General features: G+C 44.3%; 3 protein-coding genes across 9 annotated transcripts; all 3 read left to right on the top strand.

Annotated features, from left to right (window-relative positions):
* Positions 1-545: 545 nt before the first annotated feature.
* NEMP1 (nuclear envelope integral membrane protein 1) lies at positions 546-70,383 on the top strand. 2 transcript variants are annotated; one of them, XM_088473201.1, is made up of 9 exons: positions 546-732; positions 3,482-3,603; positions 4,828-5,044; positions 12,132-12,204; positions 25,764-25,857; positions 27,220-27,334; positions 27,995-28,220; positions 45,361-45,534; positions 69,897-70,383. In XM_088473201.1, exons 1-9 carry the CDS (start codon positions 654-656, stop codon positions 69,901-69,903), a joined length of 1,107 nt encoding a protein of 368 aa, XP_088329327.1. In that variant the 5' UTR covers positions 546-653; the 3' UTR covers positions 69,904-70,383. The 2 variants fall into 2 exon arrangements, with proteins under 2 accessions (XP_088329327.1, XP_088329326.1); XM_088473200.1 differs by lacking the exon at positions 69,897-70,383 and adding an exon at positions 48,631-50,946.
* A 227-nt stretch (positions 70,384-70,610) lies between these two features.
* On the top strand, positions 70,611-212,269 carry MYO1A (myosin IA). Of its 6 annotated transcripts, none has more exons than XM_088473196.1 (29): positions 70,611-71,229; positions 107,950-108,096; positions 112,662-112,777; positions 130,379-130,473; positions 133,004-133,108; positions 136,487-136,533; positions 141,648-141,711; positions 146,996-147,094; positions 153,115-153,218; positions 154,577-154,724; positions 157,361-157,479; positions 162,350-162,436; positions 164,565-164,630; positions 165,648-165,752; positions 167,970-168,032; positions 169,978-170,178; positions 170,578-170,804; positions 172,564-172,764; positions 178,349-178,448; positions 182,122-182,271; positions 187,238-187,306; positions 187,745-187,831; positions 200,263-200,337; positions 200,613-200,747; positions 202,574-202,680; positions 203,068-203,200; positions 206,158-206,307; positions 206,468-206,601; positions 211,102-212,269. In XM_088473196.1, the coding sequence occupies exons 2-29, from the start codon at positions 107,971-107,973 to the stop codon at positions 211,220-211,222; spliced, it is 3,234 nt and encodes a 1,077-aa protein (XP_088329322.1). In that variant the 5' UTR covers positions 70,611-71,229; positions 107,950-107,970; the 3' UTR covers positions 211,223-212,269. The 6 variants fall into 6 exon arrangements, with proteins under 6 accessions (XP_088329322.1, XP_088329320.1, XP_088329324.1 ...); XM_088473194.1 differs by lacking the exon at positions 70,611-71,229 and adding an exon at positions 74,844-75,271; XM_088473198.1 differs by lacking the exon at positions 70,611-71,229 and adding an exon at positions 74,844-75,271 and having other exon boundaries at positions 206,468-206,590; positions 211,102-211,229.
* Positions 212,270-218,311: 6,042 nt separating this feature from the next.
* Positions 218,312-223,257, top strand: CCDC89 (coiled-coil domain containing 89). The gene is made up of 2 exons (XM_088473193.1): positions 218,312-218,917; positions 222,591-223,257. Exons 1-2 carry the CDS (start codon positions 218,366-218,368, stop codon positions 223,011-223,013), a joined length of 975 nt encoding a protein of 324 aa, XP_088329319.1. The 5' UTR covers positions 218,312-218,365; the 3' UTR covers positions 223,014-223,257.
* The last annotated feature ends 20,536 nt before the right edge of the window (positions 223,258-243,793 follow it).

Genomic DNA, 243,793 nt, shown 5'->3' with positions numbered 1-243,793 from the left:
CAATGCTCTGCTAATCTGATTAGCATTCAGTGTAGATACACGCAAATGGCTCATGAAATAGCTCCTGTACAAATAACTATCTCTGGACTACTGCATAGGTTAGGGCACAGCTTCTCAAACTCGGTCCTCAGGACCCCAAACAGTGCATGTTTTCCAGATCTCCTCACAGAATAACAAGTGAAATAATTAGCTCCACCTGTGGATCTTTTAAAATGTGTCAGTGAGTAATAACTACACCTGTGCACCTGCTGGGTGACCTGGAAAACGTGACCTGTGTGGGGTCCTGAGGACCGAGTTTGGGAAGCACTGGGTTAGGGGACCGGGTTCCCTTGTTGGAGGTGTGAAGGATCAGCCCGCTCCTGGGACAGATCTCTTGTGATCCTCCTTTCCTGCAGCCCTTGTTATTATACACTAGTCACACACACACACACACTAGTGACTAGTACCACAGCCATGTCCTACTACTCTCCCGCCCGCCTGCTGCGATAGCCGGTCTGCACGGTCACATGGTACAGTGACGTCATCTCTTGGCCCCGTCACATGGCTGCGACGTCATCACACATCCCCCGGACGTCAGATCTGCTGCAGGGTTCCGGTGGAGCTGCTGCTTGTGTTCCAAGCCTCGGCTGGGCGAGCAGTTTAAGCCAGCGGTTATGGCGGGAGAAGTGGATGGAGGCGGCTGGGGAGCGGCGGCTCTTCTGTTGCTTCTCTCACTATGTATCGCCGCGGCAGGTATTTCCCGTCCTGTACACTTACCTGTCTCAGCTGTACTCACTATAAGGGAGATGTGACAAGCCTTGGAGAAACATAGAGTGGAGAACTTGCCCAAAGTATCCAACCATCTTCTTTATCTCACACAGTCTATGCAATGACAGAAGCTGACTGGTTACTATGGACAACTTCTGCATTTTATCTCTCTCAATGGTTTGAGTCATGTCCCCCCCATAGCTGTACTTTTAGTGTCTCTCAGTCACTTAGGGGGCGATTAAATTCAACGCGAATTGAATAGCGCCGGGAGGGAGTTATTAAATTCTGTGCACTGTGTGGTTGGAGAATGCTGGTTCTCGTGCCTTAACAGGGGTGTTAAGTCGCAGTAACCGGCATTCTCTGACCCAAGTCGCGGTCACACTCTTGTTAACGTTGCGCTAAGTAGAAAAACAGTTGTGCGCCCGGCACTTTGGTCGGATTTCTCCTCGCATCCCCAGGTGCAAGAAGAAATCCTTAGCGCGCCCAAACAGCGCAGTGTATTAATTAACTTCAGGAGCTTCCTCCCATAACTATTCAACATTGCGTTGAATTGAATCGCCCCCTTAGTTTTCAGTGTCTGCACCCTCAGTGTCGTTCTGCCCCCGAGGAGATGAATGAAGGGGTGATATGTGTAGTTTGGGTAACTGCACGTTATGTGCTGTGGTTACCGCTTACCTGCATGTAGTGATCAGAAGAATTACATGTATGTGCCCCTGTCATTATCTACGCTGCTATACCTAGATATGACGCTGATCTGGTGACAATGTATGAATGGCCAGCGGCACTGACCTTTCTGACAACTGCAGCTATCAATTTCCACAGTTGTCGTTGCAGCACCACAGCAGTGTCCCTGGCTGTCAGAATATGCAGCCAGGGACTGGTGTTTACAAAAATCAAAAAAGTTATTTTTTTTTTTCAATTAACTGTGGGTGCCGATGGGGGTTTCTGACTGGCAGACGCACTGCAAGAGTTAGAGCGGATTTCTCCATACAGGTGAGTTAACCCTTTCCCTCTCCGGAAACTGCTTTTGTAATACATTCCATTAATAAGTGATCTTGCTTTGCCACGATATTGCTCGAAGCAGGACCATGCTTTTAAAGAACGTTACCCGTCCCCTTCATTCATCTCCCTTTCGGTGTCGCTCTGCGCGCTCATTGTCACTCTGTACTCAGTGTCTGTTTCTGCATGTGGATGTGCACTCAGTAAATAGTGATGGTGTCGCAGTAACTCCCCCACTGTACCTCCCAAGTTATTGCCATGATTAGTAGCTCAGTGATTGCATTGGCTTTAGTGGCTATACCTGGACAGGATGTTTTTTTTAGCAGGGTTTCCTAAACTATGTCCTCAAGGGGTTCGGGGCTCCGGTTTCAAGGATATCCATGCTTGAGCGATGATTATATTAAACTGAATGATATACTAATTAAGATGTGATTATGCATGCAGTCTGACTGCAATGATATGCTAATCCATTGCTATCGCAGCACATATAAGGATGCCCCACTTACCTTACACACATCCGTAATGTTTAGTAAGGCAGCGAAACCATTGGTGACATCAAGTACCATCGCAGCCTCACAAACACTTGCACAAGGTCAGACCTTACTCAGAAATTGCTAATCGCACGCAGTGAAAGGCCAAGCTGCGTTTGGCATTGTAGTGGTTAATTTATGCCCCTGCAACGGCGTTCAAACGCACTGGCACGCTGCGTTTCGCCACACCCAAACAGCACTTCCAGTCAATCACTGCGATGGGTCTGTGTAGTCACTGATCGCAGTGGCTAGTTCGCACACTGCGATGCATGCTCACAACGCAACAATCACGTGATTGTGTGTGTAATCGTAGTTGCAATCCTTGCTGAATCAGGCCCAATGTCACTTGTTCATATGCATGGATAGCCTTAGAACCTGGTGCCTTGACCGAGTTTGGGAATTACTGCTTTATAGTGTCGTCTTCGCCCCACAAAATAGCAGCCTCCCTTGTCTGTAGTTAACAGATATCCTTAAAGGTTCTTATCGTATTTAATCTATATGCTTATGTGCGTTTTACGGTATAAAGTTTCACCAGGTGTAACATTTATAGCAAGTTTAAATGGTAATTGTTTTCTTTGAAATCTATTTAAAAGAATGATTCACTTTGTTCTCTATTACTATTTTGTTTTGTACTTTTATAAAATAGTGGTCACAGATTTACAGTGTATTTACATTTATTTTCAGACATATCCTCTTATTTCACTTGTTGAGATATATAATCCCATCCAAGGAAACAACTCACTTGCAAAAAAAAAACTGTTTTAGTCCAGGTGCATGGTCATAGCATATATTGGTCAAAACATATAAAGGCAATCCCGGCTTGAGATGGCCATCAGGCCTGAATTGCTATTATGATACAAACACCACGGATGAGGCATATTTGATAAGTTTAAGTGTTGACACTAGAGGGTCATTCCAATTATTTGCGAAGGGTGTGAGTTGCGTTTCCACAACATTAAAACAATGGCATTACATCTCGTGGCCTGCTCCCAGCTCTAATTCGCTCATTTTTGAGTGAGTTCAGGCTGTATGAAGAGTGTCTGCTGTCTCACACCCGCAAATGTATCGTGGGTAATTGGAATGACCCCTATGGCTTGTACTAATGGAATAAAATCCATTTGCCTTTATTTGCATGAATATTTGTGTGCTGCTCTTTCCATGTTTCCTGGCTAAAGCCTCCTACGTTTTGTTTTTACTCTTGTCAGTAAACGAATCCGATGTAATTCAACTGAAGGAGGGCAAATCCTACAAAAATGATGACTCGCAAAATTTCTGCTACAACAAAGCTTTTGAACCCAAGTGGCATGATATTTGGACCAAAGTACAGGTGAGCACTCTAATTTTATTTAACTTGTGTAACCATATCTAACTGCTTTAATTATGTTGCCAATAGTTGCTTGGTCTTGTGACCAGCCATAAATTTGCATTGATGCTGGTTACAATATTTTAATACAGTGTACCTTCCTTTCAGCATTCAAACACCAAATGCTGGCCACACACACAGCGATATTTTACCCGATCTGGCCGATTCCGACACATTGGACTGACGGTGTAAAATATGGCCAAATCCTGAGTAAATCGTGAGTCCCCACTCACGATCGCGATGCTTGTCCCCGCTGGTCACGCATCGCATCGTCAGATCTGACAATCTAAGAGGCGATGCACTGTGAAAGTCTGGATGCAGGAGAGATTGTATCAAGATTGGACACCAAATTGTGTGCAGATCTTGTGGAGATCGTGTACAGAGCTGCCTGGGAGAGTTTCAAGGGAAATCATACACAAGTCGTACACATCGGCTGATCGTGAGCACATCGCTATGTGTGTGGCCAGTTTAAGATTAATAGCACAATCTGGGTAAATTTTTACCTTCAGCATTCATGTTTTAAAACACACAAATACACCATTTTAGAGAAAACAGTAAAAAAAAGGAGGTGGTTATGCTAGACATCCTAATTTAAACATAATAAGAGGTACTGCCCTGCTGAGACCTGTAGCTCTAATGCAGAAAAAAGGGGACAAATTCAGATGCACCCTAAGCACTAACAATACTGATTATCAAAATATATATATATATATATATATATATATATATAAAATTATATTTATTTATTATAATAAATTCCAACAATTAACATGGTTTTATAATAAGGTTCTAGTAGATGTTTGCCCAACTACCATGTTATGGTGAACCTCATCAGGTGGGTCCTTAACATCCCTAATACTGAAACATTATATACAACTATCTAGGACTTACCTTAAATAGTGCCCATTAAATGTGTGTACTGCAAAAACAACTACAAAGGCTGTCTCTCTGGCCCTCTTGACATTTTGTCTTATGGATATATAAGCTGTTGTGAGGCTGTTGGCTGCACTCTTTGCCTAAATTTCAAGCAAATAAGTGACCTACTTCCTATAGCATGAATGTGACTCCCAACATGTTGTCTTTATTGCAGATGTTATTTAAAGATGGAATTACTCTTTATGATGCATTTATATTGTGGGAATAGTTAACCATTCAATGTTCAAATAATCTTTCTTATCGTTGCTGTAGATTCGAGTAAAGAGCACTAAAATGATCAGAGTGACACAGGTGGACAGTGAGGAGAAGCTGAAAGAAATAGAGCACTTCAGCTTTACCAACTTGCTCTCCTACTTTAAAGAAAAATTGAATGATACCTACATAAATGTTGATCTCCAGAGCAACAAAACCTGTCTTAAAGTGCATGTAAATGAAGAAAACACAAATTATACTGTGGTAGTTTCTAGAGGTAAGTCTTGTTTTAAGGTTGAAACTGCAATTGGTTATCTTTTTTGGCAAGTTTGCCGAATAGAATGTTGGTTTGGATATCTGGGATTCTACTTTACACTTTATGTACAACCCCATGTCTAATCCTCAGTCTTCCTTAGGTGATTGCCAGGTTTACTAATATCTATGTGCTCACCCAAGATGACAGTTTTACATTTCCTGAGTGCTGGACACAGGTTCCAGGTATATGTCTTAAATTAATAAAAAAACAAAAAACTACAAGCATTATATTAAATGACACATACAGGCACAGGGGAACAGCTTCTTTGGTCTTAAAACCAAGTCGCCAGAATGTACCAAAAAGGGGGAAAAAAGCAAATCGATTTCAGTGATAATCTCATACCCACACAAACACGTGGTGGTGTGCAGCTGCGCACTTCACCGGTAATTGTGGAAAATCAACCTTTTCCTGCCTCTATGGGATGCTAGGTAAAATCTGCAATGTTGGTGGTCATCAAGTGCTGGAGAAACTGTCTGAACTCGGCGGCAATCGACACTAATTGAGGCCCCATCTTTAGACAGACAGACAAACACGTGCACACCGCTGTCCCTGCGAGATCCCCTTTGTACTAGGGATGTGCAGGCTCGGTTCTACTCGGTTCCGTTCGGTTCTTTTTACCGAATCTTATTGGCTATCCAAAACTCGTGACAGCTGAAACCCAATAAGATCCGGTAAAAAGAACCGAACGGAACCGAGTAGAACCGAGCCTGCACATCCCTACTTTGTACATATCCTGATATTGTCATTAAAAATGTAAATATCCCCTGCAATACAGATCCCTTATAATCGCGGCAGTGCCACGTGTATTAATACACAGGCCCCTTAATTTGGAGATCAATGCTAGTGTTTAGTGAAAGACATGGTTATATTGTAAATTAAATGTTCTACATATTAATCATGATACTCCAAATTACATAAAAAACCTAGAAAAGTCCAAATCTCAAGCATCCTATATAACCCCATACTTTTATTTTTTTTTAAACAAAACTGATGCTGGCAAAAAAAGTCTGTAAACTATTGTTAAAAAAAAATATATATATATATGTTGCTAGCTAGTGGCACCAGTACTTTAAACTGCTACTTCATGTTCTAGAAATTATTTCACTTCTAATCCATCCATTTGATGAAAGACTTTTTGTTTTTGAAGTCTGTACATGAGCAGTACTCAGACCATAACAAGCTATGATAGAAAGTGATACATCAAAACATTATTTACCGAATACGCTACTAACTACCAATCTCAAAGTTAAGTCCTTGAAAGATGCACTGCGTATTAGATTCACTCTAAGGCATTCGTATTAAAGGGCTGATTCTGATGCATCCGCGATTTGTCTTTTCGTGTGGCTGCGTCTTTGTACTTTCTCTAATATTCAGATGCAGGGAATCCATCTTGGTGTGCCAGAAGACCGTGCGACTGAATGCTCTAAGCCACACCTGCTGTCTTATCGTCTGTGTACACAGCATTAGTATGTGAATCACCGCCAGCTATATGATTGGTGTAAATTATTACCGTGCGAATGCTGCTAAAACACAATGATATTTAAATAGACGCCCACGACCCTTCCATGAAATTCCTATGGATTTGAGCTTTGCTGTGCGACACTGTACTCCTCACCCAGTTGCCCCCCATTTCACACTAACCTCATTAGCGAGGACACACTGATTAAGATGCATGCGACTTCAGGCTGCCAATTTCAGACAAAAAGGCATGTGCTATAAGGAAATGTAGATTCCATGTGTGAACTACATTGCGTCAGAATTGGGCAATAAATTAAATTTTATGGCTTCATGGAAAAGTTTACCAAGAAAAACACTTAATTTTCCCTATCTACTGTTATCAGTTCAAAGTCTGGGGGCGAATCAACTCAGCGGGAATTGAATAGCGCAGAATGGAGCTATTTAATTCCATGCGTTGATCAGTCCGACTAATGATTTCTTCTCGCGCCCTCCTGAGGGTGCGAGGAGAAATTCGACTTAAGTGCCGGCCGCAAGGCAGTTTTCTGGCTTAGCGTAGAGCTAACGGCCTCGCGGCCTGCACTTTAGTCGGAAAATTCTGGTTCTCGCAACTAAACACCCAAGGGTGAGTCACGAGAACCGGCATTGTCCGACTTAGGGCCGTTTTCAGTTAGATGCGAAAAGCCGAGATCTGTGGAAAAGTATCGCCGATCTCGGCTTTTTCGCGTGAAGGAAACTTATCTCCGTATTCAATTCCAGCGAAAAAGATTCACCTCTGAATAGCAGGAGAAAAGAAGTGAAAAATCTTTATTTTGGGGTGCAAATGTAGGGGATCCACTCGGAACCCTTGGGACAGCCCCCAAAGGACAATTGTGTCAAAAAATCCCAGGGAAAACTTAACACCCCAAAAAAGTACTTTCAATTTGGGGGTGAAAAAGCACAAAGTGGAGGGACAACTTCAAAAACTAGCGATCTAAGGTTCTGGGGGTGCTCTAAGAAGGGGCCAAGTGTTTTTGGGATTGCAGGTGCTTGTATGACGGAGGAATTTTACAGTTTTTTTTTTTTTTTACTTCACTTCTGAGACATAAAAATATGCTAGCACCCATTTTCAAGTACCCCAAATTTGTCAGGACTACTTATTTTCACCCAAAAATACTGCTTAATGCCATTCTTCACCACTTAATGCCATTCTTCACCACAACTTAAGTACCCCGATTAGCTTTATTAGGGCTATTCGGGCACATCTACATTGATCCCCAATGTTAGTGTATCTTATTTTGGGGGTTCAGGCTGATTTCTCCATTTCTGACAGCACTTTCCGCCTGTTCCAACTTCGCTGCTTGCCGGTTTCGCTTGGTTTGGAATTGAATAGGGCGAATATCGGGGCGGGGTGCACGATAAGTTTCCGCCTCCAAAACACGTGATGTCTGTGGAAAGTCCGTTATGCGAACATTTTCCACGGACGCAAAACTAATTGAATACCGCCCAAGAAAAGCACGTATCCACTAGACAAATTTGACTATTTGAATGATATCGTTCATTGTCCACAATATATTGTCCAGAGGGTATGCAGTCGACCAGCGATACGCACTCCCGCTGGTCATTGTCTACATCTTTCATCGCCCGTACTTGCAGGGCAACCTGACGATATAGTCAGGTTCTGCAAGTATGGGGATGAGGGAGGGTGACGTCACTGAACGATATCGTTTAGTGTTGGGTGCTCAATGTCGCTGAGCCCGGCACTGCAGGGCAAACACTAAACGATATCGCTCATGGAGCATATCGTCTACTGGATACCTGCCTTAAATGTCGGACCCGCTCGCTGAATTGAATATCTCAGGGAGCTCCCCACCCCCTCCGGCTCTATCAACAGCGCACTGAATTGATTTCCCCCTTGAGACAATTCAGACACATTCTCTGATTCTCTGTTCACCATGCTGTTTTCTATATAATAATTCAAGCACAATCTCTAACGGACATATTTATTATCATTTGCAGCCCGTCCCCAAAAATAAAGATTTGTGGCAGTAAAGTTGACTCCTTGAAAGATACACTGCATCAATTATTTAATTCTAAACCAATCATATTAAATGTCATTTTATCGCACAGTAGAAAAATTCCCCAAGAGAAGGAAAAGCCTCTATTCCTCTGTTCGTATCCTATGTAACTAATAAGTTCCAAGCATCCAGGATATCTATAATGAAATCATTATAGCACAATGGGAAAGCTGATGCAGAACATGAGAAATTTGGTAACTTTACACAAACATGATATGAAGTTTTCAGACGTTATTATCCTTCTAACATTAGCCCTATACAATCTAATAGCTCTAAGCTATAATACTTCCCTGCTTGTTGCTAAAGTGAAATTTTTTCCAATTCTTTTGGCTTTAAATTGGAGAATTCTTAGTGCTTTTGTAAAAGGCCACAGGATTGTGACTTTCTTATTTTGTGAATAACTTGGTCAGACTAGACAGTACTCTGGATTTTTTTTGTTTGCAGTGTTCATAAACACGAATTAATCCATCATCAAAAACATGGGAGATTAGGGTTAGGCATCCCCCGGGGAGTGTTGGGGTTAGGCTACGGGGAGGTGGGGGTTAGGGTTTGGCACCCCCGGGGAGAGGTTGCAGTTAGGCACCCCCAGGAGGGTTAGGGTGCGGGAGGGAGGGGATTTAGGGTTAGGCTCCATCGGGGGGAGGTTAGGGTTAGGTACCACTGGGGGGGGGGGGAGGTTAGGGTTAGGCGCCACTAAGGTAGGGATTAGAGGGGGAGGGTTAGGGTACTTACCGCCCCTGTCTGGATCTTCAGTCATCAGCATGCCGCTGTTGGGTTTGGGATATTTCACACCATAGCCCTCTGAACATTCCCAGGCATCATTAAACGGAGAACTATGATGACAGAGGTTTGCTTCACTAGCCATCTGCTGTGTTAGAGGACTGTGGGCCTGATTCAGACCCGGACGCTAACCTGCGAACGCACGCTATGGCTGATCGCCCATTTGCAAATGCGTCACTGCGCTCGGGAATTGTGCGCTCGTAGTACACAGACTGGACGCTAATTTGAGTGACATTGCCGTTTGTGGGTGGTAACGGGAAGGTGCTTGTGAACGGGGGAGTGGATGTACGAACGCAGGTGTGTCTGAGCGTCTAAATGGCGTTTTATGGGTGTGCATAATTACCAAAGAAGCGTCATTGTACACGTCACTTGGTTCTATTTTAGACCGCAGTGATCGTAGTGCTTGCGGTGGGGTAGGGTCTACCTCAAGTGCTGCGTGCAGCGCCGATGGCTCTCGATGTAACCAATTAATCACACACTTCCTGGAGATGACGTGTGTTAAGAAAGGTGGTTGTCTTTATACTGACGTGCGTTTGCTCTGCCGTCGCTCTCTAAGGCATAGAAGGCGTCCTTCCACCAGACAGTGCGATCGCGGCATTTGCATACCCGGGCCCTTTTGGCTGCGTGAGAGCGCAGCTTGACGTCCGGGTCTGAATCTACCCCTGTGTTTTATCAGGGACCCTTAACAATGCATGTTTTACAGATCTCCTAGTTGGTGGACATGTGTAGTCATTACTGGATGACACATTTTAAAAGATCCGCAGGTGGAGCTAATTATTTCCCTTGTGATAGAGGAGATCTTTAAAACATGCACTGGAGTTAGGAAATCCTGTTACAGGGATGAGAAAATAACATGTTTTGTTTTTAGATTTTTACAATGTTAGAGGATAACTGACAGATCACAGTATGGAGACAGGTCAGGAAGATACATTTGTCTTGAAATGTATTCAATGGTTTATGTGCAGAGCGCTTTTCTTCGGGTGCCCTAATCTAAAATGACTGGTGTATTTTGAAATCTAAAATTAGAATGTCTAGATAACAAGAACTGAACATGCAGACCAGATTTATTTCTACACAGTCTGTCACCTGTCTTGTTTACCTACAGTACCATTGGGACAGAGCCGGCCCTTGCCTATTTGGTGCCCTAGGCAAAATTTTGACTGGTGTCATATATATATATTTGTACATAGTAATGCCCCTGTAGTAGTGCCTATATACAGTAGTAATACCCCCCATAGCAGTGGCGTAACTAGGGTCTCCGGAGCCCAGGGCAAGAAGAAGAATGGCGTCCTCCCACCCCACAAACACACACATGGCAAAAATATTTGCGCGACGGAGGTGCGCGGCAAAAAATTGGGTCCGGTCAAATAACAGAAGGGACATGGTCACTTTAAATGGGGCGTGCAATCATGACATGCCACCCATTTCTCGTCACTCTGGGAACATTCCTTTCCATATGCACATTACCTATATGGTGGTTTCTCACAAAGTGGAATCTCTGAAGAAATGTATCTTCCCTGGGAAGACGGCTATTCATGTAGGTCACATCGTCTGGAAGATGCATGTTTGTGTAGGAATATTGATAAGGTCGTCATCATGCAACAGATGTTCACCCAGATGTGTGCCCCTTGTGTAACTTCCTGCCCCCTGTGTCTCTCAGCCACACCATCTCCCCCTGAGTCATCTGTTAGCACACCATTGCTTCCCCCTCCTGCATCGTCTGTCACGCCATCATCTCCCCCCCCCCCCTCCACATCATCTCTCGGTATTTGTACCCTGACGTCATCAATTACTGTCCAACGTCATTCCCTAATATCCACTTGGCCATAAATGGGGAATAAAAACCTGTGGTGAGCGAACAAATTTCTTTTTTGTGGACTGTATGGGCATGGTACTATACTTCCACCGTCACTGCATGTCACTCCCAGGTACAAATACTGAAGGGGATCTATACACTACCATGTGTATTTGATGGACACAGACAGATACACCCTCGCTGACATATACGCACACACGCACCCACACGCTGACACAGGCGAGCACCCACACGCTGACACAGGCGAGCACCCACACGCTGACAAAGTCTACACAGGCACACACATACACCTCTTTCAAATACAGGCAGCCTGAGCCAAATACATTCAACAGATGTAAGTCATCTCCCACAGGCACCTTCCACCCCCCGCTGGCACTACACACTGGTACTCACTTGCAGTGCAGATCCAGAGCACTGGGGAAGGTGAAGAACTCAGTATCTGACAGGTGTCACTCGGCACCGACAGCAGCAAGCCCTCAGGATCAGCAGCATGTACCAGAATGAATGATAGAGGACTGCCTTAGAGGGTCTGCGCGCTTTTGCTGCAGCTCCCCCTACAGTCAGCCCCAGCACTAGCAGGCTGCTCAAGTCATTCACACACAGTAATTGTCGTCTGTCAGGGAGCAATGGTTCCGACGCTGGGAGGGGGGGGGAGCAGAGAGCGGGCGGTGCAGGTACGATGCTGCAGCCATCGGATGCCCCTGGGATTCCTGAGTCGCCCCTAGGCATTTGCTTATAATGCCTATGCCTAGGGCCGGCTCTGCATTTGGATTAGGATACGAATAGCAGCTGGAAAGCCAGGAATAGCTTCCAGCAAGTTATGTATATATGGTGTCTCTTGGTGTGTGTGGTTACGTAAAACCTGTAATCTGTTATTCAACAAGAGAAATGTAATAGCCCATTTATAATCTAAATTTAATCTTTGCATATCTCTTTGCAGGTTTTGACCCCAAGCTGTTCGTGGTTTTCCTTATTGGTCTTGTCTTGTTTTTCTATGGAGATGTACTCAGTAGGTAGGTTTTGTATTCTGGGTTACAGTCATGGTTGTAATGCTCTGCTTTAGCTACTTTTATTTCTATTTATGTTCAAAATCCAGATAAGGACCAAGGGGCCTATGTATCAAGCTGTTTGGTACATAAACTTATGCAGAAACTATAGTTTCTGCATAATTTTATGTATTGCTCCTATGTACTAATGGCACAATGTAGGAGATATTATAGAAATCTCCGGTGGAATGCTAATTAGTACTTCAAATCACAGTCCCCATTATTATCAATAGGTACTACGATCTGACCCCTATGTGCTAAACTCCAAAAAGCAAAACTTTCGGAGTTTAGCCCCGGTAGTTTTTACCATCTTCAGATGGTATAAACTACTGTAAGCCTAGGAAGGCTCCAGGGGCAGGAGAGAAATCTCTCTCTCTTCTCTCTCCCAGCCCCCCCGCTCCCGGAGCATGCGCAGTATCCGCTTTCCCTGGAACAGTGATAAACTTCTCTAATTTGCCAGGGATATAACTCGCAGGGTCAGTGGTTACTGCAACCGCAGTCCCTGTGAGATCCCCTTTGTACATAGTGGGGATATTTTCATTAAAAATATATCGCTTGCAAGTTGGATACCCAATAATCGTGGAAGTACTGAAATTATTAGTACATAGACCCCTAAGTTCTTTTAAGGCCCCATTAGTGAGGTCTGTTCACTCCCCTGTTAGGGAAAGTTTACTCTTCATTGCATGTTGGAGGGGGAGATAGGTGGTTTACAGGTCGAAGAACCTGTTCTCAGTGCAGCTAGCCTAAGTGCCCCTTGGTGACTCAGTATGTAAATTGGCTTCATCCACTGGACCAGACGTAAATAAATCTGGTGTACTGTGCTGAAACTAAGCATGCAGAAAAAAAAAATTGCAGCAAGGCTGGGGAACACTGAACAATGGGATTGTAGGTTGGGGCTGGAGCTGGCACTTAAAGAAATGTAGCTTTAAATCCTAAGCTCCTCCCCTGCAATTCCAGTCGTCTTTAAGTGCCTGAGGAGTAGGGCTCTTTATTGTAGCTTAGTTTTTTTTCTGTTTTCTCTATAATATTATTTTTATTACTAGTTATCTCTGTCTGCTGCTTGTAGCAGCGCTCATGGCACACTGTTGCCCTTTAGAGGGTGTCTGCTGCTAGTGCGGTCCCGAATGGCAGGCTTTTTTTGACAGCGGCTCCCCTCACACAGATGCAGGAGGAGCACGCATGCCACAGGCTGCCCAGATCAGCCGGGCTTGACCAGAGTTTTCCCCTCACACGGGGAAGTACACTGGTCCTGGGAGAGTGAAGATTGGATGGGACGGAGCTTCTAGCACTGCTCTTCCCCCTCCGGCAGTGGTACAGTCAGCGGGGACAGCAGAGATGCACGGATGAGTCATCCCTCTGCCGGGATTGCTACATTCACCTGTTCTGCACAAATCCTCTCCCCTGCAGCGGCGGTGTTGATCTCCTGAACGGCTACTTGTTAATGTATTAAGCTGCCTGTGTAAAACTGTTTTTCATGTACTAAATGACTTGGTAGAACTGTTTTAGTTTCTGCCTGCTAAGGGGGTTTGGGTGCACACCTGCATATGACAGTCGGGAAGCCGGCTGCCGGTATTTAGGCAGTCGGCTTCCCGATTGCTTCCCTATCCGCTACCCTGGTTAGCATTATTACCTCACCTCACTGCGTTCGTGGGGTCGATCCCTGCTACAGCCCTAACTGTGTGGAGTTTGCATACAGGGATTTTGCTGTATTTTGGGCGCTGTTACTCCCATGCACGGGGTGACTGGCAGTTGCCCTCAAAAGCCATGTGTGTGTGTATAGGACCCGGCGACGCATTGGCATCTGGGGTGCTGCGTCCACCGAGGTTAGCCCTGCGTGGGCTTGGCCTTAGCAGGTCGGCATTCGCCCAAGTGCAGCTGGTGACGTTTCACAGGGAAACCAAGTTCTGGCATGAATATTCCCTCACCTGGCATTACGTTTCCAGCCACGGTATGTCCCGCTCTGGCAGTGCGCGGCGTCGCATTTTACGTCAGGTTCCTCTATATTGGCGTGTTTTTCAGATAGCTGGTGACCCAGGAGAGGCCTCGGCGATTAGCACTGTTAGGCCCAAGGTGTAGTATCTACCTTCCGATGGCACAGTCTGAGGGATAGAGAGACCAAAATTGTGATATAATAATTTGTTACATTTGTTCTGTTTTCATGGTCCTTCTGTTTTTACAGTATCATATCCTGTCTTTTATAAATCAATCCTATTGTACGCGATGTACTCGTGGGTGCGAGTCATCGAGACCACTGCCGCGCTATACAGCAGCCTGGATTCGCCTAAAAGTGCTCGCAGCCCAATAGTGCTCTGAGCAAAATTTAAGTGAATTCAGGCTCAGAGCAGGCCTCGAAGGTGCGTTGCCGTTGCCAGTGTTTTAACGCCGTCGCAACGACAACTTGCACCCTTCGTATGGATTAGGATTGACCCCTTATGGTGGGTACACACTGGGCGATATTACTGAGCGACTGCACGATTACGACATCGTAATCGTGCAATCACTCAGTAATCGTGCACAAATCGTGCACTTTTATGTCGGAAACGACCACTGATGCGCACTCACGCTGGTCGTTTCCGACATTGTCCATCGCCTGAACATGCAGCACAATCTGACGACCTCTTCAGTTTGCTGCATGTTGGGGAATGGGGGAGAGAGCCCGGCGCTGAACGATATAGTTAATGATATCGTTCAGCGGCTGTGCTCAATGTCATGAACGACATTGAGCACAGCCTGCCGGGGACGCACTACACGCACTCAGGGAGCATATCGTGTAGTGTGTACGCACCATTAGTTGGAGCTCTTAATCAGTTGTCTGTTGAAAGTAGTCTTTTTGTTATTAGGTCAATTCTTCTCACCTCTGATTTTAAGGTAGTTAATAAATGTATTATCCTCCACATGATTGTGCTATAATTTTTTTTTTTTTCATGCAGTGAAAACATTCACGGGTCAGTGGAGCTTGACCAAATACCTAAGGACAGAATTTTGTGTGTGTGGAGAGTTTGTTCTATCCAGTCTTAATTTTTGGCTTTGAATTCAATCAGACCCTCCAGTTTTTTTCTCCCCTTGATATTTTCACAATTTAATAATGTTTTCTTGTAAAGTAGCAATCATAGAAAGTTCATTTACAGATGTGTCCTTACTTGTCTTTTCTGTAGTCGCACCAAACTGCCCCTCTCGGCGCGCCTGGTCCCGTGAGATACTGCTAGTGCCAGGCGTCTTGTTTTGTGTATTTCTTTTGCCAATAATGCGTCTAAGTCGCAATGCTGAATAATTTGATATGTGACACTTGTATATCTGTGTGTGACAGTCTCAATCAACAGGCCAAGCCACAGCTTTTTTCCATGCCAAGTTCTGTTTACAGTCCCAGTCGCTCACAGAGTCACAAATGAGGTTAATCAGCACAGTCACCTTGTGCATCCTGGTCACCTTGTACGTCCTGGTCACATTGCGACTTGGAAATATTTTCAGCAAAAAAAGACCTCGACGCTAGCAGAGTTGCACAGAGCTGATGGCTCACTCACGCCAGGAATATCGCGCTGCATGGCGTATTAAGGCTAGATGAGCAAGGACACATCTGTAGCTTAACATTGCTAGTTAAAGCTCCGCTCCACGATGAGAAGTTGAGTGAGTCACATCATTGTATTGTTGCTGTGTTTAGGCAGTTTTGTAATGTCCATGATGTCACAGTCCTTCAGAACAATGCTAGTGGTGGTGTTCAGTTTTTCTGCCACAAGATGGCATAGCTGTACATACAGTAGGATTTGTAACAATTCAACAGTTAGGTAGGTAATGATTTTTCTATGCATCTAGGAGCCTTGTTGTCTTGTAAGATTTTTCTATGACGAACAAGATCTGCTTAGTAGAATCACTGTTTTTTGTATTTGAATCAGACATGCTTAATACTCCCGAAGATGCTGGGCTGCCCCCAGGCTAATGGGAATGAGAAAAAAGTTTTCATGCTGTAAGCATCATGTACACAGCATAGTGGCAGCATAGTAAGTGCAGGGTACATAAGCCCAGGAATGGGGCTGCAATATACATGTACTCAGTTATGAAGCTGCACAATAGATGCACTATACATGTGCCCCGTGCTGTGCGCACCCAGGGTTGTAGGGATGCCTAGTGGTGTGCTACACACAGGGTTGTGGGGATGCCTAGTGGTGTGCTGCACACAGGGTTGTGGGGATGCCTAGTGGTGTGCTGCACACAGGGTTATGGGGATGCCTAGTGGTGTGCTGCACACAGGGTTATGGGGATGCCTAGTGGTGTGCTGCACACAGGGTTGTGGGGATGCCTAGTGGTGTGCTGCACACAGGGTTATGGGGATGCCTAGTGGTGTGCTACACACAGGGTTGTGGGGATGCCTAGTGGTGTGCTACACACAGGGTTGTGGGGATGCCTAGTGGTGTGCTGCACACAGGGTTGTGGGGATGCCTAGTGGTGTGCTGCACACAGGGTTGTGGGGATGCCTAGTGGTGTGCTGCACACAGGGTTGTGGGGATGCCTAGTGGTGTGCTGCACACAGGGTTGTGGGGATGCCTAGTGGTGTGCTGCACACAGGGTTGTGGGGATGCCTAGTGGTGTGCTGCACACAGGGTTATGGGGATGCCTAGTGGTGTGCTGCACACAGGGTTGTGGGGATGCCTAGTGGTGTGCTGCACACAGGGTTGTGGGGATGCCTAGTGGTGTGCTGCACACAGGGTTGTGGGGATGCCTAGTGGTGTGCTGCACACAGGGTTGTGGGGATGCCTAGTGGTGTGCTGCACACAGGGTTGTGGGGATGCCTAGTGGTGTGCTGCACACAGGGTTATGGGGATGCCAGTGTGGAGGTGCAGGGAGAAGTTAGAATGCCACACTATATGTAACACGGGACAATGGGAGTGGACTGCAGTTCTTGCTCACCCTTTGCATACTAGAAGTCTTCACTTTTCCAGCCGAGACGCACACATCCCCGGGACACTGCTCGGCCTGGGTTGGGTTGGCAATTGTTTGTACAAGGAAATTAGAATTTATATTTAAATGCCTGTTCAGACCAGCTGTGACAGGCCACAAAGTAGATGACAGAGAATTGGGCTGCGATGGTTTTCTGTCAGTATAATTATACCAATGGTTGCAGCTGAAGTCCCAGGATAGCATCCCCCTGCCCAATAAGATGCTGTAATGATATAATGGGACTTGAGTATGAGCTGTACTTATTTGAGAATGGGGAATCTCTGATGCACCCCGATTAGAAAATGTTGCTAGCACAGCTCTATGTTCTAGTGTCTGCTTAAGATGCCCTCCAATTCATGCCTTTGAAGCCATCTTTTCTTCTTCAGGGTACATAGGGGTCCACAGGGATACCATGGAGGATATTATGGTTGGAGATCAGGCACCAAACGGTTAAAGCTTCAGCTCCCAGGATGCCTCAGGTCCTTCTCCATATATGCTCCGCCCCTAGCCTTAGGACTTCATTTGTTCGTTTGGTCGGCAGGATCAAGACGCACCTTTGTAACAGGGGACTGCTCAGGCAGTCCTAAGCTTTATTTTATGTTTTATTTTAATTATTACTAGCTGGAGTACCCAGCGTTGCCCGGGATTTTAAGAATGCTTGTTTACACATCATCCTTCAACAAACTTCTCCTTAGGCAGGCCACACGAAAAGTGTGACAAACTTCCCCATCCACAGTCCTAAGGTCTTCGCAGGAATTAGGACCTGTAACGGTGTAAAGCAAACTTCGGAGATAGAAGCATTCAAAATTTGTCGAATGTACAGTGTAAATACGGCCAAGAGCTCCTGTTGCTGTGATAGCTGGACGACTGTGTACTTCCTGGTTGCTGGATCGCACTATGAAATGCACAGCAACTACTTCCAGTTCCTTGTGTAGCTGTTTCCGGCATTCAGGGTCACCACGATGTATAAGATTCATCCAATTGGTTTTATCCTTCAGGGGCTGACAAAGGAATGAACCGGAAGTAGCCTCTGTGTGTTCCATAGTGCGGTACAGCAACCAAGGAGGTAGACAAAAAAAGTTTGGTCGACACTATCTAGTTGTGTAAGCTCATGCATGAGCAAGTATAAATAAAAATTTGTGCTGCAGAGCTGCGTTTTTGCATCCCAGTATAGTTGCCATCTTTATGGGCCTGATTCTAAATCAGATGGATCTCTCTTCATGGAGGCAGATAGCAATTTTTACCATATTCAGACTCATAATAAGCCTGGCTTAATATCAATACGTAGAGATGTGCGCCGACCCTAGTATTCTGGATCTGGTTTTGGATTTTTTTCATTTGCTGTTTTGTTTTTCGGTTTTGGAACTGGATTTTTCATTAAATATCATAAAAACAGCTAAAATCACATAAAATGGGCCTGTTTTTGTTCCTACAGTATTATTAACCTAAATAACATTTATTTCCAGTCATTTCCAATCAATTTTGACCATTTCATAATATTATTTTTTTCATCTAGTTAAAGCCAAAAGGTTGCATCCAGGTAGCTGGCTGACTAAGCTAAGTGACACAGTGGATGGCACTAACATGTGACAGTTCAGCTTCCATGTTCCAACACAGATACAGTGTGTTACCCAGTGTGGGTTGGATACACCAGTAGTGCACTTACTGTGACAGCAGTGTCGGCAGTGCGGGGTTGCTGGCGGTGTCATCAATGCGGAAGTGCCGGCAGTGTGGCGGTGTTGGGAGAGTGGGGGTCACTGATGGTGTCCTCAGTACGTGGAATGGCAGTGCTGCGGTGCTGGCAGTGTCCTCAGTGCAGGGTACCGGCAATATCAACAGTGCGCGGGTGCCAGCGGTGTCCTCAGTGCAGGTTTGCTGACAGTGTCAGCAGTGCAGGGGTGTTCTCAATGCAAGGTGCTGGTGGTGTCAGCAGAACGGGGGTGCCAGCGGTGTCCTCAGTGCATGTGTGCTGACAGTGTCAGCAGTGCAGGGGTACTGGTGGTCTCCTCAGTGTGGGGGTCACTGACTGTCTCCTCAGTACGTGGGGTAGGAGTGTCGGCAGTGGGGATGCTGCCAGTGGGGCTGCCGGGAGTGTCGGCAGCGGGGGGTGCAGGTGGTGTCAGGCAGCGGGGATGGCCTTAACGCTGAATGGCTGAAAGCCGTGACAGACGGCGCTCTCAGCCTATCAGCGTTAAGCCCACTCAATACAAAACCTTGCGACCCGTCAGCTGGATCGCAAAGTTTTGCCTCTGATGAGGGATCCGGGGCAGGCAGGGAGATCCAAGCCTGGCTCTGATCGCCCCGGATACCCGAAATTCGGGTGGGTTCGGTTCTCTGAGAACCGAACCCGCTCATCCCTTATCTATAGTGGTTATAAATTCATACAGCATTTAAAAGGTACTGTAAACTCCACACGAGAGCCATAGTAAATGATGTTCAGAGATTTAGATTATATGCTACAGAATAAAATTCCATAATTCCTTAGTATGTAGCAAAATGCGTGTTATAAAAGCAAATTATGAAATTAAACAAAAATAACATTTTAATATTTTTATTATTGACCTTGCAGATGGGCTAAGAAGAATGTTGTCCAAATCTGCATCTAACAATAAACCAAACAGGACAATGCTTTTATTCTTCTTTGGTGTTTTAGGTGTAAAACCATGAGAGATCTTGACTTGTAAACTGTGGATTTGTATAGAAAGACATAAGGACAGATGGAAACATTTTCACTTTTATATAGTAGATAGTAGAGATAGAAAAAAAAAAAAATAGCAGATAAGCTAAATCCTTTTATAATTCCGTACCTGACCTGTAGAGGGCGAATGCTATGCAAAAATTGTGTTTTTTAATTAATTAAAAAGGAACAGTAATTAATTTTGATTTCAAATTTTTTTAGTTGCCTCTGCCGTGTTTTAATACGCTTGTATGTAAAATTTTACGATCTTGGCTTGTAAACTGTGGATTTGTATAGAAGGACAGAAGGACAAATTTTCGATTTTATATAGTAGATGTTTGAGTCAGCAGTACTCGGCGTTTGTATTAAGACGCAGATAGTGCGACTACATCTACCTCCACCAGCCCGCAACACCAGTAACTGGGCTGGTGATTTCGGCTGGTCGCGGCTGAGCTTGCTAGCAGCAATGCTGCGACCCGGACTGCAACCGGACACACGGAGATGTCTGGTAAGGCAATTCCTCACTTACGGGGAATCGTGCGCGTCAGTCCTTGCTTCTGGTGTCAGTGAAGCACCAGAGGCCATTGCAGTCGGGGCCTGGGATTGGCCGTGTCCCGCTACTCCACCGGGGCCTTATCTCACGCCGGGGATCGGCAGCAGACGCTTCTACTGCCATGAGGCCAGCGTACCCAGCTGGTTAACGCAGCTTAGGGGAAGTAGGCGCTCCGACCCAGACACAATCCCTACGAAGGGCTTTGCGCATCTGGGTTGCCCCGCCTACCCTCCACGTGTATGAGACGCTCACGGTCCATGCTCTGTGCGCCCTGTAACTGTTGGTCTCAGAAGGGTTTGTGTCAGTCTCCCTGTACAGCCATGGCCAAAAGTTTTGAGAATGACACAAGTATTGGTTTTCACAAAGTTTGCGGCTTCAGTGTTTTTAGACCTTTTTGTCAGATGTAACCATGGTATACTAAAGTAAAATTCCAAGCATTTCACAAGTGTCAAAGGCTTTTATTGATAATTACATTAAGTTTATTGAAAGAGTCAATATTTGCAGTGTTGACCCTTCTTTTTCAAGGCCTCTGCAATTCGCCCTGGCATGCTGTCAATCAACTTCTGGGCCACATACTGACTGATGGCCGCCCATTGTTGCCTAATCAATGCTTGGAGTCTGTCAGAATTTGTAGGTTTCTGTTTGTCCTCCCGTCTCCTGAGGATTGACCACAAGTTTTCAATGGGATTAAGGTCTGGGGAGTTTCCTGGCCATGGACTTAAAATTTTGATGTTTTGTTCCCCGAGCCACTTGGTTATAAATTTTGCCTTATGGTAAGGTGCTTCATCATGCAGGAAAATGCATTGTTTGTCACCAAACTGTTCTTGGATGGTTAGGAGAAGTTGCTCTTGGAGGATATTTTGGTACCATTCTTTATTCATGGCTGTGTTATAGGGAAAATTGTGAGTGATCCCACTCCCTTGGCTGAGAAGCAACCCCACAAATGAATGGTCTCAGGATGCATTACTGTTGGCATCTTGTGTAAGAGTGTTTCTGGTGTACGATTGCTCTTCCTTCTCCTGCCTTGAGGCTTGGTAACTAAACTGAAGTCCTATGGCTAAGGGTGGGGAATATATGGAAGAGGACCCGAGGTATCCTGGGAACTGAAGCTTTAACTGTTTAGTACCTGGTCTCCAACCATAATATCACCCATGGTATCCCTGTGGACCCTATGGACCTCAAAGAAAGGAGTTATCTAGGTAAGTCTATCATAACTAAATTTCATCCTTCAGTGGTTTTATAAGTTTCAGTCATAATGCCAAAATCTACAGTGGAAAGGGGATGTATTCACTCATTGGATGTTATGTTGGGAAAACTGATGATCTGGTCTTCAAGATGCCTACAAAAGTTTGGCCTGCATCAAAGCAGATGATTGCTGTGATTTGGCATGTTTATGGGGCAAGGAATCTTGTTCTTGAAAGTGCATTCTGCCATATCAATGAATACCTCTTGGAGGTTCATCGAGGGCTTGGGTTGAACAGCTGTGTCGGACAATCACATGGTCCTTGATGCGTACTCCTAAAATTTTAGTTTGTTTAATGTTCAAAATATACCAGTTATGTCCCTGCTGCACATGCAACTGCCATGAGAGTACCCTTCTGAAGTGGAAGGTTTGGGTCCCCATGGCCGAGTGTCCCCAAGTTATATAATTTTTTTCTGCAACTAAAGAGGATACACTGAGCCCCCTGAATGGTGACTTTTTTGAAGGCCACCAATTATCTGCATTGTCGCTCGTAGAATTTAAAACCGCAATTCTATTAAATGCAATACCAGATAAATCGATATATGTTTAGAATGTTGACACAAGATTGTTAAAATGGTCTGAATGTCAGCATTGTCTGAATGTTGACATTGTAGAAGTTGGCAATTGAATGTCGGCAGTCATTTTTTTGGTAAAGATTTTATAGTTAGCCTGCGGTTAGGGTTATCGATATTCCGAACATGTCGACATTGAATGTCAACATCCTGACCTTCGACATTTTGTACCACGACTGATAATTTCACACTGTGCTGACGTAAAGAGAGTACGTACAATAACCACAATATTGGCTTAGGATGGACTGAAGATATGTTTAAGGAAAGCAAAGTACTGTAATATTCCTACTACTTAAATTGTTTTGTGTTTTTAGTAATCTACCTGGTTGGTATTGTCATGTCAACTTCTGGCAGAATAAATGTGCAAACTTAAAACAACCTTCCAGGAGAGAATTTCAGTTCTGAAGAATCAAATATTTTGTAACTTTTAGCTTGAAAAAGCAGAGTGGAGGCTCACTGGACCTGAAAAATTCAGATGACGGGGTGACTGTGGTAACACTGAGACCTTCATAAACCCTTTGTGCAAGACAGTGACCATAAAAATGGCGCAGTGTGACTTCAGCAAAAGCTTTTGTATGTCTTATCATGTAGTAAAATCTATATATTGGGATGTACCAATTTAAAGTATGCGGTAAAACATTAGAAAACTGACGTTATTAAGGGTTACCGAAATACATATCTATCCCCATATGTATTAAAGATATCTGCTATGGACTGATGGCACAGTGAGCCCCATAGATTTCTATGGAGCAGCAATGTGCCCATATGTATCATGCTCTGGAAAGCTTAACTTTGTGGAGCCAGTGCCCAATAGGCTGTGCCATATATAGATGTTTCCACAAGAAGCCCCAAGATGGGGATCCTAAGGATTCCTCTCATCCCGTGCGGCTTCCGCATGCACATTAGGTCTCCCGGGTCCTAAGAGCTGTTACGGCAGGAAAGTATTAATGCATGTTGGTCTAAAACAAAAAAAAAAAAAACCTGCTGGTATGCATGCAAATAGGGGTGGGATGTATCCCAGATTTAAATAATAAATTCACCAAGAACCGTATTTTCTGTAGTGATCTGGGTGCTGTTTTCGGGACCAGGCACAGACTGTAACCTAAACCTTTTGTTTGGCTATCTTGTCCCCCTCTACGTCCCACCGTGTCTCAGTTTCTTATGTTGTGCCCAAGGAGTGGGCACTGTGTTGTGTTGTAAGAAGTATTTATTTAGTATTTGTTTCTTGCAATATTTTTTTTTTTCCTTTAAACACTTCTGTGATTACAGCTGTGAATACTGTTGGAGGTAGGTAGGTTGGAGCACATATCTGTGCCCCGCACGCTGCACATTTTCCTGGTGCTCCTGGAGAAAAGTTCCACGGGACGCATTGTACGGGTGGCCGGAGACCTGAGACCACATCGCACTGGTCATGGGTTCCATGGTTGGAATCTTCATGAAGTCCCATCTCTCAATGCAATTGAGGCTGGACTTGCTGCAGATCTCTTCACTGGAATTGTTTCTTCTGTGAACAGGAATATTGGCAGCAGCCAGGCTGGGACTTGGGGGAGGAGCTATCCACCTTCAGCTTGTGTGTCAGCTAAAGAGTGCCAAGTCATCCCTCCTCCATCACTAAAGCACCATGTTCGTGTAGAGTGGCCATAAGTAAGGTTGCAAAACCCCTCTGGTTGAAGGTGGTGATGCGCTCCATCGCGGAACTCATCCAGGACCGCTCAGACCATCCACTTTCCTGTGAGTGACCCCTTCTGTAGTCACTCTGTTGGACTTGAATCCCATGTTACCACCTCCTACCTTCTAGGTCCCTCTGCTTTAACTTCTGGATGATTCCCGGTGATGAGTCAATACTCTCTCTCCCCACCCCCATTGCTCAGCTGGCTAAGACCACCACTATCCCCATTCCTAATGTGTTGTCCTTAAAGGAAATCTCTGCTAGGAAATGCGAGGAGATTGTTATATCAATCTCAATGGCTGTGGAACATTTCTTAAGCTCCTTCTGGTGGCTGCCTGAGCCATCAGGGCAGCATAGAGGTGGGCTGCGTGGCTGAGTGAGAGGGGTTGCAGTCAGGTTTCCTGTCATGGTTTCCCAGACCAGATTTGTTGCCTGTGGTGGACATGACCAGAGATGTGTTGACCTACATGGATATCACTATCCTGGATGCTGTGCTCAACGTGTCCTGTATTTCAGCTTTGGCTATCTAGGCCAGCAGTACCCTCTGTATAAAATGTTGCTAGGAGGACGCAGAATCCAAATGATGTTGGGTGCTTTACGCTTTGCTATTTCCGTTCTCTTCATGTTTGGTCTGGATAGCCTTATTGCTGATACTACGCGATGTAAGAGTACTTTACTTCAGGTTAAGTGTACCAAACCTAGGGTAAAACAATATATTGTTAATCCTTCCATGTGTCTGTGAGGACAAGGGGATTTCATTCAAGAGCTTATTCCATGGCTCCTGTGAGGCTCACCAGAGTGGTAGACAGTCTGTAACCAGCTGCAGCTGACTCGAGATGTTGAAACAGAATGGTTGAGTGATCAACTTTTGAAATAATAATCAAACTATACAATAAGGGGTTAGCAGGGTAAAAAATATATTTGCTTTTGAGGGGTCTAATTAACCCTGGACTACTTCAGCGGTGAGGTTAGCGAAAAGCATCTACCTAGCTAGCCCCATTCATTTGAGTAGGTGGTTGACTGCACAGGTCTGTCGTAGTCAAATATGGAGTTGGAGAAATTATTTGCTTGTCTTGTCTCCACTGATGAAGCCTACAAACCACTCCATGTGTTAAGTTATAGGGCTGTTAGAGAGAACATTTTTGTTCTAATGCATCACAGACTTCTTGATAGTGCCAAAGCAGTCAGTGCTGTCCTTTCACCACCAAACTCCTCATCCACTACCTCATGTCAACTTTTATTTTTTGTTGTACAGAGAGACCAGCAGGAAAACAAATACGTGAAATGTAAGGGGAGGTTAAATAAAGTGGTATGGAAGCTGGTTTGTGCTGTAATGATGATGACCCTTTTATAGAGGCACTATTTCTATCATAAGTGATTATTAGGGGCACATTTATAAGCGGGTTGTCGCAATTAAAGTGCCCAGCGCTATTCAATTAAAGACCTGCTAGCAGCCAACATTTAACACTGATTTCTGCCTGCACCTCCAGAGGGTCTTGGCAGATTTCAGTTGCGTCGGGGCTTTTCTGGTATAGATCGTGGTGGGTCTCTAATTGGATAGCGGGTACTTTACCTGGGAGAAGAGACTGTGAGACAATTTCCAGGATCCAACAAGAAATGTTGGCACATTATAGTAAGCACTTACTGATTTGTAGTAAGCTTTGTATAATACTTGACCGAAAAGGCTGTGCAAGTGTTTCCAGGTTAGGATTATTCTACCTTAAATGGTGACATTTTTTACACTTATTCCGGTATCTGCTGTGGAGACTTGAAATACAAAATGGAATTGCCATGTAGGGGAATACATGATGATATATGTTGACAGTCTTCGGCACTTTCACTATCTTGAGGCTTAGCGTTTTTGTATTTGTATCCTACAGAAGTCAGCTCTTCTACTACTGCACAGGTATGAGTGTGGGAATGATCGCATCAATGCTGATACTGGTGTTCATGGTCTCCAAGCTGCTGCCCAAGGTACGTTTTGTTAAGCCCTTTTTGTCAAGAAGAGTAATTGAACTGTTAAATTAATTTAAACTGTGAAGACTAATGCGGCACTGTAAGGAACCACAGAATAGCTTTTGTTTTACACTTTTACAACAGTGGTTTACCCCACTTAAGCCACCATAGCTGCTTTGCAGAGTGTTGGAACCACAATATTTTTAAATATTATAAGCTGTATACCATTAGATGATTCATGTAATGCGATAAATGCTTTTGAGATCGACTATTAGGCTGGTAGTATGAAAGCCCCAGTATTTATACTATTAAATCTCTGAGAAGGGGAAGGCTGGGCAAGATGTTACAGAGGCAAGTTATTACAATGGAGTAGATGTATTATAGTGGCACTTAACGTGCCACTAAATCGCTTCCTGCTTCGCCTATTTACCGAGGCGAAGCAGGAAGCACTACCGATGAGATGTATAAACATCTCATTGGCCGGAGCGGGGGAACGATAACTTCCCGCACCCCACCCACCACCCCCCCTCCGGCCTTACCCGCTGGAGACCGCAGCACATCAGCATAGTGCTGATGCGCTGTGTCTTAGTCCCGGCCGGCTCCACTGAGCGTGCGCGGGATCTTGCACGTATCGCGAGTTTCCCGCGTGCAGCCTGGAGCCGACAGCCACCGCAGCAGGGACAGCGCTGTCCATGCTGTGGGGATAGAGCAGCGCCAGGCTGTAGCTGTCAATAGCAGCGGGACGAACGGTCAGCCGATCTGACCGTTCATACATGGCCCCGGCTATTGGCGCTGCTATCTTGTAGATAGCAGCGCCGATAATGACAGGGGCGCATAGCACCTCTGTCATTTGCCGCCCAACCTCCCGCTCATACATCGGGGAGAAGCGGTATCAGCGCACATAACGTGCGCTGATACCGCTTCATGGCTTCTTACATTTACCCCAATGAATCTAAAACCACGCCCATGTTGTGCTGCGGCTCGTGTGCTGGGAAGAAGTTTGAGCATTAGTCAGTGCCCAGCGAAACGATGCTAACACAGACGTGTTTATGTAATAGGTACCTAAACAAACTCAGTTTCTTGCATTAAGATCTTATATAGATTATTTTATCATTGGCAATTTGCCCCAACCCTGTAACAACTTACACCTGTTGAGGGCAGATTGTTACGATTATTTTTGTTTCAAAAACATGTTTTTCATTGTTAATAATAATTATTGGATGTAACTTGTACTCCATATAAATAGAAGAAAGAACATTGTTTTATTTGTAAATGTTTTGGATTGGTTGTCATTGAGGAGTTTTGAGATATTTGAATTTCTGTATTTTTGTAACAACTAGACCCGCCTTTCCCTCATATGTTTTTCCTTTTCGGTTACAGAAAAGTCCAATCTATGTGTTACTGGTTGGAGGTTGGTCATTCTCACTTTACCTGATCCAGCTTGTAGTTAAAAACTTCCAGGGGATCTGCACTGAATATTGGCAATACCTGTTAGGTATGTGAGTGGCACCTTTTCTGACTGTGTTTACAGTGTACATAATGTAACTTTTTTTACATTTTATTTTAGTATAATTTTGACAAAGTCCTTTTAATTTATCACATATAAAGCCAACAACATGAAACCAAAGTAAGTTTATTTGGTTCCCTACAGAAAGTATAGAAAGCGTTTACTATGCTGTACAAATTTTATTTTTTATTCTTTTTTGTAATGTGGTAATTTAATGTGTCAATCATATTTTTGAGATTTGTTAAGTGGGCCTCCACACATGCAGATATGTTTAGGCAATCAGATTATTCTTATAGAACTGGTAAAATCTGACCAATCAGAACTGAACATTTGCTCAGATGGCAGAAGCAGAAAGTTCTCTCGTTACTTCTCAGTCTGGTTGTTCATCTCAATCCATTTGAGTTTCCATATTAGTTAATTTTATATTGCTGAAAAGTTAGTCTTAATGGAGAACCAAACTGGTCTAGCACAAATACGGGTTTATTTGATGTGTGCACTGAATCTCTAGATTCCCTCTATTTGGCAGCTTCTAATGTAGCCAAAGTGGTTGTGACATTTCTCCAGAGATCGAAATCATTATTATTTCTTACTACAAGTCATTTCAATGAATGTAACATTTTCTGGTTTACTTTTTCCCCTGTGTCTTAGGTTACCTGGCCATTGTTGGATTTTTCAGCTTTGCTGTATGTTATAAATATGGCCCTCTGGAAAATGAGCGGAGTATCAATCTATTGAACTGGACTCTACAACTGAGTGGTCTGCTGCTGATGTATCTTGGCATCCAAGTGCGTTACGTAGGCCTGACTATAATTGTGGTTGCATTTAGTACAAAACAAATTGAATATCCGGTGCAGTGGATACACCGCCTTTACAGGTGAATATATTTTGGATAAATATGTAAAGTAAATCATCTAAAATGATTGAAGGTGGTGGAAGTGTCTGTTGTCAAATAAGAGTGATTATAACTTGGTTTTACTTATTAAAAATGCATTTTAACGTTTCCCATTTATCTTGTCTGATGAGTGGCATTTGGGAAACTAGTGCAGCTCATGGAATCGTGGAATTTATTTTGTTATCTCAAAAAAAGAAATGTGCTAAAAACAAACTTAGCTTACCTCCTCTCACGCTGCCTTCAAGATTTAGGCAGCAGTTAAGTTGAGATTACAGTATTAAAATGTAATTCTTTATACAGTTGTAGTAGAAAGCAAAACCACACAAATTTCCTTAACCTTTTTCAGTTGTTTATCTAGAAACTTTTTAAAAACACCCCAGTAACACTGCGCAAAAATTTACTGTGAGTAGACAACAGTTTCACTGCAAATATAGTGCACAGTTTTAGCCACATATATAATTTTTTTGGACAACTAGCAGCACTACAGTGCAACACTGGGAAAAACAAAAACTACAAACTTGGTTACAAATATTCCGTAATTTAAATAAATAAATAAATGTGCTGTAAATGCACTACCTGATCTGCACATTTTATTTCTGCAATGGTTCCTTAAATGCCTCTTTTTGTATGTGGATGGTGAACTTAACAGTTTGGTCTTTATTGTTTGAAGTTACTCGGTGAAATATCTTTTATCCTAGCGGCAATGTGTATTCTGTAGCAGTTCTATCTGAATTTCCATTGCTCACATTGTATACTCTACTTAATGAAAAATCACTATGGCAGTCCACTGTCAGCAACAGTTAAGTCCTTAGTTATTGTTGAAGTTTTGTATGTTATCTATTTAAGTTTCATGTTTCTAAATAAATGCTTATTACATGAAGTGTTTTTACATTTTTATTTTTTAGTTCTTTTTAATTCTTCTGCTCTAATAACTTTGTTCCCATGTATTGGTGTCATTTAAGAAAAACGGCAACAGGTCAATGTGAGAAGTACACAGGAACTGAATGATTTGGTACTTGAACATACAGTAGTCCTCAATGTAAGCACTATGCTAAAGTCCAGGAGCCACCTGCCAGTTAAATATTGTATGGCGGTGATGTCACTGATTTTATGGGGTATCTGTAGACGAGGTCCAGAACAGTGTTTTTTTTTTTTTTTTTTTCCTGTCGCCTAGATGACAAGATCCAGTGTAGCCTGGATCTAGTAGCAGTTTGCATAGAAGATGCTGTTATGCGAGTACTAGTGTTAGTGTACCGGAGAGGTCATTCAGATCCTTACTTTTGATGTAAATGTCTTGCCAAATTAAAAAACTGTTTGAATATTATTTTTAAATAAAAAATATTAATGATTTAATTTTCATCTGCATGGCAGCCATTCTCTGATTGGTTACCGCATTAGACAGCTGAGTAGAGCAATAGTGACAGCCAGCCACCACAGAATATTTTAGGTGACAGTGTTTTAAAATATATGTAAAATGGATTCTCACATCTCAAGTTCAATTTGTACAAGATAGAATTCAATTATTCCAATAATACCATGTTCTGTCCTCTAGTGGAACTTTTAGTCATTACAGAGCAGTATACAGGCTATGGGCGGTATTCAGTTTGTTTCGCACCCGTGATAAGGTTCTGCCTGCCGGACTTTTCGCCTACATCGCGTCTTTGGCCACAGAAACTTATCTTGCGCGTCCCCGCTATTTGCTGTCTTCAATTCCAAAAGACTGAAGCGGCGACACGCGCAGTCAGAACAGGTGGAAAGTGGTGTCAGAATCTGGGAGATCAGCCTGAACTCATACTCTTTCTCCCCCCCCCCCCCCCCCCTCCCCAAGAAAAAAAAAAGGCTGCAGAAATGTAGTAGTGCCCGATTGGCCCTAATAAAACTGTGTGGGGTACTTTAAATTGGTGCAATAGCCTCTAATTAGCATCTTTGCACAAGTGGTGAAGAATGGTATAAAGCAGTATTTTTAAGAAAAAATAAGTAGTCCTGGCAAATTTGGGGTGCCTGAAAAAGGGGTGCTAGCATATTTTAAAGTCGCTAAAGTGAACTTTTGAAAAACGCACCTGTTGCAAACACCTGCAATCCCAAAAACACCTTACCCATACTTGCATACCCCCAATAAGTCTATTTCGCTACTTTTTATGCTTGTACCCCCACTTTTTTGGGGTGGTCCTTTTTTGGGGATTTTTTTGACGCTGTTAGCCTTTTTTGAGAGGTTTCCCCACCTTTGCACCCTGCTATTCAGAGGAGAATCCTTTTTCGCCTATTACATTGTAGTGTTCCCTCTAGCTCCGGCGGGAGGCAGGGCGCCGGATCTAGAGAGGGCATGCCCGTGTGCGCGCCTTCAGCGCGCGCGCGCGCGACCGAGAAGGGGGCGTGGTCATCGGAAAAGGGGGCGTGTCTATAAGACGCGTCCCCTTTTCGTCACTCTTGGGGGCGTGCCCGGCACTTACGGACACGCCGGGCAGCCCCCAAGCCCTGCAGACAGGGAGACTAGATGCCGGGCGCATGCGCCCGGCGTCTATTCTCCGGCGGTGACAGGGTCACCGCATGTTTCTCCACCCGCGGGACACTGCGTCCCGCTGGTGAGAACGGCTCCCGCAGGCTGTGAGGGCAGGGCGCTTTTTGCCCTCCAGAAGGAGGGCAGGGTGCTTTTTGCCCTCCAGAAGGAGGGCAGGGCGCCGCGCCCCGCCAAAACAGCCTAGCGGGAACGCTGACATTGCATTGACTTTCCGTGTACGCGAAAAGTATTTGGAATTGAATACAGAGATGTTTCCGACTGGCAAAAAGTCGCAATCAGCTATACTTTTTGGCGGACCTCTGCTTTTCACTTCTAATTGAATGCGACCCTATACTGGAAAAGTAGCAATACTGTATCTCCTGTCCCTGTGATATCGTAGCATCCCAAGCTTTTCTTAGTTGATAGAACAAACATGAAGGGGCTTCCGAACAGTTCTTTGAGTCCACTCAATCAATTTGTATATGAAAGTAATTTCCTCATGGAATCCGTATAATCCATTCTCCATGCAGTAGAGAAATGAGACTTCATTGCTTTAATGTCACAAACTCACGGGCGGATAGTGGATGCTACCCGTATTCAGGGAATTGGCTAGACCTATTCCTGAGGCGCAGAGTCTAATGTGCCGACGGTTTTCACCAGGGACCCTCGCAAGAAGGTATGGACTTGGCTGCGGCCGACACACAGGTCGCGGCCCTCAGGTTAGGTTTCCCTATACAGGTGCTGGCACTTAGTCGGTATACAGGAGACTTGAGCGTAGTCGACTTAGCCGGGTCAAAACCAAACGGATGAAGCGGTACCAGGGAGCAGACGTAAACGGGTCACAGGGAATAGCCGAGGTCAGAACCAGATATCAACGTAGAACCAGGGGTCAGGTAGATTCAGAGTCACAAAACACGCCAAGGATCAGAACCAATAATCAGGATATGCACAGGAACGCTGGAGTATGGTAATGGAGCCTATACTCTGGCACTGGAGTGCTCCCAGGAACTTCCTTTTATAGGTCAGAGTTCAACTAGCCCCAATCAGCGCTTCCCTACTTTGGTGCCTGTCCCTTTAAATGCTTTAACAGAGCGGCGCGCGCGCGCTTCTAAGGATGCCGCGGCCGCCTGCACACAGCTGCCGGGGGAGAAGAGGAGCAGCTGACAGCGGGTGTCGGGGATCTCCCGCCCGCTGTCGCACACCAAACCGGATTCCAGCGTCGCCGGAACAGGTAGGAGTAACCTGTATTCGGCGGCGTTGTGACATTTAATAGATCTCCACATTCCCATTGTTGCTCAACATACTAAATTTCTCAACTTTTTCATGCTGGGATACAATTTCCAATAGATGTCTTTCATTTGGACTATCCACTTATCCGAAGACATTTACCAAAGTTCTAATAGTACGTATGGCCATTCTTCGTATGGCCATTCTTAGACTATACCAGGACTCCTTGCTTCCTTATATGGATGCCCTTTCTTTAATATGAACATGTTTATAGAGACAGAGCAGCCCAGGTTATGAATTTCTTACAGGAACATGTTTGGAAAAGACACCGTATCTTTGGTGCGGAAGATCCATCTGAATACAGGCATGTTTACATGTATGCACAGCTCTGCAGAGCCCGCAGTTCTGTGGAATCGCCTTAGTGAACTTGGTCTACATGAGAACGTCGCAGCACAATTAAACCTTCAGTCGCAAGTGGAGATGTAACTAAAATGTGTGTAACTTTGCATCGCCTGTACTGCAGCAGAATTCGCTTGGTTCCAGAGCGTGCAAAGTGCTAAAACAACAAAGATAAGCTCCACATATGGAATTGTGATCAACTCTGCATCAGCACCTTAGTGTGTTTCTGGACACCAGATTGGCATCACATAAACTTATTCTTCCAGTCGGTAAAAAGATCTAGGCCTAATAATAAGGTGGTGTTTCTGGCAGCAGTCACATCTTCCCGTTGAGTGGAAGAACTACATACACTATGGTGTGGGGAGAGCTTATTATTTTTATTTTATTTTATTTTACCATCTCTATTGACAACGCTGCATTTCTTACCCAAGGGGGTTTCTACTTTTCAAATCAATCCTGAAATTATACAGCCTTCTCTTTCTCTTTTTACAACCATTAGCCATAACATTTTAATCAACTGCTTAATATTATATTGGACACTTCGTGCCACCATTACAGCTCTGACCCGTTGAGGCAAGGGCTCCATAAAACCTCCTGATGGTGTCCTCCGGTATCTGATACCATGGCATTAGCAGCAGAACCCTTAAGTCCTGTAAATTGCAAGATGGGGCCTCCATGTCGCAGACTTTTTTTTTCCAACACATCCCACAGATGCTCAATCAGATTGAGATTTGGGGGCCAAGTCAACACATGTTCGTCAAACCATTCCTGAACAATTTTTGTGACAGGATGCATTATCCTGCTGAAAGAGGCCACTGCCATCAGGGAACACAGTGCTATGAAGGGGTGTACTTGGTCTGCAACAATCTTTAGGTAGGTGGTACGTGCCAACGTAACATCCACATTAATACCAGGACCCAAGGTATTCCAGCAGAACATTGCCCAGAGTATCACACTGTCTTCACTGATTTGCCTTCTTCCCATAGTGCATCCTGGTGACATCTCTTCCCCAGGTAAATGACGTGCATTCAACCGGCCGTCCACATTATGCAAAAGAGAACTTGATTTCTCAGACCAGGCCACCTTCTTCCAAAGCTCTATGTACAAGTACTGATGCTCACTTGCCTATGTAGACGTTTTTAACGGTCAGCATGGGCACTGTGAACATACTGCCGCTACACAGACCCATACGCAGTGAGCTGCGATACACTGTGTGTTCTGACACCTTTCTATCAAGCCAGCATTATCTAATTCAGCAATTTTTGCTACTGTAGCTCTTTTTTTTGGGATGGGACCAGACTGGCAAGCCTCTGCTCCCCACGCACATCAATGAGCCTTGTGCGCCCATGACCCTTTTGCAGATTTACCAGTTGTCCACTTTTGGTAGGTACTAATCGCTGCATACTGGGAACACCCCACAAGACCTGCCATTTTGGTGATGCTCTGAACAAGTCATTTAGACATCACAATTAAGTCCTTGTCAAAGTCATTTAGTTCCTTAGTCTTGCCCATTTATACTGCTTCCAACACCTCAAATTCAAGAACTGACTGTTCACCTGCTGCCTAATATATCCCACCCCTTGACGGGTGCCATTGTAACGAGATAATCACTTCTTCTGTCAGTGGTTTTATTGTTATGGCTGATCGGTGTATATAACTTTGATCTGGTCATTGCAATTACCATGTAACTGTCCAGAACAAAAGAAATCAGAAAAACACTAACTTTTTGGTCTTCCTGTTTAACCTTCTCAAGGTTGATGAAGGATGAAGGCTTACAAATTGAATGGACCTAATGCTGGGTACATACTGGCCGACATATCTGTGTTCAGACGATATGTCTGTTAACGACGTTCAGATATATGGCTTTGGTTGTGCAGCACAGCTGATGACATCTATATCTGCACATCGTGCTGTGTGTAAGGGCAGTCAGCCGATCGCCTGTACACTTGCTGCATGTAAATACCCACCCAGTTGTAACGTCAGGCAGGACACATCGGGCCAACGATTGGTAAGTGTGTACCCAGCTTTAGGTTCCAGAAGTAACAAGAGCTGTGGCAACCTCCTGGGCATACAGGGCTCAGTATTCGGACTTTGATTTGTGCAGGCTGACCATTATTTCATACTTTAATCAGACTTTTTCTTCTGAATGTTAGAACTTCTGAGGATGCTCCATTTTAAAGGATTATCCTTCAAGCTATTTTTCAATGCAAAGTATTTTTGTTACAATTATTTGCTCCTGTACTGTTTACTATAAGTAGTCCACACTATGTTTCATGTATTCCTTCAGTACATCCCATTTGTGAATGGATGCCATGGTGTTTAAAAAGTAAATGATTAAATTTATCACTGTTTTTTCTTCTTCAGGGTCCATAGGCTCCACAGGGAGACCTTGGGGGTGTAGGTGATGGGAACCAATCCGGGCACAACGCAGTTAAAGCTTTCAGCTCCCAGGATGCATTGGGTCCACTCTCCCTATACCCCGAGCCAGAGGCACCTCAGTTTCGTTGGTGCACGGCCGTAGTTGGGTCACCATTTTGCAGGGGGCTGTTCATCAGCCCCTAAACTTTTATTTTACAAAGACTAGAGCGCACAGCAGCAGACTGTCCGTAGGATGTCTGCGCTGCCGATCCATCACCTCTCCGCTGCAGCGACGCCAGTACTGATCTGGGGATCTCGGCGGCCGTTTCGGGGGTCAGCGCTAGCCAGGGACCCTGGAGAGGGCCCAGACTGCACCTGGACATCAGGGGACAGGTAAGGCGGGTCGCCGCGTGTAATGGCAGTCGATACCTCCAGTCTCAGGGACATATTGGTGTGGGAAACCAACGTCTCAGGGGTTAATAACCGGCCAGGGGAGACTGCTTCCCCTTTTAAGCAGCTCCTCCCCTCAGCGCGCCTTTCCACTGTGGTCTGGCTTCCCTGAGCTGCTCTCCTCCTCTGGACATGCCCCCTCTGAGGTCTCCAGCAGCCATTTTCTATGTGCAGTCGTAGTTTTCCCAGGACAGCGTGTGGTTCGGTCCCCCTGCATACCTCTCCCCCGGGTTAGCGTATAGCTCTATTCCTACCAGACACTGCGTCTGTGTAGTTGAGTATAGTGCTGCTTTGTAGCGTCTTTCCTGCATTGTATGTGACTTGTGCTAGCGCTAGCTATCTGTGTCTTTTTTCTATCTGTCAGCTTATGGCTCTTCTCTCAAGAGGCCCCAATACAGGTGTCGGGGTGGTTCATACCCGACTATACACTGGGTAGGTAGGTAGGTAGGTGTGTGTATGTATATCTATCTATCTATCTATCTATCTATATATATATATATATATATATATATATATATATAATAATTTTACAATCTTTGTGAGGTCTGTCACATACTGTTGTGTACTGCACTGTGCCATATTTAGGCAACAGGTTCCTGCAGCTTACCCAAGCATAAGGCAGGACCAGTATATGGCTCCGTGTTAGTGTTTTTACATACTCGTGGTTACTTTGTACTCAGACATGTCTGCAGGGTAAATGACGCACAATATGATACTGACACGGGCAATGAACACATTCCTGTACCCATGCCGCTCTGGATGCTAGTCTACTGACATCTAGGGTCTCGGCTGCGACCGTGTCTGCTCGCATTTCCCTGTCGCTATGCTATTAAAGCACTGTTGCCAATTCTAAGAAAGGCCTGGTGGCCTTACCCTTATATTGGGAGATTTTGTTTGGTCCAGACTTGGACAAGATTGTGGACATGTTGGCCAAATTCAAATCTGCATTTCTGCCCTCCGCATCTGCTCCTGCAAAGTCTCGAAGCTCCTCCTTTCGGTCCTTTCATAGCCAAGTATAATCCAAAGGGTAGTCCTTCCCTAGGCAGTCCGCTGCCAAGAAGACGGCCAAGCCTAAGAAACAGGCCTGGAGCACAAACCGGAAGATAGACCTGCAGCCTGACGGGGCGGGCCTCCCTCTGGGGGACCCCAGAGTGGGAGGCCGACTTCTTCAGCTCGACCAGTGCTGGTGTCAAACCACCAAGGATTCTTGGGTAAGAGAAGTGGTCTCTCAGGGGTACGCCCTCTCATTCCTTCGAAGGCCTCCCCACCAATTTTTCTGCACGGGGCCTCCTTCCGACAAGACCAAGGCCTTGTACCAGTTCCGCCTCTCAACGAGGGACTGGATATTATTCTACTCTTTCTGGTTCAGAAACTGAATGAGTCCCATCGGCCTATTCTCAACCTCAAATCTCTGAACAAGTTCCTCAGGGTACCCAGGTTCAGGATGGAAACCTTACGATCCATCATACTGGCTATGGAACCTGGGGATTACATGGTATCACTGGACATTCAGGATGTATATCTACATGTTCCCATAATGCTTTCTCTACGGTTTGCTATACTGCAACGACACTTCCAATTTTGGGCGCTGCTCTTTGGCCTATCCACGGCTCCAAGGGTATTTACCAAAATGATGACTGTCATGGCAGCCCACCTGCGGAGTCCGGCTCCTTCTATATCTGGACGACTACCTCTTGTTGGCAAGTTGTCCAGAAGTACTTCACTACCATCTGCAACTGACAGTTGTTTGTCTACAAGCACACGGGTGGTTAATCAATTGGAAAAAGTCCTCCCTAATTCCCTCAGAGGATGGTTCTTTTTGGGAGCCCTTCTGGACTCTCACCAGCAGAGAATCTTTCTAACTCCAGAAAAGAAAGATCTCCACACTGCAGCTGCGAGTACGTAGATGTCTCCACAGTCGCCGGGTGTCAGTCCACTCGGCGATCCATGGTGTCCACATTCGACATGGTGGAATATGCTTGGTTCCATTCCAGGCCCATGGGCTGATCCTCTCCACGTGGAACAGTTTACCCCACCGGAACAGAGCTAAGACGATAGTACTCTCTCCGGAGGTGCGTCTGTCCCTCTCTTGGTGGCTACAGGCATCTCATCTAACCAAGGGTCGCCCCTTTTGGATCCCGGACTGGATACTCCTAACAACGGATGCCTGTCTCCGGGGATGGGGCGCAGTGACCAGTCCACGCTCTTTTAATGGCTGGTGGACAACGGTAGAGGCATACCTGCCCATCAACATATTGGAACTTCGGGCTGTGTACAGGGCCCTCATGATGACAAAGCACATTCTTCACCGAAAGCCTGTGCAGGTTCAGTCCGACAACGCCACCACAGTGGCTTACATCAACCATCAAGGAGGCACTTGAAGTCGGGCAGCAATGTCAGAAGTGTCACGCGTTCTGTCGTGGCAGAATCTCCTCTACCGGCTATATCGGCAGTTTAATATACAGTCGTAGGGGGACACTATTGGGCGCTCCTAAATTTCAGCAGCCTGGTTCTCCTAATGGTTTTTGACCCCTCAAAAACAAAGTGAACAAATCAAGTATTATATTTTAGGTGAGAACTTGGCGCATAAAATTGTACTCATCTGGTAAATTAAACAGGATATAAAGTATATTTTATATTGTTCTATATTGCAGCAATACTTCCCTAGAGAGGTTTTTTCACAGTACTCCTTCTTTGAACATTCCTCTTTACGTCCTTCAGGACGGGGAGTCTTCAATATACATGTGAAAACAATATATAGGAAATGGGAGAAAAAAAAAAACTCCCAATCGTGTGATACAGTATAACAAAATTTATTTCACACAGAAAATGGGTAAATGTTATCCTTTAAAAATAATCAACTCAAAGTAAAGTGATATAGGAGTGCAAGCTATGCCAGAAGTCCAGATTTCAGACGCTTGTAGATGTTAATCTTGTGGATCAAGGTGTCCGGACATTCCCCGACCCAGCATCTGTAAACGTGGTCCCTGGAATCAATTCACAACTCCAGCTTACAGCTCCTTTCCACTGCCAACCTGTTTCGAGCTCTGGCTCTTCCTCAAGGCTTTTATGCATTTGTTGTAGGGAGCAGCGAGAGTTCGGAGTTCAGTGAAGATGTGTACTCTGTCCTGGACAGGTGAGGCGCTTAGCTGATGGGCTGCACAGATTGTGATCACTTTGTCTCCATTCTAATCTCCACTCTCTGGACACAGAAGGTACTTATATCTGTAGTGTTCATTCCGGGATTTCACAATTGGAAAGCTGACTTCCTCAGCCATCACGACGTGCATCCAGGGGAATGGTCTCTTCACCAAGAGGTGTTTCAACTCCTAGTGGACATATGGGCTCTCCCAGAGGTGAATCTCATGGCCTCCTGACACAATCACAAGTTTCCAGTGTACGGGTCCAGAACAAGAGATGCCGAAGCAAGCCTGGTAAAATGGACCTTCCGTTTTGCGTACCTATTTCCTCCAGTCTCCCTGCTTCCTCTAGTTCTTCAGAAGTTCAAGCAAGACGGAGGCACTGTCCTGCTGGTGGCTCCAGCTTGGCCCAGACGTCATTGGTGCTCAGATCTTCGGAGTCTCTCCATCGACACTCCGTTTCTGCTGCCTCAACGTCCCGACCTGTTGTCTCAGGGTCCTTGCCTTTACCCGGACCTGGATCTTCTGTCTTTTGACGGCGTGGCTCTTCAGACATCCCTCCTAAGTTCTCTAGCTCTGTCATCAACACGATGCTTAGAGCGCGTAAACCTGCCTCCGCCGGGATCTACCACAGAGTGTGGCATACATATTTCCAGTGGTTTCGTACAAGAGATTACGACCCTCAGGTGTTTTGAATTTCCAGAATACTGGCATTCCAGTATTCCAGAATACTGGCATTCCTTCAAGCTGGATTGGACCTACGCCTGGCCTCGTCGAAAGTGCATGTCTCTGCACTGTCAGTGTGGTTCCAACATAGAATTGCTCTGCTTCCGGATATCCACACCTTCCTCCAGATTCAAACTCCCTATGTTCCCACAGTGGCTCCTTGGGATTTGGCAGTAGTTCTTAGGGTCCTCCATTTGAACCACTAGATTCAGTGGAACTTAAGTGGTTAACAGCTAGGACTCTTTTTCTTCTGACTATTGCATCTGCCAGAAAGGTGTCAGAATTGGGAGCTCTCTCCTGTCGTCCTCCTTTTCTGGTATTTCACCGGGACAGGGCGGTTCTTCGTACTCGCGCTGCGTTCCTTCCTAAGGTTGTTTCTAGTTTCCATATTAATCAGGATATTATAGTATCGTCTTTTCTATCACCAGAACTCTCGGCAGGTGAGGCCTCATTGGGTGTGGTCCGCGCCCTCAGGATTTATGTGGACCATACCAGTACTGTTCGGAAATCAGACTCCTTGTTTGTGCTCTATGGATTTCACAAGAAGGGATGGCCAGCCAATAAACAAACATTGGCTAGATGGCTTTGCATGACTATCTCAGAAGCTTGCATGCAGGCAGTCCTGCATGTTCCGACTTCTGTTAAGGCTCATTCTACTCGGTCTGTGGGTCCCTCGTGGGCAGCTCGCCATGGCGCCTCGGCTGTACAGCTTTGTAAGGCGGCCACGTGGTCTTCTGTGCAGACCTTTCTAAGGTTCTATGCATTTGATACCTTGTCCTCTCAGCGCAGGAGCGTCCCCACCCTTTAAAGGACTGCTAGTGTTCCGCTAGGCTGTTTTAGTGGGCCGCACCATGCCTGATTTCTGCCTCCACCCGCGGGTCGCTGTGTCCCGCGGGTGGTCAAAACGATGGCGCAGCGGTCACAGCCGGTGAATGGACGCGGCATCCATTCACAGTGACTGCAGAGCTTGGGGGCTGCCCGGTATGTCCGTTAGTGCCGGGAACGCCCCCAGGAGTGACAAAAAGGGGACGCGTCATACAGACACGCCCCTTTTCTTTGGCCACGCCCCCTTTTCGGACGCTGCACGCAAAAGTACCCTAACTCTGGGTCCGGCGCCCTACCTCCCGCCGGACCTAGCCGAACACAGGACTGCTTTGGGACATCCCCAAGGTCTCCCTGTGGAGCCTATGGACCCTGAATAAGAAAATGAGTTATGGTAAGAGCTTTCCTTTAACGCTTTCTTCGAAGTTCATAGGGTCCACAGGACACCCGCCCGAACGCACCTGACTTCACATGGACTATGTTTCTGGTAACCAACTGAGGTGCCTCTGGCTCGGGGGCGGCGTATAGGGAGAGTGGATCCAAATCTTCCTGGGAGCTGAAAGCTTTTAACTGCGTGGTGCCCGGAGTGGTTCCCATCACCTACACCCCAAGGTCTCCCTGTGGACCCTATGGACTTCGAAGAAAGAGATTTAACAAAGGTAAGTTCTTACCATAACTCTTATTTTCCATTATGCCTACCAGAGATGATGAAGCCGTTAATCTTAACAGAAACCGAACTGAATAGGCGCAGTTAGTTAATATGCAATTGGCATGCATTGTTATGATGGGTTCCAAGGTAGTAATCTATACTACTCTGGTGAGAAATACTAATAAAACAAGTGAACAAACATAAATTTACTCAACAGAGTAATCTTTATGGTGGTAGAGGTATATGTGTAACACAATAACTTAGCAGTACCTGCAATCTACCCATGGTCTCTGGGCTCTTGTTACTAGGCACTCCGACATATCTTGCATCCAGTGGTATGCACACTGCGGTTCTTAGGGGCATATTCAATTGGGCGTGAGAAAAGTAAAATTCCCACACCCACGGTGTTATGCCTGCAGATGCGTGTTTTTTGCTATTTAATTAGGAGAGGGTTTTTTGATTTTATTTATTTATTTTTTTGCGCACCTCCAGAGCACGACCAGTTTTTCCATAATTATAGGAAAAATGTTCGGGAAATGCTCTGGCACCCTGACAGCACCCCCCTAATGACTAATTAAGCAATTGGAAGTTTCCAATTAGCATAATTAGTCAGCAATTACTCGCCTGCCGAAGAGCTGTCTTCTCCCTCCAGCGTCAGGACCCGGTCTCTTGCAGCAGTGTAGAGTATGTCAAGTGGGTGTGTGAGTGTGTGACCCACGGTGTGTATGTGTCCCAAGTTTAAGTATGCCCCCCGGAATGGCTGCTAGGAGAACTACTTCTCCCAGCAGCCCTTGTGCCACCCAACAGCCCCTCTCCCGGGGAGAACATGGAGGGGACGCCACCGGGAGCTGTGGAGACTCCCGGACAGGTACGTTTTTATTTATATAAGTAAAGTCAGAAGACTCGGTGTTTGTTAATGTTCAATCATGTTCTCTTTATATCTTGCAATATATTATGTAGTCTTGTTGGATACTATTTGACCATTTACCCTGTGATGTTTTGTTTGTATTTTTTGGTATGGTTTGACATCATGATATTAAGGTTCATTTATTCGTGCATCTGTGATGTGTATTTTGTGAAGATTTTGTCCTTCGCTGGTTTGTTTCCTAGATGCATATATCCTGTTTCTTTACATGTTATATTGATGGCTTATGTAGCCCTTATTTGCCATTTAATGATATATTCTTTGTATATGTAACTATGGTGTTTGTCACTTTGGTATCTGTAAACACTGAAGTGCATCACATTGATACGCGATGTCATGTGGGAGCGCCTGCCTGTGACGTTCACGGGAGGTCGCCTCACACGCTGGGTGGAGGGTATAAGGTAGGATGCGACTTTTGTATTGTATATACTTCCTGATTAAATTCTGATTATGGAATGAAACGTTGAAGACAAACTGTGTGTTTGTGCTATTTCTTCTCCTTGATGTGCCGTGAGTGCCACTCTCCTGCCGATTATATTTATTTTTATGCGCTGCAGGGTTTTCAGCTCTGAAGCCCTGTGATCACTTTTTTAATTGGATACCGTGGGTATCAGGAGCGCACATGCCCGCGGTAATCTAAAATTGGCCGCGAGGGGTGCAAGGTTTTTGCTTCGCTAAACCACATGCCCAATTGAATATGCCCCTTAAGGTTTTAGTTGTGTTATTTACACATTGGTGTGCAGTTACATTCAGCCAACTTATGAAGTGTGGATTGAAGAGCAAATGCTCTGGTGTATGGCGCCAATTCATACATATTATCTTGGCAAAAGAAATCCATTCAGAACACCAAATGTATAGAATTTGCTTTGATAAGTGAGAAAAATTTAAAATCTGCTCTCAGTAGAGCTGACTCAATACATAAAAATTGGTCTGGTCATCCTCCGGTCAGAGGTTAGATTTACAATGCAGGGAGAAATGGGCATATGAAGTAGCAGGCAGTGTGCCAGGAGCAGCTACCAGTCCTCTGAGGTTTTGGGGTTTTTCTGCTTTTACTGTTCTACCTTCCTGATTAAATGACTTTGGATCTGAGCTATAGGGTCCTTTTTTATATGTTGATCATTTAGTTGCCTAGAGTTATTTTGATTCGCTGCTATTATAAGAAGTTTCATTAGATGTATTTGTGGCCTAAATCCATTAAGAAAAGTATTCAGTTAGCCAGGAAGATGCTACTTTCTGTGATGCCCTAAAACTTTTCAAGGTTTCTAAGATGTCCATATCCTGTCTCCTGTTTGACACAGGGGCCTTAAGAATTGCCCTGTACTGCAAAGTGGGTTCAGCTTTGAAGTATGCCTGGTAATAGTCCATTTCATTACTCTGGGTAAACCTTGCAGTTACAGGTATGAATTAGATCCCTGAAGGTTGGATCGGGGGGAGCACCCTACTAGCCAATTTTAAGAAAAGCATAAGGTTTATTATGTTATGGATCTACAGTCCACTAATTGGAAGGTTACAATATCGAAACTTGAAAACAAATTCCGGCAGAGATCCCAGAAGCCCAGTAGTGGGCAGACCATCTCCTTTTAGTTTTCAACTGGAATACATCCTATAAAATAGGTGGGTGCTTATTGCTGACTTAGACGTAAAAGTGGGTGTGTCCTACTAGTACGTTGCGTGCATGAAAAATGTGTATATTCAGCCATATACAGTGTTGAATGCATTTTCCGCTGTGCACTTCCCTTATTATTATGCTGGGTTTTGGTACAAGTCGTCATTATCATTAGAACGCACTTTCACTTGCCCGCATACTAGGTGCAAACGGGCACGTTTTATTCTTTCGCCTCAGTTGTCTCGTCATGCCCTCACTGAGCTTTACCTAAAGCAAAGTTACATCTTTTCAGACTTGGCGGTCTATTTACTAAGCAGTGTTAGGAGGAGTGAAAAGTGATAAGGTGCCAGCCAATCAGCTCCCAACTGTCATTTTTCAAACACAGCCTGTGAGATGATAGTTGGGAGCTGATTGGCTGGCACCTTATCACTTTCTTATCACTTTTCACTGCTTAGTAAATAGACCCCTTAAGGTGGAGAAGCATTCTGTGTCTTCCTTACTTGTGTCCGCTTGGCTCACTTATGATCAACTCATCATAAGGTCCTAATTATCACCGCTCTGCCAAAACATCAACTAGTATTTACACAAGTATTGCTGTAAGCTATATCTGAGGTCTCTATTCTTTGTCATTTCTAGTAATCAAAGCAAGTGCTATAATCAGAACCTATAGTGAAACATTAACTCCTTCATGGATTAAAATAAATTAAGGAGAATCAAAGAAGGATTTCACATTACTTTAATTGAAACTGTGGGCCGCCTTTGTGATTAGATATTACTTTGTTGAATCTGTTCAGGTGAAGTGATCCACTGGCAAGCAGGCCTTCATTTGGGTTTGTTCTCACAGGTAATCAAACTTTAAATATTATAGTGGAACTGCCAGCTTTCTCCTATACACTGGCATTTCACATTATAATGAAGTCTAGAGCTTCACTTGGAGAAAGTTGGGTTAGTGTTTTACAGTACTGTGTAATGTTTGAATAAGATGAAAATTCAAAGTCCTAAACTCCAAGTTGAAAGTTCTTATTTGAAGAATAGAAACTTTTTTTTTTTGTTCATAGTCTATCAGGAATGACTTCCAACAATTATTCTCCACAAATGGAACAGTCCATAGAAGTCTTCAGAAAAGTTCAGACTCTCCCTAGTGTAACATTTTATTAATTACAGGAAGACACAAAATTTGATCTAAGGTAAACCATGGACAATTCAATGTATACAAGCCCATTTGGATGAGGAGCTGATCTAGAATACATCTTTGCAGGGCAATTTTTATATATTTTTTTTAAAGTAAGTTTAAGCATGCAGTAAGTACCTTGTGAGAGTTCAGTCAGCAGCATTAACTGCTGTGTTATATGAAATTGTTGCCACTTGCTCTGGAACCCTTTGGACACCCAACTAACTAATTAAGGAATTAAAGGTTTCCAATTAGCTTAATCAGACCTTAATTACTTACCTTCTGCAGCTCTGTCCTGCTCCTCCGTCTCTTCTCCTGCATTGTAGACTGCATGGACCAGCCAGGCACAGGACAGATGCTACCCCTAACCATGCACTTGCTACCTGCACTACCCCTAACCCTGCAACCGCTCCCCGCACACTACCTACACATCTGCTGCTAACCCTGCACCCACACACACACACTACCGCCGCTAATCCTGCACCCGCTCCACGCACACACTACCTACACTGCACCCATTTCCCGCACACAGCCTCTGCAGGCTGAGTAAAAAAAAGGCCAATATTTCAGTAGAGCAGTTATGCAGAACTGTAAACTGGACCAGACTGCATATCTGTACAAAACACATGGTAGCTAATAGTAACTAGGCTTGGAGGTGGGAGAGGGATGCAGCAGTCCCTTGCTGATGATGGTCATCTCTGATGATGCTGTAACAAGGGTTATTGGAAACTTAGTTTTCATAAATCTTCCATGACAACCATCTTTATGGGCCTCCCCCAAATAATTCTGTAAGCACTACGATCTATTGAGGTGCTGTTTAGAACTACAACATTGTATTTTCTGTCCATATTCTGATTGTGCAGTTGTGGTGGATTTGCATGAAATGGAGTTATTGGGGAGAATAGTTCTCAATATTTATGAAAGTTGAAATAGTAAAAGGTTATGTTAAAGTGTATTTAATTGCATTTTTACATGTAAATGTTTTCAGGCAATAAAGAAACCAGTATTATAATACATATCAGGACGGAACATAATCAGATAATCAGGCATACGAATGGTGTGCTGATTCATTTCCTATAAAGGGATGTGCATTGAGGCACGAAAGTCGAGGAATCTGGAATCTACAACATTTTATTATGTTTAAAATTTCAGAACCATAGCTAAATCTAGAAGCAAGCCCACGCCACCACGTCTGCTCTCAGAGGAAGAGTACAGGAAGCAGGGCGAGGAGGAAACTAGGAAAGCACTAGAAGAATTGCGGGAATATTGTAGTAGCCCAGATTTTCAAGCATGGAGGGCAGTTTCTCGGATCCAGTCACCAAAAAGGTAAATGCTTAGCTTTCCCATTTTAACATTTTTACCTTTCTTCCCAAAAGACATGTAGCTTCATTTGACTATTTTTAGTTACTGTGAAATGATTGGTCTTCCAGTTTATAACACAGTCCTGCTAGCAGATCATAAAGAAAAAAGGGTGTAACCGCACTAAAGGTTTAGAGGTTTGATGGTAAAATGAATTGAGTTTTTATTCTTAAAATAAGTACAATTGGTTGAAAAGTATCTATCATTTGTAAGCAAAAAAAAATACATAACTGCACAATATGGAAAATAGATTAAATATTTAATCACTTATTTCTGAATAATGCAGTCTCAGTGCAATCATAAGTCTCAATTTGAGGCACAGATATTATGTTGTAATAAATTCAATCCAGATTTATCACTTAAGCAGAGCATATTACCAGTCCTTAGGGTATAGTCCATACAGTCCTGTTAGCAAGGGATCCTTGCAGAGATGATGGCTGTAGGCATTCCTTAATCTGACCAATGAAGGCAAATTCCTGCACGGATTCCGAATGAACAGTGTAGTCTTTCTAGGGGACTCCAAATGTCACAGTTGTATTTCAATTAGCAAATCATGGTTTAAAGGGAAAAGTGGGGAGGTGAGGGGGGAATGGAAACTTTCTTAATCTAGAACCATTAGTTCATGTGTTAGGGTGAGTATCCACTACACAAGAGTGGAACAACTGTACAATTACAATGCTGTACCATTACAACATTGTAATTGTGCAATCGTTCATCATCCTGTGCAGTGGGTAATGTGCCCACACTGAACGATATGTCATTCAGTGCAGGCACCCTCCCTCATCCCCGAACATCCACAACCTGTCGACATGTTCAGGCAATGACAGATGCCAACCGCGACCAGCGGGAACGCGTATCGCTGGTCGTTTAGGCATTTTACTGCACGATTAATGAATGATATAACGATGTCGTAATCGCTCATTTTTCTCGTCTAATGGATACGCGCCTTTAAAGCTCCTTAAGGGCCTGATCTTGTGTCTATTGCCATATGCAAATGCAAGAATCAGCCTTTCCCCTGGTGTATAAGCCTGCATCTGAATGTGCAAGAACTGAGAGGCCCACTTCAAGCGTCTATGTACACTGTAACACCGTCTGTGCGTCTTTAGATGTCACCAGTGGTCGCATATTTTCACTAGCCCTATGGCAGGTGTAGTTTCTCTGTTTGACTATGGCCGCTATGTTTTCATCTGTGTGTATGTGTATACAGTCGCTTTCACTGACAGGCCTGCAACACACTCATACCACGCCCATTAAATGGACCATTTTTGCGTGCATTACTGGCATCTACAATGATTAAGTTGTTTGCAAATGAGGCTTTGTAACTTCTTAACTTTAAACATTTTAATGGTACTTTACAGTTTAATTCAGATCTTCTCTGATGCTAGGCCTCTGCCTGTTAAAACACCTGATTTGGGCCAGTTAAGGATAGAGAAACTGAGGCTCCGTCTATCAGCATTGGTCCCAATCCACAGGCAAAAGAAGTCTCTGTCCCAAGGATGACAGATACTATCCTAAGGTTCCGATTTCCTACCTTGGCTTTGTTTTTGATATAGGATTACCAAGACTAGAAGGTTCATCCTTGATTCCTGGAAGCCAAAGGAAGATCTTTACACTTCATAATGGATTATAGTCCCACCACAAAACCTGTGTTACCTAAATTGATGTTTTATTGGGGAGTTCCTGCATGTCTTTCAGCTGCATCATTTTATGTTGCGTAAAGACATGAGCTTGTTTTACAAGACTACTTTCTCTTTTGAAATCCTCCCATTCATGGGTCAAGATTCTAGACTTAAAGGCTTTTTCTTCCTGTAGTGGTTTAGTCTACTCATACATTTCTTTTTATTATATCCTCTTTGTATCTGCAATGTCACATTTATAAATATATAATTGGTATTGGGATGTGAACAATTGTTTTTTTCTGCATTGTTCCTGTTTAACTAATATTTTACATATTTGGAATTCTGCTTGTCTTATTTTATATATTTTTTTAATCAGCTGCTATACTAATTTGGAAGATAATCATGCTCGTGCTCCCCTACCTGATGACTTATACTGATGTGTACTCGTCTTTGCTGCAGTCACCCCAAACAGCCTCTCTCCGCGCGTTTGTTCCTGTGAAACTCTGCTAGCGCCGAAAATGCATCTGCACTGCGTATTGAGGCTAGATGAGCAAGGGCACACCTGTACCTGATAATTGTAGGCAACTTTCAGCAACGAGCACTATGCTTTTACTATATGCTACCAACTCCTTTTAAGGTTCTGTGATGGTTTTCTTTTCTTTTTTAAATATCAAGGGTCTACCTTCTGTTGTTGTTGATCCGAGGACAGGGCTAGTTATCGAGGGCACTTAAATCTGCTACTTTAGGTGCAATTCTGAAGTTCTGATAGCTTCAAATTTAAAATCTCCTGCTTTCCAAGCCAGAGAGTCTTCTGCACAAGTCTAGCGTCATTTATGCGCAAAAGTCAGGTCTGGCATCATCTATTCAGTTCCACAAGCACAGGAGAGCAGTAAGAAACTAATATGGATCTGGAGTCTGCTATTATCCCTGATCTCATGCACACAGCCAAAAGACACTCCTAAAGTTTGGGGTGTGTAATTATTATTGGAAATCTAGGCAGCCATGGATCATTTAGAAAATAAATCATCTAAGTTTATAATTTTGTAGAGTTTCTTTTTTAAAAATTGTTTACACAGTATGAATAATTGATTTGACCACTATTGGCTGCATTCACTTTATGGGCTTCTTGCAGATCTTCTAGTAGTCTGTGCTGCACTGTTTAAGAATGAATAACTATTACCATCAGCTGTTAAGTTTCTTGCTTGTTTTATCTGAAAGAGTAACACTTTCCAAAATTAATACTTTTTAAGATTTTGGGATGTTTTAAGCAGCCGTGAAACACTAGATTTACAGACTCCAATAGTCATTGATGTGTGTTATCTGTCTAGCCTCCACAGTTAAAACAACAACAACAAAAAAAAAAACCTTGCTGTGTTCCAATTAATTTATGCAACACTGTATATTTTTAATCATAACTATTTGCTCTGGTATTTATAATCTCCAGGTTTGCTGGTTTTGTTGAAGGTTCATCTCACCTGAACCCTAATGAGATTTCTATTCATGAACATGAATATGGCATTGGAGGCTCTTTCTTGGAGGAGGAACTGTTTGGGGATGAGAGTGATATGGATAATGAAGGTGGTGAAGAAATCTACTCTGATGTTCGACAACCACTTCAACACCCTATCAGGTCTCTGTACAACTGAGACTCCATGGAATTTCCCTTGCAAATAAGCCATGAGATTTACTTCTCACTTTTATCTGGTCTTGGAGTCTGCACAGATGTTGATACCAGCTGCTCAGGAGGGATCCGAGCTTTGTTACTGTACAAGAGGCAGTGGAACACAGACTGTACAAGTTGCTGGACATCTCTGTTCTTGGCTTGTGGGCAAAGCCAACAGATATGCACTAAACTGTTTACCTTCAAAAATGTAAACTCTGCACTTTTTGTGCTACTATGCAAAAATCCAGCCCGCTGAATAGACTGTAGCATGAACGGATATGCTACTACCTATAATATGTCAAGTGTCCCATATATCATGTTGATACCATAGATGTTTGTTTTCTTGACTGCAGATGTACTGATAGCAATAATTTATTTCCTTTTATTTTTTTTTCTTAACCAAAGATTTAAAGTTCCCAAAGTAAACTTAATAGGGCTATTGTTTTGGTATTTTTATTGTTTGTTTCTCAACAGCCTCTTTGCCTTTTATGCTGTGTAGTTTTATTATTATTTTGTTTCTTACAGTAATTATTCTACAAAATTTCAGACCTCCAAAGTATTTATCAAAATATAAATAAATATGTAAAATGTTTGGCAATAGGCTTAGCTCAGTGCTTGTGACGTGTCCATATTGTGACACAAGATGTGGGATATTTCTTTCTAAGGATTTTACAATTCAAAAATGCTATGGGCATGATTCTATTCTACATGAAGTGAATAGCGCCGGGAATCAGCTTCCGGAGCTTTTCAATTTATATGCGCTGCTAATCCCGACTAGGATTTCTTCTCGCATCCCACCAGGGATGCGAGCAGAAATCTGACTAAAGTCCGGCCGTAATGCTGTTTTCTGCCCATCGCGCCGGGAAGTTTAGTCGGAGAATGCCTAAACACCCTGTTTAAGGCGCGAGAACGACCCTTCCCCGACCTAACTTCTCGCAGAATTAAATGGCTCCGGGATCTCATTCCCGGCGCTATTCACTTCGCATTTAATTGACTCGTGCCCTATGACTCTTTAAGGTACTGTAATTAAACTAAATTGTATTATTTAGGAACTGTGAAGACACTTTGCCTTATCGAAGCTCTGCCATTCATCCTCTCTACGTAATGTCCTCATATCGTGTACCTGTCACTTTTTTAAATGTTACAATACTTATGAAATATAGTTTCTTTACAAATTTTTAATTATAGTTTAATGCAAATGCTTACTGTCATTTGGAGAGTAATTTTCTCTGTTAACTATGGCTTATTTGTTCATAAAGGAATATAATTCAGTTGCTTTGGGTACAAATATGATTCCAGACCATAGATACAGCCATAGTAAATACTACTTCTATGGAAAGCCAAATGCAGACTGAAAGGCCACCTACAAAATACTTGAAGAAAACAATAGTAACTAGTGTGTGTATGTGATAGGCCTTTGGGACACCATTGACGTAGTAGCTGCTATTTTGCATTACAAAACTTGAATAGAAATTAAAGTTTATATAATTTTCTTATTTGTTTCTTCTTTATGATAACCCAAAATTGCAGTCTCCAATGATTGAAGGTGCTTTCAACTTTCAGAAGACTGTAATTAATTGGCTCACATATGCCCTTCTGCAACTTCTTCTATTGATTTGATATTTCTGGCTTACTTATGTGCATTTTAATCTATCTAAGCTGTTGAGAAACAGTAGTTTTTCATTTCTCACCGTTGTGCTCTGCTGCCTGCCTAGGATACATCTATATGGAGAGTGTACTGATCTGTGACATAACCAAGGGCAACAAAACTAAACAATGCCAAGTAATATACATAAAAAAGAAGGCGCAGATGAAAACAATATATTTAATATAACACACAATATTATCACAAGCCAATAACTTAGTCATCTGAAGGTGGACATCTCTTTACCTTCCAGGAAATGCACACCAAAGTCCTTTTGTTATAATCAGGCGATTTGGCAACAATACTATGTAAGGTTGAAACCCCCTTTTAATGATATCGGTTTTAGTTAAAACTGATTGCAAAATTGATGAGCACCCTTAACAACAAATCACCAATTTTTTACATTCTTTTCCAATATAAACTGCTTTTCCAGGTATAAAATGTTTGTGTACAACTGATAATATAAAATATATATTTTTATTAAAAATGTTTTTGATAAAAAAAAAGTTGTGTTTTTGATATTTTTTTCTTAATCTACTTCTGTTCATCCTGCCTTATTACTAAATGCCATCTTGTGTAGATTTGGAGAGTGTTCAGTCCAGCAACCTAGTTTGAAAAATAAATTTGGTAGTGTTCATTCTAGCTCCGGCGGCTTGCAGTGCGCCAGAGCCAGAGAGGGCACCTTTGTGCGCGCGCGCCCGAAAAGGGGGCGTAGCCATTGAAAAGGGGGCATGACTATAAGACGCGGGCCCTTTTCGACACTCTTGGGGGCGTGGCCGGCACTTACGGACTCGCCAGGCAGCGCCCAAGCGCTGCAGACAGAGAATAGATGCCGGGCTCATGCGTCTATTCTTCGGCGGGGACCACGTCCCGCGCATTTCTCCACCCGCAGGACACTGCGACCCGCGGGTGAAGACTGCACCCGCAGGCTGTGAGGGCAGGGCACTTTTTGCTCTACTTCTGGAGGGCAGGGTGCTTTTTGCCCTCCAGAAGGAGGGCAGGGTGCAGCGCCCCGCTAAAACAGCCTAGCGGGAACGCTAATTTGGTTAACCGCGCCAATGATGAGCTGGCCAATTAGACATTTATTATGTAGTTCATCATGTAAGATAGTCATAAAGTATTTTCAACTAGAACAAAATTACTTTGACGTTTTAATTAATTTAAATATTAAAACGCAAATTAAAACAGGATTTGTGTTCTATGGATGTCTACTTGGAATGTGGGTCATTAAGAATTCCTCAATTTGCATTTTGGTTGTACTGTCACTGAAACGCAGGAGATGCAGTTAGGGAACTCGATTGACAGATTATACATGGTTATCTTTCTAGAATGCAAATATCCCACAGTAACAGAAGGAACATAAATACATATGGCAAGGTTTGTTGAGTGGCTATAGATTTTGGGTACACACTAGACTATTTTTTTGAGCGATTTGCCCGATTGGAACGACAAATCCTTAAAATTGTCTAGAGTGTACCCACTATGTCGTGCGGTGCGTGCTCCCGTGGTGTCGTCAGCCGCGTCGTCAGGTCAACCTGGTGATGCGGCTGACGACTCCGTGCAGCGGGATGCGATAGGGGCCGACTTATCAGACGGTCAGGCACCGGGTTGTCTAATGTGTACCGGCCGCCCGATATGTCGACCCGTCTGTGGGGGGTCGCCGGTTGCATTGCTGGGTACACAGCGTTGTTTAGTGTGTACGCAGCTTAAGAGTGTATATCCAAAGTTTCACCTTAGCAAGGAACAACCTTGATGTCTATAATACTTGCAGTCTGTGACCGAGTACGATAAGTGTATGTTCGCGTGACCTGTGGCACACACACTGAGGTGCATAAACCCCAGTCAGTAGCCATACCAATTGAGAGCAACTAAAGGCTGGTGAATATATGCTGAGGATGGCGGTCAGCAGGTCTAGCTAGCCACTGCTGATTAGAGATTTATCTCTCTGCTAATTTCATTCTTTGGCTTGTTTTCTGATTAACATTTTGTTTTCATTGTCCCGTACCTTCCAATACTGTGCTGTCTGCCCTGACCCCTGGCCAGACCAAGGGCCTTATTCAGCAATGCACGCTAGGTCGGGAATCTGCGTCAGACCTGTACTGCAGCAGGCTGTCAGCGATGGACAGTCTGCTGCTGTTTGTGGGTGGGAGGTTGCGGCAACCGTAATGAAAGCGTGTCGTTGGGGAGGGGGGTAGGGAAATTTCCTGGCCTCTTTGTTGTATCTGCTTGTGGCCGGGTTGCGTGACCCCACGGGTCACTTAGCTGGCCGATGTTATTGCAGATTATCCGATGCTGCGTCCTTGGACGCAGCTTGGATAAGTAATGCATGCAGGAGGCATGATGACTCCTGCAGCATTACCATAATTGCAAGGACAGAATTGCAAAACCGCTTGCATGCAACTTTGCAATTCCGTCCTGTGCTGAATCAGGCCCCAAGTCTATGTTCTGTGTTCTAATTACATTTAGTTTGTCTTGTCCTGCTTTTGCAAGCTTCTACACATATTGGCTGATGGTAATTAAAAATAAGTATTTCTTGTGTTCCTATACAAAATAGGCACATGCATGTCATGCTGTACTGTACAGTCCTTAAACCTAGTTGAGCATGACTTACTTTTAATATTGTGCTTGTTTTATAAGACAAAAATTTGTTTGTAACTAAAGCAGAGAGTGGAGTGGAGACTCTAATAATTTGTATTGTATTTGTACTATTGGAGTAACTGGGTATCCTCCTGTTCAAAAGTCTAAAGCTGGCCATACCTGAAGATCATCTTGCCAACAACTCAACTAGTTGGCTGGTTGCAAGGAATGTTGGGAGCAAATGACAATCGCCCATTTCCCCCAAACGCTGGAAAACTGAAAAAAGAAACAGATTACACCAATTTGTCTGATTAACCGTTTTCGCCGATGATGTCATTTTCGCCGATTTTGAGTTATCCCTGTATTCAGTTTGTCAGACTTTTCGCCGGTGCGAAAAGTAAATGTATCATACCCTGCGATAAAGTATCACCTATGAATAGGTGGCGAGAACCAGTGCAGAATTGGGGATTTGGGGTGCAGGCTTCCAAAAACCACCCTGCACCCCTTGGACAGACTCACAAAGGTATTCTGTGTAAAAAAAATTTAAAAGTACCACTGGATACCCCCCAAAAAATGGGGGACAAACTTCTAAACTAGCGAAATAGACTTAGGGGGGATCCCCAAGTATGCCCAAGGTGTTTTTATTGCAAGGTGGTTGCGGCTTTTTCACGATTTTTAAAAAATCACATTAGCCACGTTAACATATGCTAGTACCCATTTTCAAGTACCCCAAATTTGAAGGGACTACTTATTTTTCAAAAAAAAAAGTTGCTAAATGCTATTCTTCATCACTTTACCAAAGACTCTATATAGCACCTATTGAGACCATTTAAAGACCCCAAATACCTTTAGCAGGGCTATTCGGGGCTACCCATAGTGAAACCCCATGTCAGAGCATTTTTTGGGGGGTGTCAGGCTGATTTCCCCAAAAATGACAGGACTTTTCGCTGATTTCCTTTTCGCCGAGTCCCGTTTTCGTTGATTTGATTTTGAATACGGGGAATCGCGGGGACGAGCGCGATACTTTATCGCAGCCAAAACCTCCGATAACTGCGAAAAGTCCAGCAACTGACTTTTTGCCCCAAATTGAATATGGCCCTTAGTCTGTTTTCCAGCATTTGGAAGCAAATGGTCAATTGGCATTTGCTCCCATACATTACCAGAATTTCCTTCCAACCTACCAACTAGTTGGATGGTTGGAAAGATAATGTTAATGTGCATGGCCGGCCATCTTAAGTAACTAAGGCTCATTAAGTTACAATTAGCCTTTTTCTAATTTTGGACTTTATTAGCTGCTGGTTATTGAGACTAGCCTTTAGGGATGGGGTATCCTGCAGAGGAGCCAAGCCTGTTACTTAGGGGGAAACTCTGGTACTGTCTGGTGCATTACTGGCTCACAGTATTTAGGTCCTGAGATCAGTCTGTGTGGAGTGTGTATGTTCTCTAGTGTTTGTGTGGGTTTCCGCTGTGTGTTCTGGTTTTCGCCCACTCTCCAAAACATACTGGTTATTTGGTTCCTGACTAAATTAATCCTAGGGTTTATGGGCCTGATTCAGACCCACTCGCGAGCGGCTGACCGCTCGCAAGTGGGTCGATGTTCTGCACTGAGCATGCGCACGACGGAGGGAGCTCCGTCGTGCGCATGCGCCAGACGCGACGAGCGAAGGACTTTCCTTCGCTCGTTGTGATTGATCAAAGGGGGCGTGCTGTCGATGTTGATTGACAGCACGCCCCCTTTGGTGGGCGTGCCTCCCTGACGGGGGCGTTCCTAAGGGAACGCCTACCGTCAGAAGCCCACTAGTGATGTCAGTTTGAGTGATTTGGGCTCTGATAGAGCCCAAATCACTCCGGGCCTTGCGGTTGAAAACCTCAACCGCAGGCTCCGGCTCGCAGTTTCGATGGTCGCGATGGTCAAGACCATCGCGGCCATCAAACTGCACGCTCGTATAGGCTGTGGGTGGTGACCCACAGCTATACGAGCGTCCAGGAGGATGCTCCATAGTTATGGAGGACGGCCCTCATTCAGAGCGTTCGCTCTGCTCAGAGCGTACGGCTCTGAATGAGGGCCTATGTCCGCTTGTATGTTAGGGAATGTAGGCTGTAAGCTCCAATGAGGCGAGACTGATATGAATGACGTATATTCTCTTTGCAGCCCTGTGTAAAATTGATGCCGTGTATTAATAAATGATGATCATGCTGACCTCGCACTCAACTATATTGAATGTCATGAAAATGGGTGCAATACCTCATTATCAAGTAGTTGAAATAGGTTGAATTATCAATCATGTTGGTAAATGCATTTGAAAGATGTCCACCAAAGCACCACAATTATGTTTGTGAACAGGCCCTGGCTATGCCAAAAAGGGTATGGGATGCTCATTAAGTAAAACACATTGCCTCTTGGTAAGGATATTTCTCCTTCAGGATCCGTAGGGATTCTCAGGGATACCATGGGGGTGTATGTGGTTGGAGTGATCCGGGCACCAAACAGTCAAAGCTTTAGCTCCCAGGAGCATTGGTTCTCCTCCACATATACTCCAGCCACAGGCAGAGAGTTTTTTCATTTGGTGCTCGGCAGGATCGGTCGCACCCCTAGACGGGGACTGCTTCGGTAGCCCCAAGCTTTATTTTTGAGTTTATTTTCTCTCTTTTCGTCAGAGCAAGCCGTGCTAGACATTCTGATGGGCACCTGCACTACTGCTCCGTCTACCTCCGCCGGTGCCGTAACATCGGTGAGCGGTCCTGTGATTTACGGCGGGCGCCAGTGGAGCTCGGCTAGCCGCACCACTGGATCCCATGACTGCAGCCAGACAAACGGGGAAGACAGGTAAGGCGATTCCCCACTTGCAGGGAATCGCTTGTTTATGCAGTCCTTACCTCCGGTTGTGGAGACCAGCCAGAGGACAATCTAGTGGGGCGTCTGGTTCGTCCGCACCCCCAGTAGGCCATCGGGGCAGTTAAGTCTGGCGTCAGGGACCATATTGCGGCTAGCGGCACCCGGTGGTTGATACAGCAGCGGGGAGGTAGGCTCTCCCCTGGTACCCTCTCCCCTAGCCTGGAGCGTGATCCCTCATGAGGTTTCCCGCCTCTGAGCTGCTCCTACCCACCCTTCCTATATGAGACGCTCAGCAGCCATTACTTCGGGCTATTCTAAAGCTACAAGTCTCAGGAGATTCGGGTCCAGTCTCCCTGCATACCTCTCCCCAGGGCCAGGGTGTACAGCGCACAAGTATAAAGATTGAAAAAGAAAAACCTAGGCACAATAAAATATCAAGTTGTCCTATAATATATATATATATATATATATATATATATATCTATATCAGTTTCTTATATAGCTCAACAATTTCCGTCGCGCTTTACAATTTGAATTAACATTATACTAGGTTGTAAAAGACAGACCTACATAAGGGTAAGAGGGCCCTGCTCGCAAGCTTACCATCTATAGGGAAATAGGTGTTGATACGCAAGGATAGGTGCTACATATTGCAAATTGTTCCAGCCCGATTGGATTATACAGCCCACCAAGAACATCTGCAATCACACTGGAAAGTTGGCCTAGGGTTAGGAGGATGTTAAATTGAAGACAGAGAAGATGTGATAGGTGTTTACTATAAGAAGAGAGTTGGATAGGGAGCTATAAAAGGTTAGGTGGGCAGCCCTGCAATCTGATAACCTTGTCTGAAGAGGTGAGTTTTCAGAAAACGCTTGAATGTTTGGAAACTAGTGGAAAGTCTTATTGTGCGTGGGAGAGCATTCCACAGGGTGGGTGCAGCCCGAAAAAAGTCCTGTAACCGTGCATGGGAACAAGTAATGCGCAGGGATGAGAGACGCAGATCTTGTGCAGAGCGGAGATGTCGGGTTGGAAGATATTTTGAGATAAGTGAAGAGATGTATGTTGGTGTGGTTTGGTTAATAGCTTTATGTGTGAGTGTAAGTATTTTAAATTGAATACGGTAGAAGACCGGCAGCCAATGGAGGGACTGACAGAGTGGATCAGCAGACACTGAACGTTTGGTGAGAAAGATCAACCTCGCAGCTGCATTCAAAATAGATTGTAGTGGGGAGAGCCTGTTTTTGGGAAGACCAATAAGGAGACTATTGCAATAATCAATGCGGGAAATTATGAGTGTGTGTATAAGAGTTTTTGCAGTGTCTTGCGTAAGATATGGTCGAATTTTGGCTATGTTTTTTAGATGTATGTAACAGGATTTAGAGACAGATTGAATGTGGGGAACAAAGGACAGTTCAGAGTCAAGGATGACACCTAGGCAGCGAGCTTGTGAGGTGGGGTTGATTGTCGAGTTGTCAACAGTAGTAGAGATATCAGCTTGGTAACTACTATTGGCTGGTGGGAATATAATTAATTCTGTTTTGGATATACTAAGTTTGAGGTGGCGAGATGACATCCAAGATGAAATGGCAGAGAGACATTTAGTGACACGGACCAGCACAGATGGTGACAAATCTGGGGAGGATAGGTAGATTTGAGTATCATCCGCATACAAATGATATTGAAAACCAAAAGAGCTGATTAGTTTGCCAAGAGAGGTGGTATATATTGAGAAAAGCAGAGGACCTAATACTAAACCTTGTGGTACTCCAACTGATAGAGGCAACGAAGTGGAGGTAGAATCAGAAAAGCGAACAGTGAAAGAGCGATTAGATAGGTAGGATGAGAACCAAGAAAGGGCTGTGTCTTGAAGACCTAGGGATTGTAGTGTTTGTATGAGAAGAGAATGGTCAACAGTGTCAAAGGCAGCAGAGAGATCTAGAAGAATTAGAAGTGAATAATGGCCTTTAGCCTTGGCAGTGACCAGATCATTTACTACCTTAGTCAGTGCTGTCTCAGTGGAGTGTTGGGAACGAAAGCTTGACTGAAGTGGATCCAATAAGTTGTGGGTGTTTAAAGTGTGTGAGGCGAGTGTAGACAAGTCTCTCCAGTAGCTTGGAAGGGCAAGGTAGCTGGGAGATAGAACGGTAATTTGTTAGAGAGTTAGGGTCAGAATTTTGTTTTTTCAAAATGGGAGTGGTCACTGCATGCTTGAACAGTGATGGAAAGATACCAGTAGAGAAAGAAAGATTACAGGTTTTAGGTAAGTGTGGAATGAGCACAGGAAACAAAGCTTTACTGATTTGTGAGGGTATAGGATCAAGAGGAAAGGTAGTAGAGTAGGAGGATGAGAAGAGTGTAGCTTCTTCATTAGTGTCGGTCAAATGATGAGAATGTGCCACTGGGTTCAGGTAGAGAATTGAACAAGACCCTGGCTGAGGAAGTGCATACCATTTCATTTTGGATATGATCAATTTTGTTCTTGAAATAGGAAGAGAGATCTTGTGCACTAATAGTAGCAGGTGGGTTGGGTGACGGAGGGGTAAGAAGTGATTTAAATGTATTAAAAAGTCACTTGGGGTTAGAGGCTTGGGCAGAGATAACAGATTGGAAATATGTCTGTTTGGCATTATCCAGTGCATTACGATAAGAGTGGTAGATTGTCTTATATGTGAGGAAGTCACTTGGAGTATGAGACTTTCGCCACTGACGTTCTACTTTACGTGAGATTTTTTGTAGGTGTCTTGTGAATTTGGAATGCCACGGTTGACATCTAAGTCTAACCGGAATGTGATGGGTAGCTGGAGCTACTTCATCAAGGGCTAGTTCTAGGGTCTGGCTCAGGTGTGATACAGCAGTCTCAGGAGAAGTGAAATTAGAAATAGGCAAGAGTGATTGTTGCAGATAGGTGGATAGTTGTTCAAAATTAATAGCATTAATATTTCTGCGCGTTTGAGGAGGTTTGGTTGATCTGCTTGGCATTGAAGTTGAAGTAATGGAGGAGAGTGTGCAGGTGATAAGGTTATGATCTGAGAGAGGGAAAGGAGAATCAGTGAAATCAGCGACTGAGCATAGACTGGTAAATACAAGATCAAGGCAGTGGCCATCTTGATGAGTAGAGGAGTCAGTCCATTGGGGGAGGCCAAGAGAGGATGTTAAGGAGAGAAGTTTGGAGGCATGAGGGGATTGTGGACTGTCAATGGGGATATTGAAATCCCCCATAATAATGGTGGAGATGTCAGAGGATAAGAAGTGAGGGAGCCAGGCAGAAAAATGTTCCAGAAATTGATTGGGCGGTCCAGGTTGACGATAGATAGCAGCAATGTGCAGAGAGAAAGGAGTGAAAGTCCTAATAGAATGTACTTCAAATGATGTAAATGTAAGGGATGGTACCTGTGGAATAACTGTATGTAAAAGATTGGGACAGTAGTATTCCTACTTCACCTCCTTTACTATTACCAGGCCTGGAGGTGTGTGTGAAGTGTAGACCACCATGTGAGAGCGCTGCAGGGGAGGAAGTGTCTGATTGTGAGCCATGTTTCTGTTAATGCCAGAAGATTGAGGTTATTTGAAAGGTTTGCTGGATTTATATTCCGTTGTGAGTAGGGCAGGTGGGTAGGGCCTGGATTTGGTGATATGTCACCAGCTAATAGAAGTAGAAGGAGAGAGATATAAATATAGTTCTGGGTTTTGTATGAAAGTTTTTTTTTATGGCGACAGGTTGCGGATGTTATGGTCAATTTAGAAAGATAAGTAAATAGCTCGTGTGTGTTCACAAGAGGGGAGCAGATTATTGAGGCTGCAATGTGTACATAGGGGTGAGCTGCAGGGAGAATAAAGGATGCAATAGCCTTAGAGAACATGCCATTGAGTGAAATAAGAATGAATATTATTTGGTACATGATGATTTAGAATAAAAAGAGAAAATCCTTAGAATACAAATACTTATAGTTTGCATGTAGAAGAAAAAAATAAATAAATATATGCCTAAAGCAGCTACCCACTAACATATCTACTGGATACAAAACAAATTATAAAAATCACATACAGTATAGTGAATAATAAACATACTGTATACAATAAACTACCCAAGCGCTGATAATGAAATTGTGTTCCACTAGTTTTTTAGATGATTGGTCCACTTATAAATTCAGACAAAAGAGAAACTACGGTCAATTGATATCCTTAACTGCAATAAGCTGATCTTATGGCTTGATGAAATGTCTCTGTAGTTGGTAAACAATTGTAGCAAGTTATGCAGGCAGCTTGTAGCAACAACAAGCTGGTCTTAAGCTTGAAAAAAATGTCTCTGTAGTCTGCAAACAATTGTAGCAAAAAATTGCAAGCAGCTTGTAGCAGCAAGGTCAAGGTTTGGCAAGATGTAGTCATTAAGGTTGGTACACACCTGACAGATATATCTGCAGATCATGGTCGTTCATACACACTGAACGGCCATCATGTACTTGTGCACTCGGTGGCCGGTGGGCATGTTGGGGGCGTGTCCCGCCCCCTCTCCCCGGGGCTGCTGCTGTGTGTGTACGGGTGGTCTGCAGACCACCCGTACACACTTGCCGTTGGACAGATATGTCCAACAATAAACTGTATACAATAAACTACCCAAGTGCTGATAATGAAATTGTGTTCCACCAGTTTTTTAGATGATTGTGTCCACTTATAAATTCAGACAAAATAGAAACTACGGTCAATTGATATCCTTAACCGCAATAAGCAGACATATCTGTCCATCGGCTGTGCAGCACAGCCAATGCGATATGTCGGTGAACGGCGTCGTTCACTGACATATCGCGGGTACACACTGCCCGTTGGGCAGCAGATAAAAGTGGCCGATCAATTGAATGGCCAATGTATCTGTCAGTGTGTACCCAGCGTAAGTCCTTGTAGTTTTTAAGTTACCTGTTTATTAATAATTCACACTATAATTGTGTTTCTTTAATTAAAGTTTTTGATAGATTTATTTCTTCTTAGTGTGCTGTATATTATATATTCGGATAAAAAGAAAACTTGGATACTATTGATCTGTGTTGGGAGTTGAACCCGGGCTTTTGGGTTTTGTGTGCGGCTGTTCTGGTGAGTCATTGAGGCTCTATGATTTGTGGGTGAAATCTAGATGAATTTGTCCTCTTCCAGTAATCTGTGAGCGATGTTTCTTATTGTATTAAATAAACCTTTGGGGTTTTTATTGTTTTTTTAGAGACATTATATCTTGTCACATCTGTACTCAAGTTGTCCACAAGGTTCTAATTATTATGTGATTATTATGAGTTTTTTTAATGATATACTGGATACATATTTAAGATTCTAATTGTTGTCTTAGGTGCACCATATTAATCATGTGAGACTGATTACCTAATCCTTATTCAAATATTATGGTGATCCGGATTGGTCCTTGGAGCAAAGAGGGGTATTTAAGACACTTTCGTTTTAGACTCTGTTATACTAACCCTTTGAGAAAACCGTCAAATGATGGAGAAACGCGGTAGTGATTTATGATTACTACCCATCCGCTCCTTGAATACTATATTGCCTCAAGTTGGATTGATCGTGTCACGGCAAAGCGGACATTATCTAAAGGTGTGCGGTACTGCTTTCTGAAGCTCCCGTAATTTACATTTGCAGCTGGACAGGGAGCCAGATTGCTGGATTTCGCCTAGTCAAGAGACGCTAGACAGTGGGTGGCTGTCACCGGACCAGCCTTACACCCCAGGATCCGTGTGGGAACTGTAAGATGGTTAATTATGCTGGGCCTATGATCTCTATGTAAGTATTGAAGTGCTTTATCAGTTACATCTTTCCACATCTTGACATTAGGACCTTTGTACTAAGAAGTCCATATTAAATGATACTTGTGGACTCCCCTCTTCCTCCATACAAATACTTTTGCGTGGCCCATAGTCGCAAAGACTAGAGCCTATCTAGTTCCCTAAACAAAAAGCCTCAGGTACCATCCTGTTTCTAGCAATTGCCCAAATCAGATACCTATTTAGATCAGAGGGTTTCTAAACCTTCTGGCAAGACCTATGCTCGAGTAAAGCATAAAATAGAGCAGCAAATAGATTTATAAGTGCCACTGTGCACATGGATTGCCTTAAGGGGAAAATCGGATAGCTGTGAAGGGATCCTGCCAATTTAAGCCTTAACAGCTTATTGCAATAGGAGGTATCTGTAGAACAATGTATTGGGAATCTGAAATTAATCCTTAAACTGCAAAGAATTTTAATTGTGGAACATCAAACAGCTGGCCAATAATAAGAACATCAACCCTAAACCACTGACTATACTGTAATTTTGTGTAGTTCCAGGAGTTGAGTATTGAATTAGTGTCAGGCTCTAAGCCAAGCCAACCCCACCTAGTAAATTATGGGCTGTGCAGCAAACGAGAGGGTTCTAGATGTTGGGAGCAACTTATCTTGAATTGTGGTGAATAAGAAAAGCTGGCAAAAGTCCCTGGATGTTGGATCCGTCTGCTCACCCAGAGTATTTCTAAGTAGATCCTCAGGCAGATCACTGAGCCATTCAAGTGAATGGCTAATTTGAGAGGCAATATAATACAAAATTCTGGGAGGCCTGAGCCCCCATTAGCTTTAGAGTTCTGGAGTGTAAAACTAGAACACTCACACATGTATGGGGGATACATGTGTGAGTGTTCTAGTTTTACAGACCAGTGAGGAGACCCATCTATATTTTCAAAGACACTAGTCAATAAGTTGATGAGGGAGGATTGTAAGGGGTACAAATATTTGTATTTTAAGATAATTTATTTCCTCCAAGATTGAGATTTGTTTTAAGTTCTTCTGTCACTAGGTCTATATTAACATATCATAGACAGTATCCCAAATACTAACATTTTGTGTTTCTACCAAGCAAGTGATGTCAGTGTCCTGTGACAGTACCAGGGATCTATTGATATGATCATTTGATCAAATTTGGTGGAACTAGGTACAAAACTCTGGCCATGCATAAAGGACAAACTGACACACACACTTTCTCTCTTATGATATATATATATATATTGCTTTGGAAAGTAGATTAATATCATTGTCAATGATCTTTGCCAAGTACAGTTCGGTCCAACCAGACTGCAGCATGTGTTAGCTTAGCCACCACACAAAGCCTGGCAGGGAATGGCATAAGGCACTTGGAGCCACAGTATATTAACTGAGCTCTACATTTTGGAAATCAACGGATAAGCATGGAAACTTTCATACGTTGGTTGTTGAAATCCATGTGACCCCTCACCTAGATAGAAATGCACCTACAGTATGTTCTTGAGCAGAATCTTGGCAAAAAAAATAGATTGTGCAGGAGTGTCTTAAGGCAGTTGCTGCTGTAGCACTTTAAGCTCATGCCTACTGCATACTGATCTGTTTACAAAATTGCTTGGTCAGCCACTGCTTGAAGAAGCCCTCTGTATTAATACCTTCTTCACAGTAGGATCAACAAATGTAACATTATTATGATGGACACAGACCCCTATATCTGAAAGCTGTTGTTTTAACATAGCCATCTGCAACTCCACCAAAACCATTTGCCACTTCAAAGGAAAAACCTCCAATGTGTTTCTCTGCCTCACCCACTCTTTCACAGATGAGCTTTTCAAACAGAAGAACCTCCTAAAGTTGATTGAAAGGGTTACCCTTTGCCTACTTGAAGTAAGGCTACAGTATTTAGGCAAAGAATCCCTTCTGTGTGGTGTGATCTTAGTATCTTCTGGAACTAAGGAGCTTTATATACACATTCTTTTGGAATTTTATGAATGCTTTTGGGGTTTGGTAAATTGTTTTGATTTTATTACACTACCATGTATACCTTCACAATGAAGAATTTGAGAAGAAGACACAATACACGTCACTGAATGTAAATTACACATTTTTATTTAATTTGGCACTAAGTAATTTTATTTTATCAGTAGTGTTCAGGTGTTATCATTCACATATTTAACAAAACTGTAGTCTAATGTAAAAAGAGCTTCTCCAGTCCCTGGTGCTTGGCGAACATCCACCTCCACAGCTGTCACCAGATGGCGCCAACGGACCTAACAAATGACCAACTGAGTCTGCAGGCAGCCAAGATACTGATAGAGCTCTGTGAACCGCCTGCAGTGGTAGTAATCCAATGGCATCCTCAGTCTGGGGTCCTCCTAGAAAATGATTGCTTGCCCCAGCAAGATATTCAGCAACTAAAGTAGTAGGAGACTTCTCACTCCCGATATCAACTACAGTTTCATATGCTTAAGGAAGGGAGACAGAGTGCTCTGGAAGCACAACAAAGGTTAGCAAACTTACTCCATTTATGTGCAGCATTAAGTCTTGGGCTCATATGATGATGAACTCAATAATAACCAGGATTTTTTTTTTCAGGATATTAAAGCATGCTACCCCATGCTCTACCAAACCACGTTCCATTTAAGTAATAGCAGTCAAATTTAATGAAAAAAAAAAAAAAGCCTAAATCCCACCAAAAAACCCTTACTTTCCACCAGCATCAATTTAATGGCATTCACATTTAAGAAATAGGCTCCAACATAATATTATAATCCCAAATTTAATAGGTCCCCTATTGCAGTAACAGGCCATGCTGGCCTCATAGTACATTAATAGCCCCCACATTTAATAAAGAACCACCACATAACAGAAACCAATCCCATACCTCACATTAATAAAGAGCTATGACATCACATTAATAAATATCCACTAGCCCCATATAATAATAACCCCTTTCCACTAAACATTTAATAACACTTAACACTAGCTTCCACATACAAAAAGTCCCCAAAGTACAACCCCCACACAAGACATTTACCAATAATTAAAATCTAAGCAGTCATGTGTGGAAGGGAGGGGTGGAGTGGGGGGGGGGGTATAGAAGCAGAGGAGTTAAGATGAGAGGATAAGAGAGCAGAGGGGAATGAAGGCAGAAGGAAATAATAAATTACTGATCTTTGGTGCAGCCCATAATCCAGAGGGAGAGGTCTTTCATCAGGAAGTACAGCAATGGTTCCAAGAGCAGGTCTCTGGGTCCCCATGTTTTTCCATCATTCATACATCTTCATATCGGACCAGTTGGGACCTTAATGTTGTAATACTTAAAACAAAAGGGTATTTGGGGTTACCTAGGTCAGCTAGTAAGTGATCTGGCCCTCATGGTTGGTCTTGCTAACTTTCTTATTTAGCCAAAGCGTACATTTCAATGGGATTTGGAGGACCAATACCAGGTTAACCTAACGCACGGTTCCCTATGGCTTTTAGTAGGCTAAGATGGACCTCAGAATTTCCTGCCATTTGAAGCAATTTGGGACATTCAGAATAACAAAAAATACAACTATTTATAGAATATACATGAATAATTTAGTCATTGATTCGGACCTGTAGTGATATACAGCATCTGAACATTATATTCTTTTATATTTTATTAAGTCCACAGTTTCTTTACCTGTATTCATAGTTCTCTAAATTGTGAGTGTGCTGAAAGCACATTCCATTTATTATCACTGCTTTTTAAAGCCAGATAAAGGTTCACTTGCAGTGTAGTTGAACTTGGCCTTTGCTACAAGATGAATGATAAAATATTCAAGTCAGTTTCTGGATTTAAAATTACATAGCAAGCCGAGAGCATATTCTACTTATCATTGACAAATAACTGTTGTATTTAAAATTCCATAACACCAAGAATATTCTCCCCTTGTTACATATACTTCTAAAGGTGCATACACACTAGACGATATGCTCCCTGAGCAATATCGTCTAGTGTGTCCCCGGCAGGCTGTGCTCAATGTCGTTCATGACATTGAGCACAGCCGCTGAACGATATCATTAGCGATATCGTTCAGCGCCGGGCTCTCTCACCCATTCCCTGACATGCAGCAACCTGATGAGGTCGTCAGGTTGGCCTGCATGTCAGCCCGATGAACGAGGATGACGAACGACCCGCGGGAACGCGCGTCGTCATCGTTCATCTTTTTTGTGTTAAAAATGGACGATAAAGTGGACGACTGAACGATAACGATATCGTTATCGTTCAGTCGTCCACTTTAATCGCCCAGTGTGTACGCACCATAAGGCTATAAAAGCATTCTATACACAATTCACAGTCATTCAGTTCACAAGTAAATGTTTATATGTTTTTGTTTCATAAGAAATTTTCCTGCCACACACCTATTTGCCTGACATCTTATGCTGGCCATACACGCTACAATTATCGGGACGATCCGCCCGATATCGGCGGATCGCCGCGATAATTGTAGCGTGGGGGGGGCGACCGAGGGTTAAATATTGGTCGGTCGGGCATGCTGGATTGTCCAGCATGCCCGTCCGAGGCGATATTACCCGGTAAACTATCGGCCGCATCGGGCAGTGTATGCCCAGCGCAGCCGACAGACAGACATTTCCTGTGTTCCTTCCTATGGAAGGAACAGGGAAATGTCTCCTCCCCCTGGGGCGGAGCGCGGATGTCGGGCTATACACTGTGAGATTTCTCTCACAGTGTATGCCGGCGACATCTGCGGCTGGCAGCCGGCCAGATAAAATGTCTGTCGGTCTGGCAGACATTTTATCTGGCAGTATATGCCCAGCATTACTATTTATGTTTATTTTTATTTTTTTTTAAAGATTACTGTATTCATATTGTGGGATTTATATATTAAGTATTAAAATGTGATTGGGTTGCTGCATTTTAGTTTATTGCGTCCATTTCATAGGCAAACTCGGGGAGGTTTTAGTTGCTCAGAAGGAATCGGCATGTAATGCCGGCTGTCGGGATGCCTCCTGTCAAAATACTGTCAGCAGCATCCCGTTGTTTTTTATACCGGCAGGAGTCGGATAAGTATAATTCCCCTCCCCCCTTCTCCCCCAAACCCTAACCCTCCCTTAGTGCCTAAATGTAAGTCTCCCCCCTTCATGCCTAAATCTAACCCTCTCCCCTTAGTGCCTAACCCCCACCCCCCCAGTGATGCCTAACCCTCCCTCCTAAGGGTGCCTAACCCTAACCCCCCACGAAACATAACGCTAACTCTGCTATACTACCTAAATCTAGCCACCGCCCCCGCGGCTAACAGATAAGGGCGCCCCGGACTTACCTCGTTGGGGCTGGCGTCCTTCTGGATTCCTGCATCGGGATTAAGATAGGCATTGGTATTTCAACGCCTATCTTGGGTCCCTTGTTGGGCATCGCGGCCACCGGTCTCATAACTACATCCCGCCCAGAAACCCATGACCACAATCGCAGAATGCTATAATAGAATTTTTCTAGCGCTGCAGCCATAACATGCAGTATAATGGACGGAACGGAGCTGCTGCATATGCCCAGTGGCAGAAACTTCTCCTACCAAGTCTGCTGTGTGTGTGGATCTGAGAGCTTAATCAGCTCATCAAACCAGAGAAACCAGAGAGCAGCTGCCAGCAAGAAGACACATGTGTCAGCATCCCGACATGTGGGATGCCAACGGTCAAAATACCGGCGCCGGAATCCCGACCTCGTCGGGATCCCGGTTCCAGTATCCTGACCGCCGGCATCTCGAAGGTAAGTGTTAGGGGAAGGGTGGGGTTGGGCACTAAAGGGTGAGGGTTTGTTTTAGGGTGCAGGGAGGGGGGTTAGGTTCAGGCGCTAGGGGAGGAAGTTAGGGGTAGGGATAAAGGTTAGCTTTAGGGACCTTACCTTGTAGTGTCGGGATTCTGACTGTCTGGATGCCGTTGTCGGTATTTTGACCGGCAGGATCCCGACCGCCGGGATCCCAACCCTGTCTTACCATGAGGTGGGAGAGTGTGTGCCTACTGGTTATATTATGTATGTACGTATATTTATTATGCACTGTTTAACCTTTTCCTGGCTGCTTATGTTATTATAACCTTGTATGAGGCAATCTATAGCTTGTTAAGTGCTATTATATCATGGGCTGGTCACACTCAATCTCTAAAAAACTTGGCCCTGTTAGCTAACATCATTGTAGCCTATGGGCTACAATTTGCTTTTTTTTTTTTTTTTTTTTTTTAAGATCCCTCTCTATTCATTTGTACATGCGTGGTCCTATCTCTGTGAAAGCGCACTAATGAAGCTGGATCCATAGCAGGAAGTAAAGCACACCCACATGTTCAAGTTGTTACATGCTAAGAGTTAAGGGGGATATGTATCAAGCGGTAAAGAAATTGCCCATAGCAACATATCAGCATTGAGATAGCATTTATCAAGTACAGTCTATAAAATCATAGTAGAAACTGATTGATTGCTATGGGCAATGTCTCCACTGGTCCACTTCTCCACTCTTTACACTGTTTGATACATCTCCCCCTAAGTCTTTATTGTTATATTGATACTTGTTATATACTTTGATGCTAACCCCTTGTTATCTTTGTTATTGTGAACTGATCTATACAGTATGTCATCAATGCTTATTCTGACTATTGTATCATTCATCATTTCAATGTCATTAATTAGTGCCATGCGACTGTGTTTCTTATCTTCATTCTCATTTTTTGTACAATATTTGTACTAAATTTATCCGGATGCAGAGGTGGACACATCTCTTTATGTCCTTATGCTAATGCCACAGCCAATAGCAGTGGCGGATCCAGAACAAACTGACAGGGGGCACCGCGACAGGGGAAGGTGTGGGGCGGGTGGTTGTTTGCGTGCCCCGAAGGCACGCAAGTTTCTGGAAAAGTGGGTATGTCCGCATAGCAAGGGACGTGGCCTCACAGGGAGTGCCAAAACCACGAGCCATGTCCTCATTTTCATCACGCTGAGGGCATATAATAACCAAGGCCAAGACAATTTATGTCCTACCTGCCAGCTGGTGTTCTAAGGTGTGTTGGTAGTTGTATAAATCTTGGAAAGTTTCAGACCTGTCTGGAAAAATACCTGCAATTAAAAATGTCAAATAATTTATATCCCTCCCCCTAACTCTGCAACTGCCAGCCAACATAAATCATTACAATGCATGGAATTTCAGATCAGAGACTCCACGGCCTACTTGGAGGGCACAATGTAGAGCTCCATGGCCCTGATGAACTTCAAACATAGCCAAATACCTTCTGGTCAAACTACATACCATGCCAAATTTGGTGGAGCCAGGTACAAAACTCTGACCATGCATAAAGGACAAACAGACACACACACACACACACACACACGCTTTCTCGCTTATTATATAGATAACACATTTGATAGCAACATAAGATTACAAAGGAATTTTGTTACATAAGCTATGGAATTCCAGAGGTTTCTTGTCCATCTATAATGTAAATAATATATCATATAAAAAGAACTATGCGGGTAGCAGGCAATCCATTCATGACATGTAGATTCCTTAATAACCCATGTCATAAATGCTTATTGGGAAGGGTTTGCTAGCCCGATAAGGTTAGTCACATAGACTGTACCTTACCCTGCAATAACTCTGATTTGTTCATTGGTTGTTGTGGACTTTCACCAAGGAGATGTAGAATGCACTACCGGGTGTGGTGACATGAAAAGCTTTCAGTGTGTAACTTAAAAAAATTTGACCAAAAAAAAAAGATCAATGTACAAAAGGAAAAAAGGAGAGCGCTGGTTTGGTTACGGCACCAAAAAGCATTTTGTAATGTCATCTACTTTTACCATTTCATGACTGACAGGTTTACTGCCCTTCATGACAAAGCAGTAAGCAGCGTTTTGTAATGTGATAGATAAATTGACAATTTCTCTACTAATTCTTAGTTTTCCCAACAAACTTAGATGTTGTTTTATAAAGAACCGATTGGTGACTCTTCTAGAATAATATTTTAATATAATAATACTGAAACTATATATTAAAATTATGAAATAACTTGTTCTACTGCATAAAGATATGCAAAACAATGTTTGTTTTTTATAATGATTAAAAGGAGCAAAATATGTCTGTTTATTCAAGATAAGAGGTTATATGGAGTGACGCCAAGCCAATTATTATTACATTCTAAAACAGGGTTAATAGTAGACTTCACCTTTTTCATTTTTTTTTAGGATCTGATGCATCGAACCCTAACGTTCCAGAGGGTTGCCGCAATCTGGTATTTCTTGTGGATCTCCAGCTTTAAACTTACAGGAATCCCTATGTCATTGATCATCAATCTCTTAAATAGAGAAACATCTGTGTAAAAGAAGAGTGTAAGAGTGAACCTTTCCATGATCGTTTCAGGCACCAAGTGGTACAGTATGTGTACAACTTCAGGAACACAGGAGGATGCTCTGAGAATTATATGAATATTTATTCTAAGTAATTTCTGCCCATGACAGATAGTCAAACCAAACATCTTCCAGATCTGAACCATAACACCTCAAGTACAGGCCCAGGGACTGATCAGTGAGTTCAGTTTGGCTGCCAGATATTTGTGGAAGAAGAAGGTAAATGATCCCTAAGTCAAAAGAATACATCTCTTAAACTGGCCACACATCTAAAGATTATCTGTCCAACCAGCCAACTAGTTGATTGGTTGGAATGAAAATCTGGTAAGGAATACAATCAGCAATTTGCTCCCAAACACTGGAAAATGGACCAAAACTGTTGTTTGAACAAATAGTTTAGATCAAACATTTAAAAAACTTGTCTGAATTACCATTTTCATCTGTTTTCTGGCATTTAGGAGCAAATTGCTGATCATTATTTACTCCCATACGTTACCAGATTTTCATTCCAACCAATCAACAAGTTGGCTGGTTGGATGTAAGTTGGTCTAGTGTGTGGCCAGCTTAAGATTTGAAGCAGCTCTCCTCCCCATACAGCCAAACATGCTCATAAGGATTTAGTTGCTCTCAGTTCTTGTGCATACAGTGTTTGAAGTGCATTGTAATAAAGGCTCTGAGACAATGGCAATACAAAGGACAAAAAAGCCTGTCAGAGCAGACAACAATCAATAGAGTAACTAGTAACCAAGCAGAATCATGACCATCAGTAAAGTCATATTGAGTACCAGTCAGGATAGACAGTAAACAGGCCAAGAACAGCAGGGCAGTGATCAGGAACCCACACTGTCTGTACATCTACCTGCACTACAGTATATAAGTAATAGGATAACATTTTCTTCAGTAGTGGTTAAAGGAGTCGTTAGAGAATCTCAAACAAATAAAAATCAGGTTTGACAAAGGAAAGTCTTGTCTAGATGGAATGGAAACCGTTTATGAGAGTGCACACTGCAATGCTTCAATGGACATGTTGTTTTTCTATTGGCGTATGACTGTGAATAGCTGCAGATCTTCACTTTAGTTGCGTGCACTTTTTTCATCAGATGTTGTGGTCATTTTGCGGTTGACTCAGAATCAGGCCTAAGAGATCTATCAGCACCTCTGCTGCAATCAGGTAACTGAGGGATGGGATGCATACTGTAGCTTGCTAAAGAGCATGGAGAAAACATTACTTTGAAATATTGTACGAGTTGATGCTAACTCTACATAACATGTGACTACTAGATTTTGTTAGGACCCTATCGTAATATAAATATATAGATAAGTAATATTAGTTTAGACCTTGATGTGATTTACTACTATATTACAGTAGGTTTATTAACCATGGGGAATGTGGGCTGATAAGAAACTCAGGTGGTGGATAGAAGTGTATTAGAAAGGACATAGTGGGGTAGCCAATTAGCCGCGGTAAATTACCGTGGCTAAATACCTCGTCCGGGGCTATCCAATTAGCCCCGAAGCCAGCACTCATCACGGATTTTGTTTCGCCTGCCTAAGGTAGGCGAAACCAAATCCCCAATAAGAAGGTGTTTTTATCCCAATCGTGGCAGAGAAAATACACAGGTCCATGACTTTTCGCGGATCCTATGTATTTTCGAGAGAAAACAGAAAATTTTTGGCTGTAATAAACAGGGTTTAATTGGTTAGCATGATAAAAAAAAATCTGCAAAAAATATCTGATCGGTGAAAAAACTCATTTTTTTACGGCCAAAATTTTTTTCGGAGCTAATTGGATACCCCCCATAGACTGCAGTCGCACTTCAATTAGATAACTGATTGTAAAATCAAGGCATGTACAAGTGGCAAAGAAAATGTGAGGCGTAAAAAGAAAACTAACCTCCTTTGGTATGATTAGGGATGTATTAAAACTAAAGGCATCTGCTAAAACTCCCAATACATCTAACATGGAAGTGGCTATTGACAAAAAGTAAATAATTAGGGGAAGTGGTTATCTTTACTTCTATGATGTTTACAATATGGACCTGCACTCTGAGATATTAAGCTGATAAATACAGATATAAAGTGGATGATATAAAGTACCAGCCAGTCAGCTCCTGTCACTTTACAGGCTGTAAGGTCTATTTACTAAGCCTTGATGGAGATAAAGTGGATGGAGATAACGTCCCCAACCAATTCCTAACTTCCATGTCACAGGCTATGTTTGAAAAATGACAGTTAGGAGCTGATTGATTGGGACTTTATCTCCGTTCACTTTATCTCCATCCAAGGCATAGTACATAGACCCTTTAGTGTAAGCTATCATTTGGAATGTACCAATTCTGATAAATATACACTTGGAACTCAATACGCATGCTTGGGCTGTCTCTGATAAAATGATGATAGAAGTAAAACTAGTAATCCGACTAAACAAATTGAATGGAAGTTCATATAAAATAAGAAGTGGAGCATTATAGGTGTAATGCTTTCTTGAGTATCCAATGGAGTTATGACTAAAGCAGCAGATTGAGAGAATAGATATTTAATGCTGACCTTTGAAGTGATTAGTATTGACCCGCTATTATGGCCTGAATTGAAGCCTTATATTGACACTGTTTATGTGAATGATAATTAATTCAAACCACCCTCCTCCCATCTATATGCTATAATACAAGGCAGTCCATTATTCCCGATATTTTATTTATAGTATTGGAGTCCTACCTGAAAAATAAAAATCAGGGCTGCTGCGACATACAACTGGCACAGGTGTTAGATGGGGAGTGGCCAAAACCTGTGGGCATGGCTACAGCCACCCGATAAAAGTTGCCTTAAATATACTTTGCTGCAAAGCAGCAGGGTGAGTCGAGGACTGGGGCATTCCTTCTCTATGGCTGCACCTAGCCCCTGTAAAGAAGGATTTTCTGGCGCTAGAAGAGGGTAAGGCATAATTGTTAATATTTAAATAACTTTGTCTATGAAATTATACTGTGATTAGACCTACCCATATAAGCAGAGCTAGTGTATATATCTGGAGAGGTAACATTTTTATAGTTATTATTCAATTGGATAGCACCTTAAAACCATCAAATAAGTGATTAAAGGACCTAATCATCATCACTTAATTGTCACAAAAGCAAGTGAAAAAGCACAGTTTCACCTGCAATTGTGAAAATTAGGTATTCGGGCCATTCATTAAGAAGGTGAAGCAGGAGATATCACAGATATCTCCTACTTACCTTCCATTGCGGAATGGCCCGCTGTCCCCATACAATAGTATGGGGACAGAATTCATCAAGCTCTGAAAATATTATTTTTTCGGAGCTTGACTGCAGGGGCATTCGCCATCTTCAGATGGCGAATACCCCCACTTGAAGTTCGCAACCCGTTCTTCCCTATGGGAAGAAGGGCCGGGTTGCGAGAAGGGATCCTTTTGCATCCCTCCGCCCCTATCTGGCTCCTTCCACCGGACGTCGGGGCTCTTGTGCGTATGCGTGACCTGTAGGTTGTACATGTGCACCGCCGTCACTGCTTCGATAGAAGATTCACTGCTCCGAAAAACACCAGCTGCCACCACGCCGGAGCAATGCTGAATTGCTCCAGTGGCCGCGGCGGATTAGAATGTTATCGGGTCCGAACGGACCCTGATAATTAACATCATGAATAGGCCCCTTAGTCAGAGCCGGCCCTAGGCATAGGCAACATAGGCAAATGCCTAGGGGCATTTGAAATGGTTAGGGGCATTTCTAGGGCCGGCGGAGGTATTTGGCAGGGACAGCAACTTAAATGGACGCTGGTCCGGTGGAACTAGCAGCAGCCGGTACCTAGCACCATGGCTGGGCTGCCACTATGAAGGGGCCTGCATCCGCCCCCAACAGTCAGGTACAAACAGTGGGCTGCCGGGGATTCGGGGAATTCTCCGGTGGGCCCCAGTGATGTATAGCCACGCCCACTTTTGTGGGAGGGCGTGGCTTAGTCCCTCTAACCGGCACCATTTTTTATCACTTGCTGGAAGGTGATCAGCAGCTGTGCAGCGGGAGGTGTGCGGGGGCGGGCTGTGCGCGGCAGACGGCAGGCAGTATCATGTAATAAACTGCAGGGTTTCTATTTCTAATGCCACTGATTCCTTCTTTCGGAATCAGTAGTGACGTCACGGGGGAGGAGCCTATCACAGGCTTCTCCCTTCTAAGCTCCGCTGTGACTGTCCTAGCTCGATGCGGCAGTGGGAGGAGGAGGAAGGGGGGGGGGGCAGGTTGCTGAACCCAAGTGTGATTGACAGCACCTACACACACTGATTCCAGTGATGACATCAGCATGGGGAGGAGCCTAGGCTGCTGCAGGCTGCTCCATGTACGGACAGAGAGTAGCTTGGCCCGACACTCTGAGGACTCAGTGGGGAGGAAGAATGCCGCACACCCAGCAGATTCAATGGCATTAAGGTTAGTAGTTGCTTGTTGGAAAGAGGAGGATGGTCTGGTATGTAATGATGGGGCTAGTTAGGGCAGCAGTGGGTAAGAGGTACCAGGGGCTGGGCTAGTATGTAATGATGGGGCTATTAGAGGTTAGGAGAGTGCCAGGGAGTGTGCTATTATGTAATGATGGGGGTAGTTAGGGTAGCAGCGAGTAGGGGTGTGTGACTGGTATGTAATGATGGGGGTAGTTAGGGTAGCAGTGAGTAGGGGGTGAGCTGGTACAGTATGTAATGATGGGGGTAGTTAGGGTAGCAGTGAGTAGGGCTGTGTGGCTGATATGTAATGATGGGGGTAGTTAGGGTAGCAGTGAGTAGGGGGTGAGCTGGTACAGTATGTAATGATGGGGTAGTTAGGGTAGCAGTGAGTAGGGTGGTGGGCTGGTATGTAATGATGGGGGTAGATAGGGCAGCAGTAGGTAGAGATTCCAGGAAGTGGGCTAGTAAGTGCTAAGTAATGGTGGGGGTAGTTAGAGTAGCAGTGGCTAAGGGGGTGCCAGGGAGTGGGCTGGTATGTAATGATTGTGGTAGTTAGGGCAGCAGTGGGCACACTGTTCCAGTATTCCTAAACCTCCCCCTCTCCTGCCCCCATTCTCAGGGGCTTACAGAACCATCGGCTGCCTTTTCAGGAGACTGGCAGCCCCGGTTTCTGCAGTGAGCACTTTCCACACATGAACTCAGCTAGACTGCCAGAGGCCACGAGAGGTAACACAGCGAACGCCACAATCACACCGGTCTGAGTGCAGGTGGAAAGGTAAGTGTACACATATAGCTCTCAATAATAACTGAGTCAGAAATTACTTCTCAACAAGTGTCGATATCCTAACCCTGCCAAGATGACGGCGTCCGGATTCTGACCGCCAGGATCCCAAGCTCCGGCATCCCATACCCAACCCATATCTTTATTAACTATCCTACACTTTGTCATTTGTTTAAACATTAAGGGGTCTATTTACTAAGCAGTGTTAGGAGACAGAGTAAAAAGTGATGTCTGTGATAAGCCAATCAGCTCCCAACTGTCATCTCACAGGCTGTGTTTGAAAAACGACAGTTGGGAGCTGATTGGCTGGCACCTTATCACAGACTTATCACTTTTTACTCTGTCTCCTAACACTGCTTAGTAACTAGACCCCTAAATATACTTCATATATATCATGTGCAATAATTATTTGGGAGTTAAAAAAAACTATGTTTTTGAAATAGGGACACTGGGATATACAGTATGAGAAAATATCTGAAAAACACTTGCTCACGATTATTTTTTTCCACTACTAATAAAAAAATATATAAATCATCCACTTGACAACATATAAGAACCCTCAATACTGTCCTTATGGTCTCTACCTGATTCAACACGGACCGCAATTGCAAATGCGTACGCAGTTCAATCGATTGTTAGCCATTGCTCATGCGTATTAGATGCAGAGTGAGTGACAGGGAGTGAGCGTTTGGGAGTTGTGGGAGTGGTTTCATGGGTGTGTATAAATTAGCCACTGCAATTGCATACGCAGCTTGAGTACTCATTGCGTGCACCAAGACTTTCTCTGACGGGTCAGATTTGCTGTAATTGTGTGTGACAGGCCGAAGTCCCTCAATGTTACCGATATATACGTAGGACTACGAGGTATTACGAATGTGAGAAAGCAGCAGTGGGTGTCTCTATGCTGGCTGAGTCCTGGCAGATATTAGCATATTTTCGCAGCTTCATTGTGTGCGATTACACAGCTGCGATCGCAATTGCGATCCGTGCTGAATCAAGCCCTCTAACCTTCTATATGGTCCTGCTATCTCAGTTGTAACTGTTCTGATGCCCCCAATGATTTTCCCATTTTTGTTAATGCATTTCTCCCAGATCACCTTTTGTAGAATAGTCATGTGACCTTGAGGCGAGTCCCATGATTTGCCATTGCTAAGTGAATCTCGCATTTCTCATGTGCACTTTGCCTGGATGTGCGCAAATTTTATAATGCGGGTTCGCTTTCGCAAACTCGTATGCAGCTCCTTAGAGACAACCAATTCACATAATGTGAACAGATTGTAATAATAATCAAAAATAATAATTTTTTACTTATACATATTATTATGAAACATACTTAAAAAAGACAAACAATACTATGTGACTGGTTAATGCTTATTTATGTGCTGGTATCAACACTTGCCAAGTTGTCATTTATCTTCTATGGTCCAATAATGATATCATGAACCAGTGTTAATTTATAGCCTATAGTTCATACAGTAGTCCTCAGTGTCTAAGGGGCCTATTCATCATCGGAGGCCGTACTGATCTCGCAGCGGGGGATAGTTTACACTGGGGCAATTCATCATTGCTCTGGTGTGGGGACAGCTGCTCCGAAAAGCAGCTGTCTCCTCGGGTAGTATCACAGCTACAGATGTAATTGCGTTACTTGCCTCCCCCCCCCGTCGGCCTGGCTATGCATGCATTACACGAGGTCACGCATGCGCACTGCCACCGGGGAGTCCGTGACAAGGCGGCGGAGGGATCTGCTCGGATTCCTTTTGCATTCCTGGATCTCCTTCCCATAGGAAGGAGCGGGGCTACAAGAGCAAGCGCTGTCTGAAGGTGTTCAGTTTTCAGAGTTTGTTGATTATCAGGGGGTCCTATCGGACCCCTGATGATAAATAATGCTTCCGCATGGTTACCGGCCCATTTAACGATGATGAATAGGCCCCTAAGTCTGGTGCTCTGGTGCAGTCACCTACATTTTTTTTTTTTTTTACTATATACCTATATGACCTATTTATTACCTATAAAGTTTATAAAACTATATTACATATTTTCTGTATGCCATTTATATGGTATCAAACCCCTCCATGTGCCTCTTATATAATTTAGAACACTCCAGGTGTCCCTTTTATATACCATACTTTGACGCTCCTATAATAACTGGCCACTCCTCTCTGGTGGTTGACCACACCCCTTAGTGGGCCCCTATGATTGCATTCTCTGGTGGGCCCTTCAAACCCCAGTCTGACACTGACAGTGAGTCAGACTGATTCATAGTACGCCGGCACTGGCAGCTGCCGCGCGGGCCGTAATGAAGAGGGAAAAGAAGTCGGGACGGGTTTAGTAGGTCTCTCCGTCTCCACTCACCTCTGGTCATCTCTCCCCCGGCGCTGCCTCTCTGAGTGTGTCCGCTCTGCTCCTGCAGTTGCCGACGGGGATCTGACGTTTTGTGACAGTCCCCGGCGCTAAAAAAGAAAAGCCCAGCACACAGCCAAACCAGCCCTGTGACCTGACTGCCCGTCCTGCTGCTGGTAAATTATACATTTACAGTACAGTAAATTGCAATTGTGTGTGAGCATATATGTCTACAGATATCTAGATATATATATATATATATGGAATACATACGACACACATATGTGTAAAAATATATATATGTATATGTACACACGTGTGTGTATAAATATATATATATATATATATACATATACATGCAGTATATGTGTGTACATGTATATATATGTGTATGTATATATATATATATATATATATATATAATATATATATTTTACAATCCTCTTTTGTCCGGCTCTCCTACCAAATATAACAACACTCTGAGCCACATTTAATAATGAATGAAAATATTAGCGGCAATTTTCATTTAGTATCACTGTGATACAAACAAAAATGCCACTGGTTTTATCAATACTTACCCCTCCGGCGAGGTCCCACGAAGTCCCACTCATCGGCGGGGTTCTCCACTCACCGGTGAGCTGGTGTAATGCATGTGCACAATGGTCTGTCTGCGCATGTGCATGACGGGGACCCGGCAGCACCTGGAAGGCTTCGCTGAAGCCGGAAAGGCACCTCCGGATCTCCATTGCCAGCAATGGGGAGCGCATCGCTCTCTTCATCTAAAAGAGGGCTAAAGCGATGCTTGACAAAGAGTGGTAATCTTAGATTACCATTGTTTATTAAATCCAGAAAGGGAGGCATAACCCCTTCAGTGATCGCTAAAGGGGTTATGCTTCATTGTTTAATGGGGGCCTCTGTCAGTGGATAATGGATGACGGACAATATGTTTGAATTTTTCCCTGTTTGGGGCAATGTATTTATTTTCCTGTTTGGGGCAATGTGTTTATTTTCCCTGTTTGGGGCAATGTATTTATTTTCCTGTTTGGGGCAATGTGTTTATTTTCCCTGTTTGGGGCAATGTATTTATTTTCCTGTTTGGGGCAATGTATTTATTTTCCTGTTTGGGGCAATGTATTTATTTTCCTGTTTGGGGCAATGTGTTTATTTTCCTGTTTGGGGCAATGTGTTTATTTTCCTGTTTGGGGCAATGTGTTTATTTTCCTGTTTGGGGCAATGTGTTTGATTTTTTTCCCTGTTTGGGGCAGTGTGTTTTTCCTGTGGGGGCAATGTGTTTATTTTCCTGTTTGGGGCAGTGTGTTTTTCCTGTGGGGGCAATGTGTTTGATTTTTTCCCTGTTTGGGGCAGTGTGTTTTTCCTGTGGGGGCAATGTGTTTATTTTCCTGTTTGGGGCAATGTGTTTGATTTTTTCCCTGTTTGGGGCAGTGTGTTTTTCCTGTGGGGGCAATGTGATTATTTTCCTGTTTGAGGCAATGTGTTTATTTTCCTGTTTGGGGCAGTGTGTTTTTCCTGTTTGGGGCAATGTGTTTGATTTTTTCCCTGTTTGGGGCAGTGTGTTTTTCCTGTGGGGGCAATGTGATTATTTTCCTGTTTGAGGCAATGTGTTTATTTTCCTGTTGGGGGCAATGTGATTATTTTCCTGTTTGAGGCAATGTGTTTATTTTCCTGTTTGGGGCAGTGTGTTTTTCCTGTTTGGGGCAATGTGTTTGATTTTTTCCCTGTTTGGGGCAGTGTGTTTTTCCTGTGGGGGCAATGTGTTTATTTTCCTGTTTGGGGCAATGTGTTTGATTTTTTCCCTGTTTGGGGCAGTGTGTTTTTCCTGTGGGGGCAATGTGATTATTTTCCTGTTTGAGGCAATGTGTTTATTTTCCTGTTTGGGGCAGTGTGTTTTTCCTGTTTGGGGCAATGTGTTTGATTTTTTCCCTGTTTGGGACAGTGTGTTTTTCCTGTGGGGGCAATGTATTTGCCAGCCACCATGCACAGGAATAACTAGGAGCTGGGGAAACAACTCCAGGGGCGGGCATACTCATGGCTTCAGAGGTAGTCTGGCAGCTCTCAAGAGTAAGTTTTTTTTTACTAAGTCAGCTTAGCAGCCGGTGAGGGGTGATCGGTGCTGCAGCTGTGATCTGTGCTGCTGGGTGAGGGGCGCTGTGCTGGGTGAGGAGTGCTGGATGAGGATTGCTGCGGGTGCATGTGATGGGTGTTGCTGGCAGCTGCTATGATCTGTGCTGCTGGGAGTGGGGTGCTGGGTTAGAGGCAGAACTAGTGGTGGTGCTAGGGGGCACAAGCCAAAATCTTGCCTAGGGCATCAAATTGGCTAGGGCCGGCCCTGCCCTTAGTGCAATGACGGTGTCACTGTTGTGTTTGGATTTGTCTGTGGGTCCGGACCTTAATCTCTGTCAGTAGTGGGTTCTGGAGTTGATGTCTGGAAACTGGCTGGTCTGATGTAGTTTCTACTCATAGGACCTGGTTGGAACTGGTTGGAGTATAACTGGAAGGTGAATTACGGTTGCTGATGAATAAGGATGCTGGTAGTACAGCAGCCAGGTTAGCACTGGATGCTGAAGCACCAGAATGGAACCAGAATGCGACCGGAGAGCTGGATCACCGGGATGGAACCAGTGGTAATGGTTATTGGACTGGAGCCGATGGTACTGGTTATCGGACTGAAACCGATGGTACTGCTTGTTGGACTGGACCAATGTAACAGGATATTCGACTGGAGCCGATGGAACAGGACATTGGATTGAAGTCAATGGTACCGGATATCAGACTAGAACCAATGGTACAGGATCTCCGGAATGGAACCAGATACCTGAGCCAGGGGTGCAGCGAGATGGAAATCTGCTCATGAGTCACTCAGTAGGATAGAATATCCACAGGAGCTCTCTCTAATGTTTCTACAGCTGGGCTGAAGACAACATTGCACTAGCAAGTGCTATGTGCACGCAGAATCCTTATTCACCCTTGGCTTGTCAGGGATTGGCTGCAGGCGTCATGTGACCGCATACTGGTCTCCTTGGTGTAGATCCGGTCAGACTGTCATGGCTGCGCCTAGCAGCAAGCACTGGAGGGAATGTTGTACGTGAAAGTCAGGAAGACTGCAGGAGGTGAGAAGAAACTGCAGCTGGAGGGAGTCTGTCACAGAACTGGATCATGGAGCAAGGAACCAGGTAAGTGACCCAGTAGCTGTAGCAGTGCGATTTGTAACAGGAGATCCGGTTAGGGTCAAATAATATTTATTTATAAGTGGCATGAATATACAAAAAAAATGTATCATGGACAAACGTAATAAAAAAATATATAAAACGTTTTAAATAAATACAGACAGTAAATTGATAATTTGTAAGATTATAATATCTTTTTAAATTACAGCATCAGTAAAAATAACACCAGGCATAATATCAAATAAATCGAAAACTAAAGCATAAAAATAAATATAAAAAAGCTGACTGAAAAGAGTAGACTGTGCGCATTTCATGGCATCTTGCAGCTTCCTTAGAAGTGAATGAATGCAGTGAAAAAAACCTCAAGATATAAAGGCTTAGACTTAATTGAAAGATTAAAAAAATCTAAATTAGAGTAGAAGAAAATAGATCATTTGGACAAGTAAAGTGGTGTAAAAATAAATAATAATTCATACGTTTTTATATTGTAAGTGTTCTTGATCCATACATTTTTATTATAAAGTTATTCTAATACTACACTGAGTCTCTTTGGTGCTGGGCTGTATTCCAGACTGTGGTAAATTCTGTATTGGAGGATATATATCCTCAGAGTGGACCATACTACAAGCTTCATTAATTCAGCTTTAAGCAGTGGCGTCACTCACCTGATTGACACCCGATGCGGAATCCTGGTATAGTACAGTAAGTCAGACGTTGCCTTGTGTGTAGGGGGTGTGGTCTCTTGTGTAGAGGGCGTGGCCTGAACCCCCATTTTAGTCACCTGCGGGGGTTCCGGAGGTGCGGACTGCCTTCGGGGACCACTCTATGTGCAGTGCCAGCTCCCTCACTGTGTCAGGAGCCAAGTGCTGCATGTAATGCTACAGTGCAGCACCCGGCTCCTGTCACTGAGGAGGAGTCGGTACTTTGGTGTCACCCCTCGGCACGTGACACCCGGGTGCGGCCCACACCCCCCTTGATAATCTATGTGCAAGTCATCGCAGCAGTGGCGCACTTTACGGCAGCCTGGATTCGCCTAAGATTGCTTGCTCCAAGCAAATTTATGCGAAAAATAGGCTGTGGTCGGTAGCGAAGGGTGCGAGTTGCGGTGCTGTTGCCGGCGTTTAAACGCTGTTGCAACGGCACATTGAACCTTTCACAGGGCATGTCAGTACCGCCCATGGGACTTGGACCGGCATCGCAGGCTGGGATTACCACAGCAACCATTGTAACGGGTGCTCCTTTGATCAGGATGCAGGAGCTGAAGCTTCACGTAGCCTGACCGGATGCTGGTCACATAAGAGGCCAGGAATCTGTGTCCTCGTTTTTCCGGGAATGGTGACCAGCCATGTCCCCGCTCTGCCCTCCAAATGCCGCAGCATGTCAATCATGCTGTGGCTTGGAGGGTCTGCGAGCATAATTACAGGACCCATTCTGTACACACCCACCTGCATATTCGTTGAATATGCATGATGATGATTAATATAGAGGTGTTCAGTATTCCTGGGTGATCTCAGCCCAATGTGTGTGCAATCTATAGCTCCCAGGACATTAAGTGTGCCTGAAAGACTATAGAAAGCTACCGTACTTTTATGTTACTGTGACTCCTGGCTGGGAAACCAGATGAAGATGATGCAGAGAGGGGTCAATGCAGCCATTACTAGTGAGAGGTGCCTACTAAGGGTAGGCTGAGAAATACCTAACACACTCCCAGACACTGACTGAAAGGAGCCAGTGGTAAAAAAATGCAGAGCACACAGCAGGTTGTGTACATATGATATGGCACCTGACCATGCAGTGCCTGGCTCAAGCTGAGTCTTGAAGAGGTCATACAGTATCCGGTTGGAACGGTTGAGGTGAAACACCACCATTTAAGGCATTGAGATTTAACCGCCCACAGAAGAACCTTGGCCTGCATGGGCTCTACAGTACCTCTACGGTCCTCAATAAGCTGCTATTGTTCTTCTGCTTCAGGCTCCTGGGTCCTCTCAGTCAGGTGGTGATTTGCATACCGCAGGGAAATTGCCGGCTTTGCATATCCTGGATTAGTCATTATTCCTACAGCACATGCTTGTGAACACATTTAAAAGGGGGGCAATTAAGTTACAAGCAATAGAATGCTCTTTAGAAGCTCAAATCACCTGTCTGTTATTAGTATATTATTTTGGGAATTTTGGGTTCGATTATGTGTGGGATTTGTGTTCGATTTTCATAGTGAATGTTAGTAAACCTGGGGATCCAATGTTCTATGTAAAAATACTAATGTTTTGGCAATATTCTATTTGAACGGAATTCGGTTTTATACTCGAATTTACAGTCGATTTTGCCTTTAGTAAATCTCTGATATGCAAACTCGAATGAAAATCGAATTCAAATACACCATAAATCAAAACAGAAGTTTAGTAAATATATCTCTAAGTCATCTGGGGAACCTTTTCACTTGTATGTATTTCTTTAGTTAAGTGTTCTCCCACCATGTTTTCAATTTCGAAATTAAAGTATTCTCCTATTTACGGAGGTCTGGCATGAGTGAGGTGAGTGGATCGGTATAGCATCTTTTTCGCTCTAATGTGTGTCTTAGTCGCAATTTGATATGTGACACTTGTAACTTGTATATCTTTGTTAGACTGATTCTGAATCTGACAACAGAACTTGGTGTGAAGAATAGTCGATTGGATGCATCGTAGCACTTTGTATACAGATAATCAGTGCAGTTTCGTGAAGCTATGAGAACTCAGATGCATAATTGCTCGCATTTGAGGCCATACTCTGATGGACAATCTGCACCTAGCATGGGCTGATGTAAGCTTTGATGATCAAAGTAGGCAACTCAGTCCTTGCACATTCAGACGCACAGCTGTACACCAGGGAGGGGCTTGTAGCAGTATTTGCATAAAGTCACAGAAGCAATACGGGCAAAAGATGCACACATGTACGCTGCAGCATCTGACTCAGAATCAGGCCCTTTGTCCTTCTATGCAGGGTTGGACTAGCCCACCAGGGTACAGAGAAAATCCTCCTGTTGGCTGTGGGCATTAGCTCCTGCCAGTGATTGGAATGTCATTTTAGCTCTGCATTCATTCACTAAGTTACAATTAAGTCATCCCAGTGGTAAGAGCTTAGATAAAATATGTATGATTGCTAAAACTTTGATAGGTGCTGTAGGAAGAGTTATATAGCAGCTATACAAATAAGGGGGTCAGCCTACAAAAGAATACACATATGTAATAAAAAGACGAGGGCTGTATAGCACTAAGGAAATCTAAACAACATTAAAATAATTAGCATACAGCTTGAAAAAAGTACATTAAAAAGGTACAGTATAATATATTTACTATGGAATTAACTATGGTAACACAATTAAAACATAATACATATAAATCATATAAAACACAGTTCAATGGAATTTAGTCAAAATCTGACAAGATGTTGTAGTGGGCCACTGGTATGTCCAAAAAGTGGGTACACAATAATAATATATGGCGGACCAGCCGCAAATGGAAAGATCAATAGTTAATAGGTGTTAGAAGATGTGAGGTATATCCTGGTGATTTCCAGTTAAGATAGTTATATTCCCAGCTCGTGGTGGAAGACGTCCGTCCAGTCTTTAGCAAAAAAGCTAGCAGTTGGTGATAGCTGTAAATGCTGGATATCCCCAAATTACTGCTTTTCAATATTGATCCAGAAAAGGAAGGACAATTGGCTCAAAGGTGTCCAGTGGATAAAGTGCTTAACGTGTTTAGTTGTGGAATTAGACCCACAAATTCTTCAGTAGCTGTATATCCCTCTTCTTTTTTATTACATAAGAGCTTCGATAGTTGATATATTTTTACAATGGCTGTATTCTGCCTTTACTAGACCTAATGCAGTTCTCATTGGGTTTAAGACACTGGCCAGCCAATATCGGGGTCCACTAATGTACAGTATATTAATGTGGTATATATAAACAGGATACCATCATGTGGTTAATTATTATACATATGTTAAGCTATACTGTATTCCCAGGATCATGGTGTATTCATTACTGTGCATCGCTGTTATCAATCAGGTACATTAGCATGCCTGTACTAACAGTACTTAGTTTATATATTTATAAAGGGGCTTATACCATGCACTCTCTATGGTTAGTGAAGCCTTTGTTGTGGCTGGCGACATCCCTTAAGTATGAGCCCCAACCACTAGAGTCCCCTGGTGGGCCCTTCATGCCTCAGTCCGACAATGGATGGAGCATTGAATGTATGCCTGCAAAATGTATCTTGGAGTTCTTCCACTGCGCATGCTCTAGAAACAAGCATGCACAAGTACGGGCAAAGCAGAGGCCAATGCATTTCAGTCATCACTTATGACTGAAGAGGCAAAACTGGGCTTGTATTGGGGCCTGTGGCTTATCTCTAATGGGTTCAGGGAGTGCCCACACTCTGCACCCATGATTAATATTCACCTCTCCAGAGTCCCCTGTCAGTAGCACTGCACAACTTACCCGGAAAATGGTGCAGTGAGCATTTTCTCATCGATTTCCGCATGTGCAGTAGAAAAATCACTGTGAACATGGGGCAGGTGCCACGTTTCCAGAGACATGCGCAGTAGACTCTGGCACAGTGCCAGCTTCTACTCCTCTGCACCGACTGCTAGAGAGGAAGAGGCCCACCCAGAGACTGTCTCTTTATATGTCCCTGAACGGGGCATTGTCACAAAGTTCAGTGAGGACATCTAGGGTGCTTTTTCCTGCGGACCCCTTTGATTTGTGGACGCACAATTAACGCTGTACACCTTGAGACGCATGATGGCAGATTACTGAACCCCCATTACATCGGGTAAGAGACAGGCCGTCTGTGATCTCTTCACTATACCGCGGCTTATACCGAGTCACTACTTGCTTACTGTGAGGTACTGGTTGATTGTAAGGACAGGTCTTCTGTCATCCCCTATATCAAACTGCCGCTCATACGAAGTCACTGCTTGCTACTTGTGAGACACCTGCCAATTGCAAGGATACATTATAGCATGGACTAAGGGTAAATTTACTAAGATTCAAGTTTGGTCGAGATGACAATCTCGGATGAGTTTAGGCATGATTTTCATGTAGCAAATTTACTAAAGACAAACTCTGGTGAGTTTGAGAGATTTCTCTCTTCTCACTCGTGAGATCGCAAACTCGAAACAACTCACCATCAGGCAAACTCGGAGTACTTTTCATGTAAAAGATGCTACTCAGGAATTTATCGAGAATCGAGATTCAATATTGGGTGAGATTGAAGCAAACTCGCAGAGAAATTGAAGTTTCAAACACTCCACCTCCTGAGCTGCGAGTTTTGCAGAAACATACACAGATCAGTGTGATTTGTGTATGTTTCTGCATGTGTACCTAATTTAAATTGTTTTTATTAAAAAAATTACGTAGGTTCCCCCCCAAAAGCATAACCAGCCACGGACTGCTCAGCCATTCCAGGTTCTTAAAATTACATCGAAGAAAATGAGCAGGGCCAGTGCTAGTTTTAAATATAGAGGGGGAAAAAATGTGTAGGGGTCCCCTATATTTAAAACCAGCATCGGTCCCAAACTGACTGGAGTGTAATGCCACAGCCAGGAGACCCTATCACCGGGGCTTCCTGGCCAAAGCATTCACACCCCCAGCCGGTCAGCCCAAGCTGGGGATCTCAGGGGATGTGGGGACCCCACCCAGAAGGGGTCCCCTCTCTCCTGAAATCCCAGGCTTGGGCTGAAGCCCGGGGCTATTCCCCACACCCCTGGGCTGTGGGCATGGGGGTAATAATGTGTTAAATAGTTATAAACTATTGTATTTTATAGTGGAACTACAGGTGCCAGCATGCCTGCCCTTTTGCACTAGTGGAACTACAAGTGCCAGCAGGCGGGCGGCATCCGTACTTCCACTGTAAAATAAATAGTTAAAAAAAGACAGTACACACACACCGTCTAAAGTAAAACTTTATTACACACCTACCTACCTCACTCACACATACTTACCCGTGCCAGCTGGTCAGTCCACTTCTCCCATGTAGAATCCATTTGGAGTAACTGGAATAAAGATCTTATACTCACCTCCATCCTCGCACTGCTCTCCGTAGCATCCAGGGGACTTGGCAACAACAAACCGAATAACTGAACCCATACGGACAAGTATTGGTATGTGTTGGCATACATACCAATATTTCGCGAATGCCAGCTGACTGGCCGCCTCAGGAAATCCCATGGCCCACCAGCCAATCAGAGGCTGCTTTACATGTAGTGGCCACTCATTGTCTGGTATCCACGTGAAACCAACCAGTGAACGCTATATGTAAACCTGTAGTTCCACTGTAAAATACAATAGTTTATAACTATTTAACACATTATTACCCCTGTGCCCACAGCCCAGGGGTGCGGCGAAGAGTCCCGGGCTTCAGCCCAAGCCTGGAGTTGGGATCTCCCCTAAGCTGACCGGCTTGGGGTGTGAATGCTTTGGCCATGGAGCCCCGGTGATAGGATCTCCTGGCTGTGGCATTAAACCCCAGTCGGTTTGAGTCCAGTACTGGTTTTAGATATAGGAGGACCCCTACACATTTTTTCCCCCTATATTTAAAACCAGCACTGGCCCTGCAGCCAGGTGCGGGTTCCTAAATTACGGGGGAACCCTACCCCGTAATTTTAGGAACCAGGACTGGCTGAGCAGTCCAGGGCTGATTATGCTTTTGGGGGGGACACTACAGTACATCATTTTTTTTTTACATTTAACCCTTGTTTAACAGGTAGACCACACAAACAGTCTTCACATATCTCACTGATATGTGCAGGCTGCTTGCTCGGGGAGTTTTGCAGAGAGAAAACACTGCAATCTCGGGTGAGTAATCTCATCTAAACTTGCTACTTGGGGGAGAAATCTCGATCTGCTTCACCATCGGCCATCTCACTTTCAGCTAAACTCACTTCTTAGTAAATTTGCGAGTTTAAAAAAAGGAAAATCACCTGAGTTTCAGCTAGGCAAATCGAGTTTAAAAAAACCCAAACTCGATCAGATTCGATTCTCAATTGTTAGAGTTGCCGGCTGATCTCTACCATAAGATAACAAACACAATGGCTACTGCAGAGAATTAGTACATACCCTGTGTCTTAACACTAACACTTTAAGCTAAGAAACTGGACCAGTGGACTCACCATATCTTAGGAAGGACCCTGGGAAGTATTCCGGCTCTATGTATTCTTCTGGAACTTTTTTCCTCACAGGTGTATGATTAATACTCAGGAGTGTTGTGCAATCATATTCTCTCCTGCTAATTGAGTTTAAGGAGGTGAACATACTCATTGACTCTGTGGATAAATGCAACTGGGATATACAGTCAGGTGCATAAATATTGGGACATTGACAGAATTTTCATATTTTGGCCTCTATTCACCACCACAATGGCTTTGAAATGAGACAAACAAGATGTGCTTTAACTGCAGACTTTCAGATTTAATTTGAGGGTAATTACATCCAAATCAGGTGAACGGTGTAGGAATTACAACGGTTTCTATATGTGCCTCCCACTTTTTAAGGGGCCAAAAGTAATGGGACAAACTAAACAATCCTAAATCTAACTTTCACTTTTTAATACTTTGTTGCAAATCCTTTGCAGGCAATTACAGCCTGAAGTCTGGAACGCATAGACATCACCAGACTCTGGGTTTCATCCCTGGTGATGCTCTGCCAGACCTCTACTGCAAATGTCTTCAATTCCTGATTGTTCTTGGGGCATTTTCCCTTCAGTTTTGTCTTCATCAAGTGAAATGCATGCTCAATCGGATTCAGGTCAGGGGATTGACTTGGCCATTGCATAACATTCCACTTTTTAGCCTTAAAAAAACTCTTTGGTTGCTTTTGCAGTATGCTTCGGGTCATTGTCCATCTGCACTGTGAAGCGCCGTCCAATGAGTCCTGAAGCATTTGACTGAATATGAGCATATAATATTGCCCGAAACATTTCAGAATTCATTCTGCTGCTTTTGTCAGCAGTCACATCATCAATAAATACAAGGGAACCAGTTCCATTGGCAGCTATACATGCCCACACCATGACACTACCACCACCATGCTTCACTGATGAGGTGGTACGTTTTGGATCATGATCAGTTCCTTTCCTTCTCCATACTCTTCTCTTCCCATCACTCTGGTACAAATTGATCTTTGTCTCATCTGTCCATAGTATGTTGTTCCAGAACTGCAATGGCATTTTTAGATGTTGTTTGGCAAACTCTAATCTGGTCTTCCTGTTTTTCTGACTCACCAATAGTTTACATCTTGTGGTGAACCCTCCATATTCACTCTTGTGAAGTCTTCTCTTGATTGTTGACTTTGACACAAATACACCTACCTCCTGGAGAGTGTTCTTGATTTGGCCAACTGCTGTGAAGGGGTTTTTCTTCACCAGGGAAATAATTCTTCTGTCATCCACCACAGTTGTTTTCCATGGTCTTCCGGGTCTTTTGGTGTTGCTGAGCTCTCCAGTGCGTTCTTTCTTTTTAAGAATGTTCCAATCAGTTGATTTGGCCACACCTAATGTTTTTGCTATCTCTCTGATGGGTTTGTTTTGATTTTTCAGCCTAATGATGGCTTGCTTCACTGATAGTGACAGCTCTTTGGATCTCATATTGAGAGTCGACTGATTCCAAATCCACATGTCACACCTAGAATCAACTCCAGACTTTTACCTGCTTAATTCATAATGAAATAACGAGGGAATAGACCACACCTGTCCATGAAACAGCTTTTGAGTTGATAGTCCCATTACTTTTGGCCCCTTAAAAAGTGGGAGGCACATATAGAAACCGTTGTAATTCCTACACCGTTCACCTGATTTGGATGTAATTACCCTCAAATTATATCTGAAAGTCTGCAGTTAAAGCACATCTTGTTTGTTTCATTTCAAAGCCATTGTGATGGTGAATAGAGGCCAAAATATGAAAATTCTGTCAATGTCCCAATATTTATGCACCTGACTGTGGGCCTGATTCAGAGCCGGACGCTATTTGCGCTCGCTCGTTCTGAAAAAAGGGGTGGCTATTCAAATGAACCGTTCGCTCTTTGCGGTCTGTTCACGCCTCTAGGTCTGAACGAGCTAACAAAACTTGCGGTAGTTTTTTGAAAAAATACGCCCCCTGGCCGCTCGCATCCTACGTCATGTCCGCTATTTATTAGATTAATCGAGTACATCGACCAGCGTATGAACTGCTCGCTATTCTTGTGGTTGGTTTTTGCTACCACAATCTTGCGAGCAGTTCTGGCTATAAAATAACCCAGTGACGTGGTCAATGACGCTGCTGTATTAATTATGCACACCCTTAAAACGCCCGTTTTGACCTTTAAGCACGCCTGCGTTCGGATCTCCACTCCTCGTTTTCAAGCACCTTCCCCTGTTACCACCCACATACGCCTCATTCTGTCACTCAAAATAGCAGGCATTCGCTATTTAGCGAACAAACGATTTTCACCTGCACTGACTGGTTCGCGCATGCGTATTATGATCCGTACGCATGCGCAGTTGGGCAAACATCGCTCGGAGCGAACGAGCGGCCGCTTACGAGCGGCTCTGAATCAGGCCCTGTATGTGTATACCCTATTTTATTTATATAAATATTTATTTTGTCCGTTAGGATCTATTTATTGGTCATCATTTTTATGATTATTGAAATATTTTAATGTTAATGCTTAGTATAATAAATTACAGCTTACTAATTTATGTGTCTGTTGGCGTTAACTTTAAACACGCACCCTGTGTTTTGCACTTATTTTTCAGACATGTTGACGGAACTTTGGCTATGCAGAGTTGGATGGAAGCATAAATAATCCTATCATCAACTATAGACTGTTGCATGTGCTCCCTAGTGATGATGATGATTATTAAACCAAATGTACGAATAGGGAGTGGGTGCAGTGCAATTATGTGTACAACTCTGCATAGAGGATGTGCAATCATTTTCATGCATGCAATGCAGGAGCATCTACGGTTGATTTACCTTCAACTTAGCATTGGGCCCCCATGTTCACACAGAAAATGCCCCCATGCAGAGCAGGATTTAGACCTCATGGGGCCCTAGGCAAGATACCGGATTGTTTGAGGCCCCCTCAAATAATCCTTTGCATATATTACAGTAGATATATCGCTAGAGCAGGATACACACATCAAATTATATACACTCATCATAGTTATATAATATATCGGACGTAGTCATTATACCGAAATGCGGCATCCCAGCTGAAGAAATCCCGGCGCCAGAATACCCCTACCCGGCTACAAGACCGGCGCCGGAATCCCGACAGTAGGTGACATCTTGACACCAAAATCCTGACAGCCAGGATGCCGAATATAAGTGTGGCGGGGCTGGTTAGGACTTAGCCGCGGGTAGGGAAAGTTAGGTTTAGGTGTCACCATGGGGGAAGGGGGGGTTAGGTATCTCCGGGGGTAGGTTAGACACCACTGGGGGGGTTAGGTTTAGGAAGTAAGGGGGGAGGTTTAGGTACCTAGGGGGGAAGGTTAGGTTTAGCCACTAATGGTGAGGGTTAGGAAAGTGTGGGGGGAGGGTTAGTGTTAGGATGTAGAAACAGAGGGTTAGGGGGACATGGGGGAGGGTAAGTATACTTACCCGACCCTTGTACTTGATTCAGTGACACTACTGCAATATATGCAGTTATTAGCAAGGCAAAACATCAAGTATGACAAAGATTCAAACAGAGGTAGAGGGGAGGAATGGGGAACATACAGAGGGAGATGGGAGTAAAGGAGGGACAAACAGGTAGATGTGAGTAAAGGGGACAAACAGAGGTAGACTGGAGGATAGGGAGACAAACAAATAGACGGAAATATGGAAACAAAGGGGGACAAACGGGAAGAAGGAAAAGGGGGAATAACAGGTATACTCAGCAAATATATATTTATATATATATATAGTATTCATACAATTTAAACAGCATATACACACACAGAGTATATAAAACATATATATATATATATATATATATATATAACAAAAACAAAGGTAGAGCGGGCTGGGCTATTTAACACAATAGGATTTATGTTTCTTCCATTTAAACTTACCCAGCTCTCTGTGTCTTAGCTGGGTGTTTGAGTTGGTGGAGTGGATGTCTCCCGCGGTACCCACATCCAGGGATGCCGGAGGAGGCTGTCTTCTCCACTGCGGGATGGGGGGGGGGGGGAAGAGAGGAGGCAGCTTGCTACAATGCAGGGGGCAGGGGGTCGATGCCGGAGGAGGGGGCTGTCAGCTATACTGCGGGGTGGGGTAGGAGGCAGCACTGTGGAGGGGAAGCTGAGGTGGTCACTACCGGAGGAGGGGACTGTCTGCCACACTGCGTGGGGGGGGGGAGAGGAGGCAGCTTACCACACTGCGGGGGGGGTCGATGTCAGAGGATGCTAGCTACACTGCGTGTGGTAGGTGACTCGAGGTGGTCAATGCCGTAGGCAAGGGCTGTCTGCTACACCGATGGGGGGGGCCAGCTTGCTACACTGTGTGACTGCGGAGGGTGGGGGGGGTGGCTAACGCAGCGCAGGCTGCTTGCGGATTGGTTGTTAGGGTAAGAAGAGGCTGGCTAGATGCTAGGGGTAGGGCCTTGGAACATGCTTCTGCCCCTTGGAACCCAACGGGCCCTAGGCAGGTGCCTAAGTTGCCTATTGGTAAATCCGGCCCTGCCCCCATGTTGGGAACAGTGGGCCTGATTCAGAGCCGGACGCTCTGAACGAACGCCCGCTCTGAATCAGGGTGTTTTTTTTTTGGTGCGTCCTGGACGCTCGCATAGCTGTGGGTTACCACCCACAGCTTATGCGAGCGTCCATGATGATGGTCGCGATGGTCAAGACCATTGCGACCATCGGGCTTGCGACGAGACCCTGCGGTAGGGTCTCGCTGCCGCAAGCCCTGGAGTGATTTTGGCTCTATCAGGGCCAAAATCACTCCCACTGACATCACTAGTGATGTCAGTGGGGCCGGACCCAGACGGTAGGTGTTCCCCAGGGAACGCCTTCGTCTGGGCAGCCACGCCCCGGCACGCCCACCAAAGGGGGCGTGCTGTCACTCACCATCGACAGCACGCACCCTTTGGTGCGAGACCCCGAGCGACGGCTTCCTCGCCTGCGCTCATGAGCGGGTCTGAATGAGACCCCGTATGCAGAGAATGCAGATCAGCTTCTTTTTTGCAGGATTGTGTGGGTGCAGATGAAAATGTGCCTGGAGGAAAGCATAGAACATATACTTTAAAGTCATCTTCACCTAATTGCTACAAAAATCAACATTTTCACCTACTTTTGTAGAAATTAAGTATTGGGGCTCTTCATCATAAAGGTAACGCAAGTGATATCACAGATATCTCCTGCTTACCTTTCACTCCGGATCTGGCCCGGCATCCCCATCCAATTGTATGGTGACCTAAATTTATTAGGCTCCGCAAATTTAATAATGTCGGCGCTTGATTGCGCGCTTGATTCAGAAGGAAAGGAGTCCCAAGTTTCGAAGAGAGATCTTTTTGGGTCCCTCCGGCCCAGTCCAGTTCCTTCCGCTGGACGCCAGGGCTTTGTGGGCATTAGCACCGCGAAGTCAGACTCGGCAGTGCCAATTTTCACTGCTACGAAAGCAGCAGTGGAAAGATCTGTGGAATCAGCTGATTTTTGGATCAGCTATCTCCACACCAAAGCAATGATGAATTGCTCCGGCGTTTGCGGCGAGTCAGAATATTTTACGGTGGCTGTACACCCTTCTATAATTAACACAATGAATAGGCCCCATAGACAGAAATACATGATCTGATAGCTCCTCTCTTTGCACATTCTTATATTATCCCTAGTGTGTTTTATTGACTGTTTCCGGGCTGTGATTGCTGATTAGACTTACTGTCATAATAATGTTAAATTTTTCTTTGATATATATTAATATAAATACTTGAAACTGTGTTAAGACAACTTGAATCTCTGATAAGAACAAGCATTCTGTACGTTAGTTTTTCTGCTATGCAGTTTGCCAGCTATTATGTAGGGGATGTTCCAGTGCAAACTACACAAGGCCGAAGGAAATAGGTGTGGTAGCTAAGGGGCTGAGCTAAGCTCTAAGTGCTGCAAGTCATTAACCAGAGCTGCCAGACACCATGGACAGCTCCCGGTGAGCGCACACACAGGGATCCTGCTCCAGTAACCTTGTGTTCAAGGCCCCTGGGAGTCCAGTACATAATCAGGAGACTACAATTAATACCCACAAAGAGCACAGCTAGGCACTGAATACACATTTATTTAGTAGAAAGGTAAGTGCAGATCTGCAATTATTTTACATTTCCCAAATGACAGAATTATGTGCAATGGGTCCATAGTTCATCTAGAAAAGTGAAATTACTTCCTCTTTGTGGGAGAACATTCAGCTAAAGTATCACATTCCACTCTGGCAGGATCATGAGGAAACTTTGTTACATTACCAGTGTGCTTAGATTTAAATGCTTGTTCCTTAGCATTAAGGATTGAGGTCCCACTGTATATGTATTTTATCTGTACAGTTCTTTTTTTGCTTATTTGTTTATGTCTGTAATATACAATCTCCTGTACGTCCTGATTGACGAGATTTTAAGGGGTAACTCTTAATAGCTTTCCTCTGTAACCACAACATGAAAGTTTACGCTTCTCAGGGGATCTTTTTGTGCTTTTGCTTTCTCTTAATCCCAGTATAGATTCAGCTTTTAGCAGGATTTACCAAATTGCATTTCATTAACTTGAAAATCTAAAGCTGGGTACACACTGGAGCGATGTCGGGCCGATTTGCCAGTTTGTGACGACAAATTGCCTACATCGCTCAGTGTGTACCGCCGATTGCACGCTCCCGTGGTCGCTAACGAGGTTTGGTGCTGCACATCAAACCTAGCAATATCACTAGCGACCTATAATAAGTTAATGAATGACGGAACAGTGATCGTTCCGTCGTTCATGAACTCATTCCAGTGTGTTCGGGCATTACTCGTTCAAGGGCATTCATTCCGATGTCAGAATGAATGCCCATCGCTCCAGTGTGTACCCAACTAATACGATTAGTCATATTGGGCCAGATGTACTAAGCTCTGTAAAGTGCAGAGTGATAAACGACCAGTCAGTTAGCTCCTAACTGTCATGTTACAGGCTGTGTATGAAAAATTACAGTTAGGAGCTGATTGGTTGGTTGTTTATCACTCTTCACTATATCACTGCCCAGAGCTTAGTACATATGCCCCTGTTAGGTATCACTGTGTTCACAACACTATTTATGTGCCCTACATGCTATAAAATGTAAACATAGAAACATAACCCAGCAGAGTCATCTGTGACACATAAATACATAGCTGTGATTCACTGGGCCTACATGGCATCCCTATTGGCAGATGGTGAAACACAGCTGAAGCCCATCAAATATTAGCTGGACTATATCACAAGTCTGGTTTATGCCAAGTCATCAGTGTGTACAGAATGTACTACTGCCCTCTCGCATGTGTAAAATATATGCCTCTTATATGTGCATGTTTCTACACATATGTGCATAGGCCACATTTGTGTGTACACACCAATATTGTACTTGGCATACAGGGTAATATCCCTTCCAGCATCATCCCTTAAAATCATTAATTTTATAATTAATGTAATTTGGTGGGTGGGCCTTTTATTCCTGGATGATATGCTCTTATTATAGAGTCTATTTTATTATTTTATGTGTCTGTAATTTGTTTAAGTTTTGTGAAAAAGCAAATATGTATGTATTGTAAATGTATAAATGTGATATTTGCAGTTCTATAGTAAAAATGTTTGAAAAAATAAGATCATTAGGTTTTTTTTTAGGTGAGTTTTGCCAAGGACTTTCCAGACCTGTCTTTCTTCCATATGTACTCAATAAATAGGACCTGTCAACTTTCACATGACTCATTTTGTCGGTGTCCTGTGATAGAACAGTAAGTGGAACAGACACCTTTATAGATTGAGTTCACAATATCAGATTGTTTAAATACGTAAGTGCTGCACCTACAGTATTGCCATTCCATACAGTGTCCATGCTGAGGCAGACTTTTCCTATATGCTGTATTAGTGCAAAAACTCTGTCAGGGATACTTTCTACAACTGGATAACATATGAACATATGAACTAGCCTCGGAGAGGATACTAAATAGAACTTGATCTTTGATCACTCATGTATTTTTTTATGTATTTATTGCTTGGATATTGCTGATTATTTCTACTTTTTTATTTGAAGGGAAAGATAAGATTAGATTTATTACTCCGGCTTTGGAGTCAAAGGTGGATATAAGTATGAAGCAGATCAGGAATCTGCAGAGTGCTAATATTCTCCTGCATGCTTCACATGAATTAGGGCTGCAAGGAGACATTGTGCCTCTTTCATTCAGCACTTTGTATTACAGTACATATAGAAAACCATTCCCTTTCTTAATATCCAACCCAGTGGCTTAAGTTCATCCCAGATGCCCGGAGGCAAGTTATAATTTGGAGCCCCCCCTAAAAAAAGGGAAAATAAATATGGTGCATTTCTATCTATCTATCTATCTATCTATCTATCTATCTATCTATCTATCTATCTATCTATCTATCTATCTATCTATCTATCTATACGTATGCACAAAAACACTAATACAAAATATGTGAATTTGTTTCTATTAGGCTTATTTACGAAAGTAAATTTGCAGGATATCCCTCCCCCCCCTTTTTCGGGTATATACAGCTATGCGTTAGTCACAGATAAGATAGTGACCTGTATGGTGCAAAAGGCATGAGGCTCAGAGTCCACCTGATGGAGGTAAAAGCCAACTGATGTGGGATGGGGAGCCCTCCTGATACTCCTGATGGAGGGGAAAACCAACTGATGTGAGGGCTTTGAGGACTGAGTTTGAGTCAAGATACTGTAAGACTGCTACTGTGGTGGAATTACAAACAATAAAATACCCAGCAACTTGCTTCACATGCCGGGAAGTTGCTCCACCAAAAGATCTGCCTCCACATTCAGTCACTGGTGCCCCAGGCTGCCGCCTCCCATGCCCTCTTACCCACAGCTCAGTCTGGTGCATCCTTGTTGCCTCCCAACTTCTGGTAAGATCTACAGCTGCCCTTATGCTGGGGCCTGCTGCACAGGTCCGCAGCTAGAGCTGCCACCAGGGAGCAGTGAGGCGGGGAGTTGTGGGTGAGCGGGGGTGCCCGAGTCACACTGGCAGGAGAAGCTGCTGAGGAGCAGCGACATTAATGAGTGGGGACAGGCTATAGATAGATGGAAGTGGTATACAATCAGGAAGTGGAGGGCTAGGTTTAGGGCACCCGGGGGGGACTTAGGGTTAGGCAGCGGGGGAAGGGGGGGTTAGGGTTAGGCACTTAGAGGGGGGATTAGGGTTAGGCACCCCTAAGGTGGGTTAGGGTTAGGGGGGTTAGGTTAGATTAGTTCATACTTACCTCACCAAGATCGGGATTTCCATTGCTGTCGGGCTTCCGCTGCCAAGCTCTGCTGTTTTGTCGGGCTGCCGGGATTCGAACTCCCGGCCATGCGGCAACCGGCATATCATACCGATTCCAAGAAAGTGGCATCTGATGGTCTGACATGGAGCCCTCCAATAGTATATGGTTATGGTAGCTTCTCAGGTGCTGGGAAAAGGTGGCATGTATTGGTGGCCATGACGGTACACTCCAGGCGGCATATTTACAGCCCTAAGTGGGGTGAATTTAATGTGGGCAATGGAGGAGGTGCTGCTTTACTGCTGGCGCCTGGTGGCAGGCGCCTCCATTGTTTCCCATAGTTCTGCCATTGATCCAACCACCGTATTTCATTTGTACCTGTTATTTCAGTAATGTGAGATGTAGCTTTCCTGCTTTACCTTTCACAGACTATGAACTATTTAAAATAGTTACTCACTGAATGTTGCCACATTTCTGAAGTCTGCATATATTTCCAAAGCACTTTGTTTAAGGCCACATTAGGTGATATATTGGGCGATATGTCGTTTTCAGGCAAATTGGAACAACATATTGTTCACATCGCATAGTGTATGCTCAATCGCATGTTCATGTGCGTCGTTAGTGGAGTCATCCCATCTGATGTGCTGCACGTCAGATGAGCGGGTTGGGTATGGGATCCTGGCGGTCAGGATGCTGGCAGTCAGAATACAGACAGCGGCATCCCGGCAGTCAGACTACCGACACCATTTGGTAAGTACCCTAGTGCTAACCCTTAGCACTACCCCTCCCTGCCCAGAACCTGAACCTAACCTCCCCCTCTAGTGCCTAAACCTAACCTCCCCCCCCTGCACCCTAAACCAAAACCCTTCCCTTTAGCGCCTAACCCTTACCCCTAACCCCTGATACTTACCTTCGGGATGCCGGTGGTCATGATTCTGGAGCCGGGATCCCGACTGTCGATATTTTGACCGTCGGCATCCCGTCTGCCGGGATGCTGATTAGCTCCCAGATGAGCCACCCACGCTGACTACAGCATGCAGGTGGTGAAAGTGGGATGAAAGGTTATATTGCATGGTCATACACTGGATCATGCAGTGTGTATGGCCGCCCAATATATTCTTCCATCGGGTGTCGATATGGGCTGAGATACACGTCATTCTGATGTGTACCTAGCATAAAACATATTAATCCATGGCTTGTCTTTTAACTTTCATTTAAGATTATTAATATTAAATGTAAAATTACAAAACCCATATAATACATATAGTAGTCGAGGCACTTTAATTATACAAGGCAACCCTAACTCTAGCACTTACCTAGGTTGCATTGTGGATATTCCATTACTGAATTGGCTACAGTGTCTGTGGTATCGATAAAATTATGTTCATTATGGGTTGTGCTATAAAATATAAAACAAGCCCTTCATTTCATATACATCCTGTAGGCCATTCTAGCTTCCCTGAAATGATCCGACTGATCATATTTTTGTAGATCACTTAATGAAACATTCACATAAATGGAGGTTAAAAGCTTGGAAGGGAAGAGAAAGGAGATAAATGAAAGACTAAAATGCTTTCCTACAAGAAATAGACATTTAAAGGGCAAGTACAAATAGATGATGTAATAAATCAAATCTTGTATGTATATGCTGCCTTCCTATCATCTTTATTTTTCTTTATTTATTGTAAAGAATAGATAAAAATAATGTCATGCAGCCGTTTCCACATTTGTCTCATCATTTTTTTAATATTGATTATATAATCACATTATGCTGCGAAGACAATCATGCTAGATTTGGCCTTATTTAAAACAGTTATAAACATGGACCTGTCACCTACACTTAGAGGATGCATTTATTTGTTGAGTGGAACCAGTAACATCGCTAAGGCTCTTATAACTACTACAACTAAAGAAACTCATTTATTGCAAATATCTGCAAATTACTTCATTTAGATCAAGCATAATGAATATTTCCTACAGATTGTTTCTTACAGCTCATCACCAAACATCCTTTGCTCCACACACCAGTAGCAGCAAGTGCGTGCGGCACCCGTTCACCATTTGCAGCTTCCTGACCTGTGGGATAGCAGGACAGAGCCCTGAATTTGGGGCTGTCCCACCTAAATCAGGACAGTTTTGAGCTCTACTATAGGACCAGTGGTGGAGCTACAGTGGGTGCGGCCACAGAGAAGAGGGGACACAGGTAATCCACCCTCCCCCACACAGGTGTTAGGGTTAGCTTTAGGATTAAGCACACCTGAAAACTGCATTTTTGACATTGTGATCATGTCGATATTTCATCGGTCACCAATACTGAATGGTGGTGAGCATGTTGACATTTCGGCATTCTCTCATTGATAGTATGAATGTTGGCATGGTCATGGACCTATCATACCAAACCCATTCTAACAATTCCAGACGAGGCAAGTCACCAGTGTTCAGGAATGGCTCTTACATGCAGGAGTTGGCTTATTTCACATTAAGGGTCGTATTCAATTAGAGGCGAAAAGCCGCAATCGGCAAAAAAGTTTTGCCTATTGCCGCTTTTCACCTGTTTGGAACTTATCTCCAAAATCAATTCCAGTATGATTTTGCCTAAGCAGAAACTCAATGCAATGTAATAGGCGAAAAAAACAAACCTAAGAACACCCCACAAAAGTACTTTCATTTTGGGGGCGAAAAAGTATAAAGTGAGTGGACAAGCTTAAAACTAGCGAAATAGACTGCTTGGGGGTCTGCAAGGATGGGTCAGGTGTTTTTATGATTGCAGGTGCATGTAGCAGGTGCGTTTTTGACGTTTTTTTAAAAATCCACTTAAGAGACATAAAAATATGCTAGCACCCATTTCCAAGTACCCCAAATTTGACTGGGCTACTTATTTTCACCAAAAAATACTGCTTTATGCCATTCTTCACCACTTATATAAAGACGCTATTAATAAGTAATTTAAACAACTTAAGTACCCCAAACACTTTTATTAGGGCTATTTGTACACATCTACATTGATTCCCTATGTTACTGCATCTTTTTTTGGGGTACAGAATGATTTCCCCACTTCTGACAGTACTTTCCACCTGTTCCGCATTCACCGCTTTCCGTTTTTGTGTGTTTAGGAATTGAGTAGGGCGAAAAGCGGGAACGCACACGAAAAGTTTTCACCTCTGAAACAGGTGAAGAAGGCGGAAAGTCGGACTGGCGAAACCTACCCGACTTTTTGCCTATAATTGAATATGAGCCTAAGTCGGGGTTACAGAGTGCGCAAAGTTTTGGAGGGGCCAGGGCTGTAACTATGGGTGTGCAACCAGTGCCACTGCCTAGGGTGGTGGCACCTGTATTTGACTTGCAGGGTGCCTAGGATGGCACCATGCAGCCTGGAGAGCCACCTGGCGCATCCTCAGCTTACTGGTTACAGCCCCTTCTCCAATTACATTATAACATCATATGTCCTCCACCCTTTTTCAGTGGCAGTAATCACATAATTACATGTGAGGAGCTATGTCTGTATAATGGGAAAGATACAACACTGAATATACACAAATCCTTGGGACAAAATGTAATAGACTCCAGATATTTTGACTTTCAAATTGCCAGACCACTTGGTGTAATCCAGACAGTACAGTAGCTAGTGATTTAGATCCTGGAAAACCAAGCTGCCAAGAATGTGCCGTAGGTTTAAAATCCACCCACAGCTGCCAGCTTAAAAATCGTGGTGACATTAAAAGAAAGTAAAAAAAAAAATATGTGGGATGTCCCTCTCCATCATCCAATAGGCCAAGCTACTCAGCATTGGTTCCGGTCCCCTAGTGATAAACAACCCATTGCTGATTAGTATTGTGCCCTTCTTGGTACCCTTGGGCTGTAGATACCAGGATAATAAAATTAATAGTTGTTCCCATAATATTTTAATATGTATTTTTACATGCCGTATTTTAAATTAATAAAATAAATTAATAAGCGACATTGTAACTAAAATAATATACATAATTGCCCTCTTTAAAAAAATAAAACAGTGTTCCCTATTTAATAAATGAATATAAATTATTATATAGAAATAAAATCTACATATACTGTGTCTTAATATATTAATTGGCCCTTTTTGTATACAAGACTGAAAATGATGATGATGATGATTATTATTATTATTATTATTATTATATTAAACATAATATCCTAACTTTATTCTTACCTGTACCCTCATTCCTGGCTTAATCTTATGTAGTCTTATGTGAAATTTCTTTTTAAAAAAAACCAGAAGACCCAACTGTCACTTGCTTCAAAGAGCAATGGCATAAGTTAAAAAAAGATAAGACATGGTGAATCAGGAGGTCGAAAGGTCTCGTCAATGGTCAGGTGCTCTAATTCCATGTGACCTCCGTTACCATTTAGCAGCGTACTAATAAAGCATGGGTCTCTTGTACAGTGCATCTATGTACTTTGGCAGTGACATTGTGCAAGTGTCCCACTTCCATGTATGATGTTTAAACTGCAGGAGAGGCCCAGTGCTAGATACATGCATTTGTTCTACTTGACAATAGTATATTAACTATTTTATATCTATTTTTTGCCAACTCTGTTTTTATCTCTGATTTCAATGTGCTATTCCATCTTTCTCAATAGTAAATTATTTTCAAGGAATTTTGTGTTATAGCGTTAGCTAAAACACTATCAATCCAGCAATTTGTATTTTTTTTGTCTGTGCTTTGTATAACAAAAATTGATAGTGGTTATACAGAACTTTTTTCAGTAGTCCTTATAAAACAATTAAAAGACTCAATTACACCTTTTAAAAAATTCTCCCAATGAGTAAGTTACCTTTTAGGGGAAAGCTGACATTGGGCCTCATCTATAGTTGTAAGCATTTGCACACGGAATGTATGAATGTAAATAGAAGTGTACTTGAGTGTACATGTTAAGTCAGATGTATGTCAATGTAAATCCAGCTCAAAAACAGTAGTACAGTATTTTTGCCAGATGTATATCAGGCGTACTTTACGCCCCACAGTATAATAGAGATATGGCTTAACAATGCATAATCACATAAGTCACATCATTTTATTTGTGCAAAATATAATAATATCTGGAGAGATATCCACAAAAGGAAATATATTAGAGATGAAGCTTGACCGTGCATAGTTATTTATGGGAGGGTCTCATTTTCTATATAAAGGGGCAAATCTATTCAATTAATAGCCAATTTCTCTGCGCGGTAAACCCAACCCATTGATTCTGCATTAAGGGGGTGATTCAGCTCTGGATGCAAGAGCTATTGCAGCTGCTAACATCGGATCATCCGATTGACCGCAGCATCGCATCATCTGCGTGTCTCTTGGCCGGCTGAGTCACCATGGGCAGATGCCCAAATGAGGCCAGGAAGCTCCGTCTGCTGATACTGGCCTCTTCCCTCCCCCCAATGGCAGCAACACGCCTCTGTTTTGGGAAAAGGAGGCCGTCACAGTCCCTCCCCACCCACAGCAGACTTCCCATCACTGACAGAGGATGAATTTTAACACAGATTTTTCCTCGCAGCTCCTGATGCGAGGAAAAAAAATCTGCATTAAATACACCCTATGGGGCAGTGGCGGAACTAACGGCAGTGCAGCCGGTGCCTTGCATCGTTGATCATGCACATGTATCACCAGGCTCCTCCCAAAGAATTGGCCTGTCTCTTTAATGTTAGGTCCCTGCTTTACAGTTTGTTAATGGCAATTACAGAATTGACATTGCAAAATGATGTTCTGTTAATATAGTGTAGGTGTGCTGTATGGGTTGTTTTGAAAAATTATGAGTCTTAAAGAGGAACTATCCATTTGACCATTTTAACATTATATCTATATTGATTTGAGGAAATAGATGGTTTTGCTTTATTAGAACCTGATACAGTAGTCAAATAATATTATCTATCTATCTATCTATCTATCTATCTATCTATCTATCTATCTATATATATATATATCTATATGGACATGCTTTCACATAAATCCTAGTATTGTAATGAAACATATGTTCTGTCTGTACATCCAATGTGTTATTTGATAGAGGATATAATACCTAGATTGCTGTGGGACTCCTATCATCATGTACTGTTCTGTCTGTGACTATATTTCATACAAATATATGTACTTTGTGTTTACTTTTGAAATAAATGATTTGTTGTATTATTGTCTGTAATGTAGCACAATCCCACACGAGCCATGCCTCATGTCAGGATGTTTACCAGGCTCATTCATGAAGCTTCCGCACTGTGGCTTATTTGTTCCATGCTAGTAGCACCCGTGGCAATTCATTCATTGCTTTGTATCCTGGACTTCACATCCTTCCTCTCAAGTGTATTGATGTTGCTATTCCGGATGTCAGCAGTAGGAACTATACAGTAAATGAACCTGGCTTGATGTTATTAAAGATTTCCAGTTGTATGAAGTTGATTGTTCAGTCATATAGTATACGAAAACATGCCTTCCAACCAAATGACAAAAGATGGACACAACAGTTTTGTTTGTGTGTTTATGTACATGACATATAGTACAAGGGCAATTTCACACACGCTGGTTTTCACCGGCCGACAAAAAAACAGGCAAAGCCGGACGTTTTTTTTGCCGGCAATCAGTGCCTTTCACATGCAACGGCTTTGAGACGTTTTTAATGTTGTGGGTATTTTTTCATGTATTGGGCATGTGCATAATTTTTGGAATTTGATGAATACCATAATTTCCATATCCCCATACTAATGTATGGGGAGTGTGGAAATTAACGCAGGGGGACTTAGCAAGGAGATATCAGTGATATCTCCTGTGCTAAGTGGCTTCATGAATACTAAAATAACGTTATTTAAGGAAAATGTCCTTAAAAACTTTATTTTAGTGTTGATGAATAGGCCCCATATACTTGAACGACTTGCAGTGATGGCACAGGCAAGGCACAGCATGGCAGTTGTCCTTGCCAGTGGATATTCCCGGCTGTAACATGGCGACCGTGACGTGTCTGTGCCGTCTGAAAGGACCCATCTGTTTTCAGGCTTAATTAAAATTAATACACAGCAAAAAAACGGCAGGTTTTTTTGCTGGCTGGTGAAAACCGGTGTATGTGAGAGATCCCTAAAATACAAACATATACAGTATATCTGAACAAAACACACCTTTAAATGATACGCATTAGCTAAGATGTGCATATATATATATATATATATATATATATTTTACAGGTACTTTTGGGCAGAGCCGTAACTAGACTTTTTGGTGCCCTGTGCCAGAAAGAGCATTGGTGCCCCCACTTCCCCATTTTTCAAATAGGGACATAAGATAGTACACCCGAAAAGGGGCCATGGCCTCATGGGAAAATGCCATGGAAGAGATAGGGGCAGCCAGGAGATGCTGTGGATAAAAGAAGATGAATCTACAAATGAGAATGATAATAAACAAGAAAATTGATAGGCCCAAACAGTGCCCCCTAGCCATGGCACAGGTGGCACTACCCTAGTTACGGCCCTGCTTTTGGGGACTTTTGCAGACATTCGTCAATATAGATAAATACATCAGAACTAACATAGTCAGTTGGAATATATGTATTGAGTGAATAGCTTTGTGGCATCATGCTGTTTGTCTAGTGTAGACAACTTTACAACATATATGAGGAAGTATACCTTCTGTATTATGCCTAATAAAGTTAGTTTGACATCCTGCTTAATGAAGGCAGTATGATATCATTGCTGATGAAAGGAGTATGATGTCAGAGCTGATGAATGGAGTATGATTTCATTGTTGATGCAGGGAGTATGATGTCAGAGCTGATGAATGGAATATGATATCATGGCTGATGAAGGAAGTATATAATTGCTGATGAAGGGAGTATGATATCATTGGTGATGCAGGGAGTTGTATGATATCATTGCTTATGCAGGGAGTATGATGTCACGCAGTGGCGTAAATTCATCCCAGACGCCCGGAGGCAAGTTATAATTTGGTGCCCCCTCCCCCCTTCACAGCCGCTGACACTGTAATGTAGCAATTTGCATGCACACAGGCTATAGATAGACGAAGGCAGCAGCTGATGGTCTGACATGAAGCTCTCCACTAGTGTATGGTGGCTTCTCAGGTGTTGGGAAGGGGTGCCATGTATTGGGCGTCCGTGATGGTACACTCCGGGTACATAGTTACAGTCCTAAGTGGGGTGAATATGTTGTGGACAATGGAGGAGGTTCCCGTTCAGAGCTGGAGCCTGGCGGCAGGCGCCTCCATTGTCTCCCATAGTTCTGCCCCTGATGTCACAGCTGATGAATGGAGTATGATATCACAGCTGATGAAGGAAGTAAGATGTCATTGCTGATGAAGGAAGTATGATGTCATTGCTGATGAAGGGAGTATGATGTCATTGCTGATGCAGGGAGTATGATTCCACAGCTGATGAATGGAGTATGATATCATGGCTGATGAAGGAAGTATGATTCCACAGCTGATGAAGAGAGTATGATATCATTGCTGATGAAGGGAGTATGATGTCACAGCTGATGAAGGGAGTATGATGTCACGGCTGATGAAGGCAGTATGATATCATTGCTGATGAAGGGACTATGATGTCACAGCTGATGAAGGGAGTATGATGTCATTGCTTATGAAGGGAGTATGATGTCACAGCTGATGAAGGGAGTATGATATCATTGTTGATGAATGGAGTATGATATCATGGCTGACAAAGGGAGTATGATATAATTCCTCTTTTGAGTTTTATATATTTTCCATAGTATATGTTGAAACAAGCTTATAACATGGAAGCACAGCATGATCATGACCATTAAGGTTCTATACATTTGTGCCAAATGTACTCTTTAGCTCTTTACAACATAATGATCTTTGTATTATTTTACTTGTTATTGCAGAGCAGAGGTCACATATGTAGTGTGATGGCACAGTGTAATTCCATGCGTGTCCTGCACAAATCTTCATGATAAAATGTCTGGTTGCTATGTGCATAGCTATAAACCAGTGTTGCTGCTTGAAAATTAGAGATAATACACACATTATTACTGTCAGCATATGAGTGAAGGCAGCTCTCTCACACATTTTATATAGGACAAAACTACAGTAGAATTTATGTACAAATTAAACATTTTAAATCATCATTATTACAATAATATGGATTTCACTTTGAATGCTTTAAAAATACATTGTAAACTAGTCAAATGCCTGGAAAAGCTTTGCAGGCACATTTTACATTGTACTTCTTGAGGCATTTGTATTTTTAATGTGCTTATAAGACCTAAGTAATGTACTACAAATTTATCTCTGAAATTAGTTTACATGTTTATACAATTATTATGATTCATCGTTTTGTATTATTATTATTACTTTTGTAATTGACCTATGTTTTCTTTGGTTTGCAATTGTATTTTGGGATCCATGTACTAAGGCCTGGAGAGAGATAAAGTGAATGAAGATAAAGTACCAACCAATCAGCTCATAACTTTCATTTTTCAAACACAGCCTGTAAAGTAACAGTTAGGAGCTGATTGGTTGGTACTTTATCTCCATTCACTATATCTCCCTCCAAGGCTTAGTACATAGATAGAGGGGGAGAGGTACTAAGCCATGGCCGTCGTCGCCCCCTCCCTTCCCAGAAATGTCAGCAGACTATCAATCACTGACACTCTGCTGCCGTTCTGCTTGCGATCACGCAGGACCTGTACTGTCATTGTGCAGTAAATGTCTTGTGCCGGCGCAGAATGGCACAATTGGAGATGTGCGCTAATCAATGGGCTCATCTCTGAATTAGCCCCTTTGTTGTTAGTTGCTCTGCCCCTTATATGTATAATTAATTAAGCACAAAGCATATTGGGGGTATTTAGGATAGATGGAAGTCCATTTTGTGCATAATATTTGCATATTTGTACTATACGTGACCAAATATGCATAAACATACCAGTTAAAATTTTTGTGTATACCTGACTTTTGCTTTCTCCTTGGGGGAGGGAAAGAGCAAGCATACGACAAGTACAATAAAGGAATGTTAATATAATTGTAATATAATTTGTGGTTCTTCCTCAGATACTTAACACTGATCAACATTGATCTTATTAATAACAATAATGCAGATAATAGCAAAAGGTGTTGGTTAATAAATAATATACTGCAATTCCCCGCCTAGCGCTGTTAATTAGTTATTGAGTTCTAACTGAAAAAGCACTAAATGACAATTGATTTCCCATAAGAATTAATTAAAATCAAATTAATTGTTTCCCAAAGTCCCGGAAACTGTATTAAAAATGCAGCAAATAGTTTGCTCTTTCCACATTTTCTTTAAATACATCCTCTTCATCTCCACTTCTCAAAACTGCCAGCATTCTCTTTGGCTACTCTCATGCATTAAACGGTCTATGTGACTGCTTCTCACATGCCTTCATCCATGTTACCAGCTGTCTTCATATCTAAAGTGAAATCCTGCCCCAGCAATACAACAGTTTGCATGTCCAGCCAGAGCCAAAACGAGCTTAAAATCAATTGTTTTAAGTACAAAATTGATATATTGCATAATATAAAAAATGCTTTGTATAAAAAAAGCTCTAATAAAAAAACTTAACCCAGGGGACTACTTCATAATAAGTATATATAATATACATTTAAACACATTATTATGATTGATTTGCGTTATTTTACACACTTTAGTTGATGCTTTCTGTAAAGATTTCTGTGCATGAGGAGTAAGTGATAATTATTTTCTTGTTCAGTTCCAGGTCAGAGGTGAAAAGATGGACTCCAGTGCATCCTTCCTGGATGGAATGGTTGGGGTCGGAGATATGATTCTTCTTGAATCTCTCTCTGATGAATCTGTACTCCAGAACCTAAAAGAAAGATTCAAATCTGATGAGATATATGTAAGTACTTTTATTCTATTTGTGTTAGTGGTAAACATATGTTATATATCACATCACCCATGGTCTAGTATTTGGAACTGATTATCAAATTATTCAATATAATTGTTCTTGGTTCAAATGAAACAAAGCACAAGCTAATAAGGTACTGTATGTTTTGAATTGTTTTCAATCTGAGAACTATATGGTGTTAGTAGATGTACACAAATGCAAGTTCATGTTCATCATTAAGTATGATATTATGTGATATTCAGAATGTTGTTGTTTTTTTAAATATTGCTCCCTGTCCATCTGTAGTGCACTAGCAAGCAACAGCCTATTACAGGGGACATTTGTACCAAAAAGCTAAATGTCCATTTATAGTACACTCCACTAGTAATGTGGAATATAGTAGAAAAGCTGCCTAGAGTAATACGACTTACATACAGTACCTTACCGTCCATGACTGGCATGGCCCTGTCTCTTATGGGGTTCCCTTTGTGGGTGAAGAGAAATTCTGAGGTGAGCATATGTAGTCAGACGCATATAGTGCAATATATACGGGATCAGTATATTTTGTTGACATTGATCATGTCTGTATTCACTATATCAACATAAGTGTCAACATTGTTGTAATGTCGACATGCAGCATTACGACATTGACCACATTGACATTATCATATCGACACTGAGGAAATTATTAGAATGTTGACAAAACATTCACGGTGGTCTAGGGGTGGTTTAACTAGTATGGTGGTTCCAGTGGTTCCAATGACTTCCGGCTGATCCTATTACGGTACTAATTTCTAACAGTAACCTCCCCTCCAGCAGCCTAACCCTTCCCCTAGTGCCTAACCCTAACCGTCCCCTCCTGCAGCCTAACCCTCCCTCTAGTGCCTAACCCTAACACTCCCCTCCTGCAGCCTAACCCTCCCTCTAGTGCCTAACCCTAACACTCCCCTCCTGCAGCCTAACCCTCCCTCTAGTGTCTAACCCTAACACTCACCTCCTGCAGCCTAACCCTCCCTCTAGTGCCTAACCCTAACACTCACCTCCTGCAGCCTAACCCTCCCTCTAGTGCCTAACCCTAACACTCACCTCCTGCAGCCTAACACTAACCCTCCCTTTGGTGACTAACCCTAACACTGACCTCCTGCAGCCTAACCCTCCCTCTAGTGCCTAACCCTAACACTGACCTCCTGCAGCCTAACACTAACCCTCCCTTTAGTGACTAACCCTAACACTGACCTCCTGCAGCCTAACCCTCCCTCTAGTGCCTAACCCTAACACTCACCTCCTGCAGCCTAACACTAACCCTCCCTTTGGTGACTAACCCTAGCCTTCCCCTCCTGCAGCCTATGCCTGACCCTCCTCTTAGTGCATAACCCTAATCCTTTCCTCTTGCAGCCTAACCCTAACCCTCCCCCTAGTGCCTAAACCTAACCATCCCCTTCTGCACCATTACCCTCCCCGTAGTGTCTAACCCTAATCCTCTCATCCTGCAGCCTAACCCTTCTCCTAGTGCCTAACCCTAACCATTTCCTCCTGCACCATAACCCTCCACCTAGTGCCTAACCCTAACCATCCCCTTCCGCACCATAACCCTCCCCCTAGCCTAACCCTCTCATCCTGCAGCCTAACCCTCCTCCTAGTGCCTAACCCTAACCATTTCCTCCTGCACCATAACCCTCCCCCTAGTGCCTAACCCTAACCATCCCCTTCCGCACCATAACCCTCCCCCTAGTGCCTAACCCTAACCCTCTCATCCTGCAGCCTAACCCTCCTCCTAAAGCACTATGAGCCAACACACAGTGCACAGTGTGTGAGCTCCACTCATACAGCACCGGAGACGACAGTGGCTCTCATTCTCCCATATATAGAAGAAACAGCAGCAAAACCTTGTACCCCAGAGAACTGCACCGGCTACTAATTTAGGAACTTGCTCCTAAAGCTACGGTCACCAATTAACACATACTGATATATCTCTCTACGGCAGGGATTCCCAACCATGGTCCTCAAGGCACACTAACAGTCCAGGTTTTAAGCATAGCCATGCTTGAGCACAGGTGACTTAATTAGTACTTCAGTTATTTTGATTTAACCACCTGTGCTCAAGTATGGCTATCACTAAATCAGGACTGTTAGTGTGCCTTGAGGACCGAGGTTGGGAATTACTGCTCTACGGAGTAACAATTTGCACCACAGCTTTTCCGCTTAAAGAACACCATCCAGCTGTATGTACATACCTGATTTCAGGACTGTTTTTGACGACTCTCTTTCCCCCAATTACCCACCAGGTACGCCATATTGGGATTTTAACAAACAGCAGTATATATCTCCTTTGGGTCTCGTGAAAACCAATCTACACATTATTTTAGCCTAATGTTAGGGTGTTTATTAGTAATAATATTTTATACAATGTTTATACAATTGTTTCTATAAGATGTTACTTGGATGAGGCTTCAATAATGTATTTGTGACAGTCTCTGCTTACTACCAACAAAGTGTTTTTAATTATTATGTACAAATAATAAATTTGTTTTTTTTTTTATATATATCATATACATCAGTCCTTTTTTTTTGTTATCTACATATCCACTTATCAGATTGCGCAGCCTAATTAACCTTTCTATTCGTTTCGGGAGGGTTGTACACATTCCCTTTTTTTGGGGGGGCAGCTGCGACTGTTTAAGTTTGGATTGCAGTGAGAATGCCAGTGTTGCCAATTTCTTTTTGTTTTTTGCCTCTCCTCCTGCAGCCTACCCCTAACTGTCAGCATTCTGAGAATGTTGTCATTTCACATGTCAACATTTCAGATGTCGATACTGTGAACATGTCAACATATTGCAGATGTTGATGTGTACCATGTCAAAATTCAACTACTATATGTCGGCATAATAACAGTTGTAACTGTGGTGTCAACATTGTAAATGTCGACATGATGACTTCATCCTTAATATACTGTATCTTGCATTGTACCTACAGCAGATAAAAAATGTGCACTAAAAAGTTAAAGTGAAATATTTGCAGGCAATCTTTGATTTGCAGAGAAATGGGCATTATTTATATATAAAATTGTTGTAAAACAACGATAACATTGTGGAAAGGGAGTAGTATTGACTACATTCACTGCAAAACAATAAGAGATATATTGGAGACATTGATTTAACCTAGTGTAATCTCATTGTGTCCTTGCAACAGTCATTATCTCCCTAGCTGTAAACCTTGTATTCAGTACTCTAGTTTCGGTAATATTTTAGAAAAACATATTTTATGCTGAAATTAATGGAGGGTGGGGGCCGCAGTGAGGCAGAATGGGAATGTGCGGCAGGTGGACAAAAAGGTACATTTGGCCATAGTTAAATTATTGTTATTAGCTTTTATTTATAAGGCACCACAGACTTCTGCAGCGCCGTACAGAGCAAATATACAAAACAGAGTATAATGATGAGTAACAGGATAAACAAATATACATAATAACAAATGTAAGTATAAAACTGACACATAATAAATAGAAATAATACAAACACAACCACATAGTTAGAATGTGGGAATACATTTTTTTCTTGCCCACATTTTTTCTGGTTTGTATATGAACCCATACGAATATGTCGTCATGTGCACTGCATAGTATATTCATATATATTATGTGAATATAGTAGGCTGAGATTCTAAAATAATAAGAGAAGGGGATTTTGTCATCCAATGTGGCACCATACCTAGAATGCACAATCTTTCTAAGCTCACAGTTTGCAGACTTTTTAGTTTATAGCAAAAGCTGAGATGAGGATGGCAACTTCATGCTGCTGTTTGGTGTGGTTGAGGTAGGACTAGCAACACTTAAGGCCAAATTTCCCCGGCAATATCTGCAAACATGGAGAAAGACATTTTATGTAACAGTTTGAAAAATGTTGCTAACCTCTGTGCCTAATATCTGAACCTTAAGGTATACTTATATGCTTTTGAAATGACCCATCTGGGAGATCCTGGAAGGGAAATCCGGGTGGGAGGTGCAAGAGAATGTGGTGTTGTGAGGTATTCCAGGACAGTAGGCAATTATGCCTTAAACTGTGGGTCAATCATTACATTCCCCTACTTTTCCTATTTACTACAAAGAAGTAGCTAATCAAATGTAAGTGTTTTACGTTGTTGCAACAAAGTTACTGCTTGGTACAAAACAGTTAATACTTAATACTAAAATGAAGCTGCTTATTTCTCATCAACTAATGCTCAAATATACTCAAATATACTGGCATTTCATTTGTATTCAAAATAAGCAATTATAAATGTCAGTGACATCGCATGCCAAAGACAAACCTGTCTGACTCTGGGTTGTTACTAATGTTTTTACTTGCTTTAGGGAGGTCACAGGAAGATGCATAGACTTCCTCAAAGCATGCCCATGCTGTAACTGCATGTGAATAGAGTAGGCAGCGTTCAGTAAAATACATTGCTGCCGCTATGCTCCCACATAATCGATTTGTGCATAAAAATGTCTGTGCTGGCTTTGACGTCTTCAGTGTAAGGTTTAGCAATATGCCATCCTGAAAGCTAATATTATATAATTCCTCTCCTCCTTTCTCTACCAGACATATATTGGAAATGTAGTTCTGTCAGTCAACCCCTACAAGCAACTTTCCATCTACACACCTGAGAAAGTGGAAGAGTACAGAAACAGCAATCTGTACCAGCTGAAGCCACACATGTAAGTAAATTACATGGAAACCTTAGAGGTTGGGGTATTCAGAATCAACTGCATAATCTTTAAGTGACAACTCTTCCCATGAACACTGATTAGTGAGGGTTGCTCTATAGTTACGTTGGCTCGTCTCTGTAGGCCATTGTTTGTCGCTTAGCCAGGACAGACGTGAATAGAAGCATACATCCATGGATTTGTGTTATCACTACTTTCATTCAAAGGTCAAGGTACAGTTACAGATCAATAGAATTCATTGTTTTAATAAGTAATGGTGCCATTTAAGAAATGCTCTGTACCAGCCATCCTTATGTCCTTCATTTTAACAAATGTTTCAATGAGACTTTTAGGTATATTGAATACAAGGCTAGAATTTTAGCTGTCAATATGTGCAGTAATAACTCAGTCTAATAACCTGGAATTACTGTAAATTATATGTAAGTGTGTGTATATATACAGTGGGTCTGAATCTGAGTTGCACATAATGCAAAATTAATTCCAGACGCTGCAGTGAACAGAATGTTAATGTGACTACACACCCGTATTCGGAGTAGTACGCATCCATACGATTGCACCACCCCTCTCCTCCATCCATGAGAGCAGCCATCATCACTATCATCGGAACTGACACCCAACCCATGCTAGGTGCTGATGTGACTGACTTTGGTGCACACTTTGCATACCTACAACTCAAAATAGGCTACATGACCAAGAAACACCCATGTAACAGGTGCTCAGGGGTTTAATTATCAAGCAGTGAAAACTGTGGAGAAGTGAACCAGTGGAGAAGTTGCCCAAAGCAACCAATCAGCTTTGAAGTAGCATTTATCAAGTACAACCTAGAAAATAATAGGTAGGAGCTGATTGGTTGCTATGGGCAACTTCTCCACTGGTCCACTTCTCCACAGTTTTCACTGCTTGTTAAATAGACCCCTCAATCCCTGTTGCAAAATGCACAATGATGGTCATGGTGATTGGCAGCTGCTTCTAAATGACTGTGCATATTGGGCCTGATTCAGACCCACTCGCGAGTGGCTGTCCGCTCGCAAGTGGGTCGATGGTCTGCACTGCGCATGCGCACGACGGAGGGAGCTCCGTCGTGCGCATGCGTGAGACGCGACGAGCGAAGGACTTTCCTTCGCTCGTAGTGTCTGATCAAAGGGGGCGTGCTGTCGATGTTGATTGACAGCACGCCCCTTTGGTGGGCGTGCCGGGGGCGTGACTGCCAGACGGAGGCGTTCCCAAGGGAACGCCTACCGTCAGAAGCCGGCCCCACTGACATCACTAGTGATGTCAGTGGGAGTGATTTTGGCTCTGATAGAGCCAAAATCACTCCTGGCCTTGCGGTTGAGAAACTCAGCCTTGCGGTTGAGAAACTCAACCGCAGGCTTCTGCTCGCAGTGGCGATGGTCAAGACCATCGCGACCATCATCCTGCACGCTCGTATATGCTGTGGGTGGTGACCCACAGCTATACGAGCGTCCAGGAGGACGCTCCATATTTATGGAGGTGGGCCCTGATTCAGAGCGAGCGCTCTGGTCAGAGCGTCCGGCTCTGAATCAGGGCCATTGTTCTCTCTCACTTATAAGTGTGGCTGCTGCAGTCTATTCACCTTATTTAGTTTAATATTTGCATTCTGGGCGTGGCAGGAAAAAAGAGTATTATTTACATCATTTTTAAAAGGAAAGGCAACAGATGTGTTTTCAATATGCACCTGTATTTAATTGTATTTTACATAGTAAAACTATTGTATTTATTAATAACACTGATCATATACAGATGGATTGATTGATGTATATGACACTTTATGAAAATACTACATTAGGTACAAATTGGGTACTATAACAGTAGCATTTACTACAAACACTGTGAAGTCATATTTTCTGATGTAAACCAGGTGCACATGTTTCTGTCTTCAGGGCCAGTGTCAGCCCTGAGTATGCCCCAAGTGGCAACACCACACTCAGGGGCAAACACAGGATTTTTACATATATATATATATATATATATATTACATATAATATATGCCCCAGATGTGTCAGCCCCAGCCCCAAACAGCCAGTCCCAGCCAGCCCATGCACCACTCAGCCTCTGTTCCAAACAGATAGCAACCCCAGCCAGCCTGCTCCTGCCCCACACAGCCAGTCTCTGTTCCAGACAGCGAGCCTTCCAGCCCCTGCCCCATATAGCCAGTCCCAACCCCACACTTACCTGGTGCTTGTAGCTCCTCAGCTCAGGCAAAGTCCGCGGTTCTGAGTTCTCCTCTGCTCTCAGTGAGGCAGCGTGATGTCATGCAGCCGGCCGCCGGGTCTCACTCTCTCTCCACTGCAGCATAACACGCGCACGGGTCGGCGGCAGCAGTGCTGTCCCTGATGGCGGCACCCTAGTGATCGCTGCGTGCTACCCGGCCACTGTTGATTCAGCTGTCAGCGCTTCCGCACAGGTGGTATAAAAGCCACCTGACGCAGAAGCGCTGACAGCTGAACAGGCAGCGGCTGGGAAGTTCAGAGGGTGGCCGGCTAATTGTGCAGAGACGGAGACAAGGCTGTCTCTGTCTCTGAATATATAAAAAAATAGTTGGTCAGGGGGGGTTTCTGGGTACTCAGAAACCACCCCTGCGTGCGCTAGTGAATAAAGCGGCATCCTCAGAAGCAAAGCCCTCAGAAGCAAAGTTCTTGGCCTCTCCCATTGGGGACGGGATGCATGATGCATCGTACTCGCGTTGCGATGCATTCCGCCGGTCATCGCATGCATGTCAGAGTTGGTAACGCCGGTATGCATGACGATCCCTGCAAAGGAACGCTCTGTCGGTAAGAGCGGCCGTTTGAGGTGGAGGGTCTTCTGGGTCTATGACCCAGAAGCTCCTCCGGCATTCTTCTGCGCATGCAGAAGGACGCGCATGTCAATAGGAGGTATCCGATTGGATCCCTCTATCAGCATTCTGTGGAGAGAAGCACATAGGCTTCTATAGGGTAACGCCATCAGGAAGATGGCGTTACCCACTGCAACAAAGTCACTCTGGGGCTTGGTGCATATGAGAAATGCAGTCAAACCCGCATTTTCGGGGTTTGACCGCATTTTTCTCATTGATGCATCCCGCCCTGGGAGTGCTTAGCTTGGCTGTGACCTCATAGCTAAGCACCACACTCGCAGTGTAACACTGACATGGCGGAGAAACAGCAGCAGCTGCACATGGAAGAAGCTGTCGGTTGCATCTCCTTCATATTAGCAGCTGATACTCCGTGTGGGTCACAGCAGGGGCATTACAATAACTTGATGAATGGCACTATGTCACTCATTCAATGTTTTAGGCACTCCCTGACCACTGGCACCCCAGACCACCAGGTTCACCTAATGGTAGTGCTGGTCCTGACTGACATAAACCTAGCACACATGCTACCATTGCAGTGATTTATGCATTTTGACATGCAGCTGGCTGACCATTGCGCAAAATGCATCTTTTTTGAACAGATTTCACATAAAATGCATTCAGATTTACATCAGCCCCATAATATTACTGCCAGATTTGTGTCATGTACTGGTATCACTTGTATCCATTTTGTGTTATTTAATGCTAAGCATTTATGCATAAAGCTAATTAGGAAGTACTGTAAGTTCATGTAGTAAAACAACTCTATCATTTAGCATAGAGCAGTGGTTCCCAAACTTGGTGCTGGGGCACACTGCGGCAGAGGTGCCACGGGTTGTCTGTACAGGACCAAATCAAATTATTATGGTCATTGTGATAGGCAAATCCAGTACTGGTGGCTGCCACTCATAAAATATGTGTCATACAAGCAGTGGCGTAAATTCATCCCAGATGCCCGGAGGCAAGTTATAATCTGGTGCCCCCCCGTCATAGCCGCTGACACTGTAATGTAGCAATTCGCATGCAGACAGGCTATAGATAGACGAAGGCAGCAGCTGATGGTCTGACATGGAGCTCTCCAATAGTGTACGGTGGCTTCTCAGGTGCTGGGAAGGGGTGCCATGTATTGGGCGGCCGTGATGGTATACTCCAGGGACATAGTTACAGCCCCAAGTGGGGTGAATATGTTGTGGACAATGGAGGAGGTGCCCCTTCAGAGCTGGAGCCCGGCGGCAGGCACCTCCATTGTCTCCCATAGTTCTGCCCATGCAAACAAGTGCAACCCTGTCAGCTACCACATAACATTTAATCATTGTTGCTGAATTTCTCACTAATACACCTTTCAGATATACAACCCGGGAAATTTCCTGCTAGGACCTAGGAATTTCTTCTGTGCAAATTCCTGGGTATTTGGTCGAGACCCCCCTTTCACACTACAGTGTCTACCCGGGACATTCCCAGGTAGACCCATTTCAGACAAGAGCAGGGATTTTCTGCTTACCTGCCTCTTCTCTGCCATCTGCTCCTCCTAGCCTATCCATTCTCTGGCTGATGATGATGATGTCATTATTCAGCTGCTGGAAGCCGGCCAATCATAATGCAGATTATTATTATTATTTATTTATTTATTTTTATTATTTTTTACAAATTTCTTTTAATTCCCTGGTGGTCCAGCGGGAGTGCGGGTGGCCCGCTATGGCTGGGACCAGTCGGCGGTCTCCAGCGCGGGTGTCCCCGGCGTCCGGCTGGGGTCCTGTGTCGCTAACACAGCGAGTGGCATGGCAGGCGGTCCGCTGTGGCAGAGACCCGCCGGCGGGTGTCCACACCGTCCAGCTGGGGTTCTCTGTACACAGCCGGCCGGCGCTGGGGGTGGTGAGCAGCAGCGCTGAGCGTCCTACAGGACCCTCTGCGCTGTCAACTCAAAGCAGCAGCGCTGAGCGTCCTATAGGACGCTCTGCGCTGTCAACTCCATGTCAAAGCTGCTTGGTGCTGCCCGGGAGTAGTAAATTCCCAGGTAGCACCATTCAGACAGGAGCAGTGTAATTTCCCGGGACTTTAGTCCCGGGAAAAACCCTGGTCGATTGAAGGGGCGGCTACCCGGGAACGTGTTCATGGGTAGGTACCTTTCAGACAGACACGGCTACCCGGGAATTTGGCTGAGGCAGCCCAAATTACCGGGAATCTCGAGATGTCTGAAAGGGGTATAAGAAACTTTTGGCCTAGGGGTAGGGGTGCCATGAAAACAATGCTGATACACTAGAGTGCCATGATTCACGAAAATGTGGGAACCACTGGCATAGAGGATGTATGTACTGAAAATGTGTTGCACTAACTAAATACATACACAAACACAGACACATACAGTACTCACTAACAAGTAATATCAGCATATTATTTTTTTGCAGGGATCAAGTTAAAACAATTACACTTAAATAGGGGCAGCTTAAGAGAGGAGGGACCCATGTGTAGTGTCCATGCCCCCCCCCCCCCCACCACCACCACCACCTCTTCTCTTGCTAGCAGTGCAGAATCTTGCACTATGCTAGAGTCTACTGTGCATGCTCAGGTCTCTGGAAATATGGCACCTGTGGTGATTTCTCTGCTGCACATTCACAGATCTTCAGAAAAGTGCCGACAGACCCATTTTTTTATGGTGATTTCTATGGGTTGACGCTAGAGGCAGGTTCAATAAATGGGTGCCTATGCAATTTTACATATATATATATATATATATATATATATATGTATGTATGTATGTATGTATGTATATATATATATATATATATATGTATATGTAGTTTTACAAGCTATCATTCCATTACAATTATTTATGGATCCAATTATATTTGGAATTTGTACCCTACAGTATGTGTATGAAGCACGTCCAAAATCCAAACAACAAACAAATAGTATCTATATTATTTGTTATTTATGTGGGCGCAGCATTTGACGACACATATGCCACACTTGTCCTTTATGACTCTCCGGTATCTCCCAAGTTGATAACAAAATTCCTGGAATGACAGGTGTGACGGAGTTTATGTCAGAGTACACAGTACTGTACACTGAATTTATTCGTCCATCCGAGCACGGCAGCCTGCTTACTACCTGATACTGATACAGGTATCCGTCTTTCTTCATGCGGAAGGCTGGACCGCCTACTGTTCTTCTCTCTGCACGCCAAGCACAGAAATCTGCCATACACGTCCGCAAGATGGATTAGTTCCAAGCATCAGGACGGTATTCACCTAGTAACGCCCATTTTACGGAAAGTCCTCACTTTCAATCTCCATCCATATGTATATGAATGATATGCATGCGCAGTCTGTGTTTGCTTTCTAACGCACTTGCCTAGTTTGCAGATATCCACAGGATCTATCCGCAATTGGACTTGTGTCCAGGTCAGAATCCGGCCTTAAGTGTGGTGGTCGTTAAGGAGTGTTAGGTTACTGCCTGCATACGCAAATCGGTCGATAGTGCGTACTGCGGATTCACTGCAGTGCGCGTGCGTAAGTTAGCATTGCGACTGCAGAGTGAGTGACGTCAGCATTTGGGGGTGGTGACAGGGGAGGGGTAGGAGAAACGCAGGTGTGCCTGTCCATTTGTACTCTGTTACATGGGAGTGCATAAATTAGCCACTGTGACGGCATACGCAGCTTGTGTACTCACTGCGTGCGACGAGGTTAGCAATTTCTGGGTAAGGTCAGACCTGTTGTAATTGTGCGTGAGGGGCCGATGTTACTCGATGCTCCTGATGTATACGCTGGTTTGAAAGGTATTATGGATGTGCGAAAGCAGTAGTGGGCGTCTCTATACTAGCGTTGCGATTGCAAATTTTTGCAGCAAACCTGCGTGCGTAATCGCAATAGCGATCCGTAGTGAAAGTTCAGAGAGGGCATGCCGGCGGAACTGCAGGCTATGCAGAGTTGGATATAATTGTAAATCATACTTACCGACTCTGCCGGAAGTTGCGGGAGGCTCCTGAATTTTTTGGGAGCCCCCCGCACCCCTGGAAGAGTATCCGGATCTCCCGCTTCCTGCCCACTTCCTAGTGAAGTGGGCAGGATGGAGAGATGATTGCCAGGAATCGCAGCATAATTGCCGTGAATTGCGTATGGACAGGGCAGGGCTAAATGATGCAAAGATGCATCAGTTAGCTCATCCTCCACCTTGTGCTCCCGCGATTCGAGACAGTTTGCAGTGGTGGGGGAGGGACCTAATGACATAGAACCCCGGCCCCATTCACCAAAGTGGCCAGCGATGTCTGCTTTCCGGGTATCTCCTGGGGGGCAGATAATAAATGTTGGCAATGATGTTGTAAATACATGTGTTCAGACGGGATCGGTATGAATGACCGCTGGACCTATGTCTGGTGGTTCAAATCCTGACGCCGGAAGACTGGCAGCAGCGAAGATCCCAATAGGTAAGTATACTAACTACACCTAATCCTCTCCCCTCCTAACCCTAAACCTAACCCCACCCATAAGTGGCTAAACCTAACCCCTCCATCCCCACGGCCTAAACCTAACCCTCCCGAGGGGGGTGCCTAACCCTAACCACCCCCCAGGGGTGCCTGACCCTAACACCCCCTTCCCCTAGCCTAACCCTCCCGTGGGGGGGTGTCTAAACCTAAGTCCCCCCCGGGAGCCTAACCTAACCCACACCCAGGGCCGGCTCTAGGGGTGTTCGACCAGTGCGGTCGCACAGGGGCTCCACCCGTAGAGGGCACACCCCTACCCAGCATCTGGATTTGTCTCGCTGTTCCACTCGCGGGCTGAAGGGGTCACATGCACGCGGCAACCATTCACTGATGGGAGAGGGCTGGGGGAAGCCTGACATTATTTGGAGGTGTGCCATGCGGGCACGCCTCCAAATAACGTCACGTAGGAGGCGTGGCCTATGGTGATTAGGCCATGCCCCCAAATTAGGTCGCGCATGGCGAAGCCGCACGCGATGTAAGGGTGCCTTTTCAAGGGCCGGCACACGGAGCTCCGACCCCTGGAGCCAGCCCTGCCCTGCCCCCTGCGGCTGTCTCCGCAGTCGCTGCCCGGCTTACCTTCATTTGGTGTGCCAGGCGTTGGGCTCCGGGCGTAGGGATAATGACAGGCGTCGGGATTTCGATGCCTATCATTAGTCCCTTGTCGGGATTGCACAGTCGGGAAGCCGGCGGTCGGCATTTCGACCGTCGGCTTTCTGACTGCAGACCGTTCAGATATATATTTTGCACTTAGAATAGGGTTGGTGCAAATGTGCAATGAAGATGAGGACTAGTGTCAAACCAGGCGTACGAGTAGCGGACAGGTGCACCACATGAGACGTACAACTCTGCATAAGGACAAATATACACATATTCCCAGCTTCACTCTGCATCAGGCCTACAATGTGCAGATATCTATACCTGTATATTTTGATAATGTACTACAGTATGTAGTATATGCCTGTTAAAATTGTTTTAACTGTGTGAGTACTTTAATAAGTTTTACTAATGAACTCCACCTTTATATCAGTGTAATGTTGCAGAAGTGCCAGCCCTGACATTTCTTTTCTCATGGCTGTAAGTATAATGTGATGACACCCATGCTACAGCCAGTACCTGTATAATTAGTTTTACTTAACTTACCAGCCTCATGGGATCAGTAGCTTGTACTATTTATATCCATTCAGCAGTCACGAAGCAATGTAAAGGAAAATGAATCACTAAAGAGGAGGCTGACACAACACAATGGATATTATATAGCAAACGTACTACAATGAACGTTAAAGCACAATTGTGCATTTATTTGAACATAGGAAGGAAATTGGAAGGATAGGCTGTTACTATGACACTCTGGCACATGTAAAGTTGCCCTACGTGTCTCGGAAAGCTAATTCTGCTGAAAAATGTATGTGATTTGTGGAATGATCATCAAGACATTAACTTAATGCTGCAGCTTTTATTAAGAAATCAATAACTGAAACAACAGGCTGCAGACATAACAGAACACCAACTTTTGCAAAAAGCTATGACAGTAATTTCAAAAAGACACATTGATAAACACATCCATAGTAGGTATGGGGCAGATGTAGAGATTAACGTACGCCTGTTGGCTATGGAACTGAGGGCCTGATTCAGACCCAGTCGCAAGCACTGTACGCTCGCAACCGGGTCGATGGTAGGCCAGTGCGCATGCGCGAGACCCGGATAGCGATGGGCACTCCGTCGCTCCGGGTCTCGTACCAAAGGGGACGTGCTGTCGATGTTGAGTGCTTTCGGGCTGGGGGCGTGGCTGCCCAGACGGAGGCGTGATGTCAGTGGGAGAGCTTTCGGCTCTGTTTGAGCCGAAAGCTCTCTGGGGGTTGCGGCAACGAGACCCTACCACAAGGGTCTCATCGCAAGCCCGATGGTCGCAATGGTCTTGACCATCGTGACCATCATCATGGCCGCTCGCTATAGCTGTGGGTGGTCACCCACAGCTATGCGAGCGGCCAGGAGGCCATTCTGAAAAAAAAAAATGCCCGGCCCTGATTCAGAGCGAGCGCTCTGTCAAAGTGTCCGGCTCTGAATCAGGCCCTGAGCACATGCGATTACAAGTGATGCAGAGTCCTGTGCATTTCGATCGTATCTAAACTTACGACTGAAGAGGAGTAACTGGGCTGTAACTGAACATTCTATACAGTGGGCGAGATGCAGGAAGGGGAAAAATGCAGTCAAACCCCAAAAATGCGGGTTTGACCATATTTGTCATATGCACTAAGCCCCGAAGTGCAATGCACTCCGGGACTTAGTTAAGGGGGTAACGCCATCTTCCTGACGGCGTTACCCATAGAAGCCTATGGGCTTCTTTCCGCAGAGTGCTGTGAAAGGATCCAATCGTATCCCTCCCAGCACCAATGTCCTTCTGCGAATGCGCAAAAGTACGCCGTAGGCGCTTCTGTGTCTTAGACCCGGAAGTCTGTCTATCACAAAGGGCCGCTCTTACTGACAGAGAGGTCCTTTGCAGGGATCTTCATGCATACCGGCGTTACCAACACAGGCATGCATGCGATGACAGGCGGAATGCATCGCATTGCGAGTGTGATGCCTCGTGCATCCTTTCCAAGGGTCAGTAAGGATCAGTAAGGGCAATGGAACTGTGGACTGTGCAGTGCTGGATGTAAGTGTAAATAATCATATTTGGAGGTTTATTTTTTAGACCTAGTTAGAGGGCAGCATCGTCGCTGCCCCACAGCTTCTGCATTTAGGTAGCAGGGTGCCTGTAATGGCACCCTGTAGCCATAACAGTTGCTGCAGTGCCAACCAAAGTGTTTAGTGCCAAGCAGAGAGTGTACAGCATACCGGAGCATCATGAGGATGCTCTGGGCAGTGCTGTAATTCCCAGAACTGGCAGCCCCGTCCTCTCGACATGAAGTAATGACAGCACAGGGGGCATGGCCAACACAGTGTACAATAAAGACTGTTATGACCGGATAGCAGGGGCAGGTCCAAGGAGGATCCAGGGCAAGGGATAGGCAAACGCAGGGGGGGTTTCCGTCTGCCTGGAAACCCCCCTCCCCAGCCCACACCATGACCACAATAGAAATAGTAATGTAATAGAATTTTACTAGTGCTGCATGTTCTTCACAGTATCACAAATGAAATAATTAGCACCACCTGTGTATCTTTTAACAGTAATAAGTACACCTGTGCACCAACTAGGAGATCTGGAAAACATGCACTATTAGGGATGCACTGCTATAGAGCCCAATATGTACATATATGTCCAGGGCAGTGCTAGGTTCTTCTGCTGCTCCCCCAGACTCGCTCCAATGCTCTGGAATGGTGCCCACATCTAAAATAAAAACATTCAGCTCAGGCTGGATGGCCCTACTGCCGCATTTAATGGGTTACAGTGATTGCTGGTCCTGTATATGCTGGAATTATGACACACAATACACTTTGTATGACACATATTAAAGCTGGTTAAGTGCTAATTATACCCTCTTCTTGGACTGGCCACACTCACTCTAAAATCAAGCATTTGTAAACCCCCTTCTAGAAATCCTGCGTTTGCCACTGCAAGGGGGGGTGATTAATTTACCTGTAACACTTCTTACCTGCCCAACCGCTAACCACTTTATACCAGCGCAACGGCATAACATGCAGAGAGAGAAGAGACAGCCTTCCTGGATCCTCTGCAGCCCAGCACACAGCAGCTGGGCAGTTTCCTATCTCTCCCTGCATGATGTGCCGCTGTGCTGTTATAGCGGTCAGCAGTTGTGGGCAGGTGAGAAGTGTTACAGGGAGGGAGTTAGCGGCGCGATCGCACTGACTGTTCCTCTAGGATTTGTCACTGGTTCATAGACTAATATGGACTAGAGCTATCTGACGATGGCATTAGCTGCCAGGGCCAAGGTCCAGAATGTTTCACATTCCAGAGCTTAATAAATCTGACAATATAGCAGCCATAGAGACATTGCTATCAGAAATAGAGGAACCGCAGAGTATATCTTCATGCATCCTGGGGATGCTTCCATATTGCAGGTATCCCTCAAAAACAACAATCATTGGTAATAAGCCAGTCCAATGGGCTATGGGTTCTAGTCAGTGAATTGGTCATTTTGTAGGCCATGCTTGGTTAAATCTAACAATATGTTTTGGATTTGAATGTTCTTGACGCATGACCTTATTTTCTTACAAAAATTATGTCATATACTGTAATGTAGGTTAGACCTCTAATTTTGAGTGTAGTTATAAACTGAGGATGAGGAGAGTTGTTGATATAGGATTATGTCACCATCCTGGCATTCGGGAAGCTGGTGCTCAGAATACCCGTGCCGGAATCATGACAGCAGTCAGAATGCCGGCGCCAGACTTCTGACCACCTGCATTCCTACGGTAAGTATTAGGGTTAGGGGGAGGTTTAAGTTTAGCGGTTAGGTTTAGACACTAGTGGGATGGCTAGGGTTAGGTTGTGGGGGGGTAGGGTTAGGCTGCGGCGGTAAGGGTTAGGCTGCTAGGGGAGGTGTTAGGGTTAAACTGTGGCAAAGGTGGGTTAGGGTAAGGCTACTTACCTTCAGGGGTCGGGATTCTGACTGTTGGGATGCCACTGTTGATATTCTGACCGACCGCCTGTAACCTGTACCCAACCCGTTGATAAGGCGAGGCCATTCTTTACTGAGATAGTGATCAGGACGATAGATTACCAGTTATATATATTTGTCTCAGTGACTTTTAGACGTTATTTACTGTATATGAGAGCATAAAATCACTTCTTTCCTTTGTGTAGAAGAGAAGAATGTAGCCAAGTAAGTGCCAAGCGATGGGCAGAGAACTGTCCTCTGTGACACATAAGTGAGGATTTTCCTAGCATGCCACCAGCATACAGGAACATAAATACACTTCATCTCCTTACTCAGGGCCGAAACTAGGATATCTGTCACCCGGGGCAAGGCAGCAATTTTGTGCCCCCTCCCTTCCTGTACCTGGATTTTGTCCTTGCTCCTCCATAAGGCAGTGCACTACACAGACGTCCCTGGTATAGTGACTTACATTATTCCACACACCATAAAGCCCATTACACATTATGCCACACACTGTTATGCCTATTACCAAAGTGCAATTTACATATTTGCCCAACACCATTTTATACCCCACAGTAATGCTTCTAATTACTTTAAAATAGGGATGTGCAGGCTCGGTTCTACTCGGTTCCGTTCGGTTCTTTTTACCGAATCTTATTGGCTATCCAAAACTCGTGACAGCTGAAACCCAATAAGATCCGGTAAAAAGAACCGAACGGAACCGAGTAGAACCGAGCCTGCACATCCCTACTTTAAAATTACCTGCTCGTTGTCAGGGGTTATATGCTCATTGCCAGGGGTTACATGCTCATTGCCAGGGGTTACATGCTCATTGCCAGGGGTTACATGCTTCTTGCCATGAGGTTTATGCTTCTTGCCATGGGGTTTCATGCTCGTTGCCAGGGGGGTTTATGCTCGTTGCCAGGGGGGTTTATGCTCATTGCCAGGGGGTTTATGCTCGTTGCCAGGGGATTTCACGGGAGAAGATGCAGCCTTCAGCATCTTCTCCCTGCAGTGCCAGCGTTCCTGGTGCCGGGAACGCTGTTTGCATTGCGCTGGCCTAACAGACACTAGAGGTCCAGTAAGACCTCTAGCATCTCTCTCCTCCTAGGAGGCGGCCATTTTTGGATGGCCGTTTTCAGCAAATTCCATGCGGACTAGCCATCTGCATGGAATTTGCTGAAAACGGCCATCCAAAAATGGGCGTCGCCAAGGAGGAGACAGACACTACAGGGCAAGTAAGGACCTCTAGCATTTGTCTCCTCTTTGGCGGCGGCCATTTTTGGATGGCCGTTTTCTGAGTCTGCAGCCCTCAAGCCACCTCGAGTCAGCTTTTTTCACCCCCTGCAATCCGGCACCCGGTGCACGTGCACCTCTAGCCCCCCCCTAGTTGCGGCCCTTCCTTACTCCCGGGATGTGGAGACTAAATTGCAATGTTCTTGCGTTTCCTATTTATTACTAGTTCCGGCAGTGAGCCCATGAGACAGGGGCATGTAAGGCTTTCCAGTTACTCTTAGTCACTGGTCAAATCCATTACAGCTTCTATTACTCGATAGATCACAGAGACTAAGTGCTCAGACACAGCCATACCAATCTATAACACTCCCTGGGTAATTGCATTATGATGTCTGGCCAGTCTATCTTGCCTGCCTACATCTGTGAATAGATAGGAAGTAACAGCTAGTCCAAGTATTACCTCAATGTCTGCCTGGAGATCTAGTGCAGATTCTGCTGTTTGTCTGCATTTTCTATCAAAGGGCAACAAACAAATGTTCACATACTAGTAAAAGTAATAAGAATATTGTGCACTCTGCATCCCTTCACAACCCATTCACCAAAACAAATTGCGCTTATATTAATTTACTATGTGGTGCGGTTAACGGATGTTCATACAATTAAAAACCAAGAATGGAAGATCTCTGTGCCTGATTCAGACCTGGTCGCAAGCTCTGAGCGCGCGCAACCGGGTCGATGGTGGCCTAGAGCGAATGTGCGCGACAGAGCCGGCTCCGTGCGCATGTGCGAGACCCAGATAGCGATGGGCAATCCGTCGCTCCGGGTCTCGTACCAAAGGGGGCGTGCTGTCGAAGTTGAGTGACAGCACGCCCCCTTTGGTGGGCGGGCTGGGGGCGTGGCTGCCCAGACGGAGGCGTTCCCATGAGAAGTGGGAGTGGGAGAGCTTTCTGCTCTGTTTGAGCCGAAAGCTCTCTGGGGCTTGCGGCTACGAGATTCTACCACAAGGGTCTCGTCGCAAGCCCGATGGTCACGATGGTCTTGACCATTGCAACCATCATCCTGGTGCTCGCTATAGCTGTGGGTGGTCACCCACAGCTATGCGAGCGGCCAGGAGGCCGTTCTAAAAGAAAAAAAAAAAAGACCGGCACTCGCTCGTCCAGAAAAAGGGGCTGGCTATTTAAATTAACCATTCGCTCTTTGCGGTCTGTTCACGCCTCTATGTCTGAACGAGCGAACAAAACATGCGAACGTAATTTTGAAAAAAACACCCCCTGGCCGCTCGCATCATACGTCATGTCCGCTACTTATTAGATTAATCGAGTACATCGTTGGTTTTTCCTACCACAATCATGCGAGCAGTTCTGACTATAAAACAACCAAGTGACGTGGTCGATGACGCTGCTTTAGTAATTATGCACACCCTTAAAACGCCCGTTTTGACCGTTTGGCACGCCTGCGTTCGGATCTCCACTCCCCGTTTTCAAGCACCTTCCCCTGTTACCACCCACAAATGCCTCCTCCTGTCACTCAAAATAGCAGGCATTCGCTATTTAGCGAGCACACGATTTTCGCCTGCACTGACTGGTTCGCGCATGCGTATTAAAGTCCGTACGCATGCGCAGTTGTGCGAACATCGGTTGGAACGAACGAGCGGCCGCTTACGAGCGGCTCTGAATCAGGCCCTCTGTCTTTAGACAACCAACACAGGGCTTCGTGCACAAGCACTGCTAAGCCATGTAATCTGTCTAGAGTGAAATCACTCTGCACATGCCCAGAAGCTTTTACACCATTGCAGATTTGTGTGAATCTGGCACTTATGCCAGTCTGCGCCTCAAGAACTGTGATAGAAAGGGAAGCAGCACTGTAGTATTGTCCATTGACAGTAACAGTGTGTTTGCACAACTGCGAGTCAATACAAACTGGGACACAGAGGCATGTATGTCTGAGATAGCTATATTCTTTGCTGGTGGGCATAGGTAAGTGTAAACAGGGCCGTAGCTAGGGTAGTGCGGCCATCGCATAGGGCACCACAGGTCAGGGGGCACTGTTTGGGTCTGTCAAATTTATGTTATTATCATTCTCACTTGTAGCTTCCTCTTATTTCATCCCCAGAATCTCCTGGCCTCTCCTATCCCTTCCCTGGCCCTTCCCCATGAGGCCATGGCCCTTTTTTGGGTGCATTATGTCCCTTTGAAAAGTGAGGGGGGCGCCAATGCTCTTTCTGGCACAGGGCACCAAAAAGTCTAGTTACGGCTCTGAGTGTAAATACAGGTGATGATGATGATAACGGTTGCCAGCACTAGTGAATTGCTTGTGAGTGACTGCTTGCAAATGCACCACTTAAGCTGATTAGTGCTTCCTTTCATTTATTTTGAGGCCTATTAGACATTGTATGGTTTGCAAATAAATTAAATAATGATAAAAATGGATGTGGATGTGACTGGCATAAACTGGGCACATATGCTATTTGTGTTAACCTGCATGAACCTTGTGATAGTTGCATCTTTTCATATACACACAATTCTGGCAAAAGTGCACATAAAATAGCATGTTCCCAAGCCGCACAGCTATTGTCTGATATTGCCAGTGCTGTCATCTGTCCAAGGTAAAAATGTGACGTCTTACTGATGTAGGACCATAATGAGATGCTCCCTGCCATCCTTTTTCACATTGAGGCAGGGGCATAGAAAGGTGCAGGACACGTCTTTAAAATATTCTCGACACTCAACGGTTTTCCAGCTCCCAGCGCTCCCCAGGTGTTGGTGTGTGTGACATCACATGCTCCGGGGGCATGGAACAGTGGTACCAGCATTATACTGACACTAGCATAGTACATATAGAAACCAATGGTTTTGAGAGGAAAAAAGGTAGCTAAACCTCCGAACACTGGAAATGGGCATCTTGGGACAGACATGTTCGTGTTGCAGTAGGGATGTACATCGCCCAGATGGTTTTCTCCACTATCAATGGCACAGAGCTCCCCAATATTTTTTCTCTTTCTACTTGGCATTGGGACACAGAGCCTAGCCCCACCCACAATGTGAATTACAAAGTCCCACCCCCACCTCTTGGCCCACAACCCCTTTAACAATAGAGCAGGGATGACAATCGATGGTTGAAACAATGGATGTTCCCATGTCGATGGTTTCATACCATCGAGGTTAACCACTAATGGTACCATAGATGGTCAGCATTGATGGTTAACCCACTGATGGCTATCCCTATGTTGCAGAGGTGGCATGACTGTTTTACTGAGAGAGCATGTTCACTAGGTTGTCACTTGTCTGCTGTCAGTCTTCCTCCTATTACTCTTTAACTGTGCACGGACCCATTCACTACTGTTCTGGTATGCAAAGAAGCAGTGGATGGACATTTCCTTAACTGCTCTGCATTGCAGTCCTTCATATCAGGACTGTCCTGTTAAAATCGGGATGGTTAGGGATATCAGTAACGTGTCAGTAGAAATGTATGTCCGTCAGTATATTTTGCTAAAACATCAATGGAGGTTGACAAACCTCAGAGTAACCATTGTACTTTTCTTTTCAATATCACGTTTTGAAATTTTGTGCACAAATATCTCATGTTACTTTAGCTCATGTTACTGCAGCACCGGAGGTGCCCAAAAAGGGCACGTAGCTTCACGGGAAGGGGCGGAACCTCTTGAAAACGGGACGGAGCCTCACGGCAACACCTGTTTATGTCACCATAGGGGGCATGCCCAGCACTCTCCGAGATGCTGGGCAGCCGCCAGGCTCTCCTTACATTGGTGAACAGATGTTCACCTTCTGCACACCCGCTGCTCTTCTATGCAGAGCAGCAGTATGTGCTCTCCCCAGCTTCCCCCTCCACCGCGGGACACTGCAGCCCGCGGTTGGGACAGTCCCAGAAAAGTAGGACAGTTGGGAGGTTTATATATAAATTTATACATGTTGCCAAAAGAGTGGTTACTACATCCAACTGCAAGTAAATACCCATTTTACTGATTGAAAACGCCAAAGGCAATGCTAAAATGTAAACTAACCCAATGTTTTTAATGCAGCAGATAAGGGTGAGACCTCTTTAACTAATAGTGATGTAACTACCAGAATAGAGCACAGAGATATTGCACAAACACCACAGGACACCAGCTTCAATGCAGACCTCATGTTAGAGCCAGGAGCCATGCTGATTGGTTGATGGCTCTATGGTCCTTGCACACAAGATCCAATCTGAGACCTAAATTTGATGCAGTATTCATGGGCCTCAATATATGTTACTGCATTCATTTTGCTCAGCCAGTGGTTCATATTGTAGTCTAATCCCAGAAGAATATGTTCCTGCATTAATCTTGCTCAGCCAGTGGTTCATATTGTAATCTAATCCCACAAGAAGACCAGTAAGTGCTCCCTGAACCTCTTTTACACTCAATCAGTGCTCCTTCCACATTAGCCTAATGTTTTGTGTTTCATTTATTCTTTGATTTGCAGTTATGCACTGGCTGATGACGCATACCAATCTCTGCGTGACCGGGACAGGGACCAGTGTATCTTAATAACAGGGGAGAGCGGTGCTGGAAAAACTGGTAAATACATCTTACTGGAGATCCCCTCTATTATGTTTATAGACTAATGTTCCTCAGCTTACTGTACAACACAATATTTATACAACCCACCTATCTACAATTTTTATATATATACAGTATATATATATACTAACACAGAGTCGTGGATGTTCGGCACTCAGGATGAATATAGCAAACAGGGGTGCCCACCTAAGAAAATGTAAAATAGAGATTCCTCTAGCAGTGCATAGCAGCACCGCAAACATAAGGAAAAAACGAGGTGGCACACCCAATTCCGAAATGGAATTTGTTTATGTACAGTCCTGATGAAAAGGTCTTAGGACCTTGAAACGTCGATTTCTGCTGTACCCATGATTTTGTGAATTTAAACACTTTTTTACCATTTCAGAATTGGGTGTGCCACCTAATTTTTTCCTTACATTTGCGGTGCTGATACGCACTGCTAGAGGAATCTCTATATATTATATATATATATATATATATATATATATATATATACACTAGGGGTGAGCGGGATCGGTTCTACTCGGTTACGTTCGGTTTTAAAAACCGAATCTTATTGGCTATCCAAAACCCATGACAGCTGATAGCCAATAAGATTCGGTTTTTAAATCCGAACGGAACCGAGTAGAACCCGCTCATCCCTAATATATACACACACAGTATATATAAAATGGGCGTATTTATGTTGTGCTGTGCTGGCATAGCTTTCGCAGTGGATTAGCATACTATCGCAGTGAGACTGTGTGCGTAATCGCTATTGCAATTGCAGTTTCGATCCGTAATGAAATAGGCCCCATGTACGCAGTGGGAGCTTAATTGCAGCTGACTTTCATGCTATTCTATATAGGCTCTGTAGTGTTTTACTCAGACGAAGTGGACACATGGTCACTGCATACTTGCCTAATTGCTGGGAGTCCCCCTGACCCCAGGAAGACAGCCTTCCCGCAACCAGCTTATTCAGTATTTCTTAGCATTTTTAACACTTCTATAATAGTTATGGTGTATCCTGCCGAGAAAATCTGTGGAAAAAAAGTCACCGCTTGATACTGTAGTTTATTATTTTTTATATATTTGTGGAAAGTTTAAAAGGTGCCAAAGCCGTGCATGCCAAAACTATAACAATTATCTTTTCATAGTCCTTGTGGTTTGTCATTCACTAAGGGTGGCAGATGAATCTGGAAGCAGATGATATTTTAATTTATCTCTCATTTTGGCACAATTTGTACTTTTCACAAATCTGTAATACCTCCAGCCCCAAGTTCAGGATGAGCAGTGACTCCAGCAGTGACAGACGCAGTAACTCCAGCGACAGAGGCAGCAACAGCAGAACAAGCATGCATCCTCTCCCACTGCCTTAGTGTGTGCTGTGTGCAGGCATCAGTGCGCTCACACCTTATCTTCAAAGTTTTGAGAAACATTGGGCCAAATTCAATTCAGTGCAATGTTGAATAGCCGTGGGAGGGAGCTCCCGCAGCTATTCAATACACCGCGCTATTTGGACGGCTAAAGAATTTCTTCTCGTACCCACCAGGGGATGCGTGGGGAAATCCGACAAAAGTACCAGATGCGCAGCTGTTTGCCGGCTTAGTGCAGCGCTAACAGTCGTGTCCCCGGCACTTTAGTTGGAGAATGCCGGTTACCGCGCCTTAAGACCCAGGTAAAGTTGCGAGAACCAGCATTTTCAGACTTTCCTGCTTCCCGACCAGACAAACAGCGTGATGATTTGAATAGCTGTGGGAGCTCTCTCCTGCGGCTATTCAACATTGCACTGAAATGAATTCAGCCCAATGGTTTTTCACTATTGTGCCACCTCTGGAAGCTACAGTGCATTGGTGTCTGACGTTGTGCTAGATACGTTATAGGTCCTTATACAGTCCAGAATAATTGAGGTCTGATATGTGCATTCAACCTTTGATATACCCCTGAGGAAGTATTTTCTGAGACAAAATGCATAAGGTGAAGGGGCAGGTCATACCAGCATCAAGTGAGGCCACTGTCGTGAGCTTGGACTCTCTAATGGAGTGAGACAGGAGGATGTTGAACATCTTCTCCTGGTGCGGTAGTCCTTGCATATCTTTAACAAGTTTTTGTAAGCAAATTTATTCGCAAAAACTGTATCAATAATACATTTTGAACATTTAACTTTTTGCCATTGGGCCAGTTGTTGGGTGTTTTTGGTGTAAGGGTCTGATTGCAGAATCCAAAGATAATGGACACTGGGTACCAGTGGTCTTCCAAACCATGAATACGGCTTCAATTGTAAGATACCTGTTGATGCCCTTTATTTATTCAATTCCACTATTGGTGATTAAATTGTACACTTTTTATATATGTCTATTGTGTTTATTTTATGTGAGTATCACTTGGTTGTTGAGAATGTGTGTGTATATATATATATATATATATATATATATATATATAATTTATTATGTATGCACATTTGCATTAATTCTGAATGAATAAGGCTATTAGTGCAATAATTTGTACTGAAAATATATTATCATGTAGCCCCACACTTACTTCACAGAGGCCAGTAAATTTGTGATGTCATACGTGGCGGCTGTGTGCGGGAAAGGAGCAGAAGCGAATCAGGTGAAGGAGCAGCTCTTACAATCAAATCCTGTCCTGGAGGGTGAGCAGTGAAAAGTGAATTACTGTACAGTATATAGATACGGTTTCATTCAGAGCCATAAGTATATCCAGCTAGATGGCAAAATCATGTTGTGCTGCAGGGGGACACATTTAAAATATATGGCAACATGTAGCATTGGAAGGTGGGCACATATCAGCTCAAATCTAAAATGCAGTGTAAAAATAATGCTAACCAATATGTTTGCGCTGGGTTGGGTACAGGGGCTGGCTGGCAACTTTTAGCCTGGGGGGCAAATGCATGCAGGCGGCCCTGGCAGAGGAGTATCGTGTAGCCAGGGTGCCCGAAGAACGTGCGTGCTACGGCGCCGCCCCCCCTCAAGTGTTTCAGGGAGGAGGCGGGGCCATATGGGATTAATATAAGGTAAAAATAAAGATTAGGGGCAGCCCCCTGTCGTAGTGCCCATATGCAGTGCCCCCGTGTGCCACAGGAGATAACATCCTTATGCAGGCCTCCAGTAGTGCCCCCAGTAGTGATCCCCCCCTATGCAGTGCCCCTTGTGCCCCCAGTAGTGGTCCACCCTGTTCAGTGCCCCTTGTGCCCCCAGTAGTAAGCCCCTTATATAGTGCCCCCAATAGTGGTACCCCCTATGCAGTGCCCCCAGTAGCAGTCCACCCCCCCATGCAGTGCCCCCAATAGTGGTAACCCTTATGCAATGTCCCTTAAATAGTGGCCCCAGTTGTAGTCTCCCCCCTATGCAGTACCCCCAGTATTGCCCTTTATAGAGAGCGCCCAGCAGTGGTCCCTCGCAGTGCCTCCAGTGGTAGTCCCCTCCCCCTATGTAGTGTCCTTAGTAGTAGTCCCCTCCCCCTATGCAGTGCCCCTAGTAGTAGTCCCCTCCCCTTGTAGTGCCCCCAGTAGTAGCCCCCCCTTGTAGTGCCCCCAGTAGTAGTAGTAGTCCCCCCTTGTAGTTCCCCCAGTAGTAGTAGTCCCACCCCTTGTAGTGTCCCCAGTAGTAGTGGTCCCCCCCCTTGTAGTGCCCCCAGTAGTAATCCCCCCCCGGTAGTGCCCCCATAGAAATCCCCCCCCTGGTAGTGCCCCCATAGTAATCCACCCCCCTGGTAGTGCCCCCAGTAGTAATCCCCCCCTGGTAGTGCCCCCAGTAGTAATCCCCCCCTGGTAGTGCCCCCATAGAAATCCCCCCCCTGGTAGTGCCCCCATAGTAATCCCCCCCCTGGTAGTGCCCCCATAGTAATCCCCCCCTGGTAGTGCCCCCATAGTAATCCCCCCCCCCTTGGTAGTGCCCCCAGTAGCCCCCCCCAGTAGAGAGAGAGACTTAATTAATAAAAAAAAAAACCAAAAAAAACCACTTACCTGAAACTCCTGGTCCCGACGCTTCCACCGGCTCCTCTGGCCACTTTGCATTATGGGAGAGATGTCGTCATGACGACGGCTCTCCCATTACCCACTGCGGGAGCCGGAAGATGGCTCCCGCAGTGGGAGCAGCGGCAGCCGATGAGAGTCTGACAGACTCTCAGCGGCTGCTGATTACAGCAAACACACAGCTGCCGGCTCCGGCGGCTGTGTGTTTGTGCTGGGTAGCGCTGACCGGACTCCGTCCGGTCAGCGCTACACACACGGTGCAGTCTGTGTCACGGTGACACAGACTGCACCGGCCCACGGCCCGCATGACGCCGCGGCCCGGGGGGCACATGGCACCCGGCCCAGCCCGCCACTGGTTGGGTATGAGATCCTGGCGTTTGGGATGCTGCTGGTCAGAATACCGACAACAGCATCCCGACAGTCAGAAACCCGAAATCCCATAAGGAAAGCAGGTAAGACTAACCCTTACCCCTACCCCTAACCCTCCCTCCCCGGTGCCTAAACCTAACCACCCCCTTAGTGCCTAAACCTAACCTCCCCCTATCCGCACCCTAAATCTAACTCTCCCCCCTAGTGCCTAAACCTTACCTCCCCCTACCCGCACCCTAAACCTAACCCTCCTCCCTAGTGCCTAACCCTAACCCCGCAGCCTAACCCTAGCCCTCCCTCTAATGCTAACCTTTGTGATGCCGGCGGTCAGGATTCTGGTGCCTGGATCCCGACGCTGTTGGGATTTTGCCCATCGGCATCCCTCATGATGGGATTTTGACTACATCCCTTTTGCGCTACATGCAAATGAAGGCAATAAGTCCCTGTGGATGTAGTAAGATTCCTTACAATTAGGGAGCAGATGGTCACAATACCGACAACGACATCCTAACGGTCACAATCCCGACAGATCCTGACGGTAAGTATTATGATTAGAGTCATGTTTAGGGTTAGGCACTAGGGGGAGGGTTAGGCTGCGGGGGGGTTAGGTTTAGGCTCTAAAGGGAGGGTTATGGTGCGGGGGGGATGGTTAGGCAACAGGGGGAGGTTAGGGTTAGGCTGCAGTAGGAGAGGGTTAGGGTCAAGCTATAAGGGGAGGGTATTGGTGCGGGAGGGGATGGTTAGGGTTAGGCACTAGGGGGAGGGTTAGGCTGCTGGAGGAGTGGGTTAGGGTAGGGGTTAAATACCAAAATCCGTCTGGATTTTAAACATCGGGATGCCTCTGTCTGTAGTCTGACCATCGGCATCCTCACCGTCTGGATCCCGTACCTTTCCCTGCATGCAAAATCAATTGCATTACACCTGCAACAATACAACATTGTTTGTCCAGGTACATATTTCCACCATTTAGCTGATTTTCTCCTAACTCCTAAAATCCAAGGGTATATTTACTAAGCGTTGGTTTTTGCTTTTTGCCGTTTTCCATGTGTATTTGACAAAGGGACAATAGTAAACCGACGGCGTCTTTAGACTTTCAAAACTGATGGACATCTTTGACGGATTTGAATTTGATGCTCAAAACCGCTGTTTAGTAAATACTGTATTTTTAGACACTAAACTACCATTGATGTCCATCAGTTTGCAATTGACTGATTAGTAAATTTAGTCCCAGTAGTCTTAATTAGTCTTATTATATAATGTTACAGGCCAGTCACAGCAAGATTTTACCTGTTCCAGTACTCACTAATGATACAAAGTCAAATTATTTATTAAAAACATGTATGACATTGCCTGCTGATCAGGAGTCCTAAGTATTGTGCTCTCACATATAATACAAACAGGCAACAGTTATTTTCATCTCCCTTTCTGACATATTCTGTTACCATATAATGGGATATTTTAGCATTTTCCTAAACTCAGTACAACTTAATGCCTCATACCCACTTGCACTATTACCATGCAATATGCTTATACAATACATGTTAATGGGTCTGAAAATTAAAACCATTGTTTCCAATCAACATAGCCAATCACAATTGGTCATTTTGTTACTGTGAAACATTAACATGCAGCATTCAGAGTTCATACTGTAATTTTATTTCTGTGCAGCTTTTGGAAATGCCAAGACCATCCGAAACGATAACTCTTCCAGATTTGTAAGTTTTGTTCTCACAAATGTCTTTAGTTACATTCTATGTACATTATACATGTTTTTTTTAATAATAAAATATAGTGAATGTAAATTCCGTTTGAGGATAGAAAGGATGGGGAGAGAACAAAGGGAATGTTAAGGAAAAGAGTAAAAGAAGACTGAGATGATAAACAGAATATATTAGATATCAGTAATAGATGAACTTGGTGTAAAATTAGGTACACACTACACCGACCCAGCAATCGACCGGCCATCACTAAAACTTATTTAGTAAGCTATACACACGTATCAATTGGCAACTCAATATATTATCTTGCCAGACATTACAGGTGTCAGCGGTCCCTGCAGCTACTGCATGGGCGGTCGGCGGGCCACCTGTACATACATGCAAGTGCACCAAAATATCTGCATGATCTGTTGGTATCAGCTGTGCTGCAGGGCCGACCTGATATGTCTGTGAACGATGTCATTTGGGAATACACAGCCACTAATGTGCTACCGATATATCATCTATATATACTGTATCTACAAGTGTGTACCCAGCTTTAGAATTCAAACTAGTTAGAGACAAAATAATCAGAGTCAGGAGAAATCACAAAAAATAGTAAGTTTCTGGAACAAATCATGTTGCAATGCAAGGGGTGCTAATGCATTTATTATTTCTGCATGCAGGAAACATACTGGTTTCTTTTCCATGTAGTGAACAAATATGCAGCAGCTCTGTTTTTACACTGAAATTTAAAATTGAGCTAGGACACGTTCCTCACAACTCTAATTTACTAACAGTGGAGTTTGGTCGAGTTAGAAATCTTTGGAGAGTTTGGACATTTTTTCCCACTCGCAAATTTAGTAATGTCAAACTCGGGAGAGAAATCTCCTTTGCTACAGGAAAAGTCTGGAGAGTTAGCAAACTATCTTCAATTCACCATCGGCCAAACTCGAATAACTTTTCACTAGTGAAGATAGGATTCGGGAATTTACCAAGATGAGAGTTTCAAAACTCTCACGAGAACGGACAAAACTCCTGTCCAAATTCGTGAAATCAATTCACCTGCCTGTGAGCTGCGAGTTCTGCAGAAACATTCACAGATCAATATGATCCATGTATGTTTCTGCCTGTAAATTAGCAAAAAATTGTGAAATGTTAAAAAAAAAATGATGTAGGGTCCCCCCCAAAAAGCATAACCAACCCCGAGCTGCTCAGCCAGTCCTGGTTCCTAAGAATTACGTGAAGAAAACTAGTAGGGTTACCCCATATTTTAGGAACCAGCACTGAGCTGCTGAGCCTGTCCTGGTTTTAAAAATAGGGGAGAAAAATTGTGTAGGGATCTCTCTATTTTTAAAACCAGCGCCAGACTCAAATCCAGCCGGAGTGTAATGCCACAGCCAGGGGATCCTATCACCGGGTCACCCCAGCCAAAGTATTATTACCCGAAGCAGGTCAGCGCAATAAAGGGGTCCCCCCTCTTCCGAGCACCCCAGGTTTAGTCTGAAGCCCGGGGCTCTTCCTCGCACCCCTGGAGCGTTGGGTACGGGGGTAATAGTAGTGTAAAAAATGAGAAACTATTGTTTTATACAGTGGAACTACAGGTGCCAGCATGCCTGCCCTTTGGCACTTGCGGAACTACACGTGACAGCAGGCGGCCGGCACCCGTACTCCCACTGTAAAAAAAATAGTTAAAAAAACACAGTACACACACACCAGTCTACAATTAGCGGCCAACCCATTGTGTCCACACTCACTTTAACTTACCTTACCTATCTCTTACTTCTGTCACTGTCTCACTTTCTATGCCCCGGGAGGCTGCTGAGACTCCTCATACTACCTGCCCGGCTCGGCTATGACGTCCCGCCGCTCCGGTTTCAGTAGTATTGGAAAAACTTTATTCAGGGTAGCTTCCAGCAAGCACTCCGGCTATTGACCAGTGCGGTAAGTGCAGCGGTGGGGGGAAATGGTAGTGGGAGCTGCAGCGCACTGGTAAGAGTGGCGGGCACCCTGGCCGGGCTTGTCCATGTCTGCCACCTTGGGCCAGGGGGGGTTGTAGCAGGTGGGCAGTACGTAGCAGTTGCTGGCGAGCACCCCGAGTGTCCAGGCCCGGGAATCCTGTCCCAGCAGTGCCCCTCTGATGGCAGCCCTTTTGATGCGCAGCTATCCATGGCGTAGTACAGTTGGAATGAGGATAGACAGTTGAAGGTGGAGAGATGAACTTTTCACTGTAGAAATATCCAGACAGCTGCTGACAACCATGACCGTCCTTCATTTACATTCAATGAACCTTATTCCTCTCCTAGTGTTGGAGAAACCTTTCACTTTTGTGTTTCAGCTCAGCGTAGCAGTGTCCCTGGTTTATTTCTCTTTTATCATACTTGCTGCTGAACACAGAATTAGAGGCCTGATCAGGGGCGTTTCTAGTGAGGAGGGGGCCCGTGTGCAGTCTCCGTCACGGGCCCCATCTTCTCCGTTCAGCAGCCGGCAGCGCACTGAGCCATGCGAGGCCAGCGCCAGAGTTATAGACTCTGGGCACTAGAGTGTGCCCAGAATCTATAGCGGATGCGCAGGAAAGCTGGAAAATGGCCGCGGCGCCCATTTACCCTGTACTGCACATGCGCAAACGCCGGGAAAATGCCAGCCGCTGCATTTTCCAGACGTTTTTACAGCACCAGACCACCGCGCCGACGTGGGACTCCGGAGAGGTATTATTATGGGTGCAGGGTGTGCGGTGCAGGGCCTCCCCTGGAACCAGGGGCCCGTGTTCCCCGCCATTATTGATATGCCCCTGGGCCTGGGAATAGAGTAAGATATAGCAAGTAATTGTGAACCTGGACAAACCATGTTGCAATGCAAGTGGTGCAAATACATTCATTGTTTTGCATATGGGGGTAAATACCATCTGCTTTTGCATGTAGCCCACAAATACTGCACAGCTATATTTTTACACTGCGATTTAGATTTTAGTTTTGACACGCCCCTTCCAAATCTAAATCTCTCTGCACATTTTAAATCTGCCCCACCTGCAGTGCAACATTTACCAAGATGCACAGTTATGTGCTATATCTTCTTCTATTAGTTATGCTGAATCAGGCCCTAGGACACATGTTCTCTATTTTCAGAAATATTGTAGTGGGAGCTGCTGTCCCCTAGGAGGCAGCGGAGATCACCAAAGGAGGAACAGAGATGACAAACTCACTAGGGCTCTATTACAGTTGGCAGCATTTACTCCAAAAGTGTGTACGTTGAACATGTGCCTTTAAAAAGTGCATTAACTTGTTTATTTTAAATTTCACATATTTTATATTTAATTTGCGTAACTCAAAATATACTCTTATATACATCTGGATGAAGATATGTTTAAAGCATATGAAAATACACTTCATACACCAAATACAATTAATTAAATTGTATATATACACAGTGAGTTTATGCTCCACAAAGGGTGTAAGCACTACTAGCCAATATAGAGCAACATTTTAAAAAACAAACAAAAACTATTCCTAACTCCATCACGCATTGGCACAGGTGTTGGGAGTAGTGGTCTTTCCTTATAGGGATGGGGGGGACTTAACCCCCTATGGAATTTTGTCCTATGCTGTAAAGACTAGGGGCGGGATGTACTAGGGATGCTGCATTCCCCACATGTATCAAGTCCTGGAGAGCGTATCTTTTCAGGAGCTTGTACCTGATCGGCAGCGCCATCTATAGTTGGGTTGGTCTATAGAAGCCTATGAGCTTTATGCAGAATTCCCCTTCGGATCCCTCTCTAACTCTCCCGCAGCTTTCACATGTGCAGGCTGACAGCTGAGCATGCGCAGTAGGACTACCAAGGCATAAACCTGGAAGTCCTCACAACATGAAGGTGTTTATATTCACAATTATTCATGCATACGGTGTTAATAAATGCCGCTATGTATGCAATAAGTATGCGATGCATGATACATCTTTCCCTAGGACTGGCTGACATTATGATATGGGGAGCTATAGTACTTCTTTTTCTGTTACAATGTCACAAGCCCAGACTGTCACACCGTAGTGTTGGTAGCGATATTTGTAGGGGCACAACACGCTATTTGCTCCCTCTTAGTTGCCGCTACCAGCCCTACTGTTACTGGTACTATCAGCACTTTTTGCGGGAGGGATTATGCCATTTTATTAATAATCATCCTCATCAGTAAAGACTTTTGCTCCTGTGTTCTTTATATCCATACCCCTGATTATAGTACATACTCACACAAACGGTGCTTGTCATAGCAGCTGTTAAATTAAGATTTCCGCACTGAACAAAAACTGACGTTGGAAACTCACTGAAAGTCTCTGTCACAGATGAGACAAAATACTGTCTATATTGGGTGCTAATTTAGTGTATTTACATTATCGGAGTCACACGTCGGTGCTGCACAAATCATGCATAATAATAATATAATTACTGAAGTAGTATTTACTATACTTATTAGCTGTTTAGGTATGAGAATATAATGCTGAATGATAATACTAATAATAATATCAGAGCTATTTCTGTTATCGTCAAGTTATTTACTGTAATAATAAAAACAGTTTTGTTTTACATGTGTGTGTAATACTATACCATCCATGTTTTTCTTCATGGTAAAACCAGGGGCGTATCTATAATGGGTGCAGGGTGTGCAGGGCACACGGGCCCCTGGGTCCAGGGGGGTCCAGCACCGCACACCCTGCCCCCATAGTATTACTTACGTCTCCAGAGTTCCAAGTCAGCACGGGGGTCTGGCGCTCTAAAAACAACTGGAAAATGGTCGCCACAGCCATTTTCCCGTCGTTTGCGCATGCGCAGTACAGGAAAAATGGCCGCCATGGCCATTTTCCCAGTGACCTGCGCATACTCTATAGACTCTGGGCGCACTCTAGTGCCCAGAGTCTATAACTACGGTGCTGGCCGCACACCACTCGGTGCGCTGCTGGCCGCCGGACAGAGAGGAGGGGGCCCATGTCGGAGACTGCACACGGGCCCCCTCCTCTCATGTGCTGTACCTTTATTATCTTCTCCTTTTCTAACCCTATATGTACGGTACATATACACAGATCCATTAATAGACTTGCAGTGTCACATGCTCACAGTCACATGACTTATGTTCTGAACCTTTCAGGGGAAATACATGGATATTGAATTTGACTTTAAAGGCGATCCAGTGGGCGGTGTTATTAGTAACTGTAAGTATTACTTTAATGTAAAGCCAAGCTTGTATACATGTACTGTAATAGTGTGCTTTACCAAAAATTAGCTACAGTACACCGCAAGTTTCTACTACAGTACAATGGACTGCAAAAGATGTTCTCTGCTTTTGCAATGGCCTTGTACCTTTTCTCTCCCCCTATATTCATACCTATGACTTGTTGTGAATGCTCTTTCATTTTAATTCTACCTTGTTTTTTTCTTGTAAAATGTTGTACTTTGCTGTAGGACAGGGATAGCCAGACTTTTGGACTACTTAAAGGCAAAAATCTTTGCGATCTACCATAGGTACTTTTGCGCATGTCGTAGGGACATGCCCAAAAAATGGACGTGGCCTTGGAAAAAGGAGCATGGGGACTATCCCGCTAAAATCGGGACGGTTGGGAAATATGCTTTTTAGGGCTCTGAGCCAATGAAATGTAAACTAACAAAACATATCAGGTTAGTATTGCAGTCAGTAAACAATGTCCACAGTGTGAGAAATAAAGATGCTACAGATAGAAAGCGGCAGTAACCCGGTTGTTAGTAATTGCTGCATGCAGCAAGGTGTTATTCACACAGGTGGTACTGAATTGAACAGTCAGCTGATAGCTCCCTCACCCCACTCTTAGCCCATACAGTATGCCAGCTTTTCATCATGCAACTAGGATCCTCGCACTGTGTAGCTCAGAGGCGCTGTGTCTCAGCGTGGCTGTAGCTGTGTCTCAGCGTGGCTGTAGCTGTGTCTCAGCGTGGCTGTAGCTGTGTCTCAGCGTGGCTGTAGCTATGGATGCAGAGACGCTGCCTAGCAGCATGCACACTGTGGGCAGACTGTGACCTGAATGAAGTGTGGAGCCGCCGATGGTGGTGGTGGAGAGGGTCATGACTGTTGAAACCACAACGGCCAGATGCAGGTCAGCCTCAGCCAATAAGAATCAGCCTGATTCTTATTGGCTTCTGCTGGACATCACCGGGATCTAACAGTCAAGTGTCCACGGTAGATTGTGATCGACACTTTGGCCACCCCTGCTATAGGACATCACAGAGAGCGATGACTTATATTTGTACCGTAGGTGATTTACTAATTTTTTACCTTTAGAAATTCAGCAAACAAACTGTGTGAATTCTGAGTACAGTATCACGCCTGTTTTCACAAGGTGCATACATTATTTATACAGTTAAAAAGTTTCCGTTATTAATTTTTAGAACTTTGTGGATAATTTTATAAATGTGGTGTGGTGATCAATATTTAGTGGATCAGTGTCAAATAAAACTCCTTAAATTAATTTCAAATTCAGAATCTGTGGCCAGAAAATGTGAATAAGTGTGTTGTGGGCTGATTACTTTTTCAATCTACTGTACTCTGGAGCTCGCAATATGGTGTATTGTAATGTCCCCTCTGCGACTATTTAAGGAATTATCAAAGAAAATATTTTAAGAACATATAATTACATAAAACATAATAAATATATAGCTTTTTCTAAATGAAGAATACAAAACTAGAGAGCTTACCACGTAATTATTTCAGTAGTTGGCCTCATTCTATTGCTGACTGTAGTGTAGATAATGACCGCTAAGATTCTTGTATTAGCCATAACCTCATAAATAGCAGATATGCACAATATAAACATAAATGTAGACACCATATAAAATGTAATACTATAAAACTCTGATAAATGGAGTTTAGGGTTGGCACAACATATTTCCTACTTTAGGTATTACCATGAATGTATTAGGTTTTGGGGTATATTTACTAAAGGTAAATTTTAATAAATTTTGATCGATTTTAAATCACTCTAAATCGATGTTGTGTTTCTGGGACGCACACATTTACTAACAGCAATTTTCGATTTGGTTTTTTAAGTATTAGTAAATGTGTGATTTAGCCCCAGAAACACAACATCAATTTAAATCGCTTTACATTGATTTTAAATTGATCACTATCGATTAAAATCAACCTTTAGTAAATATATCCCTTTCGGTAATCTTTTGTAATTTTCCCATTTATCTCAATTCTTATTATTCCAGGATAGGTCACAGCAGGAAATCTCAAGTCACTTCCAATGTAATGTAGCTCCCTTATTTAAAACACAGATTCAAATGTGCCAGGCAGTGTATAAGACACAACATAATACATAAAGACACCATGCAGGGCACAAGGACACGTACAGGTTTCTTACTGCAAGTCACATCTGTGTCCTGTCTCATAACAGAAAAACTTGAGCCGTTTTTAGTTTCCTGATTAAACACATTCATAAGCAATGAATCGTGATCATATATTGCTGTTACAGATACTGTTCCTGTGTGGAAATCAGTCTACTGAAGACTTTCATGGTTTAGCCACATAATCCGTTTCCTAGAAACAATTATCTACAGCAAACAAGTAATAATCCATAATGTGATTTAGGCAACTTCTCCAGCATTGTATGGTTTTCCATGCCATTGTACACAAATTGCCACTTTTATTTATGGATATGCAGAGCTCCATGTTATGAATAGCAGTACAATTCCTGTACATCATCAGGGGTCTATTTATGAAGCAGTGGTAACTCCTTTCTCTGACTTTTCAATACGAGAAAGGAGTTATAACGCATTCTCCCAATTTACAAAGAGGAAAATGTGCAGAAATCACATCTTTCTCAGCTGCCACCTGTTTCTCGCCCGTCCCCTTAAACCTCTATGGAAACAGAGGGTTGACTCATACCCCTGTCACACTGCCAGCAATAACTCAGATAATTTCATGTAAACGTGCAGCAAGCTGGGATATTGCTCAGTGTGAAAAGGCCCAGTTGAAATAACCCGGGTCGAGCCGGCATTTCAACTCTGGTAACGAGCAGGGTTGAATATGGGTTAAACCCAGCTCGCGTTGCAGTGTGAATGGGCACCCGTTCACAGCATAGGAAAAGCCGACACTTGCCGGGTCAGGCTGCAAGTCTAAAAGGGAATCAATCGGTATGTAATGCTGGCGCCTCAATAGCTGCCGGATGAAATGCCAACGTCGGAAGCCCAAACGGTCTACATCCCGACTGGGTCTGGTAAGTACCCTAATCCCCCCCTGTCCCCACCTAACACTAAACCCCCCTAAGTGGTGCCTAACCCTAACATCCCCCCAGTGGTACCTAACCCCCCCCTTCTTGCACCCTAAACCTAACTCCCCCTTCCCCTAGCCTAACCCTAACCCTCCTCCCCCCTCATCTAACAGCTAGAAAGCCCCATATACCTTCGTTCGGGATGCCGGCTGTTGGGCTTTCAGCGTGGGCATAAAGATAGTCAAGAATTCGACGCTTATCTTTAGTCTCGGGTCAGGCTTCCATTGTTGGGATTAAAACGGCTGGCATACCGGCTGGCGGTAATCTGACTGCATCCCTCTGAAAGAGGTCTCAGCTGTGTCGCACCCAGGATGACCCATGTACAAAATATCCAGGTGTGACCTGGCAATACGGTGTGAAAGAGTATCAATGTAACAAACTAATGGTATAGGTGCCTACAAGTTAGTAGGTGCGTATCGGATGTGAAGAAGGAGGTTAGTCCACACATTGTTTCCAAACCAGAGTAGGATTTATTAAAGATAACAGGATGCAGGTGATAGAAGTTAAACAGCAGTCAATATGATAAGGCAGTAGTAATGTCTCTTGGGCTAAGTACTGTACAGCCATATAGCACTGTGAGGCTCCAATAACACAGTGAAAGGCTTGGGCACATGCAGACCCTTTTATAGAGCCAGGTAAACAGTCTTGCACCTGTAGTCTAATTGAGTTGACCTTTAAGTCTGGTAACTCAGACTTGTGACAAGTCATGCACAATAGCCATGTGATGTTATTATGGCTCATCAGTCATGCACAGTCAATAACAGACAGTTAGTGCAAAATACAGGTTGTAGCTTTTAACCATCTAACTACATGTCAACAAACGGTAGAGTAAAATCATTATGCACTTGTGGACATTAGCAGCGCATATAACTCTTCGCTGGTATCATTAGAAACCCCTCACTGACAAGTAGAGCCCTGAGATGGTAGATTGCAGCATACGAACATTGTCACTATTAACCCAGAGGCATAGTAAGTATAAAGAATACCTTAGTATGATGAACTCTTTATCTGGTTTAAAAAAAATACCCTGCATTTTATTTCTTAACATTTATTTTTATAGCGCACACATATACCACAGTGGTTTACAGAGAATATTTTAGTCATTCACATCAATCCCTGCCTCAGTGGAGCATACAATCTATGGGGCAGATGTATAAAGTTGTGTAAAGAGTGGATAGACTGCCCATACCAACAAATCAGCTTGTACCTATAATTTTACAGAGTGCACTAGATAAAAGCTACCTCGAAGCTGATTGGTTGCCATGGCCAAATTCTCCACTGGTCAACTTCTCCACTATTTAGTCACTTGTTGTACACACACACATAGACACCCGGGAGGAAACCGGGGCACACGGTGGAAACCCATGCAACACAGGAAGAGCATACAAACATCACTAAGATAGGGCCTTAGTGAAATTCAAACCCAAGACCGCAGTGCTGTCAGGCAGCAACCTAACCAGTGCAGTATGTCGACATTGACCACGTCAACATTCATCATGTCGACATAATGAGAATGTTGACAAAACATCCCTGGTGTTCTAGTGGGGACTTACCTGGAACAGTGGGTCCGGCAGCGATGACATTAGGATGAGTTCCTGCAGATCTTGCGGCGTTCATGGAGGTAAATATCGCTAGTTCTATCCGCTATCCTAGTGCCTTACCCTAACCTACCTTCCTGTAGCCTAACGATCCCCCTAATGCCTAACCCTAACCTCCCCTCCCGCATGCCTAATGCTCCCCCTTGTGCCTAACCCTAACCTCCCGTCCTGTAGCCAAAGCCTAATCCTCCCCCTTGTGCTTAAAACTCATCCTCCCCTCCCATATCCTAACACTCTGCTGCCAGTCTATGCAGAATGTCGGCATTTCACATGACAACATTTCAGATGACGACATTGTGAACATGTTGACATTCTGCACGTCAACATGTTCAAGTTCATTTCAACAATGTCGACATCATAACTGTCAACACTGTGACGTCGACATTATGAAGGTCGACCATGTAAATGTCGGCATTATGACTGCATCCCCATCAATCAGTACTTCTTATTCCTGCAAATCTTCAGATTTTAGTGTCATCATAGCTCAGGAAATGGTTTTAGAGCTTCTGTTGTCTTACCACAAATTTGCCTAATACATGGTGGAAAACCAATAGTAACACCAAACTCATGCTACTTTTTCTGTCTGTGTTATGTAGACTTGCTGGAGAAATCTCGGGTGGTGAAACATGTCAAGGCAGAAAGAAACTTTCATGTGTTCTACCAACTACTGTCAGGAGGAGGCGCTGAGCTGCTAGGTGAGGATGCAAATAGATGGCTGGTGCTTGTGTTCTGACATAGGGGCCTATTCATCATCGAAGGCCGTATGGCCTCCGATGATGACGTTTTGAACTTGCTGCGAGGGATACTTTAGCATCCAACTCGCAGCGGGGGAAGCCTGACACCGGAGCAATTCATCATTGCTCCGGTGAGGGGACAACTGCTCCGAAAAGCAGTTGTACCCGTGGAAAGTATTGCAGCTATAGAAGTAGCTGCATTACTTACCTGCTCCCCTTCGTCCCGGCAACGCATGCATGATCCGCTGGTGAGGAGGTGGCGGATGGATCCGCTCGGATCCCTCTTGGCATCCCCGGAACTCCTTCCCATAGGAAGGAGCGGGGATCCGAGAACAAGCGTTGTCTGAAGATGGCGCTTGTTCTCGGCAGCAAACTCCGAAAACTGAAAGTGTTCGGAGTTTGCTGAATACCAATAATGATGAATGGCCTGGTAACTTAAAAGCATTTCTGCATGGTTACCGGGCCATTTATCGTTTAATGAATAGGCACCATAGAAGAAAACAGCCTTTGTTGAGAATATGTTACAGTTTGTGTGCCATGTATTGAATTTGACCATTATTAACATTGATATTGAACATTATATATATATATATATATATATATATATATTGTGATAGGATCACTGGTAAAGTGGTCTGTGGCAGGGACATTTATCCCAGATTCCTGTCCTATGTGTTTAAAATCCCCAGGAGAAAGTCTGCAGTGTAGCAGGCTTGAGTTTCGGCTTTTTGAAAAGCCGGTTTGGGACCTGGGGGTTGTGGGTGAGAGGAGAGGGAGGGCTCCACCCACGGCCACTCCAGGTTTTGGTTCTCGCAGCCTGGTAACAGGCTTGATTGGGTTCCCACCTGAGAGTGGCCAATATAAGCCTAGTGTGTTGAGGGCTGATGGTCTCACCTGGGAGAGCAGACAGGGAGTTTGCTCAGAGACACTTGGAAAACCTATCTGTGAGTACTGTGCTGTGCTTTGTTGCTGGCGAGGGCATTAGGCCCTGCCAGGTTCTGGTAGTGAGGGAACTACCTGTGAAGTTAGTGCCCCGACAGGGCTAGGATTTACGTTTATGTTTTCTTTGTGTTATTTCTGACATTGTACAATAAAGACTGGCGCCGACCAGCTTGTACTTGCATCCAGACTGGTGTGCTGCTTCCCTGCTGCTGTGTGTGTGTAAGGAAGGAGTCCTCTACCCAGGAGAGGGACCCCCTAACCTAACTGTGTCACAATATGGTGGAGAATGCGGGCAACCACACACACTAAAGTTGCAGCAAGAGGAAAACTTTCCATTTAAAAATTAAAGGGACAGACACCCAATTTGTGAGTGTGGAAATAACACTGTGTCCTTGGAGTCCCATAGAGGAGGCGTCAGCCAATGCTCAGAGAGGCAAGGTTCAGCTTCCAACCTACACCCCAGGACAAAATGGAGGACATTGTTAAGGCCTTGCTCCAAGCTACAGCAGCTCAGCAGGAATCTACCAGGGCTCAGCAGGAGACAAACAAACTTCAGCAGGAATCTACCAGAGCTCAGCAGGAGACGAACAAACTTCAGCAGGAAGCTACCTGGGCTCAGCAGGAATCCTCCAGGGTGCAACTGTTGGCCTTGGAGACAGCCCAGAGGCAACAACAGGTCGCCATCGTGGAAAACAGCCAGGCCATAAAAGAGGTGGTACAGCACCTGGTCGCCCGGCCCAGAGATGTTAATACGGGTCCTCCCACCACCACTCACTCCGTACGAGCCAGTCACTTCCTCCAAAAGATGACTTCGGGCGATGATGTGGAGGCCTATCTCGCCGCATTTGAAAGAACTGCCGAAAGGGAGAGTTGGCCCCAGGAGCAGTGGGCAAGTCTGGTGGCACCTTTTTTGTCTGGGGAGCCACAAAAGGCCTATTTCGACTTATGCCTGGCTGATGCCAAGGACTATAAAAAACTAAAACAGGAGATCCTAACTCGCTTGGGAGTCACCACCTTTGTTCGTGCCCAACGGGTCCACCGCTGGGAGTTCCATATGGACAAGCCTCCACGTTCACAGATGCATGACCTCGTCCATCTGTCCTCAAAATGGCTACAGCCCGAGACGCTGACGGGACCACAGATCGTGGAAAGGGTCGTGATGGACCGGTACCTGCGATCATTACCCGCGACTCTGCGCAAGTGGGTGAGCCATGCAGATCCTAAGACCGCGGACCAGTTGGTCGAGGTAGTGGAGAGGTACGTGGCGGCTGAGGAGCTGAGGAGTATGCCCCACCAAGCCCCGATGGCGCACCGGCGAACTCCCACAGACACTGGTAAGACTGTTCCAGGGGAGAAGGGTGCTGGGCGGTGGGATGTACCTAAGACTGAGGGTGTAGAACCTGGAGACAGGCCTGCCAGGCCAGGAAGGTTCTTGCCCCGTAAACTACTAGACATTAATAAGATTCAGTGTTTCCGGTGTGGTGACTTCAGCCATATTTCCGCTAATTGTTCACTTACAACTGAACCTATGCAATGTGATACTGCTCATGTCTACCGCAGGGCGTCTTTCTTTGCACAGACAGCCTGTACGGCTGACCGGCAGGCTGAGACTGATAAGTACATGTGTGTACTCACTTTAGGTGGCAACCGAGTAGAGGCACTGTTAGACTCTGGTAGCTTGGTGACACTTATAAAAGCTGAGCTGGTGAACCCCTTGAGGCATAAGGGGAAACCTGTTGATGTGACCTGCATACATGGGGATAATCGATATTATGTTACTGCCGAGGTGAACATCGAGACACCATGTGGCTCTGCTATAGTTTCTGTGGGTTTGGTGCCTAGTCTGATGTACGATGCAATATTGGGGAGAGACTTTGCTCACTTCTGGAAATTGTGGTAAAGCCGTTTTGTTCCAGAAGTGAACAACCCCTGTCCACTTGAGAAGGTTGTCGATATAGTGGAGGAGGGAGTTTCTTCTGAGTCAGAGTTATTCCCTTTTCCTACTATGGTTGGCGAACTAGAGAATGCGGAGCGTGACGGTGGCCCGCCAACTGATGTGCCTCCCATTGAGGTGGGAAGTGTTGTTGGGCCAGTTGATCGTCTGCCTGATTTAGAGGTCAGAAGAGAGGTCTTTGCCGTGGAGCAGTTGAAAGACCCTACTTTGGTAAAAGCCAGGAAGAATGTAAAGGTAGTTGATGGTAAACCCGTAGACCCTGATAGTCCTTTGTCCTATCCCCACATGGCAATGTGTCAGGATTTATCCTGCCCTGAGTGTCAGTATCATGCTCCCAGACCACGTTTTAAGGGTCCACTAGTTCCATTGCCTATTGTAGAGGTGCCAATAGTGAGAGAGCACCTGAAACAGGCTCAACAGGCACAGCAGAGGGTATACAACCGCAATGCTCGGTTACGCAGCTTTGCTCCTGGGGACAGAGTGTTAGTGTTGGTTCCCACTGTGGAAAATAAACATTTGGCTAAATGGCAAGGGCCCTTTGAAATCTTAGAAAGAGTGGGACAGGTCAATTACAAAGTTTACCAGCCGGGGAAAAGAAAGCCGGAACAGATATACCATATAAATCGGTTAAAGCCCTGGAAAGATAGAACGGTACTGTCGGCCGTCCGAGCCCCTCTAGTAAAACCAGGGCCCTTAGTTCCCGAAGTGACAGTGGCAAAAACCCTGTCAGCAATTCAACAACGAGAGGTCAAGGAGTTTCTGGTTAGAAATAGGGTGCTGTTCTCTGACGTACCTGGGAAAACCTCGGTCGTTAAACATGACATCATCACTGACCCAGGGGTTAAAGTTAATCTAAAGCCCTATAGGTTACCAGAAGCACCAAGAGCATTGGTGTCGAAAGAAATTAAAAATATGCTAGAGTTAGGGGTTCTTGAAGTATCACATAGTGAATGGTCAAGTCCCATTGTGTTGATTCCAAAGCCCGACGGGAGTGGGCGTTTCTGCAAAGACTTCCGAAAGTTGAACAGTGTTTCAAAATTCGATGCCTACCCGGTGCCACAGTGGAGAAGGAGGCGTTGGCCATAAAGTGAGTGTTACAAACTTTTAAATTTTCGGTGGAACACATGCCTGTTGTTTAAAGCAGACGCATTGTCACGCGTTCATTGTTTGGGGACTTCAGTTGTTCCGCCCCATAGGTCGAAACAAAGGGGGGGGATATGTGATAGGATCACTGGTAAAGTGGTCTGTGGCAGGGACATTTATCCCAGATTCCTGTCCTATGTGTTTAAAATCCCCAGGAGAAAGTCTGCAGTGTAGCAGGCTTGAGTTTCGGCTTTTTGAAAAGCCGGTTTGGGACCTGGGGGTTGTGGGTGAGAGGAGAGGGAGGGCTCCACCCACGGCCACTCCAGGTTTTGGTTCTCGCAGCCTGGTAACAGGCTTGATTGGGTTCCCACCTGAGAGTGGCCAATATAAGCCTAGTGTGTTGAGGGCTGATGGTCTCACCTGGGAGAGCAGACAGGGAGTTTGCTCAGAGACACTTGGAAAACCTATCTGTGAGTACTGTGCTGTGCTTTGTTGCTGGCGAGGGCATTAGGCCCTGCCAGGTTCTGGTAGTGAGGGAACTACCTGTGAAGTTAGTGCCCCGACAGGGCTAGGATTTACGTTTATGTTTTCTTTGTGTTATTTCTGACATTGTACAATAAAGACTGGCGCCGACCAGCTTGTACTTGCATCCAGACTGGTGTGCTGCTTCCCTGCTGCTGTGTGTGTGTGTAAGGAAGGAGTCCTCTACCCAGGAGAGGGACCCCCTAACTTAACTGTGTCACAATATATTAAAATATATATATATATATATATATATATATATACAAATGAGTGCAGCACACAAAGAAGTTTCCACATATCCAGCATATTGAATGGGTGTGAATTCAGTACTTGCAGTCCAATTTGTACTCCATGCTTCAGCAAGGAGGCATACAAAAAAACAGCGCACCAAACTTTGGGTTTAAATTAAAAAAAGGGTTCATTGTAAAGCAATATTCCCAGAGGAGTATGAAAAAAGTGTACTTATCACACCAGAATGGAGCAGCAGAGGTAATGCTTACATAGAAAAAATCATTGGTATCCTTAACAAACAGCTCAGTGTTCTGAAGAAAGTAGTCTACTTACATATTGTCTAATCTTTTGGCATAATGACCCTCTGGAGGAAATTACTGGTCTACTGGGTGGATGACTTAAAGCAGAGGTTCCCAAAGTCCGCCATTACAATCCATGTTTTAGGGATATCCAAGCTTGAGTCCAGATGGTTAAATCAAATGGATTGAGGTACTAATTAAGTCACCTGTGCTCAAGCATGGATATCCCTAAAACGTGGAGTGTAATGGCGGACTTTGGGAACCTCTGACTTAAGGTCTTGTGTATCTTGGGTAAGATGTATAGTAGTGGTATGTTTGGCCAATGTTGGGTCAAAAATTTAGATGTTTGATCATCTATCCCACATTCCTCAGGACCCCAAACAGTGCATGTTTTCCAGGTCTTCTCACAGAATCACAAGTGAGATATTAACTCCACCTGTGGCTCTTTTAAAATGTGGTCAGTGAGTAATGAATACACCTGTGCACTTGCTGGGTGACCTGTGTAGGGTCCTGAGGAGCGAGTTAGAGAACCACTGAAATAGACTATACTGCAGCTGATTATCTATACTTGATTCATAGCTGCTGATACTGTGGGACTCCTGTAGGATGAGGTCCAAATGCATCTGTGGGGGTGTTGGTGCTGTCAATCACATCATCAGCGGGATGCTGCAGTTCACAGCGAATTGTGGAATTGTGTCATCATTGTCTCCTCCCCTCCCGCTCCCCGGCACTAAAGAAGTGGGGAGTTGTCCCCTGGGTATTCCGTAAGCGTAGGCAAATATGACTTTAAAAATAAGTATTGATCTCAATAAACAATAATGTTTCTTTATGAATTCCCAGTGTACACAAGAAATATGAAATGTCCTAGAGCAATACATAGGCAAAAAGAAAAAAAAAAAGAACAAAAAAAAGTCTGTGGTTATATCTATACAACAGTGTTTTTTCTTTAGGAAAACTGAAGTTGAGCCCAGATTGCAGCAAGTATGCCTACTTGAACAAGGACGCAAACAGTCTAATTGGGATGCGTGATGCTGAAAACTTTAAAACTGTTAAGGTAGACCTGTGCTCTGATTGGTCCATATGTCACTACAGTTGAAAGTTTTTCTTTCTAGTTATGACGTGAAGAATTCTGAGGTTATATTTTTGAAGTTATATATTCTTTTTAGCAGTGATCTAGCGTATTCATTCATTTATTAATTTTTTCCCTGCAAACGTGAACAGTGATAAGATTAATTAATTATTAATGACATATGTTTTAAATTCAAGTTCCATTATACTTACTATTTCCTTCTTTACTGTACTTCATTTGTACGTCATAATATAATGTAACACTTTCACGGATTCATAAACAAGAAGTTCTTATGGCTCCTAAATTTTTCAATTATATGAACTTATTTTATTATAGTGAGATTCAGTGATTTGTGGTGTCTCTAGCTTTGCATACTGTAGTAAGCTGTTTCTGGTATATCATTGGCAGCAGCCTTACAATGGTTCCGGGCAGAAGAATGAAACATTAATGATTTACAATGAGATTTATTTATGTCATATAGTATTTATTTGCAGAGCTCTTCCTTTCACTGGAGAGTTTGATTTGTTTGTGTGTGTGCAGTACTTAAATATTTATGTATTGAAGCTCTCAGGATCTTCGTCACTAATGATTGAAGGCAAATGCATGATTTCCAGTAGACTCTTTGCTGGGTCTGTGTCCGGAATCGGTATGTAATGCCGGCGGCTGAATAGCCGCTGGATCATATACCGACACTAGAAGACTGAAGCTAGGAAATCAAAACGGGCGGTGGTAAGTACCCTAACCCTTCCCCTACCCTACCCTACCCTACCCCTCTCATAGTGGTGTCGAACCTTAACCTCCCCTCCTAGTGTCTAACCCTAACCTCCCCTCGTTAGTGCCTAACCCTAACCCCCCCTCCCAGCACCCTAAACCTAACCCTCCCAGGGGAATGTCTAACTCTAACCCCCCTTTCCCTACTCTAACACTACCAGGGGGGGGGGGGTGCCTAACCCGAAGTCCCCCCAGGGTCCCTAAACCTAAAGCCGCGGCTAGAGGCTAAGATACCCGGCTTACCTTCGTTCAGTATGCCGAGTGTCGGGATTTTGTAGTGGGGCTAATGATAGGCGTCGGGATTTCAATGCCTATCTTTAGTCCAATGTCGGGCTTGCAGTGTCGGTATAGCGCCTGTCGGTATCCACACTGCATCCCCTGTGTCCTGTGTTTGATAATAAAACAAAATAAAGAAAAAGTGCTGGGAAAACAGACAGCACTCCCCAAAGTGATTTAGCAATGCAATCCTGATTATTATAGTCACATACTGATGTATTCTATCATTTTGTTATAGAAGAAAATCATGGATGAACTAAAACCAAATAATAAATGTAATTTTATATTATTTACAGGATGCCATGAAAATTATTGGCTTTTCCGATGCTGAGGTGACCTCAGTTCTGGAAATTGTTGCAGTCGTTCTGAAGTTGGGGAATATTGAGATAAAGGGACAGTTCCAGGCCAATGGTATGGCCTCTTGCTACATCACAGATGCAAAGGGTGAGTGCTAACAAAACTCACATAGCATATAATAAGTACACTGCTGCCTTATATGAGATTAAGGGGTCTATTCATTAAGGGGAAAATATCCTCTGTGATAATTAAGGACTGAACTCGCTGCAAGTTCCATCCATGTATAGGAGGCATTCCTCATGCCTCCTATACTTAATAATCACTTTCGAAAAGCTGCTCCTTTTGCCGAGACAGATTTTTTCGGAAAAAGGGGACATTTCTCCTGCTTCACTGTCTCTTCGCAGACGGTCTTGAAACTGTGCAGACAGGCTGCGAAGAGACAGTGAAGCAGCAGGAGGAGTCCAGCCCCCCCGTGCACTCACCTGCTCCTCTTGTCGCTACCCTCCCCACTCGTCCGCGGCTGATCCCACTGCCCCTAACCGCTGCAGAGCTGCTGCCGCCACAGGAGTCTGTGACGCCGACTGAAACAGTGCAGCCCCGTAGTGTCAGTCTCCTGCCACGGCTGCTGTGCCCCTTCCATCGCTCCCGGCTCACTGGAGGAGGGCTCGGGGAGCCAGGAAACAGCTTCAGTAAGGTAAGAGCACACAGCAGAGAGAGATCTTTTCAGAATGCTCTGCTGTATCGGATGCTGTATGTCATCTCAGAGTGGCGTACAGCATCACTGTCAAGTTCTGAAAAAAAATGCTTTTTCGCAACTTGATGAATTTCATAATTTCCACATTCCCATACTAATGTATGGGGACTGTGGAAATTATCGGGGGACAATTGTAACCAGGATATATCAGTGATATCTCCTGCGTTACATGAATAATGAATTACCCTGGTACTTAATTTCTAATAAAAATAGATCAAAATCTTAATTTTTACCTACTTCAGTAGAATTGAAGTGATGAATAGACCCCTGAGACCAAGAGTAAATTTACTAAGGTGAGGTTTGTCCAACTACAGGTATTCATGTGTAATCTGTAAACCATGTGATTTTACATTATTTATCGATATATATTAAACTGTACCCATTATATATATTCATAAGTACCTAATGACATAGTACCTACAGTACACTGAAGTGCCAAAGGTCATGGGATAGATGCCTAGTATCGTGTAGGACCCCTTCTAGCCTGGCGAAGTGCAGCAACTTGACGTGGCATTGATTCCACAAGTGGATGGAAGACCTCTGGATAGAAGTTGACCCATGCAGTCTAGATAGCTTCCCACAGCTTCCTGATATTTGTAGATGCAGGATCTTGAGTGAGAATAGACCTCTCCACCACGTCACATAAATGCTCGATTGGGTTCATGTCGGGCGACTGTGGTGGTAGATGAAGTCCATGAAGGGCTGCAAATGATCATCAAGCAATGGAACTGAGTGGTTACTGGTGAATGTTTGGATGGGTGGACCTGTGGAGCCAACCCCTTGCCACATGAACTTACCCCACACCATTATGGGGTCACCACCAGCCTGTGGCCCTGTTTACTACTGGGGCCCATAGCCTCATGGGGTCTGCGCTACAGACAAACCCTACCAGCCTGAAACAACTGGAACCATGACTCATCAGACTATTTTATTACCAGTTATTTATTTATTACCAGTTATTTATATAGCGCACACATATTCCGCAGCGCTTTACAGAGAATATCTTCCCATTCACATCTGTCCCTGCCCCAGTGGAGCTTACAATCTATATTCCCTACGACATGCTCGCAAACATACACATTATGGTCAATTTTTTTTGAGGGAAGCCAATTAACCTACCAGTATATTTTTGGAGTGTGGGAGGAAACCGGAGTACCCGGAGGAAACCCACGCAAGCACAGGGAGAATATACAAACTCCACACAGTTAGGGCCGTGGTGGGAATCGAACCCATGACCTCAGTGCTGTGAGGCAGTAACGCTAACCATTACACCGTCTGTGCTGCCATGCCACATGTTGCGAGTCATCCAGGGTTAAATTGGCAACGTCACAAGCCCAGGTGAGGCACTGTATCCGGTGTCGTAGTGTTAACAGGGGCACTCTGGTGGGTCTTCTGCTACCATATACCATGAAAGTTAAAGAACGCTGCACTGACCTGCTGGATATTTGTCTGGTGCCTCCTGCATAGAATGTGGATGTGATTTGAGCCAGTGTCTCTTGTCTGTTACCACGGACAATTCTGTACAGACAACATTGGTCACGATCATGCTCACGTGGTCTGCCACTGCACTGTCCGCAGTGGTTGGAATGCCTTTCATGAGGTATTCCCCGTACACACGTGACACCATAGGTCAAGGAATATTGAATGTCCAGACAACTTTGGAAAAAGAATGTCCCATCTATCTGGCACCCACTATAATGCCTCATTCAACTATAATAATTCACACTGCCTTGCCATGAGCAGCCTAGCTGGTGTTTAGACTGACTCACAAGAAGTCAGATTACAACTGATGCAGGTCTGGGCATTTCCATGACTCGCACTGCGCATGCATGTAGGACACTTGACAGACCTTAGAGAAATGTTATATACTGTAGATGTGGAGTTTTCCCATTCTCTTAGAGTTTATCCATAATATCTAGTACACTGTCAACTCTAAATATTGTCCTGGGAATCAGACATTTCTATATCAGGTTCTCCATAATTCAAGTATATTATAATAATTATATTTGTCCTTTGTTGCACCTACCAGATATCAAGGAGATCAGCACAATTATTGGCCTGGATGCTTCTACATTAGAAAATGCTTTCAGAGTCCGTACTGTAGAAGCCAAGCAAGAAAAAGTGGTGACTACACTGAATGCATCCCAGGTATAGAATCAAAATAGGAATGGCATTCATTTTACATAGAAATTAGAAACTAATAAATGATTTTCCTAAACAAAATACATGACTCAGGCTTGTTATATAAGTTCCAACATTGATGGAGTCCTGGACCAAGATATAGCATGATATTAATAGTTAACATGGGGATCTTGCTCATTTTGCTCCAGACAACCTCATTTATTTCCCTGATTCTACATACTGTAGAATTATGGGGTAGATATATGAAGCAGCGTTTAGGGGTCTGCGCTGATACTGCTTCTCCCCCATGCAGTAATGTGATGAAGTGTGTGCAGTGCATAGCTCCCCGTCATTATCAGTGCTCCTATCTTCAAAATAGGGAGCCAATATACAGCCAAATGTATAAATGGTCAGTGGCACTGACCATTCTGACAGCTGCAGCCATTGATTTCGACAGCTGCAGCTGTCATTGCCCTACCACCACAGCAGGGACAGCACTATCCCTGTCTGCTGTTGCGTGTGCTGAGCTCCGAGGAGCCAGTCGGGAGGTCAGACACAGCGCATCAGCACTAGGCTGATGTGCTGTGGGCTCTGTTAGGGATCTCCGAAGAGGGGAATTTTCACTCCCCCACTCCGGCAGATGAAGTGTTTATACATCTCGTGTAAAAATGTTGTGTAAAAATATTCTTTATAACAATGTCAAGAGTAAGCACAACTAGTTTAAGGTAGGGATGAGCGGGTTCGGATCTCAAAGAACCGAACCCACCCGAATTTCAGGGATCTGGGGAGATCCGAGCCAAGCTTGGATCTCCCTGCCTGCCCTGGATCCCTCACCCGAGGCAAAACCTTGCGATCCCGCTGTCTGGTCACAAGGTTTTGTATTGAGCGGGCTTAACGCTGATTGGCTGAGAGAGCCGTCTGTCATGGCTCTCAGCCAATCAGCGTTAAGCCCATTATGCACACAGTCAGGAATCAAAAGTAGATGGCGCCCGCCATCCCCCGGTGCCCGACACCGCCGGCACCCCCACTGCCGACACCGCCGGCGTGCCCACTGGCAGCATGCCCCGCTGCCGACACCACTGCTGCCGGCACCCCTGCACTGCTGCCCCACGTTCTGAGGACACCGTCAGTGACCCCCGCACTGCCGGCACTGCCACACTGAGGACACCACCAGCACCCCTGCACTGCCGCCACTCTCAGCACACACGCACTGAGGACACCGCTGGCACCCCTGCATTGAGAACACCCCTGCACTGCTGACAGTCAGCAAACCTGCACGGAGGACACTGCTGGCACCCCCGCTCTGCCGACACCGCCAGCACCCTGCATTGAGAACACCCCAGCACTGCCGACACAGTCAGCAAACCTGTACTAAAGACATCACTGGCACTGCTGACATCGCCGGTACCCTTCACTGAGGACACTGCCAGCACCGCAGCACTGCCATTCCATGTACTGAGGACACCGTAAGCAATCCCGCTCTGCCGACACTGCTATCACAGTAAGTGCACTATTGGTGTATCCAACCCACACTGTATAACACACTGTATCTGTGTTGCAAATTGGAAGCTGAACTGCCATATGTTAGTGCCGCCCACTGTGTCACTTAGCTTAGTCAGCCAGCTAGCTGCATGCAACCTTTTGGCCTTAACTGGATGAAAAAAATAATATTGTGAGGTGGTCAAAATTGATTGGAAATGACTGGAAATAAATGTTAATACTGTAGGAACAAAAAAGGCCCATTTTATGTGATTTTAGCTGTTTTTTTGATTTTTTAAGGAAAAATCCAGATCCAAAACCCAAAAACAAAACACGGAGGTGAGGTTTTGGCAAAACCAATCCAGATCCAAAACCAGGGGGGATCCAAAACCAAAACACGTGGGTGGCACATATCACTAGTTTAAGGGTATAATTAAATTACTGGTGAGTTGCTGCCGAGCATTGTCACGATGCCAAGCAATGCCACAATATCGTCCAGTTACAAACCTCCAACATCAGAAGTTTTCCTGTGCAACTCTATACAATGTCATTGGGCGCAAAGTACTGTTCTCCATCTGCCGGGCGCCCGCTGAGTGTGTTACTAGCGGGCGCCCGGCTCCTATTCAAAGCCCCGGCAGCAGCCGGACGATGGAGCTCCCTCCGTCTTCCGGGTCCCACAGGGCACTATGGGAGTGACGTCATGACGTCACTCCCATAGTGCCGAGGAGCGGACGCCGGGATATGGACGGCAGCAGCACTGGAGCTGGGATAAAGGTAAGGTTTTTTTTGTGTGCGTGCGGTGGGGGGGAGAGCAACTACAGGGGGTTAACTACAGGGGGCTCACTACTGGGGGTAACTACAGGGGGCTCACTATTGGGATCATCTAGGTGCAACTACAGGGGGCAACTACTGGGGACTCACTACTGGGGGCAACTACTGGGCACAACTACAGGGGGCACTACTAAAATGGGCACAACTACAGGGGGCACTACTAGAAGGGGCGCAACTACAGGGGGCACTACTCGAAGGGGCACAACAACAAAGGGCACTGCATATGGGCACATCTATAGGGGGCACTACTTTAATGGACACAATTACAGGGGGCCCTGCATAATGGGCACTACTACAGGGGGCATTGCATAAGGGGCACTATTACAGGGGGCATTGCATAAGGGACACTAGTATAGGGGGCATTGCATATAGGGCACAACTACAGGGGGCACTACTTTAATGGGCACAACTACAGGGGGCCCTGCATAATGGGCACTACTACAGGGGACATTGCATAAGGGGCACTATTACAGGGGGCATGCCATAAGGGGCACTAGTATAGGGAGCATTGCATTTTGGGGCACAACTACAGGGGGCACTTTATAAGGGGCACTAACTTGATACACACAGTTTACAGGTTATAAACTATGTTCCCAATAATCTGGTTCTACACGGACATAAAAACTGTGCAACCTGTCTTGCACAGTCCTGCCAGTCTGTCCTGAGGTGACACACTGGCAGGAGCAGAGAGGAGGGTTGGTTAAGTAGATCTGTCAGGGTGGGATGTAATGGGCATTACTGTTTGGCATAATGTGTATTTGGCATTACTGTGTGCACAATGTGCTATTAGGGGAATTACTGTGTGGCATAATGTGTAAGGGGCATTACTGTGTGGCATAATGTGTTGTATGTGGCATTACTGTGTGGCATAATGTGTTGTATGGGGCATTACAGTGTGGCATAATGTGAAATAGGGGCATTACAGTATGGCATAAATTTGTTATAAGGGCTTTACTGTATGTCATGTGTTATATGTGGCATTATTGTGTGCCATGTGTAAGGGGCATTGCTGTGTGGCATAATATGTTGTAAGGGGCATGCCGGTGTGGCACACTGTGTTATAAGTGGCATTACTTAGTGTGTCATAATGTGTAAGGCACGTTGCTGTATCATGTAACCACACACCTTAAACGTCGTCTTTGGGTGTGTTTGATCTTTGGGCGGGGGGGGCGTCTGAAACTTTTTTGGCACGGGGGAGCAAAATTTATAGTTACGCAACTGGAATCGACCCCATAGATTGTGTAGCATTTTACCGATCTGTATCAAACACTTATAGAGAAGTTTATTAAGGATGTGTAAGGAGCAATGTATGTGTGCTAAAATGTTCCACCATGAACAGACTGTATGAACATCATAGAGACTAGTAGATTCACAAATAGGGCAGCACTCGTATTCCAGAGCCCATGGAATAAGAATTTTGAACTGGCCTTTGAAACACATTTTGAATGTGATTGCCTGAACTCTGTGCTGGTGGGGAATGGTCTGCAATGTTCCACTATTCTTTTATCACCATCTTTATCACCTTCTAGATCTATGTTGTATTACCTTTTTCACCGGAGTGGCTGAGTGGATCAGTGAGTCTGTCTGATGGTGCATTAGTTATTATAAGGATAGTGTTGGGCTTTTTGTTTTTAAAATGTGTATCATTTTGGAAACAGGGCCAGGTCAAGCCCTGAAGGCACCCTACATGGTGCCCCTCCCAGAAGCGATGTGCTCACCTTCAGCGTTACACCTGCACCCTGCTGCTTCGTACACTGGCAGGCGGGAGGTGTAGAGCAATCCTCTGCTGCTCAGACTGAAATAGTTGCGCTTTACTGTGACATTACAGCCAAGCTCCTCACTCCAAGCGTAACATTGATATGGAGGAGCAACAGCTTCATATCATGAGAAGCAGAGCCGTAACAGGGCACCCTGGGCTTGTGCCGCCCCCTGAGCGCGCAATGTCATGAAGGTGGCGTGACCGGCAGCTCCGATAAGTGCAGCGCTGACTGGGCGTCCTGGGGACACCTGATCAACTGCATATACTGTGCAAGGTGCCCGTATAGTGCATCCACAGGAGGCTCCGTGGGTGCTGCAGCAGCAATCCTGGCTCTAGGGTGCCGCTCCAGGCACTCTGCTAGCCAGAAGTAAGGGCCATGGGGTGGTGACGGTGCCGCCTATGGAGCCTCTGCGCTCTGTGAGAAGCTGGTGGCTCCTTCAACTTTATGTCAGTAACTGGCGCTCCATGTGAGGAAGCTCACTGTCTCTCCCCTCTGTGTCACCTCTGTCTGCCCCTCCCCTATAGACTGTAAACTCTCATTAGCAGGGCCCTCTTCCTCTTGTGCTTCTTCGCTGCCCACATTAGCACCAAAACTTTACAGGCAGCGCTACCTCTGTGAGTACAGTGACTGCATATATGAAACAATGTTTTTGTAGCTTGTAGCCCATGTTCTGCAATGTTTTGTACTGTAAATATTTTGTCTCCTAAACCCGAGGTTGCTGAATTGTGCCATCATATGCTTGCACTTAGCTTTTCCAATACCTTGTTATAAATAAGCCTTTGCTCTTCTCCACTGTTTGTTATTACAGTTATTTATTGTTGTTTTAGGGGATGTATGCTCGTGATGCGTTGGCAAAGAATCTGTATGACCGGCTTTTCAGCTGGCTGGTGGAGAGGATCAATGAAAGTATAAAGGTTAGTTCTAAAATGAATTATAATTTTGGGTGGACATGTATATATTAGTGAATATAGGCAACATGTATGTCACTTTATGCCATGGGCATATTTATAATGGGTGCAGGATGTGTAATGCACATGAGGGTACAGGGGGCCCACAATGCATTCATACATGATAATTACCTCTGTGTCAGGGCACGAGCATCATTCTCCTGAAGATCTGCGCATGAGCAGTACAGATAACACAAGAAATTGATGCAGGCCCCATATTCCTGGGGTTGTGCGCATGCTTTATCCTAAATAATACTGACAGCATAAGTAGCAGCCAGGGGTGTATATATAATGGGTACAGGGTGTGCGGGGGCCCCACACCGCACACCCTGCACCCATACTTTGTCATACTTACCTCTCCGAAGTCCCGCGTCAAGTCTTGCAGCAATGTTCAAACGCCGGAAAATGGCCACCGCGGCCATTTTTCCGGCGTCATGCGCTGTGAGAAGATCGCTGGGAAAATGGCATTCACAACATTTCCCCGGCGATCTGCGCATGCACAGTAGACCCTAGGCACACTCTAGTGCCCATAGTCTATTGATTCTGCGGAGTGAGAGGAGGGGGCCCGTGACGGGGTATGCACACGGGCCGCCTACTATCTAAAGACACCCATGGTAGCAGCACTACATGGCTTTGTACAGTGATAGAGTAGAATATTATTTATTTATTTATTACCAGTTATTTATATAGCGCACAGAGAATAGATGGCCATTCACATCAGTCCCTGCCCCAGTGAAGGGAATCTATGTTCCCTATCACATGCTCACACACATACACACTAGGGTTAATTTGTGTTGGGAGCCAATTAACCTGCCAGTATATATTTTTTGGGAGTGTGGGAGGAAACCCACGCAAGCACAGGGAGAATATACAAACTCCGCACAGTTAGGGCCATGGTGGGAATTGAACCCATGACCTCAGTGCTGTGAGGCAGTAATGCTAACCATTACACAGTCTGTGCTGCCCCATTATGGGGCTGAATCTGAGTTTGGTGCAAAGCAACAAAGAGCAAATAACTGTGCACCTTGGTAATACCAGGCTGCACTGCAGGTAGGACAGGTGTAACATGTGCAGAGAGATTAGATTTAGGAGGGGTGTGTCCAAACTTAAATCTAAATTCTAGTGTAAAAATAGAGCTGTCCAGCGTTTGTGGGCTACAGGCAACAGCAGCCAATATTTACCCTGCATGCAAACAAGTAAATGTATTAGCATCCCTTGTATTGTAACAGGGTCTGTTCCAGATACAAAGATACTTGTTTTTTCACTTTGCTCCCAACTCAGAATCAGCTCCTATATGTAATTCATTGTGAGTAAAATACAGGTATTCTTAGAATCCGCTCCTATATGTAATTCATTGTGAGTAAAATACAGGTATTCTTAGAATCAGCTCCTATATGTAATTCATTGTAAGTAACATACAGGTATTCTCAGAATCCGCTTCTATATGTAATTCATTGTAAGTAAAATACAGGTATTCCCAGAATCAGCTCCTATATGTAATTCATTGTAAGTAACATACAGGTATTCCCAGAATCAGCTCCTATATGTAATTCATTGTAAGTAACATACAGGTATTCTCAGAATCAGCTCCTATATGTAATTCATTGTAAGTAACATAGAGGTATTCTCAGAATCAGCTCCTATATGTAATTCATTGTAAGTAACATACAGGTGTTCCCAGAATCAGCTCCTATATGTAATTCATTGTAAGTAACATACAGGTGTTCTCAGAATCAGCTCCTACTGTATATGTAATTCATTGTAAGTAACATACAGGTATTCCCAGAATCAGCTCCTATATGTAATTCATTGTAAGTAACATACAGGTATTCCCAGAATCAGCTCCTATATGTAATTCATTGTAAGTAACATACAGGTACTCCCAGAATCAGCTCCTATATGTAATTCATTGTAAGTAAAATACAGGTATTTTTATATTGGCCTAGTGATACAGGAAGAATATACATACATATAGATATAAGTAGATATTCCTATTGGTTTTTCGCATTAGCATTCACTATGCACACATGACCTGGCGATTCAATTATATAAGTTATACAGTATATAGTCCATTCAATGTGATCTTCTCTGTCAGGTATCTGAGTTCCAGGGGAAGAAGGTGATGGGTGTGCTGGACATTTATGGATTTGAGATATTAGATGTGAGTATCAGTGATATTTGGGTTTTATTTGCACGGTTATAAATCTACTACAATTATACAATAGAATTAGTGGACACATTGAGGTAGTTGTACTAATTATTTTACCACACATCACTTGTCTTCCTTGTGCTAAATACAACTGCACTCAATCAATCTTTGCTCTCTCGTATCTTCTGCTATAAAACACCCTTAATCTAGAGAGAGGGCACACCAAATACACATTTTGCAGCTTATGAATTTGCTAGGAATAGGAGACATCACTGAGGCATTGCTATAGGACCATCATTGTTCCCGGCTCAATATAAATAGCATTTCCATTCAATGCCTGGAATGCGGTGGTTGCCAAGCATCTCAAGCTGGTTGTGGATGTCCATCCGATGATGTGTATCTTCTGTGCAGCTGCGGACACCTACAAGTGTTGTCTGTAGCACAGGTACTTTGCACATAAGCAAAATTCCTGACTCTACTATGCATATGCACTATATAACTTTCCATGGTTACTTTGTGATGGCTACGATGACGGCATCCTCACCACTATACGATCCCCATCTTGCGATGACCATCCCTAGGTACCACTTAGATGATGTCAAAAAAATACTTCCCTGCCTGTCTTTAATCATTGGCTAGGAACACTATTACAGTGTATATTGCGGCAAGTCTTCCCTCACAGTTTACAAAAGGAAAACTGTTCCAAAAACCATGTTCCCTGTTGTATAGTTCCCAGTCACTGTGGTTTCAAACACTGAGCAGAAACAGCTTTTTGTGCTAGATGTTTGAATCTCCAGTGATATGAGAAGAATGACACAGCTGGCAACAAGAGCTGTACATATGTTCCCTTGAGTTAGCCTTTTGTATGCTATTTTTCAAGCAGCAGTTGAAAGCCAAAGGTAGGACAAATAGTACCTTTCAGAGGCACATGTGCCTATAAATGTATTACAAATTCTGGTTCTATACATAACCCTGCAAACCTGAAAACCTTCTTTTGTTATAACTGTTATATTTTTTCATTTTCATCAGGAAAACAGCTTTGAACAATTCATTATTAATTACTGTAACGAAAAACTGCAGCAGATTTTCATTCAAATGACATTAAAAGAAGAACAAGAAGAATACCAAAGAGAGGTGAAACTAATTTTGCTAGTTCAACTTTTTTTTTAAACTAACTGCACTTTTTTAAAATAATTTTCTGTTTACTACTTTTTGGAGATACCTATAAAATGTTAAGCTATATGCAGTTATACAATGTCTAATATATCAAGACCCACAGTAAAGAGCTTTCATCTATATAATGATCTATACCAGTGTTTCCCAAACTCATTCCTCAGGGAGCGCTAACAGTGCATGGTTTCCATTTTTCCTAGTTGGTGCACAGGTGTATTCATTACTGACTGACACATTTTAAATGACGCAAAGGTGGAGCTAATTATTTCGCTTGTGATTCTGTGAGGAGACCTGGAAAACATGCACTGTTTGTACTCCCTGAGGAATGAGTTTAGGAAACACTAATTTATACAATATTTTTTTTCATTTCTATAATGAAATTAGATATGTTTACATTTCATAGATTTCCATGTTATGGGCTACTGTATAGACCAGTGGTTTTCAACCACGGTCCTCAAGGCACACTAACAGTCCAGGTTTTAAGGCTAACCATAGCTGGGTACAGGTGACTTAATTAGTACCTCAGTTATTTTGATTTAACCATCTGTGCTTAAGCTTGGACATCACTAAAACCAGGACTGTTAGTGTGCCTTGAGGACCGTGGTTGGGAATCACTGGTATAGACATTGTGGGCTAGAATTGAAGATACAGATATGTCCTGCCACATCTTTGCTCATAGCGCGGCATTCTGGCTTCCCTGCCGCTGCATGTCAGTACGTGTTATGGCAGATACTGTGCATTATGTCGTGGCGAGGCATACTGTATGCCACGCAAGACTGCATGCCTTGCAGTACACAGTTTATCCTCTGGGTGGTGAACGTTCCAATAATGAAAACGACAGTACTGAATACAATACTGTAGCATTGCAACATTCCCAATTGTAAATAATTAATAGAGAGGTGGCATTTCTATGTTCAACCCACTAGGAACATGTGGCATTTAATGAGTAATTTTATTAAAATAAAGCAGTATGATAATAAACATTAAATAGTGTCTCGTTAACTAAGTTATTGGTTGCTGTCGTAATCTCAATTCTACAGACACCTGCCACAGCAGACACACACTTCATTCTATAGAAAACTACATGCTGCTTGCTGAATCAATAGTTGTATACATATTAATTTAGATGTAAATATAGCCCAAGTACTTACCACTTGTGTTTGGAAGAGCATCTGCTCTCACTCCCACAGGCATATCTCAGGGTGGTGCTATATTCAGACATGCTAAACATAATACCTGGGCTAGTCAGTTTTATATAGGAAAAGTGTGAGCTTTCTGACAAAAACACCGGCCAAATAGGGAAGAGCTTAGGTTGAGTTTAGGGTTAGTGTTGTTTTCTATGGGCTTGATGATCTATGATGGAAAAGCTGGCTGATCTAATAGAGAGGTGAACGTTGTTAGATTAGTGCTAGGGATCACAACGGGACATTTGGATGTGTGTTTAAATACTGTTTGACATCCTGCAAATAAATTGCAAGCTTGTGTCACTAGAAATACATGGCTAGCATCATCTTGGAGAAGTTAGAGGTCCATGTACTAAGCCTTGGAGAGAAATAAAGTGGATGGAGATAAAGTGCAAACCAATCAGCTGCTAACTGTCTCTTTTCAGGCTGTGTTTGAAAAATTACAGTTAGGAGCTGATTGGTTGGTATTTTATCTCCATCCACTTTATCTCTCTCCAAGGGGCATATTTATTAACATTATTTTTACTAAAATAATGTGAAAACAGGTGTTTTCACACCCTATTCACATTATTATAGTATCACATGAATTTACTAAAAGGCAATTGGAGCAGAATTTGCAAAATTCTACTCCACACCCGGTCGCAGGAGGGATCGGTGATTGCAGGGCTGGTTGTAGCGGTAGCCGGTGGTGGCGCATACGCAGACATATTCTCCCCGTATTTTTTCCGAAAAATACAGAGAGAACTGTGTGGACGGGATTGGCAGGTACAGAGCTTTATCGCAAGCTCTGTCCCTGCATGCGGGAGTTAGTGCATCCATGTGATATTTTCTAAATTCGCAATGCGAATTTAGTTGAAAATGTCACACTACAACCGACTTTTAATTGTGCTTTGTGGTAAATAGGGGCCCAAGGCTTAGAATGACCCCTATGTTCTAAAATATAATATACCAGTGTGTACTGCATGTTGTGGCTAAAGTCTGATTTTATTATTAGGGCATTGAATGGAGAAACATAACCTTTTTTGACAACGAGATCATCTGTAACCTCATAGAGAATGTAAGTAGAAGTTTGCATATTACGTCTGTGCACAGCTGTATCATTCTCTGACTATAGTTAATGTGAATAATCAGGTTCATGGGTATACATACAAAATTTCTACAAGTAGTTGTACACATTCAATAAGATTTTTTGCCAACAATATATATACTGTATAGCATGCTGATTGATGCCTATGTTGTAGTTGTGGTTTTCTTTCCTTCACAATGAAGTCGCATCTGTGCATTTTGCATATGTATATATATTATATACACACACAGAGTCAGGTGCATAAATATTGGGACGTTGACAGAATTTTCATATTTTGGCCTCTATTCACCACCACAATGGCTTTGAAATGAAACAAACAAGATGTGCTTTAACTGCAGACTTTCAGATTTAATTTGAGGGTAATTACATCCAAATCAGGTAAACGGTGTAGGAATTACACCGGTTTCTATATGTGCCTCCCACTTTTTAAGGGGCCAAAAGTAGTGGGGCAAACTAAACAATCCTAAATCTAACTTTCACTTTTTAATACTTTGTTGCAAATCCTTTGCAGGCAATTACAGCCTGAAGTCTGGAACGCATAGACATCACCAGACGCTGGGTTTCATCCCTGGTGATGCTCTGCCAGACCTCTACTGCAAATGTCTTCAGTTCCTGCTTGTTCTTGGGGCATTTTCCCTTCAGTTTTGTCTTCATCAAGTGAAATGCATGCTCAATCGGATTCAGGTCAGGGGATTGACTTGGCCATTGCATAACATTCCACTTTTTAGCCTTAAAAAACTCTTTGGTTGCTTTTGCAGTATGCTTCGGGTCATTGTCCATCTGCACTGTGAAGCGCCGTCCAATGAGTTCTGAAGCATTTGACTGAATATGAGCATATAATATTGCCTGAAACACTTCAGAATTCATTCTGCTGCTTTTGTCAGCAGTCACATCATCAGTAAATACAAGGGAACCAGTTCCATTGGCAGCCATACATGCCCACACCATGACACTACCACCACCATGCTTCACTGATGAGGTGGTATGTTTTGGATCATGAGCAGTTCCTTTCCTTCTCCATACTCTTCTCTTCCCATCACTCTGGTACAAGTTGATCTTTGTCTCATCTGTCCATAGGATGTTGTTCCAGAACTATAATGGCTTTTTTAGATGTTGTTTGGCAAACTCTAATCTGGTCTTCCTGTTTTTGTGTCTCACCAATGGTTTACATCTTGTGGTGAACCCTCTATATTCACTCTTGTGAAGTCTTCTCTTGATTGTTGACTTTGACACATATACACCTACCTCCTGGAGAGTGTTCTTGATTTGGCCAAATGTTGTGAAGGGGTTTTTCTTCACAAGGGAAATAATTCTTCTGTCATCCACCACAGCTGTTTTCCGTGGTCTTCCGGGTCTTTTGGTGTTGCTGAGTTGCGTTCTTTCTTTTTAAGAATGTTCCAAACAGTTAATTTGGCCATACCTAATGTTTTTGCTATCTCTCTGATGGGTTTGTTTTGATTTTTCAGCCTAATGATGGCTTGCTTCACTGATAGTGACAGCTCTTTGGATCTCATATTGAGAGTCGACAGCAACTGATTCCAAATGCAAATGTCACACCTAGAATCAACTCCAGACCTTTTACCTGCTTAATTCATAATGAAATAATGAGGGAATAGCCCACACCTGTCCATGAAATAGCTTTTGAGTTGATAGTCCCATTACGTTTGGCCCCTTAAAAAGTGGGAGGCACATATAGAAACCATTGTAATTCCTACACCGTTCACCTGATTTGGATGTAATTACCCTAAAATTAAATCTGAATGTCTGCAGTTAAAGCACATCATCTTTGTTTCATTTCAAAGCCATTGTGGTGGTGAATAGAGGCTAGACAGAGAATGCATTCTGCTGTAAGATATCTATAATGTCTTACTAACCAGTAGGCTGACAGTAAACACTTGATGTCTCTATTCGGCAGAATACAAATGGCATTTTAGCAGTGCTGGATGAGGAGTGTCTGCGCCCAGGAAATGTATCTGATGCCACCTTCCTTTCCAAGCTTGGACAAAAGTTCAAGAATCATGAGCACTTCAAGAGCAAGTTTAGCCAGAATGAGAAGCGCATCACTGACAGCACATTACCTGCTACGTGTTTCCGCATTGAGCACTATGCAGGGCAGGTGAGAACCAAGTTTGCCATTTACACAGATTATTATCCCAGAATAGTAGGCTGAGCCATCTTGCTTTCACTACTTAGAGATGCAGTTACACATATGGTTTCAGAGACAATTTCTGGGATAGCTGTATGCCGTATATCACTGTGAGATAACTATGGCTTCATCTGTACAAGATACAGTATGGACTATAGTTCATGGTATATTAAATTGATAGTATAGGTAGCTTTTGACATTCCAGTTGTTGACTTATCCCACTTTTGTCTGCTTTAAAATTACTGAAGTCCTGTAATATACGGTTCTGGGGGTATAATTTGGACAGCAGTCTTATACATCTATACAGTGATTAGTTGTAATTGATCTAAGAGAATTTATGTAATGTACTGTTCAACTATTACTGCTCAGGTCACCTACAACACTGATGGATTTCTGGACAAGAACAATGACCTTCTCTTCAGAGACCTCTCCCAGGCCATGTGGATGGCAAAGCACGAACTACTGAAATATCTTTTCCCAGAGGGAGATCCCAAGAACAGTTCTTTGAAACGTCCACCTACAATTGGCTTCCAGTTTAGAGCCTCTGTATCAACGCTTATGAAGAACCTGTATGCCAAGAACCCCAACTATATCAGGTGATATATTCCCTATATCTGTTTTACCCATAGAAAACTAACCCGTAAATTGCTAAAAAGGCAAACAAGGCTGATTGCCTTGGTAACAGACCATCGCTATGCAATTTAAGCTGGTTGTCATGGCAACCGACCAATGCTAGGCAACCGAGGCTGGTTACCATGGCAGTAATCATTGCTATGCAATTTGAGCTGGTTGCCATAGCAACCAACTGTTGCTAGGCAGCCGAGGCTGGTTGCCATGGCAACAGTCGGTCACCATGGCAACCAGCCTAAATTGCATAGTAACTGTCATTTGTCATGGCAACCAGCCTCGGTTGCCTAGCAATCGTCGGTAACCATGACAACCAGATTAAATTGCATACCAATAGGCTAGTTGCCACGGCAACCGACTATTGCTATGCAATTTATGCAGGTTGCCATGGCAACCGACCGTTGCCATTTCAACCAGCCTTGGTTGCCTAGCAACAGTCAATCGCCATGGCACCCAGCCAGATACACTTATACACAATCAGGTCACAAGCAGAACAATTTTTTAACTATTGTTTTGTTAGCAAAAAAAAGAAAAATCTCTGTTAGGTTTAATTTAAATTAAAGTACCGTAATTAATTATGGGAACAATGTCATGATGACATCTGCATAATGTACTGTATTTATTAGAATAACAAATAAAATAAATAACCTCTTGTTGTAGAGAATAAACATATAAATAAGCATTACCATGGTGCATTTAAAAAGCTACTTCCTAAATATTTATCATGTGCATATAGGCTATGTAGAATCAACAGTTAAAGAACAATTATGTATAGTAACACAAAGCAACTAATCATTAATCAGCTTTAAGCAGACTAGCGCAATTAGACTAATGAAAGCTAATGCTGTGTCTGACTCAAGGGGAGATGTATCAAGCTTTGGAGAGAGATAAAGTACCAACAAAACAGCTTCTTTAATTTTTCAAGCACAACCTGTAAAATGAGAGTTATAAGCAGATTGGTTGGTACTTTATCTCTCTCAAACTTTATCTTTGATACATATCCCCCTAATTACCATAGGTTACAGCACTCATTTTTGGTTTTCAGCTTCTGCACCCTTTAAACATTCAGGGCCTGATTCAGAAATGGACGATAACTGAACGCAATGCCGATGTTGGCGGAGTTCAGAGCTACTGCACTTGTACAAATTAATCTGAAAAACCCTATGGAGTCCGGGTACCACAAAGTGTACGCACAATGATTCTGTTGCAATCAGGAAAGCTGGTAACAGAACTTGAAAGGCAAAGTGATGGGCGGTATCTGGGCGGTGGCCTAAAGTGATTGCAAAAATATCCGCCACGTGGGCATATCATGAGAGAGTGGACACGATGGTGCGCCAATGGGGGACTGTCTAGACCCCCTGCACAGGGGAAAGGCTAGCATCTTCATATTATTGCACCCACAACTGCGCCAACCGGCGCTAGAGCGGACGCAGCAACGTCCATCTCTGAGTCAGGCCCACAGCTTCAGTGTTTTATATTTTACACATTTTTCTGAATTTTTTTAAACATTGCATGTAAAGCAAAATCATCAATCAATCCGAAAACATGATCGTAGTTTATTGTGTGTTTATGATATTGAGAACTTAGACTGTACACTCCACTGGGATACAAATTGATGTGAATGAACCAACATTCTGTGTAAAGTGCTGCCTAATAAAGTATTGGTGTTATATAAATAAAGGTTAATAAATATAGGCTTTTTGCTCCCTTTCTCTATAAAAAAAACAGGTGTCTGAAGCCCAATGGCACAAAGAAGCCGTCTCTGTTTGATGACACCCTTGTGAAGACACAGATTCGCTATCTGGGGCTGCTGGAGAATGTCAGAGTACGTAGGGCTGGATATGCTTACAGACAAGTATATAAGTCTTTCTTGGAACGCTACAAGATGCTGAGTAAGAAGACATGGCCTCACTGGAAAGGAGAAACACAGTAAGAGTGTAAATGGTAGCAGTGTCATCTGTCTGGGTCATAGTATAAACAAAAACATGAGGAGTGTCTGTATGGAATGGATGTTTTCCTAGATGCTGCCATACAAACATAGGCCCATTGGTCATGTCAGTAATATTTAATCAAAGATTCTACAACCATACAAAAGGATATCTGCGCTAGTAACACATACAGTATACGCTACCTCTGAACACATGACAGACCTGTTGCATAATATAGCTTCACCTTTTAAAAAGGCAGTCTGTCACATACCTCTTACTATTGGCCCATTATTCAAACAATAATCTAAAAGGGATATAGTCATAAGGTTGACAATAATAACGTTGACACCACAATGTCGACAGTTGATGTTGACATTGTTGAAATGTTGACATCCTCAAAATGTAGACATGTTCGTATTGTCAACAGCTGAAATATCGACATGTGAAATCCCGACATTCTCAGAATGTTAACTTTAGCGTTAGGCTGCGTGACAGGAGGGTTTGGGTTAGGCACTAGGGGGAGGTTAGAGTTAGGGATAGGGGGGAGAATACTCACCGGAACGCCACTTGTCAGATGCCTGTGCCGGAACTGCTCCACAAATGGGACCGGGAAGCAACCACTGGAGATACCACTGCCGCCAGGACCAGGTAATTGACCACTGGGCCACTAGTGTTCACAATATGAATGTTAACTTTATATACCACACCCATCTAAAAGAGTTCCTCTACATCATCATTATGTGAAAAATATGTCATTTTGGTTTTTTGTTTTTATCATTTTTCTACAATAAGTTTTTAATGTAATACAAAATTCAAATTTTTCTGGATCTATTCCATTTGTTAGAGAATCTGGGTTAGCTCATTCTGGAAAAAATATCATTACATGTTTTCCCATTTGGTCTCCAGTATCATCACCTGACAACACCCAAATCTAACTCTTTTCCCCTGATGTCTCCCCTTCTTATATCACCACATTATTGTTCCTACATGACCTAAAGCTCAACATGTCTAAAACAGCCTAACAGGTTGTCTCCTCCCAAAGTCACCACCTAACTTCAACAGTGGCAAGCGCAGGATTTTGAAAGGGGGGTTTCCAAATTCTTGGTTACTGAACCAATGAAAAAACATCTAGACACAAATAGATAGATAGATAGATAGATAGATAGAGGGGAATTCAGGGCCTAATTCAGACCTGAGCGCTCGCAAGTGGGTCGATGGTGCGCATGCGCGAGACCCGCATAGCGACAGCCAAGCTGTCGCTATGGGTCTCGCACCAAAGGGGGCGTGCTGTCGATGGTGAGTGACAGCACGCCCCCTTTGGTGGGCGTGCCGGGGGCGTTGCTGCCCAGACGGAGGCGTTCCCATGGGAACGCCTTCCGTCTGGAGCCGGCCCCACTGACATCACTAGTGATGTCAGTGGGAGTGCTTTTGGCTCTGATAGAGCTCTCTATCAGAGCCAAAAGCACTCCTGGGCTTGCGGCAGCGAGACCCTAAAGCAGGGTTTCGTCGCAAGCCTGATGGTCGTGATGGTCTTGACCATTGCAACCATCTTTTTGGCGCTTGCATAAGCTGTGGGTGGTCACCCACAGCTATGCGAGCGGCCAGGAGGCCACTCCATTTTTAGGAGGGTCCTGATTCATAGCAAGCTCTGAATCAGGCCCTCAGTTCAGTGCGATGTAGAATAGCTGCAGGAGAGAGCTCCCGCAGCTATTCAATACAACGCGGTGTTTGGCTGGGCAAAGGATTTCTTCTCGCACCCCCCTGGGGATGCGAGGAGAAATCCAACAAAAGTGCCGGGCACGCAGCTGTTTGCCGGCTTAGTGCGGCACTAACAACCACGCGCTCTGCATTTTAGTTGGAGACTGCCGGATACCGCGCCTTAACACCCAGGTTAAGTCAAGAGAACTGGCAATCTCTGACTTACCTGCTTCCTTACAAGGCACACAGTGCATTAAATTGATTAGCTGCGGAAGCTCCCTCCCGCAGCTATTCATCATCGCGCTGAATTGAATTCCCCCCCATAGATAGAAACAGCTTACACAGGATTTAGGACCACTACAGTAAAATATACCACTCAGCATATGACGGGGTGCGCACACAATGATTGACACAGACACGCACACCTCTATCACTAAAAAATATGAATGCAGCAGGCAAATAAATACAGCCAGCATGATTTGTTAAAAAAATCCCTGCCCCCAGTAATGCCCCTTATACAGTGCCCCCTGTAGTGGTCCTCCTATGCAGTGCCCCTTATGTAGTGCCCCCAGTAGTGCCTCTTATACAGTGCCCCATATACAGTGCCCCAGTAGTGGTCCCCCTATGCAGTGCCCTTAGTAGTGGCCCTTATACAGTGCCCCCAGTAGTGGTCCCCCTAAGCAATGCCACCAGTAGTGCCTCTTATATAGTGCCCCCTTTAGTCCCCCTTATGCAGTGCCCCATATACAGTGCCCGCAGTAGTGGTCCTCCTATGCAGTGTACTCATTAGTGCCCCTTATACAGTGCCCTCAGTAGTGCCCCTTATACAGTGCCCCCGGTAATGGTCCCCCCTATGCAGTGCCCTCAGTAGTTTTCCCCCTATGCAGTGCCCCCAGTAGTATTCACCCCTATGCAGTGCCCCCAGTAGTGCCCCTTATATAGTGCCCCCAGTAGTAGTCCCCCTTATATAGTGCCCCCAGTAGTAGTCACCCCTATGCAGTGCCCCCAGTAGTGGCCCTTATATAGTGCCCCCCAGTAGTAGTCCCCCCTAAGCAGTGCCCCTTATATAGTGCCCCCAGTTGTAGTCCCCCCATGCAGTGCTCCCAGTAGTGCCTCCTATATAATGCCCCCAGAAGTAGTGCCTCCTATGCAGTGTCCCCAGTAGTGGCCCTTATATAGTGCCCCCAGTAGTAGTCCCCCCTATGCAGTGCCCCTTATATAGTGCCCCCAGTAGCGGCCCTTATATAGTCCCCCCTATGCAGTGCCCCCAGTAGTGGCCCCCCCTATGCAGTGCCCTTTACATAAATTGGACAAAGACCCACACAAAAAAAAGAAACACAACACTTACCTGAATCCCCGCTCCTGCCGCGCCCACTGCTGTACGCTCCTCCGTCCTCCAGGTCCGCTCTGCGCTCTCCGCTCTGCACTATGGGAGAGACATCATGACGTCTCCCCCATCACCCACTGCGGGTACTCAGAAACCCCTTCCTGTGTGCACACCTGCTCAAATTTCCTTCACCGGCTATAATACTACTCTTTCCTCACTCTCAACGCTGCCGCCTTGGTGTCACTCTCACTCCAAATCCGGTCACCTCCACCTTATAAATATTGCTATAAAATGTGCCTCTTTCTTTCCCAAGATGCTACCAAAACTCTTATCCCCTCACTCATAGTCTCCCACATTGACTACTGCAACTTCCTCCTCTCTGGCATTCCCCTTAATCAATATTAAAGGCAGCAGCAACATTATATAATATTTCTTTCCCGACACTCCCCAGTTGCTGAACCACTCTGCAAATCTCCACACTAGTTTCTAATGTCCTCCACTATCCAATTCAAATCACTCTTCCTAACCTATAAAGTCCCCAGTAACACCACCCATTCATACATCTCAGTTTCCATATAATATAACTCTGAGCCTGATTCAGATGTGGATGTTATTGCACAGCCACAATGAAGAGGCTCTGCAATACCGTCCAGCAAATATGTACAAACTGCAGAAGGAGTCTATAGGAAGCAGACACCTCCTGACAGCAACTGCGATCCGAGGGCAGCATCCGCAGACAGTGGCGGAACTCCCGGAGACAATGGAGTCATTTGCCGCCGGGCGCCAGCCCTGAAGGGGGCACCTGGCTACATTGTCACCCCGCTGTTCCGCCGATCCGTGCTCCACCTCCATGACCTGCTGCTACCGGAGTGCTCTATGGTGGCGGACATCACGTAGCATGTGACCGCCGCGACCTGCCTGAGCACCAGACACACATGCTGGGGGTTTTCTGTGTAAACAGAAAACCCCCCTGCCCGCCGCTCAGTAACAAACACATCGCCGGTGGCGCCGCCGGCTATGTGTTTGTTTTAGCAGCCAATGAGATTCAGATAGACTCTCATTAGCTGCTTTATCCACGGAGGGAGCCGGGCGGAGCTCACTCATGAGCTTCGCCTTCCGGTCCTGCAGTGGTGATGGGAGAGACGTCATGATGTTTCTCCCACAGTGCCGAGTGGGAGGATAGAGCGGATGTGACAGGCGCAGGAACGGGAATTCAGGTAAGTAATCTGCGTGTTATGTGTTATATTTGTAAGGGGCACTGCATAGGGGGGACCCACTACTGGGGGCACTGAATAGGGGGACCCACTACTGGGGGCACTACATAACGGGGCACTGCATAGGGGGGACCTACTACTGGGGGCACTACATAACGAGGCACTGCATAGGGGGGACCCACTACTGGGGGCACTACATAACAGGGTACTGCATGGGGGGACCAACTACTGGGGGCATTACATAACAGGGCACTGCATAGGAAGGGCCACTTCTGAGGGCACTGTATAAAGGGCACTACTGGGTGCACTGCATAGGGGGACAACTACTGGGGGCAGTGCTGGAGGCACTTCATAGGGGGACCATTACTGAGGGCACTGTATAGGAAGGGCCACTACTGAGGGCACTGTATAAAGGGCACTACTGGGTGCACTGCATAGGGGGACCACTACTGGGGGCACTGCTGGAGGCACTTCATAGGGGGACCATTACTGAGGGCACTGTATAAAGGGCTGGGAGGCGGAGCTATTTCAGCTCTTTTATTGTGCAGGACGTCTCACTTAACTATAGTAAATGTCACAGCCGCCCGCATAGGTTGTACATAGGCAGCAGTACCAGGTGTTATAGTGCCAGCCGGACTCTGGATCAAAAGTATTCTAAATGGTGGCTGGTGGCTGCGGGGGTGCAGTCCAGGCACGCCACCTCTCTGCCCCCTTTGGGGGAATCTACAAGCGACATCGCAGGACCCGTTCTGCACATGCGCAGACTCCAAACATCTAATTAGTACATAAACCATCTCTTGCATCTACCTCTGACCTGCTCCTGGCCACATCCTTAGTAATATCCTCACACTTCCAGCTACACAACTCTTCCCATGCCGCTGCCCACTTATGGATTTGCCTACTATGCCTGATCAGACGCTACCACAGATTTAACATCTGTAAATGCTTTCTGAAAACTCATCTCTTTATTACATCTTACCCTACTCCCACCTATACTGCTCACACTAGTGCACCCTTTCCCAGTCTCCACTCTGAGCCACACTTACTCCTCCTGTATCAATTGTGTCCTCTTCCAATTAGAATGTAACATCTCTCATGAGCAGGGCCCTCCCTACCCTTCGTTTCCATGTCTGCATTTATTTTGTCTATCTAGTAAGTTCCTATTTTATGTATGTCCTGTGTGCTACACGGTCTAGAACTGCGGATCACCATGGAGCCTTACAAATCGATGATAATAATAGATTAAAGTAATGATAATTATAATAACTATTGTATAGAGATGTGGCAATACATGGTCTGTATTGTAACTTTCATTCTAAGGTTTTATGTTGCTGTGTCTTTGCCAGGGCCGGAGTAGAGACATTGCTAAATGACCCAGATGTCAAAATTCCAGCTGAAGAACTTGCATATGGGCGAACAAAACTATTTATCAGGACTCCATGCACGGTATGTTGTTCTATGTAAACATGTACAAAATGCTGTAGAATATTTTGTAGTGAGATGTATCAAGCAGTGTAAAGAATGGAGAAGAGGACAAGATGCCCAAAGCAACCATTCAGTTTCTACCTATAATTTTATAGAATGTACTTGATAAATGCTACCTCAAAGCTGATTGGTTGCTATGGGTAACGGCTCCATTTTTTAGACTGCTTGAAACATCTCTCCCATACGGTAATTACAAAGTCTATCGAGCATATTTCCTATGCTGTGTATCTTTTATGAATGCAGAGCAGCACCACCTCTACCACAGGCAGATAGCACAACCTTGGCAAAAGCAGCCTAGGGGGTCCCCCCTGTCTGCGGCCCTTGTAACCAGCCACTGCCAGGCACCAGGTGGTCTCCCTGTCTGCTGCCCTTATTATCCAGTCACTGCCAGGCCACACGGGCACCCCTCAATGCAAGTTTCAAATCAGGAACAACAATGCAGACATTGAAAATACAACCTTTTTAAACAAAAAATACACATAATAATCAAACAAACTCTATTTGTAAATGTTAGTTACTGACTATACTGCATTTTATATTTTTACTGCAGCAGAGTGTGTCTAACATGACATTACATATAGGTGTAAGCACTTATTTTCTTTTGCAGCATGAATTCCTCTGCGTATGATTAATGTCAGCTGGTCTGACATCATTGGCACATATAGCTGTTTAGTGATTTTAGAACGGTTTGCATCTGGTAAGGCAGTGGTTCTCAAACTCAGGCCCTCATTCAAAGGCGCTCGCAAAATGTGAGCGCTCGTTCTGAATGAGGGCGGCCGCTTGTATTTTGCAGTGCGGCCTCCTGGTCATTAGCTAAGCTGTGGGTGCGATGGTCAAGTCTAAGGTTGGGTCTCGGCAACTGCAAGCCCCAGGGCAGGGCCGAAACTAGGATTTTTGTCACCAGGGGCAAGTCAGTAATTTGGCGCCCCCCTGGTAATTCCCCCCTGCATCAGTGCCCCTGTAGTAATGCCCCCTGAGGTAATGCCCCTGTAGTAGTGCCCATATTGTAATGCCCCTGTAGTAGTGCCCATATGTTAATACCCCCATAGTATTGCCCCTGTAGTGCCCACCATACAGTAATGCCCCTGTAGTGACCACCATACTTTTATGCCCCTGTAGTGCCCACCATACAGTAATGCCCCTGTAGTGCCCATGCTCCCATATTAATGCTCTTGTGGTAATGCCCCTGTAGAGCCCATGCTTTCATTGCAATGCCCTTGTAGAGCCCATGCTCCCATAGTAGTGCCCCCACAGTAATTTACCTGTGGTAATGCCTCTGTAGTGCTTATGCCCCATTAGTAATGCCCCTGTAGTGCCTATACAGTAATGCCCCTGCGGAAATGCCCATGCCCCCATAATGCCCCTGTAGTGCCCATGCTCTCAAAGTAATGCCCCTGCCCCCATAGTAATACCCCTGCAGTGCACATACAGTAAAGCTCCTGTAGTGCCCATGCCTCCATAGTAATGCCCCTGTAGTGCCCATGGTCACATAGTAATGCCCCTGTGGTAATGTCCATGCCCCCATAATAATGCCCCTGTAGTGCAGCTTATTAGAAAAAACTTACCTTGAACCCTGCTTCTGCATCCAGCGTCGCGTCCGGTCCGCCCAGCTGCTCCTCGGAACTATGGGGGAGACATCATGATGTCTCTCCCATAGTGCCCGTGGGGAGAGCCGGAAGCTGGAGTTCAGGAGAGAACTCCAGCCTCCGCCTCCGGCTACACCATGTCGCTGCAGAGAAGGAACCGGGCGCCCGCTGGTAATAGCAGGCCTCCAGCTTGGAGCCTCTCTGCAGCGCCGGGCTGGAGGACACTGACGCCAGGTGCAGTGGTGCACCCAGTGCACGTGCACCTCCAGCCCCCCCCTAGTTGAGGCCCTGCCCCAGGGAGCTTCTTGCTCTGATCGAGCAGGAAGCTCCCCACTGACATCACTACTGATTAAGGAACGCCTCTGCTTGTGAAACCACCCCCCCACCACGCCTACAAAACGGGGCAAGCTGTCGATCAACATCGACAGCCGCCCCTTTTGTAGTGAGCTCCGGAGCGAGAGAATTTCTCTCTCACTCCGGGGCTTGCGCACGCACAGTGCGGCCGCTGCGTGTGCGCAGTGCCTAAACATCGACCCGCTTGCGAGTGGGTCTGAATGTGGTCCTCAGTCCTAAGGATCCCACACAGTTCACATTTTTTAGGTCTCCTATCAGGTACACGTGTATTCATTAAGGGCCCCATACGTCTGCGATGGATCGTCGCGATGTAGCGATCCTGCAACCCGGCATGCAGGTTCGCTGAAATCCAACATGTTGGATTTTGCAGATATGCCGATCACGATCAAAAAATAAACGTGATTGGCAGATCGGTGAAATTTAACATGTAGAATTTCACCGATCCTGCGACGGATCGCGGAACTTCGATGGCCGCCGGTCAGCATTTCTGTCCGGCGGATCAGCGTTTCCGATCCCATCGCTACATCGCGACGATCCGTCGCAGATGTATGGGGACCTTTACTCCCTGACACATTTTAAAAATCCACAGGTGGAGCTAATTATTTCACATGTGATTCTGTGAGGAGACCTGGAAAACATGCACTGTTTGGGGTCCTGAGGACCTAGTTTGAGAACCTGTGTGGTAGCAGCAGTAAGAGAAGAGGAAGCTGCAGTTAATGTTAGATATACTCTACTACAGAGTGTATACAACCAACCTTGCATTTAGAAAATAGCGCTTTTAATACTATTATGGCTAAGTTACAAAATAATACAAATATGTACACTTATCTTTTAATGCAGGGATGGGGAACCTCAGGCCCGGGGGCCGTATAAGGCTCTCGGAATCATTTGGTCTGGCCCTCAGAGCTTTTTTCTGCTAGCCTCACCTGACTAGCAGAGTGCCTAGAATGGCACCCCAGAGCCAGAATCTATTCAGCAGTGCCGACTTGAGCGTCTTTAGGGTGCATCAGACGGTCACACTGCTGCCCTTACAGCTGCCCAGAGCATCCTCAGGATACTTCGGCATTGCTGTAATCACAGGCGATCGTCACTCAGTCCCGTGTGACATCACACGGAGGGGGCATGGTCTGCAGCGGGCCCACGAATAATGTTATATACATCCAACTGGCCCTCGGCAGAAAAAAGGTTCCCCACCCCTGTTTTAATGAAACAACAAGTGTTTATTATTGATACACAGGCAACTGTGTCAAAACAGCCCAGATGCCACCTAGTAATGCCCATTTCACACAAAGCGAGATCCGGAAAAGATCCATCCCACTCAGCATTGGGCAAAGATACGCAGAAAATGTATAAATTATCTCCTGCGCATTGCGCTGTATACTAGAACTGGCTAAGACTGTCAGACTCACAGTCAGCCCCAATGTGAGAGCAATTCACTTTACTTATTAAGACAACCTTCAGCCACAAACAGTGTACCTGTAACTCTTCAGCACAGCCAAATTTATAAGTATTGTTTTGTAATTTTGTTTTGACTAATCATCTGTATAAACATAATTTTGCCAATGTTCTAGCAAAAACTAACAGAATGTCTCTCACTATAGTGCTCACTTCTATTGGTCATATCATTGTCTGATCAGGGCCATGCCTAATATTATGCCTTGTAACGATTCACTGACAAACCGATTTGCTTTTAGCTTTTTGACTTGGAACAGAAACGCAGGGATAAATTAGATGAACTGGCCACCCTCATACAAAAGATAATTCGTGGATGGATGATGCGAGCTAAATTTTTGCGTATGCGCAAGAGCCAAATCACCATTTCTGCATTTTATCGGGGCCACTTGGTAAGTTTCAAGATCTTATAAATACATTTCTGATAATTCAGTATCTGTTGGCTAAAGGCTGATTAGTAACCATAACTGAGCACTTTAAACACAAATGACTAATACTCTAAGATGCTGTACAACATGAAACCTTTAGTAGCATTAACACTGATATTGAAGAATTCTACACAAAATTGCCAATGTAGTTCTTCAGTGGAGCTCAATAAGTCATGTAGTAATACAGAATACTGCTTTCTTCCTGGTGGGTCCTCTGCGGTGCCAGTGGCCCAATGATGTGTCCTCTTATTAACCACTTGCCAATTTTAAACTGGCAGAGATGTTATCGATGACCCCCTCCATTCATAGGGTATGCAGTCGGGATGCCGACGGTCTAAATGCCGACCATCGGCATCCCGACTGTCTAATCCCGGCAAGTGTCTAATGACAGGCCTCGAAATCCTGACACCGGGAGCCCAACACCCGGCTTACCGATCGAAGGTAAGCCGGGAGCCGGGCGTGGACAGCCACATTTAGGTTGGGGATCCCCGGGGGAACTTAGGGTTAGGCATCCGCCCCGGGAGGTTAGGGTTAGGCTAGTGGAAGGGGGGTTAGGGCTAGGCACCCCAAGGGGGAGGTTAGGGTTTGGCACCCCCCCGGGAGACTTAGGGTTAGGCTGCGGGGAAGGGGGGGTTAGGTTTAGGCACTTAGAGGGGGGTTAGGCTTAGGCACTGGTGGGGAGGTTTGGGTTAGGCACCCCCCCGGGAGACTTAGGGTTAGGCTGCGGGGAAGGGGGGGTTAGGTTTAGGCACTTAGAGGGGGGTTAGGCTTAGGCACTGGGGGGAGGTTAGGGTTAGGCACCCCTAAGGGAGGGTTAGGGTTAGGCTGCGGGGAAGGGGGGTTAGGACTAGGCACTTAGAGGGGGGTTAGGCTTAGGCACTGGGGGAGGTTAGAGTTAGGCACCCCTAAGGGAGGGTTAGGGGGGGAGATTCGGTTAGTCAATAGGAAAAATAACTTACCTGTCGGGATCTTCACTGCCGGGTTTCTGCTGTCAGGATTTGAACCACCAGCCATACTGATTCCATACATAGGATAGGGTAGTTGACAATACAGCTACATAGAAAAATTATTTGGTGTATCCTTTGGCGTTTTCTCTTAAAACTAAACACAGGCGCTGACCAGCAGCCTTTACAAACAAATATACAAACAGTAATATAACCTTTGTTTCTTCCTCTTCAAATAACCACAAATAACTTGAAAAAGAATAAACAAAGGGTAGTATAGTGTAGTACAGTATGTCCTTATGAGAACTTATCACCCTTTGTGATCACACAATAGTGCATACAGTACAGATGTGTCCTCATACATCTATCATTTGTGTGCGATAACGCGCAAGACACATGGTGTGACTTAAACACTTCGCCACAGTAAGTGATTCCCGGACTTTTGTACCTTTTAACGACTGTAGCATCTTATTCGTATCGTAGCTGCATCCAGAGTCTTTTATAGTGCCCTGGGCACTAAGGATTAGTATTTTTGCCACAATGGAATTGGTATAAAGTCTTATTGGGCATGCGCACTAGACGATAAAAGTGAACGATATGAATGATAACGATATCATTCAACGATATATCGTTCATATCGTCTAGTGTGTAAGGTCCGAACGACCAACGATGCATGCTCCCACGGGCCGTTAACGATAGCCTCAGTCGGCAGTACATGCTGCGCAACCTGGGGACATTGGGCCTGATTCAGAGCCGCTCGTAAGCGGCCGCTCGTTCGTTCCGAGCGATGTTAGCCCAACTGTGCATGCGTACGGATCGTTATACGCATGCGCTAACCAGTCAGTGTGGCCGAACTTCATGTGCTCGCAAAATAGCGAATGCCTGCTATTTTGAGTGACAGAAAGAGGCGTATGTGGGTGGTAACAGGGGAAGGTGCTTGAAAATGGGGAGTGGAAATCAGAACGCAGGCGTGCTTAAAGGTCAAAACGGGCGTTTTATGGGTGTGCATATTTAAAACAGCAGCGTCATTGACCACGTCACTGGGTTATTATAGAGTCAGAACTGCTCGCAAAATTGTGGTAGCAAACACCAACCACAAGAATAGAGAGCAGTTCATACCCTTGTCGATGTACTCGATTAATCTAATAAATAGCGGACATGACGTAGGATGCGAGCGGCCAGGGGGCGTATTTTTCCAAAAAACGAACGCAAGTTTTGCTCGCTCGTTCAGACATAGAGGCGTGAACAGACCGCAAACAGCGAACGGTTCATTTGAATAGCCACCCCTTGTTTTAGAACGAACGACCGCAAATAGCGAGTGGCTCTGAATGAGGGCCATTGTTAACGATGCCATGCTACCGAATGCAGCATGGCCCCACTCCCCCACCGTTGTTCGTCGCTATCGGCATCGGCAAGTGTGTATGCACATGCCGATGCCGGCACCCCCCGCCAGATCTGTCGCTGCCAGTATCGGCTCATACGCATATTGTCTAGTGTCTATGAGCCTTTAGATTGAGCACAACGCTGCCTGGCACTATGCATGGTGCAGCTCACTCGTGTCGGTTGTCAGTCTTTTGTGTTTTTACCCAGGTTAGCGTCAGAGCCGCACACAGCAGCTGCATGCAATCTCAGCACCAGTGTCCAGGGTACCCGTGCATTCTACTTTTGTTGCATTAGTGATGCAAATAAGACACACATATTAGTTTCAGACTGTGAAGTGGAACACATAACGTGGCTCAGTCGCCAAGTCCATGGTGCCCCAAATAGGGCTATGTGTTGTTTTCTTTTTTTTCCAAGAACGTGTATGCTACGGAGAGCAGCGCCAGGATTGAGGTGAGCATGGAATCTTTTTTCCAGGTACATCCGTGGAATCTACATGTGAGAAGAGGACAGAACAGCTGGGCACAGGTAAGTATGTGTGAGTGGGTTAGGTGTATGTAATAAAGTTTTACTGGATACAGTGTGTACTGTTGTTTTTTAACTATTTATTTTACAGTGGGGGTACAGGTGCCAGCCGACTGCAGGCACTTGTAGTTCCACAAGTGCAAAAGGGCAGGCATGCTGGCACCTGTAGTTCCACTGTAAAATACAATAGTTTTCTACTATTTTACACTTTATTACCCCCATACCCACAGCCCAGGGGTGTGGGAAGAGCCCCGGGCTTCAGACCAAGTCTGGGGTTTTGGCAGAAGGGAGACCCTTTTTTGGGGGGTCCCCACCTCCCCTGAGATCCCCGGCTTGGCCTGACTGGCTTGAGGTGAGCATGCTTTTGGCCATGGAGACCCGGTAATAGGTTCTCCTGGCTATGGCATTACACCCCGGTCGGTTTGGGTCCGGTGCTGGTTTTAAATATAGGGGGACCCCCACGCAATTTTTTACCACCTATATTTAAAACCAGCACTGGCCCTGAATCCAGGTGCCAGTTCCTAATTTACGGGGGAACTACTCGGTTTGTTCCCTGTAATTTTTGGAACCAGGACTGGCTGACCAGTCCGGGGCTGGTTATGCTTTTGGGGCGGGGGGGACCCTACGTAGTCTTTTTAATTTAACCCTTCTTTAACAGGTATAACACACAACCAGCCTTCACATATGTCACTGATATGTGCAGGCTGCTAGTTCGGGAGATGTTTTGTAGAGAGAAAACACTGTAATCTCGGTTGAGTAATCTCAACTAAACTTGCAACTCGGGGGAGAAATCTCGATCTGCATCACCATTGGAAAACTCGCTTTCACCTAAACTCACTTCCTAGTAAATTTGCGAGATGGAAAACTGGAAAATCACCCGAGGTTAGGCGATGCAATTCGAGATTAAAAAAAATAAAAAACTCGACCAAACTCGAATCTTAGTATATTTACCCCTTAGTCTCCTCTTTCTTGTATTCGCTTTATTTGAGCCCAAGTTTGTAGGACATCATTTGGAATTGCATGCATGTGCGTTTCAAAGTGCAATACTGATGTACTGATTGTAAGCACAAATTGGATCTGTACAGTATTTAGAATTGCACATACAGTATCTTGAACCAATTATGGGTTTTAATGTGAGAGTATATGAAGATTTGCCTATTTAACAAGGACCATAGCAGCAATCTGGCAATATTCGCTAAAACAATGCTTTATTTAATTAAATAGAATTTTTTTTAAATCAGAATAGTCAGAAATTTTTTTATTTTATTTTGCAAGCCAGTTCCTGCATATGCACCAAGGTGAGCCTGTTAGAGCAGTAAGACAGTACTGGACACTGCCAGCCAATATTGCTGGATAGTTGAGTATCAGTTACATTAGCGTAAATCTCAGAATCAGGCCCACAATTCGTAAAAAGGTGGCCCTGATTCAGAGCCGGACGCTCTGAAGGACGTTTTTTTTTTTTTTTTGTGCGGCCTCCTGGCCGCTTGCATAGCTGTGGGTGACCACCCACAGCTATAGCGAGCGGCCAGGTTGATGGTCGCGATGGTCTTGACCTTGTGGTAGGGTCTCGTGGCCGCAAGCCCCAGATAGATTTCGGCTCTAACAGAGCCGGAATCTCTCCACTGACATCACTCGTGATGTCAGTGGGGCCGCCCCCAAACGGCAGGCGTTCACATGGGAACGTCTCCGTTTGGGCAGCCACCCCCCCGGCCCACCCACCAAAGGGGGCGAGCTGTCACTCAACATCGACTGCTCGCCCCCTTTGTTGCGAGACCCGGAGCAACGGAGTGCCCGTCGCTATCCGGGTCTCGCGCATGCACACGACGGAGCCGGCTCTGTCGTGTGCATGCGCTCTGGGCCACCATCGACCCGTTGCGAGCGCTCAGCGCTTGCGACCGGGTCTGAATCGGGGCCCAGTGTCAATTCTAATAGTGATGAGTCAATAGCCAATAATTAGCTAATTCACATAATTTGCATTATTGTTTAATAGAAGTTGTGAAATTGCAGACAAAGTAAAATAGTGTTTGCTTTTACAATTCGAACCATTTATTTACTGTATGTGCATACTGTATTTTTTACAGCAAAAGAAAGAATACCAGAAAATAAGGTTTTCTGCTTTACTTTTGCAAGCGTATATCCGAGGCTGGAAGGTAAGTGACTACTCGTACACAGTTTTGATGCTAAGATAATATTATAGAAGAATCTTTGTATGATACACTGAATGTTTGCATGCATTTTATTATTATTGTGTCTCCTCTGTGGCTTGCACACTTTACTACTCAGGCAGCACAGTGGCACAGTGATTAGCACTGGGGTCATGGGTTCAGTTTTTTTTTCCAGATTTGTATGTGTTCGATTTGTATTTTCTTCACGTGGATGACCTCCGGGTTCTCCAGTTTCCTCCCACTAATTAGCTTCTGATGAGAAATTAACCCTATTGTGTATGTGTCCTTATGGCAGGCAATTTTAGAGTGTAAGCTCCATTTGGGCAGACTAATGTGAATGACTAAATATTCTCTTTAAAGTGCTGCGTAATATGCCTGCACTGTATAAATAACTTTTCTCAATGCCTGTTAATTTGATTCTAGGCACGTGTAATGCTGAGACGAATGAAACTCTTAAATCGTCAGTCGGAGGCATCGTCTACTATTTGTGCTTATTGGAGGGGGTACAAGGTAACTCTGCATGCTTATCCACCTCAACAGACTGGAGGACAATAAAAATGCAGTACTACCTCTGTACATTGGGGAGAACATGTGCATTCAGAATATTTAATGTTAGTTATTTCATATATAGGTCTGTCGCATGTAAAGTAATTTGCCAGTCATTTTTATGTAATTGGATTTGCACTGTAGCGACAGTGGAATACAATATGTAGGTAGCCCAAATACTGTGTAAATACATACATTCCTCACTACTACTTGCCTACAGTACATAGCAGTAAAGAACTGCATCTCCATTGTAGGTCCAAAGCAACACATCTGCAGGGGCTTGGTGTAGAACTGGGGTAGCCAACCTCGGTCCTAGAGAGCTACTAACAGTTCACGTTTTCTAGACCACCTAGCTGGTGTACAGGTGTAGTCATTACTCACTAACACATTTGAAAAGATCCACAGGTGGAGCTAATTATTTCACTTGTGGTTCTATGAGGAGACCTGGAAAACATACATTGTTGGTAGCTCTCAGGGTTGGCTACCCTGGTGTACATTAAACATTTGCTCCAAATACTAGAAACCCTCCAGTTTAACCGACTTCCTGCATACAATGGCCATTTATACTGCTGACCATTGTGTCTGCTTGCTGGTCATGCCACCATTTTAGTACTACTAGGGAGGGTCACACTATGTGCTTGCTCCAGGCACATGGCTCTTTGCTACACCACTGCATGTGGAGAAAGAGCAGCTGCAGACAGGGCTACCATCAGAAATTGTGGGGCCCGGGACTGACAAAATAGGCAGCCCCCCCCCGTGTTTCTGCAACTCCAACCCCACAGTCTCTCTAGACAGCACCCCTTCTGTCTCTCTAGACAGCACCCCTTCTGTCTCTCTAGACAGCACCCCTCCTGTCTCTCTAGACAGCACCCCTTCTGTCTCTCTAGACAGCACTCCTTCTGTCTCTCTAGACAGCAACCCTTCTGTCTCTCTAGACAGCACCCCTTCTGTCTCTCTAGACAGCAACCCCTCTGTCTCTCTAGACAGCACTCCTTCTGTCTCTCCAGACTGCACCCCTTCTGTCTCTCTAGACTGCACCCCTTCTGTCTCTCTAGACAGCACCCCTTCTGTCTCTCTAGACAGCACCCCTTCTGTCTCTCTAGACAGCACCCCTTCTGTCTCTCTAGACAGCACCCCTTCTGTCTCTCTAGAAAGCACTCCTTCTGTCTCCCTAGACATCACCCCTCCTGTCTGTCTGGACAGCACCCCTTCTGTCTGACTAGACCCCTTCTATCTCTCCAGACTGCACCCCTTCTGTCTCTCCAGACTGCACCCCTTGTCTCTCCAGACTGCACCCCTTCTGTCTCCCCTTCTGTCTCTCCAGACTATACCCGTTCTGACTCTCCTGACAGCCCTTGCATCCAGCCCTTACAGCCCACAGACTCTTACCTTCTCCTGTGTCTTCTGGCTGCCCCTCTTCACGCTGCAGCTGGTTCCTGTCGGTGGTTTGGCGCATGTTATGTCATGACATCATGTGCGCCTTGTCTCAATAAGAAAAAAATAACTTTATTGTACCAGGCAGCTGCAACCCCCCACACATATTTCTCCCCCCATATTCCCCTCTCTCTCTCACTGATCCCTTCCACATCCCCTTCTCTTCTTTCTCTCTCAACGATCCCATCCACATTCCCCTCTCTCTCAGCGATCTCCTCCATATTCCCCTCTCTCTCAGCGATCCCCCCACATTCCCCTCTCTCTCAGCCAGTGGCAGATCCAGGGGGGGGCAATTGCAGCGATCGCCCCCCCTAGCATAGACAGTCCGCATCATGCACTGAGCTGAGCAGTCTGTGTTCAGCCTGTGCTGTGAGCGGAGCCTGTGTAATGCGCGGAGAGTGGAGAGTGCATTACACAGGCTCCGATCACAGCACTGATCGACCGGACGGCGGCGGACGCAGTAGCAGGGTTTAAGGTAAGTTTTTTTTTGTGTGTGTGTGTCAGCGACTATAAGGGCACTACAGGGGGCATTACTATAAGGGCACTACAGGGGGCATTACTATAAGGGCACTACAAGGGGCATTACTATAAGGACACTACAGGGGCATTACTATAAGGGCACTACAGGGGGCATTACTATAAGGGTACTCTACAGGGGCATTATTAATAGGGTATTACCATATGGGCACTACAGGGGCATTACTAATGGGGCATTACCATATGGGCACTACAGGGGCATTACTATGGGGTCATTTCCATATGGGGACTACTACAGGGGCATTACCAGATGGGCACAGGTGCATTACTATGGGGACATTACTATATGGGCACTACTACAGGGGCATGGGGAAGGGGGGCGCAGAGAGATGGCCGGGGAAGGGGGGAGCAGGGAATTGGTGGGGGGAGTGGGGTGCTGGGGGAGGGGGGAGCAGAGAGATGGCTGCTGGTGCTCAAACTATGTATTCACACATAGTGAATACATAAATATATACATTGTAATAATAAATGTGGCCACAAAAAAAACCTATGAAGGGGAGGCATTGGGAACAGAAAGGGGAGGTGCCAATACAGGAAGAGGAGGAGTCATAATTAATCGCCTCCCCTAAAAGAACAGTGTAGATCCGCCCCTACTCTCAGCGATCTCTTCCATATTCCCATCTCTCTCTCAACGATCCCTTCCACATTCCCTTCTATTAGCGATACCATCCACATTCCCCTCTCTCAGCGATCTCCTCCATATTCCCCTCTTTTTCAGCAATCCCCTTCACATTCTCCCCACTCTCACTCAGTGATCCCATCCACATTCCCCTCTCTCTCAGCGATCTCCTCCATATTCCCCTCCTCTCTCAGCGATCTCCTCCATATTCCCCTCTCCTCTCTCAGCGATCCCCTCCACATTCTCCCCTCTCTCAGATATCCCCCCCACATTCCCATCTCTCTCAGTGATCCTCCTCCACATTCCCCACCTCCCACACACACTCCCCATTGCCTGTCAGTGACCCCCACATGCACAGTTCCATCTGCCTCTCAGTGCCCCCCTCCCCACAAACATTCCCCTCTGCCTGTCAAATTTATAGATTTATGCCGAACACAGTATTATAGTTTTACTCACCTATTCATCTTCTTCTTTCCCCCGATAAGCCCAGCCCCCTTTGCCCTCTCCAGCCCCTTGGGTTCCTGGGAAAGGAAACCTGGCTCCCTATTGGTCCATGGCAGCAGTCTTTCCATAGCCTGCTAAGGGGGCAACCATTTTTTTTAGCCCCTGCTGAAACCATAGTCTGCCAGATCTCAAGCAGACACCCCCAATCATTAATGGCACCCTGCCCCCCGGACCAGCCTGTCCCTGATCCCCGGTAAGTCCGTCCCTGGACGGGAGCCTCTCTCTCTGGGCCTGGGACTCCAGACCAGGCAGTCCCCCCTGATCGTGGCCCTGGCAGCAGAAGATATATTGTACTTTCCGTCATTAATCATGTTCTACTGAAATACCAAAAGAAATATAAATATATTAATTATTTATTAACACTTATTTATATAGTGCCTACTGTATGTGCCTGATTCAGAGATGGAAGCAGTTAGCAGAAATGGACGCAGTTAGCATCTTTGGACGTATCAGTGATGTTAACATATGCTAATGCTGCAGGAGGCATCTGTAGCAAAAAGACACCTCCTCCCGGCATCTGCAATCCGAGTGCCATGTCCGAAGGCGCAGCATCAGATGATCATCATAACCATTGGTCACAATGGGCGCAGTGATTCCTCATTCTGAGTAAGCTTAAGCTCAATAGCCGCAGTGATTCCTCAAGGTTAAGCTTACTCAGAATGGGCAACAGAACTGCTCAGCTAGGGTCAGGAACTCTGCATCCTGGCCTTGGCACTCCCAGAAAATGGGGGAGATGCCTCTGTTTCCAGGAATGCAGCCCAGCTCCATCCAATACCCGCCCTCAATCGGCAGCACAGATCCTGGGCATGCACTGATCTTCTAACATGTTCCATCTCTGAATGAGGCCCTATATACATGATTATGAACATATGCCTCCCATTTGCATAGCGTATCTTGTGTGAAGTCACACTGGGCATGCTTAGTAAATGAACGCATTTATATGCAGCTACGCAGATTCACCCTCATTTAAATGTATCTAGTCTTCACTGAGGTGGAATAGAGAAGATGACTCTGGCATATTTACGTCTAGATGTTTCCCATGCAGGCCAGCACATAGCGTATATATACTTGTTAGGATGCTATATTTTGCTGTATACTATACTATAGGGCAGGTGCAATTACACACTGATAATGATGATGATTGCTGTTTTTTAGTAAACCAGACGTATATGCTACCAGAAACGTTCACATTTTGAGATATGTGCAGCTATGCATACAGTATGTGCGGGAATATGTTGCGCTTTTTTTGGAGCAAAGTACCCAAATTTTACTTCTGACCCTGCGTCGGCCCCAGGGAGACCATACAAACTATCACACTGGGGTTATTTTTGTCAGTAGCCATTAACCTATCATTATGTATTTGGAGTGTGGGAAGAAACAGGAGCACTCGGAGGAAGTCTGTACTGGAGACAACATCATATAAAAATACTTTGTGTTATTAGACTTAGTGATATCATGTTATAGTTTATACTAAAAAATAGTAATGAATACATTTTGTTTTGTATCCAGTTTGATGTTATAGGGGTCTATTCATCATCACTCAATTTCTACAAAAGTAGGTGAAAATTAAGTGTCAGGGTTATTCATCATTCTTGTAATGCAGGAGATATCACAGATATCTCCTGGTTACAATTGTCCTTTGGTAATTTCCACAGTCCTCATACTATATTACGGGAATGTGGAAATTCTGAAATTCATTTAAAAGAAAACGACATTTTTTTAGGAACTTGACAGTAATACTGTACTCAACCCTGAGATGGCGTACAGCATCCGATACAGCAGAGGGATCTGAAAAGATCGCTCCCTCCTGGCTCCCAGAGCAGTCTTCCTGTGAGGCTGGGCCAGGAGAGGGCACAGCGGCGGTCGAGGACCTATACACTGCTGCAGGTCTGAGCGAAGGGGGGGGGGGCAGTCTCCGGCGGGCGGCAGTTGTGGCTGAAGCTTTGCGGAGGATGGGGGATTTTTCCTTGCTGCTTGCACGCTTCACTACCTCCCCACTACCCTGTACTGTGCCCGCCTCCGCAACCTACATGGCGGTGGTCACTGCCGGGGTCTGACACCTGTAGTCACAGCTCTGGCTGTGACAGCTTCAGTTCCGTTCATCATCCCCGCTCCACTGTACCTGCAGGGTGGAGGGGGGGGGGGGGGGGGGCATATGGCAAAGGCTGTAGAAGCTTTGTGGACGGGCGGGCGGGTGTGCGGGCAGATAGGTTTGGAGAGAGAGGTTCTCTTCTCTGCTGCAGTTTAGGCTCTCTTCACAGCCTGGTGCTGAGCAGCTTTAAGACAGGCAGTGAAAACTGAAGCGGAGCAGGAGAAAAGTCTGTCACTTCCAAAAGACTGACTTAGTAGAAACAGCAGTTTTTTGGAGTGATAGTTTAGGGCAGGAGACATGATGAATGCCTGTTAAACAGTGTTTGAACTCGCAGCGAGTTCATACCATAATTACCACAGATGCTCTAATTATTCAAATATGTGTACCGCATTTACATGTTTATTCTGAGTTGAATGTATCTTAAGAAGATATGTGCAACTCGTCATAATGCTAAAATGTGTCTGCATGAACATTAACTTAAACATAAAATATTGCAGGCCCATTTTATTAAAAGCCAGCCCTGGGGCTCCTCCCCACACCAATAGCAAATGGGTGTTGGGGTAATAATGTGAATAATTTAGCTTTTTTGTGTCTTGCAATTAGGGGTGTGCACCGGCCACTTTTCGTGTTTTGTGTTTTGGTTTTGGATCTGGATCTTTCTTCGTGTTTTGGATCTGGATTGGTTTTGCCAAAACCACCCTTCCGTGTTTTGGGTTCTGGGTTTTGTGTTTTGGATCTGTATTTTTTTGAAAAAAAGCATAAAAACAGCTAAAATCACAGAATTTGTAGGTTTTTCTGCTCCTATGCTATTATTAACCTCAATAACCTTAATTTCCACTCATTTCCAGTCTATTCTGAACACCTCACACCTCACAATAGTGTTTTTATGTCCAAAAGGTTGCACCGAGGTAGCTGGATGACTATGCTAAGCGACACGAGTGGGCGGCACAAACACGTGACCCATCTAGGAGTGACACTGCAGTGGCAGGCAGGATGGCAGTTAGAAAAACTAGGCCCCAAACTGTACATAATGCAAAGAAAAAAAGAGGTGCAAGATGGAATTGTCCTTGGGCCCTCCCACCCACCCTTATGTTGTATAAACAGGACATGCACACTTTAACAAATCAATCATTTCAGCGCCAGGGTCTGCCACACAACTGTGGCTGAAATGATTGGTTCGTTTGGGCCCCCACAAAACAAGCTGGCAATTAATGTGTCCCTGCACAAACTGGCTCTACGGAGGCAAGATGTCATCCTCATCCTCCTCATCCACCGATTCCTCACCCTCTTCAGTGTGTACATCCTCATCCTCACAAAGTATTAACTCGTCCCCACTTGAATCCACCACCACAGGTCCCTCTGTACCTTCTGGAGGCTGGTCTCCCTGGAAGAGCTGATAATTCATTTTGATGAACATCATCTTCTCCACATTCTGTGGAAGCAACCTCCTACGCCTTTCGCTGACAAGGTTCCCGGCTGCACTAAACACTCTTTCGGAGTACACACTGGAGGGGGGGCAACTCAGGTAAAATAGAGCCAGTTTGTACAGGGGCCTCCAAATTGCCTCTTTTTCCTGCCAGTACAGGTATGGACTGTCTGACATGCCTACTTGGATGCTGTCACCGATGTAATCCTCCACCATTCTGTCAATGGTGACAGTATCATATGCAGTGACAGTAGACATGTCAGAAATTGTTGCCAGGTCCTTCAGTCCGGACCAGATGTCCAAACTTGGTCCTGCCTGCCCTGCATCACCGCCAGCGGGTTGCTTAGGATACCTAAGTTTTTTCCTGGCAGCCCCAGTTGCGGGAGAAAATGAAGAAGGAGCCGTTGACGTGTCACGTTCCGCTTCAGCTGACAGTGTGTTCACCAGCAGGTCTTTGCACCTCTGCAGGCTTGTGTCGGCCGGAAAGAGAGACACCACATAGGCTTTAAACCTAGGATCGAGCACGGTGGCCAAAATGTAGTGGTCTGATTTCAACAGATTGACCACCCTGGAATCCTGGCAAAGCGAATGAAGGGCTTCATCCACAAGTCCCACATGCCGAGCGGAATCGCTCCGTCTTAGCTCCTCCTTCACTTTCTCCAGCTGCTTCTGCAAAAGCCTGATGAGGGGAATGACCTGACTCAAGCTGGCAGTGTCTGAACTGACTTCACGTGTGGCAAGTTCGAAGGGCTGAAGAACCTTGCACAACACGGAAATCATTCTCCACTGCGCTTGAGTCAGGTGCATACCCCCTCCTTTGCCTATGTCATAGGTGGATGTATAGGCTTGTATGGCCTTTTGCTGCTCCTCCATCCTCTGAAGCATATAGAGGGTTGAGTTCCACCGCGTCACAACCTCTTGCTTCAGGTGATGGCGGGGCAGGTTCAAGAGTGTTTGCTGGCGCTCCAGTCTTCGGCACGCAGTCGCTGAATGGCGAAAGTGGCCAGAAATTTTTCGGGCCACCCAAAGCGTCTCCTGCACGCCCCTGTCGCTTTTCAGAAAATTCTGCACCACCAAGTTTATTGTGTGAGCAAAACATGGGACGTGCTGGAATTTGCCCAGATGTAATGCCCGCACAATATTGGTGGCGTTGTCAGATATCACAAATCCCCAGGAGAGTCTAAGTGGGGTAAGCCACTGGGCGATGATTTCCCTCAGTTTCTCTAAGAGGTTGTCGGCGGTGTGCCTCTTACTGAAACCGGTGATACACAGCGTAGCCTGCCTTGTAACGAGCTGGCGTTTCTGAGATGCTGCTACTGGTGACGCTGCTGCTGTTGCTGCGTAAGGTGATACATCTACCCAGTGGGCTGTCACAGTCATATAGTCCTTAGTCTGCCCTGTTCCACTTGTCCACATGTCCGTGGTTAAGTGGACATTGTGTACAACGGCATTTTTCAGGACACTGAGGACACTTTTTCTGACGTTTCTGTACAGTCTCGGTATCGCCTGCCTAGTGAAGTGGAATCTAGACGGGATTTGGAACCGGGGACACACTACCTCCATCAATTGTCTAAATCCCACTGCACTAATGGCGGATACCGGACGCACGTCTAACACCAACATAGCAGTCAAGGCCTCAGTTATACGTTTTGCTTCAGGATGACTGCTGTCGTACTTCATCCTCCTCGCTAAGGACTGTTGGAGGGTCAATTGTTTAGTAAAAGTAGTGGTGTTCCTACTTCCTCTCTGGGATGATGAACGACTCCCAGCAGCAGCAGCAACAGCAGCAGCGGCAGCAGTAGGCGTAGCAATGCAGGATCCTCCGGAGGAATCCCGGATAGGAGAGTCAGTCATGCCAGTGATATGGCCTGCAGGACTACTTCCGATCCTGACTAAGGAGGAAATTGACGAGGAGGGAGTTGACGGTGTGGTTTGCAGGCGCTTGGATACAACAGGACAACGGGATTTAGGTGTCCCTGGACTGCTTACGGTCTGAGCCAAAGTTTCTGAACTTGACAGTAACTTTTTATGAACGCGCTGCAGGTGCCGTATAAGGGAGGATGTTCCTAGGTGGTTGACGTCCCTACCCCTACTTATTTCACCTTTACATATGGTACATATGGCAAGACAGTTGTTGTCCGGATTTGGATAGAAATATTGCCAGACCAAAGAGGTGGAATGTTTGGTCTTCTGCCCAGGCATGACCGTGATGGGCTTTTTCATCCCACGGACAACAACTGTCTCCCCCGGAGCCTGATTTAAACAAACCACATCACCATCAGAATCCTCCTCGCCAACTTCCTCCTCAGCGCCAGCTACACCAGTATCCTCATCCTGTTGTACTTCAACAGTGACATCTTCAATTTGCATATCAGCAAGTGGACTGTGGGTGCTCCTTTCAGCACTTGCAGGGGGCGTGCAAATGGTGGAAAGAGCCACCTCTTCCCGTCCAGTGCTGGGAAGGTCAGGCATCGCAACCACCACCACACTTGGACTCTCTTTGGGGATTTGTGATATCTTCTTAGAAAGCACAGTTCTTCGCTGTGCTTTTGCCAGCTTAACTCTTTTGATTTTTTTAGTGGGAGGAGTGCTTCCATCGTCATGTGAAGCTGAACCACTAGTCATGAACATACTAGGGATCGACCTTAGCCGTTCCTTGCCACTCCGTGTCGTAAATGGCATATTGGCAAGTTTACGTTTCTCTTCAGCTGATTTAAATGTCTTTTTCAAGGTCATTTTCCTGAACTTTGCCATTTGGGATTGTATGTGCCCTCTACTATGACATTGGGCATCGGCCTTGGCAGACGACGTTGATGGCATGTTATCGTCTATGTCATAACTAGTGGCAGCAGCTTCAGCACTAGGAGGAAGTGGTTCTTGATCTTTCTCTATTTTATTTTTATCGGAGAAAGTTTGGTCCTCCATTTATGTTATATCGATTTGATATATACGTGCGGCTAAACACAGAAAATAAATTTTTTTTTGGTTCGGACTGGAGTGTACTTTGTGGGTTACAGCACCCTTTAACGGTCAAGCCAGCCGGCCCTTTACTTATGACACAGGCGCACTCTTGGCACTACTTTGTTGATGCACGTGCGGCTACTGCGCACACAATTCACAAACACAGAAAATAATTTTTTTTTGGTTTGGACTGGAGTGTACTTTGGGGGTTACAGCACCCTTTAACGGTCAAGCCAGCCGGCCCTTTACTTATGACACAGGCGCACGCTTGGCACTACTTTGTTGATGCACGTGCGGCTACTGCGCACACAATTCACAAACACAGAAAATAATTTTTTTTTGGTTTGGACTGGAGTGTACTTTCGGGGGTTACAGCACCCTTTAACGGTCAAGCCAGCCGGCCCTTTACTTATGACACAGGCGCACGCTTGGCACTACTTTGTTGATGCACGTGCGGCTACTGCGCACACAATTCACAAACACAGAAAATAATTTTTTTTTAGGTTTGGACTGGAGTGTACTTTCGGGGGTTACAGCACCCTTAACGGTCAAGCCAGCCGGCCCTTTACTTATGACACAGGCGCACGCTTGGCACTACTTTGTTGATGCACGTGCGGCTACTGCGCACACAATTCACAAACACAGAAAATAATTTTTTTTTTGGTTTGGACTGGAGTGTACTTTCGGGGGTTACAGCACCCTTAACGGTCAAGCCAGCCGGCCCTTTACTTATGACACAGGCGCACGCTTGGCACTACTTTGTTGATGCACGTGCGGCTACTGCGCACACAATTCACAAACACAGAAAATAATTTTTTTTTTGGTTTGGACTGGAGTGTACTTTCGGGAGTTACAGCACCCTTAACGGTCAAGCCAGCCGGCCCTTTACTTATGACACAGGCGCACGCTTGGCACTACTTTGTTGATGCACGTGCGGCTACTGCGCACACAATTCACAAACACAGAAAATAATTTTTTTTTGGTTTGGACTGGAGTGTACTTTCAGGGGTTACAGCACCCTTTAACGGTCAAGCCAGCCGGCCCTTTACTTATGACACAGGCGCACGCTTGGCACTACTTTGTTGATGCACGTGCGGCTACTGCGCACACAATTCACAAACACAGAAAATAATTTTTTTTTGGTTTGGACTGGAGTGTACTTTCGGGGGTTACAGCACCCTTTAACGGTCAAGCCAGCCGGCCCTTTACTTATGACACAGGCGCACGCTTGGCACTACTTTGTTGATGCACGTGCGGCTACTGCGCACACAATTCACAAACACAGAAAATAATTTTTTTTTAGGTTTGGACTGGAGTGTACTTTCGGGGGTTACAGCACCCTTAACGGTCAAGCCAGCCGGCCCTTTACTTATGACACAGGCGCACGCTTGGCACTACTTTGTTGATGCACGTGCGGCTACTGCGCACACAATTCACAAACACAGAAAATAATTTTTTTTTTGGTTTGGACTGGAGTGTACTTTCGGGGGTTACAGCACCCTTAACGGTCAAGCCAGCCGGCCCTTTACTTATGACACAGGCGCACGCTTGGCACTACTTTGTTGATGCACGTGCGGCTACTGCGCACACAATTCACAAACACAGAAAATATATTATTTTTTTAGCACTTGGGGGGAGCACCCCTGATGGACAGAGCACCCCCTGGACAACACTACAGCACCCCTTTAGGACTGGGACACTGCACAGGACTTTGGAACTGACTGCACAACACAGTCCAGCCAGCCCCTATGGACTTTGAAGTAGTGGACACAGCCCCTATTAACAACAGCAGCACAGCACAACACAGCCAGCCCCTATGGACTTTGAAGTAGTGGACAACAGCAGCACTACACTACACTACACTACACAGCACTAACTCCCACCCTCCCTCTTCACTGTCCACAGCCGAGTGAGAAAATGGCGCCGACGCGGGTACCTTATATAGGATCCAAAACCCGCGAGACTCGGAAGGCGGGATGATGACGTTTTGCCTCGATGTCAGATCCGAGTCAGGCGGGAAAAGTCGAGCCTGACTCGGATCGGACTCGGATCGGGGGGGCTCGGGGGGGTTCGGATTTCAGAAATCCGAACCCGCTCACCCCTACTTGCAATACTGATCCCAGCAAGTATGGCAACTATAAACTGCTGGGTATACAGGCTCTTGTAGAGAACTACAAGTGCTAACACACTTATGGCTGCTAGAGCATACTAGTGCTTTAGAGCTACAAACACCAGCATGTCCTGAAAACATACTGCGACCTGTAGTAGAACAAACAAATGTAATGTACTATAAAAATTAAACCATGTACACACATGCAGTAACCAGGGACTATGGGCCTAATTCAGCAGTGTACGCAAGTGATCGCGATTCCCGATTATTAGGAATCTGCACATGTGCAGAACAAGTCCTGCGTGATCACACGTTTACAGAAAGTGCAAGGGCGGGGACAGCATGCATTCACGGAAACGGGGTGTATCGCCCCTGTATTTCCGGGAGTCGCAAAGCCAAGATCTGCGTCCAAGGTCAGCCTGTGTAAGCTGAAGTGGTCACGATGGAGCAGCCGATGTAAGACATCTCCTGCTGCATTCAAATTTTAGCAAGGACGGAATTGGCAAGCTGCTTGTGTCCGACTTTGGGATTCCGTCCTCTGCTGAATCGGGCCCTATGTCTACTGTGCTGAGAAAACAGGATGATTTACAATATGTGATTTATGTTAAATAAATAACTATAATAAAGATGGTTAAACAACAGCACAAGTAAAGTCCTTTGACGCTGCATGAATATGTGTGAAATAGATATATTACACCAATTCTATTTACAGGTCAGAAAGGAATACACTAAACATTTCCGGTCTTCTGCATCAAAAACTCTGGCCAACTTCATCTACCATAGAATTGTGAGTTGTTCTGTGTTTGTGAACTAATTATAGTGCTTATTAAAGAGATTAAACAGTGTAGAAGAAAATAACTTCTCTTGCATTGAATTCATTAGCTTGTACATGTCCTTCTGAACTTTTAATTTGTTTTGGTTTCCTTGTATGTTTTTTTTAGTAATTTTCTTATATCAGGCAAAGTTGTAGAAGTGAATACATTTTGATATGAATTTAACCTTGTGCACAATATACAGTATGTGTATATAGGTGATATATTTGTACCTCTTTTTATTACCCAGATTCATCTATATTTTATGGGACTGAATAAAAATCTTCCATCTCTGTCCCCCACAAACAAAACATGGGCACCTCCTAAATATAAATTCCTTACCACTACAAATCAAGAACTAATGAGGATATTCCAGCACTGGAAGGTTAGATACTAAAACATCTTAATAATATTTTCTTTTCCATTGCTTTATAATTTTTATATATTGTGTTTATTTATAAAGTTTTAAAGTTAACACCCACAAAAATACAGTAAGTAAGATAAATACATGACCGGTGTACAAAAATATAAGGATGAACATATAGCACTGTAAGACATTGGAAGATAAGCAAATAAAATTAGAATAATAATTGCGGCAGACCGGAAAAAAACAGAACTTAGTAAATACAGTATAGCAAAAAACGAGCTGCTCAATGGCAGGCAAGGACTCCAAAGACAGAATATCTATTAGGTAGCATAGTAGATGGAATATAAAGGGAAAAAGGTAACTGGAGTATTCATGGCACAAAGAAAGTAAAGCAGGTGAGTAGTATCTCAAATAATACAGAAAACCCATTATAGACGAAAACCCCTTATAATATAATAGTTGTGAAGTATAGGCACCATTCAGGCCCACGCAACACAAAACCAGGAGAATAGTGAGTATCATTGTAACAAATATGAACTCAGCTCTATAAAAGGGATCAGTGTAATGCATCTAAACCCCAGAGGCAACTACAGACCGAGTCGCTCTAATGCCAACCTATCCATGTAAAGCAGACGGGTATTAAACAAATAACAGATCAGTATAGATAAACTAACAAAATAAAAACTAGCCATTGTCTTGAAAACATGGACAACAAAATATAGCAATGAACAACCACGACCCACTTCTCCCCACCCTCTAAGACCATACCCCTAACTTACGATATACTAGGATCCCCTCACAAACCCCATTCCCCCAACTACTCTACACTATGAAAACATGGGAACAACTACTCCCATTATACCCTAAGGCCATGGTGTATCCAGCCCTGGATCAAAGGGGCAACAAAAATAATAAACAAAATAGCACAAATAAATATAAAACTCAAACAAGAAATCAAACAGGAAAACTAAAAGGACAGCATGACGGATGAAACCCTTGAGGCAATTATTTACTATTAGAGAAAAAAATGCTTATTAAAACCTACAAACAGATATTAAAAATATAAGGAATATAGTAATGACAAAATTAAAGAAAAACAAATAACGGCAATAAGTCAATTGCACATAAACCAATACAGGATGTAGAATAACAAATGCACATGAGTCAGTTAAAAATGTGAGCTGGCCCACACCGAAGTCACCTGGACGCCTGCAGAGAAATTCTGGAACACCGCAACCACCCGATCACCAAATTCCAACAAACCGATAATCCTGTTAAAGGCAAAGAGCACAGTGCACCTAGTAGGAGATGGAATGGTGCCACTCAAAACATCCGTGAGTGCATCTTGTGGCACTAATGCCAAGTTTTGCCTACCCCTGATCCATGTAGTGCTGATGAAGTATATATTACTATTTTGTAGTACACTAAAAAGCGACATGATGCAACTTTAACATATTCAATCAATGAAACATTAAAATTATGAAATTATATCAAACGTACGGGATCTATACAAAGCAGACAATTTTTCAAAGGTTTATTCATTCTGATGTAGTGGATTAAAAACATTATATTTATTACATTACATATGAATACATATTCAGAGCTATTATTCATAGAGGTTCCATAAAGGGATAACACATAGAGAATAGTCATTTTGGGACATTTTATCAGACATGTTGCTAAATAAAGTGATTAATAATCTGCCTATTAAATATAAAACTATCCAAAAGGATGTTCTGGAATGATGAACAGGGAAGGGACAATCGGTAGATAGTATCATCTTGCAGGTTGAAATGATAATGATAGTTTTGAACAGATTTTTGTTACTTTTTCTTGTTGGTTAGTGCAAGAAATACTTACAAGGCCTAGGCCCTCAACGGAAGGCTGTTCTGCAAGATAAACTGTGTGCCAGTGAACTCTTTAGTGGCAAAAAGAAGTCTTATCCAGCAAGGTCAGTATGGGTTTTTTACATTTTGTTTTTAGGAAGCAAACAAATAAACTGAATGAAAAATGACAAAGTAGCAGGTATTCTGATATTTCTCTCAAAGCGGAGTTGTAAGATGTGAACCGACAGAATGGTTGATGCACGACTGGTTAGTTTTTGGAAAACGCTCTAGATTATTTTCTAATTTTGTGACAATTTCTCCAGAAGACTAACTTTGTTTATTCCAATATTGTCTTTACTGTGCAATAAGCATAAAGTATCTTTCAGTGTAAATACAGGCAAAGCATTCCTACTGTAGTGTACTTAACATTTGGTTCAAATTGATGCTTCCATCAGGGTGGCTGTAATAAGAGGTAGTCAAGAAAAAATCCAAAAGTTTTTCTTTCTTTTTAGTGTTCCAAAACCATTCCAGGGAGATCATGTGGGTATACAGAGAAACCCCAAATTTCAGAAGGTGGTCACCGGTGTTCCTGGTAAGATAGAGGTAGCTGCCAATGCCCAAAGAATCAGCAAAACTGATGGCAAGGTAAGTGCTCCAGCTTTACTCTGCTCACCATAGGCTTTATCATACGATCAGAATATACAAAATAAAGTGATATGTAATAATATATACAGTATACCTGTCTGGTGGACAGTATATAAAGTAGATTGCAATCAACAAACTGTGATGGTAGTAATCCAATGGCCAATTTTTTTGGGGGACCCAAATCAGGTAGATAGTAAACAGTAATGGCACCACCAGTGGTTGCTAGTATGCAAACTGTGCTCAGTCTGGTGGCTAATGCACAAAGCAGAGCTCATTTGGAAGTTAGTAAGTTAACTCACAGTGCCATAATAGGGCTCTATGCTGCACTGTGCTGGCCCCACCCCCTAAATCCGTGATGTTATGATATCACACCTAGGGGAAGGGAGGACTGCCGGCTCCGGTAAGTAAGGACGCTCCATAGGCTGCAGGGTGCCTGTCTGGAACACCGCGTTGATGCTCCGAGCTCTCTGCAGTAGCACTAGTGGATGTGGGGTGTTGTTCCAGGCAGGGCCACCATCAGAGTGGGGCTGTCGGGACTGGAGTCCTGGTCCCTGACACTCAGGGGCCCCGTCAGCTCCTACCCATGCCCCCTTGCCACCTGCTAGTAGCCTCTCCGCTGCCCGCTACTAGCCCCCCGCCACACAATAGAAGTGAAGTGACTTGTGAGTCACTTCTCACTAGCCTCCCTCCTGCTACACCTCCTACCTACTTTGCTAAATGAAAGAGGTGCCGCACCGCGGTCTGTGAGGACTGAAGACAGAGCAGTGGCAGCCAGGAGTTCAGAACAGATAAAAGAGGGAGGTAATGATGATAAGTGTCTGGGGTTGTGGGATGGCCGGGTGGCGGGGGGGTCTGGGGCCCGTCTGGTGGGACTGGGGCCAGGGACTGGGGGGGCCGGGGGGATGACAGTCCCGAGCCTCATAATTTCTGATGGCAGCCCTGCAAGCCACATGCAGGTCCTTTGGGGCAGCAACGCTGCCACCCACAGGGTCCTGCGCTCTGTGCGACGACACCACTTGCCCTTGCATTCCCCTAATTATGGCCATGGTAAACCACACCCCAAACTGGTCACTAGCATTTAAAACATACCCAAATCTGGAGGTTTATGTACTGACAGTGCTCTGGAGCCACAGCAAGTAATCTACCTAGCCAGAGAGGAAGCTTCTCTAGAAAAACTGTACTACTGGATGTTAGAGCTCATTTTCCTGTCCTGCACTGATCTTCAATTGGTTATTGGCATTTAGGGCAAAAGAGGAAAGGGAAATCTACCAGCCAATGAAGTCCTATCTCCTGACAGTATCTTTTCCTCCTTTTTTCAGCCACTATTGCAGTCATTGTGACAGCAAGTTTCTCTTGTACTTGCAATTCCACAACTGAAACCACAGTCACCGTAGCATGCAATTTTATTTAATGTAGAGACTACTCAAGTGTCTAAGTGGAGTCTAGAGATGTATTGGGATCAGAGCTGTAACTAGACTTTTTGGTGCCTTGTGCAAGAAACAGCATTGGCGCCTCCCTCATTTTTCAAAGGGACATAATGCACCCAAAAAAGGGCCATGGCTTCATGGGGAAGGGCCAGGGAAGAGATAGGAGAGGCCAGGAGATGCTGGGGATGAAATAAGAGGAAGTTACAAGCAAGAATGATAATAAACAGAAATTTTACAGGCTCAAACAGCGCCCCCTAACCTGTGGTGCCCTGTGCGATGGCATCGGCCGCACTACCCTAGCTACGGCTCTGATTGGGATAGAAGGCTGGAGTGTGGAGTCTCGGAGTGTTTGCAGTCATTGAGCTGAGGTTTACAAAGAATAATTAGCCAACCCATTTCAGACAATGGGCTTCATAGTAAAAGAGACAAGGTGCTAGACAATTGGTGCGGGTTATAATGTAAGATGCTCGTTATAAGGTGATAATTACCTCCCAAATCACAATATGGTAATGTAAATTACCACTTGCAGTTGTTATAGTTGGGGCACCAGTACAGAGCTTCTAACAAGCGTACTGCTCAAGCGTAGCCTTTGGGCGGTGCATGTGTCAATGGGGGTTGACAGGTTTCCTGCGGATCCCTCTCCTACAAAATATGAAGGAGTAGCCCATAGGGCTACTATGGCCCAAAGCCATCTAAAGATAGCAATTGGTGCCGGGCCAATCTTCGGAGCTTGGTAAATCGGGCATGTTTAGCGGCCCCCCTAGAAACCTATGTGGACTGCTTTTGCGGTTGGAAATGGAGAAACCATGGCAGGTAAAAGAGATATCTGTTGCAGTCCCTCCTTCTTAAATACTAGGGATACTTAGCTTTTGTGGGCGTTAAGAGAAGAGGTATTCTAGTAACTTTTATTTAACATTGTAAGACTATCCATCTTTAAACCAAATTTTACCAGACTGTAGGTCAAGTAACAACACCACAATAACAGCAAACTTCCTGTAGGTAACATGTTGTGATGCAGCAGAACTTTGGCTCCATCGCAACTAAAGTTTCAGCTTTGGGTAGACGTATCCCCTAACCTCCAGAGGCACTTGTTATAGAGAGCTGACTCTGACAATGTGATAATCTGCGTCACATTAATCACAATAAAACTGAATATCGTTGAGGTTTTCACACTTTTTACATCAGACAGTGAATATTGATAAAACGTATACAATAAAAGCAGTGGCTGTTATAGGACAGTATGCCATCGCACCGCTGGTTGAATTGCGATATGATCAGTTTCCATTCACTTACATTTTCCGATGCCGCCACTTCTAAATGTAGTTGCACATATGTGTAGGGTAATGTTACAGGCTTTTGCGAAAATAGTTTATACCGATTCAGCAAATGTTGCATAAAATAAGCACAAATTAAAATCTGCATTTATAGTAGTGAATATGCTTCTAATTGTGAGCAATGAGAACTACTGTAAGTACATTACCACTGAATTATGGAAAATGTTCCTATAAGTACATGTGTATTTTATTTCAGGGAACAGCCATAATATTTTTACTAACAAAATCTCACATCGCTCTTGTGGATTCAAAAGCACAAGTGAAGACGCTTGTGAAAATGGATGAAATTGCCAGTGTATCTGTTAGTAAATTCAGCGATGGGCTCTTTCTCATTCAACTGACTCAGGTAATCTTTGTTTTATGTACTAAAGTGCGTATGTTACCTAAATACAGTAGGCCTAATTTACTAAGCTCACTCAAAGCACAGATCCTTAAATTGTGCTCTTTATACAGTATGCTTTGACCTTGTAATGACTACAGCAGCTCCACCATTCTCTGTGTTCCAGACATCCACGCCAGGCGGAAAGGGGGGAAATGACATGCTTCTAACCAGTGACCACGTAATAGAAATCCTGACCAAGCTTCACCAATCCGTACAGGAAACAACACGAAAGAAGCTGAACCTACAGGTTACTGATGAGTATGTTTCTGTCACCACTTATGGATTACTATCTATAAATTACAACATAACACTTTCATTGCCTCCAGTGGTGGGTTTAGTGTTTTAGCACCAAAGGCAAATATGACAAACAGCCCCCTGACCCACACTCTGCCCCCAGCTATGTGCTAACACCGACACAGCTTATCACATGGGAGATTTTGCATTGATTTACTGTAGCAATGCTTGTTTCCGCTTACCTGGGCTTTAAATGAATTAATAAACAACAAATAAATTGAGCATTATTTTGGTGCAGTATCTCCATATAGTACATCTGGTATATAAAATAATGCTGCACTTTGTGATTGGAATATGCCACTAGCATCAAAAGAGAGCTTTTCAGATAGGGAGCCACTTGAAAATCTGTGTAGAACACCAAAATGGCGGCCATTAAAGATGCCGCCAACGATTCCCTGAAATTGGCTATATCTCAGCTTCTAGCCTTCCGATTTAAATTTTATTTTTTTTAGGTCAAAAGCTGATTTTAATTGGAAACTTTTTTGCTATTACACTTTTTTTTTCCTAATCCTAAAGGTTTCCACACAGTTTTCAAATAACTGAAAATGTTATATTTTTCACAGAAGTTGTTGTCAAATAACTTTTTGATAATTCACAATATCACTTTTGTACCTCAGAGGCCAAAATTAACATTGTTTCAGCTTTCCATTGATACTAAGAAAGTCCCGCTTTGATGAGAAACAACTTTTGGAAATCGCGGGTTAATATTGCGGTTCCCAGGAAAAAGCGTTCCAGCCTTTCCCTAGAAATGCTTGTACAGTATCTCAGCTCGTTGTAGTCATAGTTACATTATTTTTGTTTTGTTATAAAGCTCTTGTCAGTGTAAAGTATTTGTAAATAACATTTTCCCTAAATCCTTAAGGGTTTTCAAAATGTCTTTAATAACTAAAATTTTATTCCCCACCATGTCTTCCATTTTTGCATAAGGTGTACATTAAGATAAAATAAACCACTTTTATTATTATTATTATTACATTGCATGTCATTGCGCATGCGTGTAAACTGCACTGCTCATGGGCAGCAGAGGATTCACCTGCAAAGTGAGTGACCGGTAGTCAGCATTATGGGGAGTGGTTAGTATAACGCAGGCATGTCAGACCGTTTAAACTCCATTTCATGGGCATCCATAACTTAATCAGCAGCAGAAGAGCCCTCTGCGTGTCTGGGGACCCGCTATACCTGGCCACACATCTACAGATTATCTGTTCAACCAGCCAACTAGTTGATTGGTTGGAATGAAAATCTGGTAAGGGATGAAAGTAAATGACAATCAGCAATTTGCTCCCAAATGCCGGAAAATGGACAAAAACTGTTGTTTGAACAAATTGTTTAGATCAAACATTTAACAAACTTGTCTGACGACCATTTTCATCTGTTTTCTGGCATTTAGGAGCAAATTGCTGATCATCAGTTACTCCCATACGTTATCAGAGTTTCATTCCAACCAACCAACTAGTTGGCTGGTTGGACAGATCATCTTTAGATGTGTGGCCAGTTTATGTCTACAGCACCTCAGACTTACTCAGAAGGCTGATGGCTGCCTAATCTGAGTTCGATGTTTCTGGTTTTGTGCTTTCACTGGGCGTCTCTAAGCACTGGACGGCAAGTGAGTCATTAGTATGTTTTTGGAATTGCGATCCACCAAAGATCGCAGCTGCGATGGCATTAGCATATATCTCTCAAACAGTTCCCATCTATCATGCAAAGAAAACAAGATATCATTGCAGGGTGCACAGAGAATACTCGCACAACACTTCAATAATAGTATTTATTTAGGAGAGTGCTGTACACAGCAAGTAATAATACATAGTGGGTATTAAAACACACATGACTTTATCTTTCATACAGACATGTGACAATAGAAATAAAAACCCTGCTCAAAGTGCGAAATCTAAAGAAAAATCTAGATTATTAGGTTTTTAGTAGAATACGTATGTTTGGGAAATTTATTTTTAAATGGTTACATTTGCTTAGTATGTGGCTATTTCATTTTGCAGTATTCATACAAATTGAATATTTTATTATTTTCCCCTATAGCCATATACTATGTGGTTGTTACAGGTACAGTATTAGTGCACCCAGGGATGCCATCAGAAAATGTGGGGCCCAGGTCTGACAAAACAGGCAGGGCCCCCCCTCCCATCCCGTGTTTCTGAAACTCCAGCCCCGCAGTGTCTCTCCAGTTCCACAGCATTCGCTTCTGTTTTTTTTTTATTGTCCCCCCCGTCTCCCCAGCTAGCCCTTATATCCTCGATCTAGTGCGCATAGGCTCCTCCATATACCTTATTCACCTCAAAGCAGCCCTCCTGTCCCCATCAATGCGGAGTCAATACCATTCTGGCAACAGAAAATTTGGGGCCTTGTACACCTCCTCCTACCGCCTAGATACAGAACGGTCGGCTTGCGACTTTTCTTACCTACACCGTGGTTTATCAGCAATGGGGAACCTCTGAAGAAATTGATCCTCCCTGGGCAGCCGGTAAATTCACTCAGTATTCTTTATTCATGTAGGTGATCACAAGGTCAGGAAGACATCTGTTTGCATAGGAATATAACCAATGTCATCATCATACAACAAATGTAATACAGGTTTTTATGGAACTTGTGTCTTAATGAAGATTATTGTGCCCCAGCCTTTGCTGTTACTCTTAAAATTGTGGAATATCTCCAGGCCTTCACCTCCACGTCTCTCCAGCTGTCTCATCCCAACTTGTCTCTCCAGCTGCCTCAGCTTCCCCGTGTTTCTCAAGCATCCTCAGCTTCTCCACTCCATCTCATGATTCTCCATGGATTCCTTCAGCTCCCCCCACTCCCTGTCTTTCCATGGCCTCAGATTCCACCGTGTGTCTCTCCATGGCCCCAGCTCCTGCCCCTGTATGTCTCCCCCCTTCGTGCATTTCCATGGTCTCAGCTCCTCCCACCCCCTGTGTATCTCCATGGTCTCATATCCCTCCACCTCTGTGTATATCCATGGTCTCAGCTCCCCCCCGTGTATCTCCATAGTCTCAGCTCCCCTCCCCTTTGTATCTCCATTGTCTCATATCCCTCCCCCTCTGTGTATATCCATGGTCTCAGCCCCCCCCCGTGTATCTCCATAGTCTCAGCTCCCCTTCCTCTCACCATGTGTATCTCCATGGTTTCAGCTCCTTCCCCCTGTGTATCTCTATGGTCTCAGCTCCTCCCCCCTCAATGGTCACAGCCCCCGTGTGTCTCCATGGTCTTCAGCTCCGTCCCATCTATTGTCCCCCCTCCTCCCCTTGTGTGTCTCCATGGGCTCCAGCTCCCATCTATTGTCCCCTCCTGCATTTCTCCATGGTCTTCAGCTCCCATCTATTGCCCCCTCCTCCTCTGTGTCTCTCCATGGTTTTCAGCTCCATCCCATCTATTGTCCCCCCTCCTTACCTGTCTCTCGATGGTCTCCAGCTCCCATCTATTGTCCCCTCTTGTGTATCTCCATGGTATTCAGCTCCCATCGTGTGTCTCCTCGGCCTCACCCCATGGCCTCCCTCAGCTCTAGCTCTTTCCCCTCTCTTCAGCAGCCACTTACCTCTCCTACTCTGGCCTTGTCTCTGCTGAGCTCCTAAATGCGGCGGCTACGGCTCCTCCAGTCCATTCTTCTGTGGCAGCGCACGGACGTCATGACGTCACACGCGCTGAGCTCAATACTAAACAATGAAAACTTTATTGCGCTGGGACATCATGTCCTGGCTGCCCGTCCTGCCAGTCTGCGCCGAGCTGATTACTGCAGCGCTCTGCTGCTGAAGGCAAAGGGTGGAAACAAACTAGTGGCCGGGCTGCGGGAGGCCCTGAAACACTAAATATACCGGCACGAAGGTAGTAGCGGGGGAAAGTCAAGATGAGCGGGCGGGCCCCCCTTCTATGCCTGAGTATCCGGGCCTGGGACTCCAGTCCCGACAGTCCCCCCCTGATGGCGGCCCTGAGTGCACCTGCTTGCTGCACCCCTGGGCTTATTCATTTAGCTAAACGTTCCTTGTACATGTCTACAGTAATTACTAGTCACTGATTTGCATTGCCACACAGTGTCTACTAGGTGTTTTTAACAATTATCAACTAACCGAAAATGAATGCAGTAGATATTATTTGTGACCCATAAGACTGGGGATATTTATAAATTCAGAAATACACTAATTGATGTACTCGGGCCACCAACCCAGAAACCCAGCGCCCTCACATGAACCCATTCCCACTCCCTTCATCTGCTATAATAGTCACTGCAGAATAAACATGTTAGGATTGCATTAATACAAAACAAAGCAACAAAAGTGCTAAACCAAGCCTGAAACACTCCTATTACACCTATGGCACACCGTTTTCAGGTGGTAACAAGTAACACTATTCCTGAGTTTGATAAAAAAAAAAAAAAAATATATATATATATATACTGTATCTCTCATTTATCATGTACATTGTGTAATAAATTTTTCATCATTTCTGCTGATCCAGGTTTACAGTAAGGTTCAAGAAAGATCCTGTGGTCGTTAAATTAATTGAGTCAGCTGGGCAGAATGGAAAGGGCCCCGTGTACAAGAAAAAAGGAAACCAAAGATTGGAAGTCTACATATAGGGATCGGCAGAAAAAACTTGCTTGCGCTGTATCAGCAGAAAGAGCGATGTTCTGAGTTAAATAGCTGAAAAAGTTTCCACTGGGTGACTCAGAAGGGTCAGCAGGCATTATAATAACTAGATACTATCCAGAGAGATAAACTGGTTTCTGATTCAGAGGTTTTCTGTATGTTAATTCTGGATTACTTTCTTTCTTGATTTAATATCTGGATTACTTTCTTTCTTGATTTCATTTAAATATAAAGCGCAACGGAATATGCTGGCACTATATAAGTAAATGTTAATAAATACATATATTTCCTACTGCGTATAATGACATAGATAACTCATTGGCCTTGATGTACAGCTAATGATCTCCATTTGCATGGAAGAAAACCCTCTAAACTTTACTGACAAATAAGTCACGCTATTATTTCTCACCATACTCTAATCTCTGGCCCTTAAATAATGCCACCCCTTATAGATGTATATATTGATTCTATTTTTTATACATTTTCTCATTGCACAACTCCATGAATCACAAGTTGAGAACCTCTGACACTGAGAAATGCAACTAGTCCAACTAGTTGTACTTTGAGAACTTACATTTAATTCATTCGTAAATTAAACAAGTGAATTAGCAAAGTTTCCAACTACAAGTATAAAATGCATAGATGTACAAATGGTTTCACGTGTTGTGTTATTTTTTGCTGGGCTTCGGGGATTTTTAGCAAGGAAGAAATCCTAGATTTTGTTTAATGATTATGAACGTCTGAGCCTGAGGACAGTATTGAAGGCTGAGGGAAGAATATCATTATCCTTCTCATGTTTTGTGAATCCACTGTACAACTTTGTATAAATCAACTGATTTCAGAAAAATACCGTAGTTATCTGAGAAATCTGCTACCTGAGAAAAGGATATTAAAGGGTACAGTACACTTCTGATACCTGACCTTCCTAATTCTCTGTAACTCAATCTACACATTTGTCACTGTACTGAGTTTTTTATTTTGAAATGTTTCCTTGAGATTTACGATTACGGTATTAATAAACATTGAGAGTGACTTATGAGTGCATTTGCTTTGTTCTTGTGTCTTTTATTTCAGTAGCTTTTATAGTCTTGTTTATATATTACTGTGCACAACAGATTATAGCAATAACCGATTGTTGATAAAAGAAGGGGATATTTTCAACATATCCCCAGAATACGGGATCGGTATGAATGACCGCCGGACCTACAGTATGTACGGTGTTTCAAATCTCGACGGCGGAAGACCGGCACCAGTGAAGATCCCCCCTAGTGCCTAACCCTAACCCCCCCATCCCCGCAGCCTAAACCTAACCCCCATGGAGGAGGGGCCCTAACCCAACCCTAACCTCCATCCCGAGGGTGCCTAACCCTAACCCCCCCTTCCCCTAGCCTAACCCTCCCAAGGGGGGTGCCTAACCCTAAGTCCCCCCCGGGAGCCCCTAACCCTCCCCCCCCATGGCCACCACCCGGCTTACCTTCGTTCGGCATTTCGACCGTTGACTTCCTGACTGCATACCCGGAAAACACCCATTTTTGGGGGATGTATATACAAATATTAAGTATCACCCTAATATATGATGAATGGACAGCAGCAGATATCTCCCAACATCTGCGGTGTTCCCTCAATATCCAACAGCAGCCGCAGCCCCCATATGTTTCTATGGGGGCTGTGAAGTTGTCTGATTTACCAAGCTAGTTTGGCATTTGCTGCTGTAGCCTATAAGGTACAGTCTGCAAAAATTACTGGGAGAGGGGACCTCCGGAACTCTCCCCGGCAATTGCAGCTACACATTCGTGGTCAGCAGGAATGCACATGCGCAATAGCGCTGCGAAGTCATGATATAGAAGTGAAAGGATTGCTATAGCGATCACTTCACTTCTAATACATCGCAGCCCCTGTCCGTGCTTGTATTTTTTTTATACATCCCAGCGAATGGTAATTTCTTATTTCCCTGAATAGCAGCCATAAGAAATTACAATACATACAGTATGCCCCAAAGTGAGTAAAAATGTGGTGGGTAATCATATGCAGGGCCGTAACTAGGGTAGTGCGGCCTGTGCCATGGCACAGGGTACCGCAGGACAATGGGCGCTGTTCAGGCCTGTCAATTTTCTGTTTATTATCATTCTCACTTGGCGCTTCCTCTTATTTCATCCCCAGCATCTCCTGGACTCGCTAGGTTTAATCGCCTAGTGGATGGGCAGCTTAAGGCACCAATAGGGGGAGTTAGTGTTAGGCACCACTGGGAGGATGGTTACGGCTAGGCACTAAAGGGGGACGGTTAGGTACTAACGGGGAGGGTTAGGGTGTAAGAAGGGAGGGTTAGGGTGTGGTGTGGGGAGGGTTAGGGTGTAAGAAGGGAGGGTTAGGGGGAGATGGGTTACCGAGCATCGGGATGCTGCTTTCGGCATTTTGACCGCAGGCATCCCGACTGCCGGTATTTCATACCCAACCCATTGTATTTCTATTTTCCTCACAAACTAATTTTTCTACTTTAACACATTAAGGGATTCAAACTGATAGTGTAGGGGTGTACACGTGGAACAGGCCACACCCACACAGGGTTCAAAGATCTGTAGTGCCTTTATTCTGTATTCACCAAACCGTGTACACAGTTTATAAAGACTGTGGGCGGGATGCATCAAGAATCGCACGGATGCGATGCATCCCGGCAATGATCGAATGCATGCTGGCATTTAGTAACTCCGTATACATGACCATTTAAGGACAGCTGTTCAAATAAAAGCTGTCCTTTGCTGTGTCAGAACTTCCGGGTTTATGATCCAGGAGTCCCTCTGCGCATGTGCGGCCGCCGGCCAGCGCATGCACGAGCCGCGGGAGACCCTGGGAGGAATCCTATTGGATCCCTCTCTGGGAAAACTCAGAAAAGAAGCCCATAGGCTTCTATTAGGCAACGCTATCTATAGATGGCGTTATCTATCAGGTCCAAGCATATGGTGCAAATGGGAAAAAACTGTATTAGAGATTTGACCGTATTTTTCATCATATGCATCCTGCTCTGTATCAGGGGCACATGTGTAGGAGCTCTAAAACATCACCGGAGCGATCTGGCCAGAGCATCTCAAACAGTATGAAAAGGGTAATGTTATAAGATTCAATATAATATTAAAAGTGTGAAGGTAGATAATGTGTGACATATTGGATCCAAACAATAATACATTTCTATAATACATTTCTGTTACACATTTCTGTTATACATTTCTGTTTGACTGGAAAGATAACAGAAAATGTTATTAAGGATAAATTAATTTGTCTTTTTTTTTAATACAATTTTATTAGGAAAACTAAAGGTACAAAGTGAGGACAACCATATACCGTCAGGTGCATAAATATTGGGGCATTGACAGAATTTTCATATTTTGGCTTCTATTCACCACCACAATGGCTTTGACATGAAACAAACAAGATGTGCTTTAACTGCAGACTTTCAGATTTAATTTGAGGGTAATTACATCCAAATCAGGTGAGCGGTGTAGGAATTACAACGGTTTCTATATGTGCCTCCAACTTTGTAAAGGCCAAAAGTAATGGGACTATCAACTCAAAAGCTATTTCATGGACAGGTGTAGGCTATTCCCTCATTATTTCATTATCAATTAAGCAGGTAAAAGGTCTGGAGTTGATTCTAGGTGTGACATTTGCATTTAGAATCAGTTGCTGTCGACTCTCAATATGAGATAAAAAGAGCTGTCACTATCAGTGATCAAGCCATCATTAGGCTGAAAAATCCAAACAAACCCATCAGAGAGATAGCAAAAACATTAGGTGTGGCCAAATCAACTGTTTGGAACATTCTTAAAAAGAAAGAACACACCGGAGAAGCTCAGCAACACCAAAAGACCCAGAAGACCATGGAAAACAACTGTGGTGGATGACAGAAGAATTATTTCCCTGGTGAAGAAAAACCCCTTCACAACAGTTGGCCAAATCAAGAACACTCTCCAGGAGGTAGATGTATATGTGTCAAAGTCAACAATCAAGAGAATACTTCACAAGAGTGAATATAGAGGGTTCACCACAAGATGTAAACCATTGGTGAGCCACAAAAACAGGAAGCCCAGATTAGAGTTTGCCAAACAACATCTAAAAAAGCCATTACAGTTCTGGAACAACATCCTATGGACAGATGAGACAAAGATCAACTTGTACCAGAGTGATGGGAAGAGAAGAGTATGGAGAAGGAAAGGAACTGCTCATGATACAAAACATACCACCTCATCAGTGAAGCATGGTGGTGGTAGTGTCATGGCGTGGGCATGTATGGCTGCCAATGGAACTGGTTTCCTTGTATTTACTGATGATGTGACTGCTGACAAAAGCAGCAGAATGAATTCTGAAGTGTTTCAGGCAATATTATATGCTCATATTCAGTCAAATGCTTCAGAACTCATTGGACGGCGCTTCACAGTGCAGATGGACAATGACCCGAAGCATACTGCAAAAGCAACCAAAGAGTTTTTTAAGGCTAAAAAGTTGAATGTTATGCAATGGCCAAGTCAATCCCCTGACCTGAATCCGATTGAGCATGCATTTCACTTGATGAAGACAAAACTGAAGGGAAAATGCCTCAAGAACAAGCAGGAACTGAAGACATTTGCAGTAGAGGCCTGGCAGAGCATCACCAGGGATGAAACCCAGCGTCTGGTGATGTCTATGCGTTCCAGACTTCAGGCTGTAATTGCCTGCAAAGGATTTGCAACAAAGTATTAAAAAGTGAAAGTTAGATTTAGGATTGTTTAGTTTGTCCCATTACTTTTGGCCCCTTAAAAAGTGGGAGGCACATATAGAAACCGTTGTAATTCCTACACCGTTCACTTGATTTGGATGTAATTACCCTCAAATTAAATCTGAAAGTCTGCAGTTAAAGCACATCTTGTTTGTTTCATTTCAAAGCCATTGTGGTGGTGAATAGAGGCCAAAATATGAAAATTCTGTCAATGTCCCAATATGTGCACCTGACTGTATATCACAAAATGCACATTAAAGAACAATGAATAGGTGAATACTAGAACATGACTCAGAGATAGTACATAATGATTAGGATTAGAGTTGCAAAGATCCTTAATTACCATAAAGTATAAATCGTGTAGAGTGAATAACAGATACAATACGGTATGGTCAAGAATAGATATGGTAATCAAAAATAAATACATAAATAAATAATGCAACATAGAAAAAGTGGAACAGTTGTCGTCTCAATATAATACATTCCATTTTATATTAATTAACATAAAAAATGTAAATAAGACCATTAGAGTTATTAGAGATATAACAATGGACTGAAAGAGAAAAGAGAGAAGAAGAAAATAGAGGGAAGAGGGGGAAAGGAAGCCTACAAATATATTGCGGGTATTCAAGTAGAGCGCGTTTGAAGTGGTGCCAAAAAAAACCCTCCATACTACAGAAGTAAAGAAAAATTAGGTTAGATTACGTAGCAAAGACCAAGTCGTGTTTTCAAATACTTTCATGATTAGCTTGGATTGAAGTAAGTAATTAATATAGGTACCCCAGAGATCATAAAATTCAGCAACGCCCTTCTCAATATCTATTAACGCTGAGTGTCTATCAAAGTATAGAATTGTAAGCAGATCTTGTTTGACTATACCTAAGGAAGAAACCCATTTCTGCAGTATAGCCTTCCTAGCAATAGTAACTAGAGTGGTGAGAAATGGGAGGTCAGTAGGAGGTGTAGAAGAAATAGACCAGGAATGAAAGTCTGCCAAAAGAAATGCCTTCCAGGCAAAAGACACTGCCAGACCTGTTATTTGTCTAATAAAAGAGTGTAGTTTATACCAGAATAGTTTAATCTTAGGGCAATACCAGACATTATGCGCAAAGGTTACTGAAGTTGCCTTGCATTTGGGGCAGATCCCAGTTTCCGAGCTAACCAAATGCTTTCTTTGAGCTTGAGAGAAATAGGCCCTATTTCGAAATTTTATATGGACCTCCTGTAATTTCGTGGAGCCCAAATATTTCATTGTAGATGGAAAAGAGTTATGTCTTTTTTTAAAATGAAAACTGAATTTAGTTTTTTTGTTTTACTTATTGTTAAATACCTAGAGAGCTACACTGCCAATACATTTCCAGATAGGTTTTGGGTGACAATTTGGCATAGTTTTGCCATCATCTGCTATTTTGTGGTGTGTTAAATTAAGGTCAATAACCTCTTTCCCTCATACTACAAAACAAATTAAATTACACAAATAAATGTGCCATCTGACAACTAATTCTATGGGTCAATCCTATTAGGTGCGAATTGTGAGATGTGAGTTGCTATTTGCACTTCGAATTCGCACAGCGAATTAATTTTGCAAAGCAATTAGCAACTCCTCCGTTTCAACTGTAATGTCACTTTTCCTCAGGGGCCCTGAGGAAAACTGACATTACAGTTGAAACGGAAGTCAGGCTGTTGCAGCGCTGCTGCTTATCACTATGTGAATAAAGGAACATTTCTACCTACTAAACGTGAGTGCTGGCTTTTATACTTTGCTGCTTCAGGAAGTGTTAGTGGTTTATATATATATATATATATATATATATATATATATATATATATAATGGTACTTGTGTCCTTTACGGACTCATTGCAGAGAAAACCCAAGTGTCCTACACTCATTATTATTATAATCCATCATGGTAATGTTTAAATCCCCTTCACGGAGAGGACCCTGACGTCATCAGCCAGTGTCCAGCGTCAATCCCAGTGTCCAGTGTCATTCCCTACCATCCAAGTAGGCATAGAGGGGGAATATAACCTTGTGGCTAGCGTAGCGAGGCGAGCGGACTACTTTCTTCTTTAGGTGGGGCACAAATTTCTGTAATAGTGTATGTAAAGTACGCAAGTACCATTTAGAACATTCATTGGGTTCTCTCTGCAATGAGTCCGTAAAGTACACAACTAATATATATATATATATATACACACACACACACACATACATAGAACTATAAACACATAAGTGTTAAACATGCACATATTTTGATCATTGCTAGAGCAATGTCGTCCCTACTGTACCTTAGCAACCAATAACAGCGGTTGCCATAGGGATGTATGAGGCGTCCTGTCCTGACCTGCATATCCCCAGCCCCACCAGCGAGCGCCGGCCCGGGCCATGCCGGACGATATCGTGGGAAGCCCGGCCGAGGAGGCCGGTGTCTCCTCCATACAGAAGCTGAGCTCGCTGCCCTGGGACGCGGAGACGGAGAACCGGCTGCTGAGGTCTCGGCTGGACGAGCAGTCGCAGCTCATCTGCCTGCTGAAGCGGAGGGCTGATGACGCCCTGCTGCAGTGCCAGGGCCTGGAGGGGGAGAACCGGGAGCTGCAGAGACGAAGGACGGAGGCGGATAGTGTGCTGGCCTCAGAGAGGACGCGGGCGGACCGGCTGGAGGACAGGTTTGGGACACTGGCCGCCAACCATCAGGAGATGATCCGCTTTAAGGACGAATACAAGCGGCAGAACGAGGCGCTGCGGGCAGAGTGTCAGAGCCTGCGGGAGGGCAGGTACCCCGAGCTGCTGGAGAGGGACCGGGACGTCCAGGAGATGCGGGCCCAGCTACAGGCTGCGGTCACCGAGCTGGGGCCCTTGCAGGAGAAAGTTGGGGAGCTGCTGGGGCAGATGGAGAGCAGGAGCCGGGAACTGCACCTGCTGCAGCGCAGACTAGAGGCGAGTCCTGGGCGGGTGCGGCTTCCTCCTCCTACTAGTACTGCTGCTACTACTCGTATTACTGTCTACTACTACAGCTGCTGCTACTATCACTGCTACTACTTCTAGTGTTACTACTACTAAAACTGCTACTACTAGTATTTCTAATACAGCTACTATTACTGCTACTAGTTGCTACTGCTAGTATTTCTAGTACAGCTACTACTACTAGTATTTCTAGTAAAGCTACTACTACTAGTATTTCTAGTACAGCTACTACTAGTATTTCTGGTACTACTACTACTACTACTAGTATTTCTAGTACAGCTACTACTAGTATTTCTGGTACAGCTACTACTACTACTATTACTGCTACTACTACTAGTATTTCTGCTACAGCTGCTACTATTACTGCTACTACACCTGCCACAACTATTACTACTGCTAGTATTACTACTACAGCTGTTACTGCTATTAGTTACTGCTACCACTACTAGTATTTCTACTACAGCTGCTACTACTACTAGTATATCTACTACAGCTGATACTACAATTACTGCTACTACTACTAGTATTTCTACTACAGCTACTACTACTATTACTGCTACTACTAGTATTTCTACTACAGCTACTACTACTATTACTGCTACTACTAGTATTTCTACTACAGCTGCTACTACTAGCATCACTACTAGTATTACTACTACTACAGCTGCTACTACTAGCACTACTAGTATTACTACTACTACAGCTGCTACTACTACTAGTATTTCTAGTACTACTACTAGTATTTCTAGTACAGCTACTACTAGTATTTCTGGTACAGCTACTACTACTATTACTGCTACTACTACTAGTATTTCTGCTACAACTGCTACTATTACTGCTACTAACTATTACTACTACAGCTGTTACTGCTATTAGTTACTGCTACCACTACTAGTATTTCTACTACAGCTACTACTACTATTACTGCTACTACTAGTATTTCTACTACAGCTACTACTACTATTACTGCTACTACTAGTATTTCTACTACAGCTACTACTACTATTACTTCTACTACTAGTATTTCTACTACAGCTACTACTACTATTACTGCTACTACTAGTATTTCTACTACAGCTGCTACTACTAGCACTACTAGTATTACTACTACTACAGCTGCTACTAATACTGCTGCAATTAGCTTAGCACTTGTATTACTACTACAGCTGCTTTGCTACTACTATTATTCTATTAGACCTGCTACAAATATTACTACGGCTAGCAGCACTACTAGTATTACTAGTACATCTGCTACCACTACTAGTATTTCTACTGCAGCTGCTACTACTACTAGTATATCTGCTACAGCTGATACTACTATTACTGCTACTACTAGTATTTCTACTACAGCTACTACTACTATTACTGCTACTACTACTAGTATTTCTACTACAGCTGCTACTACTAGCATCACTACTAGTATTACTACTACTACTACAGCTGCTACTAATACTGCTACTACTAGTATTTCTACTACAGCTGCTACTACTAGCATCACTACTAGTATTACTACTACTACTACAGCTGCTACTACTAGCACTACTAGTATTACTACTACTACAGCTGCTACTACTACTAGTATTTCTAGTACTACTACTACTAGTATTTCTAGTACAGCTACTACTAGTATTTCTAGTACAGCTACTACTAGTATTTCTGGTACAGCTACTACTACTATTACTGCTACTACTACTAGTATTTCTGCTACAGCTGCTACTATTACTGCTACTAACTATTACTACTACAGCTGTTACTGCTATTAGTTACTGCTACCACTACTAGTATTTCTACTACAGCGAATACTACTATTACTGCTACTACTAGTATTTCTACTACAGCTACTACTACTATTACTGCTACTACTAGTATTTCTACTACAGCGAATACTACTATTACTGCTACTACTAGTATTTCTACTACAGCTACTACTACTATTACTGCTACTACTAGTATTTCTACTACAGCTACTACTATTACTGCTACTACTAGTATTTCTACTACAGCTGCTACTACTAGCACTACTAGTATTACTACTACTACAGCTGCTACTAATACTGCTGCAATTAGCTTAGCACTTGTATTACTACTACAGCTGCTTTGCTACTACTATTATTCTATTACACCTGCTACAAATATTACTACGGCTAGCAGCACTACTAGTATTACTAGTACATCTGCTACTACTATTAGTTACTGCTACCACTACTAGTATTTCTACTGCAGCTGCTACTACTACTAGTATATCTGCTACAGCTGATACTACTATTACTGCTACTACTAGTATTTCTACTACAGCTACTACTACTATTACTGCTACTACTACTAGTATTTCTACTACAGCTGCTACTACTAGCATCACTACTAGTATTACTACTACTACTACAGCTGCTACTAATACTGCTGCAATTAGCTTAGCACTTGTATTACTACTACAGCTGCTTTGCTACAACTATTGTGATGTCAGTGGGGTCGCCCCCAAATGGCAGGCGTTCTCATGGGAACACCTCCATTTGGGCAGCCACCCCCCCGGCCCGCCCACCAACCGAGGCAAGCTGTCACTCAACATCGACACCTCGCCCCCTTTGGTGCGAGACCCGGAGCGACGGATTGCCCGGGTCTCGCACTTGCTCACGACGGAGCCGGCTCCGTCGTGCTCATGCGCTGTGGGCCACCATCGACCCGGTTGCGAGCGCTCAGCGCTTGCGACCGGGTCTGAATCAGGCCCAGAGTATAGTATTTGTAGATATGTATAATAACCTATTGATAAAGTTATGATAAGATGAAAAAAGGTCAACAATAAGCACAAAGTTACCATAAATGTAAGTGTTATGCTGGGTACACACTGGCCGATATATTGGCCGATCAATTGATCGGCCAATATATCGTACCCCGTCGGCCAGTGTGTACAGACAACGTCGTTCACAGACATATCGCATTGGCTGTGCTGCACAGCCAATGAACAGATATGTCTGCAGACATATCTGTCCATCTGCAAGTGTGTACGGGCGATCAGCTGATCGCCCGTACACAGGGGCGCCGAGAGGGGGGGGAGCCGCGAGCGGGTACTACTTACCCAGGTCCGGCACAGCTCCCCATCCACAGCAGCCCAACACACACTGCTGTGTGCTGGGCTGCACTGAGAGACTGTTTGAGGCTGCTAAAGCAGCAGCCTGAGCAGTCTCCTATGCCAAAAGGGGGGAGCAATCACACTGATCACGCTCCCTATTTGCTGTGTGGCGGACTGAGGGGCACACAGCGCCTCCGTCCCCAACGCACAGCGCCACAAATGTTTTCCCCCAAAAGGGGGCGTGGCCATGCCTTCCGCGATTAGGCCACGCCCCCTACCCGCCCCAGGTCCGGCCCGACCCGCTACAGCATGCAGATGATGGTCGTTCAGTGTGTATGAACGACCATCATCTGCAGGTGTATCTGCAGATCGCCTTAAGAGGCGCTCCTGAATTTCCTGACAGTTTAACATGTCTGCTGTACTGAGTGAATACAAAAACCTTCCCAAACTTACCACTTTTCTTCCTTCCTTCCACTGCTGACAATGAACTCATTTATTTATTTATATATATATATAATGTAATATCAAGGGCAAAATGTTTTTAAATGTATTGTTGAAAGTTGTGTATGTAACTTGTAGGATTCAGAGGAAACCTGTCGCCAAGTAAAGGAGGAGTTGTGCCGTTTGGAGAAGGTACGAAGGACTGAGCAAAAGGATATTGAAAAGAAAGTGGATGAGTTAAATAAAGAGAAGCAAGATCTTCTGCATTTGTGCATGGAGAGAGGACGTATCTTACAGGAACGGCAGAGAGAAGCAGCCGAGCTTACTAATCGCATGCTGAGTGCCCAGAAGGCAAACCAAGACGCTGAAGAGAGATATCGGATAGACGTAGCAGCCATCGATGCTGATGCCAGAATAGTAGAACTAAATACAAGACTTGGAAACAGTGAGAAAGAGTTGGGGCAACTTAAGAGAGAGTTTGAAGCCTACAAAAAGCACAGCGGAGAACTGCTAGCCAACGAGAGGGATCTGAATGCCAAACTCCGGCATTTGATTGGCTAAGATGCAAATGTAATCGCTTAGTGATTTCAGCTGACAGGATATCAAGCATAAGTGTATTTGAATACTGTAGTTTCTATTTTTCAGTTTGAATAGATTCCAAATGTATATTTTTAGACATATTTTTGTATGCTTTACATATATTGAATATTTTATCTCATTTTAGAAAAATAGATTTTTGATAAGACTTTGTAACTAAAATATTAAAATGTCTTTCATGTAAACGTGATTCTGTTACAGTCCATAATTGTCAGGAATTGTGGTAAATATAGTATGTCTGGGCATCCTTGGTTTAATACAAGATTCAATCTCAAATGAGGATCTGCGCCTTCTCAATTTGTCTATGATACTTTCAGCTCTTTGCTAAACACAGTATAAACTTTGAGACTGTAGAGAATTAAACATTTTAAGTTTTTCCAGCTAATAACTTAAGATAAGAAAAAAGTAAATAAAAGAAAATAGTTTAATACCTACAAAGATACTTAATACCTACAAAGCTATGTTAAGCAAAGGAAGAATTTATGCCTTTAGTAAATCATTCCCAATATCTTACACAGGGATCATTTCTATGTAGATAACTCTTTATTGCACTTGTCGTTTCCCACTCCCAGAGTCTTCATTAAACCCCCTAAAACTTGACCAGGATCCAACTGGACCAACTCTCATTGGTTTCATCCCAATTGGTGCAGGGGTGTCCAAATGCATAACCAGACAGAAAACAAACAGACCAATTAATTTTATATATAAGATACAGGACAAGTAATCAGAGCCTGTAAATATTTATTGTCAAATACTGTCCTACAAGGTAAGAAATTGATATCATACTAGGGGACCTATTTATCATCAGGGGCTGGGTGGCCCTCGATAATTAAGTATCAAACTTGCCGTGAATTGCGGCAGTGGATGCTTAAGTACCGAAGCAATTCAGTATTGCTCCAGTGCGGGGCCAGCTGTTTCAAATAACAGCTGGCCCCATAGGCAAATGCAGGGGGGGTTTCCGTCTGCCTGGAAACCCCCCCTCCCCATCCCACACCATGACCACAATAGAAATAGTAATATAATAGATTTTAGAAGTGCTGCATGTTAATCTCAGTATCACAAATTAAATAATCACTACCTGTGGATCTTTTAACGTGTATCCGCTAGTAAGAAATAACCTGTGCATAGGAGATCTGGAGAACATTCAATGTTAGGGATGTGCTGCTATAGAGCCCAATATGTACATATATGTCCAGGGCAGTTCTAGGTTGTTCTGCTGCTCCCAGACTCCCGGACTTGCTCCAATGCTTTGGAAGGAATGGTGCCCACATCTAAAATAAAAACATTCAGCTCAGGCAGGATGGACCTACTGCCGAATTTAATTGCTTACTGTGATCGCTGGTCCTGTATATGCTGGAATTATGACACACTTTGTATGACGCATATTAAAGCTGGTTAAGTGCTAATTTTACCCTCTTCATGGACTGACCACACTCACTCTAATATCAAGCATTTGGAAACCCCCCTCTGGAAATCCTGCGTTTGCCACTGGTCCCCGCGATCCCTAACACTGCAAACTAAGTGACAGTGTTACTTAACCCTTCATATCTGGCCCACTGTGCTTTCCGTAACCTGAGTTCACACATGCGCGCTGCTGCTGGTTTCGCAGTGTGGAGGGAGCGGTGGGATCTACTTGAATCTCTCAACCCCGGTCCTCCATCCCAACTGAAGGGGTGGGTTACCGGAAACAGTGGCCATTGGTTCCTGCAAGCAAACTCGGGAAAAACTTTCAGTTTTTAGAATTTGCAGAATACTAGGTGGCCCTATCGAGCTCCTAATAATGAATGGGTCCATTGCAAAAAACCACGTGGAAAGTAGCATTGTCACATGTGTAATAGGCCCATTAGTGATGATGAATAGGCCCCTTGGAGCTATAATTACGAGAGGGTTATTTAGCCTCTGGATTTTTTAGGATGATATTGTGCCACCTGATATTATCCAGCTACCAGTCTAGTATAGTGAAAAATTAAGGACTAAACAGTAGCCTAATTCATGGTCAACTGTTTAGTCCTGTTTCATCATACTAGTGTTGATATTAAAATTGAACCTCTATATACCCCTGCCTGTACCTTCTAAAATCCTTCCTATAAACCTCTAAGGATGACGCTAATTTGCGTACGCAGTCATACCATAAATAAAGACTTAGACGTGGAATCTGTGGTTCCAAAGCACAAGTGTTATTTAGGTAAAAGTTCAACAGTTACACGCAATTGATCTAGACACAATTTAGGCGCAAAAGGAAATTTATACAGACCCAAGTACAGTATACATACACAGGCGCTTCTGGACCCGGAGATAGGCATCAGCAAGAGACCCCTAGTCATACAGCGTTCAGCACGAAGACTAAGAACCAGCGTTCGTGCACACATATTTATACCCCCCCAGAATAAACAGGACAATAGGGAAGTTTGTTGCTGGTGTCATTGGTTCCCAGGGGAGAAGCATCTGTTACAGCACATTTAACAGGCTAGTTCAAATAGACTCTCCCTGCCCCTAACAGCTGGCTTCACGACTCCCTGCAACATCCTAACAGCTGTTCCTAAAATATACATTTTGTTGCTTGTAGGCTCTGCGATCCATAACTCTAGAATGCATGATGCGAGCTCCCCACCGATAACACCGGAATACTGTAAAAAGAGTACGCATCAGTACAACTCCAAACACGACTTGTTTAACATGTATAATACCTTAGTTATCAAATATCTTTATTTCTCAGCATTTAAACTAACTGAACCAACTTAAATCATACACTTTAAAGCTTATTAAACCTTATGTGTGAATATGTAATGTGTGAGTATTCGGGGTTTGATATAAAGACATATTAATGTGTGTATGAAGATGGGTGCACTTTAGCAGTGTGACATGCTGAGCCAGATAGTTCCACATGCCCTCTGTCAGCAGGCCCCCACCTTTCCTGTGTTCAAAGGAAACTGTGTTATCATCTCAAGATGTGAAGTTGGGGCCATCCTGTCTGTGTGTGGGGCTAAGACCTGTTTAGGAATCAGACAAATCCAATTGTGTAGATCAATGCCTGGATTATATTACAATGGCCACAACTATACTTTGTCTGCATCCAGGGATTCCCAATTTGTATGTAAAAATACCCATTGTCTATTCTATTTACTTTTACTCAGGAAGCTTGTTCTTCCAGTTGCCCTTGGTAGGTTAACAAAACCATTGCCATCTGTTCTTAGCTCCTGAGTTATAACTTGAAGTGATGCTGGTCACAAAATGGCGTCTTGCAGATTCTTGTTTCTAAAATGGAGTCTAGCTGCCATTTGCATGCTTCAATTTTAAACTGATCTTGTCTCAGCCAATAATCCAGTTTTGACAGTTCACCCTTTGATAGCGAACAACATGCTATCACAATCTGCTATTAGAATTAAATTTAGGCTTACATTTACATATTATTTAGTGTTATCATGGGTTGGCACAAGGTGGTTCTTAATCCATCAATAATGTGTCTCTGAGTGGGGACATAAAACTACTATTATACGCACACCGCGGATCTTGGAAGATCATGTGAAAGGTGTGGGGATGCACCAGTCTTATAAAAGCAGTCTTGAAGGGGAATTTAGACTTTACATTATCTGAGGTGTTTTAAAAATAACATTTCAATTATACATTCTATGCATGTCTAAATATAATACATTAAATGATGGTATTTCCTAGCTCAGGGTTGTAATGCAGTTCTGTATTTACCTCGGTATTCATACTGGCCACTATCATAATTTCATTCTTTCGTTTTACTCTATTTTTACATTTTCCACACTTCAACACAATAGGAACACACCGGACGCATCATATTTCTTTTGCCTCTGTGTTCATATTGTGTGTGAAGATAGGGTGACGGTGTGTTTTTATGTATACCCAGCATTTCAACATGTGTGAGGGTCATAACTTCTGGAAGTATTTTTCCCAAATAACATAACAATTACAATACTAAAATTGGTCAGACACTCCCCTGATTGGCATTGCACTCCTCCTGACTCCACTCCATCAGCACTGCCATCAGCTCCCAATTTCCTCAATCAGTCCTCCATCACAGACACTGAGTATCCCCAAACAGATCATCACGACAAATCTCTGGAAAGAAAAAGAACTAGGATGACCACAGCAGACCACTCCATTGCTGGAAGCACTGATCTACACATTTCTTTAGCTCAGATATCTCACCGTCACCTTTTTAATCCTTCCGGCACAAGCTCGCAATTGACAGGTCCACGTTATCGGCCTTGTCTCTGCCTTGTATCTCCACCGGTTGGTTAACCTCCCTATAGTGAGTGGAATGGACCCACGTATCTTCCCCGGCCACCCTTTGAGGATGTTGTATCGTCAGATACGGATCTTTCCACCGATCGGTCAAACCTGAGCTAAAAAAAAATTTGGATCATAACAAATTCTTCCGGATTTGACATCATGACAGGTTGCATTAGACATGTTAGTTAATAACACTTTCAATTTCGGTTATTCTCATTCATCTTCGTGAGACCCTGCACAGTAACCTCATTATCGTATTTTCACATGAGGCTGCCTTTTTGAACAGTATCTCAAAGGGGGGGCAAATAAAGGAAAAGACAGTCTGGGATAATCTTAGTGTTGTTATCCATCATCTTACACATGTTCTTGGAAACGTTACCTGTAAAATAAGTCCCCCCATCATTTTTAATAATTCTATGGATATAGTATCTGCATACAGGTTCCTGCAATTAAATCTTGTTATTAATAGCTACTGCTCTAAATAATGTCTGTGCCACTGGGTTGGATAGTATTCCGAGTAGTCGACCTCAGCCTGGCATGGCTGCCGTTTATGATTAGCAACCTTGCGTCCTATGAGTGGGAGATAAAGCACAACAGTTTAATATCATTTAAACATGACCTAAAATACAACAATAAATCGTCCACATTTTACATTAGAACAGATACATTGGCAGGTTGAAAAGATTGTAAACAGTCATATAAGGCCTGGGAGAAGATACTGGGGTTACCTATGAATCCATGGGAAACTCGTGTTCCTGTGTGGTGTTCTTCACTTTGCAGTACTTACTTATGTGTCCCACTTGGTGACAGTTAAAACATAATTTTGAACGGGGTGGATGAAAAGATCGTTGTGGGATTTGAGCAAGAGGGAAAGGTGGTGGGTATGGGTAAGGATAGGGAAGGTAAGGATATTGTGGGGGATATGAGTATGGGACCTGTGGTTGTGTATGATATGTGGGGTAAGGATGTGTTTGCTGTGGTGTGGGATTGGTGAGGACGTGTAATTGTTCAGGTGCAGGTGCGTGTGTGGGTGCAGGTGTGTCGGTTGGCTGTGATGTTATTGCCATTCCTTCCAGAGCTTGGATACTGACAGCCATTAGTTTTTCGCCCTGGGTCTCTCTCTTCTTTGTGATATTTTTATCATGTTCTATGGCAGACTCTATGAGGTTATCTATTGTAGGTCCCCTCCAGCCAGGCTGTGAGGTCTGAGCCCAAGTCTTTAAGTCGTCTCTCAGACCGTCCATGAGTACCGTGACTATCATTCCCCTGTGGTGAGTGCTATCTTTAATATCTTCTATCCCAGTGTACTGGGTGATAGCCTGCAGAGCCCGATCGCAGTAATCTTCTGCAGTCTCACTCTCTTTCTGTTTAATAGTGAAAATTTTGTTCCAGTTAACTACTACTGGAAAATATATACCCAATTGAGTTACAATTCGGGAAATGTTACCTTGGTTTACTTGGTCTGTTAAGGGAACGTCACCATCCAATACACAATCCGTGATAAATTTTGTCACGTCGGTATTGCATGGCAGACAGGCCCTTAACACCACACGCCAATCTTTATTAGTGGGCTCATGTGAACTACCCAAATTTCTCAAAAATCTTTGACATTTGGCTAATTCCTTTTTGGGATCGGGGAAATCATTTATGATGGAATTTAGTTCTGCTCTTGTCCAAGGACAATGCATTACTACTTCCCTCGTGGGCACTATACCGTTCGCGTCTGCATTTCCATTTGGAACAGTTATTGTCCGAATGGGATGCAGACCGGCAGCGTTGCTACTTCTGACCTGGTTACCTGGCTGGGGGTTTAATCTGCTGCTGCTACGTATGGTATTAACAACTTCCTCTACTGGTGCAGAGTGTGTTAACACTTCCCTTGCTGTTACCGATGGAGATGGCAGCACCACCCGTGATTGTGGTGATGCAGCATCTATCATCTGCACAGCATGGGAAATGGCAGACATTACAATAGGCTCATCATCCGCATCATGAACATTTTCTTTATAGTTGCTTAAGAGAGGGTACAAGTTGCTTGTTACATTTTTTATGGGTATTTTTGGTAACTGTACTTGCACCTCCATCCACATAAGGTGGGGGAGGTGAGCGTGAACTGCTGGCAATACTCTCCACGACGCTACTTTGCCGCACATGCGTGCCATTTTGTTGCTCGCCCCGGATTGGAATTCAGCGTCGCGGATGTATTTTCTGGCAATGTGCTCACGACGCTAGTTTGCATCGTTTGCACATTTTTAAGCCACGCATCCCCTTCATGCTGCCAAAATTTTAAACATTCAAAATATTTAACCTTTTTCTCTCGGGAGTGCATCAAACTGATGTGATCCCGGACATTCTCTAATACATCCTTATCAAAACTACCAATTCTGGGAAACGGTCTAACACTCTTCCTCGTCATATTAAACCATAAATCACAATACCTTATTGCATAAGTACCGTACTTGGTATGCATGATACGACGGGCCGATCCGATCGGCGCCTCCATTAGCAGCACATCATTGCCTAACATCTCTACTGTTTGCGTGGCTCCCTTTCTGAGACAACTCCTACGCTTTTCAATAAAGATTTAGACCGGTGAAAGACAATCAAGACACTTTCACTTACCTGTGGACGATTTAAGTCGGCGGCGCCCACACACCTGGATTAGATTTAGTAAGGCAACTTCCACAACTGGATAAGATTTGAAAAAGGCAACTTCCACACCCGGATAAGATTTAGTAAGGCGACTTCCACACCTATGAGAGTTTATATGTCGGCTACTCTCACGCACCTCTCTACAACAAAGACAACATGTACACCTGCTACTGTGTTTAGAACGGTAAAGCTGCTTACCGAGCGGCTAGACTAACCCTTGCACCTAGCCTTTAAGGATCATACGATACCCTTAACTTTGTTCAACAAATATTCACTGTTACACACTTTTTTCCTGCGCAGAAAAATACACGTTAACCCAGATATTGGTAATAGAAAAAAAAATATAAACCTCAATGGCTTTGTTCAAACACGTGGCAGCACAACCGGAAGTACGTATACGCTATTGTGCGACCAGCCGCATACACAATAATGTGACTACCGCACAACCGTGTAATGACTTTTTTAACTGCGTACGCAAAAATGCGTCTCAGCCGCGTACTCAATACTGCGGCACCCCTCTAAGCGTTAGGTTCTATCAACAAAGGAAAACAAACTTTTTCCTTTCTTGTCCCTAGATTCTAGTCAGCTTCCTTGGCTCACACGAAAACAAATAGCGATCTTTCAGCACAAAATGGTTACAGGAAAACCCTGTATGTGGCCACTCCACCCTTTGCTGAGATATCGCTAGACGTATGTACCGTGTGAGTAGGTAAGTGACTTCACTCGACGAGCCCCCATCTGTTGATATTAAAATTGGACCTCTATATACCCCTGCCTGTACCTTCTAAAATCCTTCCTATAAACCTCTAAGGATGACGCTAATTTGCGTACGCAGTCATACCATAAATAAAGACTTAGACGTGGAATCTGTGGTTCCAAAGCACAAGTGTTATTCAGGTAAAAGTTCAGACAGTTACACGCAATTGATCTAGACACAATTTAGGCGCAAAAGGAAAATTATACAGACCCAAGCACAGTATACACAGGCGCTTCCGGACCCGGAGATAGGCATCAGCAAGAGACCCCTAGTCATACAGCATTCAGCACGAAGACTGAGAACCAGCGTTCGTGCATACATATTAATACCCCCCAGATTAAACAGGACAGTAGGGAAGTTTGTTGCTGGTGTCATTGGTTCCCAGGGGAGAAGCATCTGTTACAGCATATTTAACAGGCTAGTTCAAATAGACTCTCCCTGCCTCTAACAGCTGGGGATCTTCCTCTTCACGCCCCCTGCAACATCCTAACAGCTGTTCCTAAAATATACATTTTGTTGCTTGTAGGCTCTGCGATCCATAACTCTAGAATGCATGATGCGAGCTCCCCACCGATAACACCGGAATACTGTAAAAAGAGTACGCATCAGTACAACTCCAAACACGACTTGTTAAGCATGTATAATACCTTAGTTATCAAATATCTTTATTTCTCAGCATTTAAACTAACTGAACCAACTTAAATCATACACTTTAAAGCTTATTAAACCTTATGTGTGAATATGTAATGTGTGAGTATTCGGGGTTTGATATAAAGACATATTAATGTGTGTATGAAGATGGGTGCTCTTTAGCAGTGTGACATGCTGAGCCAGATAGTTCCACATGCCCTCTGTCAGCAGGCCCCCACCTTTCCTGTGTTCAAAGGAAACTGTGTTATCATCTCAAGCTGTGAAGTTGGGGCCATCCTGTCTGTGTGTGGGGCTAAGACCTGTTAGGATTCAGACAAATCCAATTGTGTAGATCAATGCCTGGATTATATTACAATTGCCACAACTATACTTTGTCTGCATCCAGGGATTCCCAATTTGTATGTAAAAATACCCATTGTCTATTCTATTTACTTTTACTCAGGAAGCTTGTTCTTCCAGTTGCCCTTGGTAGATTAACAAAACCATTGCCATCTGTTCTTATCTCCTGAGTTATAACTTGAAGTGACGCTGGTCACAAAATGGCGTCTTGCAGATTCTTGTTTCCAAAATGGAGTCTAGCTGCCATTTGCAAGATGGCGTCACGCACGCTTCAATTTTAAACTGATCTTGTCTCAGCCAATAATCCAGTTTTGACACTAGTCAGCATTGCATTCATTGGAATGAGGAGTAGGATTGTGGCCAGAAATCAATTTTCTTTTTATTATTTGTCTGCCCTTTCTCCAAATCAGCTGGTGAGGAGGCATAATGCTGCAATGAGAGAGCGATCGGAGGCATAATGCTGCAATGAGAGAGCGATCGGAGGCATAATGCTGCAATCAGAGAGCGATCGGAGGCATAATGCTGCAATGAGAGAGCGATCAGAGGCATAATGCTGCAATGAGAGAGCGATCGGAGGCATAATGCTGCAATGAGAGAGCGATCAGAGGCATAATGCTGCAATGAGGGAGCGATTGGAGGCATAATGCTGCAATGAGAGAACGATCGGAGGTATAATGCTGCAATGAGAGAACGATCAGAGGCATAATGCTGCAATCAGAGGGCGATCGGAGGCATAATGCTGCAATGAGAGAGTGTTAGCAGAGCTATAATGCTGCAATGAGAGAGCGATCGGAGGTATAATGTTGCAATGAGAGAGCGATCGGAGGCATAATGCTGCAATGAGAGAGCGATCGGAGGCATAATGCTGCAATGAGGGAGCGATCGGAGGCATAATGCTGCAATGCGGGAGCGATCGGAGGCATAATGCTGCAATGAGAGAGCGATCGGAGGCATAATGCTGCAATGAGGGAGCGATCGGAGGCATAATGCTGCAATGAGAGAGCGATCGGAGGCATAATGCTGCAATGAGGGAGCGATCGGAGGCATAATGCTGCAATGAGGGAGCGATCGGAGGCATAATGCTGCAATGAGGGAGCGATCGGAGGCATAATGCTGCAATGAGAGAGCGATCGGAGGCATAATGCTGCAATGAGGGAGCGATCGGAGGCATAATGCTGCAATGAGGGAGCGATCGGAGGCATAATGCTGCAATGAGGGGTGATCGGAGGCATAATGCTGCAATGAGGGAGTGATCGGAGGCATAATGCTGCAATGAGAGAGTGATCGGAGGCATAATGCTGCAATGAGAGAACGATCGGAGGCATAATGCTGCAATGAGAGTGATCTGAGGTATAATGCTGCAATGAGAGAGTGATCTGAGGTATAATGCTGCAATGAGAGAGTGATCGGAGGCATAATGCTGCAATGAGAGAGTGATCTGAGGTATAATGCTGCAATGAGAGAGTGATAATGCTGCAATGAGGGAGCGATCGGAGGCATAATGCTGCAATGAGAGAGTGATCGGAGGTATAATGCTGCAATGAGAGAGTGATCTGAGGTATAATGCTGCAATGAGAGAGTGATCGGAGGCATAATGCTGCAATGAGAGAGTGATCGGAGGTATAATGCTGCAATGAGAGAGCGATCGGAGGCATAATGCTGCAATGAGAGAGCGATCGGAGGCATAATGCTGCAATGAGAGAGCGATCGGAGGTATAATGCTGCAATGAGAGAGCGATCGGAGGTATAATGCTGCAATGAGAGAGTGATCTGAGGTATAATGCTGCAATGAGAGAGCGATCTGAGGTATAATGCTGCAATGAGAGAGCGATCGGAGGCATAATGCTGCAATGAGAGAGCGATCGGAGGTATAATGCTGCAATGAGAGAGCGATCGGAGGTATAATGGTGCAATGAGAGAGCGATCGGAGGTATAATGCTGCAATGAGAGAGCGATCTGAGGTATAATGCTGCAATGAGGGAGCGATCTGAGGCATAATGCTGCAGTGATCGGAGGCATAATGCTGCAATGAGAGCGCGATCGGAGGCATAATGCTGCAATGAGAAAGTGATCGGAGGCATAATGCTGCAATGAGAGAGTGATCGGAGGTATAATGCTGCAATGAGAGAGTGATCTGAGGTATAATGCTGCAATGAGGGAGCGATCGGAGGCATAATGCTGCAATGCGAGAGCGATCGGAGGCATAATGCTGCAATAAGAGAGCGATCGGAGGCATAATGCTGCAATGAGAGAGCGATCGGAGGTATAATGCTGCAATGAGAGAGCGATCGGAGGCATAATGCTGCAATGAGGGAGCGATCGGAGGCATAATGCTGCAATGAGAGAGCGATCGGAGGCATAATGCTGCAATAAGAGAGCGATCGGAGGCATAATGCTGCAATGAGAGAGTGATCTGAGGTATAATGCTGCAATGAGAGAGTGATCTGAGGTATAATGCTGCAATGAGAGAGCGATCGGAGGCATAATGCTGCAATGAGGGAGCGATCGGAGGCATAATGCTGCAATGAGAGAGCGATCGGAGGCATAATGCTGCAATGAGAGAGCGATCGGAGGCATAATTCTGCAATGAGAGAACGATCGGAGGCATAATGCTGCAATGAGAGAGCGATCTGAGGTATAATGCTGCAATGAGAGAGCGATCGGAGGCATAATGCTGCAATGAGAGAGTGATCTGAGGTATAATGCTGCAATAGAGAGCGATCTGAGGTATAATGCTGCAATGAGAGAGCGATCTGAGGTATAATGCTGCAATGAGAGAGCGATCTGAGGTATAATGCTGCAATGAGAGAGCGATCGGAGGTATAATGCTGCAATGAGAGAGCGATCGGAGGCATAATGCTGCAATGAGAGAGCGATCGGAGGTATAATGCTGCAATGAGAGAGCGATCGGAGGTATAATGCTGCAATGAGAGAGCGATCGGAGGTATAATGCTGCAATGAGAGAGCGATCTGAGGTATAATGCTGCAATGAGGGAGCGATCTGAGGCATAATGCTGCAGTGATCGGAGGCATAATGCTGCAATGAGAGCGCGATCGGAGGCATAATGCTGCAATGAGAGAGTGATCGGAGGCATAATGCTGCAATGAGAGAGTGATCGGAGGTATAATGCTGCAATGAGAGAGTGATCTGAGGTATAATGCTGCAATGAGGGAGCGATCGGAGGCATAATGCTGCAATGCGAGAGCGATCGGAGGCATAATGCTGCAATAAGAGAGCGATCGGAGGCATAATGCTGCAATGAGAGAGTGATCTGAGGTATAATGCTGCAATGAGAGAGTGATCGGAGGTATAATGCTGCAATGAGAGAGCGATCGGAGGCATAATGCTGCAATGAGTGAGCGATCGGAGGCATAATGCTGCAATGAGAGAGCGATCGGAGGCATAATGCTGCAATGAGAGAGTGATCTGAGGTATAATGCTGCAATGAGAGAGTGATCTGAGGTATAATGCTGCAATGAGAGAGCGATCGGAGGCATAATGCTGCAATGAGGGAGCGATCGGAGGCATAATGCTGCAATGAGAGAGCGATCGGAGGCATAATGCTGCAATGAGAGAGCGATCGGAGGCATAATGCTGCAATGAGAGAACGATCGGAGGCATAATGCTGCAATGAGAGAGTGATCTGAGGTATAATGCTGCAATGAGAGAGCGATCGGAGGCATAATGCTGCAATGAGAGAGTGATCTGAGGTATAATGCTGCAATGAGAGAGTGATCTGAGGTATAATGCTGCAATGAGAGAGCGATCTGCGGTATAATGCTGCAATGAGAGAGCGATCGGAGGCATAATGCTGCAATGAGAGAGTGATCTGAGGTATAATGCTGCAATGAGAGAGTGATCTGAGGTATAATGCTGCAATGAGAGAGTGATCAGTAGATCCTGCTGCAGATTATACCTGCAAATCTCCTTGTTACATATTATCAGAACCAGAGCTGACAACAGAGGGGGTGGTACAAAATGGGACATTCAGAATGTCAGCACAGACAGGAGGTCGACATTCACAATGTTGACATTGACATGTCTACATTGCCAGAATGTCAACATTATTAATGTTGAGATTCGGCATGTCGACCATGCGGTTTTCCATTGATGAGGTAAGTATCCCTACCTAACTCAAACTGTAACCGCAGCCTAACACTAACCCCAAACCTAACCCTAAAATCATTAATAAATCATCTGTCAATGTTCTATATGTTGACATTCATTCTTTATGTAGATATAGCCAGTGATCAAACCATTGGCAACATGATGAGAGGAAGAGATGGAGAAATGAAAACCCCCAGTGGATTTGGGCCACAGGAAAATGTCATATATAATCCCTCCTCTGTTATCTTTACACCAGCAGAACTGAGAGCTAAAGCCCTGATGCAGGTAGGACGTACACAAGAATGCATAGTGTTACTTGAGTGAAATCTCTCTGTGCATGCCTTCAAAGTGGGTGCACACATTTGCGCCTCTGCAGATTTACACAATGTTCCACTTACACCCACTTGTAACACCCCAAGAGGTGGGATAGATGAGGCAAGGGGCACTCTAACATAGGTCAAGTAAGGGCGTGCTTATGCAAATGCTGCGCATGTAGACCCGAAAAATTATGTATATACTGTATGCCTATTAGGAATTGTATCTTTTGTACCTGTTTTAGTGTAGTTGTAAACACACCCTAATAAAGATGACTTGTAGTAAACCAGGTGCACACGCTGCCATTGCGGGAGGGGACATATCTTGAGATGTGTTTGGTTCCTCACATGTGCGGAAATACGCTTTTCTGCCGTTTTCTCTTTTTGCTGGTCATTTACAAACCATTTTTGCCAGCAACTCTGCATCAGCCCCGGAACGTCATCATGGATCACACTGTTTTAAAACTCTTTTGTTAAATAGAGTTTATATAGAACTCTTCCTTTCTTCTTCTACTGCTAATATAGGGGCATATGCAATTAGCCGCGGGCATTCACCCAGGACTAATTGCCGGCCAAATAGTTATTCAATTAAATAGCTTTTTCCCTGCGTCGTTAAATTGGGACTCGCGTGCGTAAACACTGATTCTGCGAAAACTGCGGAATCAGTGTGTTTTTCCCACACGTGCGAGTCTGAATAGGCCATTTGTACGCAGATTTTATCTCGCACCTCCATGAGGACTGTGGGGATTCCTCGAGCGCGGGGTCTCAGGAACTCCCGCGCGAGAAATCCCCCCTAATTGAATTGGATCAGCGCGACAATTAGCCGCGGGGTGAACTCCCGCAGCTAATTGAATATGCCCCATATAGTCCACACAGCATTCTTCTCTATGTGACACCTTAATGAGAATGTATAGTTAGTGACCAGCATCTATCTTTCAAAATCTTATTGATTTCCTCCTTCAACTTTGACTTCTGCTTTTCTAAGTGGCAGTATTAGGGTCTGATTCAGCAGCGGACGCAATGCCTCTGATTATGCAGTTTGAGCAATTGACATTGCGTATGTGTGTAATTTGCACTGCGCAGGCATCTTGATTGCTTTGGGATTACGTATGCACAGAGGATCCTTTCGAAAAGTGAGTGTCATGTGGTCAGCATTTGGAGGAGGAGGGAGAAAGGGGGGTTGGTTAAGTAAACGCAGGCTACCTGTTTCATGGGCGTGCATAAACTAGCCATAACAATTGCATTTGCAGCTTAGAGCTCTGTGCGTGTGAGGAGAGCTGCAGTGTTTGCGGCTGGTCAGACCGGCTGTACATGCTGCGTGACTGCTTGATGCACGTCGATGGAACAGATGTTTACGCAGGAGTGCAACATTGGACAATATGAGAAGGCAGCAGTGGGTGTCTTTTTGCTGGCTTTGCTTTGGCAAGGGTTAGCATATTTTAGCAACTGCGATCTGTGGGACTGATTTAGAAAGCATCGCAATTGCTAATACACACGGCATCTGCCGATTGTTGAGTTCTGCGCATGCATCCCAGTGCGTATGCGCGAACTAACCACTGCGATCAGGACTGCAGTGACTACGCAGACCCATCGCAGAGTGAATGACAGAAAATGCCATTTGTGGGTGGTGATGGGGGTGTGGTCGGAGATTGGAACGCCCTTGGTGGGGCATGCATAAATTAGTCCTGCGGTGGCATTCATAGCCTGAGCTCTCACTGCGTGCAGAAAAGTTTGCAATTCCTGAGTAAGGTCAGATCTGCCTAAATGTGCGAGTGGCTCCAATGTACTTCGATGTTACCAATGTTTTGACTTGATTGTAAGGTAATACGGATGTGAGAGAGGGGAAGTGGGTGTCTGCATGTTGTCCATGCGAGTGCTTTGTGATTGCATACTTTCGCAATTGCATTTGCGATCGCATTTGCGATCCTTGCTGAATCCGGCCCTGTATGCGATTGCAGTTGTGATTGTATGGCCCTGCTGACTCAGGGCCATAGTCGATAACTAGTTACATCTTTTGCATTTTTAGTGTAGTCTGATGCTAGAGTTACATGCCCACAGTCTTATGTTCTGGTAACAAATGTTTAGTTTACAGTAGCCAGATCTATCCCAGCTGTGTGTGTGTGAAGGAAGCTATATTGTCCAGTGTGCATGCATTTAAATTGCAGAAATTACAGCAAATGGACAAGATTTATGAATTAAAGTTTGTGGCTTGAATGGGATAAGTTTGTATCTGCTTTTATTTTTCATAAAGGCCAATTTCCTTTTTCCGTCTATTTTCCTGGCTGATTTCACCTGTATACAGTACCTTATTGTTTATTAATTTAGGGATATATTGATCAGTACTGGCTATTCGACAGCTGTAATCATCATCATTATGGGGAAGATTTATCAGATATTCTAAAGACAGCTGTGTGGCTGCTATGAGAATCACATCCACTTGTCCTCTTTAGGAGGATAGATACATTTCTCTGTATGTGATGCCGCAAATTAAGTATCATAGCTATTTACCATGCGAGCAAAGGCAAAACACACACACACACACACGCACGCACACACACACACACACACACACACACCCCACCCCCTCTGCCCTTGTGTGCCAGGTATTTCCCTTCTGCTAGTAACTTAATGCTGCTGGTGAAAGCAGGACATGTCTTTGCTGAGGCTATGCGCATGTGTGGATAAGGTTGATGCATGCATATAACAATGTGACCTGGTAAAACCAGCCTGGTTACAAACTACAGTAGTACTGCCAAGCAGCACAATATATTAATAAGTTCTGTTTTACTTACACAGACATGTGACACATTCAACTGAATTAAACATTGGAGAATGTAACTGTTTTAAAGCAGAATAAATAAAATATGAAATTGGAGCACTCTAAAAGCAAAACATATAGCTCTAACATTGCAAAAAGAAACAATAGAATTGTTGCCATTTTATTAATATAATTATAAAACAACACAGTATTACAGGTGCTACTGACAAATTATAATATACAGTAATTTAAGATTCATTGTGCAACATACCACATACCAACCCGTCTATCCATGGGAACCTGTGGTAACCATCCACAGGTAACCATCTTCTGGTCAGAGTAAGGGGCTGATGCACAGGTTACACAGGTAACCATCTTCTGGTCAGAGTATGGGGCTAATGCACAGGTTACACAGGTAACCATCTTCTGGTCAGAGTATGGGGCTAATGCACAGGTTACACAGGTAACCATCTTCTGGTCAGAGAATGGGGCTGATGCACAGGTTACACAGGTAACCATTTTCTGGTCAGAGTATGGGGCTGATGCACAGGTTACACAGGTAACCATCTTCTGGTCAGAGTATGGGGCTAATGCACAGGTTACACAGGTAACCATCTTCTGGTCAGAGTATGGGGCTAATGCACAGGTTACACAGGTAACCATCTTCTGGTCAGAGTATGGGGCTAATGCACAGGTTACACAGGTAACCATCTTCTGGTCAGAGTATGGGGCTGATGCACAGGTTACACAGGTAACCATCTTCTGGTCATAGTATGGGGCTGATGCACAGGTTACACAGGTAACCATCTTCTGGTCAGAGTATGGGGCTGATGCACAGGTTACACAGGTAACCATCTTCTGGTCATAGTATGGGGCTGATGCACAGGTTACACAGGTAACCATCTTCTGGTCAGAGTATGGGGCTGATGCACAGGTTACACAGGTAACCATCTTCTGGTCATAGTATGGGGCTGATGCACAGGTTACACAGGTAACCATCTTCTGGTCAGAGTATGGGGCTGATGCACAGGTTACACAGGTAACCATCTTCTGGTCAGAGTATGGGGCTGATGCACAGGTTACACAGGTAACCATCTTCTGATCAGAGTATTGGGCTGATGCAAAGTTGGCCAAAAATCGCATCAACAGTTTTATATATTGTTGACGTGTTTCCTATAATAAAGTGGAATTGCGACCATACAGTATGCAAAGTAGCAGTTATCTTAAAAAGTGTGCCAGTAGACAATAAGGGGTAAATTTACTAAAGTGAGAGTTTTTAGAAGTGAGTTTTAAAAGTGATGTTGCCCATAGCAGCCAATCAGATTCTAGCTATTATCTTCTAGAAGGTGCTAGTTAAATGTTAAGTAGAATCTGATTGGTTGCTATGGGCAACATCACTTTTTAAACTCACTTCTAAAAACTCTCACTTTAGTAAATTTACCCCTAACAGTACTGAGTAATTTTCAGCCAGGCAAATATTACATACATGGCTTGTTAATGCTAGGAATCATTATTATATACTATTTGCTCCAGCCCCTGACTTCCCACAAATAACACTACTTTCTCAGGCACAACCAATCAGCATTGGATTATAAGTGCGGTTAGTAAGAAGACACCTGTCTCATCCCAACCTGTTCCGATCAGATGGGTGTAACTTGGTGGGGACAAGTGCTGGATGAAGAGCGTTAGGGAAGTATACAAGTGTCTTTCGATCACCACTGCGAGATATTATCATCCAGCACTTGTCTCCATGCTATATGTTTTTTAGACATACTGTAAATATATCTATATTCATTTGTGTTTCATTGGCCAATGATGTTTGGTTTATAATAAATCTATTATATTTTTAATAATAAACAGATTTAACTTGTTTTTGACAAATTTATATATTTTATATATTTTTATTAATCACCATTTATTCAGGTTTCAGGTGTCCCACAGCGCTGTTGTTTGCCCCTTTTTTGTTTCTGTTTTGGCTAGCAACCATAACAGCAGCGTGGAACACCTGTTATAATAATTTAATAAGTACATATATTGGATATTTCCTTTTTTGCAGCGCCGGTGGCTTTATATTCTTGGTACACGCCTTTTCCTTGTATCCTTCATATTCTTTTGTCCGTGGCCGCCTACACTGTTGCAAACATTCTAAAATAATTACCATAGACACTTTGCTGCTAGGCAGGAGCGTCCACTGTATATACTGCACATGTATGTAAGTGTTGTTGGATCTCGGTGCAGACTTCAACTTATTATTTGTTCAATAAACATGGCTAAATATATTTTGTGTTAAAAGTTCATAGAGTAATAATAATAATAATAATAATAAAAGGTCTAATTATTAAAGTTTGGATAATAGTCAGCCCCTCCCTGCATTTGCAAATGACCCCTTCATTCATCCTGGAGATACTTTGCAGGCATCCACTGTTTTCAGGGGATTTCTTGCAAATTTCTTTTGATAACTATGGGCCCGATTCAGACCTGGTCGCAAAGCAGCGGCCGCACGCATTGAGCGATTTTTCTCAATCTGCGCATGTGTATAATTTGCAATGTGCATGTGCGAACCGTTCAAAGCGATGGGAAAGTGCTTGCCCGTAGCCCGCAGACGGGCCGCTATTTTGAGTGACAGTGCCGTTTGTGGGTGGTAACAGGGGAAGGTGCTTGTAAACGGGGGTGTGGATGTGCGAATGCAGGCGTGTCCGACCGTCAGAACGGCGTTTAATGGGTGTGCATAATTAGCAAAGTAGCGTCATTACACACATGACTGGGTTGTATTTTATCCTGAACTGCTTGCAATGTTGTGGTGGGAAAAGGCTACCACAAGCACTGCGAGCAGCTCCGATGGCTCTCGATGTTCCCGATTAATCCTACACCTGCCGGAGATGACGTGTGTTGCGAGTGGCAAAGGGCATCTTTATACAGGTGCGAGCGCATAGTGCGGCCAATCTCTATTACTTAGTGGGTGGCTTTACATGACACAGTGCGAACGCATGATTTAAATAGCCGGCCCCTTTTAGCCAGTGAGCAGCCGCAAAAAGCGTCTGGGTCTGATCCAGGCCCTATGTCCCTATATACAGTAATGTTAGTAATATACCATTCTTCTTTGAAACCACTAGATGGAGTAATAATGCCATGCAAGTACACTGCTGATTATATTTTACAATTTCTGTATCTTTGTTATCACAGCCAAACACATTTCCTGCAGATGAAAGAATAACAAAAGCACTTGAAAGTGAACGAAAACTAGTATAGTACTAATGGGGATATTTACTAACAAAGTTCAAAATCTGTTATAAAATAACATGTAATCACCTGTTACTGTATACATGATCGTAGTTGTGTTTATGCAGTCAATGACCGACAACAATGTAAAGGGCAGCTTACAATATGGTTGTTTCATTCAATCACAGAAAAATAAACAAAGAATATGGAAACATTGAAAGGTTGTAGCAAGGGATGTGTGACCAGTACCACCACCTAGGGCACAATACTGAGGGGACAGTATGGTTGCTGCTTCAGTCGCCCACGTTTACAACTTGCAGAGTGCTTCAGGAGCTTCCCTGTTACTTATGATACACCCAGCACTCATCTACCAACTCCCATGGTGCTTGTTGTGCCATGAAGGCACACACACCGGGCTCCCGGTGTGCCAATACAGGGCACCTCTAAGCAGTGCTACGACACAGCGTGCGGATGAATCAGCCACAAATCTGGCAAACAAGCAAAATTATGCTGTTTACCTATGTGCTATATATTCATGACGTCTCTCCCATCACCCACTGTAGGAGCCGGAAGGCAGAGCTCATGAGTGAGCTCCAGCCCGGCTCTGGCAGTGGGCGGAGCAACCAATGAGAGTCTGTCTGACGCTCATTGGCTGCTGAAACACACACATTGCCGCCGGGTAGTACGAGTGTACTACCCAGTGCTGGCGGCAATGTGTGTGTAACTGTGTAGTGCGGACCACACTCACTGTGGTCTGCACTACACTGAGTGATGAGGGAGGGCCAGTACCGTGCCTGGCAGCGGCCCCCCCCCCAGGCACGGCCCAGGGCACGATATCCGGCAGCCCTGCCCTAGTTACGCCACTGCCTAGTACCCACTTAAACAGAAGGCAATCTCTAGGGAGTTCAGTACCCAATGTGCCAGCCATGGACCTAGTTGGTTCCCCCCCTAAATGGGCACAATCTCTATGGGACCTATTGCCCAATTATCAAAGATATACATCCTGGTGGTCAAGGTTTATAAATAAGAAGCTGTGCCCCACTGAGGCCTTACCTGATGATAGGCGATACTAGACATTTGGTAATTGGTGGTCCCAGTTCCAACCCCTTGCCAGAATTTGTGTTACCTTGGAAGTTTGGCACTTTGTTTCGTAACCAATTGTAAGGCAGCAAAGATTTCTAGTCTTATCCCTATCCGGTAAATACAGCCTAGTGTTCACTCTAGGGTGAACAGTGGACAGGGTGCCATCTGGGAGAAGGGTCAAGTCTACTTGCACAGATGGGACATTAAGCAATGCCCCTTGTTCATCACTCTAGGAGGCATGCCCAGCACTTACGGAGATGCTGGACTGACCCAAGCTCTAGCCTCGCTGTGAATACGGCATTTATTCACCAACCGTTATCGCTAAATGGCAACTTTTCCCACCCGCAGTACACTGCAGCCCGTGGGTAGAGACGGCTGAGGGCAGGATGTTTTAGAGGGGCACCGCCATAAGAGCAGGGCGCATTTGTCATTTGAAAATCGGGCAGGCTTTTAAACCTATAGTCTTGCAAAATTATATTAAAAAAATAAACTCAGGTTGACCCTTTTTGATTAGTGAGGACATGCAGGACCTTGCTTCCAGCCACCCAGCCTTACACACACACACCACAACATACTCATAGCCTTCCACTTTGGGTAACTTTA

This window comes from Taudactylus pleione, unplaced genomic scaffold (assembly GCF_031769625.1).
Source record: "Taudactylus pleione unplaced genomic scaffold, aTauple2 ptg000130l, whole genome shotgun sequence".
NCBI classification, from domain to species: Eukaryota; Metazoa; Chordata; class Amphibia; order Anura; family Myobatrachidae; genus Taudactylus; species Taudactylus pleione.
The sequence above is the reverse complement of the archived record's forward strand: the minus strand, read 5'-3'. Positions and strand labels throughout refer to the sequence as shown.

Excerpts from the sequence above, each read along its gene's own strand:
- MYO1A (XM_088473196.1), top strand. The coding sequence starts at position 107,971 with ATGGACTCCAGTGCATCCTTCCTGGATGGAATGGTTGGGGTCGGAGAT. Across the intron at positions 157,480-162,349 it reads CTACACTGAATGCATCCCAG|GGGATGTATGCTCGTGATGC; the intron begins GTATAGAATCAA and ends TTGTTGTTTTAG. Across the intron at positions 168,033-169,977 it reads TCTGTAACCTCATAGAGAAT|AATACAAATGGCATTTTAGC; the intron begins GTAAGTAGAAGT and ends TCTATTCGGCAG.
- NEMP1 (XM_088473200.1), top strand. The coding sequence starts at position 654 with ATGGCGGGAGAAGTGGATGGAGGCGGCTGGGGAGCGGCGGCTCTTCTG. Across the intron at positions 733-3,481 it reads ACTATGTATCGCCGCGGCAG|TAAACGAATCCGATGTAATT; the intron begins GTATTTCCCGTC and ends TACTCTTGTCAG. Across the intron at positions 28,221-45,360 it reads TGGATACACCGCCTTTACAG|AACCATAGCTAAATCTAGAA; the intron begins GTGAATATATTT and ends TTAAAATTTCAG.
- CCDC89 (XM_088473193.1), top strand. The coding sequence starts at position 218,366 with ATGCCGGACGATATCGTGGGAAGCCCGGCCGAGGAGGCCGGTGTCTCC. Across the intron at positions 218,918-222,590 it reads TGCTGCAGCGCAGACTAGAG|GATTCAGAGGAAACCTGTCG; the intron begins GCGAGTCCTGGG and ends TGTAACTTGTAG.